This window comes from Dromiciops gliroides, chromosome 3 (assembly GCF_019393635.1).
Source record: "Dromiciops gliroides isolate mDroGli1 chromosome 3, mDroGli1.pri, whole genome shotgun sequence".
NCBI classification, from domain to species: domain Eukaryota; kingdom Metazoa; phylum Chordata; class Mammalia; order Microbiotheria; family Microbiotheriidae; genus Dromiciops; species Dromiciops gliroides.
Genome location: NC_057863.1, coordinates 406,460,130 through 406,748,487, shown reverse-complemented (window position 1 = coordinate 406,748,487; position 288,358 = coordinate 406,460,130). Strand labels below are relative to the sequence as shown.

At 36.7% G+C, this 288,358-nt stretch overlaps 1 protein-coding gene and 1 pseudogene across 5 annotated transcripts; both read right to left on the bottom strand.

Annotated features, from left to right (window-relative positions):
- Positions 1-35,783: 35,783 nt before the first annotated feature.
- Positions 35,784-36,419, bottom strand: LOC122751078 (annotated as a pseudogene).
- A 10,246-nt stretch (positions 36,420-46,665) lies between these two features.
- Positions 46,666-287,780, bottom strand: SATB2 (SATB homeobox 2). 5 transcript variants are annotated; one of them, XM_043995694.1, is made up of 12 exons: positions 287,598-287,780; positions 276,495-276,576; positions 271,460-271,687; positions 247,130-247,306; positions 183,647-183,773; positions 181,758-181,881; positions 169,183-169,285; positions 149,712-150,184; positions 122,894-123,106; positions 116,648-116,803; positions 90,430-90,627; positions 46,666-49,853 (listed from the first exon to the last, which is right to left on the bottom strand). In XM_043995694.1, the coding sequence occupies exons 3-12, from the start codon at positions 271,626-271,628 to the stop codon at positions 49,392-49,394; spliced, it is 2,202 nt and encodes a 733-aa protein (XP_043851629.1). In that variant the 5' UTR covers positions 271,629-271,687; positions 276,495-276,576; positions 287,598-287,780; the 3' UTR covers positions 46,666-49,391. The 5 variants fall into 5 exon arrangements, with proteins under 5 accessions (XP_043851629.1, XP_043851630.1, XP_043851632.1 ...); XM_043995695.1 differs by lacking the exon at positions 287,598-287,780 and adding an exon at positions 287,432-287,503; XM_043995697.1 differs by lacking the exon at positions 287,598-287,780 and adding an exon at positions 286,602-286,714.
- Positions 287,781-288,358: the final 578 nt, after the last annotated feature.

Genomic DNA, 288,358 nt, shown 5'->3' with positions numbered 1-288,358 from the left:
TTCTATTAAAATAAAATTAGCAAACATGCATTAAGCACATACTACATGCAAGGCACTGGCCTATGCAGTGAAGACACAAGGATGAAAAAATAATGACTCAAGATCATATTCTACTGAGGGGAACTATGACTTGTAAACAGATTTGTATAATACAAGGTAGAATGTGTGGTAGACAAAAGCAATAGCTTACTAAAATGGTATAGGAAAATTTGAGGAAGGGAAAGATACTAAGGAAATCTGGCACTTGAGATAAGACTTGAAGGAAGAAAAAAAATGTTGATAGGAAGAGAGGACAGGGACAACATTCAATTTATACAGGACAGCCTGCATGAATTAATGTTGAGTTTGGGGAATAGTGAATAGCTAGTAATCTAGTTGGCAGGCACATAGAACATAAAGGGGAATAATATGAAATTAAGCTGAAAACATAGCTGTGAGTCATATTATGGCATACCTTAAATGCCAGGTGAGGAAATTTGTATTTTTTCCCAGAAGAAATAAGTTGCCATTGACGGGTTTTGAAGAGAGGAGTGCCCTCCATAGATTTTTATGTTGGGGGAACACATCTCTGCTACCTTTTGGAATATGTCCTTGGTTAATGATCTCAAGAACTCTATCACTCAGGTTCTATCCCCAAGATTCCATCATCTAGTGAATGGACTGTCTAGAAATAGTTTTAGCCTAGTGTTTAAACACCATAAGCCTCTCTAGGCAAAAGCAAAACAAAACACACACACACACACACACACACACACACACACCCACACACACACACACACACATACACAAATCTAGGCTGCTGCATTCGATTCTAGCAGGTAGTTGTGACCCAAAGCCAATACAGTTCTTTGAAGACAGGACCTTTATCACCTCATAGGGCCTTGCTCCATCCCACAAACTCAACAGCATAGGGTTACCCCCAGGGCAGCTAGGTGACACAGTGGATACAGCACTGGCCTTGGATTCAGGAGTACCTGAGTTCAAATCCGGCCTCAGACACTCGACACTTACTAGCTGTGTGACCTTGGGAAAGTCACTTAAAGTGACTTTAAGTGCCCCGCAAAGAAAAGCAAAGACATGTTCATTCAAAACATCAAAACATTAGCATAGACATAGTTACTCACGTTTCTTGAGTACTTCATAGAGTCTTTGAGGATACCAATAATAATGGTCTCCTAGGCACATGTGGAAGGCATCTGTTGTCTCATACACTAAGGCAAAGGGTGGATTATTGTCCAAAATAAATCAGGTTGGTGCTTTATCCAACAATCATTAGGAGAGACTTGAAAACAGGCTTTTCTGGCTCTGTTTCAGCCTTTACACAAAGAAACAGTTCCTACTGCTAGCAAGGCTAACTTCTTTAGGTACGGTAGTTCTTTTGCTGTGGCCAAAAATACATGTACAATCATGTTACCAAAGTTAGCATCTTGCATGGGATATATTAAAGAAAGATAAGGTATTCAACAATTGTAGGAATTATGAAAAATTAGGAGTGAGGGAAAAGGAATTTCTCTCTCTTTTTTTTAGTTAATCACAAACATTACTCCAGGAAATAAACAACCGAGACCATTGTCTTATTTCCAAAGATTGCCAGGGGGCAAGTAAAAAGCTAATTTCATTAGACACAATACATAATACAAGGGTAGTTGTACACTCATTGCATGCATGTGGGTAAGACTATGAAATAAATAGCTTAAGGAATAGGAAGTTTCAAAGAGTTATTCCCTATCAGAATAAATGTAAAAGCAAAGTAAACATGCTCTGAAAATCCTAGAAATAGGGACATTTAAGGAAGTTTTTCACACAGTGTTTGCATATAAAATGATGTGTAAATGTGGGCAGTGGACCATTATACAATCCATGTCAGGTACCAGAGCAGATCTGACTTCCTGCTCAACTTTGTTTCTGTTTTCTTAAAAAACAATATCTAGATAACCTGTGAAAATTGAAGCTCCTGTAAGGTGATCAAGTACAACTTAAGATAAACCAAAAGCTTTTCTTTTTTTAAAGTGAGTCAATTGGGGTGAAGTGACTTGCCCAGGGTCACATAGCTAGTAAGTGTCAAGTGTCTGAGGCCGGATTTGAACTCAGGTACTCCTGACTCCAGGGCCAGTGCTCTGTCCACTGCACCACATAGCTGCCCCTAGCTTTTCTTTTTTTAAATTACCATGGTTCCATGGATGCTATGATAGATGTGATCCTATTAATGTGGGACTCCCTCTAGGAGTGTATGTTTTAAAACATTTATGACTTCTCATCCTGCATCTTCCAGGAAATACTCCATAGGGGCATCTATCCATCATGCAAGGGGCTTACTGTAGTCTTGTGAACAAGGCATGGATATTCAAAGAGCACACAACACTTGTATCATGTTCTCAATGTTTGAACAATTCATCTCCTTTTCCAGTCAAACATGTCTCTGATGGTGTTCTCCTTTATGTCACTCCTCCCATATAATTCTTCATTAGTAACAAGTTACTCTGCTCTGTGTCTCAATATGTGTATCTCCAATCCCCTTTGAGTAACCCACAATTCTCATTCTTTGAAGATGATGTATCCCATGATTCAGATGTACATAGCATCCCAAAAAGCATTTTAGGAAGTGCAGGGTGTTGGAGCAGTCCAAATATGTAATCTCATTGGTATAGGATCTTCTGATCTGAGACTCCTTCTAACATAATTCAGCCATGGAACTCACCTATAACTTTGTCATATACATTTTCTGAAGCAGTTACAAATGCCTCACCTATAGTCTCACACCTAATAAGTGTCAGAAACAGGATCAGATTCAGGTCTTCCTGACTATAAATCCAGTTTTCTCTCAACAATGCCATGCTGTCTCTTCCATAAGAATATTGATGGATATCATAATCTGATCAATTGGCATTTTTCACCTACTTGTTGAGTTTTTTTGGAGGGTTTTTGTTGTTTTGTGGGGTTACTATGTAAAAAGTTAGACTAAGTTTATTTGTTTGATTTCAGACCTCATTTAGAAGGCTCTGAAATATTTCTGGCCTTGTGGCAATCAGCAACATGCCATCTGCAAACAGGAACACGTGGAAGATCTTACCAGCTATAAGAAAAATAGGAGCAGCTAGGTCCCACAGTGAATAGAATGCTAGACATGGAGTCAATAAGACAGTTCAAATCCTACTTCAGTCTCTTACTAGGTCCTTAACCTGGACAAGCCATTGCAGTTAGTTAGATTTTTTAATCTTTAAGATGGGTATAATAATATCACCTCCCTATCAGAGTTGTGAAGACCAAACAAGATTGCATATATAACGCGCTCTGCCAATCTTAAAGGTTTGTATAAATACTAGCCATTATCTTGGAAAATAATCTGCCGTTCATATTGGTCCTATTGTAAATACCCATCATGAGAACTATGGTAAGAGATGATCGTGTGTCCCACTAAATGATGCTTATTGTTGCCTTTAGATATACAATGCAAGCAACTTAACCAATTCCTTTCTTGGCCTCTCCAAGGAAGCCTGGGATTCATTCTTCCATTTAGATATCATCTGGTTTTATTCAATATTGATATGATTTAATTCCTTGAGAAGCCTGTCCACTTGTTGGATCTCATTCATGGTACCATGAGTTGTTAAAGGTATTCTAAACACTTCATAATTCTTTGCACACCCTCCTCTTTTTCATCTTCTCCTCCATCATCATAGAAGAGGACTACACAATATTGCGCATCATTGTGGAGTACAGGAAGGGGAAGGTTTATGGGTGGACATGCTGAAACCATGACCAAATGGCCAGCCTAAAGTTGATTATTCTCTCTGTATTCAGCCAGGTTGGCCCTCAGATAGCCAGAAGTCTGTTGATGGGATTTTCCATTATGGGAGAACCTGCCAGAGATTAGGCTCCATTGGCATACCCTTCAAGAATCCCCAGTAATCTTCAAACCACGTTGAGTTATGCCAGTAGAACTTTGTGGAGAATGAAAAGCTCAATAATATAAAAATAACATTGAAGAAACTAGGATATGAAGAAGTGCCTGAGGTCTTTTCACAGTTATAAGAGAACTGAAGAGCAATGAGAAGTTATTAGTTTTTCAGCTCCTAAGGGAATTAAGTGTTTATATAAAGCACTGACTGATACTACTGGAGATACACATTCCTTACATGTGCCTTTTAACTGATTGAAAGTTCAATAAGGGCAGAGATTCTGTCTTATTTATTCTTATATTTCCCCCAGCACGAAGTGCAGTTCATCACACAGCACAGATGCATAATAAATTATTTTCAACTGTTGTTGAATGAATTGATCCACAAAAAAGTTGAACTATGTACATATCCTACATCTTATCCTTAACCAATTTTTTAATGTGTCTTTAACTGTTTTTTCCTATTAGGGTTTTGAGGGAAGAAAGTTACCATTGGCTTCCTCCCATCTCATGGAAGTCCTAGATCCCTTCAAGATCCAGCTTGTGTCACCTGCTTCCCATGGGAGGTTTTTGACAATTCCTCTGGATATTAGTTTCCCCATGACATTTTGTATGTATTTTATATGTGTGTGTGTATATATATGCACATATACATATTTATGTATGTTTTATAGAATTTTCATGTATATATATGTAGTCTACTTACTTGTGAGCATCGTGTATCTCCCTCCTCCAGAAGAATGTAAGATCCTTGAGGACAGGGAGTGCCTTCCTTTGGTATTTCTGTCTCCTGTGATTAGCACAGTGCCTGACCCATAGAAGGAGATTAATAAATGTTTGCTGACATGTAAACAGAAAAAAAAAATAAGAAACAGAATACTGTGTAATTATAATGATCAAGCTTGGCCCTAGAGAGGAGATTTTTTTTTTTAAATGCACATCCCTTTCTTGTTTTCTCCTCAAAAGTTGGGGGCTCTAGGTGTGGAATATTGCATATACTGTCAGATTCAGTCGATACAGTGTTTTGCTTCACTGAACTGATTTATTTTCTTCTTTGTTATGAGGGATGGCTTATTAGATGGAAACAACAAATAGTGATAATGAGTTCATTGATATGTTTATTGATTGATTAAACTTTATAAGAAAAAGTACAAACATGAACATCTTGTCATCATTTAATTCCATCATCAAAGAAGGTGTATGCTTCACCCACTCATTTCTCTAGTGAAAAGTACCAACCTTGGATGCTGGTATCTCAGACGCAATTTGTCTAAAATTGTACATTATTTTTTTCTCCTAAAATTGTTCTTTTTTTCTGACTTCTGTATTTTTGTTAGTGTACTCATATTTACTCAGTTTTCTATGCTTGAAATCATGGTTTTCCTTTGATTTTTCTTTCCTTTCCCTTCCACATTAAATCAATTTTCAGCTTTGTTGAGTTCCTTTTTTAAATTGTTGATGAACTTTGCTTTCACATGGTATTCATTTCTGATTACATTTCTCCTCCCCTCCATAGTTAGATTTGCCTTGTAATGATGATTTTTTTAAAATTTTATTAAGATAGCTAATATACCAGCTATACCTGTAGTAGGAGTAAGTCATATTCCATTATATTCTACTATTCAGGACCTATAGTACCCCACTTCTTAAAGTGAATAAAGGACATTTTTCTCAATTCTTCTCTAAAGACAAGCTTGGTCATTATAATTTAATTATAATTATAACATTCATCTTCATATTATTGCCATCTCTTTACGCTATTGTAGTCATTGTGTTCATTATTATCCTAATTCTGTCTTCACATTGTTCTCTAATTTCTTCATAGTTTTCGTTTTATTGTAATAAGAATCACTTCATTTCTTTCTTTTCTTTTTTGTGATAGATCAGGAAAATATTGTAGCAATAGTAACCTAAATTTTAGTAAAGCATGTTTTAGCAAATTTTAATAAAAATACCAAGAGATGTGGGCTAGAGAGGTAGGTGCATTCAGGACTGATTTAATGATTTTACTTCCCAAACTTTATATAATGATATTAAAAGAAAAATGCCACATTTCTCTTCATCATGCCTTTCATAAAATAAAATATGTAAATCATTTTTGTTCATATGCTATAAAATAAAAGTAAGAATTCATTGTAATAGCCAAATTATAAAAATATAAGAAAATTACATAATAGATATTTGTTTATTAATTTTATGATTTTCATGTTTATAATAAAAGTATAAATGAAAATAAATAATAAAAGTAATTATCATCATCACACTATTAAGATAATGAGTAGGCTTGATTTGTGACTCAGCTTCTCAAAATGTGGTTTCATTAATGATATTACTATTCGCAATTCTTGTTTTTTCGCATCAACTGAGGTTTATATTTTGCTTTATAAAAACTGTACACTAAAAAAAAAAAAAAAAAGACCAGGGGGCAGCTAGGTGGCACAGTGGATAGAGCACCGGCCCCGGAGTCAGGAGTACCTGAGTTCAAATCCGGCCTCAGACACTTAACACTTACTAGCTGTGTGACCCTGGGCAAGTCACTTAACCCCAATTGCCTCACTAAAAAAAAACAAAAAAAAAACAAAAAAAAAACCTGTAGCAAAATCTGCCATTTCATACAAATAAAAATGTTAATATCTTATTGCATTACTTCTTTAAAAAGGCACAGAATTCTATATTCACCTATAGCCAAAAGGTTTGTTGTTTTTATTGCTGTAGTTTTTGTTGCTGTTGTTGCTGTTCTGATGCCTGTTTCAATTTGCTATCACAAAACTAGCTTATTAATTATTCTTGTTCAAGTGAAGAGCAAAGCTATTATATTTGCCCATGCAAAATGCCTTCTTCATCATTCGCATTTAGAAACATTTAAGTCTTTAAAATGAAATGTAAATTACCTCTGCAGATGGGTTAATTGATGAACAATCAATTTTGAGAGCAAGTATTTTTCAAAGTTATGAAACATATGAAAATGTTATTTTTAAAATGTTATTCATGGGCAGCTAGGTGATGCAGTGGATAAAACGCCGGCCCTGGATTCACGAGGACCTGAGTTCAAATCCAGCCTCAGACACCTAACACTGGCTATGTGACCCTGGGCAAGTCACTTAACCCTCATTGCCCTGCAAAAAAAAAATGTTATTCATAGTTCTTTTTTCATAAATTCTATCCCATTAGCATTTTGAATCAGAATACAAGTTTAAGGACCTTGCAGTGGTTTTTGTCCAAGTATTCAGGTTATGCAACCTGGCAGTTATGCAAATTTCAAGAGAAAATATTTGTTATAGATTAATTTGCTTTATCTTTATTTTGATTAAGAAGAATTACTATTTGTTCCTTTAGCTCAAATATCCTTTAAAGAATTTTGGTCCTATAAAGCCACAATATTTCACAATAATAGGAATAAATGTAATTGTTGAATATTTCAGATAATCATCTGTCATCACTCTTGAGTTTTCATTTTTTTAGGTATTAAAGAGAACCAATTTTATTTTATTTACCAAAATGAATGATATTTATAAAAGGATGATAGATATTATAGAACTTCTACCTTCTGATTTAGAGTTTACACACTGTATGCTCCAAGTGCAATAAGCAGAGGAATAACACAACGCATTTCTGTTGTGTTACCCTGAGAGTGGCAGTGGCAGATTGTCTCCACATCAAAATTACACACACACAGGTCTTGTGCTTCTTAGTATGGAATTTGTTGACTTTCATTTAAGCTTTGTTTTCTTTGACATGTAAACTTCAATCACTATCTTAGGCTCATATCTGATGAGACAGATTTATAAATGGTCCAAATTCATATTAATTCTGCCCTTGGAAGTATAGTTATGAAATGGAATGATTATGCCTACTGTTAGAGAGCAAAAGCTTTCTCTAATGACTGGAGGGAAAAGATTGGGAAGAGTTAGGTGGTGAGATCCTCTGCTAGAAAAAGTCACTTTTTTGGGTGACATCCAAAGCTATCTCACATTCTCATGGTACTAGCAAAGGGCCACCATGAAAACTAAGGATGGGGTCAACCACAGGTTTCATGAGACATGTCATATCTATCAAATGCAAGATTTAACATAATTTTTAAAGGAGACAATCATAAAGAGGTGTCCCTTGTACTCAGCAAGGAATAGGGGTAAAAACCATCAGTTGCTTATATCTTTTTTTCTCTCAGAGTTCTAAAAGGAGAACTCATGATTTAAAAACAACAACCCCATTATCTACCTGCATGATTCTCTTTTTAGAAGTCAACTGTTGGGGGTAGCTGGGTGGCACAGTGGATAAAGCACCAGCCCTGGATTCAAAAAGACCTGAGTTCAAATCCAGCCTCAGACACTTAAAAATTACTAGCTGTGTGACCCTGGGCAAGTCACTTAACCCTCATTGCCCCACAAAAAAAAAAAGGAGAGGAGAGGAGAGGAGAGGAGAGGAGAGGAGAGGAGAGGAGAGGAGAGGAGAGGAGAGGAGAGGAGAGGAGAGGAGAGGAGAGAAGTAAATTGTTATGGTATCTGGTGGAAGTGTGGGTTTGAAAAAGGGAAATACAAATGTTACTATCACCACAGTACAACTCCAGCTTCATGGGTCCTTGGGCAGCCCTTCATCTTCCTCTTTTTCTCTCCTTGCTTTCCTCCCTTTCCTCCAGAGAGCCTCAAAATTCCCCATGGTGTGGGGAAAATCCACAGGTCCTCAGTATTGACCTCCTGTTACCTGCCTCTCTTCTAAAGCAGAAACACAAATCCAAGGGTATTTGGGGGACAGCTCAAGCCTTGAGGGAGGAGTGTTACGGGGGAAAAAAAGTGGATATACATAAATGAGAGCTCCATCTGAAAACATCCAGGCATTTTTGCCATTTCTCTCACTGTTCTACCACCACCACCCCAGTGTCTCCTGGCCCTCTTGGGTCAGAGCACACCCCATAGTTTTGAAAATTGCATGGATACTTCAATGCCAACTTAGAAGGAGGTCTTTAAGATTTTTATCAACAACTTGGATAAAAACAGACATGGTAAGTCAGATTGCCAGACAACAGTCCCAGGAGTTATAGCTAACAGTGAATGAAAGACAGGATGAAAAAGATCTTGGCCAACTAAAATGGTGAGCCAAATGGAATAATGAATGAATGAAAACAAGATCAATGATAAGATAAATTCAGTAGTAATCAATATAGCACCTTAGAAGTGGGTTTTTTTAAAAAATCAGCTTCATAAATACAAGATGAAAGAGACACAGCTAGACAATATTTCTTCTGAAAAATATATCACAGGGCAGCTAGGTGGTGCAGTGGATAAGCACTGGCTTTGGATTCAGGAGGACCTGAGTTCAAATCCAGCCTCAAACACTTGACATTTACTAGCTTTGTGACCCTGAGCAAGTCACTTAACCCTCATTACCCCACAGAAAGAAACAAAGAAAGAAAGAAAGAGAAAAAAGAAAAAGAAACAGATATCAGGGTTTTAGTAAGTTATGAACTAAAAATGAGTTACTTGTGATATAACAGCCAGAAATGTTCATATAACTTTAAACTACATTACAAGAAACATAGTACTGATCTGAAGGGAGGTGATAATCTTATTCTACTATTCTACTCTAAGCACACCTGAAATATTTATTGTGGTTAGTTCTAGGGACCAGATTTTAAGAAGGTAATTGGTAAATTAGACAGTATCCAGAAGAGGAAAACTCTGATTACCATCCATCTACTTTGTAGATACCATGTGTAAACATAATTGTTTGAATATTAGATTGTAAAACTATGCCTCAAAAGTTACTAAAATATGTATACTCTTTGAGTCAGCTAAGTCACTAGTAGGCTTGTACTACCAAAAAAAAAAAAAAAGATCAAAGAGGAAATAAATCTATATAAACATGGTACATTGGATAGAGCACTGGCCCTGGAGTCAGGAGGACCTGAATTCAAATGTCACCTCATACACTTACTAGCTGTGTGATCCTTCTTTATTTTCTTCATATCCCTGGTACTTAGCACAGTTCATGACACATAATAATTACTTTTAAAATGCTTGTTGACTGACTAATTGTAAAGAACTTTGAAATCATTCCATAAGAAAACTAATTGAAGGATTTATAAATTTTTAGCATGGAAAAGTAAAGATTTAGAGGAAACATAACAAATTGTAAAGTATGAAGAGAAATTATTCTTGTTCTTGGCCCACAAAAGCAGGAGCAAGAATTTGAAGGTTCAAAGAGGCAAATTTAGACTTAATGTTAGGAATAATTGCCTAATAATCGATGCTATCCAAAAGTGGATCTACTACCTCAGTTAAAGTCGAGGTCCCATCCCAAAACATAGGAATCTGCAAGCAAAGGACAGAATACCATTTATGAGGTATGTGTAGAAAGGATTCTTGTTCAAATACAGTTGGAATTAATGACCTCTGAAGTCTCTTTCAACTCTGAGGTCTCAGATTCTATGATTCTGTATTGGACTTGCTATAGGATATTTGCTATCTATCCCTTCAACCTTAAAGTCTTTTGGAAGACCCTCTGAGTTCTCTCAAGATTACATAAGGTAATAAATATCTCCAGAAAATGTAGCTAGAAAGAGTTAGAATTCAGGTCCCCAAATAGTAGTATCCAGGCTACAAAGATTTTTACTTTAAACAAGTGCCAAGATAGCCAATACAATGTGGGGGGGTTGGTTGTTGTTGTTTTTTCCTGATCCAGTTAAGAGGAGGCCAAAAGCTCAAAGACATTTTACAACTACTTCACAATGTCACTGAATACATCTCACTTCAAGGCCTAAATTCCAAGTGTAAGTCTCCTGATTACTCTGGATATCAGGATGGATCAGCACTAGTTATAATCTACAAAGAGAATTATTGCTTTTGGGATTACTGTGGATTTATGGGTGAGGCTTCAAAGGGAGGGAGCTGCTTGTAGACCAACATTGTTAACTGCAATAATAACTTGAGTTCCAGATAAAAAGGGTTATCTAATGACCTGAGTCCAGGACTGAGATCCCCTTGAAACCACAACAGAACTTACTCTGTGATCTTGGACAAACTGCTCAATCACCTTTGGTGCCTCAGGCTTTGTCCTGCCTGGCAAAGTGAAGGGTGGAGTTAAGGTTAATTATCCTGACAAAAACATCCTGCTTAAAACAAGTGGCCTTTAAATTGAAGTAGATGGAAAAAATTAATCCACTTCCCACTTTACTGCAACTATGTCACCATCACATCATAGTCATAGCATCTCTGCACTGATGAAGATCCCTGTGGTGCAATGGATAGAGTGATCAGTGTACCTTGATTAGGGAAGATTTGACTTTGAGGCCAAAGTCAGATATTACTTTCTGACAATCAGTCAAAAAGCATTAATTTTACACAATGAGATAAATATTTATTGGGCACCTACTAGGTGCCAACCACTGTGCAAAATTCTGGGGATAGAACTAAGAAAAAGACAGTCCCTGCCCTAAAGGAAATTAGAATCTAATGGGGAAAAGACATCACACAAAAGGAAGCTGAAAAGCAAGGTGGGATAGGTGGGGTGGGGTGGGGTGGGGTGGGGAGAAGATACCCAGAGCTTGGACATGAAGATGGTAGAGTTAAATTCAGGGAGGAAAGCTAGTGGAAAATGAAGAATTGAGTGGGCTTCTGAAACCTATTTCAATGAAGGCTTTGGGATAAATTTTTTGCTCTGCCTTCCAGCTCTCTAATCAGAGGTGCAGAGGCTGCCAAGAGTATTGATAAGGTATTACTAACAGCAGCAACAACAACAATAATCATAGCTAAGCTGATGCTTATGAACACTTAACTCTTCTTCCAGGCACTGGGCTAAATGCTGGGAATACAAAGAAAAGCAAAATCCCAGTCCCTGTCCACAAGGAGCTCATATGAACAAATCACCTCAGTTTTCTCTTCTGTATAATAATAATATTATAGGGATTAAATGAGATTATGTATAAAGCCAATATTATTAAATATTCAAGTTATTATTTTTAAATATCACAGAGGCAATAATCAGGGATGCTTTTCTAATGAATTATTTCTTTTGTGAAAAAACGATGTCTCTGAATCACATAACACAACTTAGAAGAGTCTTTTCCTAATTCTCCTTATCCATAGTGCTCTCCCTCCCTGTCCCCCTGAAATTATTTTGTACTTATTTTATATGTATATTTCCATTTACTTAGTTATACCCATTTCCCCCAAGTAGAACATAAGCACTTGGGGGAAATGTTGCATTATTTTTGTCTTTGTATCCTTCAGCACTTAGCACATTGGATGTAGACTGTTCTAGGGGGTTGATAAATGTTTGTTCATTTGAAAATTTGGTGAATTGCAATAGATTTTTTGCAAGTCCATTTTTTGAAGAGGTAGCATGTTGTAATGGAAAGGTCAAAATTATGGATTTGGAACTGGAACAGACCTTAGAGGTCATTTAGTACAAAATTCTCACTTTTCAGAGAAGGAAACTAAGCCCCAGAGAAATTAAGTGTCCTGCTCAGACAGGAAGTAAGGAGCAAAAATGAAATTTGAACCCTGGTAGTCAAAGGCCAAATCCTACACACTTTCCATTGGTCCACACTGAAGTTCTAGTATAGGTTCCATCACTTATCTGTGGGTGAAATAATTATAAAAATAATGAGAATTTGGGACAGCTAGGTGGCACAGATATAGGCCAGTACAAAGGGGTGGTTCTGTTGACAAGAACCCAAGTTACCCGGTTTGTCTTGGAGGCAGCCAGAGTTTCTGAAGTTCACTCTTGAGGAAGCACCAACAGGAGATGCCAGTGATCAACTGATATTGGAATAGTCCTACTCACTGAGACTTAATCAAGAATTAATAAGGCAGGGCAGCTAGGTGGCACAGTGGATAGAGCACTGGCCCTGGAGTCAGGAGTACCTGAGTTCAAATCCGGCCTCAGACACTTAACACTTACTAGCTGTGTGACCCTGGGCAAGTCACTTAACCCCAATAGCCTCACTAAAAAAAATTAAAATTAAAAAAATAAAAATTAATAAGGCATATGGGGGCAGCTAGGTGGCAGAATGGTGCAGTGGATAAAGTACTGGCCCTGGATTCAGGAGGACCTGAGTTCAAATCCAGCCTCAGACACTTGACACTAGCTGTGTGACCCTGGGCAAGTCACTTAACACTCATTGCCCTGCAAAAAAAAAAAAAAGAAAAGAATTAATAAGGCATAAAATGGGCATATCTGCATACTCTTTAAAAAAAGGTATGGACAAGCATAAGTCACAAACAAAGGTTTACCTTGGTGTAATGGAGCTACTATAATTATTATTTTTTCCACTTCTCTAATGAGAAAAATAAGGTTCAGAGAATTTAGGCAAATTTAAGAATTTAAGTACCCAAAGTCCCAGAGCTATTATTAAAGTAAAGTTTTAAAACCAAGTGTCCTGTACAGGATTCAATATACTTTTCAGAGGAAGACTGAGAGAGCTACATGTTGAATTAAAATTTCAAGTTTCCAAATAATTCTGTTAAAAAGTTTACTTTCTACAAATAGATTTTTCTCACTGTCAAAACCATTCTTAAGCTATAGTCCTAAAAATGGGGCCAATGTTTTCTCTAGCTAGGAAAATTATCTTCTGAATTGGAAGTAAAGAATTTTTAAAAAAAATAGCTAGCACAAAATTAAAATCCAAGATAAGTAAGAAGAAAGAAAGCATCTGTCTTTGGTGTGTACATATAACAGAACCATGTAACAAAATCAAGAATCCAAGAGGCTAAAGGGAACTCAAAGATTATCTCTTCTAAGTGACACATGATCAAGATATCCAGTCGCTACAATTTTGCTGAGAAGTGGTCAGCTTGAAGTCTTCCAACAAAGGTGAACCCATCTCCTCCTAAAGTACCCCCTTTCTCTAATGCACAGTTCTAATTGTTAGGAAGTTTTCTTTTACATCAAGCCTAAAGCTATCTCTCTGCCACTTCTAATCACTGATACTATTTCTGCCTTCTGGGGACCAGCAGAACAAGTATAAACCATTTCCACATGATAGCCCTTCAAATACTTTAAAACTGCTGTCATGTGTTCCTTAAGTCTTCTCTTCTCTTAGACTAAACATTTCTAGCTCCTTCAAATGTTCCTTATATGTCATGGTCTCCAGTCCTTTCACTATCCTGTCTGCCCTCTTTGGGATCCATGACTTCCTAAAATATGGCAGCCCCAAAAGAAAACTGACGAGCAGATGTATTCTGAACAACAGAACAAGTAAGCTTCCTGCTAATGCTTAACATTAAGGGTTAGCATGGATTTGTTGGCAATAGTTCATGAAAGATTGATTCATTTTCTTTTGTGATCAGTGGCATTATTTTACCAGCAAAATATTGGAAACAATGCTGATGTCCAATGATTGGACAATGTCTCAATAAACTGACATATGAAAGGAATATGATTGTTTACATTATATATGTAGCAAATTAATGCCATAGGCACAGTTTGTCTGTGCCATTTTAGCTGAAAGATATTTGATAAAGTTTCTAATGATAGATTTGTAGTAAATATGATCAGACGTGGAATAACTGATAGTGCAGTTAGGGAGACTTAAAACTAACTGAATGAACAAATCCAAAAATCTGGGTCAATGTGCAGTCCAAGAAGGGGTCCTTAGAGGGTTAGCCTCAGAATCTGTCCTTGCTTCTGTTTTGTTCAATAGTTTGGTCACTAACATGGATAAAGGCATAGGTAACAAGTATGCTTTTCAAATTTTCAGATGACATTAAGCCAAGAGAATGAGCTAATATATTGGATGGCAGAATTAATAAATAAATAGATTTTGACAGGTTAGACAATGGGTTGAATCTAACAAGATTAAATTACTGTGGCTAACTGTGAAATCCTATTTTTAGGTTAAAAATTAAATTTACAATACATTTTATTAGTAAAATTATCTTCTGAAGATACTGTTCTAAGCATTGGGTTTAAAAAAAAAAAGAACAAAAGGACAGTCTAGCTTTCAAGGGGCCGTGTTCCAACTTAATTTCTAGAATTCTAGAAGTCTTGGTTCCCTAAGTATTTTTAGGAGGTTCAGTTCAACCCAAACATTTATTAAATAACTACTAGAAGTTGGGATCAATACTGGAAATACTAAAATGATAAGCAATTAAGTTCTTACTCTTAAGAAGCTTACAAACAAATGGGAGGAATACAGCATATACACACATAAATAGGATAAGGCAGAATTGAATCATTTTAAAGGAGAAATCCAAAGTGCTACAAGCAATGTTGGCAAGGAGAGATGGCTTCTATTTAGTGAGATCAGGGAAGGCATCATGTAGGCAATCCGAGCTGGGTCTAGATAAAGGGAAAGATCTATTTTGTTAGGTTAGATATGAAGTGACAGTCCATTTCAGTCAAAAGAGTAAGATCTTGATAGGAGTAGGACAATCTCCCTCTAATGTAGAGGATAAGATAGGGGCAGAGAAAGGGACTGGACCTGAGATTTCAGCGGCGGAGGAAATCCTCATCCTGCCCGATCTAGTTTTACAAGTTACCACCTTCCCTACACCTTATAGAGTGGCCTTCAATACTGAGAGATTAAACGACTTACCTAACAAGTGTATGTTAGAGGTTAGACTTGAACCCAGGTCTTCCCTACTTTAAAGCCAGATCTCTATCCATTAAATCACACTGTTTCTCAATGATGGTTAATTGTGTAAAATATGGGAAAATAGGTCAGAGTCTAATTGTAGAAGCTCTTGAACATTAATTTTCTGTGTCCCTTCCTTCCCCATAATTTCATCTTGTCTTATGTGAAGCAGATGATTTATTCTTTACAAGCAAACCAATTCTTTCATTTTTCTAATGTATAATTTACAATTATAAGGCTTACAAATATAGAATTTAAAAGGATAGATAATTTCAGTCTTCTGAGCCTTCTTGATTTTGTCGTTTTCCCCTCCCTCTCTTCTTCTACATGAATTAAGTTAAAATCTAGAAAAAATGTTTTTGCCCAAATCTGTTTTGTCCAAATCCTAAATGTAATACATAAGTACTGCTATTCTTTTGTTCATGGGATAGTAATCTGGGATCCATAGGCAGATTTCTAAAGGTCTGAGAACTTGGATAGGGGAAAAAAATACATCTTATTTTTACTATCCTTTAACTGAAATTTTGTAATTCCTTCAATTGTATTTTTTAAAGCAAATTATTCTGATGCAAGGTCTGTAGGCTTCATTAGATTGCCAAGGGAGTACATAATATGAGAGGTTAGGTAGCTCTGCTTTAGTGGATACTTATATTTTCCCATTAAAGATGTATTGATAGGGGCAGCTAGGTGGCACAGTGGATAGAACACCGGTCCTGGATTCAGGAGGATCTGAGTTCAAATCCGGCCTCAGACCCTTGACTCGTACTAGCTGTGTGACCCTGGGCAAGTCACTTAACCCCAATGGCCTCACAAACAAACAAACAAACAAACAAAAACAAAGATGTAATGATGATTGGGGCAGCTAGGTGGCACAGTGGATAAAGCACTGGCCCTGGATTCAGGAGGACCTGAGTTCAAGTAGAGCCTCAGACACTTGACACTTACTAGCTGTGTGACCCTGGACAAGTCACTTCACCCTCATTGCCCTGCAAAAAAAAAAAAAGATGTATTGGTGTCAAAGTCTATTAGTAATGTGGTGAATTTATTCATCTGTACTTTTCTGTCATAGCAGTAATTTTCTAGAATAGGCAAACTGCCTAAATAAAATAGGACTACTTCAATTTAGATTCAACAATCATTTAAGTTGCCTACTGTGTTCAAAGAACTATAGTCCATATCCCTGGGGGGGACACAATGTCCAGAAAAGGCCCAGCACATCAATTAGTCAGTACAAGCATCAGGAAGCTTTTAGCAAGTCAAGGATGATGTATTTTAGGGAAATTATAGAATCTTAGAGCTGAAAGAGATCTGCAAGATCAGCATCTACTTACCAGTTAAATCTCTCCTATAATATTACCAACAAATGGTCATGATTTGATACCAACAGTGAAGGACCACTCATGACCTCATGTTGGCCCCCTTTGCTCCTTCAGTTGGGAGCTCATTCCATTTCTGGGTCAGCTTTGGTTCTTACAAAGTTATGAACTTCTTATGAAGAGCTTATGAAGTTCTTCCTTATTTGTTGTTATTCAGTCGTTTTCTGTCATGTAGTACTCCTCATGACCCTATCTGGGGTCTTCTTGGTGAAGATACTAGAGTGGCTTGTCATCTCCTTCTCCAGATAATTTTATAGATGAAGAAACTGAGTCATACAAGGTTAAGTGACTTGCCCAGGGTCACACAGCTACTAAGTGTGTAAAGCCACATTTGAACTCAGAAGATGAGTCTTCCTGACTCCAGGCTCAGTTCTGTGCTACCCAGCTGCCCTCTTCCTTATATTCAACTGAAATATTTCTCCATGCAATTCCCAGTCATGGGCACTAGCTCTTCCCTCTCAATCATGAAGAATATGAGCTCACATTGGAATAGTGCTTTAAAGTTTACAAAGCACATTCTTTGCAGCCACTTTGTGAAGGAGATAGTACAAATATTATCACCTCTTTACAAAAAGACTGATGCTCAGAGCAGGTATATGCCTTGTTCATGGTCACAAAACTAATAGGAGGTGGCAGAACCAAGAAAGATCTCAATCCAGATCTTCTAATTACCATTCCAGTGATCTTTCCATTATAACATCAAGCAGTCATTCAGCATTTAATGAGCTCCTACTCCCTTAGCCATTGTGCTAGATGCAAGAGATATGAAAACAAAAATGAAATAATGATTGACCTCAAGAAGTTTATATTCTCTTGTAGGAGACAACATGTACATATAGGGTATATTTAAATCTTTCTCAAATTAAATTGGGATGGAGGGAGACATGAAGAGCTGTAGGAGTCAGAAAAGACCTCATGAAGAAAGTATCAGTTAAGCTGCTTTTTGAAGAAAATGAGGAATAGGAGAGGCAATAAGGGAGTGTGTTTCAGGTGTGAGGGGTCACCAGGGGAAGGTCACTGGAGAGGCTAAAGATGGAGAGTCATACATTCTAAACAATTAATACCATTAAAATATTTATTTTAATTCTGTACTTAAACTCCAAAAAAATACATATATAAAGTAGAAACAAAAAAGAGGATTCTGGGACAGCAAGGTGGCTAAGTGGATAGAGCACCAGCCCTGGATTCAGGAGGACCTGAGTTCAAATTCGGCCTCAGACACTTTACACTTACTAGCTGTGTGACCCTGGGCAAGTCACTTAACCCCAACTGCCCCACAAAAAAGAGGATTCTACATGAAAAGATAAATTTCTATTTCTTATAATTTGTTTTTCCTATTAAGAATCCAAAGTTATTCTGATTTTCTATGGTTACTTCTGATTTGAAGATGGCCAATGTGGCTATATTGTAAAAAATGAACAGAGTATCATGTCAGAAGGTTGTGCACATTTCTTATAAGTATCCCTTACCACCACCAAAGGAGGGGGAGGAGGAGAAAATGCCTGCCAGTTGAGGAAGAAAAATAATTATAAATTTAAATAATAAATTGCAACCATGTTGTGAAGGTCTCTAATTCTTCCATATGACATTCCTTAAAGTAATTGAGGGCACCCACAAATTTGCCTCTTCTTTAGGCCAAACATCCCCAGTTCCTACAGCCATTCTTTATGGGACAAGATTTTAGGTCTAATGGGAACATTCTGATCATCATATCCTTGATAGTCTCCAGTTGTCGATGTCCCTCTTAAAATGTAATTCCCAGGACCAACTCTAATGCTCTAGGTGTAGTGTGACCAAGACAGAGCCAAATGGGGTTATTGCTTCCCTCTGTCTAGACACTAATGATTCTACTAATGTAGCTGAAAATTACATTGATTTTCTTGACAGTCATATCATGTTATTAACTAAAATTAATTCAATATGAACTGTCATGTCACATGATCTACTTTTAAGCTACTTCTCTCTTTCTCTACTTGCACAGTTAATTTTTTAATCCCTTGATAGGACTTGGCATTTATCCCTATTAAATTATGACTGCTTTGATTGACTCAGAGCTCAAAGGACCATATATTAGAGCTTGAAGGGACCTCAAAAAAAGTCATATAGTCCAAAAAAAGTCATAGTCCAATCCCTACATTTTACAGAAGAAGAAACTGAGGCCCACCATTGTGTTGTTAGTTACTTTGCCCAAAATCACAGAAGTAAGAAGATGTTTTGGCATCAAATCCAGATCCTTTGAAAGAAGCTTCCACCTTAATTTCTCTTTGGTATATACTCCAGGAGTAGTCATATATACTCCTATAGTATATACCAGTATATACTACAGGAGTCAGAAGACCTGTATTTGAATCTTCAATTTACTATATTGTATCAGTGGAACCTTGGACAAGTTACATAACATGTCTGAATGGCGGGGATTCGTTTTTGATTTTTAGTTGGAAACAATGATTTCATTGGTACAGGAAACTTCTAACAAGAAAAATTATTTTACTAAAAGAAATCTCTCTGAGGGCAGCTAGGTTATACAGTGGATAAAACATCAGCCCTGGATTCAGGAGGACCTGAGTTCAAATTTGACCTCAGACACTTGACACTTACTGACCTTGGGCAATTCACTTCATACTCATTGCCCAACAAAAAAGTAAAATAAAATAAATCCCTCAATCAATATATATAAAGCATATTCTATGAGTCAGGCACTGTGCTAATCACTGGAGATATGCAGAAAGGCAATAATGTGGTTCTTGTCCTCAAAGAGCTCACAAGTAATAAGGGTGATAGCAAAGGACTATGTGCATTCTAAAAATATATAATATCAATAGTAGGTAAATGTAAAAACATTTGGGTATAAGCACCTACTCTTCAATTTACAGTTTCAGAGAGTTTCTTGGTACATTGAGAGGTTTAAGTGACTTGACTAGGGCTACATGTCCAGTAGGGCAGCTAGGTGGAACAGCTGATAAGAGTGCTGGATCTCAGATCAGGAAGATTCATCTTCCTGAGTTCAAATCTGGCCTCAGACACTTCCTGTGTAATCCTGAGCAAGTTACTTAAGCCTGCTTGCCTCAATTTCCTTATGTGTAAAATAAGCTAGAGAAGAAAATGGCAAATCACCCCAGTACCTTTGCCAAGAAAACCCCCAAAATGGGGTCATTAAGAATCAGATATAGGGGCAGCTAGGTGGCGCAGTGGATAGAGCACCAGCCCTGGAGTCAGGAGGACCTGAGTTCAAATCCAGCCTCAGACACTTAATACTTATTAGCTGTATGACCCTGGGTAAGTCACTTTAACCCCAATTGCCTCACCAAAAAAAAAAAAAAAGAATCAGACATGACTGAACAACATCTTTCCTCCCAACAAAATAAGTAAACAACAGACAAATGAATTAATAAATAAGTGAATAAACAAATAAATAAGTGAATGAATGAATAAATAAATAAATGTTACTTATGATTATTAGGGCAGCTAGGTGACACAGTGGAGAGTGTTAGGCCTGGAATCAGGAAGATTCATCTTCCTGAGTTCAAATCTAGCCTCAGACACCTATTAGTTGTATGACCCTGGGCAAGTCACTTAATCCTGTTTGCCTCATTGACCTCATCTGTCTAGTATCTTTGCCAAGAAAACAGCTGACTTGTCAAAAGCCGCACTTGAATCCAAGCCCTCCTGATTGTTGCAAGGCTAGCTCTCTCTACTCTTTGCATCCTGCCTCTAAAGCCTCAGATGCCTTATCTATAAAACAAGGCAACCATCTTAGATAATCTCCAAGTTCTTCTCAGCCCTAAATCCTTTGATCAGAGCAGTCACATGAAGGTAAATCATTTTTCACCTTTTTTGACATCCCACATTGTCAACTCCTCTTGCTTTGGTGTTTATCTCCTGAATCCTTTAAAGTGTGAGGATCTCAACATAACAGAATATTCCTCATTGTGCCCTGTTCTTTCTTTTGTAGCAATGGGTCTTTAATTACTGTAGACATATTTCAACCAAATTCCCTTTTCTTAACAGTTTCATGATGAGTGTTACTTTTAGAAGCAGCTTGTCAATGAATAGGGTAGGCACATTTTAAAGGTTTGTCCACTCTTCTCATCTCAGGATTTCAGTGCTCAATGTCCAAATTAAGCCCCAGAGTATCCCAAGTGAAATTAAGAAGGTATCTAAACAGACTCATTCTTTAAGGTCCTACCAGTGTGGGCTGAGACTGGAGTGTGTGGTCCTGAATACTCAACCTTAATTTGGAATTTCCTTGTTAGGTGGATTTAAGTCCTTAGCATTAATGCGATGCAGTTTTGTCTGTGTGGTTTGTGTGCTTTTCCTTTTTTGACATTCCACATTCACTGCAACATGAAATGTACATTTTTCACACAGATATGAATACACCAACAATTCATGCGCGTAATCCTGCCCAGCACAGTAGGAAATGATGTACATGTGCTCTTGCCAGATCTACAGAACAATGGGGGTACATTTACATGTAACATAATGCCTAGCAAAGGGGGTCTCTTACAAAGCTCCTTATAAAACACCTTCAGGATAGATGGAAAAATCCAAAAATGTATCAGAGGTAAGGGAGTAACAAAATCCTAGATCTATAAATGGTAAATCCTAAAGTCTATCTGGGGGAGGGGAGGGAGTTACAAGTCATTAATCATGAAGAACTTGGATAAGGTCAATTTTTCTTTCTCCTTTTCACTGCACAGAGGTAAAATTAAATAGGTAATCTCAATATATGAACCATAGAAAAATGTTCCCATGCTTTTGGCAATGGCAAGAAGCCATGTTACCCTAGTGTAAGGGGTAGCATTCTTTTGTGTTCTTTCTTACCCCTGGACACCCCAAATGGCACTGGGAGTATATACAGACACATAAATATTATCCAAACCCCAAAGGCAGCCCTTAATTATCAGAACGAATTGAAGTAAAGATGTATAGTGGAAAGAGTACTAAACTTGGAGTCAAGAGGGACTTTGAGTCTGAAATTTTGGTTCTGCCTCAGTTCCTTCCAATGTAAAATGGAAGGTTTGGACCAGACAACCTAGTCTAAAATAATCCCTTCCAGCTCAAAATCCCTGATCCAATATCTATGAATCCTGCTTCTGATACGAGTTCTATGACGAAATTGCGAGGCCTTTAACCTGTGAGAACCTCAGTTTCCTCATCTGTAAAAGTTAATATAATAATATTATTTCACAGGGATTATTGTGAGGATCAAGTGAGACATTGCATGTCAAGTGCTTTGCCAATGTAGAACAATACTTACCAACTTTTATTAACTGCTAAACCTCCACAGATCAAAATTCACTTCCAAAATATATGTTCAACTGAAGTCTTCCCAAAATAAAATTAGATGGCAGAATAAGAATAAGGACAAAAAATAAATTAATTGAATTTAGCATTAAATTAAGAGTCTCAGGCTCCATGTTGGATCACAATCAAGAAAAAAACAAAAACTATAGTTTTTCACAATGAAAGGTGGTATCTGTATGTGTAAAGTTCCAAATTGGGGGTGGGAGGAAATGGGAAGACACACCCTCTAAAGTATCTCCCAACTCTAAATCTCTGGGGAACATGATTGCTAATTTTCAGATACTTCAGGTTGGGTTTTTCAAGCTATAGGTGCTTTAATTTTTTTCTAGTTCCTTTTTGTATAGATTTGTCTTCAGCAAATTATTCTTTGGAGAGTGTGGGAATGAAGATGAGGTTTGTAGTTTGGGGAATGCCATTTAGAGCCACTTAAGCTTTAAAATGTCCCTTGTTATCCAGATGGTCATCTATGATGTCTGCTGTCTTCAGGGAGACTTGCCACAAAGCCCTTTATCTCTAATCACTACCTCACACATTGATCTAAACACTCCTCTGTGATGGATCAATTTACATTAGGAGATCAGTATTCTGTTATTGCTGTTCATTATATTCAGTTACAGGCCCAAATCAATTATTCCATTCTCTTTTTTGTGCAACACTGAAATCAGCTATACAGCCTAACTTTCTGCCAATTTTAGGTCAAATCCTTTGAAACATCATATGACTTCACTCACAAAGAATGATCTCACCCTTTTCCATCACCTCTTCAAAGATCTTTATGGTGTTTCCAATCACTCCACCCCTCTGGAAAGATCTCTGCTGCCTTTAACATGAAGGAATTAAAGAAAGCAAATGGAGTCTTCCTAGCTCTAGTCAGAAGCATCATTCCTAAAGGCAAAACTGCACTTTTTTTTGAGGGAGACACGAGTACAGCCCACCTCCTCATCGCTCTGTAATCCAATGATCCTGGTCTCCTGACTGTTCTTCAGACAAGACATTTCAGGGTTCAGGCATTTTCATTGCCTGTCCCTCATGCCTGGAATTCTCTCCCTCTTCATCTCCGCCTCCTGGCTTTCTTCAAGCCCCAGCTAAAATCCAGCCTAAAAAGCCTTTCCTTATTCCTCCTAAGGTTTGTACCTCCCCTCTGTTGATCATTAACAATTTATGTCATATTAAGTTTGTTTGTACATAGATACTTGCATGTTGTCTCCCACATTAGACTGTGAGTGTCCTGAGAGCAAGAACTATCTTTTGCTTTTCTTTGGATCCCCAGCCCTTAGTACAGTGCTTGGTACCTAGTAGTATGAAGTAGTTACACTACTAGTAGTTACACTAATAACTATTTAATACTAAGTACCAAGCACACTTAATGAGAAGGTACATGAAAAATATAGAGGGCCCTACATTCGGGGTAGGGGGTGGGGTTTGTTTTTGTTTTTATTTTTTTAGAGATAAAGACTAGACTTGTGGTTTCATTGGTATGGGAAATTCCCTTGTGAGGTAAATCAAGTCCCTGAAGGTCACTCATGACACTCTTGACTGCCACCAGAAATAGATTAAAATGTAATTGGGAAATAATTAATGAAACAAACAAAAATACAATAAAATATAAAAAGTCAATATGTAACCTTCAGGCATCCTTATATATTTATTCTATTTTAGTTTATACCACTCTGCCTAGAGCACTAAGGAGGTAAGTGACTGGTCCTAGGTCATACAGTTGCTATGTATCAGGAGCAGGTTTTCCTGGTCCCAAGGCTGGTTCTTCATCCTCTATATATCCTGCCTCTTTTGGGGGGATAGATTATCACTTCAGAGTTACCCAAGGTCTTAGGCATTTTGTAACAGTGTCTGCAGTCCCTTGCCGTGTTAATCTTGGGTCATTAAGGAAAAAAAATATCAGTTGTTTCGGATGAGGAGAATCTCAGTTGTTTCTTATAAGGGGATTCAGACTTTTACTCTTTAATCTCTCTTGTTGCCCAAAGAAAAAGATAACAGAATCAGGGAAACAAAAAAACTATAAATGCTCCCCCAACCCCCCACCCATGCCTGTTCCCTAATAAACTCTCATAAGAAGCCACCAATTATTATACATGACTTTAAGAATTATCTTCATTTTAGCCATCTGGTTTACTCTAAATCAAGTGTGTGTACACATGGGCTGCAAGAATAAGACAGAAGAGTGTATTGTTGTTATCTTGATCTATTTCAACATGTGAAAATAATTGCTTTTAGTGTTTGTAATACATACAGAACACACACAATACAACTTTAGGGCAAATTTTTTGTCTAAGATTTATATGGAAGAGTTTTGACTCTAACATTCTGTTCTCCTTACGTGAATAGAACTGACTAGACATTCTGAGCCATTATAGGAAATAATATTTTTTTTCCCTAAGCTCAAAAATATAAATGATAAAATAACATGAGCGGAAGGATTAGATCAAATTCTATTGCATGTATAGCACTGATGATGTAGTTTGGACTAAAAAAAGAGGGGAGGGAGTCATTACAGGGGTGCTCCTCTTCAGGAAAACTTGATAAGTCAATATATAAATTTAGACTTAACCAGAAACTAGGAATTATTTGCATAAACAAAGGATTTTAAAGGACTTTAAAAAAAATTCTCTTACCCCAAGGGCCCTTTAAATATGGAATTCCCTTTGTTCAAGAGACTCAAGTTTTTAAGCTTTATAATTTTAAACCTTAAAATTTTCCATTTAAACCCAAATTGACCAGCCAATCACATTTCTTTTGAGTTCAGAATCCCTGCTAAGAGGCTTTGTGGTACAGTCCAGGATCTGGAATCAGAGGACCTGGATTCAAATCAAAACTCTATCAATACTACCTATTAGACCTCAGTTTCCTCATTTGTTAAATAAAGAGTTTGGACTCAAATTACTTCTAAAATCCCTTCTAGCTCTTAATTTGTGTTCCTACCTACCTTCAGGACCCTGGACAAGTAATTTAACCTCTATGGGTCTGTTTCCTCATTGCATGCAAGAAAGGTTATGATCTCCAAGGGTCCCTTCTAACTCTCAATCCTATGATGTTTCATAAACAAGACACATATATATATGCTATTTGAATCTCAGGTTATGGTTAAAAACCTATATTTACTCTCACATTCATATATGCAAAGATAGGAGATACCTTTTAAAAACTGCTTAGTTTTTAACTTAGTTTTAAGTCTATGAAATTGCTATTACTTTAAGATACTCATAGTGGAAAGAAACATTAGTTGATTATTGGAACACTGACATAAAAAGGCAAAGCTAAAATAGGTGGTGTTGGTTCAGCAATTGACTTGATTATTTAGAATATTAGAAACTAGAGAATATGATAGGTTATTGCCATAGCTTCAGATCTCACCTCTTTTAGCAGCTGACTTTAAAGCAGTGCTTTCCAAAATGGGGGCCACTACTTGAGCCCAAATGGTGAATGATGAACCAGAGGATGGGAGCATGGGTCATATCCTATCCTTCTCCCCTTATCAATTATACAACTCTATACCAACCTTTTCAACACTCTTCTCAGTCCCAAAATTGACTTTCTGCGGCTGCATCAGGCTACAGTCATATGCCCTGCCAGTCAAAACCTAAACCCAGACACTTGTAACAACTACAATTTCACCATTAACAGCTCTCAGTATTCCTAAATGTTATCTCTCTGGATCACCACAGTGGTAGTAGGCTCTGCATTCCAGAATGGAGATCCAGGACCAGAGGTAACCAGTCAACAGTGATTTCTATAGGCTTTCTCTACAAACAAAGTTTCCCAGTCATTCACTCTACCTCACTGTCATCCCTCCCCCAACACACATACACACACACACACACACACACACCATTTTTGGAGAAGAAAAAGTGAGTAGCCCAGTATGAGAAAGCATGGAGTGACTGGGATTACTCTGATTTTCACAACAAAGCCACCCTGCTTCTGAATTTCCTTATTCCCACAGTGAGCACTATCATCCCTCCAATCTCCTAGGTTCTAAAATTCCTCCCTATCCTTATTCCTCATTCAATTGAAACTGATTCTTTTTAACTGCCAGTAAGCCCCCAATGGCTAAAACCAATGGGCTTTTCTCAGTCTTTACTTGACCTGTAGCATTTGACGTTGGTGACCTCCCTCTCCTTCAAGGTACTCTCTCCTCTCCAAGTTGTAATGATGTTGCTCTCACTTGGTTCCCCTAGCAGTGACTATCAGCATGCCTGCTCCCTCTCAGGCTCCTTTGTTGGATTATCATCCATAGGATATGTCCTAAATGTTGGCAAACCCCAAGGTTCTCACCTGGACTCTCATCTTTTCTTTGTATACTCTTGCACCTGGTGACTTTACTAGCTCCCTTGAGTTGTTATTACTTCTATGTAGATTATTGATCTATATATCCTGCCTACTAATAGACTTTCTCATAGGTATATAGGGGCACATTACTGAATTTTAAAATCATAATCTTCAAATCTTCTGTCTTCATAATATTCAATCTGAGAGTTGGCTTCAGGGGTTCAATTCATACCCCTGACACATCCTGGCCTGGTCATTAGGGGAAGGCTAACTGAATCCCAAACTACATGATCCACAGAGTTAGAAAGTGTTAACCTTTTGCAGTAGCTTTCCTTACAATTTTCTGGGCTTGTCCACTAATAGTTTTACTGTTTTTAACCTCTGCCCAGTCAGAACATGGGACAGATGGAGATGAAATTCTTAAGAAATTAAGCAAATAGGGGCAGCTAGGTGGCACAGTAGATAAAGCACTGGCCCTGGATTCAGGAAGACCTGAGTTCAAATCTAGCCTCAGACACTTGACACGTACTAGCTGTGTGACCCTGGAAAAGTCACTTCACCCTCATTGCCCAAAGAAAGGAAAGAAGGAAGAGAAATTAAGCAAATCAAAAATTAAAAGAAAAGAAGGTATTAATTAAGGAGAGAATTGAGAAATTGACCTTTGTTTTTCTTTTAAGTTTAATAAAAAGAAAGGGGGAGGACTGGGTGGAACTTTTAACAGGAAAATCCATTCAGCTAATTGGTTATTGGATCAAATGAGTGATGATATCTACCAGAGTTCCACCAGGTTGAGGAGGCTCTAATCTGGTCAATTAACCTTTGACACCTGAAGCTTAGTTCAAGAGGGCAATTCAAAGTAAGGCTATTTTTCTCTTTCCTCTTCTGCTCTCTATATTGCATTTCTCTCTTACAAAGGTGTTTATATCAGCTCTCTCAGAGACATTGTAGTAAAATCTAGAAAGAAGCTTGAATTCCCCCACATCTACAAAGTATGATGGCAGGTAGGAGCAATTTGCCTTCAAAGGGCTGTTGTTTAGACATCAGTTTACCCCTTGGTAAATGGAGTTGAATAATGTATCCCTACTACTCTGTAGTAAATGAATATTGAAGATCTTTGGATAAAGAGAGTTATGAATATGCAGGAGCACTGCAGACTGCAAATCAAGAATTCATGACTTAGTAAAAGCTCAATATGTTGATAAGGCTTGAATTTCTGCAAATGCTGCAATGTTTAGCTATTCTTTGAAATATATAGTCGTCTGTGTTTGAGGTGTAGCCAAAGAGGCTTTATGCAAAGGAGTAACACATTGGAAAGTATGTACAGTAAGAGCTGTACATCTGGCATGTTGGGAATGAACAGAGGCACCAGATAGGCCAATGTTCTGGCTAAAAGGTGACTCATTGTTCCAGGTATCTGTCCCCGCTGAGACCTAAGAGCAGATGAGAAAAGGGGGTGATTTTATACCATTGTTTGTAAATTTCCTTTGAAAGAGCCCTAAAAAGAATACCAATAGTAAGTGTTAATGGCATAACCCCAGCACTATTAACAATAATGTCACCATGCCTTTGCACATCCTGTCTCCCTTGTCTGGAATGCTTTCCCTCCTTTAAGAATCCCTAGCTTCTGTTGAAATACGGCTTAAATTTCTCCTTCCCTACACCAAACTTTTCTCAGTCCTTCCAGTTTTACTCTCTTCCTTACTGAGGTTATTTGCATATATTCTGTATTATTTACCTGGATATATGTTGTGTCCCTTAGTAGACTGTGATTTTTCTGGTCTTTCTATCCTTAGTGTCTACCACGGTGCTGTGCACGAAGGAGGTTTGAAACCAGTTTAAGAGTAAAACTAATTTATATATATATATATAATCAGTCTAAGGGACACAACAAAACTAATTGCAGATTTTTAGCAAAAAATAAATTCTCTACCAAGATAGTTTTTCCTCTGTATTGGGTCCAAAGAGTGATATCATCCGTATCTCCTAATACCCCACACTAAGTCTAACATCAAGGCCTTGGCCTCAAGGACCATTTTTATCACTTGGACAATAGTCACAATGTACTTGGGTCATTTTTACACCCATGTTGTCCTGTCTACAGACAAGAGGCAGTGAGGCTCCTTTCTTAAAAGAATCCAATTATAAAGGAAAGCAAACCAAACAAAAATCAATTTCCAAAAATAAAAAGACAGCCAAAATCCTGGCAAAGAAATAGTGAAGCCATAAGTAGAGTACTGGATCAAAAGACAAGGACTGATTGAGGTCAGCAATATCAGACAATGAGCTTTACTCATCTGGCTGTGTCTTGTTACTACTCTTGTGTGTTGGAGGACACTCCATACCTCCCTCTTTCCAGTTAGTGAGCCAAAATTGCTTCTTCTGCAGACAGCAGCTATTCAGCTTTACCCAACTAGGTAGCAATAATAGGAACAGAGTATTTGTAAGAATGCAAATATAATGAATGAAGTATTTGAACCTGTGCAAATGTATTCATTCATGCTTAAGAATATATATATTATAAAAAGCTATCCAACTTCTCCAAATGGTAGGTCATTGAATATATGTAAAAACAATACTTTGTCATAAGGAAAAAAATTTCCTGACAAGGGAAGGTTATATGACTTCCTGGGGAATAACATGTATTTTTATAGTTCTTCCCCACCTAGGGAGATTCACTTTACATTTTTTTGCCTCTTCATTTCTCAATTTATAACATAAGGGAAATAGTTCAACATAATTAGTGGCTACTTCATTCAGGAAGACAAACATAGCATATACCCCACAAGTAACTGGAACAGTACCCTTAATGTCCTTACCTCTTCCATCTCAAGCAGAATTATAGTTCATTGTGGCTTCCTCTAGAAACCACCAGGGCAAACTCTAAGCCAGACACACCTATTGGATGCTAAACTCTTGGTTGAGGAGGAGCTTCTGGGAATGTTGCCTCTAAACCATCCTGGCCACTTCCCTCCCAATCACTGCTAACCTCTATTAAGCTGCTCACTGTTAAGTAATTAGTGATAATTTGTACCAACTAGGTGTTAAAGCCAAGCTCCTTTAGCAAACACAGAAACCTTTGCAAGGCTTTAAGAGATATTTGTTGATTTGAAATGAATACTTCCATGAATCTATGATCTCATCAATGGAATTATTTCTTCTAACAGTAAAAATTACACCCTATCCAAACCTTATTCTATACCATGCTCTTGAACAAATTCTCCATGGTCAACCTATCCATTGTACTGGCTGCTTCCTTTTGGTCTTTTCGTATTTCATAGGTAACAATGCAGTCCTTCTATCAGTCACATGTTATCCCTTGCTCTCTCTACATGAGTGGTCCATCTCCTTCTCTAATCATATATTTACTGAATGTCACTTATGCTGTTTCTCAAATACAGGTTATCATTGGAAATGTACTGCATACTCCTTCTGCATGCCATGAATATGTTCACTGACCTCACCCTCACCTACATCTTTCATTCTTTGGAAAGTTACATGTTTCAATATTCACTACCATCCAGCATCACCAAATGAATCTTGGTATTTCAAAGGTGGATCTTTGTTATATAGATAGGCACATACAGAGATAAAGCATTTCTTTATAAAGGACTTGCTATGAGGTAGCCACTGTGCTAATAAGCACTGGAGATACTAATAAAAGCAAAAAAAAAAAAAAAAGGCAATCCCTGCCTTCAAGAAGCTTACATCCATCCTAATGAAGGGAAGAAGATGCATAAAAGGGGTCTGGAAAGGACCAGAGGAGGGAGGTAAGGGTATTCATGTCATATTGCCATAGGCAGCTAGGTGGCACAGCATAAAGAGTCAGGAAAACCTGAACTGAAAGCCTGCCTGAGACACTCCCCAGTTGTGTGATGCTGGACAAGTCATTTAGCCTTCTTTTTTCTCAGATTCTTCATCTGTAAAATGGAAATAATTAATAGTACCTCCCTTGTGGGTTGTTGTGAATAATCAATACATTTTCTAAACAATATAATAAAGTATCCACAATTCACAAACTGTCCAATTCCTGGAATCTTGCATATGAAAGGACTCTTTTTTACAAATGCCAGTAAAAAATTTTATTTTGTTTTGTTTTGTTTTTAATGTTAGTATTACTCTATTACTATACAAATGCATTGTCATAAAAACCAGTTAATAAAAAACCTGGAGGCTCTTGGCTTATTCAGAGGAATAAGCCTATGCTAATACAAAATCAGATAGCCACCCAGTAAGAATCTTTTATATCTATATGTTACTCTATTATTTCTTTCTTTCTTTTTTTTTTTAGTGAGGCAATTGGGGTTAAGTGACTTGCCCAGGGTCACACAGCTAGTAAGTGTTAAGTGTCTGAGGCTGGATTTGAACTCAGGTACTCCTGACTACAGGACTGGTGCTCTATCCACCTCACCACCTAGCTGCCCCTCTAGTATTTCTTAATACAGGAGGCAGCTAGGTGACTTAGTGGCTAGAGTTCGGTTGTGTCCACAGGAAGAAGCATTCAAATATTGCCTCAGGCACTCAGTGACTGTGTGACCCTGGGAAAGTAATTTAACCCCTTTTTGCTTTAATCCACTGGAGAAGGAAATGGCAAAACACTCCAGTATCTCTGCCAAGAAAACCTCATACAGAATCACACAGAGTTGGACATGACTAAGCAACAACAATTTCTTAGTACTTTTTACACATAATTTCAGTGAACTAATTAATGGTAGGAGGTGGACTTTAAAAAAAGAAAAAAGAATCAGGGGCATGAGGTTTTATTTAATTTATAGAAAAGTCTGATAAATTGGTGAACTGTTTAATCTGGTCAGATTTCTTGTAATCTCAGAATTGGAAAACACCTTAGACATCACAGAATGGGAATACTAAAGACACAGGGGAGGTGACTTATTTAAGGTCACACAAAGGGAATAAATAGCAGAGCTAGGGTTTAAGTAAAGGTCCCCTTTCCACTACACCAAGTTACTTCTCAGTTCAGGTGGTAGTGGTCTAAGGGAAAGACACTGACTAGAAGCAAAGGACCTAGCTCTGCTATTTATTATCTGTGTGATCTTGGACAAGTCATTTAACCCAGATAGTTCTCAGGTTCCTCAACTTTAAAATAAGAGAGTTGAAGTAAATGCCCTCAAGGTCTCTTCCAGCTCTATATCTGTGAGCTTGCCCCTGTTCAGGGTAGGAACTAAACTCTGAAACATCTCTGGTATGTCTAAAACCAACAAATTCTTTCCCACAAAACTTGGCCTTCTTCCTAACTTGCTTATTTTTGTTAATGGAACCACTAACCATACTCCCAAATCACCCATGCTCAAAACAAAGAAAATCCTCTTTAACTCTTCCCTCTCCTACCTAATCAATTACTAAGTCCAATGGGTCCAATATACATAATATCTCTTAGAGCCATGCCTTCCTTTATATTCCCACTGACATTGCCTTCATTAATTTCCACAGTGCTGGCCCTCATTAATTGATCAATTTATTAACCAGTGGCAGTCACTGGACCAAGTGCTAAGGCTACAAAAAAGGCAAAAAAATAGGCCCTTCCTTCCCAGAGATCACATTTTAATGAGGAAAGACAATGTGTAATTATTTAAGTTCATATAATATAGAGTTAGAGTAGATAGAAGGTAACATCAGAGGGGAGAACATCTGGATGATTATAATATTCTTAAACTAACTGTTCCACTTTTAACCTTTCTTCATTCCAATATATACTTCATTCACTATGGTTGGAGGAATCTTATTCCTAATTCACATCCCTGATCACATTGTTCTTCTATTAAAACCTTCCATGGCTCCCAGAAGTCTATAGAATATAATCCAAACTACTTGGCCTGATATTCAGAGTTCTACAATCTAGTTCCAGCCTACTCTTCTAGATTTATTTCAGATGATTCCTCTTCACATACTCTTCACTGAACTCATTTTGCCCTATCTGATTTCCATATTTGCTCACACTCTTCCTTGTGCCTGGAAAGCTCTATCCCACCCCACAGCCCAACCCCCATCTTTCAAGGACTAGGTCTGGTTCCAATTTACTTTATGAATGGAGTCTTTCATGGCCTTCATAACCAGAGGTAATCTCTCCCTCCTCAGATCTCTCATTCAACAAACATTTAGTTAGTCCTTGTTGTATGCAGAATACTCTGGTAGGCACTTGAAGACAATACATAGTCTAAAGAAAATATTGCTTTTTGCTTCAAGGGACCTTAATTTAGTAGAATTTAGAAAATTATTTTGAAAAATGGTCATTTTAACTAGAAACAAAGGATTAGGATCTGGAGCCCAGGGCACTGTTTCCCAAATTCTAGGTTTTAGAGTGAGCTTTCAATTTAGGGGGGGGGGGAACAAATTAGAATTATTTAAGTTTTGTTTTATTATTTTTTCGCCATACAGTTGAACTTTTTTGTGCTTTTGATGTTTGTAGTAGAAAATTTGTATTAAAATTAGTTGGTTAGGTGTTTAACTTTGCTACTGAATTTAAGTTCCTACCATAATGCTTTAGACAAAACAGGCACTCAACAAATTTCTTTTTTCTTTAATTGAATTGAAATGAATCCTTTATTCACTTTTTTCCTGTGATATATATGTAAGTATACATATGTTATTGTGTAGAATTTTGAAGTTTTTTTTTTCATTTTGAAGAAGTCATCTAGTCTATCCCCCTCATTTTAATGATGAACAAACTGATCCCCAAGTGATGAAGTGATTTGCCCATGGCATAATACTACTTGAGAGGCTGCATACTACTTCATCTTCTCTGAGTATATCACAGAATCAGTACCATGGAAGCAACCATTAGAAACTGTTTGCTCTTGTCCTCTGCTTCTTGATAGGACTGAGTGAATCACTTCATACTATTATAGAAACCTTCAGGCTATTAAAAATGTTCATTATATTAAAAGTGCACCAGCCTTATATTTCTCAATTGATCCAACTTGTATAGATAACTAGAAATTTTCCCCAACTTTATTTTGGGGTTCTCCCCTTCCTACTCCAACCTTATTGCTCTTCAATCCTCTACAGCAGTTTTTTTCATTAAACTGCTTATTTTGAATTATTATTTATAGTAAGACAAAAATATCAACATGAGAGAAATAAAATGGAAATCATCATCTTTTTCATTATTAACTAGTATGTGTTTTCCACCTAAAACTGCTGAGAAGAATACAGAGAAAAAAGGAGCGAGAAAGAGAGACAGAGACAGAGACAGAGAGAATGGGGGCAATGGGCAGAGTTAATGACAAGGTAAGAGAATTGAAATGTGAAGTTCATATAAATAAAATTCATGGAGAGTTCTCAGGCATCATAGTTCAATGAGAATATTCAGTGTTGTCACCTAGATTCAGTAATTATCCTATAGCTAACCCCCTCCCCCATATACACATTGCATTAAAATAGCAGTTTTAATAACAAACAATATGCAGAGTTCATGAAAACTCTATGATATATGACAACTGATTTAAATAGAATCTTGTTAAATGAATTAACTTACCAGTGGGAAAAATTCTCAACTATATATTGGTCCCTCATGATTGATTCCCTACAGGTAGTGCTAAGGCTACCAAATTCAGTTTATAGCCTTCTATTTCAGTTCACAACACAGTATGTTAAAGGTGTTATAATACCATTGAGAAATTATTTTGTGTTCATTTGTCAATTGGGCATGATCAAAGTTGTTCATCTTTTCTAGTCATATAGTTCTAATCTTTGGGATGCAATTTGCTAAGTGAACAACCTGCGTTAATCCAGCAACTTGATTAAGATGTCTAGCATAGTTCTTCAAAGCACAGGGAAACCTTTTTAATTGGGCATCTCTAACATAGACTCCTAACACTTAGTAGAGTGTCTGTCACAAAGTAGGCACTTAATAAATGCTTGTTTACTTGACTCGATTCTACTACCAGGAAATATTGTTCTTGAGTACGTAACGATTGGAATGATGCCATTTGCTGGAGACTTACTGTAGAAGAGCTCCGCCCATGAGGTGAAGGTCTTTGAGGGCAAGACCATGCGTCTTTTCTTTGGTGTCAGGAAGTGACGTTTGCTTGTGGGAGGAAGAAGGGGGAGCCTGGAGCTCTGACTCTGGGCTCTTTCCTGAGGATGCTGGTGGAGAAAGGAGCTAGAAATGCGCTCTCATTTTAATAGATAGGAATCTAGGTCTTTCTCTCTCTCTTTACCAAATTCTTATTCTCCTTAATAAATGCTTAAAAGTCTAACTCTTGTTAAAGCTTATCATTTATTGGTGACCACTCATTAGATATTTTAGACAGACTAGCTAGAATTTTACCCTTAACAAGTAGCCTTGGTGATTCATGGACAACCTTTGAGAAGGATACTTGAATGGATTATTTTATTGTAAACACCTCAAGGGCAGAGACCATGCCTTATTTCATCTTTGTAAGCCTCAGGTCTCAGTACCTGACATATTTTAGAACCTTAATAAATGTTGGTTAATTGTTGAATGGGCTATATTATTAATCTGTAGTTTTGAAAATGAGGCTACTATATGTAATTGTGATGCCTGGATATATACATAGCTGAGAGAGAGAGAGAGAGAGAGAGAGAGAGAGAGAGAGAGAGAGAGAGAGAGAGAGAGAGAGAGAGATTGCTAAAATATCAAATCTAGAGAATTTAGCTGATGACCAATGTCCAATATAAAGGCTAGAGTTTAAGTCAAATAGATGGAGAATATTGACTATGCCCCCTTCATCAGATTGAAAAAGATTTTTAAAAGTATCTGGTTTTTATTAATAACAGTTTAAACATAACACATTAATATCACTCCCTCTTATCCACTACTTGAGCTATTCCTTTTAAAATTTTTTTTGGGGGGTGAGGCAATTGGGGTTAAGTGACTTGCCCAAGGTCACACACCTAGTAAGTATCAAGTGTCTGACACTTGACTCAGGTCTTCCTGACTCCAGGGCTAGTGCTCTATTCACTGTACCACCTAGCTGTCCCCTAAATTTTTTTTTAAAAAAGCAGTTCAGTAAAATTAACCAACACATCAATTGTATCTGAATGGCATATTTCATATTTCATATCCTTAGTCCCTCTACTTCTGACATAAGGGAAGGAGGGACCTTTTCTCAAACCTCTTCAGAGACCAAATTAGGTCATTATATTTGTATAGCATTCAGGTTCGATTTGTTGTGTTTATTGTTATTGTTCTTTCCATTGATAGTGCTGTAGTCATTATATTTCCCCCTCAGTTTTGTTTAATTCCAATTGTTATACTTCACTCTGCCTTAGTTCATATGTGTTCAAATGTCTCTCTGAGTTCTTCATACCTGCCATTTCTTTTTTTTTTTTTTGTATTATTTTATTGAAAGTTATCAGAGGCTGTTTACTTCTTCTTCTCCACATCCTGCTCTGCAGCCTCCTTGGCTCATTTTGCTCAGATGCCAAAGAAATGGGCATTGGCCCAGGCCATTCTAAGACTAGCAAAGGTCTTGAAATTCTTCTCTTCTTCAGTAATGACACGAGCTTTCTCTTTCTTGAAGACATTTCTGATTGGCATAACTGGTCCTGTAAGCTAAGTTGCCAATTTGAGTTCTTCAGCAGAGCTATCTCCCTTCTTTGATGCAATGGTTTCCTTGGGAAGAGGATCAGTTTGGACTTATATTCTTTCAGTCACTACACATTTGCCTGGAGAGATTCTGTAGACTTATTTCTGTGAATGAGGGTCCACAGAGATACCAATGGTCTGTGACACTTTTTTATGGATTCCAGACACCCGAAGCTCTTCCAAGCTGAATCCTCTAACAGCACATACTTTGGCGTGGTATCGAATGGTAGGGCACATCACAATGGGCCGGATAGGACCAGAGGCAGGGGAAGGAGCAATTCGACAGGCTTTTGCTTGACGGGCCTTTTATCTCCTGATCTTCCTGGCTGGCTGGTTAAACCATGTGGCGATTTGTCTTTGCCAGTCTTTGTGGAAATGAGGCCTCAGAATCATGCCATTTTGGCTGGGTGCCATGGCAGCTTAGAGCCCTCCTCATGGGCATGACAGCCTGTTATTTCTTATAGAACATTAATATTCTATTACTTACAGGTACCTCAAAATTTTTAGTCATTTCCTAACCCATGGGCATAATATACCTATGTCTATTGGTAGCCATCTCTTGGGGCAAGGAAGGATGGAGTGTAGTAGATAGGACAAGGACTTGGAATTAGTAAGACCTGAGTCCAAATCCTATCTCAGACACTAGTATCATGATGTGGCCTTGGGAAAATCATTTAACTTCTCTTGCCTAAGTTTACGTTTCTATAAAATAAGGAATTTAGTCTCAGCCTTTAAGGGCCTTTCTAGCACTAAAATCTCTGATCCTATGAACTATATCTTTCTCCATCCAACAGAAAGATAGTGCACATTAAATGGACATCAAAAATGTTAGCCCCCAGTTAGCTCTCACCCTTTCAATGACAGCCCTTATACACTATGATTCTCTAATGTGTCATAGAAAGCTGAATCTATTCTGAAGACAGCCCTTATACACAGCACATTTTGTTTTTATATTTAGTCCTCTAAGAACCCAGCATCTTGTATGAACTCTAGTTTCCACCCGTGCTCTTTCCCCTGCATATCACAGTTCTCATAGCCAGGGTCTAGTGAGGGGAATTGGAAGACCTTCAAGATGACTCAAGATACACCTTAAGAAGAAGCAAAAGGACATACACATAGGAAGCCAAGCATGATCATTTCCTTAAGGATAACCAGAGCATAGAAGAACTAAGATTCACTGTCTTCTGTAACTTCTGCATTAGTGGACCTAGCAATAAGCCAACATATAGGACATCAGGGTCTTTCTCCATTATTCATATATTCAGTCACATAACCTACCAGCTCTGATTATCTTCCTCCCTCCTCATATGCCCTGAATTCCACAAATTCTTTTTTAAGATCAGGTTCATTTTTACCCCACACTATATCCCTCAACTCCCTGACCACTACTACTAATTAAGATAGGTCAGAAGAAGACTTCATGCAAGATTTCCTTTTGGAGATGGGGGAACCTCCAAAACCTGGTGGAAGGGTCCAAGGAGAGGGGAAGGCCAGAGGACAAAAGGACTGCAGTCTTTGACTCTTTTTAGGGATTATGATGCACAAAGGAATTCAACTTATTCTGTAGTCCCAGAGGTCAGAAGCAGTAGTACATGGTAGTGATAGGGAAGCTGACTTGGACTCAATATAAGGCAAGATTTTCTAACAATCAGCACTCCCCAAGAATGCAATAGGTTCCTTTGTGAAATAGCAGCCTCCATTTCATTGTAGGTATTCAAGGACAGAGGGTCTGAAATGTTGTAGAGGAGATTCTAACAAATGGTTAAAAGTTAGACAAAGGAACTTCTAAGGTCATTTCCAACATTGAGATCCAATGCTTTTGTGATTCTACTTTTAGAGAAAGCAGATGACTATGAGATTAGTAATTCCAGTCTTAAAATTCTAATAGAGACACATTTATTCAGAGATTCATGTCCCAGGTATCGTATGTATATATGTGTGCATGTGTCTATGTATGTATGTGTGTATGCATGTGTCTATGTATGTATGTGTGTATGCTTGTGTGTATATGTGTGTTTATTCATATGTGTGTATGAATGTGTATTTATGTATATGTGTGTACATATGCACAAAATTCTTGTCTTCCTATTTTTTTCTGAAATCTTATTCTAGTATTGCATTGTGGCATGGAGGTGAGCCTTTTTTCCCAAAGGCTGGGCCAGTGGAGGAAAGTCCTACCAAGGTAGAAAGGCCTGGAATTGGAGTATCATCTGGGGAGCAGCTGAATGAATGGATAGAAGATCATCTCCAGGAGGCTGACCACATAATGAATTAGAGTCACTCACAAATTCAGCTGAGGCAGGAGGATTTATAATCTCCACTGGGAGTAACCATACCAATGAAATGAAAGATCTTTTAAGTATTGACATCCAGATGCTCTTGATTGCAGATTACATTGGGATGATCGTTGTAAGCCCCAGTACACAGCATGCTTCCTAAAAGATGATCACTCAAGGGTTCAGTCTAATAACCCAGATAGGAGAATTCAGGAGGATGAAGAATGCCTATTCAGTTATACATGCTTCTGTGTATTATATACACACATGTATGTGTATGCATGCATGTATCTCTACATATATACATACACATAAATTATTCAAACATATGCATAAGGCACCTGGGACATGAATCTCTGAATAAATGTATCTGCAATAGAATCTTAGGACTAGCATTATTAATACTATAGTCATTTGTTTTCTCAGAAAGTAGAATCTTAAAATCATACATCCTCACCCATACATACAAATCCACACACAATGGATAGTGAGACCCGGTCCTGCAGTCAAAAAGACCTGAGTTCAAATACATCCTAAGACTGTTACTAGTTGTATGACTCTGGGCAAGAAACTGAACTGCTGTCTGCCTTAATTTGCTCAACTCTCAATTGTAAAATAGACGTTATAATAGCACCTGCAGAAGTACAATGGGACAATAAGGTGGGCCCAGACTAGTACAAGAATAGAAGAGACATCTATATTGTGTTGGCATAACACTTTAAAGCTACTCTTTGAAACAAACAAAAAATTCCTCTTTTAACACCAAAGTTCTTCTGGTGATGCTATATGATTTCAAATCTAGGAATTCCCAAACCTCCAAAGAATCATGTTTGTAGAGCATCCGAAGAACAATGGAGAGACTCATAATGGGCATCACTAGGCTATGGCATAACCCTAATGATGAATTGCATAAGGAAGTAGGACAAAATATTTCTTCAGAAATGTATGTGGAGGTGGGCCAATTAGGTTTTAGAAAGCCTGAGGGATTTTAAGTGGACAATCTGTATACATCAGTGATATTTGTGGGAGGTCTTGAAGAAGGCCTTCCAACATGTTGGAGGCATCTTCAAGGGAAGGTTGGGAAGAGATTACTGTGGGTTGAAATTATTTCCCCCCTTAGAAGGAAAACCCATGCCAATGGGTTCATATATCCAGTGAAGCACTGGAGTGCTAACATATTAGCAATGTTGACTAAAGCAGTCAACAAATCCAAAACCCAGTTCACTACATATATCTCCTGATTTTTCCTCATTTCTACTACAACTTCCATTTTCTAAAATTCTCAGGTGGGAGCTGGCCCAAGCTTCTTAGCAGCAATTATGCTGCTCTGACATCTAGCCCCTGGCAGAGAAGGTCTTTGCCTCCCTATACTCAGGGTGAAATAGACAAAAACGAGGGGGTACATCTGGGAAGTAGACAGAAAAAAAATTATCTTCTTTTCCTTCAGGGCAGGTTGCTATGGCTCTCCTAGACATGAAGTGGAGAATCAAGCTATATCTACAGGCAATTCTCCCATGGTTCACTTAATCCAAGCTATTTTGTGTTAAAATGGGTATATGCTTTTTAATGGGTAATGAATAAGTTATGGTTACATCTTTAATTAATCATTACTCTGCACTACCCATTACAGTGCTAATGGAGATATATTTGTGATTATTTTTTTCAATTTTCAAGATAACTTTTTTTAATCTTTATAAAAGTCACCAAAGGAGTTACTTTAGCATAAAGCAACTTAGAGAATTTAAAGATGATTTCTTGATTCTGGAAGAGAGGCCTGTAGTCTTACAGTGCAAATGAATATATCACCCACCTTAGGGACTCCATGTTTGCTTCACTGATTAGATTTTTAAAAATTGATTCTTCAAAATGATGCCATATTGGGGCAGCTAGGTGGCACAGTGGATAGAGCACCGGCCCTGGATTCAGGAGGACCTGAGTTCAAATCCAGCCTCAGACACTTAAAAATTACTAGCTGTGTGACCCTGGGCTAGTCACTTAACCCCAATTTCCTCACAAAAACAATGATGCTATATCACAGATGCCACATTGACCTTAGAATAGGGACTAGACCTGTGATTTAATTGATACAAGCTACAATAAGATGAGGAAACTCCCTCTATCAATGTAGCGCTTCATAATTTATGATCTTAGAGCATTGTGTACCACAGCAATGAGTGGTTAAGTGACTTACCCAGGGTCATCTAGTTATCATATATCAGAGGCAGGACCTGAATCCAGGATTTCCTGGTTCTGAGGCTGGTTCTCTACCCATTATGCTAGATTACCTCTCTTTAAGGCCATGTAAAGCCAGCTCACACTGAACTTAAATTATTGCTAAAATTCATTTGACTTGGACTTATTCAAAAAGTTACCTCATACCAAAGGTTACCACAAAGTACTTCTGTCCATTTTTTCCTCATGCTTTATCCATCCTTCCTAGTCAAGTGAAGCATTACCTTCACTATCCACATTGGACCTCACTACTACCATTCTGCATCCTTAATTGGATGGCAGCAAACCCCCATCTTTCTCAAGCATTCAACCTTCCTTTTTGCTCTGTACCTATACCAAACTCCCAAGTTCTCCACTATTTTGGGGTTTAGAGAATGAGTTCCTCGAGGGCAGGCATTGTGCTGACATTTCCATGTATTCTTTCTACTAAACACCATGTCTGGGAGAAAGCACTTAACAAATGCTTGCTATCTTCCCCAACTGACTAGAGAATCAATTACATGTTTGCTCTAAATATTTGTAAATCAATGCACTGTCTCTTCCCCCTATACTGATCAGATTTATAGGTTTTTACTTGCCTTTCCCATTCTTGTCTGTCAGGCTCATAAGTTAGCAAGAATAATGAGGTAAACTAATAACATTTTAAAATTAATTCAGAAATATTTGACTTCCTATGTAAAATTGAGCCTAGCTATCAGATACATCCCTTTTGCCAGTGTAGGGACTAATTTTTAATTGAGGAGTGTTAGCTATGTGGCTCGCTGCAATACTGGAGTAATGAAGGAGACCCACAGCCTCCCTCAAAAACAGAACAGGATTTATTAGCAAGAATGAACTTAAAAACAAAAGCAAGATCAGTATAATTAAGGGAAAGGAAATAAAATGGGGGAAGGGATATGATACAACCTGAATAACACAACCACCCAGGAATCAGCTGAGAATGCACTGCTGCATCCTGTTGACTTCCATCTTGAAGCTAGAATGGCGAATCTCCTCCCTTCTTCTTCCCAGCAGACCCCAGGCTGACCACACACAGCCCCAAGCCAATTGGCTGGCAGCCCTGACTGACAGTCACATGACTGCCCTCACTGGGCTTCCAGTCATTATAATTTTGCCAGGCCCATGTAGGCGCCGGTGAATGGTGATTATGTGAGATGCCAGCGCCATGGTGATGGCTACAACCAGTGGGTGGAGCACCAGACCAGTGTACGCTCTAGGGTTTTAAAAATTCTAGCCAAAGGATGGGTTCATAAAAACCTCAAATAACAATTAATTCTTTACACCAGACATGTGGCTTCTGAGTTTAAAAATATTTTAAAACCTTTTCGTAGATCCTAATTTATCCCATTAAGATAATTCCATTAGAAAAGTATTAAAATCTGTGAATTAAATAAATACAACTGCTTTAAAGCATCACTTGGCATCTTTCAAATTATTTACTCTACCTGGCTTTCCCAGATGTACTCTGCATTCAGTCCAGCTAAGCTGTACTACTTGCCATTTGTTGAATGTCTTTTGTAGCTTTGCCCAAATTTCTCTGAAATGCTTCCCCTGCTTCAATCTCTTAAATCCTACTCATCTTTCAAGGGCCAGGTCAGATCTCACTTCTTTCATGAAGCTTTCCTTGATTACCTCAAGCAGAAGTGATTTCTCTTCTCATACTTTGTACCTCCCTACAAAATAATTAAATACAGTAATTCATGTAAGGCACTATTAGTTGTTAGAAATATTAAAAGAAAAACAGTTCCTGATCCGAAGGAGCTTGCATTACACTAAAGGATTACATGTAAGCTGAGCACATACAAACACAAAGCACATACAATGCCATGCGGAGAGAGAGACTGAGAGAATGCAAACTGAAGGGACTCCAGTCCTTAGGAAAGGCCTCAAATAGAAGGTGTCCCCTAAGCTGAAAACTGAAGGAAGCTAAGAGTCTAAAAGGGAATGGTGAAAAGAGAGAGCATTTCAAACATGGAGGTCTACCTGTACAAAAGCAAAGAGGCAGGAGATATGGACTATCATATGTGAGGAACTACATATCATACATCAGATCTGTGCTTATGGAAGATGATTTTGACAACTGTGTGACAAATAGATGGGAGAGGGCAGATCCTAGAAGCAGGGAGACCAGTAGAAGTCTTCTATGACAACCTAGGTTAGAGATAATGAAGGTCTGAAAGTAAGTGCTGTGTGAGTGTAAAGCTATTTCTGTTGTTGTTGAGTCATTTCATTTCTGTCCAACTCCTCATGACCCCATATGGGGCTTTCTTGGCAGAGATACTGGAGTGGTTTGCCATTTTCTTCTCCAGCTCATTTTATAGATGAGGAAACTGAGGCAAACAGGGTTAAGTGATTTGGCCAAGGTCACACAGCTACTAATTGTCTGTGGACAGACTTAGGAAGATGAGTTTTCCTGACTTTAGACCCAGCATTCTATCCACTAGACTCTAAGTTTCTTGAGGTGACAGACCATATTTTATTCATCTCTGAATTCCTCATAACTTTACACCATGTCTTCTACATGGTGTAAAGAATTAATTGTTATTTGAGGTTTTTATGCCTCAATGCACACTGGCCTGGGGTTCCGCAAACCGCATGGTGCTCCACCCACTGGTTGTAGCCTTGCCAGGGCTCTGGCACCTCACGTCATCACCACTTGCCGATGCCTACATGGGCCTGGCAAAATTATAATGATTGGAAGCCTAGTGAGGGAAGTCATGTGACTGTCAGAGTGGCCATCCCATTGGCTGGGGCTGTGTGGGGTGTTTCTGGGGTTAGGGGAGGAGAATTGGGCATTCTAGGTGGAAGCTGGAAAGCAACGGGCATTCTGCTGTGTATTTTCAGCTGATTCCTGGGTGGTGGTAATTTTTTAGGTATTATAATTTCCCTTTCCCCATTTTATTTCCTTTCCCTTGATCCTACTGATCTTGTTTGTGATTTTTTTTAAGTTCATTCTTGTTAAAATAAATCTTGTTCTGTTTTGAGGGAGGCTGCCGGTCTCCTTCCTTGCCCCAATATTGCGGCAAGCCGCTTAGCTAGAACTCCCCAATTAAAAATTGGTCTCCACAGTTTTTGGCGAGTCAACCAGGAGTTGATAAACGTAGTGAATTTCTTTGACCGCCTCCCCCCCCCATCACTTTCCAGCTTCCACCTAGAATGCCCAATTCTCCTCCCCTAACCGCAGAAACACCCCACACAGCCCCAGCCAATGGGATGGCCGCTCTGACAGTCACATGACTTCCCTCACTAGGCTTCCAATCATTATAATTTTGCCAGGCCCATGTAGGCATCAGTGAGTGGTGATGACGTGAGGTGCCAGAGCCCTGGCAACGGCTACAACCAGTGGGTGGAGCACCATGCAGTTTGCAGAGTCCCAGGCCGGTGCGTGCAGAGGCATAAAAACCTCAAACAACAATTAATTCTTTACATTGGCTAACGATAAATGTTTGTCAAATGAATGAATTACAACTACTGTTGCATTACATTTGAATAGCAAATTCACAAATACTTTTATAAGAATTCTTTACTATAATCCCATGAACTAACCAGGGCAAGTATTACAGTCCCCATTTTATGATGAGAAAAATAAGGGTCCAAGGGATGAAGTGACTCGACCAACAATCCACGGAAGTAAATATGTACTCATTCTATGGATGAGAAAACTAATTTTCAAAGAAATGGGATGTCTTACCCAAGATCAAATGGGAAATACTAAAGAGCAAAACTGAGATAAGATCCCAGGCCTACCAAATCAAGATTTTCATTTAGATATACCTTTGAAGTGATAGTGAATTATTTTCTTCCTAGACCTGATCGATTATGTTCTTATAAAGGAGGAAGAATTTTGATTTCCCTTTTCTATATATTTTATATTTATCTGACAAAAGTTTTTGCATCTCCCAAATCACCTTGCAAGATGTTCTGAATAGAGTAGGTACTCAAAAATATGCGTTAGTTGATTGAATCATACAATCATATAATCATAGATTTAGAACTGGAAAGAACCTTACAGGTCATTTAATCCAACCCCTCTCATTTTATAGATGAGGAAACCAAGACCAGAGAGAAGGACTTGCCCAAAGTCAAGCAGGTATCAAGTGGCAAAACCAGAATTTGAACCAAGTTCCTCTCAACTTAAAATTAGTGTTCCTTCAATCATTCAGAGTTTGGGTTTTATTTTAGGAGACATTTGAATAATTGGATAGAAAAAAAATCACAAAATGCCTGCTGTGGATCAAGGACAGGAATTAATGGAGGAATGCCAGAAACAGGTTCCCCAAGCCTGCACATGGATAGGCACCAGGCTGACCCACTTCCTACCACAGGAATGATGCTCCTAAGTCTGGGCTTTCATTGGCCAATCCTACCTAAAATATATAAGAGCAGCCCACATGCAGAAACTAGGGTATAGATGATCAGGAAGACTAGCACCTATGGTATGAGGGTTTCTCATCCACCTTTGGTGTCCACCTATTTCATCCAACTCTCACCTATGGCTCCAAGAAGCTATAGCATTCTCAGCAATCACACCCAGGAAAACAGCTTCTGCAGACAGGCTAAAACAGGTTGAGGGTAACCAAGGGGTCCCAAACCCTTTGCTGAATTGGGTGTGGGGTGTCTACCCCAGCACGTAAAGACTTCACTCATCAGAATGGGTAGATGAGAACGATTTGTTCCACTGGCCATGAAGGTGCTGTGGAGCACTTCAAACTTGGGTTCATCTATCGCATCCTAAGATGTTGACAGTCATCCTGACTGTTGTTTGCAACTGGGCTCTGATAACTGAAAGAGAGAGGCTGATGACTTGGTGCAACTCTGCCTCCAATTTACTTAAGAGTCAAAAGGCATTGCCCTACTACTTTACTATTACCTGAATCTAAGAAGGAGCTGTGTTCTATGAGCAAAGCAGATTGTCAGTAGCACAAATTCAGGCCCAAAGCAAGACCACCCAGTAATGACTTTGGTCCTCTTTGAAAACAACAAACAGCATCATTGAAGAAGCTTAAATGTTTGTAGAATGAATCAACAATCTTAATGGAACAACGGCCTGACTTTGGATTAGCCTAGCCAGTAAATACGCCCAAGTGGGAATTAATTTTGCTGTCTTGCCCTGTTTTGTCTAAATCATCCAAGCCAAGTTTTCTAAATCTGATTATTATGTGAGGGGTAACTTCTCACAGCTTTATTTTGCTTAACTTTCCAATCAGTGTCAAAGCTTGTTGACATGTCCACCAGTATTGAATGACTTTTAATATTCCTAGGGTTATTAACACAGATGGGCCTTAACCCATACTTTTTTTTTAAATGTCCATGGGCTTGTCATAAAACAAAGGTTATCTTTTTTTGGTGAGGAGGCAGCTGGATGACAGGGAAGTAGAGAATGAAGCAGATGGTTCATATGAAGTGTGACTGAGGTAGTTAGAACCACTTCCATCTTTAGGTTAATCCAATGTAGCAAAATGAACCAAAAGGAGGGAGATTTTACACTATCAAAAGGAAACATAGAACAAAGTTTTAATCCACTGCCTCTCTGCCCATTCTGAATCAGGCACTTGTCTACCATATTAGCTTTAGTCTTTTGAGCAGTTTTTTCCATTGTAAGCACTTTCTAAAAAATCATTTTCACACATTTCTCAAGATACATCAATCCTTCCGGCATTCCTCCATGCACACATTATGATGCCCTGTCTATAAATATAAAAAGACTTTTATTATGTCCATTAACCATGGACATATGTGTTCCAAAAGTTTCCTGACACGCAGTCATTTGTGGTTTTTTAATTATAAACAGAAAATATTCCCTAGAAAAATAAAGGAGAAAGCTCATAAATATATCTTTATACATTTGAGTTGGATTTGCATACTGAGAAACGATTGGCTAAATGGTCCTCTGAGCCCTGAGCCACAGGAAGTGTGCGTGCATGTGTTTATATACACAGACACACATATACGGACAAACATGCAATTAAATCCATGCATCCCATAGAACTTAAACATCTGTAAATGCTAGTGTAGTTGTCCTGATCATATTTTGTTTCTCAAATGGGAGAACTTTTCCCCTCAGGTCCACTCACTTGAAAAATTCAATGGGAATGAAAGCAAGGCCCAGTAAATTAACTTGACAAATTAAGTCATATTTATTGAATGCGTTTTATTTCAACAACCAAAAAATTCTAACAGCCTAACAATGCACATAAGTTAAAAATTAATTATCACTTAGTGATAACAAAGATAAAGTTGATTTACATGGAAAAAAAGAACATTTACAATATGTTAATCCTTATTCACATTGTTGATACTGCAATAAAACACAATTTGTTTTTTTTTTTATTTCACAAAAAAGGCGGAAAATTGTGCTTTGTCAAGAGGCACTACAAGAGAAAGTTTCTTTTTTCCAAATAGATATTATATGACAGATATTGAATAAATAGACATATATGCATTGTAATTCGCAAAGTTCTGGCAAGACCACAGGCTAAAATGCCCACAGATTCACTTTGAACCACTGCAGACTTGGCAGTGAAATTAAAAATAAAAGGCAAGACTTAGCATTGAAAAATACCTAATAAATTTTTGGTTGAAGTGTAAAAGATACCAAATGCTGATGCCATCAATAGATGAACCACCTTGCAAGAGCTTGGCAAAAATCAGTTTCCATTACATGTACATAGTGATTTCAGCAACAGTGTAAGAAGACAATTCTGAAGGAGTAACTCTGAGGAGAACGAAAAGCAGCAACCATTGGAACTTCGGATCAAAGCTGCAGCATACTACAGAAAAAGAAAGGATGAGCACTAGGGCTTAGTAGCAAACAACCATCCTTTTGCAAAGGTATGTGACGTTCATGTCAAGATAAGTTCTAAACATTTTTATTTGAAAAAAGTACAGGAATATGTCCCTTTAAAAACTCCAGAGGTTACTGAGCAGCTAGAATTAGCTTGTATTGCAACATGTCTTCTCCCTGTATATTGTAAGTTCTGAGTAAATATCTACACATAGAGGTTTTTTTTTTAATCCTACCTTTTATACCTTTCAAATATATAAATAGTATTAACAGTTATATTACAATGCTTGTGTAGTAAACAGAAAATAACTTTCAAAGTGATATTGCATGAGGTCTTTGACAAGGTTGCATGAGAACACAACTTAAAAGATCAAAGCATAAGGGATGACTGTATGCCCGACCCTTGGAAGCAGGGATTCTGTTCATGTAGACAAGGATTGAAAGTGAAGTCTACCCTTGGAATTGTTATCAATGGAAGTGGGAATAATGTTAGTGAGATTTGGGGATATGGGGTGGGGGGAGAGACAAAGCTCCAAAAGAGACCAAAAATACTAGGAGAATGGAGCTTGCCTGCTCATTCCCCAAAAGAGTCAATCAACCTGCAAAAGTCCTGTTGGCCTGATGGAATCTCTGTGCTAGCTAGCTAGGTCACTGGGGGAAAGGGGGGTGTATTCATTGGTGACCAGTATATCATTCGATTGAAACTCCTTACTTTGTTTTTTAGGGTTTTTTGGTTTTGTTTTTGTTTTTGCCCCAGAGCTGCACTATTTCTTAGCAAAAGGTTTCTCTCAGAAGGGTCAGCCAGTGTTGGAAATGGGCTGCTGTATGTGACACAGTGACTGGAAATGTTTAGTTCCACTGACGGAAGGGCGTGAAGCAGAGGGAGCTCATGGTTACCCAGGGACAACTCGGGGGAGAGAGACAAACTAGGTCTCTGAGCAAGGAAGCCCTTCAACTGCACATTTTCTTTTAACCAAATGTATTTCTCAGGCTGTAGTTTTCTTACTTATTCTACAGGGAGGAAAAAAAAAGATTTTTCCCCTTAAAAACAAAGAAAATAAAGCATTTTTAAATGATTGGGCTTATTCATTTTAAGCTCTGAAGCTGAGAACAGGTAAATAATAAGACTTGGCTTTATAATATGAATTCCATGCAGCCAATCTCAAGATGCTATTTTATCAAGACCTCACTAGTGGACAAGCCTTTTCCATACTGAAGTTCAGTTTTGCTTGTTTTGAGTTCCACTAAAGTTCATCTGTTCACTACAGGAAGGACCAGTTGAGTAACGGAACATGTTGAATCATTTTAAGTGTGCATTGTGTCTTAAAAGTAATTGGACTTTGTCTTCTTAAGGTGCCCTGATTTTATTTTGCTTCATTTTCTTTTCTCTCTCTTATTTTTGGCAGTGTTGATTTATTTTGTTAAATAGATACCTCAATAATTAATCATCAAGCTGCCAGCTAGGAAGGTAGAGAATAATAATAAAAAAAAAATCAGGGACAAACATAGAAAATAAATAGGAATTCAAAAAATAGTCACCACACCCTGAGAGCAGGCGGCAGTTTATCAAAAAGCCAAAGCAACTCATTGTGAAGTGGTTTTAATACATAAACAAGTCTTGTCTTTAAGAACCCATTTCACAGTCTATTCTTTCAGATTGTAAAGTTCTCTGTCCCATGCAATTTTAATATATATATGTAAATATATATATATATGTACATATACATATACACACACACTTGTAGTTTCCTTCATTTATTTTATAGATCTTTTCTTCTGAGAACTTGCTTTGCATTTCTTCCATAAGTGCAAGGTTAATGAAGGCATAGTCTTATGTGATTACAATTATTATTCCAGTCAAATGTAAAAGTGTAACACTCAAGTGTCTGTGTCAAGATGATGACTAATTCGACAATACTGAACTCGTTCAGTCTGCACGTGGATCCCGTGCAACAAAGAAATGTCAAAAGGGGAAGAAAGTATTTTTTTAAAAAAATATGAAAAAAAAACCTAAAAACCAAAACAAAATAAAAAAGAAAATAGAAACAGAAAATCCTTGGACCAATGTCTTGCTTTCCATGTTGTGATTTCACATTATCTCTGGTCAATTTCTGGGGGAGCCGGCTTGTTTTTGTCAGCATTTTCCTCCTCAGCTTCCACTTTGTACATTTCCTCTGAGCCTTCTTCACTCTCATTTTCCTCTGATTCAGTCAGCAGCTCTTCATCCTTGTACTCGGCAACATCAACCCCGGTGCCCAAATGCTCTTTTAACTTCCCGTGGTGCTTCACGTGGTACCTCTGGTTCTGGAAGAATTTGATGATGGTGTGTTTGGGGAGATCCAGCTGAGCAGAAAGGGTATGGATAGCCTCTTGGTCAGGGTAGAGACCCACATCATGAATAAAGCTTTGAAGGATTCCCAAAGCCTCTAAGGAGATCTTGGTGCGAGACCTGGGCTTTTTGGCACAACTGTCCTCAGCAGGAGGAGGTGGAGGTGGGGCTTCTTCTCTTGGAGGGGAACTTTCCTTGGCTGGCTGAGACTGCTGTCTATGAAGAACCTAATAATTAAAAATAGATATTCAAATTTAGCTTACATCTGTAAGTTTATTTCTTTAAAAAAAAAAAAAGGACTTTGAAACTCTTGGACAGAGACCTCCTAAAAAGGGGAGATAATTAATACTGAAATTCATGTTTTTAGGAATCTAATTTCTTCTGATGCTTAAAATTCCATTATGCAAATGACAATTTGTACAAAGAAGTCTCAGAGAGAATGCCAAATGACTGGTACTCCTTAAAGCAACATTGGTAGGAAAGCCAAAGAAAAAGCATATTATTCTGTTTTTATTAGGTATAGTTATATCAATAATACCATATAATAAGGGATTGTGTTTGTTTGTATGTGAGTTCTGCAGACAAATTATGATCCTGATATTCAGAAGGCACAAAATAACCCATAGTACAAAAGTATTTTTTGATCATAGCTCTAATCAGTCATTTTGTTATTATAAATACTTAACAAAGCACACATTTATATTTTATACACATTTATATTTATTATATTATATAGTACACTTTACAGTGTACAAAGCACAGCAACCCTAGCATTCTTTTGTGTTTTATGTGAACTTTTGAAAGCCTGGGTATTTAATTTAGCACTTTCTAGGGAAGATAGGAAAAGACAATTTGCCTTAGTAGTAAACAAAGTGGGGTTGTGAATCTAACTTCTATTAAAAATAAATATATAGATTCTGTTTTCAGTTTCCCTACAACTATGTACCACCACCTTCCTAGCTAAAATATTTCAGCCTCCAAAGCTGGTGCTTCAATTAAAGAACAAAAATTTTAAAAATAAATAAAATAAAACTCACTCATCTACCCCAATCCCAAGATCCCAAGATAATAAAATTGGTTTCCACTAGGATTAAAATGGCAGACTTTTGTTGACAATTGAATCAAATATTTAGTGAAAATTCAGCAAATTTTATTCCTTAAAAATAACACAATAAGTAGAAGAGATTGAAACTCTCTGTATAACAACAAAATAGGCATGAAAGATGTCAATAGCATATTTGTAATAATATGCTAACAGCTGGTAGGAGACTTCTAATACATTGGGTGATAAAACACTAGAGCTAAAAGCCCATATAAGGGTTGACCAATTAAAATGAATGTTCTTGGCACTTTCTCTATACCACTTTTAACTAAGAGTAAATCTGGTCCACTCTAACAAGCTAGCATCAGCAAAAAAGTGAGAGCTGGGGTACTTCAGCATTCTAATTATGCTCAGCAGAAAAAACTATCTGCATGTAAGGGCAGCACTGTCACAGGAGAGTCTTGGTGACATACAGATATTCATACTTCTAATATCATCCATGGACCCAGAGAACATTCTAATAATTAGATCTCCATGTCAACAGGTGAGAATTATGTTTTGTAATGGGAATTTTAACCTATACATATATGCATGTACATTGTATAAAATAAATACTCCAGAAACACATACTTAAGCATTGTATTGGAAAATGGCAGTAATTAGAAAACAAAAGAAAATTAAAAACCTCCATTTTCTAAATTATGCCTGTCTTCCTAGTGAGGAATCAGTATAAATGTTCCACTTAATTAAGTAGATTGTTCTTTGTTTTGTTTTGTTGTTTTATTTTCTACAGGTTAGACTTAAAGAGATTTTATAAAATGAAACTTTGAAATCACTTTAACATTTATATGATAGGGTTTATTCATCTCTTTTTACCCTTTAACCTGAAATTAGTAAAATAAGAATTTTTAAAAATTGAAGTATTCTTTCCTAACATGAACAAAAGATGGCATATATGTCAAGAGCCTATGAAAAACCTTTTGAACTGGGCTTAGCTTAGGCAGCTGCTGCTTTAGTCAAAGCTGGTATTAGAAAATAAGTGTGCTGTACTTGTCAATTATTTTTTGAATACAGAATCTCCATAACAGAAACTAACAATATAGAAACATAATAGATATTTGGTTGGTTAGCAATTTTTCAAGCTAGGATTAGATGGCATTTTGAGATATTTTGCCCAAGAATGACAATGTGATAACTCTACTATCTTCAACCAATTCAAAATGCCAAAAATATGGAATGACATTAACATAGGAATGATTTTTCTTGCTCTGATTAAAAGGGAAATCACTACTTTGCAAAGAAATGAAAAGATTTTTTTTTTTTAGTATTTAGGAATCTTTCAACAGTCCAAAGTCTTTCCCAATGGAAATATGATAGAAACTCAACAGGTCATTTGAACTTACAAATTGAGTTATGTTCCCAAAGCACATTTGTAAATTTATTACTTCATATTCAGAATGTATTTTCCCATAGAAACATTATGAGATGTGGTATATATGTTTTCATGAATGCCCACAATTTCTCATTAAATCCATGAGATTCTTGAATTATAGCACTTCACTAATAAGGGGGCATATTATAATTACCATTATAAAACATATTTAAAGGTTAATTGGTTATGCCCAGTAATCATTTACCTATTGCAAATCTGAAAGGTAGTGTAAACACTAGTGCCCCCAGGAACAAGTTACTGAATAGGGCTCCTAGAGTTTGGGATAGGTGTTCTGGCAAGAAAGGGGCTGAGGAGTAGAGATGAAGCAAAAATAAAGTATCTTGAAACTTGGGGATAAAAAGTTTGGGGAAACTATGTCATCTAGCGGCAGTCAGGTGGTACAGTGGATAGAGCAAGACTTCCTGGAGTCAGGAAGATCTGAGGTTAAATCTGTCTTCAGACACTTAATAGCTGTGTGACCCTGGGCAAATTACTTAACACCTATATGCCTCAGTTCCTCATTGGCAAAATGGGGACACACTGGAAAGGAAATGGCAAACTACTCAAGAATCTTTGCCAAGAAAACCACATGGACAAAGTCCATGAAGTCACTTAGAGTCAGACACGACTAAATGAAAGAGCATGTCATCTAGCATGAGCCGGCGTGTTACCACTACCCCACAACAGCAGTATATCAATTTTTTCTTTTACATATCCCAGGGATTGGCCTGCCTGCTTTTCCTTCTGCCTTGAGCATTATAGGTGCTTAATAATGTTTGTTGAAATGAATGTTTGAATTGGATATCTGTAATTCTTACCAAATGTTTCCCTTACAATGAGTTAAAATCTGCTACTCTGCAACTTCCAGCTATTAGTCCTAGTATCTTCCCTCTTGGGTTAAGATGGAAAAGTCTAATCCTTCTTCCACATGACATATTAATTACTGCTTCCTAGTAGGTTTTCTAGGGAAGGAATATGAGGTTAAAAAAAGCTACAAGTATATTCAAAACACAACTTGATACCTACTTGCTCCCAAACACCCCCCTTATGTGCCGATACGCACTGCTTGATTGCCTTTAGTACCAAGTGATTTTAAAAACAAAATGGACAAAAATGCTAATATAACCAAAGTTGACAAAAAAAAAGATAAAGCAACTCTTCCTAAAGCCCTCAGTGCTCAAATATGTTTTCAAGGCCACAATGAAAACCAGCTGGGAGCCATGTGCAAAATATAATATAAGCCTGCAGGGGAGGAAGTAAGATATTGAATGATTAAGTTTAGGAAAATATATAATATAGTATACTATTATGGGGGTACTCTGGATTACTTACAAGCAAAGTTTGTGGTATTTTTAAAATATAAAGCAAGAAATTATAAAGAAGGTGACTGTTGTAGGGTAGAATGGTTAAAGTTGGGTAGGTGCATATGTGTGAGGGCATCATAATAATGTTACACAGGTAATTAGGGCAATTAGGTGGCCCACTGATTAAAGTGATGGGCATGGGGTCATGAAGATCTGAGTTCAAATACAGCCTAAGCTACCCATTAGCTGTGTGACCCTGGACAAGTCATCTAAACCTCTGCTTTCCTCAGTTTCCTGATCTATAAAATAGGAATAATAATAGCACCTATCTCCCATAGTTGTTGAAGGTCAAATGAGATAACAAGAATAAAGCACTTAGCACAGTTGTTAGTTATTAATTACATCCTATTTCTCAGAAGAAGCCCTGAGATGAGTAAGTTGGATTCAAGCCAAGAACAGTCATATAAATCTATCGACAGGTGACATGGACAAAACAGAATGTGGATGGTCGTCGTTGTTCTACCATTTTAGAGCTGCTTTTGGCACAATTCAGTATCCCTATGATGTTCATTTCCATCCTTTTTTTTTCTAACTATAGAACTATTATGGTTTAACTCAAAGGAAAATATCTCTCATCTCTGTATTGTAGTAAGTGAGAAGAGCACCAGTCTGGTAGTCAGACAACCTGCTTTTTGGATCTGGCTAGTTTCTAACATTCCCTCTTTGAGGGAATATAATAAATAAATTAAAAATTACTAGACATGTTCTGTGATTCTCTAACATTATTAAGAAAACATTTAAATTGCAGTAAGCATTTGCTATGACTACTCTATTTGAATATTTATTGATATTGTTGAAAAAAGCATTGAAAATGAGCTAATTATTCATTTTATGGACATACGCACGCACACACACACACACAGATTTAGGTACATAAACCATAACAATGAATAAAAATAGGAAGCATTTGATATAAAAATTGTTATACCGAGTTTTCATTACAATGTATTTATTTTATTTCTTTTTTAAAAAGCTATCATCTTTCTTTCCTCAAAAACTTAACTGTGCAAAAATGTGCTGTGTGGAAATTAGATATCAATATTTTTCTTGTCTTCTATCACTTTTTCTATTTTTCAAAATAGGAATTTTAAGAAAAAGGTGTGTTCTTTTTCTATGTGCAAAGAGATTAACCCATGGTATGAATGAGTATAAGTTCTTCATTTCTGACCCTGACATTTGGAATTTTATTATCATCTCTCTGAGACTTATGAAGTAGTGGGTAAAATAGAAGAGGCAAAACCAACAATTGGAGTCAGAAAACCTGAATTCAAATTCAGGCTCCAGTATTTGCTAGTTATGTGACCATGGGCAACAAATCTCTTTACCTCCCTAAGCTTCCATTTTTCCAGATAAAAAATGGGGACAATAATGGTTACCCTAACTACTTCACAGGGCTGTTGTGAGGAAAGCACAATATACAAGTAAGTTATATTACTTTCCTTGGCCTGTAAAAATGTTGACAAAATTGAAACTAGATCTGACATCTATTATGTTTTCTTCTGTTAAGACATTTTTCTAGGGAAACAACAAACAAATCTTTAAAAAAAAAAAACATGTATGACAAGGAACATCAGCATCCTATTACAGCACTTTTAATGTCCTATTGTAATTTTCAGTTTCTCAATTAATCATTTTATGAGGCCTAGCAACAAATACCAGAAATCTTGTATGGTGATCACAACTGTCATGCCAATCTGCAAATGGTCTGAAGTGCCAAGGCTCTTTATCATTACTCATTCTACCCCCCACTCCATTCTTTAACAATCAAAAACAATCCTTAACATACGTGAGTTTTCAAGGCTGACTTTTTGGAACATGTCTTACATGCACAGCAACCCTCTCCCCACAAAGGATAACAATGATTCCCTAACCAAAAGCTCAACACAGAACCCATGGGTAAAAAATATCCCCATAAGCTAAGCCACGTCAGAAGGAAGTGTAGAATTCATGCAGGAGAAATTGGATCAGACATTACTATCTGCCCTGCTGCTTTTTGATTTAAAATGCTGTCACCTATAAAACATATTCACTCAGATAAATAGTTCAACACTAGTTCTAACTTCAATTGAATTATTTTCCTTGAGTTAATCCTTATGGTTGTAATTTCACATGCTGACATAATAAGACTGTATTAAAGATTGGTGTTTAGCTTTGTTGCTTGGGGGCAGGGGGGAGGAGGTAGGAAAAAGTGAGAGAAGAGGAAGGATTATACTGTATCCTAAGGTCAAAACTCAGGAAAATCTGTTATTAAAAAAAAAATCTATGAAGTGATGACAAATTGCAGACTACAGGTGTTAGATTACATTGTGACTTCAGGCAGGTTTAATATAAGTTGGTTTCCTTTTACAATTGCTCTTAGCAAATGCTGCTATAGGTAGGGGATTAAAAAAGACAGTACTCAATAAAAGAAGACCATGTCAAGAGAAATCGATACCAACGTGCAAAAACGATAGAAAGCTAGACATGGAAATGTGTGTTCAGCTTCATCCAGCCTTAGTTTAGTCTGATTTTCCTTTAATATTGTAACTAAAATGCTACTGTCACATCTTTTTCAATGTAGCTTGATAACTTTCTAGAAAGACACACTGAGTGTAGAGATCAAAGAAGAGAAATGTGGGTGAGAGTACACATTGTAATTAATCTACTAATCATTTTTTTGAATGGTTTGACTAGTATGGTCTTTAACTTATGTAAGCTTTACTAATATTTCAAGGACCTGGGGTTCCATAGACAGTATTTCTTCGAAGGAAGCAACTTGCTATGTCTCCACAAACTGGTATCAATCAAACATCCATCACCTGACATTGGATGTGGAGATGAGCTTCTAGAAGCTTAAAAGAGCTTATCCTCAAACAACAGGCATTGGCTCAACAGGATCTGCCAAAACTTGTTCTCCAAAAGTCTTCAACAGGTTCAATCCACCCCCATACCAAGAAGAAGCATCAAATAGAATTTTAATGGTGATTTCTACTAATCATAATAAAAACTCCAAAAACCAATGCAGATGAGCAACCTGTCTATAGTTTATAGTTTTTGAGAGTTGTCTGAGTCACTGGGTCACATGTCCACAGTCATACAGCTATTTTATCTCCAAGGAAGAACTATACAATAAAGGAATCTGAATTATTATTTTTTTTGGCAGGGCAATGAGGGTTAAGTGACTTGCCCAGGGTCACACAGCTAGTAAGTGTCAAATGTTTGAGGCTGGATTTGAACTCAGGTCCTCCTGAATCCAAGGCCAGTGCTTTATCCACTGCACCACATAGCTGCCCCTGAATTATTTTTTAAAAAGACTTTTGGTCAAAAAGTGATATCACTCATGAACACATGTTTAGTCAGTTTAATTCAACAAACACTTATTAAGCAATTAAGCAATAAGTATTTGTGCTAGGCATTGGGGTTATAAATGTCAAAAAGAAACAGTTCCTGCCATAAATAAGTTTATATTCTGTGAAAGGAGACAACTTAAAGGTGTGTATGAAAAAAATGCGTATGTTTTATACGTTTGTGTGTATATAATTATAGATAGTTACAGACAGAAACTATATATACACACACATATAAATTACATGTAAAATAAATAAATATAAATTGGGGTTTTTTGGTTTGTTTTTATTTTTGCTTGGAGGAGGGCACTTGTGCCTGGGGAACAGGAAGAACATTTTGTAGGGCAGTCCTGAACTTTGAAAAAAGTAGGCATCTAAACAGATGAGAGAGAATGAAGCGCATTTCAGGCAGGAGGTAAGCAGGAGATAGGCAGGAGGAAAAGTTCCATAAGGACATGGGATCAGACTTCTTTAAATTCTGCATGACCAGCAGCACCTGGCAGAATCTTCTTTCTACAGATAAACAGGAATTTAATGCTGTATCATGATCAACTAACTAATGTTATTGGATTAAACCTGGGGATACCAGGAATGTGGTCATTTATTTTGTTTGTATGTTGTTTGTAAAGGTAGCTATGATGAATGACAGTAGGTCTTTTTTTAATGGTTTTAAGGTAAGTATGTCTCAATTGAAAGGAGAATATGAATGGTATAAAAGGCCCCTCTAGGTAAAACTTAGACATGTGGTAATTTACATATAAATATTTAATATATTGTAATTATATCCTCCCTTTCATTATCATGATCATCTAAACATTTTTACTGAGCTTTCTAGGGCCTTATATATAGGTTGGCTGTTCTACCAAAATAAATAAAACTTCCATGAAAAATGCAGCTCTCTGATGATAAGGGAAGAGGAAATAATAACATAGTCATTGATGAAACTGGCTTTAGCTAGAGGGACTCATTTTTTTTTAACTGAATAACCCAAAACACAAGTCTTGTAGAAATTGTTTTGCTTTTGTTTTTCAATATAAAATAGTGCGGATTGGGCATAGAGCCTTCAAATGACCATGTCGGAATAAAGTTGTCATTTTGTTGTTGTTGTTTTTATCCTATGACTTTACTGATTTGGGAAACACCTGGAATGAAAATACCATCAACCAATACACATGAGCAACCTCCCTAAAGTTTATAGTTTTAGAGAGTTTTCTGGGCCTGCTGGGAAATTAATTCACTTGTCCATGTTCACACAGCCATTTGCTCTTGCAGTAGAACTTAAACTGAGGCCACGGCTGGCTCTCTACCTGGCAAGCCACTCTGCTCTTGAAGGCACCAATATCTGAAGTTAAAGAGCCATAGGTAGGTCTACAAAAAAGCTAAAGAGTTAGAGTGGACTTAAAAAATGGTACTGATAATGGCATTAACAAGTTGCAAGTCTTACCTGGAATTTAAATGACCAAAGAAGTGGTTACAAAAGTCTGCAAAATTTCCATTTTAAAGGAATGATCCCATTCCACTCTTATACTAATTCCATCGGTCAGTTACTTAGTTTCCTAAGCTTTTTGAATGTCTACACCTAATTTCAGTATCAGCATACCTGGAACATGTGAGCACCTTGAGAGGAGGAAGTGTTTCAATTCTTTGTATTTATGTCCTTAGTGCCTAGGACAGTGTCTGCCACATAGAAGGCATCTAATAAATATGTTAGTTGATCTTCGCTGAATACCACTTATAGATCAATTACTGAGATCTGAATTTCCCAGTATCATTCTTAAGTAGATAAAAAAATAAAAGCCTAAAAAATCTTAAACTAAACATTTATATAGTTTCTTTTAAACAATACGAGTAGAAGAAAGAAAATTACTTCAGACAGCTTTTTTTTATCGAATAGATAGAAATGTCAGAACAAGTTTTGGGGTCTTTTTTAACTTTTAAGTGGATAGGATAGAAAATGGATACAGTTTATTAAAACAGACTTCACAGGCCCAGCCAAATAGTATGTCAATGCAGACTTCGATAATGATCAGTTTGGATAAGCACCAAGGAGCCAGGATATTTATTCAAACCACCTCCCAAACTTCTTGGATTTATTAACCCTTTGTTGGAAATCTCCCAAGAAATGAAACTCATTTGTAAAAAGTGATTCATATTTGTTTTTCCAATCCCAAATACCAAAGTATTAAGGGTTTATGTCCCCTTTTAATCATATCTCACAAGCGACAAGTCAAGCCAGAGGTGGGGCAATAATAACAAATAGTTGGTTTTGATTTCAAAAAATCTTTACAAAATTTGAAGTCTCACATCATCATTATTATTTTATGAATAGGTTAAGTAAAGGAAATCCACAGTGGTATGATTATTAATTTGCAAAATGTCTTACCATATTTTGTAGCTCTTGTTCTCTTTTTAAAAAATAGCCCCACAACATGGATGGGGATCACTAACATTGTTTTGCAATTCTACAGGAGCAGAAAAAGAGGCACAGCTACTTTACATGTTCTGATTTAAAATCATAGGGAATGGGGCAGCTAGCTGGCTCAGTGGATAGAGCACCAGCCCTGGATTCAGGAGAACCTGAGTTCAAATTCAGCCTCAGACACTTAACACTTACTAGTTGTGTGACCCTGGGCAAGTCACTTAAACCCAATTGCCTCACCAAAAAAAGTCATAGGGAAGGTTTTAATAGGGCCAGAATAAGTATGAATATCTACTACTGTACAACATGTGATAGATATCGCCTCACAGAAACATGCAAGAAAAAAGAAGTGAAAAAAGTTCTGATTAGATGCAGTGTAAATTCTATGGAAAGGTTTTAAATTCTTAGGTAATCTGAAATTATATACTTCACTTGCAATTAAAATCCAGGAAGAGAAGAGATTATATATAAATGAAAAAGTTACATTTGACTATTTAAATAAGGTATTTTTGAAAAAAAAAAAACCTTGAAGAGATTATAGCAAAGTCCTCCTACAATTGCAAATGTCAAATTGTAGGGGGGAGATGGCATAAAATAGGGTTAGGTTGTTTGTTACTTCTCTGTGCCAAGCTAAGAGCTGTTTTCCTGATCTCAGAAATTTGCATAAAAATCAGATGAGAACCTCCTTAACAAAACTTGGGTACGTAGAACATTTAAGGCAAAGGCATGAAGTCCAAAACTCTGAGGGCATAAATGGCATCACCCTAAATGGGTAGTTCTCTAGCCACTCAGATTAACTGAAGGGTTTGGATTATCTAAGAAGAGGGCATGTTTAAATTAGGCATTTTATTTTAGATATGAGGAAAGAAAAGTCACAAAGTCTTAACAGAGAGGTTTATGGGGTCTCAGAAGAATCTGTTTTCCTTATTTTTTTTAACAGTTGAAGCACTCAGAAGTCAGAATAACCTCTCTGTTATAGTTAAGGAAATGGTGGGTGTTCACCAATAATGTGCTGTCTCATCAGAATTTATTTTTTGCTTTATAGATGTAACCCCAAGTGCACTTAATAATAGAACTTTAGAATACTCTGTGTGGATCAAACACATAAAAATATAAATGTACTTTTTTTTTTTAGTGAGGCAATTGGGGTTAAGTGACTTGCCCAGGGTCACACAGCTAGTAAGTGTTAAGTGTCTGAGGCCAAATTTGAACTCAGGTACTCCTGACTCCAGGGCTGGTGCTCTACCTACTGTGCCATCTAGCTCCTCCTAAATGTACCTTTTATAGAAAGCAAATCTCAAAGAATGCTTTATAATCATCTACTACAGTAAAAAGTACAAATATTTACTATGACCACATATACTTACTTACATATTACATTTTATTTTACTCCTGAAGTAAAATTAGATAAAGGCAAATTAGCAAAGATTTTTCTCCCTCCACAGAAAATGTGACAGAGGACAGCAATCTTTTGGGAGTATAATTTTAGGGGCAGCTTTTTAAAAAATATGTTTCATCTCTTGAAAAGAGTGATGTAACAATGAAATATTACCTAATTTTATTAGGTTTTTTGTTTTCTTCATCATCTATTTTTGTCAGATTTAGTATGGTTGGTATGCTTAACTTTCTGGGGATGAGAAGCATGGAATATGGGGAAAAGTTTACATTAATATGGACTTTCAATTCTGAGAGTGTCTATCACAATAAAATAGTTTTGAAATTCTAAGTAACATTTCTATGTGAGCATTCTATTACATTCCTTTAGTGTTAGTGATCTTTCAAATAAAACAAAGGTAAACTAAATTATCTAGAATCTCTAAACCATAGTCCTTAAATAATTTTAAAAAAACATTATGCACATTCTATATATTATCCTTATTCCTACAAATATCTCACTGCAACTTCAAAATAAACCTGTGAGGTAGGTGCTACTGTGATCCCCATTTTACAGTTGAAGAAACTGAGGTAGACAAAGCTTAAGTGACTTGCCCAGGGTCACACAGATAATAAGTGTCTGAGACCACTTTTGAACTCAGGTCTTCCTGAATTCAGGTCCAGTGCCCTATCCACTAAGATACCTATCTACCTAGGGAAGATTAAGACATAATAGCTATCTTTAATTATTTGATATGTTTTTGCTTGGAAGAAGGATTAGACTTGTTTTACTTGGCTCCAGGGACAATGAGCAAAAGTTGTAAAGAGACAGATCTAGGTTTAATGGAAGGACAAACTTCCTAAAAACAAGAGCTATCCTTCCCATACCTTGGGAAGTAGTGAGTTCCTTTTCATTGGAGATCTTCAAGTAAAGGTGGCATAACAATTGGTGGTTAAATTATAAAGGGCATTCCTGTCAGGTCTTAGTTAAATTAAGTTCCTTCCAACTCTGAAATTCTGTATATTTCATTTCATTCTAACTCTAAATGTCTGTAATATATGTGATATATATATATATATATATATATATATATAGTAACAATCAGAAAATAAGAATAATTAAAACTTCATGCCCCAACCTTAAATGGGAGTTTGCCGTAATTGCTAAATAATAAGAATGGTAAGTTGAATCATAGAGTTGAAGAGCTAGAGAGGGCATTGGGCATCAGAGATGATTTAGTCCAACCTTCTAATTTACATGAGGAGATTCAGGCCCAAAGAAGTAAATTTACTTCCTTAATCTCATATAGCTATTTAGGGTCAGAGAATAGTCTTCTATCTTCCATAATTCTGTCCACTATTCCATACTGCTTTTCACTAACAAACAACAAAAATAAAAAATTTTCATGATTACCTGCTAGGAAATAAAAGTATGAAAACACAATTATGAAGTATCCTGAATAAAACAATAAAAATACTAAACTATATATCTCTTATGACACATATATAATTTGCTGACCATTTTTCCTAAAAACAACTCTAATTCTGACCAGAAAATGGCAGTTGAGAAGTGTGGCCAGATGGCAGAATTAAGATGGGATCTAAGAAGATAAAACCTGTTTCTTGCCTTGATCTACACCACAACATCCAGGTTGAGACTGTTGGCCGTATCAGTAGAGAAGAGGCTTTATGATGGGGAGGACCATGGTTTCAGTAAGAAGTCTTATATCATAAAGAAAAGAGGACTGGGTTTAGAATGAGAGAAGCTTGGTTCAAATCCCAGTTCTCCTGTGTGACCAAAAGCAAATCACTTACTTTCTTTGTGCCTCTGTTTCCTTACCTGACAAATGAGGATATTGGCCGAAATGAGCTTTTAACAGCTGGAAGTACCATGGATAGCTCCACCACAAGCTCCAGACCAAAGTGGCATAGGAAGTAGTTATGTATGCCCTTAGTGTCCTATGTCTACCTGTGATAAGATAACTTGGCTACTAGACTCCTTTCCTCAGGCTATGAGGGCTCTAAGCTACAATGATTTGGTATCCAATTAAACTCATCAATTGAGGTTCACAGTCCCTACAGAGTAGGGACTCTGACTTTCCTAGGCAAACCTACTTATGTCATGTCTGTCTTCAAAAACTAGAACTATTCATTCTCCTTGCTTTACAGAGTTACTCGACTACAACTAAATCTGAATTCTGTTGTTTAAAACTCATTGAAAGGCATGTGGCAAGCTAAAATGATCATGGGCATATATGATTACTCTACTAATGGTTACCTGGGGAAAAAATTAAAACTTTCAAAGGAGCATAAGAAATATAGCCTTCTTATTTACTAATATAAATATCTGATTTCCACAGAAGTTCACTGTGTTGCCACTGGAGAGGAAAGAATACATGAAAACATTTAAGTTGAGATGTAAAATGAAAGATTTTACATGGCCTCCGCAACACTATACTTAATGGCAGTGCAAAAGTATGTTCTATTCTGCATAAGTGCTTTTAAAATACATATCATACCACTGGAAGTAGATGAATTATAATGGAACATGACAATTCTGCGTATGCTTCTGTTGTACACACACATATTAGCTAGCATTAAAAATGAGTTTTAATGTTTGCAAAAAACTTTACAAATACTAACTTATTTTATCCTCCCCCAAATCCTAGGAACTAGGAATTATTATCATTATCTCCATTTTACAGATGAAGAAATTGTGGCAGACAGGTTAAGTGACTTCTCCAAGGTCACACAGCTAGTGAGTATCTGAGGCTGGATCTATACTCAACCTCCCATTTCTACGGAATTTAAAAAATTTTTAAATCACAATCTGTCATTCAAATAGTATCATCTCTATTTGAAGAATGAGGAATAGAGGCCCTGAGAGAAGTGCCTAGGCCATGACTTCATACAAAGCTTATAAGCACTAGAGGTGAGACTTACATGTTCTAATTCAAAGACTTTCTACTATTCCAAAGAATCAGATAAAAGCTAAGAACAAATAAGCCAAGAATTAGATAAAAGCTAAGATAAAGAGAGTAGAATTTGCAAAATCTACAAGGACCCACTAACTGAAACCTGATTGTTAAATAGTAAAACATGAAAAGTGACATGCAAGTGAACACAAAATCCTAGGTGTGCATCTTGAACCATGTCATAAAGGGCCCAGGTTTTTCTTTAAGCTGGAATGATGAAAGTGATCCTTCACCTATACATATAGGTGTATACAGGGCTGGGTAGATAACTGTTCAAAAATTAGTAAGGGAAAATAATCGAAATGGTTCATTTTCTGATCTAATTTTAAAACAGGTCTCTCTACATTCAGTACTCCTCCCTTCCATCCCAGCAGAGCAAAGTAGATAGTCTAAAGTTAGAGTCAAATTCCCCTTGCGCTTCTTGCTTTCCTGCCTTTATAACCTTACCCAGATTTTGTCAGTATGTGTAGTATGTGTGTAACTGTTTACTCCAAAGATACCAATGGTCTCTTACCTGACAAACTGAAAGGCCTTGGCTCATAGTCTCTTCAGACTTTAACACTGCTGCTCACCCTCTCCTCCTTAGTATTTTCCTGTCTCTAGGTTATTGTGACACTATTCTCTCCTGGTTCTCCTCCTATGTGTCCAATCTCTTCTCATCAATCACTTTTGCTATTTTTTCTGCAGGTCACATCTGTTAGAGGCTCTGTTCTGGATCCTCTTCTCTTCTCCCTCTACACTATTTTTCATGGTGACCTCTTCAGCTCCTATGAATTCAGTTATCATCTCTATGCAGATGATTCTCAGCTATATTTATCCAGCCCTGATGTCTCTCCTGACCTTTCTTTCCTCTAACACTGCCACCAGCCTAGTACCTGCTCTTAGGACCTCGTGTCTAGATTGTTTCAACATCATTTTTGTTGATCTTCCAGCCTTAAGTCTCTCCCTAGTCTGGTACATCCTCCACCAAATTGTCAAATTGATCTTCCTAAAGTAGGTCTGACCATGTCACCTACCTATTTAGTAGACTCATGTGGCTCCCTGATACCTTTAGCATCAAACATACAATCCTCTTGTGACTTCATGTCTTGTCTTCTCTATCTTTCCAGTCTTCTTACACATTACTCCCTGCCATGTAGTCTGCAATCCAGTGACACTGGCCTATTTGCTCTTCCTCAAACAAGAAATTCCAGCTACCGAATCTGGGGACTTTCACTGGCTGTCCTCCATGCCTAGCACTCTCTGTACTTATTTATGCCTCCTTTCTTCCTTCAAGTCTCAAAGTCCTATCTTCTGCAAGAAACCCTTCCCAGTCATTCTTAATCTTAGTGCCTTTCTTCTGAGAAAATCTCCAAACTGCCTTTGATATATCTTGTTTGTACAGAGTCATTTGCATCGTCTCCCCCCATCAGACTGAATACTTAGAGGTAAGGTAGGGGTTTCTTTCTGTCTTTCTGTCACTAGAGCTTAGCATTGTGCCTGGCACATAGTAGGTATTTAATTAATTCTTGTTGATTTCATTTGATTCATCTAATCCTTAAATCTCCTTCTGTGCTCCTTACCAGCACCAGGGAAGTTCTACATGCCATAGGGGCTTAACATTTGTTGAAATTTAAACCCCATTCAAATATTCAATGAATACCTACTACAGGCTGAGCACTGTGCTATGTGCTGGTAGAGATGCAAAGTTATGTAAGACTTAGTGCCTGCCCCATGAAGCTTATCTCACATTGAGCATAGGATACTGAGTTAATGGTGATGTGTAATATAAGATTAAAATATATGCTAGAGGGGCAGCTAGGTGGCACAGTGGATAAAGCACTGGCCTTAGATTCAGGAGGAGCTGAGTTCAAATCCAGTCTCAGACATTTGACACTTACTAGCTGTGTGACCCTGGGCAAATCACTTAACCCTCATTGCCTCGCAAAAAAAAAAAAAGAAAGAAAGAAAGAAGAAAAAATATATATGCTAGAATTTCAAAACAAAGTGATATTTGAGGTCTGATGGGAAGGTAGCTACTGACCAGAGGAAACGGGAAAGTATTCTTGACAGAAGCAGCATTTGTGTTGGCTTTAAAAGATGTGTGAAAATTCAACAGACTAAGGGAGATGTGGAAGGTTTGGGGGCTGACAGAATATTTAAACCTAAGGAACAGTTAGAGCCAGAGTAAAGAGATAGGTTTTATCAGTTTGGCTTTAGTATCATCAAAGGTGATAATATTCAATAAAGCTATGAAGATGGAGTGGGGCCAAATTGGAGTGGGTCTTGAATGCCAGGTCAAGGAGTATGAACATGACTTAGGAGGCAGATGGTCTCTCTAAAGATTTTCGAGCGGGGGAGCGACATGTTTATATCTATGTGTAAGAAAGATTATCCTGAATGTATAGCATATGGACTGACCCAGAGGGAAAACTAGGAATTCCAGATTTGGGTAGCTCTCTCAGATTCCCAGTTAAGATCCTAATTCCAGTATGAATCCAGAGGCCAAAAACTTTCTCTAAGCATCTTAAAAAGCTTTGCCTGAAAGAAATTATTTGTCCATTATTTGTGGCATAATAGAGAGAACATGAGACAGGGAATTAGAGGATTTGTCAAATGTAGGAGCTGGATGATCTTGGGTCTCTTCCAGCTCTTCCAGTCTATGATTCTCCTGCATCATACAAAAGAACAAAGCATTGTTGTATAGAAGGTAACAGACAGTCGTCTAAAGAAATTCAGCAAGCAATGTGGTCCTTTTGGTCTGAACTAAGGATAGTACTTCCTAAAGGAAATCTCTGAGGTCAAGCAGCAATTAACTGAAAGGTTTTGATTAAAAATGCTATTGACTACTCTTCCATTCAACAGCTTCCTGTTTATTATACTTCACGGGCTGACTAGGTGCCAAGACATTAAGCTGTCGATAATGTATTAATACAGAGGCACAACCTCCTGCCCTCCCTCTCTGTCCCCTCAGGCAAATGTGTTTAAGCTAAGGAGCTACAGAGAACCCATGCAAATTCTCTGGCCCTGGGATGGAAATTATTTCTTTACTTGGTTTCAGCTTGTATATGGTCATCAGTGTTCACTGACTATTGTAAAAATATGACTGTGTGTTATAAATGCTCACTTAGGTGAGGTTAGCTAACATTTGCTTTTTACAAAACTGCTGAAATGATCAGTAACATGCCCTGAAAGCTGGCTTTCTCTCCCAAGCCATATTTAACAGTTTCTAAATTGAATTTAATAAACACTTTACAAAGAGAAATGAGAAGTTATTTAAAATGCAGTTTATAGGTCCTTGCCATTCAGCATCTGGAAAGCAGTTGTACATTAAAAAAAAAAACTTTTAATGAATTTAATAGAGAAAAGCACTTTAATTAAATGCTGTCAAAGAGGATTGTATTAATGATTGTACACTGAGGAATTTAAAGCAAGCCAAGTTTATTTAGCAAATAGAAACTGGGCTTTCAAAGGCTGCAACTATTTATTTTGCTTCAGTCATTGTACAGCGAGGAGATGATGGTGCCAACTAAAACCAGTTAAGTTATTAGATATGATTTTATTTATTGTGCATTATTAAAAGCTCCAGTTCCTTAGGGGAATATAATCAGTTAATTTCTTAAATGAAACAGATTGCAAAATATCCCACTTGTCCAGGAAGGGTTAATGGAAGACAAAATTATCTTTATTTTTATCTAACATTTTTTCCATAGGATAGAATGAGTACTTTTCACCTTTTTGATCCACATGCCAAGAAGTAGGAAGAACTTTTTCTTCATTCATCTGGTTGGAATGGCTATGGATTGAGAATTGGCTCACAGTAGCACATGTCAATAAGTAGGTTTTCTCCCATAACAAGCTCTTCCCTCCTTTAATTCTCCTTTCTTCTACAGTCTTGCTACCAAGAATAATGTATTTCATAGCACATTGAAGTATGTTTTTAAAAATGCCCAGGGTCCTTAAAAAATCTCCTTTGGGATTTGATTGGAAGGTTTTTTTTAGTCCAAAGCATAATATAGCCAAATTCTAAATTGTATAAAAAGAAATATGCCAACTGGATGGAATTTAAGGGGAATGAGCAAGATAGGATTCCTTTTTGATACTGTCTTCAAGACTGAATAGAAGACAAAACTACCGTTAATCATAAAACAAACCAACCAAAAACAGAGACCTAATGCATGAAAGCTGTAAAAGATTGAAAGACTGGTATGACTGAAAAACACTAGGTGTGTGTCAAAATGATTTTCTCTACCCTTTGCAAAAATGTGATTACCCATGATCTGCTAAAGAGGATGGAAGATTTAAAATAAATCTTTGGGAAATTCAGGATCCTTCTTGGGACTGAGGCCACCAAGACTTCTATGTCTGTGACATGACAAACTTATACATATACATCCATTCTATCTGTCTTTGGATTTTAATTCAAAACATGAGGAAGGAGGAGGAGGGAAATAAAATGCAAAATCCGGTAACCTATTTCCTTTCAGTAATATAATGATCACAAATGGTGACTTTAAACTTTCTAAACAAATAATCTAATTTTTAATCCTCCCCTTCCCAAGTTATTTATTAAAGTCATATGTTTGAAATCTGCCTTTGTAGTTCTGTGACTACTAAACAACTTACTCTCCCCAACTGTACCATGTCATTTCAGAATACTCTTTGCAATGCTGCAAATGCAGAATAAGAAAGAATAGGCATTGGCTACATATAATTCTAGGCTTGAGAAATACTAACATGTAAAGCAGCTTAGACTGTGTATTCATATAGAACATACTGCATGCCTTTTTGATATGTTTTGGCATATATATTTAAATAGAGAAATCATATGGAAAGCAGCTCATATATCTCTTAGCATACCTAAGCCAGCAGTTCCAAACTGGGTTGGCTAATGATTGATTCTTCTGAATAAAATGTCGAAAATAGTGGGTTGGTGGTTTATATATCGGGCCAGCTAGAAGGCATAGTGGATGTAGTGCCAGGCTTTGGGAAAGGAACTCATCTCTCTGAGTTCAAATCTGGCCTCAGATACTTACTAGCTGTGTGACCCTGGGTAAGTCACTTAATCCTATTTACCTCAGTTTCCTCATCTGTAAAATGCTGGAGAAGAAAATGGCAAACCACTCTGGTATCATTACCAAGAAAATCCTGAATAGGGTCATGAAGAGTTGGACACAACTGAAAAATGACTGAACAACAACAATAGTTTATATATTAAAATCTAACAAGTTACTGTCAACTAGTTGATCATTTGAGCCAAAATATGTCTTATAAATACTAAGAATGAACAAATTTCCTCTCTTCTCTATATGCTAGAGTGAAGTGAAGTACACTCCTGTGCTGATATCAGATTAGTTCTCAATTTTATAATTTCTTTACATCATTCACATATGTCCCCTTCTCTCCATTCATACACCTACCATCCTAGTTCACCTAGACATTAAATACTTTTTAAGTTTAAGATTAAACAATTATCGTGTGACAGTTACTGTGTAGTTCAGGCCTTCATCACTTCTTTTCCAGACTACTGAAGTAGCCTTCCAAATGGTCTTCTGACCTCATGTCTCTCCCTTTTCCAACCCATCCTGCACTCCAGCTATCAAAGTGATCTTTCCAAAGATCTTCCTACTCAACAAACTCCAGTGGCAACCTATTATCACGCAACCTGGTCATTTTATACTTATCTACTTCTACTATTTTCCATGTACCCTACAATCTAGCCATACTGGCTTTTTTTAAGAATTAGAACAAATCAGGGCTCCTCCAGGAGGCCTTTCATGATCACTCAGCAGCTTGTCCCATCCCCTCTAAGTTTACTTTTCATGAATTCTGTATTTATCTTGTATGTTCTGTTTTATATATAGTGTCTTCCCCATTAGAACGTAAACTACTTAAAGGTGGGGACTATTTCAGCTTTTTCTTTATATCTCCATCACAGGGCTTGGCACATAGTAAGCACTTAATAAATGCTTGTTGATTGATTGCTTTTATTGCCATTCTAGGTTGGAGCTTTTGGGGAAGATTTTTATTCTATTAAAAAAAAAACTAACTTATTCTAGATCCTTTCTTAGCCTAGTAGCTCAAAATTAGTCCCACAGTTGTAGTCACTAAATGTCAATCCAGCTATAATACTAAGCTCCCTTTCATATATATATATATATATATATATATATATATATATATATATATATATATATACTAGAAATTCTGGTTTTCAGTGAAAAGAAATGAAAAGCTAAAACAGTATTCTAAACATTAATTAAATGCAGTCATTGTACATGTTTTATAAACTGTTTATACTTAGACACTTTATTAAGCTAAATTATTATAAAATGCTGAAGACTCTATATACTAGGCCTTAAGAACTTGTATCATAGGCTAGAAAGTCCCTAAATTTAGAACACTTACCAAGACTGTCAAGTTTTCTTCTTATTGAATCAATTAAAGTACCAAGTAATTGGTGTTCCTAATAATAAGAGGCTACTGTAACTAACCCACAAAACTCTCCTAAGAGTCCTTTCCCATCTGAGTATATAATAATACTTGAACATTTTCTGTCTTTATGATATTCCTTACCAGGAGCGTCCCTCCCTCACATTCTCATTGTAATCTTAATGTGTACAGTGTTTAGAGTAGAGTGTTATACATAAACCGAAGTTAGGGCTTTGTGTCCTGGTACCTAAAATAACATGAAAAACCCACATTCTAACTCTCACTCTACCACTTACTAGCTGTGTGATCTTGGACAAGATCAGACTTCTCTAAGCCTCAGTATTCTCATTTATAAAATGGCAAAATAATAATTACCACCTCAGAGAAATGTTTTAAGAATCAAATGTGTATCCTTTGTACCAAGCACTATAACTACCACATAATAACTGTTCAATAAATGGTATTTTTATTTATCCATTCATTCAAAAGGAAATAGTTTGAAAATGCTATATACCAGCCTTGGTGTTACTTCTCAGACTTGCTTACAATGTGTAGCCAATGAATTCTTAACCTGGAGTCTGTGGATAGATTTCAGGAGGTCCATGAATGTGGATGAGAAAAAAATAAATCTTTATTTCAATGGAGTTGGCTTTCTTTGTAAATTTATGTATTTTATTCAATTAATAATTCTTCTAAGGTTTGTATGCTTTACCAGATTGCAAAAGGGTGCCAAGACATACACACACTCACACTCACACACACACACACACACACACACACACACACACACACACACAATTAAGAACCATTGGTCTAGCCTGAACTAATGTAAGATTTGTATGTCATTCCCCACCCTACTTCCCTCACCTCCCCTTAGCTCCCATGTTATCAGGATGACCCATGGAACAATTCAGTAAAGAGATAGTCTTTGAAAGTTCAGGGTCAACTGATTTGCAGAAGATTACATCTCAAATCCACTTGTGCAGAGAATGAACTTGTGACCCAGGATCTGTCAAACCTATCTAGCTTACTTGATCTCCCATCTCGAGGGTCAGATGGAATAATAATAAAATAAATTAATTTCAGAACTTTGGCAGTGCTCCTTTAATTGAAAGAGTGCTTTACTATCATTACAAGGGGGAGTTCCAGACTTCAAGTTAATACAAATCAGCAGCAGTTTTCAGCTACATTAGATTTCCACACTAAACAGAAACAGCTGAGAGGGCACAGTAGGTAGTTTTGGCTACAACAGTTAAACTCAGTGGCTTTCCATTGCAATTGTAATAACTATCCATCATAAGGAATCCAATTGGTTATCTCAGAGACCAATACTCAGAGTTCATTATCTGTTACTGTTTGTTGGCTTTTCTGAAATGCCCATTAGTTTCCATGAGGCAATATCTTTCAGATACTTTCTGCTTTTAGAAATGTGTTTGCCAAGGGAGCAGCAAAAAAAGAACTGGTCAAAATACTCACTGAAATAGAACCACCACCCAGCACAGAGGCAATATTTTTTAAAATTAAAGAATATTTGAATTCCTAAAAAAATAAAAAAAATCACTGTCTCCTATTGAGTAAAGCTTACTGGGCAAAATTCAAATTTGTTAGCCTAGCATTCAAGGCCTTCTGCAAAATAGTATGACCCTACTTTTTTCCAGCCTTGTCTCCCATTATGACCTATCACATTCTTTATATGTTACTACATACAGATAGCTTCTCACACTTGGAGTATGTTAGAGGATAACTCTTTGTCCCTCCAAAATAGCCTATACTTTTTTTTTTTTTTGGTGAGGAGATTGGGGTTAAGTGACTTGCCCAGGGTCACACAGCGAGTAACTGTTAAGTGTCTTAGGTCAGATTTGAACTCAGGTCCTCCTGAATCCAGGGCCGGTGCTCTATCCACTGCGCCCCCTAGCTGCCCCAATAGCCTATACTTCTGCTCATGGTCTTTCCTTTACCTAGAATAGCTTTGCTTTGTTTCTTTGACTTTTTAAATTCTACCAATTTTTACAAGACCAAATCAAATGTCACTCCCTCCATGAAGCTACATAGAACGTCATATTTCACCTCTACAGTTAATTCACTATGTAATATTTTATAGTGTAGCTATCTGTGTTTTCTTTTTATCCTCCTACTAAATTGTAACCTCCATGAGGGCATGCACTATGTCATACTCACACACTTACATATCAGTAGTTTTATCTCTATATACATACACCTATATACATATCCTACCCATGTGTCTAAGACAGAGCTCTCAATTCCACAGCAGGTGCTTAATAATTTTTTTTAATTTTTAAAAATTAATACAAATACTGAGGAGACAATAATGATGTATAGGGGAAGTCCCAAATACCAGGGAATCCAAGACTTTGTCTCAGCAGTGACATTTAGGCAAAGCCCAGGCAATCATTTGAACTATACATAGAAAACTTTAGAGCATGCTCTTGGTTAGGGTATTTATCAGCAGCACCTTCATCCAACTAAATGGGATAGCTCTACTTCTCCTCCATGTATAACATAGAGCCTTTGTTAAGTTGGAAGGTTTCTCTCCTCTGAGCTTCTCCAAGTTAAGAGTTATTGTGATTTCTCCTTTTGTGTCTTCCATAATTTTGACACAGTATTGGATATTCAATAGGTATTTTTACTTAATACTTGTTGACATGAGTAAAGAAATTTGTTCCTATACATAAGTTTGATTAGATCTGCATTTTTGGTGGACTTGGGTATGCCTAGAGAATTAACAAATCGCAACAGAAATCCAAGAGAGTATTAGGTGGTTTTTTTTTTCACTTTTCAGAGCTAAACAAATCTGATATTTAGCACCTTTTCAAGTACTAATGACATTTTCTTGTGTCTTACAGGATTTTGTCCAACATGAGGTAGAATATGAACTTATAGCCACTGTAGGTGCTCAATTTTCTTTTTATTTAATAAAACACAGTCAAAAGAGCACAGGATCAGGGATCAGGAGACCTATCCCAACTCTCCCACTAATTTGTGTAACTTGAAGCAATTCCTTTGCCTCTTCACACCTGTTTCCTCATCTGTATAGAAATGGTATTGGCATAAGTGCTGCCAAAGTAAGCACTAGTGATGGCATTGGGTAAGATAATCTCTAAGGTTCCTCCCATTCTAAGAGTCAATGTAGTAAAATCTTTAAAAAAATTAAAACCTTGACATAAAGACCAAATAAATGAGCCATTAAGCAGTGATTACAGTGTGAATTGCAGCACTTTGGTCTGTGTCTTTTGTTAATTACACATTCATAATTCACATGCAAACATGGTTTTTGACTAAACTCTGAATTCTCCTGTGTGGACTTGGCCCTTATCTTTAATTTTAAGTGTACCTATATCAAAATCAAGTTAAAATCAATTCCAAGCAGAGTTATATTTTGATGAGTTTGAATCTGACCATAACTGAGTTACCTGTTTGCTTGTTGTTATTTTTTGGTTTTGGTTCTTTTTGTGAGGCAATGAGGGTTAAATGACTTGCCCAGGGTCACAAAGCTAATAAGTGTCAAGTGTCTGAGGCTGGATTTGAACTTAGGTCCTCCTGAATCCAGGGCCAGTGCTTTATCCACTGTTACACCTAGCTTCCCCTTATTTGTTTGTTTTTAAAGTGGAATTACTGTTTAAAATATCTAGTCATTTTCACTTTCAGCATCTTGCTTATCATGAAATCCCTACCTCTACAATTTAGGGGTATACAGTAGTTGTGTCACTTGTGTGGAGTGTAGATATCAAAATCATGTTCTTTGTTACTTTTTAATTTTGTAAACAATAATAACAAATAATAGTAAGACACACACAGAGTTCTCTGCATATTCTCTGGAATAAACCTTTAACAAGTTGGAGGCCAACTCGGGGAGAGGGATGAGCACAAAGACACATGCACATGCACATACACATACACAAACATACACACACACACACACACACACATACACATACACAGTAGGCCTGCTGAACAGCCTCTGTTTCCATATTATGGTTACAAACATTTCCCAGATTTATGAGCATCTTTAGTAGCTCTTTCTAAATCAAAATAATTGAAATTAACATTTCTGTTCTGGTCAAAATGTACAACAGGGATTAGATAGCAGGCCTTAAAAAAGCTCCTTTCCCACCCCCCAGAATGTACATTTTTGTTTCTTCAGGAGAGACACTGATTACCTTTAAATCAACATGTATCTATGAGCTAGAAGAGATCTGCTAGCCAACTTATAGAGAACATGAAATGCAGACTTGACTTGTTCTTTGAATAGCAGGTGCTTTTCTGTAGCAGCAGCAGCTTCCTCCTCACAAGGATCAGTTTATACACTCTGATGCACCAGGGACAAAGGCTTGATTGACCATACTCCCAATTGAGTCAGGTTTTTTTTCAGCCCAAGAAATTAACGATGAATTAGCCCCATATGAAAGTGCCAGGCCATAAGATTGGTTTTTGGAGAGGTTACTACAAGACCGAGAGGGAGAGAAAGGGAAAGAGGAGAGAGGGGAGGAAGAGGAACACTAAGACGGAGAGAAAGGAAAAGGGAGAGAGAAACACATTCACTGTATACTCCCTACCTAGTCTTTCTAAAAAATCCTGGCTAATCACTGATCAGCATGTGTGAGGCTTTGTAGTGTCATGCATAGTGCGGTATCCCTTTGGACACTAAGGAGTAGGCTCAAAAGCTCTGTGAGCTTTAATACCTTAAAATAGCAATTCATTTTAAGGCAATCTCAGTACACCACTGAGAAGCTCAATTCATTTTACAGACATTAACCAATTCATCCTGAAAACATTCCAGTCCTGCATCCAGGAAAAACAGAACATGGAAAGGTTGAGACTTGTTCAAAAGGAGAAATGGAAACATACTAAGAGCCCACTAACTTTTAATCTAGCACAGTAGACAAGATAGCTAGGAAGAAAAAAAACATATCTTTGATACCTAAATGCAATTTCAACTACTTAATGTAAAAGCAACCCAAGAGTATGTTTTATTTTTTTTAATTTTTGGTGAGGTAATTGGGGTTAAGTGACTTGCCCAGGGTCACACAGCTAGTAAGTGTCAAGTGTCTAAGGCCAGATTTGAACTCAAGTCCTCCTGAATCCAGGGCCAGTGCTCTATCCACTGTGCCACCTACCTGCCCCTCAAGAGTATTTTTTTAAAATGATTGTAAAAAATAATGATTTTGCTAACTTACTTTTGCATAGTGCTTTGCAGGTTTCAGTAGAACAAATATCTTTATGTCGATTTTTTTTTTTGGTGAGGCAATTGGGGTTAAGTGACTTGCCCAGTGTCACACAGCTAGTAAGTGTTAAGTGTCTGAGGCCAGAGTTTTAACTCAGGTCCTCCTGAATCCAGGGCCGGTGCTCTATCCACTGTGCCACCTAGCTGCCCCCTTATGTCGATTTTAAAAATGAGGAAATTGGGGCTCAGCGAGGTAAGAGACTTGCCCAAAGGTTACCTGTATAGCAAGTGATGAGGCCAAGACTCAAACAAGAGGTTCCTACTTCTAGTCTAGTGTTTTATTCACTTTAATGATACCTCTGGGGCTGTCAGTGTAAATACCCCAAAGAAGGGCTCCTATGCACCTCTCCTGCTCAATCTAGCAATCCCTGTTGTTCAGGGGGGCTACCCCTAGGCATACCTATGGGAAAAGGGCAAGCTCTGACTGTAAAACATTGTTCAGATTTGAATGCTGTTGGTATGAAAAAAGATCACTGGGCATATCCACCAATTCTTTTTTTGAGTTCCTTTCATTTTCTAAGTATGTTGACATTTTTCTCCATTTTCTTGCTCTCTCTCAAATTCTCATTCCCAATTCTCAGCCTGCTCCATACTCTCCATCTTTATTTATCAAAAGTGCTACTAGTCGTTGCACTAGGTATTCATTACACTCTAAATCCTTCCCCAAAATGGTATTACCTCAAAATACCATGGGCTAATAAAGTAGAATCAAATATTTCAATCTTGTCCTGTTTTTTCAAAAGAGGTGCACAAAAATTGTCAACAAAGCAATGATGGATGAAACCCATGACAAATACAACAGAAATAAATGTGTAGGCAGGTACTCTACCCTTATACTCAGTAACTAACAACTGCAGATACAGAGAAAAGATTGGATATTTACTTGTCATTCAGTTGTTTCAGTCATGTTTGACTCTTCATGACCCCATCTGGGGTTTTCTTGGCAAAGATGCTGAAGTGGTTTGTCATTTCCTTATCTAGCTCATTTTACAGATGAAGAAACTGAGACAAACCAATGTTTAAGTGATTTTCCCAGGGTCACACAGCTAGTAAGCATCTGAGGCCACACTTGAACTTAGGAAAATGAGTCTTCCTGACTCCAGGCCCAGCACTCTAGCCACGGCACCACCTAGATGTGTCTATTACATATTTATACACAAATGTAATCTTTAATCAAAACAACAATGAATATTGAGACAAAAGTTTAACTGTATAAACATCATTCCCCTTTGTACTGTCACCAGAAGAAAAGTGATAACAAAGTGTACTAGTCGGGGAAAAATGTTTGGGTTAATGTCGTGACTACTAAACTGGATTGTCAGAAACTTGGTTCATGAATTATGGCTTTGTGCCTGACTCAGAAACCCTGATTCACAGAATGTCAATAACAGAAGCATACCTCAGAGATCATCTAACCTAACCCCCAAGTTCTAATGGTGAAAAATGAGGTTAATAATTCGTCCAAATGGAGCTGGATCTCTTAACTTTGAGCATTGTGTTCTTTTTCATCACACCAGCAGGCTTTTTGGGCTGACCTTGAACAAAAATATCTTTGGCTACATTTTGTCATTTTTACTAAGTATATTGGTCCAAATATAGGTTATTCATGATTATAAACCATATACTTGAAATCTTGCTGACTTTAAAAAATGGGAATATAAAATAATTACTCAAAATTATTGTAGAAAATGAAAGAGGTAGCATGTTGCAGTAGGACTTGGAGTAACAATGCCTAAATTCAAATCCCAGCTATGCCAGTTAATACTATGTGACATTGGGCAAGTAATTAACCTCTCGGACCATTATTTTCTTCATTGGCAAAATGAAAATGAGTACTTTTATTGCCTATTTCAGATAATTGTTGTAAGGATGAAATATTGTAACTCATGGAAAACATGTTGTGAAGTATAGAGAGACATCCAAGTATAAGCTATTATCCCTCATTTCTTTCCATTCAAATGAAGATATTTTATGCATTTGTATCATCACCGATATTTTATCTTTGTAATTGCTTGGACTTCCCCAACTCAACTGAAAATGCACTTTTCTAAGTTACCAATGATCTACTAATTTCCAAATCTGATGGCCTTTTCTTAGTCCTCCTCAAACTATTTGATGCATTTGACAGTCCCTATCATCCTTGTCTCCTAGACTCTGTGCTCTTTCACCTTTGTGACATTGTTCTCTCTCTCTCTCTCTCTCTCTCTCACACACACACACACACACACACACACACACACACACACACACTCACTCACTCTCACTCTCTTACTTCTTCTACCTCTCTGACCACTCCTTCATCTCTTTTGATAGTTCGTCATGCCCCCTAACTATAGGTATTGTCCGAGGATTTGTCACAGGCTCCCTTCTCTTCTCCCTTGAGATTCTTAGTAACATCAGCTTCAATGAGTGTAACTCTAAGCATATGACCCATAAACCTATACATTCAAACCATTTTTCTCCTGTACTTCACTCCCACATCACTAATTGTCTATTGGGCATTTTAAACTATATATTCTGGAGACATCTCAGACTCAAGATGTCCCAAACTGAACTCATTATCTTCCCCAAACCATCGACCCTTCTTGTGAAGACACCGTCTTCTTGACACTCTTCTAGGTTCAAAACCTCCCATTAATTTCAACCTTTCAGCCTCACAAGTGTAGTGAGTTGTCAAAATTTTGTAGTTTTTTTTTTTACTTCCATGTCATCTCTCATATCCTATTCAACTTTCTTCTCACCCAAATAACACCTTATTATGGGCCTTCATCACCTTTTGTCTATATTATAAAATCTTTCTAATCGGTCTTCCTGCCTACAGTTTCTCAGCACTCCCATCTACCTTATACACTGCTACCAAAATAATTTTCCTTAAGTTCAACTTTATTGTCTACTGATTTCTTTACTCCTTAATGCCTCTAGATAACATGAACTGTCTACCTTTTAAAGACCTACAAAATCTAGTCCCAATATATCTTTCCAACCAAAATGGATATTGTTTCCCTTCCTACACTCTGTGATCTGGCCAAACTAGACTTATTTCTGGTCATTCTCCAACTCTAACCACTATGCCTTTGCCTTAGCCATCCCCAGAACAAGAATTCACCCTCTTATCACCTCCACTTCATAAAGACCCTCTCTTTATTTCAAGTAGCATATTATTCTTTTTTAAATTTAATTTAATTTTTTGCTGGGCAATGAGGGTTAATGACTTGCCCAGCGTTACACAGCTAGTAAGTGTCAAGTGTCTGAGGCAAGATTTGAACTCAGGTCCTCCTGAACCCAGGACCAGTGCTTTATCCATTGTGCCACCTAGCTGCCCCCATAGCACCTGATTCTTAAAGCCTTTTCTGATCTCATAAGTTCTAGTGCTCTCTTCCTCCCTAACCACCCTATACTAAATTAATTTGCATTTATTTATATTTATTCACTTTGAAATTATTCTACACATATATGTATTTGCCTTCACCATTTGAATGTGAGTTTCTTGTGAATGTGTATTCCATTCTTTGTATTTTATCTCCAATGTTTGGCATAGTGCCTAGCACATAATAAATGGTGTTTAATTTTTAAAATTTTCATTTTTATTTTACAACTAAGGACACAATTATAGGCCACACTCGGATACTGTGAAGACCAGGAACATAGCTATACAGTGAAAAAGGGACTGTGAAGATCACTGAATCCAACTCCCTCATTTTACAGAAAGGTTAAATAACTTGCCCAGGACCACAAAGTTAATAAGTATAGGAGACACTATATGATCCCAGGTTTTCTTGACTCCAAAACCGATGCTCTATCTATTAAACTACATTGCTTCTCTTGAGTCGGATTTGGAGCAAAAATATAACCTCTACAATGGCCAACACAGTGAATGAATTAGTGAGTATGATACAACTATGCCACATGGTTAGATTTGATGTAGGAATTGTTACCTTTGTCATTAATTTATAGTATCACGAAGCTATTTTAAAAATGTGTCACTTGTAGAAGGTCAAATTTTTAGGAAACCAAAGTTCTCTTTGCCCCCGTGTTATAGGAATATTTCTGAAAGCAGTATTGTTTGTTATAGGTAAATTTACAACTCATTCTGGATTTGGGGGGGGGATGCAGAAGATAATTATGATAATAGTCAAGATAACTAAAACTAAGTGTAAGGGATTTATAGTTCACAAAGTGCTTTTATACTGAGGGTTTTTTCTTGAGCTTTAAAACAATCCTGTATCTCCTTTTGATAGATAAAGTTAACTGATTTGCCTAAAGTCACATCAGTTAATAAAAAGTGGCAAAGCTGAGATTAAAAGCAAGCATCCTGGCACTACCATTCCTATGCCATCAGACTATCTAACTCAGAGAGAGTATCTTGTTTAACAATAATAAAGCAATTTAACTACCTGAGGCAGAAGCTACCTTCAACCAATAAAACTGATTCATCTTATGAAATGCCATGCCAATTTTATTTTGTGGGGCAATTGGGGTTCAGTGACTTGCCCAGGGTCACACAGCTAGTAAGTGTCAAGTGTGTGAGGCCGGATTTGAACTCAGGAATATCATACCAATTTAAGTGAAAAAGCAGAGTATATAATGTCCATTGGTCATCAATCATTTCCTATGTAGCCTGTGCTAAATAAACAGTACAGTACAAAATACTATTTAGTATAAAATATATATTTACTTCTAACAAGGCACAAAGCCAAACTTTAAAAATGGAACTTGAAACTGGCATCCTGTGACTTGTTCTCAGCATTGAACATTAAAAAAAGCTGTTCAATTTTGCTTTGAGACGGAAATCTTAATATTATCCTTGTTTTTATTGTGAAAAATCTGGGAACCCTAGGAAAGTTGCAGAGTTAAAAGTTTCCTTGAGATAAAGGACAGAGAGACAGAGACAGAGAGGCAAATAATACAAGTAAAAAGCCCCTCAAACAGAAAACTTTAATGATAAGACTCAGATCCATAAATGAAATAACTTGCCACAGGGTAAGTCTAAATGAAAAATAACTGAACTCACTAGCCCATTGTTCTCACCACTTCTGGCCCCCTAAGCTCCCCACATACCCTTAGCACAACCCAGAATCAGCCTAGGGAAAGTCCTATGGTTATAGGACTTCTTCTGCAATTTTAAGCACACAACTGTTAGAATTAATACATTTTCAGGGCAAACTCCATTACCAAGATGAGTTGAAGATTATAGTAGAAGGAAAGGGGGCAACTGTTGGAGAAGAGTCCTGGAGGATAAATTAATAGAGGAAGAGGGAGACTAGAAACACACTGCTGATTAAAAATTATTATTAATAATAATAATTGCATTTATATAATACTTTTAGCTGCTCTTTTTTTAAGGCAATTAGGGTTAAGTGACTTGCCTAGGGTCACACAACTAGTAAGTGTTAAGTGTCTGAGGCTGGATTTGAACTCAGGTCCTCCTGACTCCAGGGCCACTGTGCCACCTAGCTGCCCCCTTATATAATACTTTAAAGGTTGCAGAGCACTTTCCATATTATCTTATCTGATCATCAGGATATATGAGGTAAGTGTTAATAGTATCCCCATTTTACAGATGAAGAAACATATTGAAAAGTTAAGTGATTTGGCTAAGTGAGCATCTAAGGAAGAATTTAAATTTGGGTCTTCTTCCAGATACCTAACCTAGCACCCTTTCCATGGCATCATCACACTGTCACAGGATAACATGCTTAGCTAGTGTAAAGGGGAATAGTTAATGGGGAAGAGAACTAAAAGCAAAGACTTCTCAAAGTGCTCTTCTCAGTACTGTGCTGGGGCATCCTCTCCAAACTCCTCAATCCGCCCTCTGGAAGCACTCTAGTGAAAACTTAAATTGGCAGAAGAATGGAAAGTTAAAGGTGGAGTAGAGAACCAATTACAGTGGCTATTTGGTGTTTCCCTACAGCAGTTCCATCTTTTCACCCTTACTATTAAGGGACACAAACCCTCTCTAATCCTAGTTGTCTCAGAGAACAAACTAGAAGTTTGGAGAAGGGAAGAAGTACAATAAATAGCATTGGACCTCCTAAAGGAAAACATTCTTAACAAGTACATTTTTTGCAATGGTCTTATAGAAAAATCAACTCAGTATTTAAGACAGACAAAAACAAAATGAGCACTAGAAATTAACAGGCATTGGAAGAAAAGAATCAGCTTATTGGAAAGTACTTTGCAAGAAAGGAAAAATGTGTCTAGTTCTAAGCAAAGTAAAGCTATAACAACAAATTGTGCAAGGCTCCTTGAATCCCCAACTTTCAGAACTTCAAAAAACGGTCCAGAAGAATAATCAAAGAATTAAGAGGACATTTCAAAGAAAGGGATAAAAGAGTTCTTAAAGGAAGAAATCAGGAAGCCTAAGAAAATAGTACTGAGGGAAAAACTCCAAGAGATATATTAACAGTAGATTTTCTCCAAAATAAAGTAGCAAAATTAAAATACAAAAATACAGAAACAAGAAAAAAAAATATATATATATATATATATTTTAAATTGGAAGAACCACCTGTGGAGGAAGAGGTTGTGTATCTGTAAGGCAGGGTACAAATATAACAGAACAGGAAATTGTACATTCAAAGCATAATATCAAAAGGAATAAGGGGGGCGCAGATTAGGCTCAAGGCAATCAGACTAGAGTTTAGAATACTTTTCTTTATATTCCAAATAGAACCTCCAACAACAACTAGTATTCTGGTTTTTGTTTTGTTTTGTTTTGCTTTTTGGTGGGGCAATGAGGGTTAAGTGACTTTCCAAGGGTCACACAGCTAGTAGGTGGAAAGTGTCTGAGACCATATTTGAACTCAGGTCCTCCTGAATCCAGGGATCCACTGTGCCACCTAGTAGCCCAACAACTAGTATTCTGAGAAATTCTGCAGAATCCAAATGGTGCGGGGGAGCAGAAAGGATTAACTGAACTAAGAAGGGGAAGGAGAAAGCAAGCAAGAGGAAGAGAGAATGACAATAAAAGCAAACCCAAGAAGATTGGCATGGGGAAAAAGTTAGAGGTAGGGGATCTTTGGGGAAGGGGCTGACTTCAGATTAGTGTAAGCCAAACAGAATGACAGAAACTAAAATAGGTGATATGTGTTTATCTATGTAATTAATGGAAGAAAACACAAACTTAAGTATCATAATCCTAAATGTGAATGAACTAAATCATTCCTCAAAATAAGAGATAAGTGGATAAGAAAGTAAAACCCAACAATTTTCTACAACTGAGAAACCCCTTCAAAACAAAGACACATACAGAATAAATAATGGAAGAATACAACAAAATCTATTAAGTGATGCTAAAAAAGCAGGACTTACAATCATAAACTGCAATGAGGCAGTAAGTAAAAACCGAGAGTGAAACTATGCTTAAATGCACCAGAGATGATGTTTAAAAAATTAACAATATTAAATGCATATGTGCCAAATACGTTCTTAAAAGAAAGGCTAGGTGAATTACAAAAACATCTAACACAACTATAGTTATATATTTTAATATTATTCTCTTGGAGCCAGAAAAATCCATTGAGAAAGATAAACAAAAAGGAAAATATAGAGCTGAATGAATTATTGGGTAAGCTCAATTTAATTGCAGTGTGCCTATTTCTTAATGGAAATATTACAGAATATAAGTAAGTCTTAGTATCCCATAGTACTATTACAAAAACTAGTCATTTGCTATGGTATAAAAAAATCATAAATAAAGGTTAAAAAGGCATGATAATTATAATTTTATAAGCCATAGCACAATTAGTAATGCTTACATCACAAATAAGTATGAGAAAGAGATAATAAATGTATACTTTGTAGGTCATATCATAGAAAACTAGCAACATATAAAAGGAATATGAAAAAAGATACACACCTAAATGGAAACTAAGTAATGACACTAACAATGATTCAGTCAAAGAATAAATGATAGAAACTCTATATAATTATATTAAAGAGAATGATAACAATGAAACAACACACCAAAACTTTTATGAGCTAATTAATGCATTCCCTGGAGCAAAGTTTCTGTCACTTCTAACTTATTTTACCAAATTAGAATAAGGGAGAATCAGTGAACTTGGTATGAATTTAAACAGAACAAAAAAAATTAGCAATCCTAAAAAAATTGCCAAAAGTCCAAAAATATACCTTAAAAATTAAGTAGAGATAATAAAAAGTAAAGTAAGGGTTTTATAAATAAAACTAATGAACAATTAACTAATCTAATCAAGGAAAAGTCAGAGGAAAATATAAGTACCCAAATAAAAAATTAACAAGGTGAATTTATAACATACAGAAGATATAAAATTGATTTATCAGAAACGACTATGTATAAAAGGCTGAGATTTAAACAAAATTGATTGATGAAAATGTCAAAACACCCAAACCAACAAAACAAAAAATATGTAAAAATTGGAAATCAGTTTAGCAGAACTTTCCTTTAGACAAGAATCTTACATCATATACCTCAATAAGCTTGAAATGGACAGAAAAACCTGAATATAAAAGCTGTGTATTTAAAAAAGAAAGAAAAGAAATTAATTGTTTACTTTCTACAACTATGGCTAAGGGAAGAAGTCTTGAACATAAAAATCATAGAGAAATTCACAACAAAACAAGTTGGATTCTATAAAATGTAAATCTTTTGCATGAATAAAATCAACAAAGAAAATTTTTTAAAAATAGTAAAGTGGTAAAATATTTGTATCAAATATTACTGGTAAATTCTGAGATTCAAGATATGTAGGTATGGGACTTTCTCTAAATGATCAGTGAACAAACAGTTCCTTAAAGAATTTCAAATTATAAAAGAACACATGAAAACGTGCTCTAAATTACTAATATAAAAATTTCAATAGCTTTGAGGTTTCACTTCACATCATTAAAACTGACAAAAATTATTAATGATGGGAAACTCTAGTTTTGAAGGGTCCGTGTGTAAACCCAATGTAAATACACTGATGTACCATTGGCAGAGTTGTGAAGTGGTTTCAATTCATTCCCAGATGTAAGGATAGGTCATCATTAGAAAAACAATTAGCATTATTATTTTTGAAAATAATAAAGATATCAAAAACTACATTACTACCATCTTGAGTGAAAAAATACAAATACAGCACCCATTTATATTTTTACAAAACAAAAAAAACAAAGAGAGGGGAAAATCATGGAAAAGGCCATCTTTATTATGATATAAAAAAGCACATTTTAAAACACTAGCTAGCATTGTTTCTGATTTGGGGGTGGGAAGAGGATTGTAGAAATTTTACCAATACAAATTAGGAAGAGCAAGTATGTTCTCTCCACTAATTATTTCACATGGTTCTAGAAATGTCTAGCTATAGCAATAAAACAACAGAACTAAATCAAAAGTCATAACCATCAGCAAAGAAGAGACAAAATTATCTCTATTTTCCTGAAGATAATAGAAAGCCACTGGAATGTATCAAGTCAGAAAGAGACATAGTTAGATCTGTTCTTTGGGATTATCACTTTGGCACCTGTGTGAAGAAAAGAAAATAAGATGAGGAAACATGGTCTATGAGGCCAAATTTGGTCTGACAACCAACTTCAATTTAGAATTATGAAAAATCCTCATAAGTTGTCTACAGAAATATATTCAGAATATAATTCACTAAAACCAAATTGGATTCAAGCTAAGATTGGTTCTTACATTTTTAAGTGGTTTGCCAATCCCTAGAGGCAGGGAGACTAGTCCAGGGGAGAAGTGATGAAGACCATATCAGCACAAAGAAGGGGAAGAACATGAGAGATGCTGCTGAGGGAAAATTGACAAGACGGCAACTATTTGGAAATGTGGGGTAAAGGAGAGTTAGGAGTTGCTGACAGTATGGTTGTGAACCTTTGTGAACAGAGGAATGATTACTTCCTCCACTAAAAGAGGAAAGTTCACAAGAGGTGAGGGTGTTGGAGAAAAGATGAGCATCATCATTACAAAGGACTCATTTGGGAAGATGTGAGAAGTAAGAAAAAAGTAGTCAATAAAACATTTTAAAGGAGATTAAATTTCACAGAAATATGAGGTGACTTGTCCTAAGACAAGGCTCTTTTCTAATGTTCATTAGTCTTTTTAAGGAAGAGGATTAGGATTAGCCTACCTAAGAATAAAAATTAAGGTATCCCCTGATATTTCCTGAATCTCTGTGATGGAAGGAGAAATTTAAAACATTGAATAAGTAAAGTAAACCCAATGGCCAAAGGAAAAAAGAAGATGCTTTTTTAGTTTGAAAAAAGAATTGATGGGGGTAGCTAGGTGGTGCAGTAGATAAAGCACTGGCCTTGGATTCAGGAGGACCTGAGTTCAAATCTGGCCTTAAACATTTGACACTTACTAGCTATGTGATCCTGGACAAGTCACTTAACCCTCACTGACCCACAAAAAAAAAAAAGAAAGAAAAAGAAAAAAGAATTGATGCATATTGTTGCTGCTGCTGTTGTTGTGCTCTGAAATTTACAGTCTTAGAAAATTGTCTGGGGCACTAACAAATTAAGCGACTTATCCAATGCCATATAACTTACATGTGTGAGGCATTACTTTAACCCAGGTTTTCCTGACTCTGAGGCTGGTTCTCTATCAACACAGAATTTAGTAAATTTTCCAAAGGCTAGTGTGGCTTTTCTTTGTTGGTCAGGCATTCCTCCAACTTCCCCAAATGAGAATAAAGCACCTGAACATAACCACTGCATTCATCCATTTAAAATAGCAAGTGTTCATTTGCATGTGTGCCTGGAGTGGGATTTCAAAACCCTGGAGCCACATTCAAACAGCAGGCTTTGAACACAGAGCCTGGGATGAATCCAAGGGGAGACAAATCTGTCCCTAGTAACCAGGTGCCTGGATTTGCAAACTTCCTTTTCTAGTTATTCATTTATGTATTAGTAATTTGCCTTTTTTGTAACCACAATTAAGGAAGCAAGTTCTAGGACATGCTGATGATGCAGGAAGGACAATGGAAGCTTCAAGATGCTAATGTAAATGCAAAATTATTTTCAAGATTAGAAATCACATTCCCATCCTGGGGGGTGGGTCTGATGTCAAATTACATGGACAAAAGTGAAGAATGCAATCATTCCAATTATTTAGTGTTATACTGGACATTGAGTTCTCACATGGCTGGGTTTTTTAATCTATTTGCTTTAGATTAATCACTAAAACTAATACCATATATGATTTGGCTACTTGAATAACTTTGTAAAATTAATAGTAACTCTTGTAGTTGTTGTTTTGATTGAGTCTTTGATTTTGTCAGTATAGAGATCTCCTAATGAAGCATAGTCTCTAGGAAAGCAGATTGGTATGTACTCTGCCACTTAAAGGGTTACCAGGGGGCACTTAGAGGTTAGGTGACTTGCCCAGGTTCACACTACCAGTAAGTATCACGGGCAGGTCTTCCTAACTCCAAGGCCAACTCTTTCTTTTTTTAACTTTGTGTTCCAAATACTCTTCCTCCCTCCCTCCCTGCCCCAAGAATTCAAGCAATTCAATATAAGCTATACATGAGCAGTCATGGAAATCATTTCCACATTAGCCAGGTTGTGAAAGAAAACACACAAAGACAAAACTTCAAATAAAGGAACTAACAAACACCCCCCCCAAAAAAAGTATGCTTCAATCTGTATTCAGATACCATCCGTTGTCTCTCTGTAGATGGATTGCATTTTTCATAGAACCTTAAGAGTTGCCTTGGATCATTGCATTGCTTAAAATAAGCAAGTCATTCACAGCAGATAATCTTACAGTATTGCTGTTATTTTGTATACAGTACATTTCACATTGAATCAGATCATGTAGGTCTTCCTGGGTTTTTCTATAGTATCCTGCTCATCATTTTTTTACAGTCAACTACATTTATATAGTACTTTAACCAAGACCAACTCAACCCACTATGTCACATTGTCTTTCTACACTAATTATGAGAAATTTAAATGTGTGTTTTAAAATCCCTGGTCAGGAAACATTAAGATAGGATAAACTCAATACACTGGTAACTGTCACTGATAACATCCATTCTATTCTCATGTAAAATACAGAAAAGGAATTTAAGAGAAACCTTAGTTCTAAAACTGTAGCAGCCGCAAGCTCAGGATGAACATGCTTACAAAATAACTCATGGAAACAAAAATCCTCTGGTGGAAACCTAATAAAGCAATAAGGCACCATGGGCACAGGCACAATTTGGCCAGTGCCCCAAATCAAGCCTGTTCAGTGACCCATTCATACTGTGAACAATACCCTTTGCTTTCTACCACATTAAGAGAGAAATGTGGTCAAAGCAAGGACTAGCAGCCAACACCTCCTTTGGTTTTTCAGTCTCCAGTCCTGACTTCAGGCAAAGTTTAATGTTTCTGCTCTAGTTTTCACAACTAGAGGTGGAGCTGCTAATAACGAATACTTTGACCCAATTATTTTTTTGGTCACATGTCAAGGATATTCATTCATTTCTGAGGCCTCAGGTTGTAATAACAACTGAAAACACAATTATAGAACTATAACACCACAACACTTAAAACCACAAGTAATAATTAGGTCCTAGACCTGTTGGGATGAAAAAAAAAATCATTCTTTTCACTTAATGTTTGACTATGTCTTGTCACCTATTTTATATTGCCTAAAATGAACCATAAACTCCTAGGGTATAGCTCATATTTATTTTACAAAGTATTTTTATGTATTCTGTCCACAACATAGGAAATAAAATGTGACTCCCAACATTTTCGAGAGCTAGAAGCAATGTACCAGAGGGATATACTGAATTTGATATCACATATATAAAGAGGTTTATTTCCAACAATCGGTGGGTGAGTACATGCGACATAAAAGCTTTATGTCACTCTATAGAGTGATTTTAAGCCTTGGAGGAACACCCAAGGATCATCTCATCATCCCAAAGAAGTGTCATGGAAGGAGGGAGGGAAGGAGACTCTTGGCCTGCATTTCAGAGCCAGAGAGTAGAGGTGCATGGCAAAGGTCTTGTAGAGAATTGTCCTCCCAAGATCACATGTGCTGGGCCAACTGCATCTGCCAGTCTCAAGAGTTCTGCTATATTTACTTGCCAGCTGGTTGCACTTATTTTTCTTCATTTTTCATATTATGATTGCAATAAATAATTAATCCACAGCTTTGTAACTTGCTGACAAATATAAATGCAGCAGTGTCACTCAGAGACACTGTAAAAAAAAAAAGGTTATGTGAAAAAGTTTATTTTTTCCTTTTGAACAGGGTAAATTATCAAGGTCATCAGATAAAAATAAAAATATAAAACCTTATCTGCAATCACTTTGGGGACAAGATCTAAGTGCTTAACAGAATATCTTATCAATTAATCACTACTTAGTGTTACATTGCTCTTTACATTTTACACAGTATTTGATCATAACCTCAGGATCAAGAGAGCCCAAATGTTATTATCTTCATTTTGCATATGAGAAAACTGAGACTCAAAGAATTTAAATAACTCAGTCACAGGTATACACCAGTTGAAAATAAAACAAAATTTTAAAATTACCCAACACAAATCAATTCCTGGTGATTATCTTAGGCATATAAAATATTTTAGTCCTATTTTCAAAGGACTATATGAGGCCTGGCAAACCATCGAAAATATAGTCAAACCCACAGATCCACTGGTCACCTATTGATAATATTTGTTTCATACAAACAAATCAACTTTTAAAAATCCCACAAGTTTTGAAAGATCACAATAATGAGAAACTAAGAACAATGAAGTGGTTTAGGAATCTTCAGCAAATTTATAACATGCTATATGAACCCAGGTCTGCCTGACTCCAGGGCCAGTGTTTTATCCTCTGTGCCACCTAAATGCTCCTACTGTGCTTTAAGTGCTGGGGTGAGGAGTGCTTGTGAATCCTAGAGGAAATAGGGAGCCACCAAAGCTGGGGGGGGCACATGGTTTGACCTGATCACTGTAATCTGTTGGGAAAGTCGCAACCCCAATTGCCTCAAACATCTGGGGCCATCTCTAGTCGTCATTATATGTATGTATGTACATATGTGTGTGTGTGTATGTATATATTGCCACTGGACCCAGATAGCTCTGGAGGAGAGAGTGAGATTGGTGACTTTACACAGCCCTCCGTCACTTAAATCCGATTCACTACAAGTCATGACATCACCCTCATGTCATGGTCCTCTTTGAGAATGAAGAATAAACAACAAATGAGTAGGGAATAACTGAAAGGTACCTTATTCTAGATGCCAGTGAACATGTATTTTATAGAATTTTATATATAATTTATAAATAAATTTTATATAATTTATATATAAATTTTATAGAATTTTATAGAATAACTATTAGCAAGGATATAGCATGTTGTTGTTAGCATGGTCAAATAGTTGAGAGTTAAAATGGGCCAGAGGAAGATGTCGCTAGAATTTCTTCTTTAGTGGCAGATGGGGGTTTGTGATCTGTCATGTAGGTCTTCTTTCATCTAGAAATATTGTTCTAAGAATAACTAATTTGTGCTACCTGGAATAAATCAACTTATTTCAGAAATAAATTACTTTTCCCTCAAAGAAGGTAAAATAAAAGGACAAAAAAACATACAAACTACTAAAAAATTGCTATTTCTTAATTTGGAAAATAGAAAAGCTTATTTGATCATGATCTTGATGGAAGGTCAAAAACCTAGATATCAGATGACTTAAGCAGAACATTAATAAGTTAGGTTAAGGCTCCCCTAGTAACTGCTTCTTTCCACAGTCTTAGCTAAAACATTCCTTGAGGACATTTCTAAATTAATGAAAGTCCACTGTTAGGATTAAAACCCTTATCTATTATGCATAGATATGATGTTTGGCATCTGGATGTCATAGATAAAAATAACTCTAGTTTGGCAGTGGTGTAATGAAAAGATGGCAACATTCAGGGTCAAGGGATCTGGGTTTGAATCCTGACTATGTAATTCACCAGGTAGGTGAATGAATATCAGTTAGTTTATCTGGAGAAGAGGGTAGATTAGTTGATATCTGAGGTCCTTTTAAGCCCTAAATCTTCACATCACTAATTCTGTGCAGATGTACAAACAGGTGGCCATCCTCAGAACTCAGGATATCTGCCTTTGAAATGTGCATTAGTGTACCTACACACATTCTGCCAGACAGCCTGCAAGTCAGAAGGAAGCTGGAGCTGAGTTCTGCTTTATAGCTGCTACAAACATAAAGTCTGGTTCACTAAGAAAGTGACCACTCTCACCTGCACAGGCTCAGGAGTGAGCTGGACAACATGCTGCATGCGCTCACTGTGATGATGCCTGGACTCCTCCTCATAGATCACGTCTCTCTCGTGCTGGGGAAGGTTCAGGAAGCGGCGGATGGTGCACAGGTTTTCCCAGAGGGTGCGGTTTTCTGGACTTGGGTTTTCCTTCCAGCGGAGAAGCTCACACAGCCAGCCCTAGAGAGAGAAAATCATAGGACTTAAATTCCAAAAGCCAGATGGAGCATATATGTTCTCCATCTCAAAAGAAAGGCAGGCTCTACTAAAGCATTTCCAAGTTTTCCCCCTCTACCTGTATAGATAATTCATGTTATGCCCTTAAGCTCTCTGAAAACGAAAAATAAAATTGCTTACTATACAGCATGGGTCAGTGTCTTAATTATTTTCCTATACTTCCTACAGAACTTTAGAATCCTCTGTTTCATTAAAAGTAACTGAGAAAAATTTTAAAAGACCACATTGACCCTCCAAAATAAAAAACAGACCCTCAAAAGGTACCTTTGGTGAACTACAGTTCAAAAATACACCAAAATTATCCAGTTGACCTTTCAAACACAAGAAAGCAGGAGAAAATCAAATCTATATTTCAAAAGTGCAAGTTCTGAAGAACACATACAACCAAATATAAAGAATAGTTGGAGGAATGGAATGTTCTTATAATGACCAAGAACATCATAAAATGAAACATGGCACTCAAAAATGGACCAAAAAGCAATTTTTTCAGTAATTGTCTTTTTTTCTGGATTACCATGGTCCAGCTCTCAGTGACCTCAGAGCTAAGAGCTCCACAAGTGGTAACTTTTCTCTAAGGGTCATGCCTACATGAGGAAGGCCAAGAAGATTTCCTTCCCTGCTTTGGTTGGGATGTTCTCTGTCTATTGCAACTGCATGAGGAAGGAAGAGAGTGTAATGCAAATAATGATGGATTATATGAAAATAATAGAGAGGATGCTGTCAACATCGCTTACTGACTCATGTCAAAATATTTTACCTAGTAGCTTTCTAGCCCATCATTTCCAAGCTATAGCTCTAATTTTTTTTAAATCAAGAAGTGTCCTTGTTGTTCTTGCTTTTTCCAAAATAATAAAGCCTAAAAACAATTACCTTAGTACTCATGAAGTTGTATTAACTTTTTTAAGAAAAAAAAGGAATGAAAGAAAAAATCCATCCCATAACTCACAAGCCAATGAAAGCTCATGACATGCATTATAAAAACCCCATATAATATCATAAGCCGTTGTTTGTCTAACTCTCCACTGTGTCTTCTGCCTTTACCAAAAAAAAAGGCAAGATTTGATTATCTCCGCTGCATCAGCCAAGACAGCAACACCAGCTGTTCTCATTGTGCAGCCTCTTCCTCATGGCCTACATGTTAATAACCTGATCATTCCATTTTCTCCTTCAACTGCCGGCTGCAGCACAGCGAAGAGACAAAAACCCAGGCCCATCTGCAGCAGCTGTAGGCACTGAACTGTGAAGCCACTGGGGATTTATAAACTAATCTGTAACACAACACTGCCTTGTTTTTACAAGTGAGAGGCCACATTTGCGCAGACCTGATCTTTTCTTGCAGTAAACTGGGAGCTGAGGGTGGTAAGAGGGTGAGGAAGAATGAAAAGGAGATATCTGATCATCTGCTTGGAATTTTTCACCCCCAAGTATTTTCATAGATATTTTGCTTAACCCCAAAGTCAGGTGATGGCTGGCTTTTTGAGAAGCATTATATGCTTACTAGTGTGCATGTGCATATAGATATAGATGTATAGATAAACACACATGGATAATTGCATGTGTGTCTATGTACTCATATGTACATACTCCTATAGACATGCATGTATCTATTCATATGTACATGTATATACATGTTATACATGTGCATAGGTTTTTTACATGTATGTATATATCAATAAAAATTGAGAACTCCACAACTTTTGTCCCTTCAAAAAAAAAAAAGCCTCCTAGTCCCAAAGTGTTTTCTCAGGGGTTTCTTTGTACAAAGGAAGGAATTTCTGAAATGAAAAATTAAACCATCTGTGGAAAAAAATAAGCTCCTATTTCTCTATTTTTTTCACAGATCTGAATAAGTCTCCAACTGAACTCTTTCAAATGTTTCAAACAGGTATGTTTAACATCTCCCAGGGGATGCCAGAGCACGAAGACCAATCATTTAACAGAAAATAAAAACAAAATCCTACATCTGTTAAAAGATGAAGTTCTGAAAGACCCAGACCTTAAGGAAGACAGCACCTGCTGTTCTGATTGAGGCATGAATTGCATTGTGGGAAGCCTCAGCTTGAAATGAGACAGGTGACAGCTGAGTGGTATCTCCACTTATGAAACTTGGAATGTCTCACACAACAGTCATTGCGGCATTTGATTTATATGCACTGCTATAATCTGCACTCATTACAATCACTTAGAACAACACTACAGGCCTCATTATGGACTGTGTGCTCTCTGCCATTAGTCTTTAAGAAGTATAGTGCTCAATTTGCCCAGCAACATGCAGGGTCCTGACCTTGAAGCTATTAGGGAGCAGATTAGACACAAGTGTGACCATGTGTGCAGACATAAGCAAACCAAATTAATTTCTGGCACAGGACAGTATCAGACAAGACCCTGTCCTTAGGACACTAGAGAACTTTCTCAATTCCCGGATGGTACTAAGCTAATGGCATGTTTAGGAGAACCCAGTTTTGAAGGTGAAACATATTCGTGATATTTAGAGGGTTATTAATCTAGTTTCCCCACAAAGTATTTGCTTGGCTGATCAGATTAAGGGATCTAGCCTTCAACAGCACACCCCCACCACAGCAGGCCCCAAGAAATCTGTGATACTTCACAGCCTCAGACATATTGCACCATGTGTACCCAGCTGCTACAATAATTAGCTTATGAATGTATCAGCTGGTTCTGTGATTTTTATAAATAATAACTAACCTACAGAGCAGAAAGATTTTCATGAGCCTAATATTAGCAAGAGATTGCAAGGTGGTCCTAACTCTAACTTGTCATTCTACTAAATGCCCGATTTACGTTCCCATGTTTTATACTAGTGGGTCTCCATTTGATGCTACTTATAAATATTTATTTTGTGTCTGAAGCAGAAATTTATTTTTGTCAGTTTTCTTTACAATAGCCATTATTTGTTTCCCTCTCATTCTGATATACCTTTTTCACTATATGTATTCTTCTGTTTATCTTCAATAAAATTATCCCTTCACCTTGTTTCTCGTCCCTCCCTCCAGTTACTTATTCATACTGTCCCTCACCCTACTCATTTGAGATGCTTATCTGTCTTATACATAGTGTCTATTATTAGCTGGCACTGTGGCTAATTTTGGGGGAAATGCCAATACTGTTGCTCTACCAAAAAAAAATCTTTACAATAGTTTATAAACCTCTCTTAGAAGAAATGAAGTCTCCTGGATTGGGTTGGAGATTTTTCCCCTTTTTTCATTTATATAATCTTTGCATGCCATCCAAGAAAGTTTTACAGGATCAGGCAAAAAAAAAAGTGTAAATGTCAAATAAAACAGTGACAGATGACAGTATTCTCTATTGAATAGCACTGTTTCTGTCGTGCATGTTCAATGGGAACTCATGAATTATTAATAAACAAATCTCCTTTTTCTGTTAAAAATCTCAAGTAGTTTTTGTTGTTGTTGTTGGTCCCTGTGTGTTAGTGGAGCATTCCAGGAGAATTATTTTTCATGTCAGAAATGCTGACGCAGAAGTTCATCCAATGTCCAGTCTTAGCCAGCTTGATAAGCTTTCACCATGAGCTTGGTCTGTACAAATGTTTGCAATGCTCTCTTCTCTGCTTGGGTTAGTTTTAAGTTATGGCCAAAGGTAAAGCATATACTTCATGAGCTCAAGTTAACTTTTTAATACTATATCTCCTATAGACAAAAAATAAGCACATTTATGAGTGTTCAATAAATGGCTAGTACTCAAAGAAACACCCTACCTTTTCAGGAGAAATATCAGATTCGTGGGATATTCATAGAACTTAGAGATAAATGGGACCTTAGAACATCCAGTTTTTCCCAAAACCTTCTCCTTCCAACCCTGCCATTTTACATAAGGAGAAAATGGAGATCCAGGAAGATTGAGAGATTTGTCCAAGATTGTACAAAGATAACATGGAAAGAGCTCTGGTTATGGAGTCAGAAGGTCTGAGTTCAAATTCCTTTTGTGTGGATTTAGATAATCAGTCAATAAGAATTTATAAGATACCTACTATGTAGCAAATAGTGTTAGACATTATAGATATTAAGAAAAAATTAAATAGTCTTTGCTGCCAAGAAGCTTACATTCTATTATGATTGATGGCAAGTGGGGGAGGTTACAAATATATGCAAAATAAATACAAGGTCCTTTAGGGAAAGTATATTAGCAGTTGAGGAAATCAGGAAAGGATTTATAAAGAAGTTAGTGAGGTGAGTCTTTAAGATAAAGTAAGGGAGGGAGCAGCTAGGTGGCACAGTGGATAAAGCACTGGCCCTGGATTCAGAAGGACCTGAGTTCAAATCTGACCTCAGACACTTAACACTTACCAGCTGTGTGACCCTGGGCAAGTCACTTAACCCCCATAGCCCTGCCAAAAAAAATAAAGTAAGGAAGTCTATGAAGCAGAGATGAAAATGTTGAAGACACAGGGAATGGCCAGTGGAAAAGCAAAGAGAAAGGAGATTATGAAGAATAGAACGATGCCCAGAATAGAAAGATGCCCAGTTTATCTAGACTGTGGAGTACAAAAAGGGGAATAATGTATAATGAAGCTAGTAGGATAAGGGCAAGTTGTGAGGGTGATTAATAGCCAAACAGTTGAGGTTACATTTTATCTTAGAGGCATGGGAATTTACTGAGCAATATTGGGTTTATTGGGCAAGTCACCAAAACTCTCTGAGCCTCAGTTTCCCCTTTGAAATAGGTGGGTTGCACTAGATTATCTCCAAAGTCCCTTCTAGCTCTATGAAACATGGATTCTAAACAGGAGATTCCAATTCAGGTCTTTGGACTCCAAATCTAGTGTTCTTTCCATTACAACACACTGAACCACTACCTCTAAAGTCCCTATTACCTTAATGGAAATAGAGCATACAAAAGAGAAGCATAATTGGCCTTCCTATACAAGAGCACATAGGGATTACCAAAGAGATCACAATTAAAACTTACTTGCACTTGGAAGCAGCTAGGTGGCACAGTGGATAAAGCACTGGCCCTGGATTCAGAAGGAGCTGAGTTCAAATCTGGCCCCAGACACTTGACACTTACTAGCTGTGTGACCCTGCGCAAGTCTTACCCCACCCCCCCCAAAAAAAAACCTTAATTGCACCTCCAAAATCTGAAATTTCACAAAAGCAATTAAAGATACTGCTCCACTTCTAGTTATAATCTAAATGGATTAGCAGTACCCAGATATACAGTTCCTAAGAAAATAATATCTATTATATCCCACTTTCACTATTTCTTCTTAAACAAATATATCTACTACACTCTAAGGAAAACAACCCAATCATACTTTCAAATCCATGGTATATATTTGTGCCATTAATGGTTTAGCTTGTTTGCAAGTGTATTACACTTTATAAAATCAATGGATTCCACAATAATTCCATAAAAAGCTAATGTTCAAAACTCAAATTGGTTTTTTTGTTTGTTTTTTTTGGGGGGGTTATTTATTTATTTATTTATTTATTTATTTATTTATTTATTGCGGGGCAATGGGGGTTAAGTGACTTGCCCAGGGTCACACAGCTAGTAAGTGTCAAGTGTCTGAGGCCGGATTTGAACTCAGGTACTCCTGAATCCAGGGCCAGTGCTTTATCCACTGTGCCACCTAGCCGCCCCTCAAATTGTTTTTTAAATTCAGGAGAAGAGCTTGTTATTTAAAATGCCTTACTGTAATCCTGCCATAAAGTAAAAAATTACCCTGAAATTCATCTTTTGTGCAAAAAAAGCAGTTTCATAGATGGGTCTCACAATTGTCTCACAATTCAAGAGCATTTTAAAAGCTAGAAATATAAACTCAGAAGCACGACCATGAGGAGAATTTGGTTTGAAAGGTTCCCCAACAGGTTCTGATGAATAATAATAATACTGCAAGGTACTAGAGCTCAAATGTGATCCTTTCTTGTTTCTCTTAGGCTTCTTTCGATGTAGAAAAGTCTTTCTGCTAGACCACATTGTCGATGCATAAAACTCTGAAAAAGTGGTTCACTTTCTCTAGGAAAAATACAAACTCTAAAAATAAGGCAGGCTAGTAACCATAAAGAGTATGGGTAACCCTTTTTCTTTAAGTCAAACATGAACTGCACTATATATCAAGTTGATGATTTAGAGACAGAGCTTTGTACCCAGCTTCAAAGTAAGTCTGTTCCCCCTTCAGCCTTAGGTCTTGATTTTCTATGATAATCAGAATGTAAGTTCCTTGAGGGCAAGGAAAGTTGATTTCATAGCTGTATCCCTTGGATTTAGCACTGTGCCTACTACCTTGTTTTTTAGATCAAACCCTATGATTGCATTGGTGTGGCAAGAAAACTGCTAATGAAGACCAGGAACTGTTCTACACTTTATAGGCTGAGAGGCAAGCAGAGGCTGTAGCTTACTTACATCACTCAGGCTCTGTGGGTTAGAGGCAGGATCTGGAATTCAGGTATTTTTTCATTTTGAAGCCAATAAATCAACATTTATAGAACACATAGTATGTCATTCGGAACTGTGAAAGGTGCTGGGAATATGAATGCAAAGAATGAAACAATCCCTACCTTGAAGGAGCATCCATTTTAATGGGGCAGATAATAAGTGCATATATAAACATATGTAAAGTGAATAAAGACAAATACATACATATACCTGTGTATATACAAATATACTACATATAATTACCTTGTTTTAGCTAAAATATATACAATATTGTATAAAATCATCTATTTGCATATATGCACATATATGTGAAATATGTGTCTATATAGTATGTGATGTAGGTGTATAGTAGCTGTGTTGTGTGTCTATGTCTGTATATACACATGCCATGTCATATATGTAATATAATATGTAGTATATGCATATACTAACTATAGATGTGTGTATAAATATGTGTATACCTACGTATAGAATATATTCTATATTATTATATATGTGATGCATTTATATTACCTACATGTTATATGTGTATGTGTATGTAAATGTATGCACACAAATATATGCTAGAAAACAAGGTCATTTGGGAGGAAGATCAAGGAAGGCTTCATGAAAAAGATGATGCTTGATCTCTGTCTTAAAGAGAGTGATTTTATAGGGTAGAGGTAATGAAGGAGAACATACATTTTTGTGGAATGCATGTTGAAATATCCTGTTACTGAAGATTTATTGAAGACCCACAACATACTGAGTACAGTAAAGAAATCTTCATTATCCAAGAGCTCACAATTTCAGGCACACATACTACAGATACCAAACTTATTCTACTTTTTAAAGGTCTTTTTAAAATTTATTTTATCATTTTTTCTTTTCCTTTATTTTTTGCTATTGCTTACTTGATAATGTTTTTAAAACCCTTCTTTAGATTAAAAATGAGAAAGGGTAATTATTAGGTAGAAGAAAATAAGAATCATATGAAGATAATTGACCTAATGTGAGAAGGTTTTAAAAACAGTATTAAATTCAGGAAGGTGAGGTTGGTTAATAATAAGGAAATATGAGATTTGACTAGGCCTGTGGGACAAAGCAAGAAATAAAATAGAGTAGAATAGATTTTTTAAATGTACATAAAGGTTCTAAGAGCAAGTTTTCTGATTTTTTGAGAGTCTCTCAATGCCTAAGAATCTTCACTGGGGAAATAGTGATATTATCTTTCCTTCAAGAGGAAGATCTACTTCAGAATTTTAAAAAAGAAAAGAAACTGGTAAAAGAGAATATGCTTACTAGAGCATAATCTCTATGAAAGTGGATATGATATGGCACATATGCATGGAAAATCAAGAATGGCCACCAGCAGAGTCCTTAGGAGCATAACTGAAATGTTAAAATACTCTAGCATCACTGGTTTATAACAGGCAGTCAGATGGACATTATTGGGAAAAGTGGATGCCTAAACAGCTTCCAGAAGAAACTGAGGAGGATCTTATAGTATAGAATAAAGATCACTGAATCTGGAGTCAGATGAACAGGGTTCAACCCCCAATTCTGTTATTTAACCCTAGTGTGACCTTGGATAAGTCAATTAATTGGATGAATTGGATAAATTTTACCTATCTAGGTAAAACCTATAAAATGAAGGAATTAGTCCAGATCTCTATGGTCTCTTTTTAATTCTATGACCCAGTGGGTCTGGAAAAATGTTAATAGTTCTTCCTTTCTTCTAATAGGGACACATACACCCACACATACACATATCAAATTAGATGAGTTAGAGCAGAGAACCTATAAGCCTAAGGAAGAAAAAAATATTGATCAAAGGAAAAAAATTCAGGAAAATAACTCTGTACTGTTGTAAAATGTAAATTCAATATATATAATATATACCATATAATAAATTTTATAAATATACAGTAGCAGGCATTTATATAGCATTTTAAGGTTTGCTAAATGATTTTAAAATATTATTTTTGTTTTATTCTTACAACTACCCTGGGAGGTAGGTGCTGTTATTATCCCCATTTTATAGATGGGGAAACTGAGGCCAAGAGAGAGTAAGTGATTTGTTCAGGCTCACACAGTAGTTGCTGAGTGTCTGAAAACCTGGATTTTCCTGACTTGTGGGCTAGTACTCTCTATCCATTAAACCATCTAGCTGCCTATATAAAAACACTTAATTATATATACACATATACATACACATAAATATACATACATGCATATATACATACATGCATGCACACATATGCATGCCTCTAACCTAGCCCACCTCCTATGGATCATTTGGCTTCTTTAGTATATGTAGGGAGCAGAAATCAATGTATCAGACTGATCCCAAGGTCAAACTAAAATCTCTGAGCACAGGGCAGTGGAAAGAATGATAGAAGAGGAAGTTCAAGCTCTGGGACACTTTCTAGTCAAGTGCCCTTTAGTACATTTCATTTTATTATTTTATTATTATCCGCTTTGATCCCTTTTGGTGATGTTAGTACTTAAGTGTGTATGTTTCCTATTACCACATTGGTCCTTAAAATGAAAGCATTTTGTAACTTATGGTGAATGCGTGTGTGTGTGTGTGTGTGTGTGTGTGTGTGTGTGTGTGTGTGTGTGTGTGAAATGGGAAACTCTTTTCATCAATGTGAAGTCAGCATCAACTCTGTAATTCATGGTCTTACAAAGTTGCCTATGGTTAGATGACTTGCTCATGGTCGAGCCACTATTATGTGTCAGAATCAGAACACAAATTGAGGTCTTCCTGACTCCAAGTTCTCCAAGTTCTCTCCCTGACACTACACTGTCTCCCCATATAAATATAAACTATTATTATTGCCATCCAAAATGTCAGCAGTACACAAAGGTAAAAATCCATGTATCAATAACACATGAGGCATCAAAGATACACAGCATGTCTTTACTTCAAATAAGGCAAATATAGGATTAAATGAGCACGGTCTACATCTCATTCATCTCTGTCTCTTGCCCAGCGCCCACTTGTTCTACACATAGTAGGCACATTATAATTGTCTGTTGAATCGCTTGTTGAATACAAGTATAAAAATGGCAAATGTAATTTTTCCTTAACGGGATATTCTCTAGGAACTGCAGTGAATGAATGAGTAGGCAAATGAACAGTTCTGAGGGAGAATGATTCAAGACTCCTCACAACATCGATATAAAAGGCCATTTCCTCACCCACATCTTCAATGCAGAAAATGTCAGCATATGTAACCAAAAAGAAATGTTTTATGGGTGCCTCAAAAGAAAAAAAACACATTATTAACCACAGACAGATCGCTTTCTAAATGGAAGCACACAAAGTCCCAAAACAAACTTTTGTAACTGTGAAAGGATTTCTCTTCAGATGGTTGCGACTCTTCTGAAGTGTGAAATGAGCCAGATAATATTCAGCTCTTGTTTCTTAGTCACTGAATTCTCTTTTCATGAATCCAATAAGTGTCTATTAAAATAAATAAACCCCCTAATGATTCAAGATAACCTAATCAAGAAAGCTGAAATGGATAAAAGGCTAACTACAAGGGAGAGTCGTCAAGGGCTTCAATGAATTCTTGACAAGGAGGTCATCTAAACCTTATAAAAACTTTATACTGAGCATTTTGTTACAGTTCAAGGTTAATTATTTTATACCTTGAATGCGGTAACTAAAATGATCTGCTTCTTTTTTTATTTTTCAAAATCATATATAGACTTCTAAGTTGTATTTTCACAGGGACCAGTTTTCTGCTGTCCCTTCTGCTATCATCAAATCTTGTTGTACTCATCATATCTTTCACAGTTGAACATTTAAGAGGATATGCTTATAAAGACTGAGTCTGTAATTGAGAGTACTGGGGATTTTACTTAAGAAGAATACTACAGTTTTTGGTGATTGAAGGGACATAGAGCTTAAGGCAAGCAGGACCTCAACAGCTAAAATCAGGCACCTTTTTTTGGACAATATGGAAAAGGAATAGCTGAAAAATACATCCTACTATTATATAAAGAGGAGGGGCATCCTTAGTTTTGTTTCTGCACTTAAGTTCTGGAAGAATTTTTGTTGAGGCTTTTGTCTGGACCTGTGATTTCACTAGTGTAGGGATCACTCAATGTGAATACTTCTACAAATGCAGATAAACCACTTGTCAATAATTTATAAACTATACTCTTGCCTGAGTCACAAATTGGCTGTGTGATCCCTGGCAGTGAATCTCTCAGAGCTCTAGGCACTTCTCAAACTGCAATGCTGTAGAGGTGTTGATCTGCACTTATAAAGGGAATTGGCTAATCAGGGAGTTCCCTGTGACAAGGAAATCACAGATCTAGTACCTACCTCTATTTCTAATGAAAAATGTATAATCTTAGAGAGGCACTGAGACAGCAAATGGCTTGCTAGTATGCACCAATACCAGCCCTTGAACATAGGTCTTCTGGACTCCAACGATAGCTCTCTCTCCTCTATACCATGTTGAGACCAAAGATGTCTTTTAAAAATTGAGGAGAAAAACAACCCCAAATGAAAATAAATGAAATGCCTTTATTCCAACTCTAACCTTCCATATCAGAGATGACATCCCATGCTATGTAGCATATTGCCATAGGAACTTTTTTTTTATCAATAAAGAGAAGTAACAACTTAAGGGACTAATCAAAATATTAGTTGTAAAAATTATATTAAAAGAATGTTAATAAAATATAACATATGCAAATTAGAGGGGCAAGCAAGAAAGTGCTTTTGGGGTCTATGGATAAGAAAAGAATTCAGGATCAAGGGAAAGAGCATCTCAGAAACAAAAATGGACAATTTTAATTATATACAATTTAAAGGTTTTTGCACAAACAAAATCAGTACAGTTAAAAAAGGAGACAGAGGTAATTAGGAAAAAATTCTGCTGCAAGTCTCTGCTATGCAAGATAAATAAGATACAAATTTTAAGAACAAGAGTCATTTCCTAAAGGGTATATGTTCAAAAGATATGAGCACAAAGGAAGAAATGCAAGCTATGAACAAACAGGAAAAAATCACTAATAATTACATAAAAATAAATAACTCTGAGGTTCTATCTCACACCTATCAAATTGACAAATATGACAAAAAATACAAATGCCAATTGCTGGAGTGGCTGTAGAAAAACAGGCATATTAATGCACTGTTGGTAGAGCTGTGGATTGATGCAGACACTTTGGGGAAGGGGGAAGAAAAAGGGAATAAAAGAAGCATCTACTATGTGCTGAGAACGTTACAAATTTTATCTCATTTGAATCTCACAACAATCCTGTGAGATAGGTGCTATTATTGTCCCCATTCTACAATTGAAGAAATGAAGGTGAATAAAGGTTAAGTGACTTGCCCAGAGCCACAAAGCTAGTAAAGGTTTGAGGCTGAATTTTATTTCAAGTCTTCCTTATTCCAAGCCTAGCAACACTCTGATACTTAGCTGCCTGCCCTCTGGAAAACAATTTGGAATTAGGCCTCAAAAGTCACTATACTATGCATACCTTTTCTATTCATCTTCACCACTACTAGGCCTATATTTCACATAGATAAAAGAAAGAAAGAAAGAAAGGACTTATATATACATACAAAAACATAACAGCTCTTTTTGTAATAGCAAAGTACTAGAAACTAAGGAGATACCCATTTACTGGGAAAATGTTAAATTTGTTGTGTTCATTCATCTTTCAGTCATGTCTGACTCTTTGTGTCCCCATTTGTGGTTTTCCCTTTTTTAATAATATTTTATTTTTTCAATTACATGTAAAAACAATTTTAACATTAATTTTTTTAAATTTTGAACTCCAAATCTCTCCCTCTCTCCCTCTCCTCCCCTTCTCTCAAACAATAAACAATTTGATGTGTAATGCATGTGTAATCATTCAAAAGATATTTCCATATTAGTCATGAAAGAAAACACAGGCCAAAAAATTCCCATAAAAATAAAGTGAAAAATAGTATGCTTTGATCTGCATTCAGATTCCTGCAGTTCTTTCTCTGGAGGTGGATAACATTTTTCGTCATGACTTATTTGGAATTATCTTAGATCATTGTATTGCTGAAAATAGCTAAGTCATTCACAGTTGATCATTGTACAATATTGCTATTACTGTTTACAATGTTTTCCTGGTCCTGATCACTTCACTTTGCATCAGTTCATGTAAGCCTTTCCAGGTGGTGGTGTTTTGTTTTTTTCTGAAATCATCCTGCTCATCATTTCTTAAAGCACAATAGTATTCCATTACAATAATATACCACAACTTGTTCAGCCATTCCCCAGTTGATGGACATCCCTTCAATTTCCTATTTTTTTCTTACCACAAAACAAGCTGCTATAAATATTTTTATATAAATAGGTCCTTTTGCCTTTATTAATAATCTCTGGTATATGGACCTAGTAGTGGCATTGACGGATCAAAGGATATGCACAGTTTTATAGCATTTCGGGCATAGTTTCAAATTGGATTAGTTCATGATTCCACCACCAGTGAATGAGTGACCCAGTTTTCCCACATCTCCTGCACCATTTATCATTTTCATTTTCTTTCATAGTAGCTAATATGATAGTCGCCAATAATTTAGATTTCTCTAATCACTAGTAATTTTGAACATCTTGTTTTATGTGACTATAGATAGCTTTGATTTATTTCCTGAAAACTATCTGTTCATATCCCTTAACCATTTATCAGTTGGGGGAGTTTCTTCTATTCTTATAAATTTGAGTCACTTCTCTAAATATTTGAGAAATGGGGCCTTTATCAGAAAAATACAAAAAAAAAAATTCCCAGCTTTACGCTTTCCTTCTAATCTTGGTTATATTGTATTTCTCTGTGTGTGTGTGTGCACATATGGAAAACCTTTTAAATTTAATATAATCAAAATATCAATTTTACTTCTTGTGATGTTCTTTCTCTCTCATTTAGTCATAAGTTCTTCCCTTCTCCATAGATCTAACAGGAAAACTATTCCTTGCTCTCCTAATTTGTTTACGGTATCACCCTTTATAGCTAAATCATGTACTCATTTAGAACTTATTTTGGTATATGGTGTAAGATATTGGTCTCTGCCTAGTTTTTGCCACACTATTTTCCAGTTTTCCCAACAATTTTTGTCAAAGAGTGAATTCCTGTATCAAAATCTTGGATCTTTGGGTTTATGAAACACTAGATTACTATAGTCACTTACTACTATATATTGTGTACCTATCTATATCTATATATTGTGTATCTATTCCACTTATCTACCACTTTAATTCTTAGCCCCTACGAGATTCTTTTGATGATTACTGCTTTATAATACAGTTTAAGACCTAGAACAACTCCTTTGGGGTTTTCTTGTCAAAGTTACTGGTGTGATTTTCCATTTCCTTCTTTAGCTCATTTTATAGAGTTGGAAAATGAAGCAAAAAGGGTTAAATGACTTTGCCCAGGGTGACACAGCTAGTAAATGTCTGAGGTGGCATTTGAACTCAGGAGGCTGAGTCTTCCTGACTCCAGACCAGGCATTCTATCCTAGGAACCACCTAGCAACAAATTATGTTAAGATAGTATAATGAAATCATTAATGTAATGGAATAGTTTCAGAGGAATCTGAGAAGATTGTATGAACTAACGAAGAGTAAAATGAGTGTATCCTCAACAATTATTTATACAATGACAAAACCATTATAAAAGAGAAAACAATTTTAAAGACTTGAGAACTATTATCAATGCAATAGGTAGCTATAATTTCCAAAGACTGACAATGAAGCATATTATTCATATCTTGATAAGGAAATAATGACTCAAGATGCAGAAGAGTAAGACAAACATTTTTGGCACAGCTAATGTAGAAATTTATTTTGTTTTACTATGAATATTTGTTCAAAGCACTTTGTTTTTCTTTTTGCTGTTTTCTAATGGAAGTAAGGGGTAAGATAGTGAGAAAGGATTTGGTTGGGTAACAAAAAAGAATCATTGAAGCAATTTTTTAAAAAACAGAGAAAATAAAAATAATGAATGCAAAGACAAGAAAGACACCTTTGAAAGCTCTAGGTTGAACTTCTTTTGTTTTTCTAAATTCTGAGATATCAGTAATCCTTTTTTATTATTTTTAAATTTTTTTTCGGGGCAATGAGGATTAAGTGACTTGCCCAGCATCACACAGCCAGTAAGTGTCAAGGTCTGAGGTCAGATTTGAACTCAGGTCTTCCTGAATCCAGGGCCAGTGATTTATCCACTGCACCACCTAGCTTCCCCCTCTAGGTTGAACTTAAATACACACACACACAAACACACACACACACACACACAGAGAAGAAAAAGGGGTATACAGAAACCCAAAGTTCATGTACAATCTTCTGTTGCTACTCTACTAGGCATATGGAAATTACCACTTTATTTGATGTTGGTTAATTTGAGAATGAACTTTATACATTTTAAATTATATATTTTGAACAAAGAAAATGTTAGCATAGGCAGTTGTAGTTTGCATGCCAAGGTAGTAGAAAGTACTTGGTCTAAAACATATTTGCTTCCTAAACCCTCCATTAGTATAACTTCTTAGGCTTTAGTTTCACAATCTTGTGAGCTCTTCAAATCATGTGTCAAAAAGTAGCATATAATATTTCAGACCCCAACAATGGGCAAATCATCACAGAGTAGAATGAACAAAGTCAACGAAATGTGATTTAGGTGGCACTGCAATATTTAAGGGGATATTTGAAAGGAATATATGTGTGTATGTAGACTAGTACATAAAATATATGGATGAGTATGTGAAAGTAGTGGTTTGCATCCTGTTTTTTAAAAAATGCATTTGATCTCTGTCATTCATCTTCATTAACATCTAATTAGGTACTCCCACAAAGGATTGTTTAGGGGCATGAAACATTCCTATAATTAATTAAGGTATGAGGGGATAAGGGAACCCAACTACAATACCATGAAGGTTGAGATCTAAACTGAGATAGATAGGAAGAGTATAATTCAACACACTACATACTACACAATTTTATGTGTCAATCCTAACTCTTGGTACAAGGCATCCTTACTTTTTTCTTGGGGGTTGGTGTTGGTGATAGGGAGAAAGATAAAGAAAATACCTTATAATTTTAAAGGACAAATTCCTGAGTTTAAGCTAAACAATATTGCTTACAGATGGAGGTTTAGATTTTGGAATAACTTTAATTTGTTTAATTTCAATAGTATTTTGGTATAGCTTTTTTTAAAGCCTTGTGTGTATTTCTTCTTTTGAAATAAATGTTTCATTGCCTTTTATTTTAATCCTTGTGTAAATATATGTGTATCTTTGGTGGTGATACATTTTAATTTGTAAAAATAAACTTTGGATTTGTTCCAGAATAACAGCCCCCAAACTAAAATATACTGCTTTTACAATCATTTTCTCATTTGATCTTCACAACATCCCTGTGAAGTAGGTTGAAGAAACTGAGACAAACAGGGTTAAGTGACTTGCCCAGGGTCACACAGGTAGTAAGAGTCATAATTGAACTCGGGTCTTCTTGATTCCAGGCCAGCTTTCTATCTTCTTCACCACCTACATGCCTCTAATAGATTGGATACTGAGAGTATTAAATAAATGAATAATCAGTTTTGACAGAGGCCTTATTTTCAGAACCAAGCCCAATTTGGGTACCGAAATGTATTGTTCAGTTAATTTGAGTCATTCTAAGCTGTCTATAAACATTCCCATGCATTTCCAATCCTAAAACCTTCCACTTGACACTGTCATCTCACTTCTTAAACCCCTTTGATCTGAGTTCTGACCCCACAACTCTACTCAAACTACTAGTTGCCACGGTGACTATTGATCTCGAGTTTCTACTCCCAACTCTCTATTAATACTTGCTCTACCATGCTAAAGAAGCCACCTCACACCAGAAGTTCATTCCATCCCTGCAACTTCTTTCACTCCAATCCAATATTTTTTCTCAGTCCTAATACTATATGCTAACTCTGAAGTTCCTAACACTGTCAACAACTCTCTCCTCCAGGATATTCTTGTTTTTTCTGTTTCCTGGACACTGGTTTTACTATCTGTCAAACTGCTCTTCAGTCCCTTTTGCTGGACCATAATCCATCTCCCATACATTAACAGCGGCTAGCCCTTCAACATATGTACGTGTTCTATTCTCTCTTGTTGTTGTTTAGTCATTTCAGTCATGTCTGACTCTTTGTGACACTGTTTGGGATATTTTTGGCAAAGATACTAGAGTGGTTTGCCATTTCCCTCTCCAACTCATTTTACAGATAAGGAATTGAGGAAAACAGGTTTAAATGACTTGTTCAGGGTCATATGGCTATTAAGTATCTGAGGCCATATTTGAATGCATGAAGATGAATCTTCCTGATTCCAAGTCTAGTGTTCTTATCCACTGAAACACCTAGCTTCCCTGCTATTCACTCAACACTCTTCATGTTTTGGTAATATTATCATGGGTTCAGTCATTTTCTCCATACAGATCCTTACCAGATTTTATACACACACACACACACACACACACACACACACACACATACACACACACACACATACACACACGACCTTAAAATTTTAAAGGACAAATTCCTGAGTTTAAGCTAGACAATAATTCTTGCAGATGGAGGTTTAGATTTTGAAATAACTTTAATTTGTTCAATTTCAATAGTATTCTGGTATATCTTTTTTAAAGTCTTGTACACTTTTCTTCTTTTGAAATAAATGTTTTATTTTCATCATTGTGTAAATATATGTGTGATATATCAAGTGTTAATCTCTCTTGAGTTCCATTTCTGTATATACAACCATGAGTCAGACATTTTCACTTTGATACTGCATCTTAACTTTAACCCCTTCAAAAGAAGCTCAAAATTGTCCCCACTAAACTTACTTTCCTCCAAACTTCCTTGTTTCTACTGAGACCACTACAGTGATCCCAGTCATTACTCTAGTCATTTACAGATCTCTATAATATGGTTTCCAACTACCTTTTCAGACTTATTTCACATTTTTCCCCTTTATGTATTTTATGTATGAGTCAAACTAGCTTACTAGCTATGTACTAGCCTTGACATTCTGTTCTTACGTGTCTTTGCACAGATTGTCCCCCATATCTATGATGTACTCACTTTTCATCTCTGCCTCTTAGACTCTCTAGTGTCCTTCAAGGGTCATATCATATACAAAGCCTTTCATGATCCCCAATCATTAGGGATCTCTCAGTCCTAAAATTATTAAATTGCTTTGTTCTTACTTGTCTGTGTTCATGTTTTATTCCCCTAGTAGAACATAAGGTCCTTGTTGTCTTTATTCCCCCAATGTATAGACTATAGTAGGTACTTTAAAAATGCTCGTTAAATTGAATAGGTGTAATAAGTTTTCTGTGCGAAGTGATAACCCGAATACTAAATTCTAAATATAATTTTTAAGTATAGTAATGTAACAAACATTTTTCAGTGTCTACGTGTGAGATATTATGGCAGGTATTCAGGGGCATAGAAGGATGAGCAAGGCAAAGTCCCAGAACTTAAGTAACTTACAAATGAATACAAAATAAGACATACACAAGTAAACAGGAACGCCAAGAGAAGTATGAAACTTTATGAGATGTTCAAAGTGCTATCAGGTTTCAAAGGAAGGCAGGATCATGTCTAGATGAAGGGAACTGAAGACTTTATCTAAGTGACATTTGAACAAGGCCTTGAGATACAGGTGGTATTTCAACTGGATAAAAAGTGAGGGGACAGTATTCTAGTTATATGAAACATCATAAAGCAAAGGCATAGAGGAGGAAAGAAAGGTATATTTAAGAAATGGAATATAATCCATTTTAGCTGTTGCATGGGGAATGTGAGAGGGAGTAGCATGAAATAAAGCTGGAGAGGAAGGCTGGAGACAGAATGCATAGAATGCCAACTAATGAGTATGAACTTTATTCTAATAGAAAACCAATAGAATTTTTAGCGAAAGAGATGAGAACAGAGCTATGTATCAGGGCAGTTTGGCAGCAGGGAATAAGGTGAATTGGGTATCTAGGCAGCATGGTGGGTAAAGCACCAGGCCTAGAGTTAGGAAGATCTGAGTTCAAATGCCAGCTCAGGCACTTACTAGTTGTGTGACCCTGGGCAAGCCACTTAGCCCCATTTGTCTCAGTTTCCTCATCTGTAAAATGATCTGGAGATGGAAATGGCAAATCACTCAAGTATCTCTGCCAAGAAAACTCCAAATGGAGTCACAAAGAGTCAGACACAACCGAAACAACTGAACAACAGCAACAATAAGGTGACTTAGAAGGGGGTAGAAATAAGAGGTGATATAACTAGGGTAAGAGTATATTCCCTTCATTGATTTAGATTAGCAACTCCTCTTTAACATATGGACATGGAAAAGTCCCTGAGGCACACAGAGGTTAAGTAACTTCTCCATGTCACACAAGGAACACTTGCCAGAAGTAAGACTTGAATCCACATCTGTGAGAGACTCCAAGGCCTCTCTTTCCTCAATTCAGTATGCCCTGCTGCTTTCCTCAAAGAAGTACTGTGGAGAACAGAAGGGTATGAGATAAAAGTTCAATAATGGAAGCCAAATGGTGCAGTGGACAGAGTGGTGGACTTGGGTTTTTTCATTAGCTGTTGAATCCTGAGCAAGTCACTTATACACTCTTGAGCTTAGTTTCCTTATCTTTAAAACGGAAATCATAGCACCTACACACAGGGTTGTTGTGAGGATCAAATGAGATAACGTAGGTAAGGTGATCTGTAAATCTTAATGTGCTGCACATATGTGTAAAAAACACATATATACATATACATATATATGTGCTGTTATTATAGTCAATAAGCTGAGAATAGAATATTGACCGCTATAAAAGCTTGACATTTTTACTATTTTATATTCTTATTAAATGAAAAACCTATGATCCGAAGGCCTAACTGTGATGTTTCTAAATAATAGCAAATTTATAGAAATATAATCTATGATAGAAATTAATTAGGGATCGTTGTGTTCCCTCTACAAATGACCCCAAGTGGATACTTTTTTTAAGGCAGGGCTTTAATACTTTTTATACATTTTTTGGATATTTTGATACTTTTTTTAACCAGGCCTCTGTGAATGGAACCTAGTATCTTAGAAACATGCCTAGAGCAATGAAAGATTGTTCTTGGACCAGTATACACAGCCAATGTATGTCAAAGGTAGGACTTTAATTCACATATTCTTGACTCAGAGGCCAGCTCTCTAACCAAAAGCATTATTAATGGATTTTTATTATACCCACTCCACCAGGAAAAGAACATAACAAGAACTGACATTTATATTGTATTTTACATGCATCATCCTATTTAATCTTTACCTACAATCCTGTGAGGTACAAACACTAATATCCTCATTTTTACAGGTAAGAAATTATACACAGAGAGGCTGTGATTTGTCTCAGTTACACAATGTTTCCTGGGTGGAATTTGAATCCATGTCTCCTCTAATTCCATGTGCAGTCTTCTTTGAAGTATAGTACATTTCCTCAGAAAAAACTATTAGTGATTTGCCATCTTACAAAGTACATCATGATGTGCCACCAGTGTAGCTAAGGAGGGTTATTCCAGGCCAGATTGAAAACAAACAGGTCAATGCTCTTGTGCTGATCAGCTATGGGATTGGGCCCATGAGTGGCCCCCATACTTCCAGGCTGGGTAAGATAAGGAGACCAGACTTTAAAAGGAAAAAAAAAGATTTGAACTATTACTTTCATTAAAATAAAACACTGATGACCTGCATGTTTCAAATGACTTATACCATCAAGCAATTTAGACAAAACTCACAGCCTGGGATATTTTTTTTTTGGTAGGGCAATGAGTATTAAGTGACTTGCCCAGGGTCACTCAGCTAGTAAGTGTCAAGTGTCTGAGACCACATTTGAACTCAGATCCTCATGAATCCAGAGCCAGTGCTTTACCTACTGTGTCACCCAGCTGCCTCGTACAGCCTGGGATCTTAAAGAAATGTTTTAGTAAAAGCAAAAAATTAGTACCAGACCTCTAGTACTAATATTTCTTCATATCATTGACAAATCTGATACGTTAACTGAATTACATAGATTAGTCACTGAAAATGTTACCTTAGTTTATGAAGAATGGTAATATATAAAAATAAGAAAAATTGGTGGATATGGAAGAATCAAAGAAAGCTTCATAGAAGAGGTGACATCTGAAGGGGGCCTTGAAGGATGAGCCTTTTTCAACCTACCTACAATGAAAGAGTTATGAGACTAAATAAAATGTTCAAAAGGACTTTATAATTTGGTATATTTTGAATATTTTTCAAAGTGATTTAGTTACATCAGTCATTCATTCTGTAACACTCCATGATTCAGTGGTATAAAGATGGGGTATCAAATCCCCCCTTTTTGCATCCAATACTTTGAAATGCCTTCCAACTACTATAGACTTGACAGACATTGCTGGGAGGAGCATAATATAGTCAAGAGGGTTCTATGCTTGGAGTCAGGAAGAACTGTGTTCAAATCCCCCTTCAGATACCTCATAACTGTGATGTTGGGCAAGTCCCTTAGCTTCTTTATGCCTCGGTTTTCTTATTTTTAAAATGAGAGGATGAGACTTAATAGTATACATGGTCCTTTCCAGTATGTCTATGATCCTATTAAAAAAAAACAAAAAACTCGCAAAAGAGATGTGGACCAGGCCCTCAGCTTTCATAGAGGACAAGATATAGAGGTCTCAGGAACTAGGAATTCCAGTGAATATTATACTGGACCATACTGGTTATAGTGAAGAAAACAGTGAGGAATCTTTCTCCTCCTTTTCTCTTTTCATCATCTCAGTGTAAAAGCAGTGAGGAGTAAATGAAGCTCAAGATCTTAAGTGAAGAAGGTAGACAGGACTAAAGTAGGCTGAGGAGACTAGGCTAAATAAACTGAGTAAAGCTGAGGTCTGAAGCTTCTCCCAAATGTTCCAATACCTTTAACTGGCAATGAGCCTCAGAACTCTACCAGTTGTCAGCTGGGCCACATGCAAAATTACCAAGAAGATCAAACACATATTTTATACTTGTCTCCTGCCCATCTCCAATCCTTCAACGTATTTTCTAGCTGCTCAAAGTCTTCCCCTCTAAGCAGATATTCCATACAAAATTTCTCCTCCCTCTGCTCTAACACAATCAAAATTTTCTCTCTCTCTCTCTCTCTCTCTCTCTCTCTCTCTTTGTGGGGCAATGGGGGTTAAGTGATTTGCGCAGGGTCACACAGCTAGTAAGTGTCAAGTGTCTAAGGCCGGATTTGAACTCAGGTACTCCTGAATCCAGGGCTGGTGCTTTATCCACTGTGCCACCTAGCCATGCCCCCCAATTAAAATTCTCATTCCTTCACTAATCTAGAAAATGATCCTGCTTTCTTGATAAAAACAATTCACATTTTAATAAATTAAAGCTTATTCTCATCTTAAAGCAGATGTCTTCTGGGGGCATTTGCATTGTAAAAGAAGATTTTGTTAATCCCAAAGTATCTCTAATTACTAGGTAAGGAATGAACATCTTTTTCTTTCCTTTCTCTCTTTCTTCCTTTTTTTTTTGGGGGGGGGAGGTGGGGAGAGGAGAAATTTCAGGTATTCTTTGCCTAGTCCATCCTTTCATCCCCTATCAGTGACCCTCCTTACTCTACCTTCCCAGTCTCCTACATATTAAAATATTATTTTTCATTCTTTCCAGGACAAGGAAGGCATCTAACCTTGATGGTGAGTTGCCTAGCCCCATTACCTCTTACTCTAAATGCATATGTGTCTTCCTTTGGGAGTACCCAAAAGGTAGAAAAGAGCACTCTTTTGCCCCCCAAAGTGTGAAGAGATAGGCATACTAGAAGGAAGAAAAGATAGAGATCAGTATGGGAGTCCTATTTCCACAGCCCACAGCTCTAACTCAGGACTACTACAGGAGGGGGTAATGGGATCATAATATTCAAAGATAAATAGGAATCAAGGATTCACCTAGTATAAGCCATTTGATAAAATGAGTAACCAAAGACTGAGAGATTAAGTGACTTGTTCAAAGACATTAAGATAGTAATACAACCAAGATGTTCTAGCTCCTAATTTGGGGCTCTTGCCATCACCCCAAGGTTGCTCTCATTGTTCTTTATGACACTTAGGCAGTACTTTCAACAAACAACAAAGATTTACTGACTGTAAGATCACCCCTGTAGCCACACATCATCCATCCCTCCACTTCTCGCCTTTGCAACCAGCCCTGCACCTCATGAACCTGAGTATAAATGGTGAGAGGCAGTATGAGTTAGCACAGTGAACTGAGAATCTGAAACTGAGTAATGCATCTATAAATTCAGAGCTTCTCTGACACTGGCTTCTGGGACAGGACAGAGTCAGCTTCTGAAAAGATGGCACAGCCTGTCTCATCTTTATTTATTATCATACCCCTAGCTCACATCATTAAAAGGAAAGAGTTGTATGTTCAGCCAATCTCAGGAGAATGTAAACTCCTTGGAAAGAGGGACAACACCTAACACCACACATGGGACATAACATTCACAACAAATGAGAAACAAATAAGAACATATATAAAGTGCTTTGCAGACCTTACACTTCCATATAAATGCTAGCTAATATGATTAAAAGCTTACTGACGGGGGCAGCTAGGTAGTGTGGTGGATAAAGCACTGGCCCTGGATTCAGGAGGACCTGAGTTCAAATCTAGCCTCAGACACTTGACACTTACTAGCTATGTGACCCTGGGCAAGTCACTTCATCCTCATTGCCCCACCAAAAAAATGCTTATTGAATTAAATTGAATTTTAAGTATTCAGGACAAACTAGTTGAGATCCATCAAGTTTCACTATATAATGGGTGCTTATCTACTAGCTGTGGCATTTAACACATGGTTTCATAGTGATCAGATACATAGTATAAGCAAAAGACATTCAGTCAGAGAATACATTGTACAAGATGTAATTTATAAACAGTGTATGGGTTTTTACCAAACTTGTTTAGGAAAAAGCTCAAGACTTTATGGGTAAGTATAAAATATGAAGGGGCAACTAGGTGGCACAGTGGATAGAGAGCTGGGCTTAGAATCAGGAAGACTCATCTTCCTGAGTTTAAATGTGACTTCAGATACTAACTAACTATGTGATCCTGAGCTTAACCCTATCTGCCTAGTTTCCTCATCTGTAAATGAGCTAGAGAAGGAAATGTCAAAGCACTACAATATCTTTGCAAGAAAATCTCAAATCACGAAGACATGACTGAAAATGAGTGAACATAAAACATAAAAGTAAACAATTTTGATCAAACTGTCAATATAAGTTGGATACATTTCACAACTTAAAAAAAAAGGTTGACCACTTAACCATATTCAGAAATTGGTGCTAGGACTTCAGTTCCTAAATGAGAATTTCAAAAGGTTTCCCCATAAAAAATATATATCTTTACACCTCTTTGTTTTAATGTAGCTTCCTTTCATCTGCACTCAGAGTAAAATCTAGACACTATCTTTTTCTCCCAAAATCTGGAAAAGTTGTGATCTTAATTCTTAATGGAAAATAACAATTAGTGGCAAAGCTGATATTTCACTAATTGGTAGACACCAGAATCACTGGGCTATCAAAATTATTTTGGGTGGTTTGGTGACTCCTTATTTCCAGGGCTCAGAGTATAAAACCCACAGGAAGATTGCTGACATTCTGAGTAAGCTTCACAGACTGTGGTCCTCAGTTACTCTTCAAGGTTCCTTGTATAAGTATGCATTCAGATAACTATGTAAAATGCTAATATTTACATGAAGGAAAGAATAAGGCACCCGTTTGCAAAATCAATTGTGTAGCTTTTATCCACACTGCACATTGACCACATATGTCATTTATTACACAGTGGAAAACCATTAAACGCACAGTAGTTTTGCCAAGTGGCATTATGCATTTAACAGCTTTATTCATTTAGCAGCCCCAACTCTCATTATAGTTTGCCATGTGGTACTTGGGATTTTATGCATTTAACTGCTTAAGAGGTTTGGATAGCATTTTCTTTTTATGCATTTCATAATATTGCTGGACTTCATGTTTTGTAAATTACAATTCATGGACTTCAATGATAAGAATACTCATCTTAAGAGAACACTAACTAGAATGCAGAGTTGGCACATTCAAATTCCTTTTTTCCTGTGAGTTCCAATAATATTTCTTCCCTTATATTGTCACCTGCAAACAAATCACATTATATTTTCCTCAAAACAATGTGAGAAAGCTGGGCCCATAAATATATTGTTACTTGTAATAGATTACTTCGATTTCTCTCTGTTTTGTGTTTCTGATTATGTATTTTTATTAAAAACTGAATTATCTTCTTTCTTGATTCAAAAAACTATATTCAATAAACTGCCTTTCTCTCCAACTAAAAACATGGTAGGTGACAAACTCCATGTCACTACTGAATAAGTGGAAGAATGGAGAGGTCTGTTATTCATTCAAGGTCAGAGAGAGAGTCAGAGCCAAGAATCTAAGCACAAAGAGATCCCTGATTCAGGCATACGTATGCGTTCCCAAAATTGTGTTTACTCCAAGATATATTTTTTATAAGTTCCCCCAGTCATAAGAAAACATGGTCTTAAATAACTGATCCTGGAATGGGTCAGAAGCTATCCCTTTAAACAAGTTTAGACAGATAATATCCTATCAACTAGAACTGCTTCAAAAAGAAAAAAATTTTTAAAAAAAACACCCTAAGCAGCTGTCTCCCCTTTTCCCCAGAGCACCACTTTCACCACACTTCCCATACTCTGAAAAATGTTACTGGATAAGCTATTTTTTCCCTTTAAGGATTTTAGCACTTACTCTGGACTCCCCTATGTATGTTTTCTGCAGGAAAAACAACTGTATTCTACACATAAAAGAAACACCTGACATCCCGAGGTGTCTCTAGGGCATGTGAGAAGTGGTTATTATAACAAAGTAAGTCATTCCCCTGCTGGGAATAAGGAAGGAGGTGATGTTACCTGGCTATAATCTTGTAAGTATGCTGTTTTGCTCATTCAAGATTTAGTTTAAATACATGAAGAAGAAAAGCAAGTCTGACAATTTGGAAAGGCTAGAGAACACAGGGCTACCTTTTGTCATATGTATACATATATCTATAGGTAAACACATGTATATATATAGCTATGTAACAAAAGGCATATGCATATACACATTGGCATATGTATAGATATATGACAAAAGACATGTGTATATACATGCATGTATACCTATAGATATATGAAAAAAGACAGCCCTGCATTCACCATTATATATTATATATTTAATAAGTTTCTGTATATATATATAATATGCATATGCATATATGTAATACTTAAATCTATATTATGAATTGGACTCTATTTTGTCCTCTGATGAAAGTAAAAGTGAGCTATAATGTAAGCCATGCTGAAGACAAAAAGGCATAATATGACAGATTCCCTGGGGATTATTATTGTTATTATTATTATAGGAACAGATGTATTTTTATTGGTGGGAGGAGGAAAAAGGTCTAATTCCAGCCCTAGCATTTGCTCTTTTAAAAACCACTCACCTGACTTTTATTGGCAGCCACTTTGGCAAACAGGGCCTGAGACACCTTGGCCCTTTTCATCTCCTGTTGGATCTCGTCATAAATGGCAGCTGTGATGTTGACGTTGGCGCCTTCCACCTTAATGGGGAGGTCTGTTGTCGGTGTCGAGGTTTTGGCCTACCAAGAGACCATGAAAATAATAATTAAAAAAGTGCTGCTTTCAGCCCAGCCATCTGTGCAGAAATTATCAAAGGATTTCAGTCAGCTGATGCCAAACTGCATTAGCTACAGAGGGACACTTCCTGTCCATTATTCTAATCAGGTTAATTGTGATTGGAAATAATTGCAGTGCATTCCTATAGGACGTTCAGGGCCCTGTCAACATTGTACTCTCCCTCTCACTCACTGTCTACTGAATGGTTCACAGGTAAAACAGGTAGCCTGGGCACTAAATTATCAGCAATCAATAAAGTCTGATTGGAAAACTAAACTATAAAGTAGATATTGAGTTACTCTTTTTCCTCCTAAAAATGGCAAACCTTGAAGGAAGAACCAATTCTCCCATAAAAAATGAGTAAATGGGAAGAGGTCTCTAAATAATAAATTATTACTCAATTTAATGCACTCCCTTGAGTCTCTCTCATTCTTTATTAAAGCTATACGTATGTCATTTGAGTATGTATGGTTTCTCATCATTATCATCATTATGCTACCCAGGCAGTCACCTAATTTCACCTAGGAAATCAGTGGAAATGAAACAAAATTTCATTTCATAAAACCAGGCTTCAGAATGCCTTTGATGTGCCGTTTTCATTTTCTTAAACTCATATTGTGATTTTATGTATTCTGTCATGCTCGTTTTAATTGAATGATTTCCCATCAGCTTCAGAGACAAATGAAGGACAATATAGAAAGTGTCTGTGCTCCTCAGAACTGGCATAACCCTAAAAGGTTTGTATCAAAGTGATCCACAAGGCTGCTACAGGTTTTGCTTCCCATTTATTAAAAGGGTCCTTCACAGTAAGGCTTTGATGAGGAGTAACAACAGGCTGGGGGCTTCACAATCTTTAACTGTTGCCTTCTTAAAACCACAGTCAGTGGCTAACACATTGAGCCACAAATTATATTCAGTGTCCTGGGTTAGTGAGCACTGATAATAGATGTCATCTAAACTTGGGTTTTCTTTGTGGAAGGAAAAATCCCACAGAACCCACAACCTTCTTGGTGACTCCCCTACTACAAGAAAAGAAATAATATCTCACGTTTTCTATCTGCTATACTTCCTGTGGACTAATATTCACTGGCTTGGACTGTGCCTAAGTCTAGAAGGGTATATGGTACAGGACTATTTACAAATTCAGAGAAACATGCAAAGCACAAATGATTTGAGTGACATTGGTACATCCTCCTGAGATTACCTACAATGGCTTCATGAAGCTGGCCCTGGAAATCTCCTAACATTATCAATGCCTTCCCATCCCTTCCCTGCCTGAGATCTCTGTTAAACAATTTCATAAGCTGATGCCAAACAGTGAAAGATAACTTAGGTTAGAAAATGCAGATTCCACCTGTACTACCAATGGTCTAACTCCTCTCCTTTGTCTTTTTAATAATAAACTAAATCTAATTGTTCATATAATTCTTTCAACAAGTCCTAGATCAATTTCCTTTTCCTCAACCTCCCTGTCAGCTCTGTGGTACTTTCTATTCAAGAATGACATCTACCATATCCAATATGTCCCCTCATAAAGTTCCAGTGACCTATCACTTCTTCTTTTCTGAGTGAAAAGGCTTTCTTCTGGGGGCAGCTAGGTGGCACAGTGGATAAAGCACCGGCCCTGGATTCAGGAATACCTGAGTTCAAATCCAGCCTCAGACACTTCTTCCTAAGGGCAGACTCAAAAGACTTCTCCATGTCCATCTTCATGATAAGGAAAAATCCTACCCTTAAGCTCACAGGATCATGGCTTTAGAGATGGAAAGGACTTTACTACCAATGTGACTCAAAATATGCTTTTACATGATCAGTGGGTTTTTTGTTGTTGTTGTTTGTTTTTTGGTTTGGTTGCTTTTTTGTTTTGTTTTGTTTTGGGTTTTTTTTGCAGGGCAATGAGGGTTAAGTGACTTGCCCAGGGTCACACAGCTAGTAAATATCAAGTGTCTGAGGCCAGATTTGAACTCAGATCCTCCTGAATCCAGAGTCAATGCTTTATCCACTGCACCATCTAGCTGCCCCCCACATGATCAGTGTTTAATAAATGTTTGCTGAGTGGCATTGCAGAAGGAGCAAAAAGGATATGGATTGGGGAATCTGTGACTGCTAACTGAAGAGTTAATTAAGAGAGTGAAGGTAGGAAATGTTCAGATTGATTTGGTGTGGATTTGGTATTTCTTTTTAAACTGATAATACTGTCATGGAGCATATAAAATACTTTCTCTGATTATACTTGGATGCTATTCCTGAAAAAATAAAACAGGATAAGTAGAAAGAAGACATAAGATTAGGTGATCAAAATGCCTATGGGAAAAAATTAGATAACTTCTCTAGGCCATTTGTCATTACACTAAAGTGAAAGCTAAGTTTTCATTCTACTCTGAAAAGACAAACCATTATTATCAGTCAACTTTCACTCAAACATTAAAAGGATCAAGAGAATGATCAAATACTACTTTGACTACATTCATACACTTTTTACTAGTCAAAATTATTTTTCAAAAGTGCTCAGAAACCTCTGAAATTAAATTGGTCTCTAAAGGATACTTATGTCTAGGAATTTTCTAACTAGGATTTTCAACTGCATGGAGAAAGTAAATTCCTACTTATGGAATTGCAGAAAGCTTCATGCTTGAAAGATACTATGTCTTCAACAAGGTTCCTAGAATATATTTCTATTAGAAAGTTACTGTAAAAGGTATAAATACAGAATAATCAAACTAATGATGTGGTTAACAAGTATTAATAAATATATGTGAAGCACTATAATAACTAAATGAAGGGGGCAGCTAGGTGGTACAGTGGATAGAGCACTGGCCCTGGATTCAGGTGGACCTGAGTTCAAATCCGGCCTCAGACACTTTACACACTTACTAGCTCTGTGACCCTGGGCAAGTCACTTAACCCCAATTGCCTCACAAAAACAAAAACAATAACTAAATGAAGAAAATATGATTGGACTTTCTTCTAAAACACTGGATTTGTTTTTAGTGAGTCTGCATATTAGTGAATAAATGCAGAAAAATTTAAGAATTCTTCCAATTAATAATTAGTGCAAAAGTGCAAACAAATGCCAATACATCTCCAATGCAATCAAGAAAGGGAAACCTTTGTTGAAATCATTTTTGTACATGAAAACCAAAAGTTATAATTAACCAAAGTTCAAGCATCCTGCTATTAGCAATGCTGTTAACCTCAACTCATACTTTACAGAAAAAAAAAAATAAAGCCATTTGCTGTGAGCGTTTTCCTTTTTCCTCTTCCTCATCTATTACTCAAATGCCTTCTGGCAGTCTCTCTTCCTTATCTCTGTCTCAAGTGATGAACTGGTCTTGCTCCTAATGAAGTGTAAACCCTCTACTTGTTCAGGTGATCCCATTCTATCCCATCTCCAATAGATTGCCTCCTCTGTCATCCCCACTCAGTCACTTATTTTCAATTTCTTCCTGTCTACTGGATCATTTCCTATTGTCTACAATATGCCCATGTCTATCCTGAAGAAAAAAAAAGCTCACTTGATCCTTCCATCCCTGCTATCATCCAACATCTCCTCTGTCCTTTATAGCTATACTCCACAAAAAGGTCATCTACATACAATAGGTTCCTCCACTTCTCTCCTCTCATACTCTTCTTACATCCCTTCAAATCTGGCTTCTGACTTTATCATTCTACAAAAAATTTTCTATCCAAAGTTATTACTGATCTCTTAGTTGCCACATTCAAGGGCCTCTCCTCAATCCTCATTCCCCTTGACCTCTCTGAAGCCTTTGACAGGGCTGATTCCTCTCTCCATCTTGATACTCTCACCTCTCTAAGTTTTCAGGATACCACGCTCCTGGTTTTCTTCCTACCTACCTGACTGCTCTTTCTCTGTCTGGATCCTCCTTCAGATCACCCCATCTAACCATAGGTGTCCCTCAAAATTGCGCCCTAGGCCCTCTTCTCTTCTCCCTTTCTACTACTTTGCTTGGTGATCCCATCAGCTCTGATGGACTTACATACCATCGCTATACTGTTGAGTCTCAAACTTACCTTCCATACCCCAGTTTCTCTGCTGACCTCCAATATCACCTCTCCAACTGTCTTTCAGACATCTTGAACTGGATGTCCAGTAGACATCTTAAACTCAATATGTCCAAAACAGAACTTATTATCTTTCCCCATAAACCCTCCCTGCCTCCTACCTTCCCTATTACGGTAAAGGGCAATATTGTCTTCCCAGTCCCTCAGGCTCCCACTATAGAAGTCATCCTGAATTTCTCACTATCTCTCATCCTCCATATCCAAGCTGTTAAGGCCTATGGATTTCACCTTTGCAACATCTCTCAAATCCTCCCTCTTCTCTCCTCTGACATGGCCATCACTCTGGTGCAGCCCTCATCACCTCACCCCTGGATTATTGCAATAATCTGCTAGTGGGTCTGCCTGTCTCAAGTCTCTCCCCAGTGCAAGGCATTCTCCATTCAGCCATTAAAGTGACTCTCCTAAAACAGTGTTCTGATCATGTTACCCGCCCAATAAACTCCAGTGGCTCTCTATTGCCTATGGGAGCAAATGTAAAATACTCTAGTTGGCCTTCGAAACTCTTCATAACCTAGCCCCCTCCTCCCGTTCCAGTCTCCTTATACCTTACTCCCTAACTCATACTCTTGGATCCAGTGACGCTGGCCTGCTGATGGTTCCACTAACAAGACACTCCATCTGGAATGCTCTTCCTCCTCTGATCTGACCACTAATCTCTGTAGTTTCCTTTAAGTCCCAACTAAAATTTCGCCTTCTATAGGAAACCTTCCCCCACCCCTCTTAATTCCAGTGCCTCGTTTTGTATCCCTAGCACTTAGCACAGTAACTGACACAGATAGGGCTTAATAAATGTTGACTGATTGATTGATTGACTTAATGCAGTGGCAGGAGTGCTGACCCTGCAGTCAGAGGACCAGTTTAAATCCCACTTCTGGTAGTAACTAGCTGTATGATATCCTTGGGCAAGTCATAAAATTCTAGAAGTTGAGTCTCCTTATATGCGAAATGAGGATGTTGGACTAGATGGTTCCTAATCCAGCACTAAATAGAGGATTCCATAATCTTTATAGAGTTGGAGCCATTTTAAAATATATTAAAATGCCAGGGTGTAGATGTTATTGAATAATTTTAAGCATTTTTAGTAAAACAAAATCCTGACTTTGGGCCTAACTAATCCAGAGGATGTTCTCTCAATACCTAGAGTGTTAAAATGTAATTAATAGAATCAGATTTATAGAAAATGAGCAAAAAGTCTTGGATATGGATACATGTGTGCATGACAAATGTTTTATAATTATAATTCATCTATGTTATATACGCTGTAGCAACTCGAAATCAAGATGGCTACACCATGTGATTACTAAAAAAGTGGGAAATGGAAGGGAAAAGGCAGCTAACTAGAACTGAGCCAGCTCAGATCTCTATTAGAACTTTTGCCCCAGACTTCTGCAATTCCCTTGACCTTGGTGAGCTCACATGACTTCCAATAGCATCCTTTTGTGGGAAGGATCTCAGAGAAAATAGTGTTTACAAAGATATATATTTGGGTAGAAAGTTGAATGAGTGACTGAAGCTTACAGAATCGTATAGATGGACCAAGCTAAAAAGGTAATCTCAAGTAGTAACAAATAGTTACCTTCTTTCCTCACAAAACTTCTTTTTCTTTACACTTAGGGAAGAATCTCATTGAATTCCACTGTGTAAGATTCACAATTATTTTTAGCTCCAACCATCTAGCATCCCTCCCTGTGTTGCTTCCTCTTCTACAGCTACGTCAGGGAAGACCATGTAAGACAAAGGTTGGAATAATAAAATCTATCTTAATCCAGGAACCCTCTAAAGGAAAGGAACTACTACATCATTGCATGGTCATTGTTGTTCTGCTCCAGTGTTTTCCAATCAAAACATTGATTTATTTAATCGATTATATTTATCTATGACTCATCATGTCCCCCATATTTTGGGAGTGAATTGCATCACTGGTATCTACTAGGAAAGCTGAAAAAAGGATAATGGAACTACTATCTTACCTGGGGAGTTCTGGAGGAGCTTGGACTGCTGGAGGCTGAAGATACCATGCTCACATTGGGGTTCATGCTCCTCTCTCTTTCATCCTGATAGATACGGTCCCTCTCGACTTCGGGCAGATTGAGGAAATTTTGCATGGCCCTCAGGTTTACCAGCAGAGATTGGGAGGCTGTCCTAGGGTCTTCCTCCTTACGCAGAATCTCAGACAACAACCCCTGGTTCAAAATAAAAAAAAAAAATTAAAGGAGGTGTGTGTGTGTGTGTGTGTGTGTGTGTGTGTGTGTGTGTGTGTGTTTAATATGTTTGTTGTAACCAGCTGGGCTGTGATGTCAGGAACCTCTATCTGATTCCTAAGGGTTCTCCTGTGGGGATATTTTGTGGGAATGTGTTTATCTTCTGGGGGCTGAGCTTTATTTTGGGACTGTTCTATTCTGACACTTTATCATCACTGTAATAATCATCTGTGTGCAGAGATGCCAGATAGCAAGGTAGGCGCTTGGGAAGAATTGTGAAACTGCAATTACCACCAGGTGCCTCCTACAAGTATTTCAGGAACTGTTAGAACTATCTCTGCTTGAAACTGGGAACACTTGGCAGTCCTGCTCAGCTTTACATATCTGCCAAGTTTGGTAAATTTAGTTCCGACATTTAAACGGCACAGGAGATTTACATCGATTAAAAAAAAAGTTTGGCTGAGTTTCTGTGTGACCGGCCACTGTTTTCTCGTGGATGTCACTTATGGGTAAATTTGAGACAAAAAGCAAAATGTAAGACCTTATAGATGAAGCAAAAAACAAGTTAACCCTTCAATTGCTTGCATGAGTAAACAAGATAAGATAGTTAAGTCTAAGGATATCTAGTTTCACTCAAACCACTAATAAGATCATCAAAGATTTAGAGCTGGAAGAGACCTCAGAAGTCGTCTAGACCAACCCCTTTATTTTATTTTATTTCCTTCATTTTCATGGAAAAACTGAGGCTGAAAAAAATTTAAATGATTGCCCACAACCAGTAATGATTGTCACACAACCAGTAAGTAGGAAAACTGGAATTTGAACCCAGGTCCTGGGACTCTAAAGCTTATACTCCTTCCATATACTGGCATGTACTAAAGGCATGTACCAAAATTCCACCAAAGGGGGAAATACACATTGTTTTGTGAATATTACAATCTTTCCAAAATAATCAAAGGTACAGGTTTAAATGAAATATTGATGCCTTTTACATGCATGGAAGTTAGGTTAAATGCTATAGTAAGATTTATATAGAAATTATATAAAATAAATCAGGGTAATGAAAAAGATGCCTGAATATGGAAGAGTCTCAAAGTGGAGTCTAGGCTACTCCACAAATCCATACATTTGGCATTTACTTGCAAAATTAACTCATAGAACCATCATTAACTATCAGCCATTCCACTGAGATCACTTACATGGAGAACAATAAATGCAAGTGTGAAGAGAGCAAGCTAATACTGAAGTACCCTGATGATTACTAAATGAGTACAAATAGAAAAGTAGCAATATAATAATATGATATGAATAATAGGAATGAATAAAAGATTTTAAAACATAGTACCACATGACTATGATCTACAGGTAGTGTTCTATAAGATAATCTAAATTTAAGTAAAATATGATATATTAGGGACACAAAATGAAACAATTGGCAGCTACAGGAATGCTGACATGAGTTTTCACTACTCAAAAATGGAAAGAAGGAAGGGAAAGAGGGAGGAAGGAAGGAAGGAAGGAAGGACGGAAGTAAGGAAGGAAGGAAGGAAGGAAGGAAGGAAGGAAGGAAGGAAGGAAGGAAGGAAGGAAGGAAGGAAGGAAGGAAGGAAAGGAGGGAGGGGGGGGAGGGGGAGGGGGGAGGAAGAGGAGGAAAGAAAGAAAAGAAAAAAGAAGGAAAAAAGAACAATGAACACGATCTTATTACAACTGATATGCTACCTATTATTTCTGTAACTTCAGTGGCAAGATACTTTGGGGGTGTACTGACCTCACTTGGAAGAGTTGGCATAACTGATTCTTAGTAAGAAAATCATTTACAAAATCTATTAGAGGAGGACCTATTGAAAAATGATTAAATATCTTTTAGACAAAAATGTAACTGACAATAAGGTCTTACTTCACTAGATAAGAATAAGAATTCAATGTGCAATTTTGTGAAGCTTAAGAACATTTATAGAAGTCCATGTGTGCATGCACACATTTGTGAATATACATGTAAAAATAGCCTATAAGTGAATGGGTTCTGGGGAAATCCAGACTTCTTTTCACACTCTTAGAAGCAGCAAGTGGCACTCCTGGCTCCCAGAAAAGCTTGTACTACATAACTTGTTTTTTCTTTCTAAAATCAGAAGTCAATTCTGCCTTAAGTTATATTGCCTCCAGAGTTCATCTCACTACAAACTTCTAGCATCATCAAAGATGAAAAGAAATAAATTCTGTGGTGCATTCTTTAAAGAGCACTGTTATGTAAGGAATGCTTGAGTTCATATATTTTAGAAAATCTCAGGTTATTAAAACTTGCTTTCTTTGTGTCCCACAATAACGTTTACAATAGAATATGAACATTTTCATATTTAGTAGCAATAATCAACATATCTAAGACAGCTTTTTAAGGATAAATCTCTTATGAGATCATTCTGTTAAGTACAGCCAGGGCAAATAATGATGTACCTTCAAGTAGATGTCTTGAAAATGGACAGATTGTTAAAAAAAAAAAAGGTTCTTTTCTGTTTTATACTAGCAAACTGAAGCCCAAAACTATATCTTAGTTACTACTTTCAACTAATTAAAAGTCATGGTCCTGGTAATGGCAAACTATACTATAACATTCGTAAGTTGTTGCATTCTGTATGACTCTTAAATATAGCTGACCTTCTAGTCACATATAGTCTCTGGTTTCTGACCTGCTGGATAAGCTCATAGGGAAATAAATTTACGTACATGAAAATGAAGACGGGGCTTCTATGACAACTAGTGCTCAATCGGCAAAGGTATTAAGGTGACAGAGAAACATTCATATTTTAAAGTGCTATTGGAATATACTGTTTTCAGTTTTCCTCATTCAACTCAGGGTATCATCACAAAGCTGAATTGCTACAGAGCAATGTTGTATAGTAGAAAGAATATTGAGTCTGGAGGCAAGAAGACCTGAGGCTGAACTTTGCCACTAGTCTTTCTCACCTATGTGAACTTGGGCAAATCACTTTATTTCTTGGCAAATCACTTTCCTTCTGTGGGCTTCAGTTTTCTCACCTGTAAATGAGGGATCTGAACTGGATGATTTCTAAGGTCCCCTTTCCATCTCCCTTCCTCATAGCCACATAATGTGGTTAACTAAACATTTCTTTGGTGCATAAGCAGAATCATAACACGGAAATAAATGTAAATAAAAATATATAAAGAATACTTAATTGAACCAGGAACAGTTTGGTAATAATTCTAAGGCTTGTTTTTTCGTATTATTTTCCCTACACACAACCAATAGTCTGTGGCTAAAGGATGGTAATAAAGTGTTTTGTTTTGCATGTGCATGATCCTCTTTATTTATTTTTATTTAGCTCTTTAAATTCAGAAATTAGAAGCAGATTTAAGTGATATTATCTAAATTGGGGGCAGCTAGGGGGCACAGTGGAAAGAGTGCCAGGACTGGAGTCAAGAAGACACATCTTCCTGAGTCCAAATCTGGACTCAGATGCTGACTACCGTGTGACCCTGGGCAAGTCACTTAACCCTGTTTGCTCAGTTTTTTCTTCTGTAAAATGAGCTGGAGAAGGAAATGGCACACTAATCCAGTATCTTTGCCATGAAAACCCCAAATAGGGTCATGAAGAATGGGACACGACTAAAAAAATACACTGAACAACAACTGAATCTAAATTTTTAGTCTCATAAATTGGAAGCGTTGAGCTAGCTAACTGAAAGTCATCAAAGGGAAGAAAAATTGGAGAAAATCTACAGTATAACAAATATCATGAGTAGGTGGCATAATGTTCAAAGCATAACATTGGGATCAAAAACCTTGTCTGAGTTCTTCTTAAACCTAGTAGCTATGTAACCATTGGTAGGTCATTTAATCTCTCAGTCCCCAGGAAATTTCTAAGACTAAAACGAGGTGCCAACCTGAAATAGTGGAGGGGATGATCACATTGTGAGTTCCCCAGAACCTAGGTCTCAATTAAAAAACAAAACAAAATAAAAATAAAGACATCATATAACAAACAATAATAAATCACTGACTTAATTAGCCAAGAAAAGAAATCTATGTAAAATTAAGACAATTTTAAGTAAATCCCAAGTTACTAATTTGTCTTACAGAAATATTCACCACCACAGCATCAAGATCTCTGATTATCAATCAACCAAGAAGAAGGTATCATTTCTGACAGTCTGATTATATTGCTTGAAATAAAGGAAATGTCATTTAATAGCCAAATACAGCAAAACCTTTTTGCTTTAGAAGAGGTGAGTGAGAACTCAGGGGGAAAAAAGCATGCAAATACTGAAGAGATTGTAAATTAAGAAAAATTCATAAATCAACTAGGATATGGCTTATTAAATTTTTGTATCAATGAGTATAAAACATATTGCAATTATTGAGTAAAGTGGTCATTATGTATTTTCCTCATCTCAGGCAACTAGCATAGCCTTCTCAAGGGACAGATGATTACAGCTCCTTCCTCAGATTAGCCAAGGCTATGTAAGCCTTGGAAACATGTTTATTGTATGGGAGACGACATTTGCACAGGGCAACAGAATGTCTAACACCAGTTCTCTGTGGGGCATTTTTGGATATGAGCAGTGTGCCAGGGCACATAGGGCGTTGAAGAAATAGACATACAATGAACATTTTAAAAAAAAAAACATTCCCGTAGATCAATTTTGGGAAGTTATTGGCGTTTATCTTATTTTCAGCAACAGTACAGAAAAAAATAAGAATGTGGGGGGACATTAAACAAAAATTAAATTATTCAAGGGAGTAAAACTAAAGATCAATTAACAAGTACTTATTAAACAATCACTATTTACAAGGCACTGTATTAGCTACTTGGAGTTAATGCTTACTTATTAACTATACATGTCAAGCCAGAGCTTCAGTTCACCTTACTTTTAAATCAGAAGGAGTGCCTCATATAGAAAAAGGACCCATATGTGCAAACATGTGTATAATAGTTCTTACTTACAAAAAAAAATGGAAATGGAGTGCCCATCTTCTGGGGAATGGGCTAAATGAATTAGGGTAGATGAACATAATTGAATATTAGAGTGCAATGAGAAATGACAAATATGCAGTTTCAGAAGAAACTGGAAGACCCCATATGAATTGATTAAAGAGTTAAGAGGACAAAATTAGGAGAAAATTGTATAGGACATTACAAAGAAAAAAAATTTTAAAAGACCTTAGAACTATGGTGCAATATTAAACCATAAGTTCAGAAGACTGAAGGTGAAATACATCACTCACCTCTTATTTGATTGTTAATGGACTATGTATATTTGTTAAAACTGATTTTTTTTATTTTTAGTGGTTTATGGAGGGGGAGACAAGGAAGGAGTCAGTGGAGAGTGAGACGATAAAGTCTTATAAAAATAAATATTTTTAAAGAATGTGCTATATACATATAACTGAAAATATTCTCTAAATATATTTAGATCAATTGAAATCACCTTATTCTTTATGAATTACTCCTGCTTTTAATATAACAAGTGAATATTGTGTTTCTATATTGCAACACACTTTTTTTGATAATTAACATATTAGCAGAAACCCATTAAATGTCCTGTGTTGCTAAGGAATTATTATTTTTTAAGTAGTATTGCTCTCTCAGTCATATTTGCATAGGAACCTCTCCCCACCTCAATTGTTTACATTATGAATAGCTTCTAGCCCTAGTCCTATGTAGTTTGCTAACACTATGGGTAAGACTAGGCAACATCTCCAATGCTGCCTGCTTCTCCTTCAACTTTGATATTTCAATGGATTTGTGACCTCAACAAAGCATCCCTCAAATAACATGTACTGCAATCCATCCATGTCTTCATCTTCCTTAAATATAGTATGATGGTGAGGGATTTACTTTGAATTTCCTGGTCCTGTGTGGAAACCAAAAGAGCACATAGACTGTTCCACAGGTATTCCTCACTCTTGCCAAATCTGGCCTACTTCCTTCTCTACTCTGATGCTTTTGGTAAAGTGCTTCAGCTAACTTACACCAACCACCCACCTTTCCAATGCCTTTTGGCTAGTATGAGTATAGTTTATTTGGTTACTGCCATATTGTATTACATGCCACCATTGATAATCACCAGAAGAATATTGCTATTATAAACCTCTATTTTAGGAAGATGTTCAAAGGTTGTTAAAGGTAGGTAACTGAACAATTTCCCAAAGGCTATTTAGCCCAGTCTCTCCCATTCAATTTTCAGCCCAGGTCAGTACCCATATACAGTGTTGGAGGTGGAGACGTATAGACAGGCCACTTGTATGGGTTGTCAGCCACATATTGCAATATTAACAATAGGCATTGTTTATCCATTTCATCAGATTGTAGTTATTGTTGTTTTTTTGCCTGCATCCTTAGACCAAACTCTTTTTAATGATTAAAGATCTAACAAAATAGTCTCTGAAATGTTCTGAGGATTAATGGAATCAACACACTGTCATGTGCCAATGGAAACATCTGGAGCACGTTACCATCTCTATAAAAGCTTTTTTCTAGATAAAACTCTGGGCTAGACATTCTCTATGACAGTGGCTAAGCTCTGTTGACATCACTGATCTCCCTGTTTTATGTCTCATTTGATATCAATAATCAGAAAGTCAAGAAAAGTTATTTTTGTTTTTATATCTTCTCGGAGTACCACAATTTTGACACATTAATGAGAGCCACTTTGTTGGAGATGCTTTTTCTCTATAAATCAGTTTTTTATAGTCTAACAATTCATTTAGTTCTCCCCATCTTACTTGTGTTGTTGTTCAGGTCATTTTTCAGTTGTGTCTGATTCTGCTTTACCTCATTTGGGATTATCTTGGTGAAGATACTGGAGTGGTTTTCCATTTCTTTCTCCAGCTTATTTTACAGATAAGGAAACTGAGGTCAGATTTGAATTCAGGAAAACGAGTCTTCCTGATTCCAGGTCCCACCCAACTTCCCAACTTATTTGTAGCTGAAACCCATATGAGTTGTCTCTTCTTATTACAATGGGAGCACCTTAAGAGCAGATTTTTTTTTTTTTGCAGGGCAATGGGAGTTAAATGACTTGCCCAGGGTCACACAGCTAGTAAGTGTCAAGTGCCCCCAGAATTTTTTTAAAAGTGCAGGATATGGGGCAGCTAGGTGGTGCAGTGGATAAAGCACTGGCCCTGTAATCAGGAGGATCTGAGTTCAAATTAAGCCCCAGACACTTGACACTTACTAGCTGTGTGACACTGGGCAAGTCACTTAACCCCAATTGCCTCACCAAAAAAAAAAAAAAAAAGATAAAAAGAGCAGGATATGTCTTGGTTTTTTTATTTGTCTCCCTGTAGCTTAGCACAATGTTTTTTATGTATTAAGTGCTTATTAAATGCTTTTTCATTCATGCATCCACTCATTTATTCATGCTTATCTAGTACAGCTGCTCTTCCTCTTTTTCTTTATTTCTACTTCCTCATAAAACACATTATTGATTATTACTAGAGTTTAAACGTGGTGGATACAGCAGTCTGCTATAGAATTATTGGCATATCTTTTCCATTTTTGTCTATTGTGCTCCAGATTTCACTGTTAAATTTATCTGTGGGATAATTTTGTTTAAATAGGTCTTTCAACAAGCTATATAAAACTTGGTCTTCCCTATACTGGTTCTCATTGTTTTATGAGGAAATACTGCACATATTCTTCTATTGCCATTCTCTATAAGATGATAAATGCAAAAATAATAATAATTTAAATAGTGATTTAAGATTTGCAAAGTATTTTGCATATGTTATCTTATTTGAACCTCACAACAACCCTCTTATAAATGAATTTATACTTCAAGTCAATAGTGTTTTTGGTTGCCGTATCATTTGTTTATTAGCTCAAGCAATGTTGTTTTTGATTTCCATCTTAAGTGAATTATTTATACTGGTTAAATATCCATCTTAAGTGAATTATTTATACTGGTTAAATATCCTTAAGAATTGGTTATAATTTAAGCTGATGTCTCTCTCTTTTAAAATAAATTTCCCATTTTTTCATGTGAACAGTTTATTTCAATCCTCATAGTGAAACGAGATGGGTCATGTGGCTCCCTAGAACTTGAAAGAACACTTCACAACCTCAAAATCCCTTCCTACCTGCCTTCACCAGTGCCATATTTTAACTCTTTATTTGTAGAACTTTTATAATGAATTTTAAAGGCTTTTTTAAAACTGCTGTTTTGGGTCTTCTTCTCCCAGAACTCACCCTGACAAGTTTCAGAAGCCACAATGTGTAATAATGGAATCAAAAAAATTCTGAAGTCCTTCCACTTCCAAATCATAGAAATAGCTTTAAAGCCCTGGCTCTGACACTTCATACTAAGGTGATTATAACTTTCAAAGTGTCACCTTTTTTTGTCTGTCAACTGTGGATAATATTATTTCTACTACCCACCTCCCAGGATTGTTTTATGGAAACATTTTATAATGACCCTAAGGTCATTACCCTAAAGTAGAATGGAAATGTTGTCTAGTCCTATGTATCCTATGCAAATTCTAAAGCTGCAAGGTACCTCAGATGGGGCATGGCTTTATGAAATGGGTCAAGTTAGTAAATATATCTTGGTCTAGACATTTTTTCATCTGTGAAGTGAGTTTTTTGGCTTAGATATTTCAAGTCCCTCCCAACTTGAAAATTTTAGACTTCAAATTAGTGTGCTTGAAATACTTAAGAGTCTTCAAATTAGTGTGCTTGAAATACTTAAGAGTCTTCAATCTATTTGCCTGAGCATTAAAAATGATCACATGAGACTGCATGATGCTTTTCAGATTAGACTTGCCCTTACCATGCATCTGAGAACCTAAAGTCCAATTCTCCTATACCTGTTCTGCTTACAAACCCCAAACACCATGATAACTTTCTCTAGTCTATGAACAGAGCTTTTGCCAATGTTGTTTGTTAAATATTATGAAAGAATCTCTTTAAATTATTTATTTTATTCCTATAGAAGAAGATAAGTGTCTCTTGAACAAACAGAATACTAGTGTAGAATCAGAAAAACTCCCTTTTTCCTAATTGTCCTAAGAAAAGTGAAAAGTATCATAATTAAATCACCAGAAAATTAAAATGATCAAGTTTTAGATGGCACAATGTCTTAAAACTAAAAACATAAAACATTTCATGTGTCTATAATTTTGAGTTGTTGAACTTTAGACAAACTAAGAAGCAAACATAACCCTCCCCTCCAAAAAAAAAATGAAGTGATATTAGATAATCTGTTCAGCCTTTTGTCACCTGCAACAAAGTTAGGCTTTCAATATGCAAAACATCTTCCTTCCAGAAAAACAAATGATCATGATTCCATTTAATTGTAATTTAATGAGGCATAATTTATTTTTTAAAGTGATATACACCAGGTGTGTGCTGAGGAAACTGGTCCAGCCAAACCTAAGTGATCCTATTTAGAAAGAGGCTCAAGCTAGCTGGAGATTGTTTTCATTTCTGTAAATGATGTTTCTGGTTATGGTAGTTGAGGTTGTAAGCAGTAAAGGGAACCTGCAATGTTCACACATTTGTTGTAATATATACATTTGTTATAACATGCCTTTGATAAAAATCACCTCATTCCCACAAATATTCATTTGCCAGATAGAGAAAAGTTTGGTAATTTAAACATTATTTATTAAATCACATAAAACCAAAATATAACTTTTATGTACAGCTGGTTGTGATGATTGGGGGGGAGTCCTATTATTACAGTCTTTTAAAGATGCTGGCCTGCCACTATTTTTAAAAGCAAACAAGTTCTTTCTCATCATATTTTAATCACTTTATTCAGTGATTAAAACACTGAATAGTTTGCTGAATAAAAAACAAATAAAATTCTTAATGACTGTCCTATTCAGAAAGTTCCCTCTAAGTATATGGCATAATAGCATATTTGTTTATGTTTGTAATTAAACTAAAATCTTCATTTTTCCTCATAAATATATATTGCTTTATATTAGCACAATACTCCAGATACATACAGAGAAAATGGCCACTATCTTTGTCAATAATTTCACTGAAAAAATGAGCAAACAAACACACCTATAGATTAAAGACAATAAAGTGTTAAAACAATATCATTTGCAAAAAAAAAAAAAATCCAAGAGTCACAGTTCTGCTATCCTACTGCAATTCCACTATCCTACTGACTTTAAAGTCTTAATTCTTAGATTCTCTACTTGTGCCAAATCAAGCCTTATCTACTGTGGTCTCAATTCTACAACAAAATTCCATGATATTAAATCCCATAATTCATCCAAACTAAATTTCTTATCTCTTAAAAAAATCTCCATGGAGCAAGTTAAACTATTTTGACCTTCAGACACCATCTACACTGAGACCAGATGCCACCTAAAACATTATATTCTACTTTGCTGCATTTAAACCTGTTATTTTAATGATAATGCATTTTCCACTAATTTATGAAGTAAAGTAAGCTCAGTGCTTTAACCCACACTAGCCACTCCACATCCCCACAAAAGGGATAAGGTGGTCAGTGGAGCCTTTAGAATTTTGGATGCATTTAAAATGTCCAGTAAGTAGCAGATAGAAAAAGCCTACATTAAAAATATAATTTTAATTTCACTCCATTAAAACCTTTTTTTTTTTAGTGAGGCAATTGGGGTTAAGTGACTTGCCCAGGGTCACACAGCTAGTAAGTGTTAAGTATTGTGGAAATTTATTTTGATTTGGGGACCCTACCTTTGGGCTGAGATTGGAAAGCCTTAGGCCCTCAGAGTCAGCTGAGCCAGAAAGCCCCATGGGCTGTGCAAGACTCCCGGTCAGACAGCTGGGGGTAATAAGCCCCCAGCTCCCTCCGACCTGAGTGGAGGTATCTGAGAGATGCTGGGCTCTGGCGTAGCCTGTGCTGAGGCGTGTGAAGCTGGAGCACCGCACCCCCCCCCACCAGCCTCAGCTCTGGCTAGCGGATTAGCTTGGTGTGTGGGTGCAAGAAGCCCTGAGATTTGAGTGAAGAGAAGAAAAGGTATATATAGACCTGGGAGTTAGACAGCAAGGGGGGCAGACGAGAGAGGTAGAGAAGATAATCGGACGGACAAGGAGGGACGAGAGAGGCTGAGAAGAGGTCGAGGAGGACAGGACAAACAGTAACGCAGGACTAGGAGCAAGGAGGAAAGTCTGGCGGACAAGATTAAGAGAAGCGGACAAGATTAGAGGGGCGGCAAAGGCAGCAGAGGGCAAACTGACGGAGTAGACAGACAGACAGAAGGTCGGTGAGAGAGAAACACAGGGGTTCAGCAGTGGCAGTAAGGAGAGGAAAGTTAGAAGCAGGGGGATTTACAAAGTGAAAGGGGCTCAGTGTTAGAATAAAGTACCTGAGTGCCCTGAAGCAAGGCGCAGCTAAGGCCCTTATTGTATTAAAAAAGTTTGAAGCACAGCAGGTGGGAAAGAGAGGCAGTGGAAAGAGACCGCAGGAAAGCAGTCAGGTTGTATGTTTTATTTCCCTGTATTCTTTTTCTTTTCTTTTTTTTTTTTTTTAGTGAGGCAATTGGGTTAAGTGACTTGCCCAGGGTCACACAACTAGTAAGTGTTAAGTGTCTGAGGCCGGATTTGAACTCAGGTACTCTTGACTCCAGGGCCAGTGCTCTATCCACTGCGCCACCTAGCTGCCCCTTCCCTGTATTCTTAATTTTAAATAGTATCTCATAAATAAACTCTGCTTTGGTTATTTTGTTGAGAGGCTTCTTAATCTTTAGTTTATCAATTTGGGAGCAGTGTGGTGGAACTTTATAAACAGCCCACATTAAATTATTAGCAGTCAGATAGCCAAACAGTCAAAAGTCCCCAGATTAGTCCTCAGTCAGCTTTAGCCCCCCAAAAATTAGGCTAGTCAACAAAAATATTTCTACATTTGAATGGTGACCCAGATGGGACTTATGGCCCAATGATAATTTCTCTAAACCTAAATTTTTTCATATACTTACAATTTTTCATAAATCTAAATTATATGATTTTCCAGGTTAGATTAGCTAGTGAATTATTAATTTTTTTCACAGTATCTGAGGCCAGATTTGAACTCAGGTGCTCCTGACTCCAGGAGCGGTGCTCTATCCACTGTTCCACCTAGCTGCCCCTAAAATCTTATTTTCTTAAGAATACTATTAAGAGAAAACATTTTCAAAGGAGCCCAATAACTAAATAATTAATATGTTTTGAAGTACCTGTTATGTGTCAGGCACAACAATAAGTACCAGGAATACAAAGACAAAACTGAACAATCTCTTACTTCAAGGAATTTACAATCTACATTCTAAGGCAAGGAAGAAATACATGTATAAAGATAAATAAGTACAAAAACAGATATTAAGTAAAAAGCAAGGGTTTTTAAAAAATATTGTTGTTTTTAAGGTGCCAGGGAAGAGCTAACAGCTAAAGGGCCAAGATATGGCCAATATGTAAAAATTCAATTTATTTTTGAGCAACATATATTGAATGATAATAATTTTCAAAATGATGAGCACAGTAGAGACCAGTGTCTTAACCCATCACTTTTCTAGCCAAGAACATTATTGCCTTTCCCCGACAAACTAATGAGGGCAAAGCAGATCAGATACAATAAAGAAGAGGATTAAGTTCTTTTCATTCAGTTTGCTTTTTTCTTTTCTTTTTTTTTGGGGGGGGGGGGGCGGAGGAACTGAGGCAATGAGGGTTCAGTGACTTGCCCAGGGACACACAGCTAGGCAGTGTCAAGTGTCTGAGGCTGGATTTGAACTCAGGTCCTCCTGACTCCAGGGCTGGTATTTTACCCACTTCGCCACGTAGCTAATTGTTTTTGATAAAGAATTACATATAAATCATACTTCGTATGGAGCTACTATAATCCATACTTTGACTGTGACAGTTTTTCCTCCCAATGGCAAACTAAATAGGTCTTGCAGTATTCATCCTCAGTCTCCTCAACAAAGCATCTTGAGACAATGAGTAACTTTAAAAAGATACCAGTATGTTCCCTGAGTGCATCTCACCAGCTCACCAGTGTTCTTGCTGGCTAATGTATTTTCATTAGTCTTCATTTTCACACACTTTTGAAATTCCTAGGTCCGGCTGGGATCAGAGCCAGAAGTACTGGAATTCTCATGAGAAAGCCTGTTCATACCAAAGGCCTAGGCCAGGCACAAAAACCGAACTGAATCTCTTAGACTTTAGAGGTGAATCCAGGGTGAGCTGAAACAATGAAAACAGCAGTAGAACACTTTGACATTCTACCATCTAAATAAGTAACCTGACTTCCCATAGCTGTAGACAATCTTCTCCCTTTGCTCTTCATTCTCTTTCCCCTCTAAATACCACTGCTAGTCATTTTTTCTCTTATGATCCAATATGAAAAAAAAAAGGTTTCACCTTGGATGCATATTCACAGCCTACAACTCTGCTATGAACCTGACTCCTAAAGCTCATTTGTCTAATGCTAAAAATACTTCTCTCTCTGGAGAGCCTTGCTTAGCCACAAAGCCAGAGTGTTTAGTCTGATTTGAATAAAATGTATACAGGGCACAACAATGACAATTTGATTTTTATTATTAAAATGAAGTGTTAAATCCTCAAAGAAAATGTTGTTATCACATTAGTTTAATAAGGCCTCTCTTTTATTATAATATTTCTTTATTAGGAAAGACAGATGATGCATGTGACTTTTTTATGTAGGATAGGGAGTACTTAAAGCAATGCCCTCTGTATATATAAATGTGTTTATGCATATATGTGTACAATCAAAACATACACAAATGCATTGTTTTAGAAATATATTCATGATGGAATTTAAAGACCACATATCTCCAAAAGTGTCCATATGAATACACACATAAGCAGTACTCTTAGGCATATTAAGACACATGGTGAATGAAGTAATCACTGAAGAGGTGAGTGCAAACAGTGAAGAATTCTGCTGTTTCTAGGGAGTAGAAAGAAGTCCTCTCTGCCTAGCAGCCCGCAGCAGACTCTGGTTAGGCATGTATTGAAAGTCTGAGTCACAAAGTATTTAGGATCTTTTCATTCAGCCTATTGAATACAATTAAGTTAATGGAAAATGAAATTTTGCTGGAACAAATATCCCATATACTCCAAATCTTCAATTTATTAAATTAAGCACTTTCCTTACAGATAACTTTCTCTTTCTTGTACATGCAGGGAAAACTCACTTTTGCCACCTTGTACACAGTGTTTAAAAAGCTAGCAAGACAACATGAAGAGATTTCAGGCTACAAAAGATTCTTGAACCAAAACCAAAGACTATGCCCTCTTAGCTGAACTATTTCTATAAAAGCCATACTTGAAGGTGCACAAAGAAGTTACTTAGAATAAATTTCAAGCTAGCTTATCATTTTCTATCTGCCTATGTTAATTTAATGATAGGTATAGTGAGATAAAGAGAGTCACCCTTTTACAAAATCTTCTTTCTCTTTCCTCCTTCCTGTCTGTTCCAACTGCCTTTGGACCATAAGTACTAGTCCAAAAGTATGCTTTAGGCATGGGGATAACCAGTCACTTTAAACCCATAGAAACAAACCATAGCCATATCACACCCCAAAAGAAAAAAAGAAGTAATCAGGCTGAGACCCACGTTACAAATTGTTTCCATAGATCTGGGCACACAGAGAACTTGTAGAAATAGAAATTATCTGGCACTATGATTATTTCATTCAAAGAGTTCAAGGTTCCTGGTTATTCTTGGTTTCTGTGGGTGATTCAGTAGAACAAAAGTTGGCTACTTGTCCAACATGTTTTACAAATTCTAGTTGTTTCAAAAATCTCTGCCCCCCCCCAAATAAAAAATAAAACTTTCCAGAAAAAACAAAAAACAAATTTTTTTTCATTTATAGAAGGGACCTTATCCACTCAAATACTCTCCCCTCTGGACTTTTGTAATGTTCTTTTGGTTCTTATATGTCTAAACAATCCTTCCTAGTCTCCTTTGCTAGATCATTATCTTTGTTATACTCACTAACCATCGGTTTATCCCAAAACTCCATCTTAGGTCATCTTCTGCTCTCTCTAAACCAAGCATTCTTAACCTGTTTTGTGTCATGGACCCCCCAAAAGTTGGGTGAAGACTATGTACCCCTTCTCAGAATAATACTTTTAAATGCATAAAATAAAAAGCATGGGATTACAAAGAAAACCAATTATATTGAAATGTAGTCAAAATATGACTTTTTAAAGTTCACAGACCCTAAGTTAAAAAAAACTCTGCTCTATCCTCTCTCTTTCAGTGAGCACACAAGCTCTCATGGATTCAATTATAACCTTTGGCACAGCACTGCCAGATCTATATATCCAGAGGTAGTCTCTCTTAGGATCTAATCACATATCATTAACTAACTGTTTATTGTTTTTAATTATTTCCTTTTTTTTTGGTGAGGCAATTGGGGTTAAGTGACTTGCCTAGGATCACACAGCTAGTAAGTGTTAAGTGTCTGAGGACCAGATCCGAACTCAGGTCCTCCTGACTCCAGGGCTGGTGCTCTATCCACTGCGCCATCTAGCTGCCCCTATTGTTTTTAATTGGATGCCCTATACTTATGCATCTCAAATTCACATATATCTATAACAAAACTAATCACCTTTCCCAACCACCCTTATAAGTGTTCCTATTACAGTGGAAAGTAGCATTCTTATTGTCAGCCAGATTTAAAATTTCAGCATCATCCCCAGCTCTTCAATCTCTCTCATCTCATATGATAGAATCCAGAAATTCACAGAGTGTGATCTGGGGGTTCCTGAGGGTCCCTGCAAGCCTTTCAGGAGCTCCGTGAGGTCAAAATAATTTTCATAATAATATTAATATTTTTAATTTCTAATATTATAAATATCTAGATTTATATATTTTAACCCACATGAACTAAAGTTCTTTGGGGTCCTCAATAATTTTTAAAGTTCCTAAGACAAAAAAATTGAGACACTAATCTAGTTGCTTGCCATATTTTGTCATTTCTATCTCCAAACCTCTCATCTACATTTTCTTTGCTTTACTCCCACTACCAATAAATAGGAATGAAAGTGCCTACCCTAAAATAATATATTAAAGATTTACAAAATTATATACACACATACATACATATATATATATATATATATTCTCAGGGCAGCTAGGTGGCACAGTAGATAAAGCACCGGCCCTGGATTCAGGAGAACCTGAGTTCAAATCTGGCCTCAATCACTTGACACTTACTAGCTGTGTGACCCTGGGCAAGTCACTTAACCCTCATCACAACAACAACAAAAAAATAATAAACCAAAAATAAACAAATAAATATATTCTCATTTGATTCTCACAAAAACCTGTGATATGGATATTATAGATAATATTTTCCCATTTTATAGGTAAGGAAATGGATATTAAAAGAGGTTATATGGTTTTTCCCATAGTCCTATACCTATTAAATGATTAAGGCAGGTTTTGAATTTAGATCTTCCTGTCTGTACTTAATCTATTTTACCATGATTCTAAGATAATGTTAGCAAGGTAATAAGCACAAAATTATCTGAATGGGGTCCAGGCTCTTAGGTCACTCTCTCATCCACATTGGCAGTGGCAAGTTGTGTCTCCAAAGGGTGGCTACTATATTTTCCTTTGGGGTTCTAGCAGGAACTTGAGGATTTGGAGAATGGTCTTCTTGTACTCATAAACCTTCACAGGTATGCATTCCTCACTGAATAGTAGTTGATATCAATTAGCCATCCAGCCTCAATTAGTTAGGGGTACTAGAGGTAGTACAGTAAAGTAATTAAGGTAGTTGGTATGAAACATCCCCCTCCCAAAAAAACCCATGGCACATTTTTTCCACAAGTACATATAGAATCCAGGGGAAAGTGGGATCAGCCTTCAAGCACATGGCAAAAGGAGTAACTCAGAACTCCTGGAAATTCTTTTTCAAGAGCGTTCAACACAGCTCCACTTAGGCACTGTTTAGCAGGCTCCTGGGCTCTTTGCAGAGTCCTGAAGCTAGCTGCCTTTCCCCCAGGGATTTATTTGTTTGCTGATGATACAGTCACTTCATCAGATGTTCCAGGGACACTGCCAAGATGCCAATGGGAAGTCTGAATTCTTCCAGATCTTTCAAAGTTCATAAGGTCTTCCTCTGTTCAAGGGGATGGGAGGAGGAGAGAGAGGCTCTTCTCTCCTTCCCCAAGTGATTCCCTCCAATGAGCTTGACTGCAACTAACATATCCTGGATTGACACTGGAATGCTATAATCTGAACTGGTTTGCATTTTTATACATGTCGCACAGAGCATGACCATTTCCTTGGTCCAAACCCAATATAAATAACCTTGATTCATCTAATGGTCTTCATTCCTTCCAGGATTCCATCAAAGATTTTTTTTATACCTAGTTTAAAATGCCTTTGATTTATTGACTGATTCAATAGAGATGTCTAAGCCTTGTTCATACTAGTTCATGTCTGACTGATTCAAGTAGTCTGTGCCTCTGTAATTATTGACATAAGAGAATGGAATATTCTTCTTACATTAAAATTATTCTGTGCTGTAGTGATGGCATCCCAGACACAAAAAATGTTATCAAATGATGTCATCACCTAACAATTGTAACTTACAACTAGCTTCAAACAGATTCAATGTCTGTATGCATTTCAATGTGTGTCTGCATTTCTGATGAATAAAATCATTTTATTCATGTTCCTAAATGCACACTTAAAGCCAGGCCAGAATTATCAACTGAACCAGTACATTAGGTTAGGAAATTTCTCGGCTTATTTTTATTTTACAAATACTTTTATATTTTTATGTAAGTAAAAACCTATATTTTAAAAATGTTTAAAATAGTTGGAAGAAATATGGGTATCATTGCCTTATTTTTAGCATCTTCTAGCTTATATTTTAGTATAACATAGTCTCATTTTTAGAGATTTGCATTTTTGAAAAAAAATAATAAAACTGTAATTCTCCCCCCCCCCACCCATACTCCCTAGGAGTTGGGAAATTGGCCAATTAGTACAATAAGAATGTTTCATACCCATGATACTGGTCTAAATCTGAATGAATCATTAACAAAGAGGAAGTCATTGTCACGTGATGGAGAATCCCTGATTTGTGAAAAATAAGCTGATAAGCTCCTCATGGAGAAAAGGCATAAATCACATACACAGAGGACATCTTTGACATTTTTGTGAAATCTCAGTCTGAAGAGTCAATTGACCCCCCTCATCCTAAAAGAATTCACATTACTCAGAGTGGCAATAAGTTCCTAGGACAATGTACAATATATTTTCCTTCCTGATGATTTTGTTGGATCCAAAAATTAAAAAAAATTAATTTTGTTTCTTTCTATATTGCTACTAATATACTCAGCTGCCTACTTGAAAGTATTTGGGAATTTTTAGTGTTTAAGACTATCAACCTATGAAATAAAAATTGTCTAATCCAGGTAAGAACTTTCATATAACTATAATGTCTCTCTCTCCACTGGCTCCTTTCCCCTGCCTACAAACAAAACTCAGTATTTCCGCTACACTACATTATTCATCTGAGCTAATCCCTTAATTTATATGCCCCTTTTTCTTCATTTAGTTCACTAGCTTCCAGAAAGAAGTTATTATACAATAGATACTTCTATTTCCTCACTATGTCTTTGCAACTTGGTTTCTTATCAAATGAATAGCTTCAGTATGAGACAGAAGGAAAGGGAAGAGATATTTCAACTGATGTGTTCTGGTAATGGTGGTAGAAGGTAAGGGGAAACTGAATGTATGAATGTAAGGAGACAGAGTTTTTTTAGTACCAGCTAGTGTAACTGCCTATCCCACAGTCACTGGTCAACATCTAGTCACAAAGTGCTGAAGATGTCTTTGGCTTCTCAGAAAGTTAATAAATGCATAATTAAGATCTTGTTGAGGTGGCAGGTAGGTGACGCAGTGGATAAAGTACTGGCCCTGAATTCAGGAGGATCTGAGTTCAAATCCGACCTTAGACACTTGATACTTGCTAGCTGTGTGACCCTGGGCAAGTCACTTAACCCTCATTGCCCCACCCCTCCCCCCCCAAAAGTAAAAGATCTTGTTGAAACAACAGAATAGAAGGTGCTAAGGTTCCAGACAACAAAGTACTAATATAATGTCCGGGCATGCTATTTCATGTTTATGTCTTATTTTAGTAAATGTTGCTTCTTGACATCTCTATGTTTCATAAATGAACAATGCACATGGAAATACAACAACCTTCTGTCCTTAGAGGATTGGGAGGAAATGAAATGATTTTCTTAGGTCCATAATTGTTGGGAATCCTCACGGCAGATATTGCTATTGTTCTTTAAGCAAATAAAATAACATTAGCAGCTTAGGCTAAGTGATCTTCAAGTTCCCCTTCAAATCTAAATCTAATGAGTCTCTGGCCTACACATCTATATGTCTAGTCCCATCATCTCTACTTAGTGCCAGATAAGCATTGTCAACTAGCTGGCAAACATTTCCATTTGAAAGTCCTGCCAGTGACTCAAACTCAACATGTTTACAAACATGGAATTCTACTCGTCTACATAATTATTTTGAATTTCTATTTCTATTAACAGAATTCTCATCATCCATATCCAAAATTTGTCATTTTGACCCTTCTTTCTTTTATTTGATATTTTCCTTTTCATTGTAAATGTAATAATCAATAAACATAAACATTTTGATACACAAAACACACTGTATACGACCAATCACTAAGTCTTGAAAATTCTATTTTTCCAATGTCTTTTGCATTCTATATCCTTCTTTTCATTCCCAATGCTACCACCCCAGTTCAGATATTTTTTATCTTTTGCCTAGACTAGCATGATAGGGTCTTAATAAGTCACTCCACCCCTGCTCTCTCCATACCCCAAACCAATCTATACACGACTATCAGGTCAATCTTCTCAATACAGAAGTCTAATCATTCCCCAATCAAATTTAGAAGAAAAAAAACTTCAATGGCTCCCTATTGCTCAATAAATAAAATCCAAATGCCTTAGTCTGCCAGGTAAGTCATTCCACAATCTGGCTCCAACTACCTTTCCAACTTTATCTCACACACACACACACACACACACACACACACACACACCACATACCAGTTAAATTTTATTACTTGCCAGTCTCTGAACACACCTCCTAGCTTTGTGCCTCTGGTCTTATCTTTGTAAATACAAGCATTTACTCCCACCCCCCCATCATGTTGAAAGTTTTATTCTTCAAATCCTAGGTCCAGTTCTGTCCTCTTCATGAAGTCTTTCTTGTTCCCTTCAGTCTGAATGTTTTCTCTCCCTCCTCTGCACTCCTTAGCTTTCTTATGCACTGCTACTCTAGTTTGCATCAGTAATGTGTGTGTGTGTGTGTGTGTGTGTGTGTGAGAGAGAGAGAGAGAGAGAGAGAGAGAGAGAGAGAGAGAGAGAGAGAGAGATATCTCTACTAAATGGTAAACTCCATGAGGGCAGAGATTATTATGTCTTTATACCTGCACCTCCCTCAGTGTCTTTCACCTAGTAGAAATTCAATAATTATTTGTTTTCATCTCAAAGTCCAGTTTACACCTATTGCTCAGTTGAAATAACTATAAAGTGGGTGAGTTAGTAAAAGTCACAGTTGTAGCAAAAAAAGCACATTTAGGCAGAAGGAAACAGAGTGTCCAAATGAGGAAACTGTGCAGTAGGAAATAGCATGGAAGCTCCACTTGGATCACCATCCTGCTATCAGATGGTGATAGTTCCTAGACTCTGCTATTCTGGAAGATATTAATACTAACATAATAATCTTTTAATCTATGAATTCAAGCCAGTGAGTCTGAAATGAAAGCTTGCTATTTTCAAAGGCAAGCAGTATCATGTCTTCCCACTTTATTAATTTAATGTTTTGGAGTCAAAAGCTTGTATATTATTTATTTTGAAACTCAATAAAATGTTCATGCCTGATCTGCAACATTTCATATTTAGAATCAATCTTTCAATGGATGGACTTCCTTTTCCATACAGGTTTTCACCTGTGATCTTATAACCAGAGCACTGGACCATGGAGTCAAGACCCCTGGGATATACACCCACCTCTGTTACTCTGTGACTTTCTAGGCCTCTGTAATGTGACTGACTATAGAGAAACAGTGATATCTACCAGCAGATATCACTTGGTAATAGGCTCTGAAAATTATGGAAGAAATTTTCTCTTTATGTACAATCTACAAGTATAATGGCTTTACTACTGCAATAAGCAGACTGCATAACTAAATAAAAGAGTTCAAAGGGATCTTCCCTAAAATAGAACTGAAAAAATCACCAGTTGACAAGCTGGGATAGTAAAATCTTCTTTTTATCCCTATGATTTCAATATATTTCCACACATTAGTCCTCCCAAGGGAACTATTAATGGGTCATTTTCAAATATAAGATGTTGATCAAGGAAGGCCTGGTGAAATCTTAAGCTTTGGTAATTTGGGGCATGTGTATGATACAAATTGTAAGCAAACTATGAAAGTCTAACTAGTGCCATCTTACACAAGAAATTCAAGTTCCTTCTTTTTACCATAACTGCCAGCTTCTATGATATCCAATTTTCCAACTCATTGAAAACAATCTCCAGTTGCTGTGTGATTTCATAAATTGTATTTGTGATACTGGTGCTAAACTCCAGCTTTGATATGTTCCCATAAAAAAATAATCAAATGAGGACAGGTCAGGCAAAGGAGCTGCAAGCAGAACGTATTTTGTTTTGTTTTGTTTTGTTTTGTTTTGTTTTTAGTGAGGCAATTGGGGTTAAGTGACTTGCCCAGGGTCACACAGCTAGTAAGTGTTATGTGTCTGAGGTCGGATTTGAACTCAGGTACTCCTGACTCCAGGGCCCGTGCTCTATCCACTTCGCCACCTAGCCACCCCACGTATTTTTTTTTAAACACACTATCAGAGTAGACCATAGTATGCATGTTTTCCTTTATTGCCCAACTAAGGTTACAATTACTACCAACTCAATGATTTGTTTTCAGTTACTGGAGGAGATATTCCAAATTAGTGACTCTACTGTTACAGATTAATAGTAGACTTGTGCTTCTATTGAAATCATAGTATTAAGAAATTGACACAGTAAGATTATCAAATATAAAAAAAATGTCAATTAAACGTATGATATGCTAAAGTTTTTTGGAGTAGGGTGAAGATGGGGAGAGGAGATAAAGCAACAACCTTGAAAACTATATTCTATATAATTCAGGTGTTTGCAACTATCTCAAGTAAAACAAAAATAACATAACTGTTTTCATTGATATGATAAGAAAGAATATCCTATGATAGTACTAGGACATCAGAATCACCTGAGTAATTTACCTCAAATTTCACTTTTCAGACATTGTATTACTCTGACTCACATGTGACAAGGCATTTTTTCCAGTGGATTTAGCATAGTTTGGATCAAAGCTTCCTCTACTTCATTTAACAGATTTGTTGAGATGGGAGGTCCTGAGGGAGAAACATTGCTAGTAAGAAGGGGTTTCTGAACATCTGAATATGTAGGTCATTGGATTCTCAAATAAATTATAGAAAAGTTTATCTATTAAGCAATCTTCACCGTACATATTTTATGAAGATATATTTAATTATGGGTTAAAGCATATCCCCCAAATCACTCTACAGTAAAATTAAGCCCTCACAGAGTTATAAGGATACAATTAATAAAAGTTGTATAGAAAGACAAGGGGTCAAATGACTCAAACTAAGATGCTATGAAGGTATCAATGTGGTAAAGTAGGCAAGTAAATTATCAAGACTCCGTGGGCCTAATCTATGAAAGGGAGTATATCAAATGTAAAAACATTCAGGTTACAGGAGAGTCATAGTGGTTGGTTTTAAAATGAAACTCTAACCTAATATGCTAGTATTGACCTTCAGGTTTCTTATTCCTACTGACTTCATCAATGGCATTACTGACATGACATTGGAAACAGGAATAGTAAAAAAAAAGATTATGACTTTGCTTACAGTTTCTTGCTATTGTGCACATGCTCCACAGTCTAGCTAGTAAGAGTCCCACAAAATTGGATATTTGCATATATTAATTTTTTTTAATTTAATAAAGTTGGGTGGCTATCCTATCACCCCATATCTGATGCCCTAATTAGGAGTGGGTGTTAAAAGGGAAATCTGAAGTCTGAGAATTATTTCTTGGTTGATTCTGATACAGAATATCAGTGTCATTCTTCAAACTCAACATGGGATAATGTAGATTACTCTTTATACAGCCCTCCTGAATTTTACAAGATCAATAAAATGTCAAAGTTAATGATAACGCTGACGACAATGGTTTTGGTTTTTGCTACCCCATATTTCCTTCTGCCATCAATAATACTTTTACGTGGAAGAGAAATACATTACAGTGACTTGTGATTTTGAGCAGAGGGTATTACTTGAACTGAAACCACTGAACACATGACCTCATTTTGTCATTCTGACATAAATTCTTGTGACATTATCATTCCTATAATCTACAAATGTTTATTAAGTTGTTGCTTGTGTGCATGACATGGCATTGTAGGTTTATCATAACGCTATACTATCTCATCATTTTTCAAGAATGATTATGCCAGACATTCATCTGGCATTAGAGTTTTCAGAAATAGAAAAACATGCAGGTAAATTTTTCATTCAGGACAAATACAAAGAAAACGGAGGGAAAGCAAGAATATGATAAAATAACATTCTGCTGAAGCACTGTGGTATAAACATAGGTCCTATAATCCCTATTCTGCAATTTGTTAACTCTGTGACTTGTGGCAAGTGATTATATTTCTCTCTATTGTCCTCATTTGAAAAATTAGCTAGTAAGACTTGGGATCCCATACGGCTCTAAATCATATACTGTCCTGGTACACAGTGGCAAAAACTTGAAGGCTCTGGTGATCTCCTAGAAACTGCCACTTAAATTATATGAATCTTTTACCCATGTTATGGATCTGGTTTCCTGGTATGGTGGTTTTCAGGACTTTTTATAATGAGAATTCAGTCCCCCAAGGCTGATGTTTCATATATCTAAGTATGTTCCCTTCCCAAGAACAAAAATTATTTATTTTTATCTTCTTTTTAGACAGTATGTTTGTGTCACCAAATTAAAGGAGATGATATAAGAAGGAAAAGAAAAACACAATAAGCCATCATATTGATAAAAGCTAGCTTTATCTGACTCCACAAAGAATCAAGGAAAGAATTTGCCTTAAAGTGTGGGTGTAGGGTCAATTTCTCAAACAAACTGTATTTGTATTATTTTTTTAAATGAAGCTTGATTGATTAAAATACACTAAAGACAGTCCCTGGGGAAATAAAGCTCTATTAATTAATTTTATTAGTTTACATCATTATTTAACTGATAGAGCTAAAGAAATACTTGGTCAGATTTACAAGGAAGCAATTGGCTTAATTAAGCACTTCGTCTAGAGAAATTTCCCCTTCACAAAGGGTTAGCTATTATGAATGAATATGCTTTGGTTAAAGTGTTTTTGAAAAGAAAAAGCAGTGAAACATTTTATAATGCTACATTTTAAAATTATGATTATTATGTATGTATCATTTTTAATGTACCACAGCTTGCCTTTCTATGCAAATAGATAAAGGATTATGGAAATATGATTGTTGGTAACTAGATACACAGAGCATGTTATATTAGATTTTATATGTGGCATATGATGGACATTACTGAACTATTTCCTAACCCTGCCCTATGAATTTAAAATATATTACATTAAATAGCAAACCAACTAAATTCAAAGATCATAAATTGTTATTGGTATCCATTGAAAATATAAAGATGATTTTTAATTTTCCCTGCTATCGGAAGATATAAGTTGAAGATTCCTTTCAAACAGGAGTTATACTTTGTTACTATTATGTACTGTGCTATTCCCCCCGGTTTTTTTTCTTTAAGGTGTTATACTATATATAAATGGTTGATTCTACTAAGAAAGTTGGGACTTCTCATGAAAAGGAGAAAAATAAAAACAAAGTCTGGTTTCCTGGGGTATTCAATAGTCTCATTTCTAATTGCTAAACCTGATAGTGAAACAGTCACAGGCCCACTGATTTCCTGCTTAAGTTCAAAATATGTCATTCTGTCAATATCATCTACCTTGATTATGTCAAGCTTTATGCACAACAGTTATGATCCTCATGGGATGAAAAGCTCTCCTAAATTAAAAACAGAATTTTAAAAGGAAATATGCATACATTCCTATCTAGTTTCCATTTGATACCTTCAAGGTTAGTCCATGAAGTCAAACTCACATTGATTGAAAGTGATTCTTCTTAAAATTTTAATGGAAAAAGGAAAATAACAAAACCATGTTTCCATGCTTCAATCATAGCCTTTTAAACTTGTTGTATTCAAGATGGTAATTCCCTACCAAAAATCATTAATACATAAAAATGGACAAAAGACACAGGCTACAAAAGACCTTCAGGGGACTAAACTAGACACCCACATACCAAGAGGGTATTTAGTCCTGCCTCATTCCATTTGGACATGCTTCCTACACTATAACCATCATCCACATCTCTCTTCCCCCCTCCCCAAATAACTTTGGATGCCTCCCTGGGTCACCTGACTCCATAGGTAAATTTTTGTGTCCTCTCTTACACAGAAACAAGTTTACACATGACTTCCTGGTCATCTCTTCACTATGCCGCCTCTAAGCTATCATCCAAACACCATTCCCACTCTCTCCACAACCTCCTTGCAACCTTAGAATCTGCCTCTTGATCTTCTGTTCAGATGTCAGCTTTTACCTTAAGCCTTTTTCCAGTCATACCCCATCCTACATTCACAAATTCCCTTTGCCTATGGTCTTCCCATCTTAGAATATAAGATCCTTGGTTGCAAAAAAAAAAAAAAAATCTTGCTTGCTTTTATTTGTGCCTCCTGTGTTTAGCACAATGCCTGGAACATATTAAGTACTTAATAAATCAATTTTTAAAAATCTATTCACACTATCTCTTAAAAGTCAAAGCAATATACAATTATGTTTCCAATTTTATATTTAGCCAGCATATAAACAGAGCTTTGAATAAGCCTGAAAATAAAATGTTGATATGACATGAAATGCTTCTTTATGTACATAATTGATAACTCCCAGAAGCAAAACAAAGTATATTATAAAAATAAAAAATACAAAATTGGATTCGAAATTCCTTCTTCTGATTTTAGTTTGCAGATACTTCACCATAGTGGATTGTAATGGTATTAATAGAGAAGACCCCAATCTTGACCACAATTCTGAATGACGTTGGGGCAATAGTCGAGAGAAAGGTAGTAATTAAAAGAAATATTCACAACCTTCTCTGAATCAAACCCATTATGAAATCGTCTAAGAATTCTTTGGGAAAATGTACAAACAATAAGCTTAATATGAATTTATATTATATTGCCATTAAATATGATCATCATATGAAAAATGTGAAGCCACTAGCTATCAATATTTAGCTGAGCTGAACAATTTACTTTATTCATATTGAAGGATTTATAGTGCTTCCACCAGACTATCACAATTGTTTCCCATGAGTTTTCTTACCACATAATGAACCAATCATTTACCCTTTAGCATTCATTATGAAAATAAAAATAAAGAAAATAATACCTGTGTACGATTGAATGCCACTCTAGCAAACACAGCTTGGGAAACACTGGCTCTCTTCAGCTCATCTCTGACTTGCTGGTAGATATCTGGAGAAACTTCAACTGAAGAGTTTGTTGGCTCTGGTTTAACTGCTCTGGGGATGGGAGGATGATTCAAGAACTGTTGGTTGATGGCTTGAGGGTGTTGGTGAGCCAATAGTCGGCTGACAGCTATCTGTTGGTTTATCAGGTGAGCCATTGCTATTTGTTGCCTTACCAATTGTGGACTGAGCTGGGGAGAAAGAAGACCAGGGCTCATGATGGGTTGTAATGTGGGCACTTGGTTTCGGATTGGAGTACTGTGGTGAATTTGGCTATGAGGAGACTGTTCATTAGTTTTTCCCAGGGTTGCCAGCTGGTTCATATTTGGTAAATGCATTGGACGTTGGCCCAGAACACAATAGTCTGAAAGGTTTTCTCTTTCCACTCTTTCCACTGTCAAAAGATAAAAAGGAAATTGAGTTATTTTAAATCACTTAGTTGCCACCAAAAATAACTAATATTGAATTATCATACTTTTGTCATATGCGTATGTTCCAACAGACTTCTTTTATCCTACCTAAAAATGCATACAAAGAGAAAGTACCTTTAGGGTACTATGGATGAAAGTAACCTCTACCTACATGCAAAAAACCTCCTCAATTAAAACGTACAAGATTCCAAATCAAAATTATTGACTGCTTTCACTTTGTTGAAATTACTTTAAGAATAAATTTTACTGAATAACCAAGAGAAAAAGCAACAACTCCACAATCTCAACTCTTTCCATATTCAAAAGCTCCATCAACTCCCTGGGTTACTCTCATATAAAAGCACCACGTGCTGTCTTTGTGGAGTTTGTAGGCAATGGTAGAGTTCGTGATTATCAGGAAATGACAAGAACATTTCTCCTACCAAATTAACTGTTACCTACTATTATAAAAAACTATAAACACCACCATCAACTCCCTAAAACAGAGTATATCTTCATCTATCTATTCAGGGGCCTAACTGCTGTTAGAAGAAACTATTTTTAAAAGATGTGTGTATTTGTTTTTTTTTATAATGATTGAAGTAGGAATGTAGGCCCCCCCAAAAGCTTATCAAAACAAATCACAAGATAGCTCTACCTGCAATTAAATTTATTCTAATATGGGTTGTAATTTTGTTATCTATTTAGTGAATAAAAGGATCAACTCTTGAGAAAGTGGGAAGTAACATGTTGCTCCTGTTTGCTAAAATAAAAGGGTTAGGAGGCAGGGGAGAGTAAGGGGTTGACTTATGTTTTGTAAACCTCCCAAGTAGTCAACAATTTTCTCTGAATTTTTTTAAAGTTCAATTTCTAATTTAATCCTCTCAAAATTATTTGGTTGATATCACTCCTTTATGAAAGGTCCACAGTCCAAGAACAACCTGGTGAGGATTTGTAATTATACTTTTGATGAGCAACACCCTTTCAATTATCTCTATTGAAGGGGTGTGTGTGTGTGGTGTGGGTATGTGTGTATGAATATATATGTGTGCGTGTGTGCATATATATATACATATATGTATATATGACATATATGTGTGTGTGTGTGTGTGTGTGTGTGTATATATATATATATATAGATATATATATATATATATATATGTGTATGTCAGAGCTAAGTACTCTTAGAACCAAACCGGGGGCAACACACATAATGAAAATTCAAAAGAGCTAAGTTATCCTAAGTTAATCTATACACATTAAAAAGGGAAACTACTCTTATTCTCATTATGCAAAGGAAGCAGAGACATCATGAACTTGAGGGACATAGAAAGAGCCGAGACTTGTGTTGCAATCTCCTGAGCCACCCTCCTAATACCACAGTATATATTTTCATGTGAGCTAGGATCAATTAAAGTAATAAATGATGTTTAATCTTAAAAAGATTGAAAAGCAGATGTTTCAACCATTTTTTCTTTCTTTTCTTTCTTAAAGAATTCCAAATAGTGCTGTTCTATGACAAAAATTTACATTCTGTGACCCAATATTTAAACTCGCAACAACTTAAGCATCTTCTGTGATGTTTATTCTCTCCCAATACGGCACATTTAAGCCAAAGAAGATTCCATCAATAAGAGAAATAAGTGGTTCCCAAATGCTCTTTAGTGATAAAACCTTCTACTGTTTTCAAGCTTCAGCAGAACTCTTACAGTATTTTAAAAATTCAAATGCTTACTACTCTATCAGCTAACATAAAGTTGATTTTTTTAAAGCTTATATTTCAGATAATTATATTAATTCATATTATCATAAAATAACACACATATACAACACTTAATTTAACTTCATTATTTTCTGTGATAGTTCAAATATTATTATATTCATTTTACATATTCATATTGTCATAAAAGTAGTAAATGCTGTTATCAGGATTTGAATGCCCCCCCCAAAAAAAAACCTGACTCCAGTGTCCATACCATTACACTACCAGGTCCTCAGATAATATTTTTCCAGAATATAACCATCATGCAAACAACTTGTTTGTTACAAGGACATGATTTCTTGTGATAAATGAGTGCTTAATAACTGGAAGCAATAATAGATCATAATTCCCCTTATGTGATTTTTAAAAAACAATGACATTTTTCTTTTTACTTATAGAAATGCATGTTTTGAGAGATTGTTTTAGTTCACCTTATTTTTCCTTTAGAGTTCTGAGGATTTCATTTTCAAATTCACTGTGGTATTTATAAATGTTTGCTAAATTTGGCTAGAACCACTAAACTTTAACAAAAAAGACAATGTATGGCTATTATGCATCAGAACACTCAAAGTAAACCTAAATTGAAGACAACTATAGCGATATATGCATTTGGTAATTAAACTAGGTTTCACAGGTTTGTTTTCTATTGTCAGTATCTGAATTTCCCCTCCCCCGTGACACTACAAGTAGTGGCCCGTGATCCTCCTGTTCCTACTTACAGCATCTTGAACTAAAGAGAGGCCTCTAGTGAACCTACATAAGTTCGGGGTTGGTTTTTGTTTTGTTTTGTCTTGTTTTTTTTCCTGACTGGCTCAGGGGAGTACAGGAAGATTTTTGTTTCAGATCAGACTTCACAGGACTTAAATCATGTTGCTGACTGGACATTCCAAGTAACTTAAGAGACATCATATTACACCCACTCCAGTTTCACATAGAGATTTGCTTCTGTCCTCCACAGCTGTCCATGAAGGCTATACCATATATAGTGTTTCAAGGTTATAGCAATTCTCAGATTCCTGTAAACCATTCAGTTTTTACAAAGTACGTTCTTCTTAACAACCCTGGAGGTAGGTACTACAAGTATTATTATTGCAACTTTGCAGATAAGGAACTTTACATTCAGAGATGGTATGACTCCCATACACAATCACCTGGCTACTAAATACAAAAGCAGGATTTGAATGGAGGTCCTTTGAGTCCAAATTCAGGAGACTAGAACAAAATAAATGTTCTCTGTAATGGCTCCTAAGCATTGAAACGATTCAAAGCATATATGTGATTTCTAGCAAGTTAAAAGTTTATGGAAATTTGTTATATTACAAATGAGAGTGGATTTGCTTCAAAACTACATTCTATTCAAGGATTTTCACAGCACTTTAGATAGACAGAGCATTAAAAAAAATCAAGTTATTTCAGTGACCACTGTCGATATTACAAGTACAAAAGAGGGGGCAGCTAGGTGGCACAGTGGATAAAACACTGGGCCTTGGATTCAGGAGGACCTGAGTTCAAATCCAACATCAGGACACTTGACAATTAACTAGCTGTGTGACCAGGGGCAAGTCATTTAACCCTCATTGCCCTGCAAAAACAAAACAAAAACAAAAACAAGCACACAAGGAAGACAAAGACATACTTCTGTGCAGTTTTCCCTGACTTATATGTAATCTAAGTTGTTTATAAAATTTTTATTATACTCTTAATGACTATTGTTCTACAAATCTGATAGCAACATACTGCCTGCATTCATGTGTATTACTTGGTCATACCCATCTTTCCTTTTTTAATTCTATAAATTCAATTATTAAAATGAACTACTATGAACTTAAATGGAAATCTGTTATTTTAAAGTAATAGTCAATTTAATTCTATTTATATTATGATAGTAACCTGTGATTACCAGTCAGTCATATCTGAAAAGATCAAAACCATTATCAAACATATCATTAGCTCTCACAAAAGCTTTGCTAAGCAAGCAAATTAGCTATGTTTTACTATGGAAATAAGTAGTAAAAGGTAAGGTTCATTGTTTAGGGTCTCCTATCAATTCGCAGCTGTAATGCGATTTTTAAACACCTAATTAGTAGTTGTCTAGATACATAATAAATTCTCATTTAACTAGCATCCAACTAAACAAAATTCTCTGTTTACTAGATTAGCCCCCCCATTCTCTTTCAGAAGAAAAACAGATGGCAGAGAATATAAAGGAAAAAAAATTAGTTCTATTCTTGTTGTTGTTCAGTTGTTTTCAGTCATGCCTGACTCTCTGTGACCCCCATTTGGAGTTTTCTTGGCAAAGATACTGAGGTGGTTTGCCATTTCATTCTCCAGCTTATTTTATAGGTAAGGAAACTGAGGCAAACAGGGTTTAAGTGATTTGCTCAGGATCACTTACAGAGATCAGCTTATGAACTCAGGAAGATGGAGTCTTCCTGACTCCAGGCCCAGTACTCAATCCACTGTGCCACCTAGCTGCCCTATGTTCTATTCTAGCATATATCTTAAGGTCAGTGTATATCGGCATTACCTTGCAACTTTAAAACTATATAATTCTAATTCCCTAGACAATCTAGTACTGCCCAGGTACTCAATAAAATTTGCTGTTAAGGATGAGATACTATAACATCTTGAATTATCAAAGACAGTAAGTGGGAGTAATAAATACTATTACTATCCAGAAAATGTGAACAATGTGTTTAAAAAGATTTCACAAAGATTTAAAGGGGTGGGGGCAAGATAATGAAAAAAAAAAACCTTATCAGAACACTATTACTAAGCATTTCAGCAAATCATGTAGTAAATGTAACCAAATAGGGGCAGCGCTAGGTGGGGCAGTGGATAAAGCACTGGCCCTGGATTCAGGAGGACCTGAGTTCAAATCCGGCCTCAGACCTTGACACTTACTAGCTGTGTGACCCTGGACAAGTCACTTAACCCCAATTACCCCTCACTAAAGAGAGAGAGAGAGAGAGAGAGAGAGGAGAGAGAGAGAGAGTAAATGTAACCAAATGTCACAGCTTGTTAATGGCTGACAAAGATTCTAAAATGATTTAAAGAAAAATTGTCAATATATTGGGAAAGTGCAGTTGTGAACATGTATGTAGCCTGATACTTGTCATTAATTATCAGGACCTTCATTACAAATGCATGTTCTTTATACTTAAAAGTCATGGTTTTAAATTTGACTATATTTAGAGAAAGTTTCTTCTATTTCATCTTTCATATTTTCATTTTTGTCCTCTGAGATTATGGGTAACTTCATAAGAAATTATTGATTTCTTCAATTTACAATACTTACACATTGAGCACTTAATCTTATTCAAAATAACATGAGACAGTTAATTTCATATTCCTTAAATTATATAAGCGGCTAATCACATGTAAGCTCCTTGGGAGTAGGGATTGTTTCATGCACTATAGTACTTGAAGCCATAGTATACAGCCTGGAATGTAGGGGACTCTTTATAAATGCTTGTTCATTGATTTATATCTGCCTGTTTAAATATTTTATCAACCTTCATAAGGCTATAGTAATTAACAGGTTGAGTTTCCTAGCTAATTTCAAACTGATTTAGATGTTTTGACCAAAGCACCAAGTGTTTCTCATTGGTTTACAAAGAAATTCAATTATTATTTTCCTTGTCATACTTTCCTCAAATACTTTTCAAAAAAAACTTGACGTGGGAGAACTCTTTACCAGAAGATAACAGCAGGTTCTGCAATTCTTTTAAGCAAATTATTTGAGCTCTGGAGGCCCTCCATGCATTGACTTAATCATAACTCTGACTCAGAGAGGTAGACAAGCAAAAAAAAATGTAAGCACTAAAACATTTGGAATTTTATTCACAAATATGTCTATACAAACACAATTTTTTTCAAAACTTCCCATCGAAACTTCCTGTTTGATTTGCTTCAGCTCAGATCTCTGTTCACCTCAGAGCAGGTAAAAGGAGGTTATAATTCCCTAGGGAAAGTATAGACCATTTCAAGACCTCCCTCTTCAAACTCAGATTAGGACACCTGGTCATAACCTATCCAGTTTTACAATGGTGGTATTATAGTACATGATTCTTTACTGGCTCAGGAAAAGAGAAACTTAGCAAGGAAAGGTCCATCGGACTCATTTGGGACTTCAATAGAATCTGATAAGGAGGATGCATCCCCCCAAGCCCAAGCCCAAGCCCAAGTCTAAGTCTTTGACTGACAGTTTCATTAAGGAAAATAAGGTCAAGAAGAAGACAGTTTATAGCCAGGCAAAGCTTCAGAAATTACATGCTGAGTTCAACCAGAATTGGTATATTAAATCTGAACAGATGCTCCAGCTATACAGAGAAGTAGGAATGACCTACTAGCACAATACTTCCTATACCTGATCCATCCCTGAAGAGCCCTAGAAGAACTTTAGTTATTGTCCAATCCATCACTTCCTGGCAGCAGGACTACTGAGGATAGAATCCTACTCATCCAAAGAACAGAAGAGATGAATCCTGGGACTTCTACTCTCATTTCAACCACCATCAACAGACAGTTTAGTTCCCAATTGGTGATCATCACCAAGAAACCAATCCCACTTATCCAACCCTGAGCTACAGACTGGTGGAATTCAATCAAACTATGGAATGGACAGTCCTGAAATTTTATGCACATAGAAAGTGAATAAGAGAAATGACCAAATCTGAAGTGTTTCCTTATGCTAAACAGCCATAGTAGGCCTTGTTTCTGACCACTCTGAGGCCAATTCAAGATTTGTGAGTGCCTACTTAGAACTTTTGTATCATCAGAAACCACAGCACACTGTCCATTGAAAGAATATACAATATATTGTTTTTATAATCTCACTGATCTACAAACAATAGATACTTAGTCAATCTATGCTATGTGGTTTAAGATTGTGTCTATATGGTACCAAATATCTGTGGGAAAGGAGAAAAATTGAAATGTCAGTTGAACAGCAGATTGTTTAAAAGTCATACGGAATCAGGTTTAATATCTCAATTCTGGTTGAACTCGGCATGTAATTTCTGAAGCTCTGCCAGTTCTGGGCTAGATAAATGAGTCCTTCTCATTTAGACTTGATGATTCCTAGCCCCTAAAAAAACAAGTGGCTCCAAACCAAATGTATTTTCTCCCCTCTAGGATCCTGTGTGTATCCTGATTTGTTCAAAGTTACTTCTGATTAACAAGCAAACCAGAGATTCTCTTTCAGTAAACTTGAAAGTTAAGAATTAAGAATTTTTCCCTTTTAGATATGTAAAAGTGAACCTCTAAATTTAGATCCTGAGGTATGTCACTTGTTGGACTCTGTTTCTCTGTGCTATCACCTCACAATATATCTAGCTCATAGCTCTTCAGCAAGCAGTCACGTTGGGGAAGAGAGAGGCAATGGTCTTCACAAGATATTTTCTCCTGCAATACTTGCCTCCTCATTTGAATGCCTCGCAAAGGACATAAACTTTTCCTAAACCATCTTTCCCCAAAGAAGATATTATCACACTGGCAACTCATGTGTACAAAGTGCTTTCAGCTTTTCATAGATCACTTCCCTCCCAACAACCTCCAAACTGGGTATATGAATATTATTCCTCTTTTAGAGATGAGGCAGCACATGCTTAGACAAGTTACAGGACTTGCCCAAGTTGAGATAAGCTAGTAAATCTCCAAGCCCAAAATTGAAATACCCATCTCCTGACTCCAGAGCTGTAACTCTTCCAACTAACCAAAAGTCCACTCTAAAAGACTAGAATCCTCAATAGAAAGAATATGTTTAAGGAGGATCATTAACTGTTTTGGAAAACTACCTAGAATTTCATAAGATGAACTGCTAATAGGTGAAAGTAGTAGGTATTAATTAATAGCCTAAATGACCCTTAACTAGTTCAAATTGCATTTAGCTTTAAAGTTTACAAAGGATCCTGACTTCATTATAAGTTTGAGTATCCTTCAATCAGATGGTACTGATGAGAGTTTACATTTAAAGATGGCTCCCAGGCCAGCCAAACCCAGATACACTCCTTTGAACTGGATTGCATTATGCCTGCCAACCAAGCATCTTCCCTGACCTGTCTCTTTTTAATTTTTCTTTTATGTGTGGTCTCTCCTATTAGACTGTAATCTACTTAAGGGAAGGGACTATTTTTCTTTTTTTCATTGTACTCCCAAGGCTAAACAATGTGCCAGTCACATAGTAGGTAGTCAATAAATATTTATTGACTTCACAACTATCTGAGAGGTAGGTTGGAAAAATATTTTGGAGCAAAACCTCCATTTACAACAAAGACACTAAGGCTGAGAGAGATTAAGTGACTTGCCCAGTTGGTTATTAGAAGAACCAAGACCAGATGGCTTAGTAACTTTGTCTGAACACAGTGGCACAGAGTAAGTAAGGACTGCCTGGTGTGGGGGTGTGTGTGTATACATGTGTCTAAAGAGAGAGTTGGGTGACGATATAAGGTAGCTCACATATAGAAAAGAAATCTAAAATATGAGTACAGTTGGCATATGGATAAGACTTAAAGACTTAAGCCAACACTAAATAGAAAAGGAAGTAAATCTCCTGTCCTAGTCTTCAAATTCGATGAATTCCTATTAACAAGGCTAGAAAGTCTCACAGATATCCTCTAATAGTTTTCATTGTTTTGCTAATTGTGTTTATCAAAAGTACAGGTATCTTATGCCTCAAAGCCAAGTAGGCAACGAAATAACAGTTGTTGAATATAATTGACTAGAATTTCAGCCCATCATTAATATTACTAAATGACTACCACTACTAGACATGGTGCTAAGCACTGAGAATACAAAGAATGGTAAAAAAAAAAAAAAAAGGAGCTCACTGTCTAATGGGGGAGACAACATGAAAACAAGTATGTACCTGAGTCTGATGATGAATAACCCTGAATAATTTTTAGCAAGTAGTCAGCTGTTAATTCTGCCCAATCTTATAAAAAGGCTACTTTCTTCATACCTACAATTGATAAATGTATATACTGGATGGACAGGCACCCATATATCTAGAAGGTAACAAAAGTAATGAAAGATTAATGAATGGCTTTTCTGAAAGAACTTAATGTAGCATATTCTGGAAGATGTGTCAATGAACTAAAACAAGGTTGAGGGGGAATTGTGAATTTGTCTACATCGCAACAAAAGAGTCAGGACCACTGACTCAGCAATTTGACCAGATTCACCACATGAATAATGTCTATGAAAACATGGACAGATAATTTGTTCCAAATGATCCAGACATCTGGCCCATGTAAATATTTCTAGCTGATGCAATTCCATAGCATAATTTAATTTCTGCTTGGTTAGTCGTGTATTTTAAAAATTTATTTTAGTCCTTAATCATAGGAAATTATATTGACTAGGCATATACTAATCTCAATCTTTCCTTGTTTTATTTGCTAAAAAATATACATAAAAAGCAACTAGTCTGCACATGGAGGAAGGACATGATTTAAAGACATATTTAAGAGACAAAATGATTAAGTAGAAAGAACAGTAGACTGGAAGTCAGCAAATCTGGGTTCTAATCCTGGTTTTGCCTAGCCATGTGGCCTTGGGAAAATCCTTAGCCTCCAAAACCTTAAGTGACTAAAAAGAAGCAGGTTGAACTAGATATTATCTGAGGTCCCTTGTAGCTCTAACTTCATTAGTCTTATCATGCATCAGGTAGCCTGTGCTAATATTCTTTATATGTGTGTTTATATATTTGCAAACATAATATGTTTCTTTGACACCTTTAAAATCAAACCAGAATAAAAAGGGCAATTTACCTGGGATTGACAAGGCCAAGAGTAATTTCAAAGAAACAAACTCTTTAGAACATGGGAGGAGGTTCACAGTTATCAACAGCTGAAAATCAACATTGAGCAAAGCTAGTGCTCAACCATTCCCTTTCAATACATTAAATTCACCTGTAACAGGACTCCAGCAATTATTGCCTGTAGATTTGCAGAAATCCTCTCCCTCATTATTTCCCTTCTCAACAGCCAAGATTTGTCCTCACCTTGACACAGAGAGAGCCTCATTTTGGCTGATGACCTAGACCTTCCCAAACTAAGGAGTGAACATGGGAAACCAAGAAGCATTATAGGATGAAAGAGGTTATGGGAGCCTAGAGCAGAAGCTGCAAAAAGAGTGGTGATGAAAGTATGCATAGAGATTCCAGGATCCTAGTGGTACAAATTATTCACAAGACACAGAACTGGACTGCATTGCTCAGACTATTCAAGACTCCTAATGCCCGAGCCAGGGATCTTTGTCTTCTCTACTTTTGTTCTCTCCTCTCTTTGGAAAGTGCAGGAGCCCGAAGCCTTCCTGGAGGGACACAGGAAACTTATTCTGCTTTGTAAAACTTTGTTTACATTTATGTATTTAAAAATTTATTTTGTTTCTTAAGCTAATACTTTGTTTTTTGTTTGTTTGTTTGTTGTTTTTTGTGGGGCAATGGGGGTTAAGTGACTTGCCCAGGGTCACCACAGCTAGTAAGTGTCAAGGGTCTGAGACCACATTTGAACTCAGGTCCTCCTGAATCCAGGGCCGATGCTCTATCCATTGCGCCATCTAGCTGCCTCTAATACTTTGTTCTAAAAGCTGTTGGGCCTTACTAATCTATATGCACATTTTTATGAGGCCTTACCAGTTTATAGTTGAGGTAGAGGGGGCCATTGTCATTTCCCTTCCCATTTTGTTCAGAGGCTAAATCTGAAAGGAAAGTGGTTCTTCCTGAGGACTAGGGGGCCAGGAAGTGACTGGTGAGGAAAATCACACCCGAGGGAAACGATAGCCAAGAGTTGGGGAGAGTAACAGTAACAGCCCTCTTACCCCACATAATACCACTGCTAGACACTAAAAGCATGTGTGTCACACACACACACACACACACACACACCTGTTTCCCTGTTAGAATAGAACAATATCTCGTAGTCCTAATGCGCCAAAGACCCGATCATTGAAGAAAAACTCCTATTTGCTTTCAGGTAGGGAGATGATTTAGGAGGGAAAAATCAATTTCTAATATGAAATCTTTTCAATGTTAAGACAAGTAAGGTTTGGGGGGAAGCAAAGGCTCATGTGCAGTATCTTTTTTTCTCACACATCAATCCAACACCATTAAAAAAAAACTATTATCAAAAGGTCTCACTAAATATAATTAAAGAAAATGTAAGCAGTTTGAAGTTACTGGAGGGCAAAGGAAAACAAAGCTTGGCATATGGGTGTCTTTTAGGACTTCCCAAACCTAAAGGGTTTTTGTGCTTCTTTTTTTTCACCCTCTAAATTTGTTAAAGAAAATTTGTTTCTGGGTTTGAGACTTAGCTTGGAAAGGCTCTGCCTTAGGCGAATAGTCAGAGCCAAGTTATAATTCCCTAATAAAACAAGGCTTGTAAGGGAAATGCTTCCAGCCCTAGAACCAAAGCCATACCAATGGGCATTGTGATCATATCACATGACTAGTTTTCTTAGGTGTATTTTCCTCTTATTATCAAAGTCCTTTTTTCCATCATTTAAACTCCACAGGAACACATACCTTGACTGTAAAGCAATTTAGTTTCAGATACCTCTTCCAATGTGGTAATAAAAACTTCAAACTATTATGCTGCCTGGGAAAAATGAATATTATCCCACTTTACCAGAATTATTTTCTCAATTCTACTCTTCGGAATACTACTGCACTTTTTACTTTCAAACTGTTCTCCATTGTCACTTTACTTCCTTTCTCATTAGGAATATTCCAAGAAAATTATGTGTAATGCAAATACTTACATAGCTAATTATATTTTAAGTTGGTTTCCATTTTAATTATGAAGCGGTGTTCTCAATAGAGGAGGGGAAAAATGCACTTCATTATATAATAAGGAATCAAACTTGAATTATGAGGGACAAAAGGGGAACTGACTGAAATATAAGGAGAAAACAAGGAAGGTTTCCAATAAGTTGAGTAGATCCTCTAAGAAAGATTTTCGGGAAACATGGATGAGAGGGTGTGAATGGGTTATGTATGAACTATACATCCATACATCAATACATCCATGAATGGGGTCTTCATACCCCTCCAAAGTGTTGATGAATCCCAACATTTATATATAGCAGAATTCTCCCTTTGTCATTGTGGCTACTTATGTAATCCCCCCATATAGCCTTGGAAAAAAAGTTTAATCAAATAGGCATTAATCTATGCAATATCTATATATAAGTATAACCTAACCTTTTGTTTAAAAATACAAATAATTTATAATTTATTGAGATATGGAAATAGGGGGGCGGCTAGGTGGCGCAGTGGATAAAGCACCGGCCTGGGATTCAGGAGTTCCTGAGTTCAAATCCGGCCTCAGGACACTTGACACTTATTGGCTGTGTGACCCTGGGCAAGTCACTTAACCCCCATTGCCCTGCCAAAAAAAAAAAAAAAGAGTATTGGGAGATATGGAAATAGATTGAGACCCTATGGGACTTGAATGTGAAAGGTCATTTATTCCAGTTTTAGGTACTAATGCCATTCTTGAGATAAGTCTTAAGATCAGCTTTCTCAAATATCTTAAGCAAACATGATATGCATTTAATAAGAAATGTAATATGGCCACTAAAGCAGAGTTGTTCTACAGTAACAACAAACAGTAAATGTTTGTTAATTCCAGGGACTAGTTAATTACAAGAGATCTCTCTTGGAACCTTTACCTCCTTCCTATATTGATGTAATGTTCACTACTTTAGAAAGTAGTTTCTGCAGTTTACAGAATGTAGTTAGTAGCATGTTCTTTCAGAGGTCAAATTACGAACATTGGATTATTGCTACAATTTATCCTATGTGTAAATAAGCACCTATGCTAAGTGAATATGTTCATGCCTACATTAATCTACACTAAAGAACAAAGAATAGTAATAGTATTTAGGGACAAGGGGGCTGCTTCTAATGTCTAAAGAGCATTTCTGTTGCAACATCTGCCAATAAAAAGTGTTGAGAGTTTAAAATCTTTTGTAGCTTTGGGGCAAGTATAAGGGGAAGAAGCATGAAGAGAAAGCAGATAAAGTCTTTAAACTTACACCACAGGGTAGCCATGAAGTCTTCAAGGCCCTAAATCTGCACACACACCCCTCAAATATTCAGGTTAGGACCAGAATTTATGAATAGCCTAAGATTTAGTTTAATTTAGGACATCTTCTAAAGTGGTTCTGAAACATCAGCTATGCCTTTGAACTACTTTGATAATTTGGAGAAGAGGAGGAAGAGAACAAACATTTGTTACACACACCCTCTATATGCCAGGTACTGTGCTAAGTGCTTTGGCAAATACTCATTCGATTCTCAGAAACGAAAAAAAAACTGAGTCAGGTGCTATTATCCTACTTTAGAGTTAAGAAAACTGAGGCAGAAAGAGATGAAGTAACTTTCCTCAGATCACACAGCTAGTGTCTGGCAGAATTTGAACTCAGATTTTCCTGAATCCAGGCCCAGCATTTTATCCATTGAGACACCATGTGCCTCTGAAATATAATGGACCTTCAAGACCTCATAGTCCTTATAACAAACCCTTCAGTTGGTTCTTTAGTAGTGATTCAATTCAAACCCTCTTCAGATTCTAAAAGCCCTCACCAGAGCTCATTCAAGGGTATCAGAGTGTTGGTTAGGTCCCACTTTCAAGTTCCAAACCTGCCTGGATTGATCTAGAGAAGGGGTATGTTAATAAACAGAGACAGACACTGACTTTCTCTCTCTCTCTCTCTCTCTCTCTTTCTCTCTCTCTCTCTCTCTCTCTCTCTCTCTCTCTCTCTCTCTCTCTCACACACACACACACACACACACACACACAATGAAAAAAAAAAAGAATAAGATTACTTGATTATTGCAAAGGGATATTGAATCCATTGTGATATACTTTTCCTAACTATCACAGTCAATTCACATGACCTCCTTCTTTAAGTATGTTAAGGTAAGGAATCAGATAGAACTGATCACCAGCAAGTCATTGGTATGTTTTCAATGGCTAAATTGACTGCCTTCACATGGATGGGCTACCAACTGAGCATGTACCATAACTATACCTGCACTCTCTTGGTCCGAGTATCCCTCACCAGCTGAGCTTCAAGGATAGGCAGACAGCTGGTGTTCCTTTTAGTTCTTTTTACCAATCTACTAGAAGGCTATTTCCATAATGCATCCTTGACAAAACCAAGTAATGTGATCAGGTAGCCAAGTTTCCCTTTTTAAATACTTAGGCACAAAGATTACATAAACATACAACATTGTTTCCTGCTTCTTTGGTCTGTTATGAATGATAATATTCTGACCAAAGAAGCACCTGTGCAGTTAGAACTAAGCCTTTTATATGTCATAGTAGGGGGGAAAAACATTTCATTATTTTAATCTGGTCAGAACAGGATCCCAAACAAGGCCATTCAGACAGTATTGTAATAATATTAAAGTGATTGTCCTACCTGGGACCCAAGGCCATTCAGACAGGATTGTAATGATATTAAAGTGATTGTCCTACCATATTTAAAGACCTGGACTCTCTTGTGGCATAAGCTAGAGAAAACATTGAATTTTCTTTACAATATTGAGCCACCACTTTATAAATGACGGAATCATTTTAGGGTACAAGAGGTGCTTTAAATGTGGTAACTTTATATCATTTCAACTATAATGATCATAATTACTTATTTCTTTTAATCACGACCCACTTAACCACTTTAGTGCAGAGGAATAGTTCAAGGAGTTTAATTTCCATTCAACATCTAATCTTCATGTTTACCAAAACCCTTCATGGGCTTTGTTTACTGTCTGCTCGCTGGCCTGGATGTTTGATCTTACAAGACTGGATCAGACAGGGCCAGATAAAACACTGATTACTGGAATAAGGCAGTCATGGTAAGTAACACTGGTTTTTGAAAATCACCCCAGCTTCCACATTTTGCAAATAAACTCAAATGAATAAATGTGACAGTTAACAATCAGAAATTTATCTTGCAAAATTATGATGGGGCGGGGGAAGGGGAGCTGGAAGTAAAGTGATAATGCATTTTACTCTAACTTTGAGGAAGGCAAGACTTAGTCCACTATGTCTACGAACAGTATTATGTGACAAATAATTTTTTGACAGCTTCAACAACATTCAAATGAACTTCCAATGACCCCTTAATTCCTAATTCATGGATTATACAGGAGATTGAATTTAAGATTCTAAACTGTCCAAGAGATTACAAAACAACCTGCTTTATTCTCATTAGTAGTAGAAGAAAAAAAAATCTTTAAGTACAAACTAAGTTGGAATTCATGAAATCACTAATTCCTCATTTGGATCTGATATGGAAGTATTCTATATGAGCATTCCTTTGCTGGACACACTCTTGTCCAGCACCTAGCATAGAACCTGGTACACAATAGGAGCTTAATTAAATGCTTGCCAATTAATAATCTGGTTACCTCACAGAAGTAGGCCACAATAAATGTTTAGTGTTTGATGTTTTTTGTGAACTACATCATTAACATTGTATAATCACAAACTGGATAAAATAAGTGTGCATAAAAACCAAGTTCATGCTATGTGAAAACCGCTATAAAGGGAGACAATTCTTTAAAAGCCTGCTCTTTCATCTTGACCTGATCAAATCCTTTAAAACTAAACATTACTGTATAAGGCATACATCTTAACAATAATAGTTCAAAAATCTAAATATTTCAATTTCAGAATAGATTATATTTAGTCAATGAACACTAAAAACAACACTTGGGGTTGAGAGCAAAACTCTCAATAATTAAACAATCATTGCCATACTCTCTATAGGAAGACAATAAACTCGAAACTGTCGGCTTACAAAAGAGCCAGCTATATGGGGATTGACATTGTAGTACTGTGTGTGGAATAATAAAGAGTAATTTCTTAACCATTGTATCACCCTCCACAATATTCTGACATCACAAAATAACTAGGTAGCTGGCTTAGAGAATTAGAAACAAGAATATCCAAAAGCAGCCTATTCATTTATTTTTAAAGCATTAATAGCAATTCCTATGCCTCTTGGTAAACCATAATTGTCTCTGAAATTAAAGAAAAAAGTAAACAATCTATCCTAATGTGATCATTACAGAAAAGAAAGTTAACATACTACCCAAAACCAATTTAGGATTTTTTAAAGAATAAGAGTAAATAGTTAAGCTATATTTACAGTAAGTCCAACAAAATGCATACTGAGAATGTTTACTACAAATTTCATACAATTCCATTTGTATATAGTTTTACATCTGTTGTTAATGATATCAAATTATTGATTATTCACTTTCTCATATTTATTTAAGCATTAGGTATAGAATCTGCAATCTGATGCTTTTTTCCTCCTTCCAGTGGACTTTTATTTTTGCTAGGTTTTAGTCATATTTACTTTGATCTTTCAGAGTATATAATTATTTGAGTGTTTATTTATTTCTATGAGAAAGGGGGAAAAGCTTGACCTACGAGATCTATATATGTGGCAATTTGTAACGGAATCACATAGCTTATGTTTAAGAAACTATGGTTTTGATTAAGAAGCAACCATTTAGTTCCCACTGTTTTATTAAAACAGACATTAGCAGATAATAGGAAACATATTTAACACTGTACCCTGCATTTAGCTTGTGACATCACTAAGGTTATTTTGAAACTCTTCTATGCTGCATATCTTCCATTGTACATAGAAACTGGCTGCTTGGGGATGAGAATGGACAAAAGAGCACAGAAACTAGCCCTCTGTATTCCCAGGCAGATTTGGGTTTTTTTTCCTATGACTTTTCCAGATTTGGAAAATCATGGACCTCTTCTAAATTTTGGAAAAAAAAACCATATATGAACCAGCAATTCATTAACTAAATCAGCTCTTCTTTCACATATGAAATGTGTCTTACTATAAACTGAACTTGGACTGGAAAAATAAATCACAAAAAAGAGATTCTATGATACCAAAAATAAATGTAACAATTTTCTTTTTATGAAAGTTGAAAATTATTTAAATGAAGTTCTCTGGATGTTTATTTTCCATATCACTATACCTGTCATGAATTCTTTATTTTTCCTCCCACTCCTTTGGTTGATGAATCAACACCACTTGAACTGTTTTATGGCAGCTTGTGTTTACTTCACACATACCTTAACCTTTCTTTTTTCTCCTCCTACTCTCTCATTCTCTTTCATTTCCCCCCATCTCTCCCCACCACACACACACACATACACAAACGTTTACATGTCACACACACATACACACTGTGAAACAGCAAGGACTAGCTATATCACTTTGAACAGTATGTGTACACAGTGGCAGGAAAACTTTTTTAGGTTTGGATCCTTGAACCTTTGATTGAAATCAAGGTCTCATTCTGATTTTACTACACTTAAAGTTTTAACTGTGCAATTACTAACTGAGAGAAAGACAGAGAGGGAGAGGGAGAGGGAGAGGGAGAGGGAGAGGGAGAGGGAGAGGGAGAGGGAGAGGGAGAGAGAGAGAGAGAGAGAGAGAGAGAGAGAGAGAGAGAGAGAGGGAGGGGAGGGAGGGAGGGAGAGAGAGAGAGAGAGAGAGAGAGAGAGAGAGAGAGAGAGAGAGAGAGAGAGAGAGAGAGAGAGAGAGAGAGAGAGAAAGCTTAAAGAATTGAATGCTCTAAGAAAGAAAGGAAGAAAGTAGAAGATGTACAAAAACCACTTGGAATCTGTAGTGGCAACTGTAAGAATACTACACTGAAGGGCTTCTAGTCCTTCTAAAACTGCCATTACACCCTGGTCTATTGAAATAGGAAGCTCATTGCAATTTACATATAACAGCAACTAAATGTGATCTACCAGATGACCTTGAAACTACATAACTCTTTTGATTTTTAGCCAAGAGGATATGTTGAAGCACTTTTAAAAATTTCCTTAAAAAAACTTGGAGGCATTTACAAAAAGAAACACTTGTGAACCACACAATAATGTTTTATAATGAAGAGTTATTCACTGTATGTTTCACAAGGGTGAATATTAATAATAACATATAGAAAGTAATCAAACCAGAAAAGAGTCCTAACAATTTTAGAATGGGTTGAAAAGAAATATATCATTTCAATTTCAGAGTGCTTAATTTCCCATATGTAGGTCAACACCATGGCTTTCTTCATAACTATAGTTCAAATAGATGGGTGTTATTCTTTTCATATAATTAAAAGTATATCCATAGTATTACACTTCTTACAGGGTAACCTTGTAAATAGGAACAAAAATGTTTATTATCCTACAAGAATTATTTTACAAGCTTTCCTTTCCAAAGAAGATCCCCACCCATCATAAATTGTTATTTGCTCTGACATAGAGGATTAGTTAGCTGTTGATAAGGTAGTATTTACAAGTACATATAATGGGGAAGAGATTAATAAGCACTAAATACATGCAGAATGGAAAACAGAACCTTTTATCATCAGTCTGTTATCTTAAAAAAATAAATCTCTCAAGGTGCAGGGAAAATTAACTTAAAAGCATTATCATCGTATATGTGCTCATCAGCATTTTCTAATACCCAAAAAAAACTTATAAGGAAAATTCTAAAATAAGAATATTGTTTTAAAGGGCCTGACACTTCAATAATATGCAAATAAAAGCTATTTGGGGAAATAAAAACTCACTGTAAAGTTATTTGTGAATAAATATCATACTTGACCAAATTCTATCTAATATAACATCATAATCATTTAAGAAAATTCAGCAGTATTTAAATAACTACTCCTTCAGCCAAGAAAGACATATATATATATATATAATATTCTTGAAATACATAGTATTCTTGAAAATCTAGTAAGAATATTTTCTATACCAGTTGAACTTTTAAAAATACTCTATGTAATATCATTTCATTATTATAGAGATATATACACAACTATTTACATATCTACCTATGTCTATATCTACATAGATATAGCTATATATTTACAGGTTTAAGTCTTTTGACAGGTGACCATTCTATGTAAACCATCAACTATATATAATACAACAAAAGCATTTTCTTTAAACTACCTTTCATTCTCACATACTTTGATTTTAAAGCCCTGAATTTATATCACATTATAGAAAGATTTAAATATCCTCTTTTAATGAGAAGTAACATGTCTGGTGCTATATTTTTTAAACTATTAGGGGTTTAATATTAGTACTAACTCCAAAGAATCAACAATTCATTTGCCTAAGAAAGATGTGAAAAGAGATTGTAGAAACAATTAAGGTGAATTACCTTTAATCTTCTTGTACTTTTTATACCATCTCCCAAACTCCTGGCACTTGGTTGCTGACACATTGGCATAATATGTGCTATTTACAATGGATGAAATCATGCTCTAGAAAAGAGAAAAAAAGTTTTCTAAAACATCTTCTAAAAAAATCTTTCAGTAACATTGAAGGGCACACTATAATGCTCACACCAAACATTCCCTCTGTTTTCTAAATATAAAATAGTCTCATCAAAAAAAATCAACTTTATTTCCTCTTTCCTTTTCTCATACACCATTTTCTGAGTTCATTCCTAAAGTGAAAAGAAAGGGGGAATGCCTCTAGACTTAGGGGAATCTCTCACTTTATATTTCAATAGTGTCTTTTCTCCAAAAAGCCTACTCAGAGGCAGTCTCATACTGGGGGACAGACACAAAGATTAAACACAATGGGTGAGAATAATTTTGATTTAGGAAGCAGATCCTAAAGGTAAGATGAGATGCTCCAGCATGCATAATCCAAATAATGCTTTTCAGATGTTTTCTGTTCCGCTTCCAACTGCAACAAGACCACACAGCCAAGAATCTGAGAACATTCGTGCTATTCACTGCAGAACAACAGTTAGGCAAATAAGTTAAATTAATATAATTTATAGAAACGTGTGATTAACACTTGGGTGAAAATTCACCAAATGAAAAAGTTAACAGTACTATTTAGAGCAAAGTAAACTAAACATAATACGGTATGGTTTCAACCATTCAAGCTGAAACTTTCAGATTACTCACTTCCCTTGTTTCTACCATAACCATTCATTCTTCTCTCACCCTCAAAATTTTCCATTTTGTCAATCAACTTATATATAACTGTTGCCTGATAATACTTAGGAAGGTAAGATAAATATAACCTGAATCTGAGACTTCAATTGACATAGTAAAATAACAGTTGTCTCACTTAAAAGGAAATTTTTCCTTTAGAGAAATATATGCAGTTAGTAAGAATGTAGTAGGGGTATGTGTCTTTGAACAGAGGGAAAGATTTGTGTGAGTTTTCAATTTTGATTGACTTTGTATTTTTTGTGTTAGTTTAGGTGTTTTTTTTTAATTCTGCCAGAGCTAGAGTATTTTTGTCAATCATGTATGGACAAAAAAAAACCAGGAAGTCAAATGAACCATATAAAACTTTAACATCTTTTCTTGAAATCACATCTTTCAGAAAAATCATCCCCAGACATATAGGAGTTCAGAAAAATATCAGAATGGCTAATGTCAGTTCTACATAATGCTCAGGATAAAGGAGATGGCAATAAATCAAGATCATGGCAAGGGATTTACCAGGATATCCAAACTCCAGTAGTCCCTTCTAAGCTGACATTCAAAAATCTACCCCCCTTAAAAGATCAAACTCATGTGTCTCTAATTCTATCCTGGCATTGCTTTCTAAAACTTTAACATCTGCTCTTGGATTCCAGTCCATGCTTGACCCAGGGTCTTACTCTTGTACAACCTCAAGTGACTTCCACTTTCCCCAGATTTCACAAGATTCTGAAGTTTTTTTCTTTCTTTTATTTTTTGATTAAAATTTGTCCTTTTAGAGAGCCCATAAACTTGAATATTTTTTGCCCTTTCAACATAGCAGATGACTACCATCTCCATGCTGCCACTGCTTTTAGATATCATGCAGATACACATCCCTTGACACCAATTTCTAAAAAGTGAGCCTTTATCAAAGAATAGATAGCATGATAAGTGGATCTGTTCATCCCAGAATTTAAAGAGTTCAGCCTAAAACAAAGTGTTAATATCACCTCTCTTTAAGTAATATAACTCAGTGATTTTCCCCTGTTCCATCAGACTCATTAATCCTCCGCACTGTAGGTGCAGTATTTTCCCTTTCTGACCATTGAGCAGGTTGCTAAATTTGTCTCATAGCCCTCTTCACTCTATCATTCCCCTGTTTCTGAGCTTAGATGTAGCATAGCACACTGGAAAGAAACCCTAATCCAGGAGTCTGTGGATCTGAATTCAATTTCAGACTCTTCCAAGAACTTGCTATATGACCTTGCTCAAGTCATTATCTGTCTCTGGGTATTAGTTTCAAAAAGTGAGAGCAACTGGACTAGATGATCAAGCTCCCTTCCAAAGCTAATATTCTAAGACTTTATGAGTCCTTTTTGATGTACTATTCTGATAATAGGAAAATCCATCAACAAGGACTTATTAAGTGCCTACTGTATATATACTTGGGCTAGGCACTTACAAGTACAAAGACTGAAACAGGGCAGCTAGGTGGTGCAGTGGATAAAGCACTGGCCCTGGATTCAGGAGGACCTGAGTTCAAATCCAGCCTCAGGCACTTGACACTTACTAGCTATGTGACCCTGGGCAAGTCACTTAACCCCCACTGCCCCACCAAAAAACCAAAAACAACAACAACAAAAAGACTGAAACAATCCCTAATCATAATAAGTTTTCATTCTAATGGGAGTGATAATAAGGATATATAATGATCAATAAGAGATAATTTTAAAATAACTAGACAGGTGAAAGGAAATTGAGGATATCTCACATTATAGAAATGGCATTATTAAAATTTTCATATGAAAGCTGTCTGAAAGTAGGCAAAAATCTCTACAGATCCATGCCTAAAACAGTACAGATGCCTTTGTCATACTTCTGTTTTGTTACTTCATCTGGATGACCATCTGGCAAGCAGGGGAGGACACACACCTTTAGCAGGTGTCATAGTTGAGTAGCAAGACCACTGAGCTCAGCTGTGTGGCCAATTAGACTAGAAAGCAACCCAAAATAGGAGATGCCCCAAGCTTCACTTGGAGCTATATCTGTATTCTTCTAAACCTCAACTCCATCTCACCCTCGCTCTCCGTGATCCACCTTTCCTTCTATTTGTTGATCATCCCTGCTTCCTCCCTGATCTGGCCTTTAATCATGAGTGGCCTAGTATCAATGGATGTATATGACAGGGGAAAAAATGAGCATGTTTCTGACTAGTCCATTAGCAAAGTCCCAGTATTAGAGAAATTTCAAATTCCTTATTTAAAAGAAATAGGTAGGTTACCCTCACATACACAATAGGCCTTGTTCATTTTCCCAGCTTATTATTCAGAGGTTGATAAAAAGCTGGTTTCCATCTCAGCTAGTACAGAACAAAGAGAAAAAGATTTAAAGTACAGAGTAAAGGAATCAGGTTAAACATGAAGAAAATTTTCCTGATAATGAGGTTTTTTGAGATTCTAGAAAGAATTTCCAGGAAAAGGTCTCTTTTCCAGAGGCCTTTGAAAATTGTCATATCTGGGAAAGTTAGGATAGCATGAAGAGAGGGACATGCTAGATGACTTTCAAGATCCTTTTATGCCATAGTGTTATATTCAAACATATATGAATTGGCCCTAAAATACATTGTACATTTTTTCATGACTTGAATATAATCCAATGGAACTTTACCATAAAAGCATCAGGGGTCCATCTTGTAGATCTATCTTAACGTTGAAAACAGAAATTCTTATTTTAATATCTTCAGTAACCAACCCACCTTTGAAGGATCCAAGACAGAAAGAACTCGTGTCAAATTCTATTTTTTAGAGGTTCAGGGTTCAAGGTTTCAGTGTCTCTTGGTACACTGTTTTCTCCTAACACTCACTTTCAGATAGAAGCACCAGGCTTTCTCTTGTCCTCATATATAATTGGTGTCGTAGGACACATTATGTTATCCCTATTACATGAAGTCTATGGCTGGTGGATGGCTTGATCTTGGGAATTCTGAGCTTTGGGTTAAAGTCAATCAGGTGTTCATACTAAGCCCAATACCAATATAGTGAGCCCCTTGGGTGGGGTGGGGACAGTGATCAGGATGCCTAAGGAGGGACAAACTGGCCCGGGTCAGAAATGAAGGTCAAAATTCTCATACCTCTGAATAGTAGGATCGGCCCTTGAATGGCCACCATACTTTCAACATGGGCAAGATAGGGAGATCCAGTCTCAAAGGAGGGTGGGGTTGTATATGTATGTATGTAAGAGATATATACTTTATATATACACATAAGTATATTACACACATACACATACATGCACACACAAAGGAAGTCTACCAAAAATACTCATCCTACAAAACATTTACACTGAAGACAGTAGCAAATGATGATTCTACATTAATAATTAATGAAATAGATTTTCATGTCTAAATAGAACTTTCCTCTAATGACCTCAAATTACTTTACAAATTAGTTTATTCAATGAATATGTCCTGACCCACAGGATGTATAGCCCTTCTGATAATTGGGGGGGGTATCTATTTAAAAGTGAGGACATAAAGAATGAAGCATCCTGTCCAAGGTCAATTAGAACTCATAGCGATCTGTTGTATGCACAAGGCTGTACTATTTCAGATATTTATGAAGGTTAAGGATGGAAACATTAATTAAGTAAGGAAGATATTACCCCTTAATCAGAAAAGAAAATCTCTAGAGACAACTGTAGTTGCTTCATTGAGAGAAAGCTAGAGATAAGATGGCACACATTAGAATGCATATTCTCCACCTATAAAGAAAGAACTGATATTGATGGAACACGCAGGCTATTTTTTCACTTTCTTTCATTTTTTTCTTTTATTCGAGTTTTCTTATAGTAAAAAGACTAATATGATGTTTTACATAACTGCACATGTATAACCTATATCTGATTGCTTACCGCATCAGAGAGGGAAGAGGGAAGGGAAGGAAGGGGGGGATAGAATTGGAACTCAAACTTTAAATGAAAATGTTTATTATAAAAAAAGTTAAACTCAAAAGAATTGTAACCTGAGATTATCTGTAAACAAATATAAGGAAGTTTAGAATCAGATAAAATTATGCGACAATTTTCAAAGTTTATGGGAAGTCAAAATAAGTAACTAAAGTTAAAATTATTTGCATGATATACTTGGAAAGAAGTCTTACTAATAAAGAAATGCCAAAATAATAAGATTTCCTTCCCAAGCAACCTCCCATATTTTAGCTTACTTTGGCTTTATTGGTTTGAATAGCAACCTTATGCTACAGGTGTCTAAGATGTAAGTACATAATATATCTAGGCTTTTAATAATAATTTTAGAGCAAAGTAATTTACTATATTTCCCACTAGTAGTAATATGAATCCTCATCTAGGTAAGTTGAGGTACTCCTGGGCTAACAACAAGTGGATCATCACTGGCAGGTAAAAAATAGGAATAAAATGTTCCCCTTTCTTCACCCAGGTAGGGAAGGGGTGGGGGAATTTGTTACACATATGAATATAAAGCAGTATTTAGTCTGCTGTTTGGTTCAGAGGCGAGTGCTTTGTAATTTGATTTTGTCAATAAGTGAGTGAGTATGGAGGTACTGAGATGACATTTGACATTAGGTAACATATTTTTAAATTGATGTGGATGAATTGTGATTTTGTGGCAAATTCATGCAATGCCAATAAGCAGCCTGCCTTACCATTTATGTGTCATAAAAGTGGAATTAAATTCTAAACGTTTATTCTAATCAAGAAATTAGTGGTCTGAAGTTCTCACAGTCTCAGTCCCTATATATTTATTGATAGTTTGATCACCTAGGAAAGAATTGCCAATAAGGTAGATATGCCTTTAGAATGAAATCTTCAGGTTGAGGTTGTGATGTTTATGAGGAAAATGCAATATTCTCATGCAACAAAATAAACTTTAAATAGCAGAGATAACTGGTTAATAAGAGAAGAAATGAACTCAGGCTATACACATGAACTTAGGTGTTCTATAAAACAAAGTTTTATACTGTCCACAGGACACAAATGGAATGCAATATGGTCTCAGTCTGTAGTAAGAAGCTTCTAGTTCAAATCCTGGTTCTAATACCAGTGTTTGGTCTTGAGTAAGTTATTTTTGTTCTCAGGAACCTAAATTCTTTGTTGGTAAAAATGGGTGGGAATAACTAGATTAGTTTATCCCTAAAGTTCCTTTTAGTTTTGTATCCAATGAGAAAAACTGGTTAAAAATAAAAACATTTAGGTATTTGCTCTGCATAAGGAAGGACAATTGACTTGATTTGCTTTCCAATGACTTGACTAGTAGTTTGACTTTAATGACCAAGCTAATTGATCTCTTATGTTGGCATCATGTAGACACGATTTAAGTGCTTTCAATGATGCCTGATAGGTCTTGTATTGAATGAGTTAAAAGAAACAATTATCCTGGGACTTATTGTTGGAAAGGAATACAAAAGGTAAAGCTTTTCCTCCTCATGATAGCTTATCTTCTCTCACACTTACTGGCCACAATTCATCATACCAGAAATCTGGAAAGACCTCTGCAATGTTTGCAGCTTTAATATATCCTGATATAAAACCCAATCAGTTCCAGGCTAAATAAGTGATTTCCTCAAACATTGTTTCCAGGATCAAAGAAGTGATGAGTAAATGATCTATACATTTGGGTAGGTGCCACAGCAAATCAGAGTCCAGTATTTTCAGACTAACCCAGATAGGAATTCATTATCTAGAAAAGTTCCTGTAATGTGTAGCTTATACGTTAACCCTGAATTATCACACAGACCAACTTCTAGTAGGCAGGGCTGTTTGTGGAAAATCAAGGAGGCTGCCCTATACCCTGAGCTTTATGGGACCCTATGTTAATTTAGGGACTAGAAAGAAGGCAGTTACACAAGGAACTGGAGCACGGAGAATTAAGTTGTTGTTAGCTGGTGCTTTAAAAATTATTGAGACTCATCTATCCCATACACACAAAAATTAATAAAGTTTCATTTTCAGAACTAGGCTGGTATCCTGACTACAAAGCCCTCCATATCCCTTCCACACACAGACCCAATAGCCTACATGGTGCTGTTTTGTTCGATCTTATTTTCTCCTTCAAAGTTGCTTTTACTGTCTGTTCTAGAAAAACGTTACCTATATCACATTGAAAGCTTTGGTTTGGGTTGCTAATAATGATGGTTGTATTTGGGGATTGAAGAATAGGTATGAACTTATAGGGTATAATTTTCCCTGGAGACTGATAGTTGTAATTCAACTATGGAACACTGAAAAGGCATCAAACCAAGATTATAGCACCCTTCTCTGCCTTCTTCCAATTAATATTATCTAAATAGGAATTCCATAAACTTGAGAAAACAGACACTACAGGCCTACCTTTAATAAGCAGTATTACTGCAAAAGTTTCCTAATGTCCCAAGCTAGACCTTGAAAGAAACTACCTGGTGGGAATAGAACAATTGCTTAATTTCCTATTTAGACATTGGGAAAATATGTCCAGAAAAAATGGAATTCGGGCTCATCATTTCTGATGTGTATTAGTTTCAGTCAGATCAATGCAATAACTGTCATGAGGAAGCTGAATTAGTTGTCCCTCATCTCTGACTCAAGTCCCTTTGGAAGTTAACCTACTCAGTCCTAGAACTCCTATTCTGGGCCTGAGGGGCCTTGTGTGACTGCTAACTCACCTGCCCTACTACAACAAGCTGGTACCAAACAGGACTTTGCTTCATATCCCATCCAGTCATTCACGTGGGTCAGTTTACCATCAGTTGATGTAAAGCTATGTCCCTTATTAGAAGGAACATGTTGATCCTTACAACTACAAGAAAATATATCATTAAACTATCAAAAAAACCTTGAGTGAATACCAGAGGGATAGCTATGAAAATCCATTTCTAGTCATTTATTCAAGTATATAAGAAAATCAAGTCAATGAACACTGAATCACTTCTTTGCAAAGTTAGCCAATTTGAGAAATGTCATATATGAATACAAGTTTGGTGCAGGTTATTTTTAGGAGAGTATGTAACTTAGTCACTGTTGTTTTAAACGTCAATGACATATTGAAAAAATTGTCTGGTAAGCAGATATGGAGTGGTGTATTTGACATATATGAATAATTTTTTTATTCTTGAAATTGTACTTCCTTGCTTCAGTTTTTTTTATATATATTTTATTAACATCATTACAGGCATACTTTACTTACTATTATTGATCTTGCAAAAACATGATTTCAGGTGAAACAGTATTGCAGGAGTGGGCTACGGAAATATGATCCAGAGTGATTTTCATAAATGGAAAATATCTTCCAGGGGGAGCAAAAATGTTACTATAAATGATTAAAATTGACATTTATAAAGCACTGAGATTATAACAATATTGCTTTGGAAGGTAAGACTAAGACTCCTTGGATAAGGTGTTGCAATAATCATCAGATGTAAGCCTGAAGTTTGGGAATACAGAAAACAAAATAGAGGGGAAATAAGAGATGACTGGCCAAAGGACAAGAAGCAAAGAGTTCAATAATGTACTCAAGGTGAGATGCCAATTCTTTGCTCACCAGGAATCTGCTACATCCTATGTTGAGATCTAGCTAGCAAATATAGTGATATATACAACCAGTGACTTAAAAAAAGAAAACAAACTATATGCATATACTCTACATCCCCTTGAATATATGTATACATATATGCTTATCCCATCATGCATACATCATGATGCATGCATTATATACATATATCATATATTGAGGCCCCTGAGCTAGTGTCAAGTAGGACCCACATTCTCACTCTCCCAGAACAGGCATCCAGCAAGATTCAATAAGAGTTACCCTCAAGAAGAAACCTCCCTTCCTCTTACCCACTCCTCCCACTGCAGATTGCCTCAGACCCCACAAGGGTACCTGAAAGACTTTAACTAAACACAGGTTATACCAAAAGGGGTGATTTCTCTCCCCATCTAACCCCAGAGTCTATCACCAATCTTCCTGGAAATCTCCCTCGTATTTTTACACTGACACCCCCACTCACCCAATCCCCTTTCTTGCTGGAGGGAAGCCAGAATCCCTTCTACACTCCAACCCTTAGGACCACTTCCTACTTCCCAGTGGTACTGGGCTGCTCCCATCAGACTCCACTATACTAAGGATTCCTGGGCCTTGCCATTCACCCTGTGGCTGCACTCAACTACTTAGAGAATAAGTTCGTTAAGAGCAGCCGCTCTCTTATTTCTGTTCCCAGAGTTTCACACAGAACTTGGCACAGAAGCCTTCAGTAAATGCTTTTTCATTCATTCTTTAAGAAACTGGAAGAGTGAGGGGCAGCTAGGTGGCACAGTGGATAGAGCACCGGCCCTGGAGTCAGGAGTACCTGAGTTCAAATCCGGCCTCAGACACTTAACACTTACCAGCTGTGTGACCCTGGGCAAGTCACTTAACCCTGATTGCCTCACTAAAAAAAAAAAAAAGAAAGAAAAGAAAAAAAAAAGAAACTGGAAGAGTGAATCAATCAAAGTGGCAATAACTTTGAACTTACAGATGTTTAGTTAAAAATTTAAACATTCTCATGACTTTTTTCTGTACTTTTATGCTTTACATTCAGAAGAAGCTAGGTCTACCACTTAAACTGATGCTTCTTTGCTACACCTAATAAGGGCACATACCTTATAAGTAAGCTATTTGTCTAACCAGTTTCCATCTCTATGATCCATAACAAATGAAAAACAAATATTCAAACTGGGCTGGTCACTATGGAATGGCTGAAGAATAATATACTTGAAAAGCAAAGCTGTATTAGACACATTATTGAAGGTTGTGGGTCAGGGCAATTTTATGTAAGGTATGCCTGTTCTTACTTGAGTAACCCAACCTCAGGTCAAATTACCTTTTTTTTTTCTTTCCCTTGACAAAGGTTGTATCTATACAAAGCTACTGATTCAAATATTTGGCCTTTTTTTTTTTTTTTCTTCCAGGGTTCACTGCAATAAAAAGAAGCTTTCCATAGCTTTTTATGGTTGAACAAACTGAAGAAGCACAGTTCCACCTCCTAGATTCTAAATAAGCCATGGAACTTTGAGGAGCTAAGTAGAGTGCTCAAGGTGACGGCATAGGTGATTAAATTTATGTAACATATTTACAAAGTTATCAATCTGCTTTTTAAAGAGCTGTCCCTGTGGTTCTACCACATGTGTCAATCAGCTCAAAGCACCAGACAATCAGATAATGAGTATAAGCTTGAATAAAGCAAAACAAGAGTCAAAACCACTTGATTGTGTTAATGGAGCTGAATCCTGTGTTTTGAATAAAAATGTGTTGTTTGGCAACAATTAAATCATTGCTCCCAATGTTTTTCTCATTTCTAAAACACTGTTGGAGTTATTATATGGACATTAGACACAGAGAAGTTCAGATTTATAGTTAACAATGACAACCAAAGTCAAGGTCTGCACTAAAATCTATTTCCAAGTGTCCTGCCTAAAAAACTCTGATTAATTTCATGTGCAGTTCAGGTGTTTACCCACAGCCAATCAAGGCCCTCTGATATGAGATACAAGTGAAAGGTACCTCCCTCATTTGCTCAAAGAACAACATAATTTATGGTTGCAATTTCCTGTGCCCATACATTTTTTTAAAAACATATTGAGATTTAGGATAAGTTTGAAAATTTACCCCAAATTTATTCTTTATCTGGCCCCAATTTGTTACAGTAACTTACACTGTTTATTTTGTGTGTGATTTGAAAAGCATACACATCTGTAAAAGGAAAAAACAAAACAAAAACTAGAAGTATGGCCTTTTAGACTAGCATTCAGGTTCCTCCAGACACCCCAAGAGGCTCCATCCAGACTTCTTAGAAACAGGGAACAATTTTACATTACAGGGCCTTCCCAGATAGCACTGTGGGGTAAACATATGCTACCTCAAGGGATCCAGATTCTAAAATTAACTTTAGGACACACATGTAAAATATTGAGTCTACATCTATGGTACCCATCAGGATATTCATCCCACGACATAATTAAGTTTCTCAGGCTCCTTTCAATTCTTTTTGTTTGTTTTGGGAGGCAACCAAGGTTAAGTGACAGGCCCAGGGTCATATAGCTAATAAGTGTCTGAGGCCAAATTTGAATTCAGGTCCTCCTGACTCCGGGACTAGTGCTCTACCTAACTGACCCTCCCTTCAATTCTTAAGTTCAAGGGTTCGTATTATCCTCACTCTAGAGCTGGCAAGAACCTCAGGGACCATATAGTCCAACACATTCATTTTACAGAAGAGTAAATTGAAGCCCAAGAAAGTGAAACAACTTGTCTAAGGTTGCACAGGTCATAAGTTTCAGAGGCAGGATTTAAAGTCAGGTCCTATGACTCCTCAGAGAAGCTCCCTTTTGCCACAATGCCTCCAAAGGAGCTAGATCATTGGCTAGATCAAGTTCTGAAAATGCCATTAGGTAACAGACTATCAAACATGGCTTTCTAATAGCACCAACTTAAAAACGCATTCCACTTCCAACGGCATCCATCTCGAGCTGCCATAGAAAATGTTGCCTAGTGCAAGTATAGACTACAAAAATGAGAAAGGTATTTTTTCACCCCCTCTCCCCACACTATTAACTAATCATTCATATGTATGTAAGTATGTATGTGTTTAAAAAACTATGGCAGAAATAGCAAGAGTTAAGGTATGAACAGTTCACAAAATTAAGCAGCTAAGTGGGGCAGTGGATAGAACGCTGGGCTGGTATTCAGGAATCTGACTTCAGACACTTACGAGCTATGTGACCCTGGGCAAGTCATTTAATCCTGTTTGCCTCGATTTCTTCATCTGTAAAATTAGCTGGAGAAGGAAATGGCAAATCACTCCAGCATCTTTGCCAAGAAAACCCTAAATAGGGTCACAAAGAGTCAGATCCAACTGAAATGACTGAATGACAACAATAGCTACTAGTATATTTTCATACAGAAAATTAGTCACAGAATCTGAAGTTATCTCCATAGAAATAAAATAGAAAAATAATGTCTGCCCACTGGGAAAAGGCCAAGATTTAAATAAATATTTGAGAGAAAAGGCCTACAAATTGCTGATTCATTACTTTACTGTGCCACTAATCAAGACGACTGGAGATGGCCCAGAATGTTTAAAGTAACTGGGGTGAAGTGACTTGTCCAGGGTCACACAGCTAGTAAGTGTCCGAGGTCACATTTGAACTCAGGTCCTCCAAACTGCAGAGCCATGCTCTATCCACTGTTCAGCAACAACAACAATGCCACCAATACTAAGAGGTCCCACTTATGACATAGTATGGCCCCATAAATAAAAGCTAAATAAAAAATAGAATGTGACCATAAAGAACACAAAATTTTCATTTTTAAACCCCAAATCAGTGAAGAGGAGGGAATAGGGGAAACTTCTAACTAGTTTTCTATTGTAAGAGGCTAAAATTCTAGCTAGTCTGTCTAAAATAATCTAATGAGTGGTCGCCAATAAATTATAAGCTTTAGCAAGAGTTTAGACTTTAAAGCATTTGTTTAGGAGAATAAGAATTTGGAGAAAGGCCTAGATTCATCTATCTATTAAAGGGAGAGCGCATTTCTAGCTCCACTCTCCACCAGCATCCTGAGGAAAGAGAGCAAGAGCGCCAGCCTCGCCCCCTCTTCCTCCCACCAGCAAACGTCACTTCCTGGCACCAAAGAAAAGCCACATGGCCTTGCCCTCAGAGGCCTTCTCCTCATGGTAGAGCTTTCCTACAGTAAGTCTCCAGCAGGTGGCGTCATTCCAATCATTACACTATATTGCTCAGAGCAGCAACTTGCAACACTGACCTGGGAGAGCGGGCATTCTTTGGCTAACGTGCTCTGATTCATCTCTTTGAGCAGCTCCTTTAAGGCATTGCGGACTGTGGCATGGTTCCACTGCTCTGCTGGCAGATCTTCCAACTTTGAACAACTGGAAAACACAAGGGGAAGAATGAGTGAGGTGGACATGTCTACTGTACAAGGGCTTGCTCTCTTAACAAAAGACCAATGCACTTTCATAGATTCCCTCTTGGATTCAGGCTTTCCTTCAAGGTGAACTCTTGTTAGGAATTGGCCTTGTTGGGAATAGGAAAGTGACCATATATGCCAAGAATGGGATCCAGTCCTACTTAAATGATGTAACATGTGTACAAAGCTGTTTCCTCTGGGGTTTGATGGAGCCCAGTGCGGTCTGTTTAAATCAGGCCACACAAATACCTGGGAAAAGCAGTCACTTTAGACATTAAGCAATGCAATTTTTAAGGGTTAGGGGGAGAAAGAGAGGAGGAGGGGAAGGATATTTTAATTAATCTAGAGATGAAAAGTGGGATGGTAATATGATCCTAAACATATGGAACATGATTTTTGTCATTTTAAATTATTGAATACAATGTAAGAAAGTTTACAGAAAATCTTAAGTCCTCACACACCCCACCCCCTAGTACAATTTGAAGAATCTAGTTACACATTCATAGGTTGACAGTTGAGCTAAGTGCCTTAGAACATTCCTACAACAGAGGAGGGATGCTAAGTCTATGTTAATAGACAAGCCTACTAACTAATAACTTATTTAATGTGTGCAGTTGCAGAGTATGTGACTTACATTATCTCAGCTGGGTCTCACAACAACCCTGTTTAAATAGGTTGTTCAAGTATTATTGACTTCTTTTTAAAGATTAAGGAGGGGCAGCTAGATGGCGCAGTGGATAGAGCACCAGCCCTGGAGTCAGGAGTACCTGAGTTCAAATCCAGCCTCAGACACTTAACACTTGCTAGCTGTGTGACCCTGGGCAAGTCATTTAACCCCAATTGCCTCACTAAAAAAAAAAAAAAAAAAAAAAAAAAAAAAAAAAAAAAAAAGATTAAGGAAACTGAGGCTCAGGGAGGTGTTTGTGATTTGCCTAAGGTAACATCTAGAAAATGTCAGAACATAGCACATAGCCCATATCTCTTGATTCCAACTTTAGCATTCATTCTGCTATACCACTTGCTTTTCATGAACCCACTTTAACTCTCCCATGCCAATGGGACAAAAAAAAAAAACCCAAACCATTAGTAAATGGCAAGTAATGTCATTGAGGGTGATATTACCTGAAACATCCAAAAGAGAAAATGATGGATCTGCTGAAAAGATAATGGCACTAAAGCAATACAACAAAATATTTAATTAAGTTTAGCTGCACAGTTGTTCATGATGTCAGAAAAGAGGAAGTAATTCCAAATTCAAGTCAGAGAAAGAGTTTTCTTCCTCTCTGGAAAGTCCACCATAGACAAAGGAAAAAAGTTTTAAGCTCTCAGTCATCCTAAGCATGTCATAAAAATACAGTCTAGCCCCAAATCCTGGAAAAAGTAGAGATGTTTATTTTTCAAATACAATGTGCTAAGCATTTAATCAGGCCTGGAGGACCCATTAAATTAGAGGTTGTAGAAATTCCCTTTCAGGGCTGAAGATCTTTAATGATTGATCAAGCTTCCTCCAGGTTCCCACTTCACTGCTTCAGAAAACAAAATATAAAACAGTTGGAATGTAAACTGTAAAGATCCTTGATGAAGCACCCTCTTCCCTTCATTTTCCTTTTCATTTCATCAAAAGCCCTGAAATTAATGAAGACAGGATGTGCTAATCTCTGTAGAAATGCTATGATCGACAGAGCAGCTCAGAGAATAGGAAAGGACAGATGTTCAGAGACACCCACCTTTGTAATTGGATTTTCAATGTCACAACATGATAGACGTCTTGTAGCATGTCGGCTACTGTCGCATCTGGTGCATCAGTCACATAACTGAGGGGGAGAGGATTCCACCTCCCTAGTTTGATTATTCCTGAGCAGGAAAGAAAAAGATAATAAACATTTATATATAAGAAATGTTTATCTGCTATTTACTAAACCTTTTCAATGTTATAGAAGTCATACAATAGTTAGTATTCAAGGACTGATTCAGAAATATTTTTCTATCACAGAGCAATAAGCATTTCTTTCTTCCTGACAACTGAGACCACCTTTACAGGAAGGTAAGGATAAAAGATGAGGTTTGCAATCATGGTTCTTAATGTTCTTCCTGTTTCTTTAATTGCTTAGAAAACCAAAAAGATATTAAAAAAATAAAAAGCCTTCCTGCCCTTCCCCAAAGTCTTTATATTCTAACTTAAGACCAACACTAAATATTCTGGACTACTGATTTCATAGACAAAAAAAACCCCTTAAGTAAATACAAGATTTGGTTTTGAATTGAACAAGAAACATTCCTGTGTGTGGGCTTAGCACACAGTTACATCCTGACTGTGGTGTGATTCCCAGTGAGAATAGCATTTGGAATTGATGAAGTAGTTCGAGTTCACTTCCAGATCTGTATTTCACCAGCCAGAGGGTTTGCTTTCCTTGGCAAAAAGCAGCCGCACAATACTTGACCACAGATCAAAAAATAGCAGAATTGCCTTCGAGTTCCTTTTTATACCCCAGCTCTTTGGAGTGACAATAGTATCCTTTCTCTGTGTGTTTCCTAAAGAAGACTGTAACCACATGCCAGCAGAAGAAATAATATGGTACATGGGCAAAAAGCTGTATTTGGAGTCAGAGACCCTGAGTTTGAAGTCCAGTTCTGCCACTGCCTGTCTGTGTGACCAAACACAAGCAAGCATTTTATCTCCATGGGCCTGTTTCCTCATTGGAAAAAATGAGAGGAGTACACCAGATGACCTCTAAGGTCTATTCCATGGTCTCAAAGACAGATTTAATAAAGTTTTAAACAAATTTTATACTATTTATCAGATGAGATCAAATGAGATAATGTTTATGAAGTGCTTAACACTGTGCCTGTTACATAGCAGGTGCTTAATAAATGTTTCTTGCCTTCCTTGCCCCTTACCTCCCTCCATTTAGAAACCCTAATTACAGAAATTACATTCCTGAAAGAGTCCAAAAGGGGTGGGTTTTGTTTGTTTGTTTTTAAAGGGAGGGAAGGAAATGTGAGATTATTATTGAGACAATACTATGAAAGGTCGACTCATGGTGGCTGGAAACCATGCAGCACTGATGAAGTTAAAGATATAGCAGCTCATTTGCTCCAAGCAATACGGCTTTTTTATTCATATGAAATGCCAATCTAATGGTCATGATTTTAATAGAAACTATTTCTTCTATGCCACAATTAAGTTTCATTGATAGATTAGAAACAGGCCAGTCAAGTGGTGTAATACACAAGTGATGTTTTTATAAATGCAACAGTAAACGACTAAACCTAAGTTTTCATTTTCAAAGATAGAGGGCACCTGAATAGTGAAATAGATTTAATAGAACATCACATCACATAAATATCAATCTACTAGGCAATATTGCAATAATAGGAAATGAACTTTCTGGAAAGGGTAGGGCCTGTCCAAGATTGAATAAATGAATGTGTAATGCTTGACATAATGCTTGAAAACAGGGAATAAACAGAACAAAAATATTAAAATGATGCACTGTTTCAGTATTAAGATTTAACAATCTGGTGCTGAATATGCTGCAGTATAAATAGTGCCTGGACTCAGATCCAGCAAAGTAACACAGATCTCATTCATATCGCCGTATGTCTCTAGTTCTGGCTCCTTAAGTCATATTTGCCTTGCCAAGAGAAGCTGTTTTTCTTATGGGGATAGTTTTCTTAACATTCTCTCTCATGACAATGAAAAGTGCATAGCATACAACATATATCAGCCAAGAAGTGAACATCAAGGGTCCACCAGCCAGTCACACAGTGAAATGCGGTTTTAATCTTATAAGTTATCTCAAAGTCAAAAACAAGGCCCCCACAAAAAAAAACCCACAAAACATTTCAAAGAACACATATATACCTATTTTTAAAACCACTCCTCAGTTTTAAATGTCTTTTTTTAAGTTAGTATGTATCCCACAGATAGCCCATAAGATGCATTTAAATTGATCCCATTTAAAAGGGCTTTTTTCTCATTCAATTACAGACAGCACAAAAAGAGAATTCCATCTGCAAATATGTGCTGCTAACAAGTATTGGAGTGAGGGGAGAAGAAAGGGAGGGATGATTACTAAGGTTATTTCAGTTACTAAGAATGAATTCCACACTGGAAATGATCCTCTGCACGTTAAAAACCAGACTGCAAAGCTCTATGAGAAATAATATGCAAATTGCCTTACAGGAAATGTTGATTTTTACTTATACTGATTCTCTACCTATATTCATAAGGACACTGTTTTGGCTAGAATAACATACACACATACACAGGTGTTAAAAACTTAATGCCTTCACACAGAACACCTGCCTCAGGTTCTTTACATCTCGGAACTAAGCTGCTGACGCATGTTATTTTCTCAAGCAACTTCATATGGTATGTGCATTTTCCCTCATGCCATATTGCACTTACCTACATAGAGGTTAGGAGCCTTGGTTTAAGAGTCTACAGGTAGAGGCTCTTAGGTCAATGTAGTGAAGTTATCCAACTTGCATTTACTTATATGAACAGATTTTTCCTCTGAATGTTTTTACCTAATATATGTGTGCAAATCCTTTATCTAGAGTTACATTTTAGAATTCTCATGCTATTTCATATTCCTTAATAATACATTATTGGAAATACTAGATAAATTGTAATCTGGGAATTAATTACTATTCAAAGAAGAGATAAAGTCTTTCAAAAATCTTTATTCAAGGACTTTTATGGGTTCATTAATTATTCCCCCTTAATTCATCCATTCACCTTTCAAGGACCCCCTAGGTTTCCTGCATCTTCAATCTTTCCCTCTTCAGTGGTCCTTTCTCTTCTGACTCCTCATATGCTGAAGCTTCTGCTATTCTAAAATTTTTAGTCTAATTCCTTTCTACAGCCCATCTACACATCAAGCTACCATTTTTTCTTTCCTAACTTTCTACTGCCAAACACTTAAAAATAGTTTACATTCATCATTTCCACTCCTCACCACTCCCTCTCTTGTTCCCTACAATCTGGATTCTGTTCATTTTACTATGGAAACTGCTCTCTCAACGGTCACCAACCAATTATTTTGCAGGCGCCATATTCAAAAGCCTTCTCTCTGTCCCTAGTCTCATGGGATCACAGAACCTAAAAGTAGGAAAGAGACTGAGATGAAATCTAATCCAACCTATAACTGAGCAAGAATACACCATAGCCAATAAGTGGCTATTGACTTTAAGACCTCCAATGAAGGAGAATCCATTACCTCCTGAGGCAGCCATTCCACTTTTACACAACTTTAAAGTCTGTGTGTGGGTTTTTGTTTTTGTTTTGTTTTTTTACGTCAAGCCTGATTTGTCACTTGGATAATTGCACCAATTTCTCCTAGTTCTGCCGTATAGGGTCAAGCAAAATAAGTCTAATTGTTCTATATTATAGGTTTTCAAATCCTTGAATCTTTTCTCCTTCACCTTTTGAAATTGTTGACTATCGGGGCAGCTAGGTGGCTCAGTGGATAAAGCACTGGCCCTGGATTCAGGAGGACCTGAGTTCAAATCCAGCCTCAGACACTTAACACTTACTAGCTGTGTGACCCTGGGCAAGTCACTTAACCCCAATTGCCTCACAAAAAATAAAAAATAAAAAGAAATTGTTGACTATCCCCTCCTTGACTTTCCTTCCTTAAAACTTACATGGAATTGTATTATCATTGATAATCCCCTACTTTCCTGGCTGCTCTTTCTTCTTCTTTATCATTTACTCTTCCATCTCCTATTCTCTCAACATTGGCATGTCCTAAGGTTCTGGCCTCTTTGCCCACCTATTCTTTTCTCATTTCAAGATCACATCAAAATCTACACTTCATGGATGGCCTCAATGTAGGGACTCCCAAGTCAGAAAGGTCCTGACTTCATTCCTGACCCCTCCTCACACATTTCCAACTGCCAAATGGATATTTCCCTCTAAATGTTTTATCGACTCCTCCAATTATACACTTTCAAAACTGAATTCATTATCCACCAGCCCAAATCAAGTCTTCTTGGTGACTTCCTTATTTCTAAGGAATGCACCATCAAAATTAGTTTGACTAAAACATGGGAATGATCATAATTGAAGTATGACCTTTAAAATTGTTACTAGTTCACACATAAACAAAGCTCCTTAGATCAACTTTATTGTTTCTAAAAGAAATTTTATCAGCATCATTAAATATTTACTGAGTTCCTATGTTCTGGGTACTATGATAGATGGATAGATGGACTGTTCCAAATCTTTGATTCCACATTACAAAGCTCAGTTGAAGAGTTGAAATTCATACAAAATAGTTTTTAATCACCTTCATTTCATGCAACATAAATTAAAATTGTAAGTGTTCCAACAAAAACTCTAAAAAAAATCAAGTACCATATCTTAAATATGTCAGTTATGTGGCTAACATTTATTTTTTTAAAAATATACTTATAGGGGCAGCTAGGTGGTGCAGTGGATAGAGCACCAGCCCTGGAGTCAGGAGTACCTGAGTTCAAATCCCGGCTCAGACACTTAACACTTACTAGCTGTGTGACCCTGGGCAAGTCGCTTAACCCCAATTGCCTCACTAAAAAGAAAAAAAATATATATACTTATATAAGTGTATGTATATATGTATATATATACACATACACATACATGTGGAAGTACTTCATATATATAAATATAATGTATATATGTATATATAATACATAAAATATGATTTTGTCCTAGAATACTGAACATTTAAAACATAGTAACTCCAAGCAAGAAATAATAAGCTAAAAAGAGATCTGACCAGTTGCTTTCATGAATTTATCCAATACACTGTTTTGCAAGTCACTATGTAAGATACTACTATCGACAAATTCAGCCTTGGCCCTCAAGAAGCCTGACATCTAGTTGAGTAATTTATCTCTGCTCAGACATCACCTATACACTCATGTAATGTTGTCACTAGAGGAGAATTCAGATTATCTACTCCAACACTTCTCAATTCCAGATGAGGAAAGTAATGCCCAGAGAAGTAAAGCTACTTGTCTAAGGTCACATAAATCAGAAGCAGAGCTGAAATTTGGGATTTCTAACTCCTAGCCTAGTGCTCTTTTTACTACACTATAGACAAATATGTATGTGTGTGTATATACTGTTTGCTTTGATAAATAATAAATAAGGGGCAGCTAGGTGGCACAGTGGATAAAGCACCAGCCCTGGATTCAGGAGGACCTGAGTTCAAATCCGACCTCAGACACTTGACACTTACTAGCTGTGTGACCCTGGGCAAGTCATTTAACCCCAACTGCCTCACCGAAAATAATTATTATTATTATTATTGTAACTATAACTATTACAAATGATTAAACTTGAGCTTTTGCTTTCAGAAACTGTGGAAAATGTTGAACTTCTTGACATAACTTGTCTTACTGAAGCTCTGCAGTAAGGCAGAGGGGGGAGCACCCTATTTTAAATTGAATTCATATTATTTTCAATAGCTATAGTTAGCAATATTAAACATGAGCTACAAGTGCTGAAGTTAAGTACAAAGAAAACTAGATCAGACAAAGTTCCTACAGGATCACAGACAACAAACAGCTCTCAAGTTGGAAGAGACTTTGAATGATTTTAGTCCAGAACTTCATAGTTGAGGAGACTGACCTGACCAAGGTCACACAGGAAGTATGAGAGGTAGGATTGGAATACAGTTTCTCTAAATCAAGAGCCAATGCTCAATAAGATATAGACATAACTCTAACCCGCATTAAGAATGTTTTTTAATTTAATTTCCCATAATCCTAGCACTGTTCATTCTTTCTTTTGTAACTGAACAACCATAATTCTCTTCAAATTAGGTGCTAGAAGATGGTTCACAAAATAAGTATTGTAGTGCTTCGTACTTGTTCTGTTTACTTGGGCCCTTGACTTGACTGACATAGAAACTGAGAGAGCAACATATGAATATTTTTGAGTTTTATACAAAAGATTTTGCATTTTTCTCTTCCAATTAATGAGAAAACTACTATTGCATCTTTCTATGCTACATTTACTTTTTTTCTTCAAAGCACTTTCTTATATCACATATTTAATGTGATCCTCATAACCTTTAGATATGTAACCATTCTTCTTTTAATGTATGGGGAAACTGAGGCAGCAAAAGTTTAGGTTAGAATTAGAATTTAAGAGCTGAAAGGGACATTGGAGAACTTTAAGTTCCATCTGCCCACTTTTCAACCATTTACCCTGGAAACTTTCCTCCATCACCTATGATACAAAGATAAGAAACATCCCTTTTGTAGATAAAGCATACACCAGTTTGATAAAAATTTATGTAAATAGATCAACTAGCAGAAAAAGAGTACAGGCAGAACAACTCTTGATAAAGAAGGTCTACAATGTATCTCAAAACAAAACACACAGGCCTCTTTTTCAAGTTAAGGATATACAAACCAGCAAGGGTAGTTATTAGGAGCATTTCTTGTGACTGTGTAAAAATGTCATTTTACAAATAATTTCCCTTTAATCCAGGTGTATTTTAACACTGATTTTAATAGCACAATGAAAACCTAGCTCAGGGAAATGAAACATTAGCATTAATATCCAAAAGCTGGTGTTTATATATTTCATAACTCCCTGGTAAAAATCCCTACAAATGCCTGTCAATAAAAACTCTGGTCTCAGAATAACTAAGCCTTGGGGCTCCCAGTTCACTGCATTATTTCCACAATACACCAACTGCTGATGAGGCCCCTTGTAAGACGGGTAGACCCTTGTGACACTGATTGCATCTGTTTATCCTCTTCAGAGTGGTCTTGTCCCTATGCTGGAGCATATAATTTTCTGTTGTTCAGCTGTGCTTTGTTAAAGAAATTAAAAACTGTCTGTCCTATATAATAAGAACATAGAATTATTTATCCATAAATCAGTTCACAGGAAATCACTACCCAGCAGTATATAATAACTCAGCCTGTGTTTCTAACCTGTGGCCTGACTGTAGTATATCATCAAACCATAGAAGCATAAAGGCATAATTTGTAGTTATTATTGTTAAGCCAGTGTTGGGAATGACTTCTCAAGGAGGAAAGAGAAAGTAGTAACAATGGACATGTTTTCTGAGTGCACATATTTTCCATTTTAATACTACTTATTATAATTAACCAAACACTTCAATATACTCTAGGTTAATTCTCAGGGCTCAATATATTTTAAGTGGCTTATATTGGTGTGGAGGTGGATGGAAAATGAAACAACACTCTTCAGTGTTTTATATGATACAAGGAACTTTACAAATCCTAATGAATGAAACCCACAACATCCTTTTCAGGGAGGCTGCCCATTGACATATTGGTGAGTTAGTAACAATACTCCTAATCCTATGTTTATAACAATACCAAAAAAAAAATCCACCACCAAACTCTATACAATAATAAATAATTCAGACACAGGAAAGAATAAATTATGAGATTTTATTGTAATGTAAACATTACCTAAAATCAACAAGTACACCCACACCTTTTGAATGAATAATATCCTGTCCCAGCAGACAACTGTATGTGTACCTCTTGAAGAATTATTCACAAAGGGGAGCCAGTTTAAAGGTAATGCCATGGATAATGTTAGGTGTTTGTGGGATTTTCTGTCCTTCTGTATAATAAAGAAAATTTCTGTCCTGATAAGAGCAATTGTTTTTATTCTTTATAACCCAGACCTCTCTCATTTCAAGGGATATGACCACCCAAAAGGTCATGAAGATCATGAATCTAAAGAGCAAAATTTAAAACTGTCAAGATGAAACAATTGTGATGACATATAGCTGCACAATCAAGCTTTCATGTATTTTGGGGGTTGGCTGCTTCTTGCCTGAATCTACTATAAAGTCTTCTGAGATACATATATACATATATACATATATGCAATTAAATATATATACATATATTTGTATATATACATCTATATGCATATATGTATACAAACATATATACATACTTATATGCAACGTGTATATGTATGTATATATGTGTGTGTATATATATACACGTGTATATGTATGTATATGTGTATATATATGTATGTATGTTGTGTGTATATATATATGTGTGTGTGTGTATATATATGTGTGTGTGTGTGTATATATATATATATATATATATATATATATACAGTACCATTTTGGTGCCTGTAACTCTATACATGGCTTTTATATTTTACCATGTAAAGATTTTGTCTCATGTAATAGATGCTGCTTCACATTTGGGAAACGTTATGTTATAACCCTAACTTTTATTAGATTATTTAATATAAGCACTAAGTAACAAGGCTAAATTAATAAAGACCCTATTGAAAAAAAGAACAGAATTTCCCAAATTAAATAAAACTTTCTGAAGTTGGCATTTCAGAAACCTTTATTTAATTTTCGAAATTCCAATTCTTTTGAAAAACAGCCAAAATATTGGTCAGGATATGAAAAAAACATGGCTGATGTATACTTATTTATTTCATAAGATTGTTGTTTAAAATGGAATATGACAAAGGAAGACTATAGCCTTGCAGAAAATCACTTAAGTTCTATTCTTTCCAAAATATTATTCATCAACCTACTACATAGGGTAAAAATATCTCATCTAGCACATATTTTCATATTTTATGTCCTAAAATGAACAGAATACCTGACATAAACTTTAAGATAATGGACTATTTTTTTGGAAGGGGAAAAAGGAAAAGATTGATTTTGTCTTCCTTTCATATTGAAAAGTCTATTGAAACAAAGGCTTTTCCTTCCATTATTTTGCACAGAAAGCATTAAACTAAATGTTTTCAGTAATCAAAATTATAGCAAAAAAAGTTTACTGACAAACATACTACACTGCATTTTAGCAGATGCCATTCATAATTCAAATTATGCCAGTGTTCTCAAAGGCTAAAAACTATCAATGGGAATTTTAAAATACAGTTGCTTTTCATTTCTTCATGCCAATTACATGTATTCCTTCTGCCAGTGACTGAAGCTTTCCAACAATATTTCCTTTAGTACCTCAGTGCTCAGAGGATGCACAATACTGTGTCCACCACTCTTGTGAACACCATCCACTACAATATATTCTGCAACTTAAATATTCCAGTCCTCCTCCTGGCATACTTTGTTTTCTATTTCTACAAGGTAGGTCAACAAGTCATACCACACTGGCATGCTGATTGGTAAAGAAAGTGTTGCCCCTGGACATGAAGACGAAAAGTACATTCAATTTACATTTTAAATTTTTATTCATTTTTCAACTCAACTGATTTCACAGTCATTTGTTGAGAAGCTGCAATACTGAGAAGCAAATGTGGTAGTAACAATTACAAAATGCCAATGCTTTTCTTTTGGTATTTCTGAACAAAAGGGTTCCCTTAAGAAAATGTCCTGGGAAAAGGAGATTTTTTAAATGCCTGGCAACTCCTTTACTGTCGAGGTTCTAATGCATTTAAGATGATAATGTGTCTTTTTTTCACATTTTCCTATCCTATTTTCTCAAAACTCATTTGTGGGGATACTCAAGAACTTAGATGAATAAAGCATCCTAAAAGTGCCAAACCTTCCAGAATAGACGCCAGATGGTAGCTTCTTCTTTAGGTTGAGGGGATGAGCAATAACTTGTTTAGATTTTAATATGTCACTCTGCTTGTTTTCCCAACCTTTTTGATTACAAGCGACTGGCCTAAAAGACTTCTCACTTTCAGCTCTATGGCCACAGGAAAATTGTCACTGCTTAGTTGTCAATATTGCCCAAGTTCCCAAATTCTACGTTTCCACTGTACTCCCTTTGCCTTCCTTTATCAAACATGAGCCTTGAATATGATGCATTTTTCTTTATTTCATGTTCAAAAAAGATACTGCATGAAGCTATAAAACTCATCCCTCTCATCTTACATAAGCTATAAAGGAATAAGATGAAAGGACCCTGTTGACCTTGAACTTCATGGCAGCAAAGACCAAGCCCAGCTTAATTATTTATCTCTTTCCATCTAGCACAGTGCTTTTCTCTGTGTAAGAACCTACTGTGTGGCTTCTTTTGAACTAAACAAATGGGTGGCTCAAGGAAGTCTAATTTTAAAGACATTTATATTTTTCCACTGCATTGATTAAAAATGCAACATGCTAGGAAATTTCCATCTCCTAAGTAGTTTGCCCAGGTTTGTTTCCACAAACACATAACCTAGCTTCCGGGGGAAACCTCTAATGAGCTAACTAATAACATTGAAATTTTTGAGGCATAATTTGCTATGTAGTTGCTACAGAGATGAAAGATAAAGCCAGGTCATCGACTGAGGCCTGCCCCAGTCTCCTGATGCCTATTTCTAACATGAGATGATCTGTAAGCTCTAAAGCTGAGAAATTATCTGCATGATATGAAGTAGGAGATGAAGAAGCCAAAAAAAAAATCAGAATCACTCTTTGGGCTCCATAATAATTTGCCACAACAGTCATCCTTGAGAGAAGCTTCTCTTGAAAAGTTCCCTGAGGTTACTGCTCAAAATAAGCAGGAGTTGTGCATGATTTGTGCATGTCTAAATCTGACATGTTTATTTTCCAGTAGTAGAGGGTAGAGGTGTAAATTATTTTAAGTCCACAGTTGAAGTGGCATGAAAAAGATTTGACCTGGGTTAAAAGGTAAGTAAAACTTATGAATGACAGTGTTTTATGGGTCAGTAAACTTTCAAAACCTATTTACCATCTGTTTTAGACTATAAGCTACTAAAGGCCAGGGGTCATGTCTGGTTAATTTGATTTATACACAATCCCAGCACAGAACCATGAGCGTGTGGTAGCTACCTAAAAAAATTGAGTGATTATGATTATGATATGATATGGCATCTATTTATGATTAGCAAAATTTTCTTAATAGATTAAGAATTAAGGTAAAAGAGATGAAAGTAAGGTATAAAATAAAATCAAGAAAAGGTGAAAATTCACCTTTATTTAGGTTAGAGAAAAGCACAAATCTCATGCATTGGCCACTGTGTTACTTCAAGATAACTACTGAAGTAATTACATCACTTAAATGTGGAATAGGTTAACAAAACATCAAAAATATATACCTCATCTTCAGGGATTTGGTTATCCTTGTTTTAAAAAATGTGGAGCTTTCAAAAATAAGGAAAATAATGTCAATATTCATTTGGTGTATTGATTTTTTTCTTTCATTCAATTACATTTTTCCCAAAATGGCACGCAGCCAGCTTTTTTGTTACTTGAGGTGGTTTCATTTTTATACTTTTAAAAAATAGTAAACAATGTCTAAATTCAGAGGAGTTGATGATGTGCCAGTTAGCTGAGCAAAGCAAAACACAATAAATACCAAGCAAGCAAAAATGGAAGAATTGTTACTCAAATCAGAGTTGTTGTTGTTGTTGTTTTTAAAATGGAACATTCTGCTAAGCAGTAATTCTAGCTCAAAGGACAAAAGTTGCTTCCTGTAGACCGTTCTTATTGTTTAGCTGTTTCAGTAGTGTCCAACTTTTTGTGACCCCATTTGGGATTTTCCTGGCAAAGATTTTGGAATAGTTTGCCATTTCCTTCTCCAGATCATTTTACATATGAGGAAATTGTGGCCAAGAGCATTAAGTGACTTTCCCAGGATCACACAGCTAGTAAGTGTCTGAGGCCAGATTTAAACTCAGGAAGATGAGTCTTCCTGACTATATGTCCAGCACTTTATACACTGTGCCACCTAGCTGCCCTGTCAGACACTTAATAGACTAAATTTATGTAAATGAATACAAAATTTGAGTTTATTACTTCCTTATGCTAATTATAACCTAAATAACATAGATGTTCTGAAAAGACTTTTATGCTTAAAAAACAAAACAAAACAGACAACCATTAGGGCAGATGGGCTATAACCAGATCAGCTTTCTGCTTCTATAGCATCAAGGTAATGGAATAAATGATGTAGCTATGACTATGAATCTGATAAATGGACACATCTTCTGCAGAAAGATCTTTCATCTAGCTATATTTGTGGGACACAAAGTGGAAAGGAACAAGGAGTAGGTAGAATAGAAAATAACTTTAAAAATATCTTCTGTATTTAATTTGACCAAGATGAATGAACATTGGTTCAAGCAAAAATAGAATGTCCCTCTTATTAGACATCAAATGATTTTATCCCCTTGATAATATATTTAAGAAGGCTTAGGTGGGAAAACAATGTAAATGGCTTCTAAGGTCCCTTCCAGCTTTAAATCTATTATCTAAATTATGCATTCAGTGAATGTGCTCTACCACAACGTTTTAGTCCTAGAAAATTCACAAGGAAGCAACAATTCACAATTATTACAAAAACATGAAGTACTAATCAATTACTTATAAGTCTTATTTAAAAGGGACATATCGAAACCCCATCCTCCACCATTATAAAGCCAAGATTGATATTTTCTAAGAGCTTTAAAAAAGGGAGAAGGGGGAAATGCCACAAGATTTTATATTCTGACCCCTGAGAGAGAGAATTGGAAAAGCCTCCTGCTCCCATACCTCAAAGGAATCTGCTACCTTATGTCTTTATCTTTAACCTCTAGAGCCTTGATTTAATTCCAAAATAAAACTAACACCATGAATGATGTTTCATTGCAAATCCCATATAAAACAGCTGTCATTTTTCCCATAGGTCTTCTAAAAGGAAAGGAAAGAAATGGAGATTGTACATATGTTCAGGTATACAGGACTAAAGAATCAAATTTTGCAAAAGTTTCCGCCACGAATCTTTGCATTTCAAATGTTCTTTAAAAGAAGTAAACACTATACACACATTTTACCAAATTATTGGTGAATCTATAAAAAATATTCACTTGTAAAAAGGATTAAGGGCAGGGACTATTTCAATTTTATCTTTGTAACAGTATTTGACACATAGTAGGTGCTTAATAAATGCTAAATGAATTGAATTGTCTACATTTATATTGTCTTGTATAATGATGTATCTTCCTTCTCATCCTCAATTAGAAACTATTTCAGTACTGTTTTATTGTTGTGATAATTTTATAACCAATTCATGGAATATATACTATGGCAAAGCAGCTAAGGGACCCTCCCTTTCCCGTGCCCCCAGTAACATTTAAGATTAAGATACACCAGCAAAATTGGTAACAGAACAAATACATTTCCAATTCTTATTAAGCAAAACTTTCTAACATAATTTATACAATCTAGGTCAGTTAAGAGACCTGAAAACACTCGGTAATTTGTTATGCCTTTCAAAGGTAGTTGTATTTCAAGCAAGCACAAATAATCAGTGGAAAATAATCATTTTCTATACACATCCTTCTACCAGCAAAAATTATCTACATTTTAAAATGTCATCACCACATAATTTTTAATGTTTACTATTTTGCCAAATTCTATTTAAAATTGGACAGCAAAAGGATATGGGCATATACCCTTTTCACAAATAACTTTTTTGTACATTCTTGGGGGGGGGGGTAATGAGGGTTAAGTGACTTGCCCAGGGTCACACAGCTAGTAAGTGTTATGTGTCTGAGACCAGATTTGAACTCAGGTCCTCCTGAATCCAGGGCCGGTGCTTTATCCACTGTGCCACCTAACTGCCCCCTTAAATAACTTTTTATAAGAATCCTTCAAGAAACCAAACATATTTCTACTATATCACTTTACGTGTATGGGATTTTTTAAGGGGGTATAGGAGAAGATCATAGAATCCCAAAGCAGGAAGGGTACTCAGAGAAGACCTAGTTCAAATTCCTGAGCAGAACAGAAATCCCATCTACAGTATTCCCAATAATGGTCATCCATTCCTAGCTTAAAGTCATGTAATGCAGAACTCCTACCTCCCAAGGCAAATCATTCTGCTTTTGGAAAGTTCTACTTCCTGGAAAGTTTTACCTCATATGGAGCTGAAATCTGCTTCTCTGGGACTTCTCAACCCAGAGTCCCCACTTTGCTTTTTCAATCCAAGCAAAGCAAGTGGAATCCTTCTTCCAGATATCACAAGGCCATTAAAACATCTGAAGTTGGCTTCTGTGTTTCCTCTTAAGTTTTCTCTTCTTCAGACTGAAACATCCCTGTTTGCTACAACTGCTCACTACATAACACACTTTTGAGTCCCCTTCACCACCTTGGTCACCCTCCAATTTACCAAGCCTTTACCAAAATGTAGCTCCCTGAACTAAATACAATACTGAAAATGTGGTCTGACCAAGACAAAGTACCACAATCCTAAAACCTCTTCATCCGGGCACTATGATGCTAACTGATGCAGCCTACGATCACATTTGGATTTGCCATATCACACTGATAAATCCTATGGAGCTTGTATGCCTAAGGCTTTTTAATATGAACTATGGTGCAGTATAAACCATTATCTAGTTATAATCTCTATGTCCTTTACTCACGAAATAAAATATTTGAAAATAGCACATGAATTCTTTAGGAATTATAAGGTATTTCAGATGCACTGCCTTAAAACAATTCTAGTTGGAGGTAGCTACTACACAGATACTATGATGCCCATTTTATAGATGGAGAAACTGAGGCACATAGTGGTCACATAGTTATCATTAAATGTCATAGACAAGCCTCAGGTATCTCTTGATTGAAGGTCCAAAATACTTTATACTATATCATCTTGCTTCCAATTTGAACTCAGGTATAGGGCTTTACATTTATCCCTATTAAATCTTATTTTATTAGATTCAGTCTAGTATGCATTAATTACTTAATGTGTACAGAGTAGTATACTAGGTCCTGAGGTAGTTTAGAAAAGACAATCCCTGTCCTCATGAAGTTTAGATCCAATAGGGAGATATGAGATACACAAATAAGTCTAATAAAGTACTTTAGAAGGTCCACTCACAAGGCGGGGAAGGTCTAAGGGAGGGGAAATTTCATTTCTGATTCAGGTGATCAGGGAAGTCATTTTGAGGTGTCATTTTGAGTTGGATTTAGGTAGGGATTTAAAAGGCAGAGAAGTAGATAGAGGGCATGTTTAGGTAAAGGGAAGAGAATGAAAAAAAAAGGCACATAATTGGGAAAGCAGAAGAAAGACCATGAATGCTTCAGATCAGCTGAAAATAAAAGGAATAATGTGAGAAAAATTAAAAGGTAGAGCAACAGCAAATTAAGGAGAACACTAAAAGCAAGGCCTAGGATACTGAACTTTTCCCAAAAGGAAATCAAGTAGAGTGACATGACAAAGTCAGTACACATGGATGACTAATCCACAATCAGTGTATATGTTGGCTGGGGGGGCGGGGAGGTGAGGAAAGAAGTGGGGAGAAGGAAAAGTAGAAAGAGTAAAACTGGAAATCTTTTCAGATCTCAATTCTGACATCCTATATATCGGCTACCCTTCTAGTACCAACTTATCACAAATTTGATATGCATGCCACCTATGCCTTCTTCTAAATCAAGGGCAAAAATCCCAAACAGAGGGGCAGCTAGGTGGCGCAGTGGATAGAGCACCGGCCCTGGATTCAGAAGGACCTGAGTTCAAATCCAGTCTCAGACCCTTGACACTTACTAGCTGTGTGACCTTAGGCAAGTCATTTAACCCCAATTGCCTCACCGAAAAAAAATCCAAACAGAACTGAGCCCCAGTCAACTAAAAATCCCCCACATCAGGCACTGTACTGGAAGCCTCCCTTCAGGTTCACTCATATCATTAATCACTACTCTTCTGATCTGGTCACTGAGCAGTTCTGAAATCACCTGTGTTATTGATTCAGCCTGCTCTTTTTCTCTTTTCCAGGATACTACTGATTGAACATAAATTTAATGCTAAAAGAAACAATCCTTTTATTCTCACACAAAATGGATTTTTGAAGTCATTATCTTGAAAACTTGTGAAAATACTTTTTATGAAACATTCATAGTTTCTTCTCTCTAGGATTCCTCTCTTACCATTCCAGAGTGTGAAAACTCTAGACATGGTACTTTCCTTGGTAATATGGATACATATGCAACAGAAAGTAAATTTAGCCTTTATAAGAGACATTGGCCAAGCCATATTCTCTGCTTCTAGTCTGGGACAGATTTAGATGACCGACTTAGATTCTTAAATCTTTGTTTACCATTCTACTTTATTTGCCCAATGTCTGGAGATTTATACATCTGTAGCTCTCCAGGTGGTGGGGCCTGATCTTTATTTCCTACCCACATGAACTTTTTCTGGGCTTCTCTAGGGTGTTTCAGGAATCTCTTCATCCTTCCAGATCACATCAGCCCTGGAATGCATAACTCATCTGTACCAATTGCCCTAAGTGCCCCTCTGATTGGAAATCTCCTCCCAGAATCTCTACTTCAGTAGGGTAACCAGATCACCCATCTCTTCATTTCCCTCCAACTGTGCATGACTTCATCATACTCCCAGGTCTTCCCTTCTTGCCTCCCATTGCTTTGTTTCCTGCTTTTCAGTTTCCTTTTTTTTTTAATTTTTGCTTTGTCTTCCCATTAGATTGTAAGCTCCTTGAGGGCAAGGACTGTCTTTTTCTTATTTATATTCCCAGCACAGTGCCTGAAACATAGTAGGTGCTTAATAAATGATTTTTGACTGACTAATCTTTATCTTGTATAGTAATATTAATAACAATAATAAAAGCATCTAAGAATTTTAAGACTTGCAAAGTACTGTATGTGCTGTTATTTAATCCTTACAATAACCCTATAAAGCAAATGCTATTATTATCCTCATTTTACAGATGAGGCAATTGACCCAGGATTACATAGCTGAGGTGGTGTGAGGCAGCATTTGAACTCAGGTATTCCTGACTCCAAACATTCTTACCCATTATGCCACTTAGATAACTTTTCTTTCTTTCCATAAAATAATCATGCTCATACAGATATTTATTATTTTTATAGTACAGCCATAAAATCATGGCTAATAATTCCCTATTAATTTTCTATATCATTTCTTAGCTTGTGGGCATCTAATGCATTGTCTACTCTACCCTGCAAATTGTGCAGAGTAGGGGCGGCTAGGTGGCGCAGTGGCTAAAGCACCGGCCCTGGATTCAGGACTCCCTGAGTTCAAATCCGGGCTCAGACACTTGACACTTACTAGCTGTGTGACCCTGGGCAAGTCACTTAACCCCCATTGCCCTGCAAAATAAATAAATAAATAAATAAATTGTGCAGAGTAAACTGTTGGACTGATTCAGCAAAATAATTACCAGGAACAAAACTCAAATGCCCACATTCTTTCTCTGTAACTTCAAGGTATACATATCTCTTATAACCTCCCAGAAAGTCCTACGCTTGGACAAAATAAACAAAAACATGGCATTTTGCATATGAACAGCAGGGATAAATTCCCTTACAAGGTAGATACAGTGACAATGAAGCCTCCCCCCCCCCCACGCCACTAATTTCTAGAAATCCCAACTTTCTTTAAAAGCTAGTCCAGAAGACAGTGGGAGGTGAGGAGGGGGAGAGAGAGGAGGAAGGAGAGGAGTAACAAATGCTGGTTCTGCTCTCCCTCACCTGCAAAAAGGGAACCTAACAATGTGTAATTTGACACTTGGTGATTGAGGAGGGAATAAACTCCATTGTAACTTATGTTGAAAAAGTGCAATTAAATTATAACCGAGAATGGGCTCAGACTTTGCCCAGCTGAAGGCCATATTAGCAACTTGACAGGAGCCTGAGGGCCATACCTAATCTGCATAAAATGGAGCAGATTGCTGCCACCCTCATCTTTTTTATTTTTAAACTCATTTTTATTTGGTTTTTGAAGCACAACATACATAAAACTTAGGAGGGATAGAGCCAGAGAGTTGGTGGCATATGTATTTTCCTTTAATCCTTTAGTTTCGTGCTTTTTTTTTTTTTACAAACTGTCTTCCTAGATGGGTATTTACTGACACAGTGGTAACACCCCAACAAAATAGATGTTAGAAAAAGGAATGTACAGTAAAACCAAACTATCATAAAAGATATTCAAGGACCTCCTTCTTAATAGAAACATCTCTCCCTAATACGTTTAAGGTATTAATGGAAATTAATATCCACTTGGTTCCCTTACCTTCTAAGAAAACAAAGCTAATTACAGACATACACATTATGTATTTTGAGGAAAGGTTTACTTAGTAAGTACTATATAGGGGTGTTCTGGAGCCAGCTTGAACCTGTTCTTGAAAGCCAATTGTTAAATTTCCAGTGTGAGCACTTGCACCTGAGAAGTTAGTAAGTACTACAAATAAGGGATTGATTTGTTTTGCTCATCATCTAGACTAAAGGAAGTAATGAAGAAAATATTAATAAGGAACATTAAACTAAAGGGTGTGTTTTGCTCACAACTCCGCCATCCCAAGAAGTGGCTGGTTGTAAAACATTTACCAGCACACCCCAGACTACAATATGATGTTAAATCACATCCCAAAAACAGCTGTGTGGGGGTAAAAAGAGTTCTTGACTAGAAGTCAGAACCCCTAAGGGTCCATTGGCAACGTTTCTTCAAAGCACTGTGAATGAACCACTTTATGTTTTCCACCTTGCTTTACTTGTCTTTTCTGTAAAATCACTAGGTTGGATGACATTAACTTTATGTTCATAATGAGGGGCTCTGAGAACTTTAAAATATACATATATATATATATTGATAACTACATTTTAATAGAATTGGTTTCTTTTATAATCCTCTGTATTTCTTTTTAAAAAAAAAAACATTGTGAAAATAAGTACTTTGGCTTTGCCAGACTGCCAAAGGTTGATAACATAGCAAAAATTTGGGTGTCCCTAGTATATTTGTGTGTGTATGTATGTATGTATGTATGTATGTATGTATGTATGTATGTGTATGTGCAAATCATGATATCACATCAATATCATGTTCCTCTTTGAGAAAGGACAAACAACAATATATGTATATAGGGTCTCTTATAACTCAAACATTCTATGATTCTATTATATAGTGAGGAACTGAGAAAAATATTATTTTATAAGTATAATTATCGAGGGTTATATAGTAGCCCTCACTTGTAAATAGCACTGTGATAACTGCTGACTAGAATAATTTAAAGAAAAAGGGTTCTGTCCTCTTAGGGTTTCTGATCTCAAACATCCCACACTGATGCAGATGAGGCAGAGCAATAAAAATAGATTAATACTGAATATATATGTGTGTGTGTGTATGTGTACATATTCTGAATATATACCAATACATAAACATGTATATGTGTTTATATATGTGTGTATTTGTTTATATAAGTATATATACATATATACATAAACAGATATAACTAAAATCACATCAGTGGTGAGCATATTGGGAAATAAGGTCTGTGGAAAGTTGTACACAAAGGAAGTTCCTATCTAAATCACTGAAACATGAAAGGAGATATCTGTGATCAAATCAAGAAATGTTCTTAGAAAAGAAATGGCCTTTCTGAGGTTTTTTTTGGAGGATAGGAAAGAGATGACCTGTCAGAGGCTAGCATGGGAATGGAGGCAGTATGGGTGAAAGCACAGATTCAAAGTAACAAAACATCTTGAAAAAAAGTAATTTTGAGAGAAACAAAGGCAAAGGATAAAACCCCAAATATGGATTGAGAGAATGAAAAAAAATCCTAAGATTTTCCACTAAAATTATTTTAACCCATAATGGGTTAAAAATAAAAATACTATATAAAACTTAACCCCACATTTTAAATGATACAAAATGCAAAAACAATGGAAAGCATCTAGAGATTCCTTTGACTTTATTGACTTATATATAGATGCATATATGCACTTAAATATGTGTGAATATATATATATATATACATAGATATGTGTGTATATATATATATAGAGAGAGAGAGATTTGGTTTTGGTTTGGGTTTTTGGTGAGGCAATTGGGGTTAAGTGACTTACCCAGGGTCACACAGCTAGTGTCAAGTGTCTGAGGTCAGATTTGAACTCAGGTCCTCCTGAATCCAGGGCCGGTGCTCTATCCACTGTGCCACCTAGCTTCCCCTATATATATATATTTTTTTTAATTCCAATTTGATTACTTAAATGGGTATGAGCAACCAATGATATAGATGTCAATTCATCCTATTAAGCTATTTAATCCATTTCTGGCAAATCTGTATCCTATTTGAGTTAGTAAAACTTGAAAGCTACACAGAAAATGGAATTGGGCTATATGCTGATTATTGAACTTAAATTTCATTCTATGAGATCTAAAATGCTATGCTCAGCAAAAAAAAAAAAAAAAGGAAAAGAAAAAAGTTACTGAATAGTAATACTTTGCAATCCCTTTCTAAAACTTTCTCTGATCCCTGCCATCCCCAGTTCTATGAATTCCTCAAACAACAAAGGCAAATAAATATTGTCATTACAGGAATTCTTTTAACTTTGAGTGATCCAGGGTCATACTTTTGCATTTCCCCTCAGAAATAAGAGTGATGGGCACTTCCCGCAATGACTGGCCAGAATACGGGAAGATAAAGTGAATTAACAATTACACTAGTCAGGAGAGAAATTCAGCCCAATTGCAGGTTAATTATAATCACCAAATTAAACTCTCAAAAATTCAAAGGAAGCATCATTTTAAAAAATATTTAAGTGAAATGCAGTAAAACAAACTATCAGTTTACAAGTTTAGACTTTTTAAAAGCACTGGCCTTTTCTCTAAGAAGCTACCTAAAATGATTAGATAGAACACCATAGCATAGGCCACTTTAAAACAAATGGCATGAGGGCAGCTAGGTGGCGCAGTGGATAGAGCACTGACCCTGGAGTCAGGAGGATGTGAGTTCAAATCCGGGCTCAGACACTTGACACTTACTAGCTGTGTGACCCTGGGCAAGTCACTTAACCCCAATTGCTTCACAAAAAAAAAAAAAAGGCAACTTCCATTCAAAAAAAAGAGAAAAGGACCTATCTGTACAAAAATATTTATAGCAACTCTTTTTGTGGTGGCTAAGAATTGGACATCAAATGGATGCCCATCAACTGGGGAATGGCTAAACAAGCTGTAGTATATGATTGTAATGGAATATTATTGTGCTATAAGAAATGACAAGCAGGATTATTTCAGAAAGACCTGGACTTACATGAACCAATAGGATAGTGAAGTTAGCAGGACCAGGAGGACCTTATACACATTAACAGCAATATTGTTCAATGAAGAACTATGAATGATTTAGCTATTCTCAGCAATACAACAATCCAAAACAATCCCAAAAGACTAATGATGAAGCATACTATCTTTCTCCAGAGAAAACTGATGTTGAACACAGACTGAAAAATGCTGTTTTTCACTTTCATTTTTTTCTTTTATGCGAGTCTTCTTATATAAAATGACAAATATGGAAATGTGTTACATAATTGTACATGTATAACCTATATCTGATTGTTTACAGCCTCAGGGAGGGGGAAGGAGATGAAGGGCAAAGGGAAAATATAGAATTTGAAACTCAAAACTTTAAATAAAACTGTTAATTTTTTAAAATGGTATTTTCAGTCAAATTGTATAGGTGCAAGTTTCTAATATAAGTATTGTATTTTTACTTGAAATACCTACATTCCAATGAGAAATAACTTCTAAAGCAGAAGCCCTTAGAATAATAAGAAAAATAAAAATAAGATAAAGCTACCATTTATATATAATCTACTATATACCAGGCACTTGCCCTAGGTCACATTGCCAGTGTCTGAGGCTAAATTTGAACTCAGGTCTTCCTTACACAAGGTCTCTCACTCTTTAGCAGGAGCGACGCAGTAATGAAGAAAACTAACAAGAAAAAAAAATATTTAATAATAATTTAAGTAGAATTAAAATGGGGCAGCTAGGTAGGTGGCCCAGTGATAGAGCATTGAGTCTGGAATAATGTCACTTATCTTCATAAGTTCAAATTCAATCTCAGATACTATGTGACCCATGGTAAGTCATTTAACCCTGTTTTCCTCTGTTTCTCATCTCTAAAATGAGCTGCAGAAGGAAATGGCAAACTACTCCAGGATCTTTGCAAGAAAGCCCCCAAATAGGGTCACAGAATGTTGGTCATGACTGAAATAACAAAACAACAATAAGAAGAATCAAAATAGTCTTAACCTGGCAGTAAAAATGTAAGCCTATTTCTTCTATCTACAATTCATAGAGTATATTTTTTTGGTCCTAACTACATGTCTACATAAGAACTTACATGTATATATGATATGTTTATGTGTGCATGTATGTATATGTGTCAGCTAGATGGTGCAGTAGATAGAGCACTGGACCTGGAGTCAGGAAGACCCAAGTTTAAATCTGGCCTCAGGAAATTACTAGTTGTGTGACCTTGGGCAAGTCTCTTAACCCTGCTTGCCTCAGTTTCCTCATTTATAAAATGAGATGGAAGAAGAAATGGCAAACCACATCAGTATCTTTGCCAAGAAAACTCCAGATAAGGGTCACAAAGATTAGACATGATTGAAAAACGACTGACCGCCACCACCAAATATCTATATCTATATCTATCTATCTATCTATCTATCTATATACCCATACACACATATATATGTGTTTATGTATACAGATATGGGTGTATATTGTATATGCACGTATACATACATATATGTATATATGGCAGTGAAGCAATCTGTGAGGTGAATGGAAAAAGTTGAACAGATTCTCTGTTATCTGGTTGGGAAAAACAAGACATGCATATGTGGAAACTAGAAACCAAATTACAAGTGAGCATAGAAGGGCATGGTAGCATGTGCCCATGTTATATATGTAGATCACTCTGCAAAGTAAGGAAAGACTGCCATAGGATATGGTTAATTTAGAGAAGGGGCAACAGAAGTGTATTAACACCTTCATTCACTGTTTTATAAATCAAGTGAGTTACTCCCTTCTAGGAGTTGAGTCTAGTATAGAAAACACTGAAGACAACCATGGAATAGGACCAAAAAATTATAAATATGCACTCTAAGGAAATAACCTGAAAATATTGTGTACAAGCAGAGATCAGACCCTTACACCCCATGGACACCCACATGAACCCAAGTCATGACAATGGCATATCTTTGGTGATTTAACTCAGTTTCATGCTGTGGACCGCCTAAGACATTATGTTAATTTGGAGAAGACAGAATATAAGTGGCACCTCTAATTGACATAACCAACAACTCCAAGTTAATTGTCACTTGCCTTAATTAAAATGGTACACATTACTTAGAAGAAATTTTAAAAATACCATGGGGAAGAGCAATGCAAGCTATAATTCCACATGGGGACTCTGTATAATTTTGGTTGCAACCACAGAAGAAAAAATGTATCGTTTAAGCCAGAAATTATTCATTTACCATGCTGTTAGTATAAAGAAAGTATATTCATTTAATAAATATGAATACTGTGGGTATAGCTACAGTACTTTATATGTCTCTTTATTCCAAAAGAACGAATGCAATATTTGTGGAAATGCTTTTTTATACTGATAAGCATATAAATATACTTATGCTTTTAAAAATCAACACAAGAATCACCAAAAAAAATCAATGTAAAGAGACTATTTTACCCTACTTTCTTCTCACCACAAGATTTCATATTATTCCGGTTGGGTTAACTGACCACTCACATTAATTGTGTCCCTGAAACAATTATGACAGTAACACAGCAAAAAGCTCTGAACTAAAACTTGTAAATAATACCCCCACACACACACCACCCCAAATCTATCAAAATATCATGAAAGCTGGAGCTATAAAATAAAATCTGTTAACAGCTGAAATCTTAATGAGGTTCTACAGAGAAGTGGCTTTTCTGCAGTGACTCAATGCATGGAAACTGTTGAGTAATTATAAATGCATGGACTGAATGTGAATTGGCAAATAGAATACCACAGAATGTACCCTGAACTAGGGTTGTTCTCAGTTCAAACAAGACTGTTGTACTTGTACCATTAAAGACACAGAACTATCCTGAAATAAACCAGCGGCCTTGCCTGATCAAAGTCGTCATTACTTCCCACTCCCTGAAATTGCTTTGCATTCACCCTGTATTTATTTTACATATGCTTATCTGTGCACAGTTTGCCTCTATAAGATTATACACTCCCTGAGGGAAGAAATCATATCTCTTTTTTTTTTGTCTTTGTATCTCCAAGAACCTAGCACATTGCAATACAAATAGTAGGAGCTTGATAAATGTTTGTTGAATTGGATTGCAGCAAGTCTAAAAATGAAGTCCATATGTTATTGTATCATGACAATGTGTCACAAGAGAGGCAATGTGGTAGAGGTGTAGTGGTAATAAGAATAATGACAGCAACAACAACAATGAAAGGACATTTATGTAAAGCCTATGATGTGCCGAGTACTGTGCTAAGCAATTTAAAAATATCTCATTTGATCCTTACAATAACTCTGGGGAGGTAGGTTCTATTATCATCCCCAATTCACAGAGGAGGAAACTGAGGCTAACAAAAGTTAGGTGATTTGCCCAAGGTCACAAAGCTAGTACATGACATAGGCTTCGAACTCAGCTCTTCCTAACATCAGGCACAGCACTCTATCCACCGCACCACCTTGCTGCCTAACTGTACTGGTATAGTGGTACATGAACAGACTCTAGAACCTGGGTTCTTAATCTGGGAGCTAAAAAAATTTTTTTAATCAATAACTGGATTTCAATATAATTGGTTTCCTTGGTAATCCTATGTATATTTCATGCATTTAAAAATAAGTCTATGACACAAAAAATGGTTAGGATGTCCTACTGTAGAATCAGAAAACCTGGTTTCAAATCCTACCCCTAATGCTTACTACCTCTGTGATCTTGGGAGAGTCATTTAATCTTCTTCGGCCTCAGTTTCCTGACCTGTAAAATGAGGGATTGGGACCAGATGGCCTCTGAAGTTCTTTCCAGTACTAGAGTCTCCGACTCTTACATGATATAGGAAAAGCTTGAAAAAATGCTTCAGACATAGCAACCATGTTTTCTTCAAAGGAAGAGATAGCAGCAGTAAAGGAAAGATACAATGCCAAGAGGTGACTGGCCAGGGAAGGAAAGAAAGAAAAAATTGGGGAGAGAAAGAAAAGCAGGAAGATGAGTAGAAAGAAATGAGGTTCTCCTTCCTTGGGACTTTTTTTTTTCAAATAAAAAAGTGGCTCTGGCTCTCCTCCCCAATATTTCTAGACATTGACTAAATGCAGATTGGTTAAATACTCACAAAATATTATAATTTGGTTCTTTTTGATAAAAAGTCAGTCTCAACTTACCTCTTTCTCTCTCTATTTTCCAAAAGCTCTCAGATACCTTTTAAAGACTTTTTTTAAAAGCTTATTATATATTCAGGTTTTTGCTTTCATTACCATGGGTGAATGTAGAGTACTCTCAATATCTTCAGCATTAAGTTAGCAATATTTTTGGTTCATGTTTTGAAAATAAAGCATTTTGGAGATATGTCTAAAATCATGTTAATTACTGACTTCTTTTTGTAAAAAAATGAAAATTGTTAATGATACTTTATTGAATAACTATTTCATGAGTCATGCTAGCAAATTATGTTGTTATAATTGTCATATAATAATAAATGGGAGGAAAATGTGAGCAAGTGAAATGAAAACATAGTGAAACCATTTATTTACATAATTGTAATTTATCTCTTCACATGATGTCCTTATTTCTTCAGATCCATTAAATTCTGGTTAATACCTGCCTTGTACACTTACCAAACTACTCCCAAGAGAATAAACATGCTCCTAAATAAAATGTGAATATGTATGCCATGTCTTCTTATACGAGAGCCAAAGCAAGCTAATATCCAAGAGGAATCCTTTGCTCTCTTGGAGACTCTCCTAAATGGGAAGAATATTGCCAATAGATTGCAGGTTTCTTGGGGGCAAGGACTGTTTAGTTTTTGTGTGCACCTATTATGTTGGTGTACAATAGATGAAATATAAATCACACATAATAGATGCTATAAAATGCTTATTCCCTCCCTTCTCTCTCCCCTATGGATAAGACACTGTGCTGGGGAATGGAAATGCAAAGATGAAAAGTGATCGTCTCTATACTCAAAGTGTTTATATACTACTGGTGTCAAAGTATATCTTAGTTAATCTTAGTTAATTTATTCAACTCATTTTATACTTCTTACTATATCATTCCCTCCTTTTCTTAGAAAAGTATGAGTGATTTTACTATAAATGAAGATGCCTTTACAAGAAATAAAATCAACTCACTCCCCCCAAATCCAGAATATTTATAAGAAAGCAGTAAAGGGAGTGCCACCATGTATTTAATTCTCACCAACCTGAAAGAATTAGTTGGCTATGGAGGAGTCAAGCAGTTAATCAATTAGTGTTTATTATAAATATTGCTATGTGGCAGGCATTGGGCTTGGTACTGGGGATACAAAGAAAGGCACATCCCTGTTCTCAAGTAGTTTATAGTCTAACAGGGGAGAAAAAAATGTAAACAATGATACACAAACAAAATACATAAGCATAAATTGGAGGCACATAAAAGATGGAGATCACTAGCATTAAGGGAATAGGGAAAGGCTTCTTGCAAAGGGTGAGACTTTAGGTCAGATTTGAAGGAAGTCAGGAAGATGGAAGACAGAGATGAGGAAGAAGAGTTCCAGACATGGAAGGGCAGTCAGTGAAAATGCCTGGAGTCAGCAGGGAGAATGTCCTTTATTAGGAAGGGTACAGAGTCTAAGTGTCATTGGACTTAATAGTACATGGGGGTAGGAGACATACAGTGTAAGGAGTAAGGAGACTGGAAAGGTAGGAAGAGTCCCAGTTATTGGAGGACATTAAGAAAAAGAAACAGAGGACTTAATATTTGATGCTAAAGGTAATAGAAAGCCATTGGAATGTACTGAATAAGGGGAAAGGGGTGATATGGTTATATCTGAGCTTCAGAAAGATCAATTTAGGGGGTCAGCTAGGTGGCGCAGTGGATAAAGCACCTCCCCTGTATTCAGGAGGACCTGAGTTCAAATCTGACCTCAGACACTAGACACTTACTAGCTGTGTGACCCTGGGCAAGTCATTTAACCCACATTGTCCCGCAAAATAAAAATAAAAATAAAATGGAAAGAAGGGTATCTACTTAAGAATACGAAAGAGTAAAGAGTAGCACAAAACTACATAAGTAGCAAGAGTACAGAAGTTTTAAAAATATACTGAGGACAAAAAACAGGTATAGTCCCAGGTACAGAAGAAACAAAAAGAAAATAGATAAGGAATAGGACCACTGTTTGAGAAATATGATAAAATATTAACAAATTTAGCAGGGAAAAAAACTCATTATTAAACTCCCAGTTTGCTTCTGTCTCTTTCCAAAAGGCCAATCTTAATAATAGAAAAGTAGATCATTATTAAGAATGAATTGAGGGGCAGCTAGATGGTGCAGTGGATAAAGCACTGGCCTTGGATTCAGGAGGGCCTGAGTTCAAATCCAGCCTCAGACACTTGACAATTAACTAGCTGTGTGAGCCTGGGCAAGTCACTTAACCCTCATTGCCCTGCAAAAAAAAAAAAAAAAACACAAAAAAAAACACAAAAAAAGAATGAATTCAGGGGCAGCTAGGTGGCGCAGTGGATAGAGCACCGGCCCTGGAGTCAGGAGTACCTGAGTTCAAATCCGGCCTCAGACACTTAACACTTACTAGCTGTGTGACCCTGGGCAAGTCACTTAACCCCAATTGCCTCCCTAAAAAAAAAAAAAAAAAAAAAGAATTGATAAGCCAGGCATGGTGGCACACAACTGTAATCCCAACGATAACACTGAAAGAACTCACAAATGTTGCTGGAAACCCAGTCAGAAATATCTGAGAAACTGTCAGAGCTTCCAGAAAACTCAAGATGAAGAAATATCTTAATTTCCAAGAAAATGAAAAACTACAGACAAGAAACTTGTACATAGATACCTGGCAAATTTCTAGAATATTATTAACACATAATTCTGTGAGTACTTAGAAAATAAGGAGATGATCACTAGAATTTAGCATGGGTTCACTAAATCATCTCAGCAGAACTTCATTTTTTAAGGAAGGAGTTGGTAAGCTAGGGTGTTTCAAAAGTCTTGGTGCAGTTTTAAGTTATTAAAGCTTAATATACTCGAATGGAAAGTAGTATACATAATGGATCTTGATTTCAACAATGTATCTTAGTCTCTAATAATATTCTTGTGTATAAGATGGAAAAATGAAGAACTAGAACAAGTACACATATAACTATACCACAAAGTGATAAAAACAGATGTAGCCTGTAGGGAACTGGTTTTGGAGTTGGGATGGCCCAAGTTTTAATCCTGATTCCATCACTTACTAGCTGTGTGATACTGGATAAGTTAACCTCAGTTTACTCATCTATAAAATGAGGGCAGAACTGGTCTTACTGACTAGACTTTTCCAGTTCTTAATACATGACCTAGGAGAAAAAAATATGATTTACCCAGAGCAGGTAGGTGGCACAGTGGATAAAGCACCAGCCTTGGATTCAGGAGGACCTGAGTTCAAATCCAACCTCAGACACTTGACACTTACTAGCTGTGTGACCCTGGGCAAGTCATTTAACCCTCACTGACCTCCCCCTACCAAAAAAAAAAAAAAAAGATGATTTACAAAGGATGCTATAGCAGTTTTCAGCTATATGAAGTGAGAAAGGAGTTAGACCTTTCTGATTGTTCTAGAAAGCAAACTAGGAATAATGGATGAATCTGTACCTTGCAGAGGTACATATTTTGGCTCAATATGCTGAAGAATATTTGAACAAAAGAACGGTCTACCCTAAAAAGCAGTGAGGTCCTTATCATTAAAGATGTTCATGAAGAGGTGGGATCTATCAGGAAAACTATAGGGGGGAGGGGGGCGGCTAGGTGGCGCAGTGGATAAAGCACCGGCCCTGGATTTAGGAGTACCTGAGTTCAAGTCCAGCCTCAAACACTTGACACTTACTAGCTGTGTGACCCTGGGCAAGTCACTTAACCCCCATTATCCCGCTAAAAAAACAATTTTTTTTTAAAAAACTATAGGGGGATTTCTGAACTGGGCTTTTAAGCAAGGTGAGCTACAATCCCTACCCCCTTTCCAATTCTAGGATTCTGAAGTTTTGTCCTAGAGCTCAAAAATTTACTTTGAGCTTTTCAGCCTTCCCCATCATCTCCTAAGCACAATGAAGCTGCAATTTTACTACAACTGTGTGAATTTTACTAGAAAAATTTGCATTTATTTGAAAATTGAGATGCAGCAGGCATATAGAGCATATCCATAAAAATACTTTAGAGAAAATGTATTGATGCAAAAAATAGATAAATAATAGTTAGAAAGATGAATTTGGATAATTTGTAAACTTGAGAGCATTTTCAATAGAGCAACATTCTCTCCTTAAGGCACTGCACAGTAATGCTACCTCCCTCAAGAATAGTTATTTTTTCATGGACAAGGCAATGAACTAACACAATTATAACCGCTAAATTAATTTGTGCCCTCCAACTCTGCCTATTTCACATTTCTAAATACCTTGCTTTTAAAAATCAAAATGAGATTTTTCTTTCCCACCGTGCCTTAGCAACACCTGCAAAGAATGTCAGAATCTACATGAAGGATCTTTGTTGGAGCATGCATTTGCTGTTTGGCATTGTTTTGTTTTTAAAGATTGGTCCCAGTGTGATAGCCCTTTCTGCTGTAGGGGGTAACATTAAGAAATTTAACTTCAAAAGAGCTTCTAGCTCATCTTCACAATGTAATGATACTGCTTCTAAGTCTGGATTTAATTACAAGTCTGCAAAGAATCACTCTGAAGGTTGGTGTGAATCAATTTCTCTTTATTTCCCTTCTTTCTACCTCTCCTACCCCCTCTTTTGGTCAAGGAGCCATTAATACCTTGTGCAAATAACTTCTTGTGGATATTACTAACCACCTTTCACTTTTTTGGTGTTAGTTTAGCAACTGAAGTTATTGGAAGGATGGAAGAACGAAACCGTTGCCTAACTTTATTTCAGTCAGGTTGTTCTCCCTTTTCTTCCTAAAGTTTTCCAAAGACTCCTTAAATTTTGGTTTGAAGAAGTGACTTTGTGATCTCAAACAGGATGCCCAGCATCTGAGCTTAACTTTCTTATGAATAGGAAGTAGTATCACCTAAGATGAAGTTTTTATTCACATTATAAAATACATCTCCATAAACACTGTTCATTAATTTCACTGGAGACTAGACACAGGTCACCTATTTCCCCCCCTCAAAAGTTGTAAATAATGGAGTCTCACACTTCACGATCCTAGGGATTCCACAGGTTCCTAAGTAATATTCACAATGCATGAGACTGACCACATCCCTTTCCTGTTCAAGAAACTCCAGTGTCTCCCTATTGAAAAAAAATATATATATAAAACCTTCTTGATATTTTCCACACACAATCTCCTATCTCTCTCACATCTCTATGCCTCTGAAAGCATGAGTTTAAGATGAGAGAAATAAAATATATCCACTACTCAAGCTGCCATAGAGGGCTGATTCCACTCACAGACTAGAAAAATACCAACAAAACAAGGAAAACGCATTCAATAAGATCATTCTTAATTCTTCATAACAGATGGGAAATAATACCTCCCTTCCCTTAACTGTCATACAAGTGAAGAAAACTGAGCAAATTTCAGGGATGGGGAGAAGAGGCAGAGAATTCATACTCTGAGAATGCCTATGTTACTGCTAGAACCCTGTTCTTAGAGTCAAACCATTCCTTTAGTGAGTCTAGAAAAAGGGATGCCCCAGATTACTACAGAACAGTTTTCCCGGCTGCTCCCTAACTAACTCATCAGTGACATATCCAGCTTATTCTACCCTATTGCTATCAGCTGCTTTGGCTCTACCTTTATAGCTATAAAGTCTCTCAGTGGTCAATTACCTATATTGTCTCTCCATCCTCCCTGCTTGGTGTCTGGCTTCTTTTGTTGCCATTCTGGGAAACTTTCTGCTTCTATCTGCTACTTCTGATTGAGGTCAGTGTTCTTTCAGCTTTTTATCTCCCAGGCTTCATGCCTGAGGAGCTGTTGTTTAATGATCTTTTAGACTCAAACTGGCCAGACCTCTTAGAGTCATGTCATGTCTCTGAGCTAGTCATATTAGTTGATCAGCCTTTTTTAACTTCTTTGGTTGTTGTTGTTTAACACTATTTTTACCTGGGGATAGCGGTATTACTAAAAACAGGAAGGTCCAGCTGCTATATTCTAGTGACCTTTGGTACATATTTTAATGCCCGCCCATTAAATAAACAAACAGACAGACAAACAAATAAATAAGACCCATCCTGTGTTTTCTACATTTTTTAAGGATTGTGGAAGAATATTTTGAGATGTGAAGACTCAGATGTCTCTCCCAAAGAATAGTCCCATCCTGTCTCTCCTCAGTCTCCTTTGTTAAATCATCACCCATGTCCCATCCCTTAAACATGCATGTAAACCCTTGGGCTCTGTTTTAAACCATCTTCCCTTCTTCCTCTGCATTTTCTCTCTTGGTGATCTCATCTAGTCCCATGGGTTCAATGGCTTTCTCCCATATTTATATCTCCAGTCCTAATCTATCTTCTGAGTGTCAATCCCACAACATCAACATTGTATCTATCCAATTGGATATTGCATAGGCATCTCAGTCTCACCATATTTAATGGAGAATTCATCTTTACAACAAAACCTACCATTCTTAATAACTTCTCTGTACCTGGTCTATTGCAATAGCCACTTAATGGCTCTTGCCTCTATACCCTCCCTTCTCTAATTAATCTTCCACACAACTGCCTAAATAATCTTGCTTATTCTGAATATATCATCTGAATATATCATCTCCCTATTCAAGAGCTCCAGTGGCTCCCTATAGATAAAGCTGGCTGCTCTTTGTGGTCATTCATTTTTTTAACTTGATGTATAACAGTGATGATATGACAAGCCCATCGTAAAGTTATATACTATATTAAATCTCCCTACCATAACTATATAGCCAATGAGTTTTTTAAAAGGAGACTAAAAACTGCCAACTTGTTATTTGATTCCCTTCTTAGCAATTTTTTAAAGTAATTTTTTAAAATGTGGAAATCCTCACTGTTTCTAATATTCAGCAGGTAAAATTTCTTGAGTCCCTAAATAATCTCGGAAAGCTGAAGAATCTTCACTAAAAATTCCAGAGAGTAATAGCTATATGTAATATTTCTTTAATTTGTGTAATTCTTTTCTTCTGAAGAGGTCAAATGACCTCAGCACACTGACCATATCACTTTATTTCCAAATCAAATAACATTGCTATTTAACTTCATTCTTCCCATCCTCCTACACCTTCCCCTTCAATCTGGTTACACAAGTGTCCTTGCTACCCCTTTATCCTCAACTTGAGATTTCCTTCCATGCTTGTCTGTTTACCTAGAATAATAAATCTATGTCTTATCCCCTCCTCCTAATATAAAATTTAACACAAAGTCTGCATATCCTAACTACATGAATTCAAATGTATCACTATAATTGGAATTTATAAAAACCCATAGCTTTTTTACTCACCGGAAAAAAATGTAGGTCCCACCTCCCCTTTCCTCTCACTGATGTTTTCATCCCAAAACAAGGTAAGAATGGGGAGAATCCAAAGTTATATAAATATCAGTCCTTCTGTACTGTTACTCTTGGCAATGAGCATTTGAAGTTCACATTCCCATTTACTAAAGAGGAGTATCTTACTCGATAACAATAACAATTAGAATCTGAATGTTTTCCTTCTTTGGCAATTATTCACATAGTAAAGTAAAAGAACACTTTAATTATTTATGTTTGTTTATGAGAAAAAGAAATGAAGTACAGTATTTACTTTTAGAATTTCCTTTCTTTCCAAGTGTAAAATTAGAGGAAGAACAGACAACTACAGAATCCCCAACTACCTAGGTGTCCCTCCATGGGTTTCAAAATGCATTGGGTAAGTTAAGTGGAAAAAGATGTATGTATAAGAAGAAAAGAAGCCAACAACCTTGTACAACCATCACAAGGAGTGCAGGGCAGAAATGAGACAAAAAAAGGAGGAATAAAGTTATAGGCACCTGGCTGCCATAGAGGAGAAAAAAGAGTAAAAAAGTATTTTCTCTCTCTCTCTCTCTCTCTCTTTCTCTCTCTCTCTCTCTTTCACACACACACACACACACACACACACACACACACACACACACACACACACACACACACGCATTCTCCTAGCCAGTGGCAAGCAGCTGGCTTCTCTTTTAATTTAATCCTTTGTTTGTCCTGGCAAGGACAAAGTACATGCTGCTTAGCAAAGTCTGTGCTAGCAGCAATAGTTGCCTTTTTCCAAGCAAGGGAGGTTGGGGGTTGGGGGGAGAATGAGGGATGGGAGTTGGGAATGTAGGGTGGGGGGAAATCATTTTAATTCTCAAAATAAATAGGTGGGGAGACAAGCAAATCAGGAGGAAAAAAACCCAATACTGTACTCAAATGACAATTTCACAGACTGTTATCCTAGGTAGGATTCAAAGACCACTACAAAAATATGTTCAATTCCTATACGAAAGACATAACACAGATGGATGCCAACCAGCATGTAAAAGACATGCTGAAAGTAAAATTCAAAATTCAAATGGATATTTAAACAGGCAAAACCAAAACTCTTATTTTAGCTGTGTAGATCAAAGGTAAATGCACTTTCTAACCAGGAAGCAAAAATAAACTCAAAATTTGATGAAAAACTGGGGGGGGGGAGGAAGAAGGGGAGAATATTGTTATTACACAGCCAAATAGGTTACGTTAAAAGAAAGTCATCATCTCTCTGCCGAAGAACCTAGGGAAATTCCTTAGATGAGCTGGGGTTCTAAGAGTTATTTAAGTGAGTTAACTTGATGAACAAGGGGTGGAGAGAGACAAGCATAATCAATTGAAACTATTGCTTTGGTAAAAAGAAAGGAACATAAATGAAGAGTCTTGGTAGAGGTTAGTGGATAATAAAACACATTTTCTCTGCTTGATAGAGAGGTAGGACCTAAAGAAAGGGATATAGCATATTCTCTCAGATATGATAGTATTGTGAGTTAGTAACACAAGGCTCACTATCCCCATTTCATAGAAGGGAAAAACTGCCTAGGTTCACACAGTTTCCAAGTATCTAGACAGGATTCTAACCCAGATCTCCCAACTTCAAATTCAGGACTCTTTCCACTATTCCTCAAGTCCTCATGTATTTCCACTTTACTAAACACCTAGTAGCCTTAGTCTGTGGTGCAGTGGATATAGGGTTATAGGGTTTGACGTGGAGTTAGGGAGAACTGAGTCCAAATTTTACCTCATGTGTATCCTGACTGTATGGCCCTGGGGAAGTCACTTAGCCTTTCTAAGCCTCATTTTCCTCATCTGTAAAATGGGGATAAGAATTAACACCAACCTCGCAGAGCTGTTGTGAGGGTCAAATGAGTTTTTATATATATAATACTTTACAAACTTAAAAGTACCTTATAAAGGCTCATTGTTATCATGATTACTACACTATCTTAATAGCTTTCTGATTGCTCAATTTCTATGTTAGTCTTACTATACCCTGACCATAAGCTCTTCAAAGGCAACAAAGATTCCATTTTATATCTCTCTACCTCCTAAGCAAAGAATGATGGACTTCATGAATTAAAAAAGCATTTATTAAGGTCTTACTATGTACAATGCACTGTGTTAAATACTGTGGAGATAAAGAGAAAGGCAAGACAGTCTCTGTTCTGAGGGAGCTCACATTCCAGTGGGGGACACAATAAAGATGAAATTTCACTTAAAGTCAGATTAAAAGGCTCCATGTAGCAAAACAGATGATAATGCATCATCTTTACTCTTATTTCTATTGATTAAAAAAAACAGATCCATTTGTGAGGTTGACCCCTTTGACAGGATCAAGGATTTTTGGTGCTGAAAGCTTTCTTTTCCCTGTCTTTAATAGCAGTGGCTACTGAAGCAGTGAGAATTGCAGACTGTGGCACCAGCAAAACTGGTTACCAAGTCATATCTTTACAAGGGTTGATTCCCAGATGGTGGCTGGGCTAAAAGCAGGGGAATAGAGGAAAATAAGCCTGAGGTGAGGTGGTAGTTGTAGTGATTTAATTTGTCTTATACATGCTTCCAGCATAATGTTTGCAGATAGGGAAAATATTTATTAATAAGAAGGATCAGAAGATAATAGGATTTTGTGTTAGAAGGAACCTATGTCACCTCTTTAAGTGCCTGCTGACTAATCATGAAATCAGAAATATGGGATACCCCAAAAGTTATTAAAGTTTAAAACTGCACTAAGATCTTTGGGATACATTATCTAAAGTGCCCTCAGTAAAAGGAAACCTAAGTTTGAATGAAGGTTACATATGAAAGAATGAAGCCTGACTCTGTTTAGCATGAGTACCTCCAGGGTAGAGTTATATAAATACATAAATAATGCCATTTACTTAATTATCTGAAGTTATCCGAGTATAGACACACTCTAAATAAATGCTAGTATAGAAGGAACATGCTAGGTCTATGCCAAAAAGATATTCCCAAAAGAGGGAAAAGGACCTATTTGTACAAAAAGATTTATAACAACTCTTTTTGTGTGCCTAAGAATTAGAAATCAAAGGGATGCCCATCAATTGAGGAATGGCTAGATGAGCTGTGGTATATGATTGTAATGGAATATCATTGTGCTATAAGAAATGATAAGCAGGATGATTTCAGAAAAAACTAGAAAGACCTACATGAACTGATACAAAGTGAAATGAACAGAACGAGAAGAACACTGTACACAGTAACAGCAAGACTGTATAATGAAGAACCTTGAATGACTTAGTTATTCTCAGCAATACAATGGTCCAAGACAGTACCAAAGGACTAATGATGAAACATAATATTCACCTCCAGAGAAAGAACTGATATTGACCGAACACAGACTGAAGCATGATATTTTTCATTTTCTTTCATTTTTTTCCTTTATTCATGTCTTCTACAAAATGACTAATATAGAAATGTTTTGCATAATTTTTAATGTTTTACATAATTGCACATGTATAACATATATCTGATTGCTTACCGTCTAAGGGAGGGGGAGAGAGGGAGGGATAGTATTTGGAACTCAGAACTTTAAATAATTATTTTTTTTTAAGTAAATAATTTCCCTCAAGCTTCTTTCACTTAATGAAATCCAAGTAGAACTGAATAAATGGTCAGGGTCAAAGGATAGTCCAACACATTGATTTTACATGCATCCATTTTTTTACATTTCAGTTTACCACATTTAAAAAGTTTTTCAAATAGAATTTATGCCTTTCCACTTTACTTATTTCCTTTATTGCAATTCATTCAGCTTAGCCAGGGCTCACCCAGAGAACAAAATATCACAATTATACTGAAAAGTGTACTGAGATCATTATTTGCTGTAGAATATTTATAAAAAATAATAAAATTCAAAATCTGAAACCAAATAATGAAAGAACCAACTTAAACATAACAAAAAATTCAGACTTCCCTTAAGCATACTCTCATTTCTCTGCTGCCTAAGTAACTTTTCACATTAAAAAAAAAAAAAGCTTAATTACAAGTTCTTAATAGACACTTCAACCTTTCCTACTTTGAATATATATCTCTCTGATCCCCTGGAGTCCAAGCCAAAACAGTAATGAGTTGTAAGATACTGTGTGTGACAGACAGCAGGGGGAAAATCAAGTAAGCTGGGCTACAGTTCAGGCTGCTATATTGTTTTGACACCACCACAAGTGATAATGGGCTGTTACACAGTGTGTCAAAGCACTCACTCAAGAAAACATGCACCATCCTCCCTTGTCACATGCCACAGTCTGCATGTGCCTTTTGCTTTGAAGGACCGTGTGGCTTCTGTTCAGGAGAACACTGCAGCCAGCCAGCATTCTTCTCCTTCACCAGCTCTAAATGAAGCAGCAACTCGATCAATTCAGGTGTGAGCAAGGTTTCACAAAAGTACAGACAGCAAAACAACTGCCACACCAGAGGACAGTAGAGAATATGTAAGAATGGAGATAATTCAAGATAAAGTGTTAAAAAGGGGCAGCTAGGTGGCACAGTAGATAAAGCACTGGCCCTGGATTCAGGAGGACCTGAGTTCAAATCCAGCCTCAGACACTTGACACTAGCTGTGTGACCCTGGGCAAATCACTTAACCCCAATTGCCTCACCAAAAAAAAAATTTAAAAATTAAAAAAAAAATAAAGTGTGAAAAAGGAACTGGTTACTCCCTAATTCATTTATAAATACTTCATTTAGAGCAATTGAGATCACCGAACAATGCTAAGGAAATAAAAATGTTTGGGGTTTTTTTTTTAACTGGAACAAATGAAAGATGTCAATCTGTAGAGCAAGTACAGCACAACAGGTGAGCAATTTAAGGACATTATAGGAGACAAAAATAATAACACAAATAAAGAGAAAAGATAAGATTTTAAGTACAATTTTTTTTGACCCAAAATCAAAGCTGTTTCCTATTTTTGCCCATATTATACTATACATGGTATCACAAACATCCATAACTACTGACCACTATGAAAAACACATTTCCATTGTTTACATCAATAGAAAAATTTTAAATGGGATATGTTTGTAATTGATTATGATATATAAAGAAATCATCAAATGCATAATTAATCAAAATTATAAGTCCTATGAGTTCTGCAGAAACTGTTTCCTAGTTAACTGGAAGTATAAATCATTTAAAGTATTCTACATTTGTATGGTATTATTTCTAAAACTAAGAATGTTACTGCTACAGGGAGCATTTCATTACTAATAATTCATATTTCCAAATTAAATCATTCATGTATACATTAAGATAAAATATACTAATACTTATCCTTTCAAACATAGTTCATTTGAAAGTATATGGAACAGTACACCATTTAATCAATAAAGTACTTAACAATAGTATGTAGTAAATAGAACCTCACCTATCTGGCTTTCTATCCATTTGGATCTCCCACCCATCTAAAGAATTTGGGGCAGTGGCTGCCAATGGAGGTTCCAGGGCTTTGTCACCACTGACCCTGTCTTATTTCTTCACCTTGAGCTATCATGCCATGTTCCCCTTAGCTTTCTGTATGTACCCATATCCCAGCCCCACTCCCCTCCTTTGCCTTCTTTCACAGTTGGCTTTGCTGGCAGGACCAAGCAGTGTAATCCTTCTTTCTACAATGGCTTTGGCTCCCCTTCTGATGCCACTGGGTCTCACTCTACTTCTTACCACTATTACTACTTCCATGTGTAGTAGGTCAAAAGAGTAAGCTGAAGGCAAGTGGTAGACAATGGACTAAATGTTCACAGCAGGGGGTGTTTGGGGCTTAACATCTAGGAATACAAGGGTATGGGAAAACTGTTCCAGTCAAAATGGCCTACCTAACTCATCCATATGTGACATTCTTAATTTCCCACCTTCCTCTGTCGCATGCCTGGAATGCATTTTTTCCTTATCTCTAAATTGTAGACTTCTCAGCTTCCTTAAAAGCAAAGCTGAGGGGCTGCTAAGTGGTGCAGTGGATAGAGCACCGGCCCTGGAGTCAGGAGAACCTGAGTTCAAATTAGGCCTCAGACACTTAACACTTACTAGCTGTGTGACCCTGGGCAAGTCACTGAACCCCAATTGCCTCGCTTAAAAAAAAAAGCAAAGCTGAGGCTGCACCTCCTATAAAAAGCCTTTCTATTTTACCCAGTTTTTGATGTGTACCTACACACAAAAATAATTACTTTGCATTTACTCTATATGTAGATACTAAAAGATAGGAACTGAATTCTTTTCATCATTGTTCCCCCCAGTATCTGGAAATGTACCTGGCATATAGTAAGCACTCAGTAAATGCTCAATAAATTGGATTGAATTAGAATAGTTTATTTTAGCCCAAGTTAGTCTGAGTTAAGCAAATAAATAGTATTCTACAATATTTGATTTTTAGGATGGATATAGTATTTCGAGGCCAGTTCACCATAGCTCCCAAAATACTTAGTGACCAACCTCTTTGTGTGGACCAATCCTTAGGCAACAGTCCATCACTAAGAATATTTGAAGCCTTTTCAACTTGGTAGACCCTTCCATGACTTATGTTGCACTAGCATAGCATTAGAAAATCCAAGGTCACCTCCATGCTGGAATGAAGCATCCGTGGAAGACTAGATATGTGTCTGAATCATCAAGAGCCACAACCTCTGAATAATCAACATGGTGGGCCACCCAAAGGGCAATGTAGAGACATATAGTTATAATAGGTTTCAGCATATTACCAATGATGTCTTTCATGCCAGAAATAGAGTAAATATATCATCTTAGACTGAAAAAGGATGTGGGCTGGTCATATGGCAATAGCTAGGAGTAACAGATGAAGGGTCCAAATGTGGCATTGGTACCCACAAATGTCAAAAGAAGCTCAGCAGAAGGTTTCTATCTTTTTTTGGTAAACCCTCTACAGAGGATTCCTGGAAAGATAAGAACAAGAATTACCCATACATCAATGGTTTATGAATGTCACCATTGGAAGTAGTGCTCAAATAAATGAGATCACAGATCCATTGACATATTTCAAAATGCTAGTGAAAATCTAAATGGAAATGAAAAATCTTTGTGGAAATTGAATGGATAAAAATAAATAAGCCTACACAGTGCTTTTTAAGAAAACAGCCTTTCATTTATATGCCCCTCAATTGTTCTTATATTAATAATGCAAAATATCAGTTGATTACTATATTTGGCTATAAAATATGTATCCCTCTTTTTCCTTCTGGTTTACTCTCTTCAATACATTTTTTTCTTAGCCAACTACTAAAATGAGCTATCATTATGTACATGCTACTACTAAAATTAACATGTACCAGTTGACAGTGGGAAGAAGTATAGGCCAGAAGGGCCAAGGCTAACAGAAAAAAAATTATCTGAAATTTACAAATTTAAAATGAAATAAATAATACACATCCAAATTCTTAGGCATTGTCTATTCTTTTCAACTATGCCCAGAATAAGATATTTCACTCCCTATGAAAATTCTCCTTGGACCTTCTCCTATGAGCCACAAATAGGAGAGAAAAGTTGTAGTGGGGAGAGGGAAAAAGTATTTAATAGACTTGGGATCCAATCAAGTTACTGTCTCAGAGAAGTTTTACCATGAAACTGTCACTGTGCCTATATGCTATCATACGTAAATAATACTGCTTTAGCAACACATTATGGGAATGTAACAATATTAACATATTCATCAAACTAATCCATGTATGATACTTCAAGTGGGGAATGGAGAATCATAACACTGCAAAATGTGGTTCCCATAAAATCCAAGTCTATAATGATCCAAACGGTCTAAAACTGTTTGTCAATATATGCAAAGTAAATCCTTGCTACTTCCTCAAACTCAGTAGTCCTTCAGATGCTTTTGGAGGCAATTAATTCCACAATTGAAACCACTTGACAAATCCAGGAAAGATTTGTAGGGATGGGGGAAAAATCATTTTGTAGGAAGAGAGAAAGCAGTATCCTGGTTAGTCAAGATACTTGCTATATTGAAATAACATTTTTAATAGTAATATAACTGTTACATTTGACTACCTGACCACCTTGATATTTGGAGATAGTTTAAACATACAAAAAAGAGACAGGAACAGTGGAGCACACATACCTTAAGGAAATTCATAACAAAAGTTGAGCTTCACACATAGCATTTCACAGTTTACAAAGCACTTTACATATACTCTCTTATTTGATCCTCATAACAATACTGGAAGACAAGTGACGGAATTATAATCCCCATTTGACAGATGAAGGAATCCAAGCTGAGAAAGATCAAATGATCCATCCACTATCATACAGCTAGGAAGTAGAAGAGACAAAGAGTCAGGAGAGAGCTAGGATATTGCTAACTGTTCCCATAAACACATCACTTATCCTCTCTGAACACTGGTTTTTACTTGTCTGTAAAATGGAGGTGAGAAGACATGTTATTGTAAGGATCAAATGAGAAAATGTATGTATTTTATAAACCTTTGTATTTGCTAGATGTCTGTTATTGTTGTTGCCATTACTAATCTTCTGACTTCAAATCCAATACTATTAGTATAGGACATCTGCCTTGCTGTTTTGTTTGCACAATCAGTGAAAACTTAAGATTTGTTTGATTTTTTAACTCAGTAACTAAAGTCAGTTAATTAAACTATATTGCACAATTTCCAGCCAAATGATTTAATGAAGAAATTCTACTGGCTGTCCATTCCTCTAAAATTATCCTGGATCCGAGATTAATTTATTTCATACTCTTGTGATTTATCTGAGGAAAAGTTATTGTACATTGTTTTTTCTCCTTCCAGAGAGTTACACAACTAAGCAAAGCAAAAAGAACAAGATGAGGCATTACTTTTTAAAATCAAATAAGGTTAAAAAAAGATAAGGTTTTTAAATGCAATTCAATGCCTCTACTGCAGTCCTACACTAATGCTTTAACAAAGCATGGAGGTGACCCTAGGTTCTCAAAGGCTATGCTAGGTAGCACTGTGTAATTTCTGGCAGATACTACTTCAAGTTGGAAAGGCTTCAATCCATAGGAAATAAAACTAATGCAAAAGTATTTAGTAATGAATAGTCAGTCAATCATTAAGCATTTATTAAGCACCTACTTTGTGCCAGGCACTAAGTGCTAGAGATACAAACAGAAAAAAAGTGAGACAAACCTTTCTCTCAAAGAGTTCATGGTCTAATTGAGAAAGAATTTTCTGCAAGTGCATGGAAGGAAAGGCCCAGGAGTCTTTAGGTTACATCATTAGGCCAGATGACAATGCCAGGAGACTGGTGGGAACAGAGGGAAGGGAAATGGTAGAGTCTGGAGGACCTTAGGAGAAAGTGTCAGAGCTGATGATAAGGCCTGAAGGTCCTTCTGGTTACTAGAAGGAAGAGAGTTGATGATTCATCATTCAAGTCATGCAACCAGTCAAGCAGCAAGGGGCGAAGGCACCTCCAGGTTTTCCTAATACCTGACAGTATCAGATGGACCCTGAGACAGACCAGAGCCTAGGCTTAGAGGAGACAAAGGAAAATAAAGGGGTAAGGGTAATGCTAGTAAAAAGCTTCATTTCCAGTACATAATAACATCAAATCTCTGTCCTGGATTTTTCCTAATAAAGAGAACCAGTCTCAGTCTCACTATGAATTGTGATGGTACTACATTTATACAAGTTATCAGGGCAGACTACTTTTGTATGCTAAGAACTAGCCTTGTTAAGTATTGAGATGTATAGCAATGCATGAAACAACCTACTAAAAATATAGAGAGGTTATGATCAGTACAAGTGAAAGGAAAACCCACACCAATGAAATCAGATCTTTTAAAGTCTTGGAGCATTGATAAATTTTGTCAGGAATCTCAGAATTTAGTCTATCAAAAATATAATAAATTCATATAATGATACAAGGCTTCTGCACAGCATGATAGTAAAGCAAAAAGAACCAATCTTTGCAGCCTTGGAAATACACTGGTTGATTTTTTTTTTTACATAATTTTATTCTAGGGTCCATGCATCTGAGTTTCAAATAAGATTAGCAATTAAGCAATGTTTCTTTAAACAACAAAGTATTTAAAAACATGAGTAGATGTGTTGAAAAAAGAATAAGAAAAATAGTCAAAGCCAAAGCAATTTCATGGCAAATATATTGATATTTTTATTAACATAAACTGAAGATTAGAAAAAAATAACAATTGTGTTTCCATGAAATTTGTATTTCATGATATATTTAATTGGATTAGTTAGTGTCACTTCCCATTTAAGAAACTGTTTTATTCATTTTCTCAAAAGCAACTTGCATTTGGGTATATCAAAAATAAAGTGACAAGTTTTTATAACTTTTTAATTGATTTTTTGTATACACTATTCTTTTTAAATTGTGGTACAAAAAATACTGCATAAAGCAATAACAAAAATTAGTTATTATTGGACAAAAAAGGTACAGGATAACCATACTTAGAATACAAGTGTCCCCAAAGAACTAGCCATGAGTATCACAGAGAGAGCAATGGAGCAATAGATGATAGGTGTGAGATTATATGGGAACATAAATTGACAGAAGAATAAGAGATGACACACAGCCCACCAGAATATGTTACTATTACCCTCACAATATCAGGAGATAGTAAGGAAGGCAGCTAGTATGTTGTGTGGACCATCCCTGTGGTGAACTTTTGGAACAGCACAAACAAGAATCCCATAGGATGGGCAGATATGAATAAACTGCTATTTGTACCACTGGAGAAAATTTCCAAGGCAAGGATATTCATTTCAGTATGGAAAAAACAAAAAAACAAACAAAAACCCAAAGAGATGGACATAATAGCTATTAGACCAGGTCACTTTGCTCTGAGAGAAAAAAAAATTCCAAAACCAGATACTCTATTTCTAATCCTGGGCTATTTATTTTATGACCAAGTACCATTAATTAAAGAGAGTTAGGTGAATGAGTTTTGTTGAGTCTTTTGAAAACCTATCACCAGATTTAGAAAAAACAACTCAAAAATATACATCCTATTGACATCATATATGAAACATCATTATTTAAAAGGCAACACATTGATTTTTCCATAAAACTAGAAAATTTCAGGTTTGGAAGAGAATTTAGAGGTAAATTAAAAGAGATAAGCAATACATAGGTCTTTGCAAATCTATATGATTGCTAGCTATTATTATCTAGTACAATGCCCTTATTTTACGTATCATCAAACTGAAACACAAAAAGGTTAAGTGATTTTACCAGAGTTACCCAGTTAGCTAGCCGACTAGAACCCAGGTGTTCTGACTCCCAATCCAAAACACTTCACACTGCACCATGTTAAAAGGTATCTGGTATGTCTAGGTATACACACATGTGTGTATATATGTATATTTATATGTATATATGCATATATACATATATGCAGGTGTATATACATATATCTATCAAAGACTTGATCTATAATTGCAGTTTGTTAAATCTCAGTTAATATGATTCTGCACATTTCAGTCACTCTTTTTTTATTCAATCCATACAAGTGAATATGATACCACAAGGTCACAGGACTTTTAGCTATGCTTAAACTCACAATTTTCAAAGCCAGTATTTTCATATCCCTACATTCCTCAGATCTAAAAAACATTCATTTTCTTGCCCAGTAAACAAATTGGTATCCAATATTACTGCGTATAAGTGACCCTACACAACAAAGAATCTTAGTTACCAGTTCAGTGGCAAATTTACCTGTCTACAAAACATATTACCAAAAAGGTTTTCACTTCTTAAAACCTATTCACATAAGAAGCTCATTCTTGATGGATAAGAGAAAATATAGCCTAACTTATTTTGATTTATGTGAATAGGAAAAATGTATGTGAACAGAAACCCTCAGTCAATGTTTTGGTTCAAAGGTTGAGATCACCATAACACCTGAATATAATGATATTTCTGAATAAGGACATGGTCCCCCCATTGGTCACCAAACTGCCAGGGTAAGACATGTTCACTTTTAGTGGTGTCCCATTATTTTATTTATAATATTTCTGAATTTAAAGATTTCACAGTGATCAACATAATCGTCTGAACAATGCTACCAAAATATATGAATTATTTCAACAGAATTGTGAATATATATGTATGTATATATGTCACACTGATGATTTTGTTAAGCAAAAATTACAGTAAATCAAATGCTCCTCCCTACTAATAATGAAAATGCAGTACAGTAAAGCACAAGTAAGGAATAGCTAAATAAAGTGGTATATGAATGTAATGGCATATTATTATGCTGTAAGAAATAATGAATTTGATTAATACAAAAAAGTAAGAAAAGATTCATGTGAAGTGATACAAAATAAAATAAGCAAAATCAGAAAACTAGGAAAAAGATATATATACAATATAAATGTTAAGAAAAATAACAAAAAGCAAAACTAAACATTCCAAAATGATGATGGACAAATTTGGCCCCAAGGATATCTCTTTGCTTCTTTGAATCAGAGAAGGAGTGGCAGGAGGAAGGCAGACTTTCTTGATATGGTGGTTAGTTTTGATGAACTGTACTTTTTGTAATAACAGATGCAAGGCTCTTTAGGAGAGGGAGGAATACGTTGGGCAGTATAGTATCAGATGAGAATATATATAAAGTACTTTGCAAATTCTTTAAAACACAATATAAACATTAGTTACTAATAGTCATCTGATGATTTCATTGTTATAGGGAACTCCCTGTGATCAAAAGCCCCACAGCAAAACAGAACAACTGTTCTACAAAATACAGTCTCAAAAAGCTGACTGGAACACTGAGGGTTCAAGTGACTTGCCCACAGTCACAGAGACTGTATCTGTTAGAAGTTAGACTTGAGTCCAGGTCTTCCTACTCTGAGGAAAGCTTTCCATCAACTCTGCTACACCAGCCTTTCAATAAATACATTCAGGTGTATTATATGCCTAATATAACTTAGGAATTTGGGGCCTAGGGTTTAGATATTTTACTAATCTATAATTATGTAACCTGGGTTGGGAAATACTATTCTAGAAAAAATCAACACATCTTTTCCCCAGACAACATTTTAATGCAGGAAGAAATAATTTAACAAATAATAACCCCGTCTCTTTAAAAAATTCATTCACCTCAATTGGATAAAAAGAACTTATTCCCAAAGAGTAGGGTTTTAAGGCTATTTGCAAAAGAAATAGGTACTCTATGACTTAAGCAGTATGACACAGGTTTTAGTTTGCAAGGGCTCCTTTTTTTTTTCTTTTAATGCAAGTTATAAATCACCTCAGGACACCCCGTGTGAAAGGCAATGAAAACAGTTTGTGTCATATTGTAACATATTCAGCTACTCCATCCACACAAATGGCATTTGTAATGAAAACACTGCCATATATCTTGATTTGTCAGAGAACAAATCAGTTTTATCTGTTCATTTGGTGGTTTAGTGTCATAGGTATTTTAGAAAACATAATTTATAATCCTTTATGCAATTATATATGAAATTAAATTATCTCACTTTTCCAAACACATTAAAATATTTCAGGTTAAACAGAATGAACTTAGATTGCTGTGGTAGCAGCAAAAAGGGGGGGGTAAAAAAATTGTTTAGCATCTTATTTTAGTTTGTTCCTTTGGCATCAAGCATTATACAAGCTCCTAATGTTTTAATTAGATTTTTGACAATGACCTACTGTGTTTATAACTAATCATGAGGGGAAAAAACAAAATTTTACCTGATGAGATTCTTTATTAAGGGATGCCTGAACTAATATTGAAAATAACAGAGGTTAAAATAAAAAGAAAATAACAGAAGTGACTGGACATTACTGAGCCAATCTTATGTGAGGGGCAAGAGAAAATACACAATGCTTGAGAGTGCTTTTCTGTTTGATAAATTAACTCCTTTAGGGCACCTGAGGACAATATGGTTAACTATACCCTACTGAATATTAAATAATACCTTTGGGAAAAGAATTTACTCCCAAGGAGAATTTTAATTTTAATCTTTCTGGATTTGCAACAAAACCAGGCCAGTTCTTTTTAATTTACCTAATTAAATTAATAACTGCCAAGAATTTCAGCCAAAATTTATTATCCTATCATTATTCATGACTGGAAATGCCTTTTAATAAAGTAGAAAAATAATTTAGCCTTTGATAAAATATAGCTTTCTTATTTATGTTTAAACTGTAAACATGTGTACATTTAAATATTCTGTTTCTCTTTTATAGTTCAAGCATAAAGCAGTGAATGGACCCATATTTCAATAAATGGAGTGAAACCATCAAATGTCAAAGTCAGAGAACCTGAGTTCAAATTTTTCCTCTGCTATTTACTATCTTAGTGACATTAGACAAGTCACAATCACTCAGGGCCTCAGTTTTCTCCTCTTAAAAAAGGGGGGGGGTCTGATGGACTAGATCAAAGCTTATTAAACTGTGTGTCACAGCCTCATATGGGGTCACGTAAATGAATGTGGGGGATCATGAAAAATTTGGCAACAGTAAAAGGTTAGGTATAGCTGTTTTATATACCAATATACCAGGGGTCCAATAAAGGTTTCTCAGGCAAAAAGGGGTTAAGAGGAGAAAAAGTTTAAGAAGCCCTGGACTAGATGGCTTCTGAGGTCCTTCCCAGCTCTAGATACAATATCCCATGATTGACCAATACTTGACTGATTTGAATACAACCCAGAGTCCCACCTAAGCTCTGGCATAAAAATCTACATCCTACTGAGTACAATTTTTTAACTGACATTAAAAAACAGACAAACTTTTATCATTCATTAATTCTGGGGCCACAGGACACCTTTAACACAAAGTTATTACTGTGAAACTAGAAGTAGCTAACCCACACGATGACCAGTATGGTTGGACTTTTTCTATAAAAAATGGAAAAAGGCCAAAATATGGGTAAGTACAGATCTATTATAAAAACAAAATGTGAAAGCAATTAACCAAAGTATCTTGAATGACACAATGTTGTTTGCCTTCTCCTACTTTAAAAAAAAAAGCTAATTCTATAATACCAATACAGGTAAAAAAAATAGTCAATGCCCAGACAGAACTCCTAAATTAAAATAAATTTATTTTCAAAGAACAAAAATATTTACTGCTTGAGTAGAAGCAGATCATCATAATCACAGAGAACTGTAGCACCAGATATATTTACTAGTGCCCTACAAATATTCATTCATCACTAAAATGGCCTTCATAATTAGCATTCATGTATGTTTCAGTAATTCCAAATAAAGGTAACAGATATTCATTTAGAAGTTAGAAAGTACCAAGTCAGTCATATAAAGTCAGGTTTAATCCCATTTTGGTTTGTTTGGGGGTTATTTGTTTTTTACCAAAAAAAAAAATGCTGTATCTAGATGATGTATATCTAGATTCCATGAACTTCAATTTTGTCATTTCAACTGATGACAAATCCATTATTTAATTTAAAAATTATTAATATCAAGGCCCCCTAAAAATATCATAAAATGAGCATTGTTGATTCAAATTCTGGCCTCAGAATCAAAAGCTTTAATTCCAAAATTGACAGGCATTTTTGTTATTCTATATAACCGAATATACTCTTTTAATTATTTGAGGTAAATATGCACCCACATAATCACATTCCATTACACAAAAAGTTTAGGTTTATTGCCTTCAAACTAAACACTAGTTTAATCTGAAATACTTTCAGCAAAGTCTCATAAATCCAGCCTCACCAAGAACAAGGTGTTAATACATAAGTAAATTTTCTAAATGAATGAAGTTTATCCTTTAGGTGCCAAAACTTGTCTTAAATATTTGAAGTAAAAACCTTTTTTTTTTTAAATTGCATCTGCGTTCTTAAACAGAATAAGCCAAACAGAAGTTAACCTTTTTCTTTAGTAGCTTAGAGGGAATTATCATTTTTATACAATTATTGTATTGTGCTGCAATTTTTTTTGTTTTGTCTGTTTTTGGGTAGGGCAATGAGGGTTAAGTGACTTGCCCAGGGTCACACAGCTAGTAAGTGTCAAGTGTCTGAGGACAGATTTGAATTCATGTCCTCCTGAATCCAGGGCCAGTGTTTAATCCACTGCACCACCTAGCTGCCCCACAACAGTAAACGAGAGCATTTTTAATAAGCTTTTTTTTTTTTTACCAAAAGCTGTTCAATTGAAGTTAAATAGTTTTTAATTCACACTTTTATAGCACTTGAAACTATATAAAACACTTTCTTCACAGGTTGGAAGGATTTTAATTGAATGATGAAAGTGGACAGTGTAGTATGGTTGGAAGAGCATAGCATTTGGAGCTCCAGGACCTTGAGTTTGAGTTATGGATCTCTCATTTACTAATCACTTAACACTTCTAGGCCTCAAATTCATCATCTATAAAATGGAGGCTGGAGAAATTAAACTCAATGAACTTTAAAGTCCCTAATAATTCTAAATCTATGATGCCATAGCCAGAGATAGAAAGAAAAACTCCATTTAAAGTAACTGTAGACAATATAAAAACTTGGGAGTCTACCTGCCAAGACAAACCCAGGAAGGCACTCTATGAACACAATTACAAAACACTTTTCACACAAATAAAATCAAATCTAAGTAATTGGAAAAATATCAATTGCTCATGGATAGGCAGAGGTAATATAATAAAAATGACAATTCTACCTAAATCAATTTACTTATTCAGTGTCATACCATCAGACTACCTAAAAATTATTTTATAGAGCTAGAAAAAGATGATGCTGTGACTCCAGGACCTGAGGAGCTATACAGGTCTATTTGCCTTTACAATAAATAGTTTCAGACCTCTGTTACTTCACTGAGAGCTAGTCAATTGTTACTCCCTGCTGGTGTCTGTGTTTTGCCCTTGCCTCTAATCTGTTGCCTAATTTGATACAAAGATGTCAGGGTGAGAGGTCTAACAATAGCCCAATGTTTCTCTTCTGAAATAAAGTACACAGATTTTCTGATAGCTATTTTCTGTGATGCTTCAAAACCTTTTTTTTTTCCTTTTCCTTGTGGTTTCAGGGCTATGTTCTAGAAGTCAAAGATTAACAAATGTTTGATTTTTAAATATGTTGGAATACAATGTGTTATTGTTAATTGTATATACACAGATACAAAACACACATTAATAGCTCTATCTTCCCCAAACCACCATGGGGCTTAGAGTCAAGAAAGACCTGAGCTAAAAACCAGCCTCAAATATTTAATAGCTGCACGACTCTGTGCAAGTCACTTAACCTCCATTTTCCTCAGTTTCACCACCAACAAAATGAAGATAATAGCAGCACCTGCCTCACAAGATTGTTGTGAGGATCAAATGACATAATATTTGTAAAACACTTAACACAATGCTGGGCACATAATTGCTATATAAATATCTATTTCTCCCCTCCCTCCTGCATGCCAATAAATAAGAGTACTTTTTAGAGAGTCAGAGATTTAAGGTTTCCATCAGAATGTCGGGGTGGGGGGGGAGGATTTTCCTTCTCCTTAATTATTCTGCATGTAGAGATAAAAATACTTATTATCACTTTTCTTCAAGGAGTGCCCCAAGGATTAAAGACCCCATAGAGTACTTTTTTCCTCAAAGTATATCTTTTGATATGTATGTACATTTTTATATTATACAGATATCTAAAACAGGCTCTCTTCAAAATGTAAAGGCCTTCTCCATCATTTTTCAAGAAACCACTATATTCATAATAATAAAACAAGACATCTGAAATTATTATTTATTACCATGGGCTTGGGACCCTGCAGATTCCAGAAGAATCACCATCTGAATTTTCGTAAAACCAGTTTGAGGTTGTGATCAAGAACATACTGAACTTTTAGCTTGGTTCCTATTATACTGAGTGCTGCTTTTATCTAGGAGATTATTAAGGCCCCTTACAGCCAAATCACTGAGGGCAGAGGTTTGAAATTTGCTGTAAGCTTTCCAGTATTTCACTCTTTGATTTATAAAATTACAGAAAGAATACGTAAAAAGTGTTTCTCTGAAGAGCGTGAAACTGTAAGCTGGGTGAGACAAAAGGTTCTAGCTATTTGCATATCTCCTGCAAGCAATCCTCTACAAACTGAGTAAAAGGTTTGTAAAACAGCAGCAAAGATTTGCAGTTATGTCCTGGTTAATATTTGTTCATATAAAAGAAAGCCAACCAGACAGACAGACACAGAAGAAAAAAATAATCTCCATGTTTTCTGTTGGTGACTTGTTCTGAATTTTGCCAATCACGGCTTTTAAACAAACACAAGGCAGTTGGGCTCTGGTGAGAAATGACAGGGTCACAGTGGAGCTCTAAAAGCAACCATCCAAATACAGCATGTTTCCAAGCACTTGGGTTTAAATCACCATCAAAGACATATGAAATCTCGAAAGCACCTAGGGAACAAAATCATGGTGCCCAAATGTGACCAGAATGCTCTTTTCATCCAAATGCCCCTCTGCTTTTCTCCTATTCCCCACCACCACAACCACCACCACCCTCCATTCAGACACATCCTAGGAGAAAAGTAGAAAACCAGTGACTTAAATGTTCAGAGCCCTACTAAGGGCTATACACTTTTAAGCTGTTCAAATATTTAATTAATAAACTGTCAATTGACTGATTCTACTTGGATAAATGAATAATTCCAAGACTGGTATATTATTCATTTGGCACATTAAAAATTGAATATAGCAGGTATGAAAATGTGGGCATTAGTACCACACCAATAAAATACATATAGTCAGTATTTCTTGAAAGGAAAATGCTATAGATTTGAAACATATAAAAAAATCTGAAAATAGGCATAGATGTAGATGAAGAGCGATGGCTGAAACCCTATTTTTGTAATAAAAATGGAAAAATTAGAAATGTGGATACTTTACCAAGCCATCTAATATTACAAAATGCTTGACAGCTAGAAGCAGTTCCCTGGGCATTATGCATTTATTTAGATGAGAGTAAGAATATGAAGGTGTTGCACTAAACATCCTAAGCTATGTATTTTTATACAGTCTTAAAATTTTTTTAAAGCTACTCCAAAAGCTAACAAGCTCTGTTAAGGACTTATGAGCTTTTGATAAATGTGCTTTTTACCAAATGAGGACAGGTAGAATACAGTACAGATCACCCTAAAGTAGAAACAACTTGGAATCTTCAAACAAGTAGCTTTGGGCTTTTTATCTCTATTATCTATGAATTAACAAAAAAAGCAATATGCTCTATACTAAGGAAGCACTTAATAGATGATTGTTAAATTGAATAGCAAAGAAGTTCTAAGCTTAGAAGTTAATAAGCCCAACACAAATCATATAATAAAATCATAAAAATCCACTTAGTTTCTCCCCATTGTCAATGCAAGTATTTATTTTTAAATAAAACTATAGTTTTGAAATGAAAATACATATTTAATAGGGAATTCTTTAAAAAAAAAAACTTGATCCTGTTATGTGAATATCATCACTTGGGGCTCTTTTGATCAGTTTTCTTAAGAGTAATGAACATATCCCCCTGACCTTCATGAAAAATGAAAAAGAGGGTAGAGATGGAGGAGGGAAAATAACAGAACGGTCTTATTTTTCTGTGTGGCAAGTTAACATATTTAGTCATCTCCAGAACTAAGTGAAGGCAAGGGAGAGGCATTAATTTTTCCTTTGTTTTTAGCTGAAACTGGGATTTCTGGTCTTCTGTGACTACAATGCCAATGAGAGCAGAAAAGGGAATCGTTAAAGGTTTGTAGAACTATTATTTTAAAACATAGCCACCAAAGTTTTGACAAAGGTTGGTACATTTAAAAAAAAATACTGAGCAGCTCTTTCAACTCTCTTACACCTTGTCAGAGCAACAGAATTGTTTTTTAAAGGCAGCTTGTTCATTAGGACTTTGTTCCAAGCTCTCGAATTTATAAATATGCACCTTGTTTCCAATGTTGTCCTTTTAAGGACAGAACTGGTAAGAGTCTCCCAAATGTGGGTGGCTTGAATTCATTTTTAAAGCCTCTTAAACATTTCTAATTGGGAAAATGGTCTTTAAAAATCACTTTAAAATCCCCTCAATCTTTCGGAGCATGGAAAAAAATGTTTTCGTTCCAAACACCACGTTGTTTTTAAACAAACCAAAAAAAAGGGGCCGAAATTGGTAGAAACCACTGATTTAGATTACGTAGCATACTTCATTGGTTTTTATGTCATTCAATAAATATTTATTGAACACTGATTACATGCAAAGCACTGTTATAGATGCTTAATGAGCTCCTTGAAGGCAGGGATTGTTTTGTTTGGGTTTTTTTGTCTTTGTATCTTCAATACCTAGCCCAGTGACTGACACATAGTAGTCACTTAATAAATGCTCCATTGCTGTTTGATATAAGGTTAAATACAATGCAGGTCCTGCCCTTAGGGAGTTTATTTTACCAAAAGGAGTACAAGAAAACAAATGAAAGTCATAACTGATTCAAAAAAGGGTGGGAGTGAAATATAGAAAGAAAAGCACAGGTCCAATCATAAAAGAGGTAGACATTCATCCTTTCTAAAACAGTAGCTAGCTTGTGTATAGAGCTTTAAGGTTGCAAAGCACTTTTCCTATCTTATTTCATTTGATCCTCACAACCCTGGGAGATAGATGCTATTATTGATCCCATTTGACAGATAAGGAAACAGACTGAAAAGGGGACTTGCCCAGGATCACACAACTAGTAAGTGTGACTTTGGCAATCTACAAACTTAGGTTTTCCTGACTCTCAGTCTAGAACTCTCTCTATACCAACAAGCTACCTACATGAGGAATTTAAGTATCTTTATATTTACATGTATGTTATCAAATGAATTTTAAAACATTACTGAATTTTTTTAAAAAAGAAAATTTAGATAAAAATAAATTTAAGGGGAAAGCTTGATGACAATGATTCAACTTAAACTGGAAGTATTGTCATCTAAATAGTAGAAATTAAAATGAAAGCTATTTTTTCTCTAAAATTCTTTCCAACTAAATTTTATGATGGCTTTTGTCCACTATAATATTAAAGGACCCCCAAAAATTCATCCTTTGTATACGTAAATTCCTCAATGTTATAATATGCTTTCCCCCTTTTATTTAGTTTTTCCTATTCTTTTTAGGCTATTCTATTAAGTTTTTCTTCTGTACAAGATTCTCCTGAAAGATTCTTAGACTATGGATTTATTACATGTCTATAAGCACAATTACAATACCTAATAAAGCTAAACTTTAAAGCAAAATTTTTGCCAATGATCTATATGATGGCAGGATTCAGAATTATTTTGAAAATAATTCCAACCTGTAATTTCAAAGGTGGTTGTTGTGTGTTTATCTATCATTGTCCATTTTAACCATGATAATAAATTACCTGGGGAAATCTATAACTTTTTGTTTGTTTGTTTGTTTGTTTGTGGGCAGGGCAATGAGGGTTAAGTGACTTACCCAGGGTCACAGAGCTAGTAAGTGTCAAGTGTCTGAGGTCACATTTGAACTCAGGTCCTCCTGAATCCAAGGCCAGTGTTCTATCCACTGTACCACCTAGCTGCTCCTGAGAGCTATAACTTTTTGTTTTGTTTTTGTTTTTTTGGTGAGGCAATTGGGGTTGTGAGTTGTCCCAGAGTCACACAGCTAGTACGTGTTAAGTGTCTGAGGCCGGATTTGAACTCAGGTCCTCCTGAATCCAGGGCCAGTGCTCTATCCACTGTACCACCTAGCTGCCCCTAGAGAGCTATAACTTTTAAAGAATTTTTTCAAATCATAAGAATTTTCACAAATTTGATGAGACCCCATATATGAGAAAAACAATACTCTAAGTGGAGAAAAAGTAGATTCACAAAAATGATATTTTAAAAAATAAATTATATTTGCATAGTAGCTTCCTTCCAAAGGGTTCAAAATATTTTTCAGGGGGCAGCTAGGTGGTGCAGTGGATAGAGCACTGGCCCTGGATTCAGGAGGACCTGAGTTCAAACCCAGCCTCAGACACTTAACACTTACTAGCTGTGTGACCCTGGGCAAGTCACTTAAACCCAACTGCCTCACAAAAAAATATATATATTTTTCAGACTATGACTCTGATCCTACTGTTGATAGGAAGTATACTGGTCACATTTGGTAATGTATTCATTCTTCCAAGGCACTAAATGCTACCTTTGTAGCCTGAAAGAATGAATGGGCCTCTAGAAACAGAATGGTTTTTAACAGGATCAGTCTAGAGCTAAGTACAGTGAGTCTTATTTTATAGCTAGAGAGAATGACTGGAAAGAAAGGTGAAAATGGCCTCCCCTAGGTCAAACAAAATTTTGGTTGGCTGGCAGTGGTACCCACACTTCCTGCCTGGTTGTCTAGGTCTTAAGATCATAGGAAGATGAAGGTCAAACACTTTTCAGTAATAAAAGAAATTTTGAATCCAAAATAAGCACCCCATAATAGTGAGAGGGGACAGGAAACATGTTGATAGCTAGCCATTAAGACACTCAATAATTCTGGGCTGAGAGAGTCACAGCTTCTCCTAAACATGTAATATTCATTCATAGCAAAGCCCTCAGGTTGCATGCTCATAAAGGCTGAAAACTATTTTCCATCATCATTCCAATTTCCAAAATAAACTAAAAAACTATTCTAAGGACTACCACTGGAAAAAAGAATTACCCTTGAATTGAATGTTATAGCTTATCTTAGTGTGAGGTGTGAGAATAAAGAGCATTTTAAACCTAAACGAGTCTATTTCTATAGATTCTTTGCTTCAAGGTACCAGTTTTAAGATATAAAAGTTTTATTAAATAATCTAAGTATTGGGTTACCTGGGAAATCATGTCTCTCCTTTTATACCATCATGGAAATTAAGTACATAATTATAATGGTTTTCAAATTTTATCTCTCATATACTCTCTATACCTAACTGTGCTAGATACCATACAAATCACATATAATCCTTGCTTTCTAAAAGCTTATGACCAACTCTGTCTGTCTGTGTCTCTCACACACACATATACACTAACCCAAGCAAATTTAAAATAAAATGTACTCTACTGAGAGAACATGATAGGAATATAAGCTGAGAACAAATAACCATTATTTACAAGCATAGGGAGTTGTCCTTATAAAATGTTGAAAGTATGGGCTGCTTGCTAGAATTAAAAGCAAGGACAGAAATAATTACTTTCACATGGTCAGGGAAGACTTCCTAGAAGAGGAGGAATTTCAGGAATTTTTTTATGAAGAAAGTATTAAAAACAAGTTGATGAAACAGATAAATGAGGAAGTAAATAGACTCATTTAGCAAAGTAAATAATTGAGAGACAATAGAAGTTACATCTCTCTAGTATGATGTTGAATGACCTTGAAATTCTGGTGTCATAAAGGATGGAATAAGTATCGATTTCATTAAGAGATTTAAACAGTGATGGGGAGGGAAGGATGGGAGAAAGGGAAAGATAAGTGGAGGGAAGACTGGTGACAAAGGAGTACAATCTGACCATTATGTGCAAGTGATGGGCAGATACTAGAGTGTTTCATAGAAGGCAGTGACATGGTCAAAGTTATTCAAGGTAATTCAACCACAAATATGCAACCCAAATGCTAACTTTCTTAAGGCATTCAACACCTGCCTCATTATCTCCCACTCTGACTCACCTCCAGTCCTTATACTAGGGGACTCAGTAATCACACAGTGACACTCTAACTCCCTAATTTCCCAATTTCATAGACACCTTAAATTCTATGACCTAATAATCCTTTACTCTACCTCAACCACACATAAGAAAGTTAACACACTAGATCTCACCATTACCCACAAATATTCCACTTCCCTAATTAGAATTTTACCTTCCTCCATTTGACCATAACCTCCTATTATTCCACCTGTCCCAATGTGTCATAAAACTCTATTTTGCCCTCATTGTGACCGCCAGTCTCTCCACTCTTCAGTATTTTCTCTGGTCATTGTCCCTTTTCCAACTCCACTTTCCTTCCCTTCCAATCTGGACCCTATTGTTAGTCATTTCAATTTTACAATCTCCTCTGTTCTCCAAGTCTTCATTCCCCTTGTCCTACTATCTCTTATTTCTTACCAAACCTTAGCCCTGAATTACTCCCACCATCTGTCTCCTCCACTCCTATTCATCTGCTTCTGAATAGCGCCAAAGAAAATCATACAATTGGGGTGAACAGGTATGAATTCATGCTATCCAACTTCAACTGGACCTTCACTGCAGCAGGTTTCTTTTTTAAATTCCTTCCTAATTGATTCTTGATCTCACTTCTTAAACTTTTTCTTCCCTCATCAAGTCTCCTGTGTCTTTCCCTCCCCTATCTCTCATTTGAGGACCTTGCCTCTTAATTTACTGAGAAAATTGAGGTCATTTGAGATGGGCTCCTTCTCCTATTTTTTTAACTCAAAATCACTTGACATTATTTCCCACTTTTTCCTCCTTTCCTCTTGTCTCTGCTAATGAAGGAGGTGGCTCTTCTACTTAACAAGACCAAAACCTCTACAAATGTACTGGTCCCTCAGTTATCCCTTCCCTCTATCTCTACCTCTCACACTCAACCTTTCCCTAACTACTGGTTCCTTCCCTACTGCCTTCAAACATGCCCATCTTCTCTATCTTTAATAAACTTGTACCATAACCTATCATCCCCTCAAGCTATTGTCCTATATCTCTCTTTACTTTCACAGCCAGACTTCCAGGAAAAGCTATCTAAACTCAGTAGTACCTCTAACTCCTTTCTTCTCTCACTCACTTTTCAACCCTTTGCAATCTGGCTTCTGACCTCACTCAACTGAAACTACTCTCTCCCTACCTCCCTCCTCATCAAAATCCACAATTTAACTGTCATCTCTGTGCAAGTGACTCAAAGATCTATATACAAGTACTGTCCCCTGAGCATTAGTTCTACATCATTGATTGTCTATTGGACTTTTCAAACAATGTCCTGAAAACATCTCAAATTCAACTTGTCCAAAACTGAACTCCTAACTTTCTCCCACTCCAATTCCCCCCTCTTCTAGACTCCACTATTGCTCTAAAGGGCACTACTCTGATTCTAATCTCCCAGATTCAGAATTCCAGCATTATTCTGTATTTTTTAACTTTTCTTCACTCCATATATCTAATAAATTACCAAATCTTGCTGTTTCTACTTCCACATTTCTCATATCTGTTCCCTTTAGTCACCCAGCTTTTGACTTAGTTCAGACACACATCACCTCTTCTCTGGATTAATACAAAAGCCTCCTGATGAGGCTTCCTGCCTCAGGTATCTCCTCTCTCCCATCCATTCTACACAGTGCTGTCAGTGATTTTCCATCAATACAGATCTGTCCATGCCACTTCCCTGCTCCAATTCCAGTGTACCCTATGTCCTCTAGGATAAAATAGGAGCCCCTTTGTTGAACTCTGAAAGTTCTTCATAGCCTGAACCCAATCTACCTTTTCAGCCTCAGTTAATCCCTATCTTGCTTTCTAACCCAGCCTTCTCTCAATTCCTCACACATGATACTCCACCTTCTACCTCTGTGCCTTGACACTGGCTATTCTCCATGCCTGGAATATACTCCTTTCTCCTTCCCACATCATTTAATTGTTTCATAGAATCCCTCTCTTTTTACAACATGAAGCATTTTTTCATAAAGTCTCCTTCTTCTGCACAAAGCCTTTTCTGATCCATCTCCCAAATCCTCTGTATTTAACTACTTTAAATTTGTTTGTATTTATTCTCTTTACATGTATTCTATGTTTAATTATTTTTGTTGTTGTCTTCCACATTAGAATGTAAGTTTGTTGAAAGAAAGGATTGTTTCATTCCTTGTATTCATGTCCCCAAGGTTACCATAGTGCCTGACACATAATAGGCACTAAATAAAAAGCTTTTGATGAATTGATTGATAGGAGAAAATGCCTGTACTGCTGAGATTTGCTTTATAGTTCAAGAAAATATATGTTCATCAAACCTCAAAACACAGCATCAGGCATATCTTTTTCCCCTGAACTTGATTGTATATTTTAAAGAAAATTTGTGTTTAAAATGTTGGTTTTTTCTTAATAGTTATCCTTCTGAATAAAGGTAAGTGGAAATGTTTATCAACCAATAATTAAAGTAATAGTACTATTATAAGTTGGTGCTTATATTTACTAGCCTCATCAATTTAAACAATTAACTTTAGCAATTCCAGAAGCAACCAAGTAGCTAGACACAGAACTATTCAATGGGAAATTAGAAATGAACCTCCATAGCAGTGAAGAGCAAGAGTTAAAAGCTATTAGGAAAACAGAGAGGAAGTTCCCATTGGTGAACCATTATAAACTTTTTATAGCTATCCCTTTTTTACAAATGGATTTCTGCAAATTTCTAACCTAATAGTTAAATAGTTAAATACAAAATATTCAATTATTCAGTCAAAAAGTAATGCTTTCCTAACATGTCCTGCAGGTGAAACATCTCAGGCTTCAGATATTATTTTTTTCAGAAATGTATACCAATTTTTTAAAAAAAATAACCATAAAGATTAGCAATATGCACCAAGCCACTATATTTAGTCACTGTAGGTGAAGAAATGTTTTAAAATGATATTTAAATAAAATACTTATTGTACACATGATATAGTCACTATACCATCTAATTAACTAAGAATATTTACAACTTTCCAAGTAGGAACAAGTCCCCAAGGAGCTGTGATCACCTACTGAAAGTAAATGACTAAAAGGCCACTTACAAAAGAAATCAGTTTTGCACACTAGCGACACAACAGATAATGTGGTGAAAGCAAAAAGTCTAAAATCCTCCTAAACTTCAGTTATCTGTATTCTAGGGCCTCAGATATCTAAATTAGGTTGTTAGTCATCACTAAGGGGGCCTATGAATGAATGCTCATGAATGCTTCTGACAAGCCTAGCCTAGAAACAAAAGAAAAAAAGAAGGTAGAAAGGAAAAGAAAATGAGAACAAATGAGGTGAAACGGTGTAAGAAGAAAGAAGAGAAAGCGCCCATATATGGTAGGGAAGTGATCATTAGCTGGCAGCCATTGCTTCAGGTACCACTGAGGGGCAGCACTGCCACAGGTTGCCTATCCCTCTTCAAATCATTAGAACTTCCTATGAATATATACACTCAGACTTCAGTGGATAACAAGATATGATATGCTTCCTCAAATGGTATCTTTCCTGAGATAAGCTAAGAGTCTGTCATCATCCTACTCTTGGCAAAAACATAAACAGCTGGTCAGATGACTTTTGTTAATCACACACTATGGAATTACAGGCATTAGATTCATGGCAGTAGGGTGAGGTTAGGAGGTGGGGACCAGGGGAAACAGGAATAATTCGAAAGCCAGCTTCTATGACAGCAGTATCTATACTCCTTATCCATATCTGTGTAACAATTAATATTTCATATTTAATTTGCCTATCTGGAGAGGTAACTGTTCAACTAGATTAAGTAACTATGATTTTTTTTCCTGGGTGTCATTTTGTTAATTGCATCTTTTACCAATAAATAGTTAGATTTTTCAAATCTACTATCTGTCCTATCAAAATGAGTTGATTTCTCTGAGTGAATAGTATACTTAAAATGTTTAAAACATTAGGGCTGATAATTATTCACCAAAAGTTGTTCATAAAGTAAGTCATTACCTAAGCAATTCAATTCTGGATCATTTTTTCCATAAAGATTCTCTTAAATCCTTTTGTCAGAGTGTATTCTTCAAAATTCCTTCTATTCATTCTTTTTTTTTTTTTTTGGTGAGGCAATTGGGGTTAAGCGACTTGCCCAGGGTCACACAACTAGTAAGTGTCAAGTGTCTGAGGTCAGATTTGAACTCAGGTCCTCCTGAATCCGGAGCCGGTGCTCTATCCACTGCACCAACTACCTGCCCCACTATTCATTCTTTTATTGACAAAATTTCCAATTTTTAGACTAGGCTCCAAGAGGTAGTGACATGAGTCTATTTGCTTTTGTTCCAACAATTAACTGTTCTCTCAAAATGCAAAGGTAAATTTTTAAATGTTTTCTAGCTCAGATACTTGGGGCAATTCTCACATTGTCTAGCTATTAATAGGCTATGATGATTCTAATAATAATAATAGCTAACATTTATAAACACTTATTATCTGCCAGGCACTGGGCTAAGAGCTTTACAACTATTTTTTCATTTGATCCTCACAACAACCCTAGGAAGCAGAGGGCTATTCCTATTCCCATTTTACAGATGAGGAAATTGCAGCAAAAGGAGTTGTTATTTTCCCAAGGTCAGCTAGTAAGCATCTGAGGCTGGATTTGAACTCAGATCACCCTGACTCCAGGTCCAGTGCTCTACCCACTGCACCACTTAGATGCCCCATTCATTTGGGGACAATTGCTAACATTATGACTGAAACTTCAAATTTGCCTGGTAGCATGCCTGTGCTTATAATTATATTACATATATATATATATATATATATATATATATATATATATATATATATATGTAAGCCAGCATTATATATGCAACATTTTAAGTAAATCCTTAAAATAGTTGTGCTATTTGTCCCATTTTAACTATAAAACAAATAGCATATTTAATTATCTGTATAAAATTAAGATTTAATCAATTAATATTGAAATAATTCTATTCCGTTAAGGGGGAAAAGACACTTTTTTTCTTGCCTACAGAATAAAGCATATCCATCTGTAGTATTATATAGGTTACCAATTTTAAAAAGGGAAAAAAAGAATGTATAAATTATATTTGATATTTTTCACTTTCTGACTTCTTGACTCAGTGTTCAAAAATGTAATAGCCTCTAGTTAGAGAAGCCAATGTTTGCTTTTTAGGGTTTTTTTTAATTCCCACTGTAGAAAATATTGTTAAAGTGCCTCTCAATTGCTCTAAGGAGTAGGGCTTCTAGTCTACAGAACGGTGCTCAGCAGAGTGCTACCTTGTTCTAAGTTGCCAGTGAAGCCCTTTTCTCCAGCGGGTGCCAAAAATCAAATCTTGGCCACTTAATGCTCTGTGTTCCACATGTTAGCTCACAACATGTTGAGCAGCCGTGCTAACTGAGATGGATAGTGCTGTCAAACAGGAAGCTGGCACAACAGGATGGAAACAGTGGGATACGGTGACCTTTACATTGAGAGAAAAATGTCCCTGAAATGGCATGAAGAGTTTAAGAAAAAAAGAAGGGGGGAAACCCTTCTTTTATTGCATTTAAGTGCAAAGCATGAAATAAAAGCAGTGTCGCCCTGCATGCAATTTGCTTGGGATCAAATACTGAATCCCTCTCACAAGAAGGAAAGTAGTCAGAGGAAGGAAATGAATCATCCTTTATCATGCTGCTTTTAAAGTAGTTTGCTCTAGGATTAAGCTAGCATTACTTGACCCAAGCTTGCAGACCACTCAAATTCAGACTCCACTGGTGCTCTCTTCCAATGTGGAGAACGCATCATGTTTTTGGCTAGGGTTCTTTAATCTTTGGTTTACAAGAAGGAAGGAGGATATCAGAATGAGTAAGTAGCCATTAAAATACTTAATTAAAACATGTTCTAAAAGTCTGTGATTTATTTACAGAAATAAAAAGTCCATAACTCAGGAGTTTCACTCTCTGTTCCTCAGTTACCATGCAGCTTTGTATCTTAGCTTCTTACCATCCCCCATCAATAAATGGGAATAATACTACTGACCAAGATCAGAAGAATTTTGTGAAGAGGAATCCATAAAAATAACAATAAAGATCTCTGAATGTAGAAAAAGCTATGCAAATATAAAATAAAAGTAATCATCTAACTTCTTCTCTATGATATAACAGTCTCCATAAAATTGTGTCATTCAGGCATTTCTGTTGCCACATAAGGATAATCATTTCAATGAGACAACTTCTTTTACAACCTTCTCCTAAAGGTTTTGTTTATTTTATATTCTGTGGTATTGTGTAGGGTAGGCCAAAAGCCACGATGTTCTAACAACTTTTTGAAAATTATTTTTTCTTCATTTTCCACCATTTATAAGATTTGATTTTTCACACATAATGTAAATTCATTTCCTATATGTACTGCATGATACTATGGTATTGTAAATTTAAAACAAAAAATAAAGGAGTTATTAAATGTTGAAATCCCTTGTGACTTTGGCCCACCCTGTAGAACAATGGCCCAGGCTATAAAATAAAACAATGGAGTTACATGATAGCTTCTTTAGGAATGCATAATTAGGATAGTAGTACATGCTGAAATATGGCATTTTCATTAAATGGGTAAGATAAAAGCATCATAAAAGTAGCACAATGTTTTACAAAGAGACCCTATGATGATAATAATAATTGGCAGTTATGGAGCATGTTAAAAGTTTGAAAAAGACTTGTCATGCATAGAGCTGTTGTCTTTTTAAAAAACAAGAAAGAGTAAGGGTGTGTGTTGTTTTTATTACTGTAATCATTATTATTTTAAAATCTGTCAATAAAACTTAGAGGTAATGAACACAAAACAAAGAGAAAGACTAACTCAGTCACATCATGTACTATTAGCTCCCTAATCTTCTAGGTGTTCTGAGCTTTTAGCAGGTTGGATGAGTGTGAGACAACAGATCTAAGGACTTAGATACTAGAACAGTTTATAGAAGGGGGGAATCCAGGAAGAGCTACTGACACCTCTAAACTGTTATAATCTAATGCTTTGTAGGACAGTCAAAAGGCATAAGGCTTTCCTGTGACCAAATGAGAAAAAAGGTCATATTAGCTGTTTCTCCAGAGAGTAAAACTACAAATCAGTCCCTCAACCCCTTCACAGAAGATGATTTCAGGAAAACTCAATTTCTCAAATCAGCACCCAGAGCATGAAGAGATAGAAGAGTATATGAATACCTTGTGCCTGAGCCGCAGAACTGTGGGAATACCCAAGGGCCAAGAGTGCTGTCTCCACCAGCTGGCTGAAGAGCACGTCTTTTCGAACCAATACAAACTCTGCATGTTCTTCTCTGTTGTCATATTCAAGAGAGCTGTCCAACTGCTCCACCACGCAAAAAACAGGGATCATCAAACCTGGATGGATTTTTGAAAATTCAAAAGCAAAACAAAAACATTACAAAGTAAATATCAGAAACAATGATGAGGGAGAGACAGTTATAAAAGTCACTCATCTGTGCTTGAAAATGGTTTAGATTAAACATGCCTCCTGGATGCATCAGCCTAATGGAAATTGGTGTGGATTGTGTGTGTGTGTGTGTGTGTGTGTGTGTGTGTGTGTGTTTTCCCAATCATTATTAGCAGAAAGTAGCATATTAGCCCAAGGTTTGTGATAGAACTCCTATCATTTCATTTAAAACTTGACTGGAAAAAAATCACTGGGGTACTTACTAAAGAACTACAAGTTAATGTGAGCAAAAAGATCTTTAGGGCCTCTGATTTTCTATAATCTGAAAGTATCATTTGACATTAATATGTTTGGATCAGGCTTACTTTTGCCTAAAAATTCATTTAAAAATAAATATAATTCTAAAACACCAACCATGACTATTCTATTATTTCAGAATTGTTCTGCTGAGTGTGCAGAGAAGCAAAAAAAAGTATCAAAAATAAAATTCCATTCAACATTTATCAAGTAACTATTATGTATGGAGCACTGTTCTAGATGAAAAGTTTTGTTGATGAGACATAATTTGTACCTTCACAGAATTTACAATCTAGCAAGAAGTTGAAAAAAAGGTTCCTTTTAGTTATTTTTGTTATTTTTATCAAACTGCATGGTAGAAAGGAAAGAATCCTGGATTCAGTTTGAGGACCTAGGTTCAAATCTTAAAACTGCTATTTACTGTCTGTGTGACCTTGGCAAGATAACCTCTCTTGGCTGTTTCCTTTCCTAAACCAAATGACTTCTAAGGTTGCTTCTATCTTTAAGCCTATGAACCTATTTGATCATCAATTGACATAAGAGAATTTCCCTTAAGCCCCTGACCCTAGATGTTTTTATCTTAAATTAAACTTATGTTAAAATTAGCATATACTTACAAAATATTTTGAGAAAATGCACTGTCAACACCAGGTGCAGCTGAAAAGGGAATCTCTTTTTTTGGCTTTTAGAGGCTAATTGGAAATCTGTTGTCATTGAAATGTTTCTCTGCTTTGTATTAAAGTGTGAAATGTTAAGCAATGTGTAATTCACTAGAGGTTTGCTTTTTTTTAAAAAACTGCTTTTTAGTGTAAACAAGTCAGAGGGGCTTTTAAATCTAAACTCAATGGAGACATCAGAAGATCAAGGCTATACCCACAGAGAAGTAATGAACACTGATATTTTCTTACAGGATCCACTGTTATTGATATATTATGAAACAAGAACCTTCACTGGGATTTTGGCTTTATTTATTTGCTGCTGCCAACAAAGTAATACAAAGTTGGAGGGGAGAGAGTGAGAAGGAAGGACAGACACAGAGAATATGAATGCACATTTATGTATGCATTGATTTGTATGTGTCATTTGTGAACTCAGAAGGTAGGACAGATGGAAAGGGCTACCTTCTGAAAATGACTTGTTTTGTAAAGTACCTCTAAGTGTAAGTTACATGGAAATGCACATAATCTGGGTGATTTTGAAGATTCCTTTCTCTAACATCCCTAATAAGGAATCTGATTCATTCTGTTCATCTGAAAGCTAGAGGGTAGAAGAAGACATGCTGGAAATTATAGTGAAACAGATTTAGATTTTTGTTCTAAAGATAACAAAATGGTTCAACTAGTTCCCATGTGCTAATTATTATTATTAAAGCTAATGAGTATTGGGTATAATTATTAAATATAATAATTATTAATGGTAATAATACTCATTAAGAATTTTTATCACTAAAATATCATGATCATTATCATTAAGACTACACAACAGTCTAACAAGTCACACCATACCTATGACTTACTGCTGAAGGTTAATTTTTAAGAACAGCAATATAGCATTAGTATCTACAGTGTCTGGGCATACACATATAGATGACTTGGGGAGAAGACAGAAAAAAAGAAGATGGATTTCTCTTTTTTTAAGAGAAACAAGAACTCTTAACCTGGATAAATGATGTGGTATTTATTAAATGTATTATGGTTTTAACTGGGTATGATTATTAGAACATATGGGAGAATATAATTACTTCACAATTATTCAAATCCACAAACTTTTAAGAACTAATGAAAGCATTATAAAAATTTCCTGAGCAAAAATTAAGAAACTTTCCTCAACTATTCACAATAGAGCTTGACTGTACACACATCTCCTTATTTAAACTTCTTAACTCTGAGGTCTATTTCATAGAATCCCATGGGGGAAAAAAGTGAATTACCTGGGAGGCCAACCTTCTGGTCATAAATTACTCTCTATAATGGCTCAGCTAGTCATTAGATACTCTTACAGGTGATCACATTAGCCTAACCAAGTACTTTCAGTAAGTCCAAATTTCTTACTACCACCACTGCCATCAACAACAACCCTCATTAACACCAAGGTTCTTCAATAGAATGGCAAATCATTGAATATCACAATCTCAGAAAAAAATCAACTGGCCATAATTATAGACTTCAGGACTTTAGCAATGACATCTCCAGAAAGAGAAATCATATAAATGACAATGAGGACTTGTAAAACCAGAAAAGGACATGGGTCAGTGTGTTATCTTTACATCAAAACAAAGACCCATACAACCTGAGAAATACAATGGCACACCAGCTGTATGTTTTAACAATCAGATAGTACCTCCAACTTGTTGGATGCATGTGTCCTATGTGTAGGATTTCTATTTTATATAGTTAAAACAAGAAGGGAGAGATTATTAATGACAATGAAACAAACAGTTTACCCCTCAGATAAAAAGTATAGGGCTAGGTGGCGCAGTGGATAAAGCACTGGCCCTGGATTCAGGAGTACCTGAGTTCAGATGCAGCCTCAGACACTTGACATTTACTAGCTGTGTGACCCTGGGCAAGTCACTTAACCCCCATAACGCCACCAAAAAACCAAAAGTATATGACCCTTTCCCAGCACTTAGCATAGTGCCCTGTACACAGTAGACACATAATAATATTTGTTGAATTGTAGAAAGTCTATTGATTCCTAATGATTCAAGAAAACATAATACATACAGTGGTGCCTTAAGTTATTTCATTGTCAATACCTCTGTATACATAGGTTTCAAAACTGTATTATCTATGTCAGATTTTTGGTGTCAATAATTTTTTTTTTGAAGGGCAATGAGGGTTAAGTGACTTGCCCAGGGTCACACAGCTAGTTAAGTGTCAAGTGTCTAAGGCTGGATTTGAACTCAGGTCCTCCTGAATCCAAGGCCAGTGTTTTATCCACTATGCCACTTAGCTGTCCCTTTGGTGTCAATAATTAAGAGACAGTCAGAAATCACAGATAAATAATTTAAAAGAATTCTGTTTCTCTGCACTTTATAACATGTTCATTGACTAGGCCTCAATTTTGTAAATGACTAAAAATCTTGAAGCCCTGTTCTTTGTTTTCCCTAAGCATTAGTAATTAAATGAAAATGCATCTGAAATTAACAAGCAATGCACAAATATGCACTATCTACATAGGCTATTATTTTCAAAGACATAATTGTGTTTCAAGTCCAATGATATTTTTCAGATATTTCAAATCAGTGTCCTTGGTGATAATTGCAAGGAAGCAATAGCTAGATGTTGCCTAAAGTTAAGATAGCCGCATTAATACATAAGCATCTAATAAATACTAACTGCTACTATGACAAAACAAAGTAAGAGTTTACATTTATATAGTGCTTTTAAGGTTTTCAAAGGGATTTTCAAAGTAAGTATTACAAGTATTATTATCCCCTTTTTCCTGACAAGAAGACTGGGGCTCTAAAAGGATAAATGACTTGCCCATGATCACACAACTAATAAATATCACTGGATACTAGATTTTGAGCTGGAAGGGATCTTAAAGGCCACCCAGCTCAACCTTCTACATTTTATAAATGAAGAAGCTGAGTTCCAGACAGGTTAGGTTACTTGTCCAAGGTCAAAGACTAGCATTTGAAACCAGGCCCTATAGCACTACATCCAGCATACTTTCCTTCCATGTACTATGAAGCCTCTATCTGAGACAATAATGGTGTCATGAGCTCTTGGTCAGGCTCAGCTCTGACAGAAGTAACCATGAGATTAGGAGTAAGTTACTTTCACTCTTCTGTGCTTTAGTTTCCCTTTTTATAAGAGGGCAGTGATGACACTTGCCATTTATCTCATGGATTTTGAGAGAACTTCTCTAATATATTTAAAATAACTGAAGCCCCTTGTATGAAAGGGTCACATAAAAAAGAATTACAATTGACCTTTGTTAACCCCTAAGAAAGATGCTTTTTAACTGGTATATGATGTAACTATAAAAGAGTTTTATTGTCGAATGCAATTTCAACAAAGGTAGAAGGAAATGTAATTACTGAGTATGACCACAAGGGAAATGAAAAACAATGAAATACAAGATTTGGGGGAAAGGAAGTAGAGAGATAGACTCAAAAATCCTTTATAAGAAACCTCCTTGGAACAAACTATAAAGAGAAAAGAGGAGACAGACAGAGCGAGAGTGAGAGCACGAGAGAGTGAGAGAGAGAGGGAGAAAGAGATAGAGAGAGAGAGAGAGAGAGAGAGAGAGAGAGAGAGAGAGAGAGAGAGAGAGAGAAGAAAGAGAGAGGAGAAACAGAAATTCAAGTATTCTGACTACCCTAAGCAGAAAAATATTAAATTACAAGTGCAACCACAGTGGGAAAGTCACAATTCTGGAGAAAATATTTTAAAATAGGAAAGTACTTCCAAAATTAATTTAAAATAAAGGGGGATTAAAATTTAAAATTAGAATAAGCAAACATAGAAGTAAAATGAAAATATAATGATAGCAGGAGTTAAAGGGAAATGTTCTAAGAGATAAAAGAAAGCCATCTTTCTAATATGGCAACTCTACAGAGTACAAATTTCTGCATTTACTTTTATTATATCTCAAGCTTACATCCAGATGATCAGCTTTGAACCCTTTGATTATAAATCTTGCTAAGCTCCTTACAATAGAGTGAGTTTAACTTAGAGGATAGGTCTACCACTCCAGACATTTGCTAAAAAAATAAATGTTGTTCTGACAGTTGGAACAAATGGTAAATTCCATTGTCATAAAGTATAATAAAAATGGGATCCCCTTTAAAATTAATACTTATTTTACAAATAATCATGTTTTTTCCAGTATTTGTGAAGATCAGTTTGTCATTTGTATTATCAAAGTATTAAAATAAACTTTCCTAAAGTTCACATTTATTTCTTTGCAAAGCATTTACCAGAATTTTGTGTTATCACTGAAACAACCTTATAAAGCAGGCCATCATTATACCCATTTTAAAGATTAAGAAAATGAGACTGTCAGACATTTCCCAGGACGAATCTAAAACACAGTGAGTCATTAGATCTGATATTAAAGTCTACCGTGGACAGATCACTTTGGTCCATCCACTGAGGTACACTCTATAATGCTCAGCACACTATATATACAAGAATTATTATTATAGCTCATACCCCAGGCTTGATAATGAGACCAAGAATAAGACTGATAATATATGAGTGGCTTCACTCATCAATGCTGTGAGAAAAATTGCTTAATTTATACAATTTGTTCTATGGCAAAAGGGGTAGTGGCATTGATATTAAAAGCTGACTACCAACATGCAAATATCAACCAAGTATTTCAACAGAATGTCTCCTTCTAAAAAGAATGCCTTAAAATATGTATACAACGACATTTGTACTCATCTAGTTATTTCTCTCCCTCTGTTCTTTACTTTTAGGGGCTGAGAAACATTATATATGAGTCTAACACTACTGGGTAAATCCCAAAAACAAAACAGAAAAAATTCTATAAGAATTATCTAATTGGAAACATATTAGATTTGGAATCAGAGGACCTGCATTGAAATTTCACCCGTGCTATGTAACATTGGGCAAGTCATATAGTCATGCTCTGGGCCTCCATTTCTTCATCTATAAAATTAGGGGGTTAGACTAGGTGTCTTAGAGCTTTATAGGTCTAAATCTATGACTCTATTTTAAAATGAATGCAGTCTGTTTTTTCTATTCATAACGAGATTAACCTAACTTTTCCTCCCTTCTCCCCACCTAAAAGAAATTCTTAATCCAGGCTCGTGTAGTTTGCACAGCAGTGAATGGCCAAAGTCATTTTGCAGATGGCCACTTTATAATGTTATGAAAGTTAACCCTGACAATATAAGGTTGAGATTAGGGAAAGAATAGTGGCAGTAATTGGGGAGGGGAGGGGTAGTGCGATGTTCTGACACATTCATTGAAATAATTAATTCATCATTTTGCAGGATCAAAGTATTAGAGTCACATTTCTAAAATGTCTTTAAAAAAACATTTATAAAGCATTTTAATTGTGCTAGCTATTGTTCAGAAAAATGTTATGAAGCAGGAATTAATCCCTAACCACCCCCACCCCCCCAACACACACACACACACACACACACACAAACACACACACACACAAACTTTCCACATTAACACTCTGGAATGGGGTAGAATGAATGGACTGCCTTATCTAGGATAACAGACAGATGTCCAAAATCTGAAAACTCATGAGTCCAACATTTGGCATTTGGGGTGGGGGTGGGGGTGGAGGGGCAATCACTAAATAAGTAGCACTTCATAAGTCTGATATGTAAATGATGGCTAAAAGTCTGATATGTAAATGTTAGCTAAAAGTATATTATGATGATGATGATGATGACACAGAAAAAAGACTAGCAATTTTTTAGTCTTCATTAAAGGAAGAATGGGATGGGATAAGCAGGATAAAGTCTGCTGCAAATGTGGTTTAGTGTTACCTTTGCTTCTTTCACTCACTAATGACTTTGCAAATCTTCTGAGCCACCCATTATTCTTAGAACTGCCTCCTAAAAGATATGAGTTCAGCCTTTCAAAATGATAGGAGTCTAGCATTTCTCCTCCTTCTGCTGAAAAACTCCTAAAAACCCATCTGTTTCCTGAAGAACTACAGTTAAAAGGACTAGTTCCCACTCTCTGATGCCTGTATCATATCTGGGCCTTTCACCTTGTGTGCTCCTAGTGTTAGCTGCAGATTATAAAGGCTTTGGGCAGGGGTTTTCATATCTGTCCTTTGAAAATAGAACTCAACCTGGGATAAAGTGCTAAGGACATCGAAACAGCAAAATAAATAATATAAGGTAAATGACTACCAGAAATACTAAACCTAATTCTACCTTGAGAAATCAACTAGCAAATAATATAGGCACTTCCAGACAATTCTGTGCTCTGGGAAGAAACTTTTTTTTCTATTGCAGATTTACTAAAAAAAAAATAGGAAAGAAGAAAAGGAAGGAAGGAAGGAAGGAAGGAAGGAAGGAAGGAAGGAAGGAAGGAAGGAAGGAAGGAAGGAAGGAAGGAAGGAAGGAAGGAAGGAAGGAAGGAAGGAAGGAAGGAAGGAAGGAAGGAAGGAAGGAAGGAAGGAAGGAAGGAAGGAAAAATAGTCAACAAAATATCTGCTCCACAGCTTCTTCCATACACACACAAAGATAGGAATAGAAATATCTTGCCAACATTCACTGCCAAACCCATTTTTCAGCACTATACATTGGACAAAATCTCTGACTGCACACTGAAGAACAATTCCACTCAGAATGGGATTTAAGAGAACTCTGTGATCAAGAGCATTCTGTACTACAAGCAAGACCTCCCTTCCCCACCCCAAGACCTCCAAACTTTACAAGTTGATTCTCTTGCAAAAGTGTGTACATTACTTACTCAGAATACATTTTCCAATAGGAAAAAAAAGTTACAAATGATAGATTCCCTGAGGCAACCTACAAAAGCCCAGTTAAACCATAATCCTGAACTATAAATGAATGAATGAAAAAAACCTATTAAACACTATTTTCCAAGCACTGTGATAACTGCTGGGAATACAAACACAAAAGTGAAGATCTAACATAGAAATATTTCATGACACTAATGATACTAGTCTGAGTCTGGGGTCAGAAAACAATAAACTTACATGAAAAAAAATCCTTTCTAGGGTATAAAACTAAGCTTAGGCAAAAATTAGAAATAACATCAGTCAGTGGAATCCTGCCAAAACTCTTTTTGTACCTTTTTCTCAGTTTCTCCCCAAGTGCATTCATGCTAAGTAAGACTTTTACTGTGGCATACATTTCAGGCCTACCCTCCTCCCCCAAAGTGTTTCATTCTCCAAAATTACTTGCCTGTATTCTCTCCTCAACTTCAAACAAAACTTGTATTCCCTCAGTGTCCTAATACCTCACTTAGGTACACACTAAGGGGTGGGACATATAACTAATCACCACTTAGTAAAGGCAAAGGGATTTGCATTTTAAAAAATGGGAATTTCACAAGGGAATATGTCATTGTTGAAATTTCAAGCAAACTTTCACTGTCAAGACAATCTAACCCACAAATTACTTCTATCAACAGATTTTACTGTTGTCTTTATTTTACTTATTTATTTTTTTACAGGACAATGAGGTTTAAGTGACTTGCCTAAGGTCACACAACTAGTGTCAAGTGTCTGAGACTAGATTTGAACTCCGTCTTCCTGAATCCAGGGCCAGTGCTTTATCCACTGTACCACCTAGCTGCCCCCTACTGTTGTCTTTATACTACCTTCTCCCCTACCACTGTTGTCCCTATTGTGGGAGAAAAAAACAAAACAAAACTTGGATCCTTTGTTACCTTTGTAATATCTCTCACACATGCCCCCTTGCCCCCTCTGAAACTGTCACCACCCTGGTACAGGCCCTCATCACCTCAACCTGTTGGTTGGTCAGCCTGAAACAAGTCTCTCCCCACTCCAGTCCACCCTCTAATGAGCTGTCAAAGTGATCTTCCTAAAGAACAGGTCTGCCCATGTTCACTCCCCACCCCACCCCCAGTAAACTCCAGTGGTTCCCTAAAATAAAATCATCTGTTTGGAATTCAAATACTTGGCTCCCTCTAATACTCTCCCCTGTATTCTTTGTTTCTTTGACATCGGTCTTCTTACTATTCCTTGAAATTACTTCATCCTGGTTCCAGGCATTTTCCCTATAAATGACTATAATATTCTCTCTCCTTTCCAACTACTGACTGACCTGGCTTCTTTTAAGTACCAAACCCTTCTTCTACAGAAAGCCTTTTCCAATCCTTCTTAATTCCAAGGCCTTCCCTCTATTAATTACATCCTATTCATACTGTATGTGTCTTGCTTTGTTAAGTGAGGCAATGCCTCTGGAATTGTAACAAAAATATGGTAAAGCCCAAATATTGCCAAAACACATAGATTCACAGTTATTTCAAAATTAAACCATAATTATCCAGCCCTAGTGGTTTGTACGTTCTCCATTTTTGATACTTTATATCTCAATACCTACTTTTGAGTAAGGCACAGAGTACGCACTCCTTTTGAATGCTACCCCTATACTTCGATGTCTCTAAGGACAGCCCTAATCTTATTAAGAGGTGTGAGGAGCAAAAAATGGCCTTCTGAAAGTGGAGGGGGGGAAGGAGTTTATTGGGTCACTTCATATCCCTAAGGTTAAAAGAAGGTATATAGATCATCCCTGTCCACTGATTCGAGATACAGTCAATCCATTTCCTGATATCCCAATGATTTTCAAAGTCCTGAAAAGGAGTCAAGCATAGTCTACGGAGTTTAGGATTAGACCATATGCAATTCTCCTAAGGTGATTTTCAATGTGGGCAAGTCAGCAACATTAAGTTGGTCCCAGAAATGACCAAATAAAGTCTAGTAACTGTAGAAAGACAAAGCTCTTCATAGTTGTTTTGTAAACTAATAATCAGAGTCAAACCTTAACTACTTTATCATGTCCAACCTAACCAAATTTAACTTACAAGTCTCTTCAGCAAAAAAATAGGGAGTTAGGGGCAGCTAGGTGGCACAGTGGATAAAGCATCAGCCTTGGATTCAGGAGAACCTGAGTTCAAATCCAGTCTCAGATACTTGACACTTACTAGCTGTGTGACCCTGGGCAAGTCACTTAACCTTCATTGCCTTACAAAAATAAAAAAAAAAATAGGGAGTTGACCCTTGGCATAGAAGCAATAAGTTATCCTGAAGTCTCTAATGTACCACATTCCATACATGCTTCTAATCAGGATGTATACAAATAATAATAATCCTTTTCCTTCTCTAAATTGATGCCTACAACAAGCATGTTGAAATTCAGTTGGATAGCCATCCTGACTTCAGGGGACTGCCTAAAGCAATCCATTACTTCAAGAGTTAATAAATTTTGCTTTTCTTTTACAAGTCTTTAGTTGTCTTTTCATGTGTGGAACACTTCTGATGCACATAGCACTTTGACCCTAATATGCTTCTAGGCAACACAAATGGAAGAGAACCACTTCTTTGAAATCATCAGCTCAACTCAATAAAGTCTTCTCCATCTTCTTTGAGGGAAGACTGACAGATCATAGGCCCATACATGATCACTGTGGGCAAATAAGATTTGACTTATCACCTCTAAGATATGTCATTCCATTGATGCAGGATGCCATGACATATATTGTGCACTGGATCCCAAAGCCAATGGCAGTTACACCTGCAACTCCATCCAACTCTGCTCATGCACTATACTAACATGAACCTCCTGGATTCAAGTCTAGTAAATGGAAGGTGGCCAAAGGCAAATAGCAGAACGCTGTTTGGAAATCAACATAAAATGTAAATCTCTGACAGCTGTTTAAGAATCTCTCATTCAAAAATAATTAGGATTCTTTCCTTCAACAATGGGGAGGGACATAATGCAATTCTCAAATAATTAGAATCCAAAGGGTCTATAGTCTTATCCCTTACTGACAGGACTTATGCACCTTCTTCATTCTGTGAATAAGATTGGACAGAATGGATGCAAAAAGAAAAAGTAAGAAAAGTGACACTAAGCAAATGATGAAACTAATGGAAGTCCCTGTGTATTTTTTTTCCTCAGTCCATTGTGGGTTGTTTGTTTACCGCCAATAAATAGCACATAAATAGATCCATAATTAGAGTAAAAGCCCATAACAAGAGCCTTCAGATTAGAGTTAATTTGTTCCAAGTCCAGGTTTTGGGTCTGCCTGGGTATTATTTCAGCTAATTTAAACAATTTCACAAACAGCTTGATTAATTTCAACATTGTGGTATTATGGAAGGATCTGCTGTACTTGGGTTCTCTGGCAAGGAATTAATAAAAAGAAAAAAAGCCAAGTTCTCAGTTCTGAGCAAGACAAGGTTTCAAGACTACCCAATCTTCTAGTGGGAATATTACAAAGCACAAGCATGTTTTCTTCTGGGAATTAAGCCCACCAAAATTATTAAAAATTGAGATCAAATGCTGGTACAAAATCCCAAAGGAAATCATACTGTAGTGAAGAGATTTTTATCAAATAAAAAAGTAGAAAATGAAGTTTTCACAGCAACAGTCAATGCAAGAGAATGTCTCCTGTAAGAAAAATCTGATACCTCTGATTAGATGTATAAACAGCAGATAATTTATTGATACTTAATAGATTTATAGAAGACTATCACTACAAAATGAAAACAAGATTCACAAACCTTTAAACAAAAGCGAGTCTTCCATTCATTCTGAACAGGTGTGGATTCTGAGTTTTGCATCAAAAATCAATACGTAGAAAGATAATCTTAAATCAAACTCTCAAAAGGGCAAATATTTACAGGGAATATGGATGGAGGAAGAAAAAGAAAAGGGAGGTAAGAGCAAAATTACTCTATAAATATTCCCCACTTTCCTTAGGGAATATTGCCATCTCTGGTTTGCAATCATTGAGGTATTACTATTGTAACTGGTTCAGTTAAAAAAAAATACTGCTTATGAAAGTATGGAAACAGGAATACAAGTATCCCTACAAGAAGAATATGATCAAGATTACCATATTTACATATGTGCAATTATACCATTCATGGTATTATCTTACATTAATAAAAGGAACAAAAGATTAATAAGAAACAGCATCTGACTAAAAAAAGAATCCAACATTCCTGTAAAAAAGTTGAATGTCCCTCTCCATTTCATGATTCTAAAATATCTTTTTTCTTCAGTAGTATTATTTTCCTGAGGATTGGAGGAAGTATTGTTCTTTAAGAAATAAACAGAGAAATATACCAGTGAAAAAATTAACATTATACAAAATCTCTTAAAATTCTATATTTGTACTAAATTGACTTAATGGCATGGCTTTCAATATTGGGGATACAAAGAAAGATACTACTTTTTGCTACTAAATTTGAAACATGCCACCAACATGCAAGGTGATTTTTAGGCAAGAACAAACAGGAGGGAAAGTCTTTATTCCAAAAAGAAAAAATGTGCTAAATCCTCATCAAAAGAGTACTAGCTAGAGAATGGTCTGTCTCAAACTTTGAATATATCTGAATCTGAGACCCTGCAATGATCAGATAATTATCTCATATCTTTAAAATTCCTGGCATTCTATGGTTCTTTAACCTTTTAACAATATATAAAAATATATATTTATGTATATATACATATGTATGTATATATGTGTGCATTATATATATGTATACATATACATATATACCTATATATGTGTGTCTGTGTGTGTAGGAAGCTACAGTTTCAAAATCATTCTCACTTTCGTATGTCTACTGAGAAATAATGAACAAAATGTCAAAATGACATGTTTACTATGCTCTAATGTGCTCCAAAATGCATTTTCTGTATCTATCATGGTGAAACAGTGAGCAACATTATCTTAATGCCATTTTGTTTAATCCACTGTATAGATTCAGCCAGAGATTCTATGCATAAAATGCCTAGTGGGCATAATTTTAAAATACAGATCCAGTACACAAAATGATCAAATAAAATAGACAAGAATTCTCCATTTTTGGAGAGTAAACCTGGCAATATTATTTATGCTTAAGAGCAACTGACTGTAAGAAAGTTGGCTTTACCACGTGACTATATCAAAGTAAAAAGAAAAATTGGAACTCAGAGAGCCCTTAGTAGGTAATAACTATCAGTTTCTCCCAAACTTACTTTCAAGTTATGCATCAATCTTCAATATAATTATGTTTGACATAATATAAGCTGTTGGCAGTTAACTTGTTTACAATAAATGCTGGGTTTGGGTATATGGACTATATTTCAGCCTTATAAATATCAAACACAAACCTACAACAGTCCCATTATGGGGCTGAGAATCATTTCGCTGTAAATCTTTTTATTGGGGGTCTGGGGAATTACTTTGCGGCTTGTTTTTGACTAACTACTTGGAACAGTGTGAAAAGAGTTACATTTATACACCAACCTAGTGTTAATTGGAATTCTATACATTAAACAGAAGATTGCATAGTGTCCATCACAAGCCTATTTGGCCTGCCCCAAATAGCTCACAGCAGCCAAAAAGCTTGGTAAAGTCACATTTTTTCCTATGGTTCCTACACTTTTCAAAGCTAGAACTAATGGACATTTGTGACAGCACTGGCAGTCTTTCAATGATTAATTTTTTTTTTAATCCTCCTTGGGTTTTTATAAGTCAGTTGTAAAAGCCTGTTTCAGGCTCCAACTTGAAGTCTGAGATTATGATAGAGATTTCTTTTAAGGGGAGGAGTCAGATGGTAGGGGTAGGGGGCTGAAGGGGCATCCATCTGGCAATCTTATGCTATAGTATTGTTTAGTTGTTGATTTATAGTAAAGAAAACCAGGGATAAATTTGTTCATCCTTCTAAACTCCTAGGTCTTAAGTGCATTAAATTTCCAGCGAGATTATAACTTCTTTTGGGGGAGGGGGGGGTCTCCCTTTATGTGAGGATGACTTTCAGTCTTCTAATGCCCTGTCTAATAAACAGAAAAGGTAAACTATTTCTTTACACTACTGAGACTTGAATGCAATATCTCTACCCTGCAACTTGGGCAAGGCTGACTACTTGTAGCAGCACTATTCACAATCCCACTCACTATTTTCCCTCCTTGCTAGTGGAAAATTACTGAAATTTTCCCACTTTTGATTAAAATAGTATTTTAAGGTAGCTGTAGACTATTAATTTGTTTACCTAGGAGGGCAGTCTTATGTTTCTATGACAAAAAAAACTTTTAAAAAATTATTCATCAAAAAAAATTCCCTCCAGGGTGAAGAAACTATGTCAAGTTCCATCCAAAATGAACAATTATGGTTAAATTATGACAACCTAAAAAATGGAACCACTTATGGGGCTTAATCTTTGTAGTGTTCGTCAATGGGGCTATGTAATGTAAATTTTAAAGTTTAAAAAAAAAAAACTTCACTAACAAAAGTATTTTAATGAAAGCATTATTAAATAGTCTTCTGGTATTGTAATAGCCACACTGGAATGCAACCAGGAGCAGGGTGGGGATTGTTGCTATGTTGTGTGTTTGGGGGTAAAGGTGGGACCTCATTATGAGAAGGATATGGAGTGACATGTTTTAAACAGTCGAAGTTTTGAGGTCTCTACCAAAAATTGTCTAGCTTCTTCCTTTACTTCTATCAGTCACTCCATGACCTATCCAAGAAAAGTCTTAAACTGCTGGACCAGCGAAAGGGCTCACTTACAAGCAAAAGGGTATTTTTAACAGACACTTGTTTGCCAACTGAGTCCGAGTTGGGCTTCAGCTATTAAAAAACCTGAAAGCTATTTCATGTCATAGTGTCTTCACACTGCCATGGTGCCTTGAGCCACTTTCCAAGACCCTAAGAGCTCAGTCTGTGTGAAGTTTACCATAACCCAAGCTCCCAATAGCTCAGTCTGTGTGAATAAATTAAAAAACTGAAGGTCTAGAAAGGTGGAAAACTGGCCACCAATTTCCTTTCCTCCTTCCTGTTCCATTCCTGTTCCCTAACAAGCTGTTGAAAGGACACCTCTGGGGAGTGTCAGCAAGAAGCCCAGCAATGTTAGATTATCAACTTAATGGTCCAAATTATTGCTGATCGAGCTCAGAGCCTGCTATGTCTCTTGTGACAAGTAGAGTTATCCTGATATGTAAAAGGAAAGGCTTCAATTTCCCTCCCCTCATCTCCCAATCACCCCAAGCATATACATGCTGAAGAAAAATAAGTATGTAGGCCCTGTTGAGTTCAGTCAATAAAAAACCCTACTCTATCCTTCCCCTTCAATTAGGTCAGAAGGTGGGGGTGGAGGGCTAAGGAGCACTACACTCATATCTAACAAGACCTTTCTTTTCACTTAAGCAAAGCTCCTACCTAAATCAGCCCAGGGTAAATTTGGAGCTACCTAGCCCTCTGTAAAAAAAGGGGTGGGGTGGGGGAGGTGGTATAGATATGATAATAGGTGAATAAGAAAAGGGAAACTATTTTCCAAACCTGAATAGAAAGGCAAAACTCATATCCACTTTTAATGTCACATTAACAATCAGTTCTCATGGACTCCTTTGGTGACCTTCCTTATAAAGAGTCAGAGCTGAATGTTCTTTTCCACCAAACCAATTTTAGCTAATAAATGTGATCAAGTAAACTAAAAGCACTCCAGTTACTCTGCATCTTCTCTGAGTCTAAAAATTTGTACATTGTGTGACAGGTCCACCTCATTTTTCTTAATGATGTTTTTATTATTCTTCCACTCAATTAAAACAGAAATGGATATTGCATTTTCTGACTGTATAATTGTTATTGTAATCTGTTTTCGATCACTGCTTGGGAAATGGGTCCAAAACAACATAAACTATCCACTGCCTCAGAATACAAGTCATTTTCTTTTACTACGACACTTAAAGAGACATTTATCATGTTGCTTTGATAGCATCTTTGGATTATGACAAAAGCAAGTTCTTGGTAAGTTGGAATAATGTCATCTGATTCAAATAATTTTTAAAAGGGCATATAACCTAATAACTATTTAAAATATTAAATTTTGCCCACTGTAATATTATAAATAATAGAAACACAATTTGAAGAAAACATTGCTTATTTTAACACAGTTTAGTCACTAAATATGAAAATAATGTTAATGGTGTCTCCTTTGATATTCCTTTTGAATTTGTGAAATTATGTATGTTTTGCATATTCTGAAAATCTCACTGAAATGCAGACTAACAAATTTTTCTTGAGTGCAAAAAAGCCCACTTAAAAACAACAAAATATTGATCATATTTAATTAAAAGCAGCCTAATACGTTTGCTTCCCAGCAAAAGGCAAAGCCAAAAAGCAAAAATTACCTTTTAAAAGAAAGAAAAATATATCTGTTGTTAATATTATCAAATTCAAATAGCTATTAAAAATATTCCTACTAATCACTTCTGTCCAATTGTAACATTTGGAAAACATTTATTCTTAGCAGAATCTATAGGAGCTTTTTCCCCATCTCCATGTAAGTCTTCAGTGGAACAAAGGAAGACACTGAACAAGCTATGCTCATTTCAGTTACTGAGCAGCCCTTACTGGACACTATACATTTACTAAGGTATGAAAGGCATTAATTTCTGGTCTGTGGTAGCTTGAAAGTATCTTTTTATTTCACCTCTTAATTTCTTATCTTTGTTGGTTCTATTTCAAACACTTTTTAAAAATATTTACTATTGTGTGTAATCATTTGCTATGACTATTTTTTTTAATTATGAGTTTGACTTCCATTTTAATAATCACCTGATTAGTTTCAGGACAGAGCTCTTCTCATTTCAGATGACCTTTTATTAGCAGCACTATTCTCATAGATGCCAATTTCAATGGTTTGTTTTCTCAATTGTATTTCAATGAATACACTTTAGTCTCCACGATGACAGCTGAATGACTCCTTCCTACATTTTATGTCTGGTTAGGCCATAACTGTATAGTGCCTGGCAAACAGGAGACACCTAATGAATGCTTGTTGATTGATAGGTTATTAACAGGTATTCAGGTAGTTGATTTTCACAGCTCCATTCTTGCTTCATTTGTTATTTTATTTGTTTTGACAAAACGGGTAATTATAACTTCAAATAATTTTAACTTTAGGAGTAGACACAAATTTAAAAGGGAAAAACTGTCACCAAAAGAGAAGTTTTATTTCTGCTTTTGAAGATATCCCAATTACATCATACGAATTGAATGTTATAGTAAAGTAGCTAAGAAAAGTCCAGCCTTTATCGGCTCTAATCATGTCTTTTTTTTTTCTCCTCAAAGTAAAAAGATCTTCACAAATAGAAAGCCATCATGAGCTCTTATCTTTCATTTATACTTGTTTGGATCAGCTTCTTTTCATCATTTTTGTTGAGATTTAAACATTAATTTTTAAATGAAATAAAATTTGTCAGTTAGCACCAAATTATCTTATTTAAAAAAACAAAACCTAAAAAGTCACATATGTCTCATGTCAACAAAATTTATCATAAGTTCCTTTATTAGAACTGCATTTTCAGTGCTTTACAATATTAAACATTTTTGTGCTAATAAAATACATACCTACTATTTAGAAAAGAAGCCATTATGAAAGATAAAAGGAAAACTAGTGTGTTTGGGGATACAAACTATTTCCCACAAAAAAAACCCTTAAAGATTCAACTCTTTTTTTTTTCTTAATTGTGTTTCATTTAAAGTATTCTCTATATTTTGGAGTATTCATCTCATTTCAGTTATGTGGCCATATCATAAGCTCACTACATATCAAAAGACGATTTTAACACCCCTAGATGTTTCAGAAACTTTGAATGCATGTTGCAACAAAAGGACCTATTTTTTACTTGTCTCTTTATAGGCATTCTAAATTACTAAGGAACTGCAGTGGTTGTTACTATTAAGAAAGAACTAGTATAATCCAAGTTAGTATTTACTTAAAAGGGAATTATTTATAAAAGAATTTAAACTAAAGGGCAAACTTTCTAACTTATTTTAAGCTAAACTGAAAGGTCTCCTATTTGTAACCATTTTCAGTTATTTCAGAAGTGATTTTTCATCCAAAAAGAAAGAAGGATAAGGATAAGGAGTTAAAAAATATATGGGTCAGATCCAATATTTCACTGCTGTTCTTATCCTCTGGGGGTGGAGATAGGGGATTGGGAAAAACTTGCTGCCAAAGCTTCTGAAAAGATAACTGGGCTGCTAATTTTCCGTTCACAAAATTTAAATTCTACTTATGCATCTAACACTACTCATGAAATAATATGAAACAGTATTATATCACTGCAAATTGAGACATTTTTATCAAAATAAAGAGTAGCAGTGCCAGCGTTTCATTTGTCATTTACCACTTGTCACTTTTCACTGACAAACTGTTACACATACAACTTTTGTCATACACTCCATCTTCAAATATGTTCCAAAATGCCATTGTATCTCAGCATTCATGGGGGGGGGGGGAGGAAGGAAGAAAAAAATGAATGTTACCAGACTCTGGAACATTGGTTAAAAAAAAAGGTAGGGAGAAAGTTCCATTTATTAACAAAAATGAAATTAAATATCTCTATTGTATTGAGTACTATAAGTAACTAAGCACAAATTTAGGCTGCTGATGCTGATATAAAAAATAAACTGAATGATTAATATTATATATATATATAGTATGTCAATAGCTATAAATCCATTGTATCAAAGGTACAAAGGACTTCAAGACCATGGATTACACATACTTGAATTTTACTGAGGGATTTGAGGATCACAATGATTAAGAGAATTGCCAAAAGTCCCATAGACTGTACGCATGTTAGGAGAGATTTGAACTAAGTTAATTTCATTTCAGTTCAAGTGTAATAAACTATGATTTATAGGTATTTTTGCTTCTTGGTACATTTTTGGTAGCAATTTAAATTTGAATGGAAAGGTATCAGAAGTAAAGAGTGCTCCAAGCAGAGGAGGGAGGGGGGGAACTTTTAGAAATTCTCTATTACTACTAAATACATTCCACTTTCAACCAAGGATGGCTATGCCCTGATACTTCACATTTTTAAAAAGGAACAAAAAATAAGAGAATAAATTTATCAATGAATAGCATAATTGTCCTACTAAATTCCCCACTGCTTTCCACCTTCTTAAATGTATCCAACATTGACAAAGGGCCTAATAGAATTACTGAAACTTCACTAATATCAATGACATTTAACTCAACAGCCCAATAAATAATTGTCAATAAAGCTGCCTTTCTTCCTTATTGATGTAAATGGCACAAATCCTCATAAAGGGAAAAAAGAATTAATTAAGCGTTGGATAGCCCTACTGTCCTGGGCTTACTCACTGCTGTCACATTCTGAATAAAATGGCCACACCATTTTCTGTGATAAGATATGCCTCAAGTAACTGCTAAATAGTTTTTTTTTAAATTTCACTGCATATGATCTTGAAAACTCAAATATATAATGGTCATTGGGTTTCTCAAGATGGAATTTAAAAGTTCCAAAGTTACTTTAAACATCAAATTATGCCTAGGACACTAAATGGGTGGATACCCTATATTCTGTTTAATGTGCATGTTCAATTGCATATATTTTTAACCAAATATGTCTTTATTTTAATAACAGGCCAAGGACTGAAAACACTTAGGGCTATTTTTCTATCTCAGCAAAAATATAAGGATATGCTGAATGACCCCACAGGCTAAGTTGATTCTATTTAAGAGATCTAAAATGAAGTCAGAAAATACGAAAAAGAGATCTTTTTCAGAACAAAGGACTCCTTTCTCCTTCTAGGAAATGACATTGAATTTTATCATGAGGAGAAATAAATATTATGTTCATCTTTTTGTAAAAATTAGAGGTTTTGTCCAAGAATACATTATGATGATCATATATTTCCAATTCACCAGGTAACATAAACTTTCATACACAGTCTTTTCATAAAGGAAAACTTCCCACTACAATAGTTACCTATATTTACTTTACCTGACCTGATGGATGTGTAACATTACTTTAATCCTTGCTCTACTTATAAGGAAATGTTCCACATGTAGACAATTAAACTAACTGTTGTTGCAGACAACATTCAACTCTAAATGAGATCCTGCCGAACAATCTTGATCACATTTGCTTCTCTATTTGAACACATCAGTATGTGTTATATAACAATTCTTTTTCCCTACAACAAGACAGTTATTATGGCTTTGAAAGGGCTGCATGGTACCAAAGAAGGATAGCTCATCCACTTTGGGGAAACTATCTATAAAAGAGTCATTTGGACAGACAATCCTTTAGCAAAATAGAATTATCTTTTTGAGCAGCATATTAAATCCTAATTCAAGAATAAAACAAATGTCAGAACTCTCATACCATATTCCTAAATAGATATCAATACATTTTCTTTGAAACCTGCACCCAAAAAATCATGAAAAGAGATCTGAAATTGAACAATGTCAAAAAGATATCTAATGTTTAAAACCTCTTTTGAACAATTAAACAATCTGGAGAATTCAAGTACTGCCCATATAGTTTAAATAAATCCACACAAAAGTCATTTTTCTTTAATCCAATAATTAAAAATTAAAAGGCTTTCAATAATAATTGAATAAAAACAAAAATCATTGAAACTCTAGTTGGCCTATTGATCCAGTCTCAGGGGGGGAAAGCACAATGTTTTGCTGCTTCCTCCCTAATACTTCATTAGCATTGCTATACGTTTCTATCCTAATTTGCCATACTGAAACATTATGTACAGCAGATTGTTTTGGGTACATATGCTAATATATGTTAAGGGATCCTTAAACTCTTATTTTCAAAATCCTTAATAATCTTCTCCTTTAAAAAAAATTCAGATTCACAAGTTTTAATCAATGATTTCACAAATATGAATATCCTAACTATTAATCATCCCTTTTTTCAAAATCCTTATGGAGTGAATTACTAACTGTGAGGGGACGCCAATTCTAGTAAGTGAATGTTACCCAACAGGGATATAAAGCTGTCAACACCACAGTGCTCTTGCTTGCTCTAAACTCTCTCCCAGGCTTCATATGTTTTTTAAAGGGATATTAGCCTTTTTTTTGAAGACCCTCTATAAAACCTGCCAGTCATACACATCTGAACACTTATATTTTATTACATACATGCTTTAAAACAGTCTTCCTAGATAATTGCTGAAACATCCTAGAAAGTGTTGAACTAGACAAAGAAAAACTGATCTACTTTCTAGTATATCCTGCTGACATTAGCCACACTGTAAACATCAAACTTTTAAACCACCTATTAAAACACACACACACACACACACACACCCTTAAAGATACTGATTATGTATCTATTACCTACAATTTCCTATGGTCACCACAATGTTTCCTTTATATGCATTGAATTTTAATAAAAGTCACTCCAAAAAACTAAATGATTAAAAAACACCAACTAAAATTCTTTATTTGAAATAAAAATGCATGTGTGCTTCTCCATCTCAATCCTTGTCAAAATCATCATTTCTAATTAAATTAATTTTAATATTTCCCCCTTTGTCAGTTTTTTGATCCCATTAAAGTTGATTAAATACTGTAGTTTCCTTAAAATAAGACATCTCACTCTCTTTTTGCACTCTTTGATTGTCTTCACAATGTAGAAAAGAACACTGAAGAAATATCTATAATATGCATTCCTGAAATAATATAAATTGATCATTCTGCTGGAAGAAAATTAAAGTAAAAGGAGATGGAGTGGTTTTCTTATCCTTTAATACTAAAGTTCAAGTCATAAAGCTTTTTTCAACTATTGAGGTGATTAAATAAAAATATCCCAAAGTAGACTATTTTAAATTGCATATAAACATTGGCATACTTTTTAAAATGCAGGCTTAAATATGTGCCAAAACTTGTTTTAAAATATAATTTAATTATGTTGTACATCAATTTATAGATCTGATCAGTGTTTTGCAAGGCCACATGTATTACTGTAATAGTATATACTTTGGAACCTCATATGAATTAAAATATACAAAATAGTTGATTGTAAATCCTCTTCAGTATGTACAACTTTGAAAATGTTTAGCTATTTTAAATAAAAGGCAACAATTTAAAATAGCATTTTAGAATACAACTAGAAATATTTTATGCTATTTTTGCTGAGAGCTTTATTTTTAATAAATCTCAATTCTCATCCTACAAATATATAATCAAATTACTTTAATAATGACTATTGTAGATATTTTAAATTTAAACAAAATAAATTCATTTTTCTATTTTGTTTTCAAAAGCATTAATGTATACAGAGTATTACAAGGTCTTCGAAAATGAAACAAAAAACAACTTGGTAAAACATATCTAAAACTTCTCTACACATCAAAATTTCAGTTTATATCAAACTTATAATATATAATGTGATAAGTAGTACATACTATGAAATTATTTTTCAATCCTTAATTTTAAGCCTAATGGTATTCATGTAAAACTGAATGAAATTCTCCTTTAAATAGGCCAGCTTCAATCTGAACCACTAATGTAAACACAAAAACCCTATACATTTTTTGCAAAGTAGAGTTATAATTATAAAACAAAATTTTAACCAAAAAATGTCTTGTCATTGTTTTCATAAGAGAAATAAAAAAACTTTCATGTTCCCATTCTTTCCTTAATCACTAGGCCCCTGTGATGTTTCATTCTCTCTCAAAAAGGTTACTTATTATTTTCAAACTTATTGGTGTATTACAAACATTTTCACATCAAATTAATAATGGTCTTTCACAATGCAATAGTGAAGAATTGATACCTTCTTTCAAACATTGCCTCACTAGAATACTTTAGGAGACCCATAGACAAGTTACTCCCTCCTCCTTCTCTAGGATATTGGTCATTAATTTAATGCTACTGAAAATAAGAAACCATCAAAATTGCTTCTTACTTTATTGAAATAAATTTTTAAATCACTAAAATTCTCAGTTTGTGGCTAGGCTGCAGAAATTTAGGGGGGGGGGGGAAACCTCAAATTACTCACAGGGGAGGGCTATTACAGAAAGGTAACTAAAGTGCTACACTTCCATAAAGTAATGGGGGGGGGTGGGAATGGTAATAACAAGTTCTTTTACACATGTTTACAACTTATTTGTTTCTTCACTTTTTAAAAAAGAGCTGACAATTAAATTTTCCACTTAGAAACACACAATCTGGACACCTACAACAAAGCCAAAAAAAAAAAAAACCCAACCCAACACAAAAACCTCCACTCTTTTCCATCAGATTATGCCTTCCAACATCCCCTCCAAGAATATCATACAATAATTATTTGGATTGAATTATTGACTATATGAAAAAGGGGGAAATGAAACTGATTATAGTAAGCTGTATCCTAAAGCACTTCAAAGTTTCAAGGAAAGCAGAATTTGATATGTAGAAATGAGACCCAAAACTGTAGAAATAAAAAATAGTTTAAAAATAGCCAATTTCCTTCTAAGATTCCCCTTAATATGGATAGGCCCTGGTGTATTTGGCTTTTTTCAGGCCACTTTTTCCATTCAACTGTAAAGGAACTATATTTACAAGCAAAATACTACCATAGATTTTCTTCAAATGAAAATTTCAGGAATGAATGAATTAACATGCTTGATGCCCACAGTTCATTAATTTTAAAGGCTATGATACAGTCTATAACTAAGTTACAAATTCATTATTTTAAAAGCTTCTATCATTCTTTTCCCCCTCCCCGCCCCCAAGTAACTATTAACACAGAGGAAAAGGTAGCAATAAGTATCCAGAGAACCAAAATGAAATTCAAAACAAATTTTCTGACCTTTTCTTTTTTTTTAAACTTACAGATTCTCAAAGAAGAGTAATAATGAGATTATTCTACCTTGATGCATTGGCACAAATACAAAATGCTGTTGTGGAGTATATTAGATTGATCATTACTGATCAGAATGTTGAAGCAAACACACCTAAACTCAATCTCTTCTGTAGACCCTTTTAGGCTCATGAAGAGAGTAAAATTGCTAAAAATGCTCTCTAGGAAAAGCTAGAAACAGTTAGCTGGCTGTGACATAAACCTGCCAACACCTCAGCACAAAGTGGCAAAGTGCCCAAAAAATGCCACCCTCTGGGTAAACCACTTTCTGTCTTAACTATACAGATGAAGCTGCTACTTGCTGATGAGAGGCAAGTGGGGCATTATTTAACAATCTGGAATCCACTTCCTGTAATCCTACACCAAGAAAGAAAGCTTAATCAACATGAACCCTGACACCCTGATGCCATTATCACTTTGCTGCCAGTCTGTTATGTGAACGTTAATACTATTGGATGGTTACCTCCCACTGACTTGGTCACGGAGCCATTGGGCCTCCCTCTGGCTCCCATGGGACTGCCATTCTGCTCGAGCCTGGCCACCTTCACGGGAGGAGGACCTTTGACATCAGGACTGCCGCTCCTTCTATCTGGGCTATCCCTTAGACAGGGACTCTCGCTTCTCCGCTCCATGCTACTTTGACTCGGAGACAAAGTTCCCACAGGCAGATCGCAATAAAATGAGCAAGGACCTAAAGGGAAAAGGAGGAGGGGGAGGAAAAGAGAGGGGGGAAAAAAGAGGGAAAAACTGCTCACACACGTGATAGATGTTCAAGCCAGTTATACATTGCTTTACAAAATAAATACAAACTTCCTCCTCCCGCGTTAGCCAAATAAAGTCCAAGCTGCAGAGTGCATACAGCACACAAGCTTGCACTTGTCAGCCAGAAGTGGATCGGAAGCTTGTGATTTTACCCCTAAACTAGCCCCGCTCCCTAGGACTTCGAAACTGTGTGTCTGGGACACGGGCAAGCTCCAGAGGGCTTCCAGAAGTGGCCCATTCATTTGAACTTCGTTGGCATAAATCATTCCTGGGCGTGACAATCTCACCGTGCTCGGGGTGAGGGCGGGAGAAGATCTGAACTTCGGGAAAGACACTACACATACACATACACTGAAAGGGGGAGGGGTGTGCATACACATACATTCACACATCTATCAAGTAACCCAATTGACTAGATGAAGGGCGCACTCGGTGCTTCGTGGCCATGCTGCACGAACGTGGGGGCACACGGCATCCTTAAAAAGAAAAACCTTTATCTTTTTCAGAATCATTTTAGAAGGAAGAAAAAAAACAGATACAAACACACAAATAACTTTTCAAAGACCCAGATCTATAATAACAGTAATCAGTATTCAAAGTGCTTCTGGGTATTTACCACAGTAATCTCTATTACAGAGAGAGAGACTGCAATTATTATTTTGCAACATTTTTGTCTTCATCTAACCCTGAATTTAAGGGTCAAGGAGACGAACACTACAGCACAAGGTCAAAAATCATTTCGATTCATTGATGAAATGTCAGCCTACATAAAACTTATATTCAGAAATCGCTTCAGAAAGTTTTCCTAAGGCTTTTTCACTTCTAACGTTCTCATTCACCTAGCCTGTAGGTCGCACCAATTATTATTGGAGCAGGGAAGGGAGGAGGCCTTGGGGTGGATGGAAAGAAGGGGAAAATGATCTTAATTAAACGGCGTTCACGTTTGCCAGCTGACTTTACAAAGTAGTAAAAACACAACAAACTGCGCGAGAAACACTCCAGGACGATTTCACCGGTTGATAAAGCGGCACTGATAAAGATTTTGGAAACCAGGTGAGGGTGGGAAAGAGTAGGAGAGATGACTGAAGACAGGACTGATTCATTCTCAATTAATTCAGCTGTTAGAAAGAAAAAGGAGGGGGAGTCAAGAATGAAGCTATATCTGACCCAGCGTGTTTTATCGTAACTCATAAAAGATGGTTATATAGTATGAGTGTCTTATCTTCTGTACTTACTGCTTATAGTCTGTCTGTAACTTGGCTGAGCTGAGCTCTGTCCATGGATCAAAAGTAGAGAATCCAGGGTGGAAAGTTTCTTGTTTCCTTTTTTAACGTTCTTGTTTTCTTCCTTTCTGTTTCCTTGCCCTTTCCTCTTCCTTCAGTCCTAATGTTTTAAGGTCCTGGGTCAGGATGTCTTCTTCTTGTGAGATGATTATGATGATGGTGATGTTGATGATGATGGTGGGGGGAGGAGGAGGAGGAGGAGAAGGAAGGGCTCTACCAAAGGGGCAATAGAGCTCGTGGCGGAGGGGTTGGGGGAGGGAAAAGGGGAGGGAGAAGAAAGACGAAGGCAAGGAGGGAAAGAGGCTTTTTCACACCTTCAGGAAGGAAACCAATACATAGAAAAAGCAGGGTAAATCGAGAGACCGCGACGGCCGCTGCTGCTGCTAAAGGGGGCTGCTATTCTGGAGAAGAAGAGCAGCAGCAGCTGGAGCCGGTGCTACAATCAAGGAGAAAAGTGGGGGGGGGGGGGGACCGAGAGAGGGAGAGACTAGAGCGGCAGCCCCAGATATGTCACTTTCAGTCTCTCCCTCCTCTGCCGCCGCCAGCAGCAGCAGCAGCAGCAGCAGCCCGAGCCGGACTCACTGACACGCCACAGAGAGAGACACTCTGAGAGATGATTATTAGTTGCGTTGAGTCATCAGGCAAAGTGAGTCCTTTTGGGTTGTCCTTGGTTTCCGATTTCCTCCCCCCCCCCTTTTTCCTTTCCGTCCCCAGATCTAGCTCCTTCAAAATAATAATTTAGAAAGGAAAAAAAGTCTCTGGGATATTTCGGGATCAAGCACCCAAAAAAAAAAAAAAGCCGACCAAAAACTCCAATCCAGACTCCTCCACCGCAATGAGGGAGGGAAGTGAGTGGGGGCAGGGAGGGGAATTGGGGAGGTTTCGGGGGAGGGAAAAAGGGAGGGAGGGGGTACCCGCCTGGCAGGAAATTAAACATCAATCAATCAATCTTACATTTCGGAGCGACCCAACTGCACCCGGCCTGCAGAAGCCCGGGGGGGGGGGGCGTAGGAAAGATGGGAAGGGAGGGAGGAGGAGGGTAAAGCTGGAGCTGATGGAAGCTGGAGGGTGAAGAGGCTCAGGGCAGCCCGGGGAGGGGTAGGAAAGGGAGGGAAGTAGAGAGGGGAGGCACCACCGCCGCTGAAGGGCTAGAAGGGTATAGACAGAGAAACGGATCCGGGAGGCCGAGGGGGAGGGGGGAGTCGAAGACAGGGCAGGGGATGACCCAGGACTAGCGAAGCGAGCGCTGGTCTCCCGTGTTCGGATCCGCCGCCGTCGCCGCGCTCCGCAACAGAGGCCGCCTCTACAGGATTGCGGGAGGTGGAGGAGGCGACAGCAGCAACAACAGCGACAGCAACAGCCGCAGCAGCGCCGGCGCCGAGCCCCGCACCTCCGCCGGCGGAGGAGACCCTGACCAGCCCGCTTCTTTCTCGCCGCTTCCTTTTCTGTCAACTGCGTTTAGTACTTTCGACTTTGGAGATAGGAGGGCGATCACCTCCTCCCCCACCCTACCCTCCCCCTCCCCACACTTCCCTCCAGCTCCCACCTACCCCGTCCGCCCGCCCGCCACCCCTTTCCTCCGCCCCTGCGAGTAACTTTTCCCTATGTGTTTGGGGCTCTTCCCTCAGCCCGGAGCATGCCGTCAGGGGCCAGCTGAGGATCCAGTCCCCGAGATAGACACGTATGAATGTTCACGCTTTATACGGGAAATAGCAAAGTGTCCGAGAACAATAGCGGGTGACAGGGAGGCGAGTTGTTAAGCACTGGGTACTGCTCCGGAGGCTCCCTCAGCAACCTTAGCTCCCAGGCCGGGTCGCGGCGAGGGGAGGCCGGGAAGGAGAGCATCACTAGGAGCAGTGGAACAGGTCTGGGGGAGACTATATGGCGTATGCAGCGGAGGCGCTACGGGTGGGTGACTGGGGATCGTGGCTAAGCCAATGTAGGACTGCAAGAGGAGGCGGCGGATCTCTCTCTCTCTTTTTCTCCCCACTCCCCATCCCCCACCCCCTACCCTCTCCCCGCGGCCACAAGCCAACACCTCTAGTGCCTGGGCTTCCTCGGGGAGGATCGGGCCCGGGTTCTAGGAGGGTTCGGGGAAAGCGAGTGCAGACTGCGCGGGGCTCTCGATGCCTCTCCGGCTGAAGAAGCGCCCTCGGGACAGGGCAGGGAAGAGTCTGGGAGGAGACAGAATGAGGGAATGGGAGCTGCCTGGGGTCGATCCCCGAAAACACCGAACTGCACCCCAAACTTTTCCCTGCTAGCTCCCTTTCCCGGGAGAGGTCCGTGTCTCCGCCGTGGCAGCCGCGACGGCGGCTTCAGCTGCAGCCCAGATTTAAGGTGGAGCGAGTCTCAACCCGGGTAGGCGCTCCTGGCCAGCGCTATTGTCTCCGCGGGCCTGGTCCTCCCGCCCGGGCTTCCTTAAAGAGTGGGCACGTGGACGAAGGGGTCCCGGCCCCAGCTAGAAGCCGGCCGGGCACACGCGCCGCAACGGGGGTAGGGTGGAGGGGGGGGAGTTGAAGAGGAAAAGAGGAGATCCGGGAGATGCCTGGGTGGGGGGGGTTCCCCCTCCCTCCAGAGAAGCGGGCTGAGAGAGCCTTCGCATCCTCCATAGCTTTCTCTCCACCCCTCCCCTCCCAGCCTGACTTCCTCCCACTCTCTTTCTCGTTCTCCCCCACAAGTCCACCTCTCCCCCAGGGCTCCCGACAGCCTGTGGCTCCCAAAGCAGACGGTCCCCCTTAAGAAGCTTTGCCTGTATGGCGGCGCCAGAGGGCCAAACCAAGTTTTGTTTAGGGAAACGCACTAGAGCCGGCACCTCTGGAAAACCCTGCTAGGCTGGGGGATTGGTGGGAGTCTCGGAACACAGAAAAAGAAGGCTACGTTTCCACCCGCTGTGCCCACCACGGCAACCGAGCGTACCCTGGTTCCCCCCAACAGAAAACAGAGAAAGGGGAGAAGCTTTGTTGGAGAAAGATTTCCGTGCAGCTCCAACTCCGTAGCCGTGGCCCCCAGCACATCTGGCCGGTACCTCGGAGGGGAGATCGCCTCCAGCAACCCAGAGAGAGTTGGGTTTAGGGCCCAGCGAAAGGATTATCAGAAAAGAAATTAACTGCTATATATATTTTTGTAAAACAATGCCACCCTCTTGCCCCTTACCCCAACACCCTAGTCTCCGATACAGTTGAGTCAATTGGGTAAAGGACATGCAGAATTTGGAGTCCTTGAAAGCAGACTGGCTGAATTTTATCAATCCGAGTTAGTGCTTTAAAAGGTTTAACTTACTGGCTGCAAACTGTAAGTTGGGTGACCAACTTATCCCCCCCCCCATATCATGTCGGAAATTGGGTCAAAGAAATCGAACAAAAACGTAAAACTTTGTACCGTTCAAATTGGAAAACGTGTTTCTCGTTAATGCCTTAATAATGAATAATAATAACATACTGTTTCTTTTCTTACCTTGCTGATGATCTACGAAATCCTCCTCCAGATCAATGTCCAGAAACTTAGAAGAATTGGTGATATTAGGACTTCAGTACTTCTGGAAAAAAAAATGCAAATGATTTAGCCAGAATCTTTCCTGTCTGATTCGTCACTATTATTATAACTGATGATGCGGATGGTTGGAGCGATTCAATCCAAAACCATTAATGAGCTATTTTATAAACACCACTGTCGGAAGATCTTCATTTACATTTTGCGAATGAAATCCCCTTGCTAGCCTAAGAGAGTTAATGTAGACAGCACGATTACAATACTGGTTAAACTTCTATGAACAACACAACCGTATTGTTAATCGGTTAATATTTTATAAAGTGTAAATATTTTATAAAGTTTTCATGGAAACTAATGATTCTAAATGATTAGATCCAGGAGAAGAGTGATTTAAATAAAGCATGCAATTAAATGTAGATTACATTTTTTTTACTATTTTACAACATTTTAATCTGTTATTTTTCTCATTCGGATGTCTTTTTCTTTTTTGAGTTATTTGCTCAATTTAGCTCTTTGGGGAGTAATCTCAAAATATTTTAAACTTTCAATTTGCACAGGGCAATAAGTCAATACCTAACCAAAACGCGGAAGAGGGATTATCACTATAGGAAAGAAAAGTTTACAATGAATTTATATACATATATAACTGCTAATTTTTTACACTTTCGATTTAAAATAAGAATCCTAGGAAATTTTGTGTTTTCCTTGGTTTTTTCTTTTTTCTTGCTTTTCCTAATAAAGGCCATTTCTGTTTCAAATTACATACGCTTTTCAGTGCATAATTTTCACGTTGACCTTATTTTAGCTTAAGCAACGCATCATTTCCACCGTATTTAATTTTTACAATAAAAATTTCAAATAACATTTTATGTAACACTATAATTTTCTACTTTTTAAAAACAGTGGACAAATGAATGATTATTATTCTTTTGCTTGGGTTTTTTCCCCTAATCCTCAAGTGGTTTACTTCCAAAGATTTTCAAACAAAATCAGAGAAAGGGTTTGTTTTTAATTATGTCTCTTTTTAATACATTAATCCGAAATGCATTTATACTGCTTTAAATTCCATGATCTTGTATTATCAGGTACAGAAACATATAAAATCAAACTCCCACAGTTGGGGATCATTTTTTCCCCCTTTCAGATTGCTCTCTCCGATGATTATCTGATGCTTATGAGAATTGTTTTTTCTCTTTTTTCCCTCCCGGAAGAGAACATTTTTCGGTCATTTGGTCAGCAAGAAAACGTACAGCAGTCGACTATCCCCCACTAATTAGGTTCAGATTTCTTATTTATCTGGTATCTGAACTCGAACACATTGACTTTTGTTGTTTTTTAAATATTATTTTTATTGCCTCTTTCTTCCTTTCTACATTTGCTTTTTGCCTTGACTTTTAATGACCAAATTTTTCTATTAACCGTTTCCCTCCCTTCCCACTCCTATATTCCTCTTTTTCTTGGGGCAGAGTTTTCTCGATTTACAGTCTTCTGAAAAATAATCTTTCTTTTGGTGATGATGCTTCGGGCTGCTCAGGAGGTCCTGTCTAGAAAGACCGCGCAACTCCGTGCCACCTTCCAGACTCTGGAGAAATCTAAGCAACCCATTCCCAGATTAACAGGCATGCCCTGGCTGACCGGGAAACCTTTTTTCTGTTTTATGTGATTAGTTAAGACATCCCTGGAGCCCGTACCCGATCTTTCCTAACCAACTTTGTGTATGAAAAGCATGCCAGAAGAGTAAGATGAATGAATGCACACGACAATGGGGATGAGAATCGGTCCTTCTCTTTCAGCGAACGCAGAATTTGGAGAAGGAAGAATTAGATGGAAGAAATGTTTTCTCACAAATGCGGCCCTCAACTTTTGCTCACTAATGCCCACTTCTTCCTGATCACTTCCTTGGATAGAGTAACTACAGCTTCTCCGTGTTCAGCATTACTGTCACGGAGGGTGAGCAGGAAGGGAAAAGAAGTGAATCTGAGCTTGGCACGTATCTTTCGAGATCCTCTCAAGCTGAGCCACTGACCCGCACTGGGCCTTGGCAAGCACGTCTGCTTTAGAGAAAGGAAGGGGAAAAATAACTCTGGACAAGGACTGATTTCCCAAGCTGCACCAGAGGGTGGTGGAGAATCTGAGATCGGATGGGGTAGGTGGAGGGGGTGGGGAAAAGATCCTCGGGGAACCCAAGAAAAAGAATTGAGAGTCCGCGTATTTCATTATCAGCACGGATCCCGAATTGATGACAAGAATCAGGCAAACTTCTAAAGCGGCAAGCGAAAGAAAAAAAAAGCAACTTGTACTACATGATGGAACAGGGTGGAGGGAGGTTTGAGGGGAAGGGTGCTGAAAGAGTAGATCGCTAAATACACTCTGCTTCGGAGATAAAGTTGTGTATCAGTTGTGACTAGCTGCTTCCGGGGCGCGGACTGAGGAAGACAGGGTAAGAGAGGGTTAGATTTGGGTGGGATTTTGACATAGACTGTAGACAGAACAAAGGAGATGGAGATGGGGAGAAGAAATGGATCTAAGAAAAATAGAGAAGTGGGGAGTCATGCCAAATAAGAAAACTGGAAAGCTGGTCTTCAAAAACTGGCAGTTAGTGATCAAGGAAGTGGAAGAAAGGTGTGGGAGGTGTGGGTGTACCAGGTAAAGGGATGAGGAGGGAGGAGCGGAAAGGAAATAAGTTTTGGAGAAGAGGAATTTCTACGTCTTTCTTAGTAGCTGTGAAAGCCTGAGGCAAAGGCAAAAAATTCTGAGAACTCTAGGTTGAAAGAACTAATCACCGAAAACAATTTGGTCCCTAGTTCATTTCACTTTTTTAGAAAAAGCAGCTTAACTGCTATACTGGCATTACGCTAAAGATGCAGAAGAGAAATGCATTTCTGTAAATCAGGTCTATGGGGCGGGGGAGGGGGAGAGAACCAATGGGAAGGGGGACAGAAAAAAAAAACAAAAAAATGAGGCTGTACTCCTTTCTCTCTGAATCAACCAGGGTCGGGGTTGGGAGAAAATCTGAAGCCCGGGTATTGTGTTTCTTCTCAGAAAAAGCATTCGTGCAACTGAATCGCACACTCAGTCCTTTCTGGCAGCCGCAGACGCGCCTAAATCCCGCGGCCTAACGTGGGTCCTCGTACTCTTCCTCCGGGCAACGACTTTACTTTTCTTTCGCCCCAAGATGACCAGGCCCTGCTCCTTGTGCCCGAGGCGGCTCGGTCTCCAAACAGCGCCACCGCGTGGGCTATGACGGGGAAAGGCGGCACAGAGTCAGCTCTGAGCCAGCTAGGACCCGGTCTCCGGCCGAGGTCCTGCAGATCTCACCTGCCTTTCCCAGCCAGCTCCACTGGGTTTAAAGATGCACCTGGGTTAATGGCACTGGGGCCCATCCGGCAAAACGATACAGCAGAAGCAACAGTAGGTTCTGACCTAACTAAAAGAAAGGAGGACTCCACAGTATCTTAACCCCTACACAAACTCGCGCAGGCACATAGACAAAATCTAATTAACCAGGAGTGGTGGAAATTCAAGGCTTCCAGACCCCCATCCCACTCCCACTCTTTTTTCTAATCCTTTACAACGAATGTCTGCAAATCTTCAATCCTCTTGTCCTCTAAAGCACTCAGTTGGGGGAGGGGGAATGAGCGAGGGGGTTCTTCACATTCCTATACTTGGCCTGGCTTGGTTTTACACAAGACCCAGGAAGGTGGGAGCAGGGAAGGGAGAAGGGAGGAATACGGTGGGTGGGGGAGTATTCACGGCTGAAGGGACAGAGAGCAAGAGTATGAGCCAGCCCTACCTGTCTGCCCGAAATCTCTCTCTCTCTCTCTCTCTCTCTCTCTCTCTCTCTCTCTCTCTCTCTCTCTCTCTCTCTCTCTCTCTCTCTCTCTCTCTCTCCCTTTCCCAACTTCCATTCCTCTCTTCTTCTCTCTTCATTCTTCTCTCTGACCCCTCTCTCTTTTCCTCCTCCTCCTCCTCCTTCTCCTCCTTCTTCTTTCTTTCTCTCTCTCTCTCTCTCTCTCTCTCTCTCTCTCTCTCTCTCTCTCTCTCTCTCTCTCTCTCTCTCTCTCTCTCGTCTTCCTTCTCTTCTCCCTTCTCTTTCTTTGCTGGTTCATCTTCTCTCTCTCTCTCTGACTCGTCCGTTGTCACTCACCCTCTCCTTCATTAAACTAACCGTCTCCAAACTCCCTCAGAATGTCCGAGGTTGGAAAATGGTGACTGAAAAAGAGGGGCGTCAGGGAGAGGAGTTTACCGCGAGGAAACCTAATTGCATCAGGTCCTGACTCCATCCCACAGGCCCCTGCACTCTCTCTGGCGTGGAGCTGAGGCAGAGGCTAGCTCCTCTTCTGCCTCCTGGAGTGGAAGAGTTGGGCCTCGATGTCTCGCTTTGCTTTATTTCCGCAGAGCTCTTAGGCCACCGGCGGAAGAAAAAGCACGAGAGCCTGGAGTGGAACACGGCTGCGGCCAGGTCTGAGGTGTTTAAATTATAATAAAAGAGTCCATTAAAGGGGAATTTAAAACTAACAGTTCCTCACTACAAGAACGACAAAATGCTTGGGAAAAGCGCAAAAGAGTGCCGCCCTGCGTATCCTTCCAAATACGCACTCGGCACAAAAGAAAATAATAATATCCCTGCTGCTAATAAAATGTAACTTGCCCTTCAATTTTGTGGTTGGTCCAAAAGTAGGTGAGGACAGGAGTCTCCAGCTGGGTGCAGCACTCCGGCCCACTAGCAGTCTAGCGCTCGCTTGTCAACACCTGGCCTGAGCCAGGTAAGCTAGGGACTGGTTGTCTACAGGTTTATGAGCGTTCAGCAGAGGCCGGGATTCTTTGCAGATCCGAGCTCATGGAGCAAAACCCAGCGCGGCCCGACCCTTTCTGCTGGCATTCAGCTTTACTGAATCTCCGCCGCGGAACTACGCACTTCTTTGCTGACACCCCAACCATAGCAAGGCGTTTTGGCCCTGAAGCCATATTTTTCGTTGCTTTAAATTTTTTTTTAATTAAAAAATGTTTTTAAAATAGACAGGGTTCTGAAGCGTTCAAGGTCTCTCTTTTTCTTTTAAATGTAAAGAACATGAAGAAACAAGAATTTCTCCCAAGAGCCTCACCTCCCGTACACCTTCTGCCCTTGAATAAAAATGAAGGGACACTGATAACTGCTTAGAGTACAAGTTAGGAACAGGCAGAGTGGGAGGCTGTTCATTGATCCCATTCCTAGATAATCAGTTAAAGAACTCTTTTTAAAAAAAAATCACAACTTTTACGAGTAGCCCAATACAAAGCTAAGAAATTTAGTGTTCGTCTGTGAATTGAGTACGAGTTAACCAACTTGTTATCTTTGTTTTCTCAGGCAGAGTTTCCGAAATTTGGAAAACTCATGAGTTTGTGTCTGCGCAGAAATAGCTTTCTAAGAAAGCCCTGGACAGAAAAAAAAAATAATTTAAAAAAATCAGTATCTACCCTATATCTCCTCGAGACACGTGGGGAAATGTGAGAAAGTGTCTTCTTGGTGTTTCTGAGAAGGAAAAGTATTAGAAACACAATTCAGAAATAATGAAAGAACAACACAAAGGTGTTCGTAGAAAGTCAGTCATGTTTACATAACATACATAAAAAGACAACTAGATTTCCCCATCGGGGTGGCTATAAAATGCACTTGCTAATAATATTTTACTACATTTTGGTTGGTCAATTTCTGTCTTATAGTGAAATTATACTGTGTCAAATAAGTTTTCCATTACTTAATAAATTCTAGAGGTTTATTTTAAAATAATTTTCCCTTTCTGACAATCTTTAAAACTTTTCATGCATTTTTCCACCTGGGCATCTTGCCTCAATCTCCCTATTTAAACATATTCTTATCTATAACCATTGCAAATGTCTGATTAGTAAGTTCCGGTGGAATTCTGCATAAAATTGAAATGAAATAAAAACTCAATTTTTGCCAAACGTTAGTGGCAAAATGTCTTTTAAAGAATGTACGCAATTTGGTCTTCATTTCTCTTATAGTCGGCTAGGTAAATTGGAGGATGACAGGTTTTGGGGATAGAAATGTTAAGTCTTTTCCACACCTGAACAAGTCAGTAGTTACTAAACTAGAACCCCACTAGTGTAATACAAGAGAAACGAAGAGTAATTTTTCTGAAACATATTTGTTAAACTCATATGTTAAGCACTCGATTTTAAAAACCAAATCCAAATATGTAAACGAATGGAAAACTAGCCTCATTTGCGAAAGCACACATATATAAAATGTCACGTATTTATATAATATCTGCGTGATGTGTATATGATACATGTAATGTGTGTATATGAATGTATGTGATATATATGTATGAATGAATATATTATTTCCCTAGCCATATTAACTTCATGTAATAAAAAGTTTAAGAAACTGAAGACTGAAAAGCCCATCGGGTTTCTTTTAATTTTTTTTTCTACTTCTTAACCTGAAATCACTGTACCATTTTTTGATAATTTGGATTCAAGCTATGAGACCCACTGAAGAAAAGAGGTCTGCCGAGAAATTGTATCTCTCCAGGAACATTGGTTTGTGGACTTGGCACTGTCCATGTGAACCCGCTTCCATAGTACCACCACTTTTAAAGTCACTATGATGACGTGGGAGCAATTCAAGCTTCTGTTTTCCCTTCAGCTTTCAAGAGGGTGAGCCCCATCAAAACACTCTCTCTAACCACTTTTTCACAGCCTTGATTAATTTCCTCTTCCCCCCAACTTTCATATCCTGGAGGGGAGGGAGCAGAGGCGGCGGTGGCGGAGGGGATAGGCGGAGAGGGTGATGATCTTGTAGCCACTGAGATCTAACACTCATTTCTCCCTACCCCAGGGGAACCAAAGTTTCCTTCCACGACCTGCTTCCTGAGTCTTGCCTTACATTGCCACAACACGGCTTCTTCTTTACCCAGCCTCTCAATAGCCAAGGCAGGGCTCTTTGGGCTAGCAACAAAGAAGTAGCATCAGGAATATCTTTGGGGTTACCAAAGGGCAATAACTACAAGGCATCCCACTGTCAGGAACAACCTGAGGATCTGAGCCAGTGCTAAAAATAACTGGAACTGGTAAAGGAGGAGTTAGGGACTGGGAGAGGGGGGGAGGGAAAGAGGGGAGGCGGCTAGGGGAATTGATACTCTGACTTGCAGCCCTAAATTATCAAGTAGTACTCGAAGATTTTACTATCTCAGCAGTTCTCCAAGCATACCCAGCGAAATTGTTCCAATGTGGAGTCATCCTTGCCTTCTCTTTTAGAAGTATATTGGAAGGTGGCATAAGCACACACTGGAAAAAGAAACAAAACTTGCTAAATTCAACACCTTCCTGATACCATTACCTGCAGTTCACAGGAAACGTGTTGTTTTTTTCCTTTCAGTTTATCTGGCCTAAAAATGATAGTTTTCCCGTATCACAAGCTTCTCTCTCTCTCTCTCTCTCTCTCTCTCTCTCTCTCTCTCTCTCTCTCTCTCTCTCTCTCTCTCTCTCTCTCTCTCTCCCCCCCCCTTCTTTACTAAACAGCTCCCAGATCTGGCTGCAGCCAGACACAGGGAGACCTGCCCAGCTTCTCTATGGAAGAGTGAGAAGTGATTTGTCTGTTTACTGCAGGTTTAATTAAAGTATTTATGCACCATGAACTCTTTGGGCCAAATCAATGCACTTTGATTTGGAAAGTCAAACAGAATCAGATCTTACATGTTTGGGGCCTCAGTAGGACTCAGGCTCCAGGACAGACATTAAAAGTCTACAACAACCCTAATAAGACTTGAAGTCAGAAAATTTGACCCCTGACTATTTTGCCACTGAGCTGACCAGGTGACTGCTTCCTTTAAAATGAGGTATCTTGCCCCTGAACTCTGCTTATGTCAGTTCCAGAAAATCTAACAATACAAAGACTGAGGCTGTAGTAGCAAATTGTTTAAAAGAATGTGGGCAAGTAGGAAAAGACTGTTTATCCTGATCGAAGAAACCAGGATCCTTATAATCCTGCTTGCTAGGACTTCCCTGCTGAAGACATTCTGGTCCCCATCCTTTTGGTCTTGGCATCCTCAAATTCAAGCACAACAGGTGAGAACTATTGAGGCAACTTGAATAGAGACACTCCCTTTTTGTTTTCTCTTTCTCCTCTCCTCCATCCCATCCCATCCCCCAACCCTCAAAAGAGCCCAGTACTGTAGAATATCAGATTTTTTAAAAACTATTAATCCATATAGAAAATTCCAGACAATGACAGTGTAAAGCTTTAAGGGTTTCTATCCAATAACAGCATATAGACTTGTAGGCACTCAGTGAAGAAGAAGAAAGGTAGAATGGGAAGAGTGAGAAAGTCAATGAAACATATGCATATGTATGTATGTATGTATTATTGTCTGTGTACACACACACACACACACATACATTTTTTCAAAGCATTTTCAATTCTTTTTTCAATATATTTACCCACCCCTTCCCTACACTTTTTGGAATCTGAGCAAAACATGAATAAATCCTGAATAAATCCTTCAAAAAGAAAGGGGTTCTGTCAGTGGCTGACTGCTATGAGTGCTCACTGAATCAATTTCTCCAGAGGGCATCTATATGGGAGGGCAAGTTGGCAAAGGCCCCTATAGAACCGGGCTAAAAATTTGTCTGCCCTCTTGCAGAAAAATATATGTGTGCCATTCTATTTCCTTTAGATCCACTCCACCAATAGATAGATGTAATGACATTAATAGGCATCCCTCTACCAGGTCTTTACTTAATACTGCTGGGGCCTGAAGGAGAGTATATCTCTCCAGCTCTCACCTGGATATCCTTTCAGCAGTTCCCATGGATTAAGCCCCACCCCCTTCAGTTTTCAACAGATTTGTAATCTTAAAAATGGGGAGGAGGGAGCCACAGACTTACTTTCTGTAAAATTGAGATAGAAACAGTTGTTTCCTTCTCAACCAACTGCCTCATAGATGCTTCTTGATCAGTATTCTCAGCAGATGGGGGCCTGCCTTCTACTGTTTATTTTGAATTTTGAGGGGTTTGCTTTTGTGAGACTGCAGAGCAATTCCCAGGAGGTTCCCAATATTCTCTCAGAAGACCCAAGGAGAAAAAAAGGTCAGATTTCCCTACTGCCACCACACACACCCCTTTGTTCTTATTCATAAAACTTGCTGGAATAATGTTTAATAACACCTAGTGCCTAAACTCAGAAAGCATCTCAAGATCATTCCATTTTGAGGGGAGGTGGGGTTTGAGGAAAGAAACGACAGTCTTTTAAGTGGGCTCTAGAGAGTAATTCCAAGAACTCTGAAGCTCTTCTTAATTCGAAGTGTGTAGAAAGGAAAGTGCTTTTCTAGCCTCCTCGGTTAAGAATGGAGCCCTCAAGATCTGTACGTTGATTAATATCTGGTTCCTGAGTGAGTGAGTGAGTGAGCATGTAGGTCCGAGTGGGTGATTTCTGTAAATTCATCCCCTTTCCTTCCCTATGATAGAGTGTGGATAAAATTAATAATAAACTGTTCAGTCGTTGGAGAAACCACCAGGGGCTAAAGGAATTGTCTATATTTGTTTTCTGCTGTCTTTCTTCTCCTCGCTACCCGCCCCAACCCCCACCCATGGCCTTTGCCTCCTCCATCTCTTCTGCAGCGGCTCCCTGACTCCTGACAGGCTTTAGGTGGCCAAAGGAGGTCCTGCCCGGAGCGCCGGCCCCTGCCCCTTAAGGCTTCGAGCTCCGGGGATCTCTGCACTTTGTCATCGCACCGGAGTATTTGACATTCGCAATTATCTGCAAATACTCCGATCGTTTTGTATATGAAACACTTTTTTTCTTGCCTTAAGGTTGGAATCTGGTAAATTTCATAGAAGTAGTTGCGGGGGGAGGGGGTGATGAAGGGGTAAAGCGGGTGTGGGGGAACCCTTAAACATTGCCAACGCTTTCTTCTAAATGTAGAATTTTATTTCGCGGAATTCAGTGCTCTTCGAACTGTGACTATCAATATGTATCGTCCTCCCTTCCTCTAAGAATAATCTAAGGAAATACATAACTCAATACATCCAGATCATTCTATCATTAAAAAGTGAAAGATCAAATACCTGGAAATAGACTACTTCCTGCCCACATCCCAAGAAAAGACGTAGAAACTGATAAACCAAAATGACACTTGAAGACTTTTCTCCATCAGGGAAAAAAAGTAACTTATCATCTGAGAAGTCTTTCAAATAAGCTCCCCAAATGACCATTTTCTCCAGTAAGACGCCAACCAGCCATGCCTCTGCTTGTCTCATAGCACCCTCCTCCCCCAGACATAAGTGAAATAATGTTGATCATTTAGAAGATGCTGTTCCTCATTCTCCTCCCTACCCCTCCTAAACAAGAAACACAGACATCACCCAGGAGCACTGTCACAAACCCCCATCTTTGAACTAGAGAGAGAGAGAGAGAGAGAGAGAGAGAGAGAGAGAGAGAGAGAGAGAGAGAGAGAGAGAGAGAGAGAGAGGAGAGAGAGAGGAGAGGAGAGAGGAGAGGAGAGGAGAGAGGAGAGGAGGGGAGAGGAGAGGAGAGGAGAGGAGAGGAGAGGAGAGGAGAGGAGAGGAGAGGAGAGGAGAGGAGAGGAGAGGAGAGGAGAGGAGAGGAGAGGAGAGGAGAGGAGAGGAGAGGAGAGGAGAGGAGAGGAGAGGAGAGGAGAGGAGAGGAGAGGAGAGGAGAGGAGAGGAGAGGAGAGGAGGAGGAGAAGGAGAAGGAGAAGGAGAAGGAGAAGGAGAAGGAGAAGGAGAAGGAGAAGGAGAAGGAGAAGGAGAAGGAGAAGGAGAAGGAGAAGGAGAAGGAGAAGGAGAAGGAGAAGGAGAAGGAGAAGGAGAAGGAGAAGGAGAAGGAGAAGGAGAAGGAGAAGGAGAAGGAGAGGAGAGGAGGAGGAGAAGATTACCTGTCTGCTTCTTCTGCCTTCTTGAAAGCATAGACAGTAATAGCCACCTAATTAGCCTGCCTTGCCAATATAGAGATTCCTGCCACTCGCAATAACCCCATTTAGAGATGATGGGTCACATGCTGGAGCATAAATAAGGGTGGTATATAACCTTATAGGTACTCACGGCATCAGTGCATCCGGGTGACAACTTGTAGCTTCTGCAGCTCTCTGAACAAGGTGTTCGCTCTCTGTGAGACCTCAGACCTGGAGACCCGGCATCTCAGATGTAAACAAGACAAGCTCCTATTTTTAATGGGCACCTCGGTAACTTCAGAGAGAAACACCAAATTCTTTAAAGAAGCCCCCTCCCCCTAGGATGTCTGTGGCGCTGCTAGACACAGTGAATTAGTTGCCTTTCACATACATTACCCACATTTTCCGCAAAAAGGGGGGTGGGGTGGGGTGGGAGGTATTGTACCACCTCCAACGAAGGAGGGGGGGAAAGTTTGGGAAGTCTTGATCTGAATTACTGTCGAAACACAAAATCACTCGGGTAGGTGGGAAAGAAAGGTGGAGAATGTAGGGGTGGAGTGGGATAGAGCACCCAAGAGGAAACTATCCTGTATGTAGGTAGGGATCCACCTTTGAAAAATAAAATGGGTTCGACGTACTTCAGAATGCCTAGCTCGGATTGGCCTGCGAACCTGTTCAGCCAATGCGCAGAAAACTATCTCGCTTGCCCTTTAGAGGAAGTTAGTAAATTAAAAAAAAAATCGTGACCCCTCTCCCTTCTTGCCCCAAATTGTTCTTTAAGGAGAAAGGTGAAGAGACAATGAATCTCCCCCATGTCTCATCCCGGAGTGTGTGAGGGGGCTCCTCCCTACCGACACCATCCCCACCCCAGTCTTGGTGACCCAGGGCTACCCCATGCCCTGACATGCTGTG

Bases quoted from the DNA above. Each gene is read 5' to 3' on its own strand.
- SATB2 (XM_043995694.1), bottom strand. From the start codon at position 271,628: ATGGAGCGGAGAAGCGAGAGTCCCTGTCTAAGGGATAGCCCAGATAGA. The intron at 150,185-169,182 runs GTAATTCACCTT...ATCTTTTGACAG, and splicing joins AAAGTACAAGAAGATTAAAG to TGGAAAGAGTGGAAAGAGAA. The intron at 90,628-116,647 runs GTGAGTGGTTTT...TTCTCTCTCTAG, and splicing joins TGGCTGCCAATAAAAGTCAG to GGCTGGCTGTGTGAGCTTCT.